The 288358-nt window shown below is 46.7% G+C and overlaps 5 protein-coding genes, 3 long non-coding RNA genes, 1 other non-coding gene and 1 gene segment (V, D, J or C); 5 read left to right on the top strand and 5 right to left on the bottom strand.

Annotated features, from left to right (window-relative positions):
- prrt1 (proline-rich transmembrane protein 1) overlaps nt 1–40904 on the top strand; it is a 54192-nt gene extending 13288 nt beyond the window's left edge. Inside the window, exons 2-4 of the mRNA XM_069919553.1 lie at nt 29849–30147; nt 31782–31961; nt 34988–40904. Coding sequence (XP_069775654.1) covers nt 29849–30147; nt 31782–31961; nt 34988–35164 — 656 coding nt within the window. The 3' untranslated portion in view covers nt 35165–40904. The remainder of the gene's footprint in view (nt 1–29848; nt 30148–31781; nt 31962–34987) is intronic.
- A 39444-nt stretch (nt 40905–80348) lies between these two features.
- Nucleotides 80349–84153, top strand: LOC138754763 (uncharacterized). Of its 3 annotated transcripts, none has more exons than XR_011351922.1 (3): nt 80351–80537; nt 81392–83576; nt 84139–84153. It is a non-coding gene; the product is annotated as an uncharacterized lncRNA (long non-coding RNA). The 3 variants fall into 3 exon arrangements; XR_011351921.1 differs by having other exon boundaries at nt 84136–84150; XR_011351920.1 differs by lacking the exon at nt 84139–84153 and having other exon boundaries at nt 80349–80537; nt 81392–81896.
- Nucleotides 84154–87587: 3434 nt separating this feature from the next.
- Nucleotides 87588–115503, bottom strand: LOC138754762 (cytochrome P450 2K1-like). Of its 2 annotated transcripts, none has more exons than XM_069919551.1 (9): nt 115084–115501; nt 110864–111026; nt 108386–108535; nt 107079–107239; nt 103087–103260; nt 99590–99731; nt 97228–97415; nt 94184–94325; nt 87588–87963 (listed from the first exon to the last, which is right to left on the bottom strand). In XM_069919551.1, exons 1-9 carry the CDS (start codon nt 115282–115284, stop codon nt 87773–87775), a joined length of 1512 nt encoding a protein of 503 aa, XP_069775652.1. In that variant the 5' UTR covers nt 115285–115501; the 3' UTR covers nt 87588–87772. The 2 variants fall into 2 exon arrangements, with proteins under 2 accessions (XP_069775652.1, XP_069775653.1); XM_069919552.1 differs by lacking the exon at nt 87588–87963 and adding an exon at nt 93217–93343 and having other exon boundaries at nt 115084–115503.
- A 7023-nt stretch (nt 115504–122526) lies between these two features.
- Nucleotides 122527–149620, bottom strand: LOC138754761 (uncharacterized). Its single transcript, XR_011351919.1, has 3 exons — nt 144483–149620; nt 124438–124645; nt 122527–122886 (listed from the first exon to the last, which is right to left on the bottom strand). It is a non-coding gene; the product is annotated as an uncharacterized lncRNA (long non-coding RNA).
- LOC138754760 (uncharacterized) lies at nt 142326–152402 on the top strand. Its single transcript, XR_011351918.1, has 4 exons — nt 142326–142340; nt 145263–145555; nt 149009–149104; nt 152083–152402. It is a non-coding gene; the product is annotated as an uncharacterized lncRNA (long non-coding RNA).
- Nucleotides 152403–164107: 11705 nt separating this feature from the next.
- On the bottom strand, nt 164108–209327 carry tmem268 (transmembrane protein 268). Of its 6 annotated transcripts, none has more exons than XM_069919547.1 (11): nt 209275–209327; nt 206886–206993; nt 198521–198792; nt 195662–195739; nt 194276–194385; nt 187136–187243; nt 183711–183872; nt 179914–180024; nt 177049–177138; nt 173014–173208; nt 164109–166502 (listed from the first exon to the last, which is right to left on the bottom strand). In XM_069919547.1, the coding sequence occupies exons 3-11, from the start codon at nt 198618–198620 to the stop codon at nt 166332–166334; spliced, it is 1125 nt and encodes a 374-aa protein (XP_069775648.1). In that variant the 5' UTR covers nt 198621–198792; nt 206886–206993; nt 209275–209327; the 3' UTR covers nt 164109–166331. The 6 variants fall into 6 exon arrangements, with proteins under 6 accessions (XP_069775650.1, XP_069775648.1, XP_069775646.1 ...); XM_069919545.1 differs by lacking the exons at nt 206886–206993; nt 209275–209327 and adding exons at nt 200276–200377; nt 201300–201816; XM_069919544.1 differs by lacking the exons at nt 206886–206993; nt 209275–209327 and adding an exon at nt 203130–203217.
- Nucleotides 208356–208519, top strand: LOC138755901 (U1 spliceosomal RNA). Its single transcript, XR_011352613.1, has one exon. It is a non-coding gene; the product is annotated as a U1 spliceosomal RNA (small nuclear RNA).
- A 2514-nt stretch (nt 209328–211841) lies between the features above and the next one.
- On the bottom strand, nt 211842–215607 carry LOC138752544 (V-type proton ATPase subunit G 2-like). The gene is made up of 3 exons (XM_069915342.1): nt 215359–215607; nt 214091–214191; nt 211842–212906 (listed from the first exon to the last, which is right to left on the bottom strand). Exons 1-3 carry the CDS (start codon nt 215438–215440, stop codon nt 212733–212735), a joined length of 357 nt encoding a protein of 118 aa, XP_069771443.1. The 5' UTR covers nt 215441–215607; the 3' UTR covers nt 211842–212732.
- A 4814-nt stretch (nt 215608–220421) lies between these two features.
- On the bottom strand, nt 220422–241434 carry neu1 (neuraminidase 1). 2 transcript variants are annotated; one of them, XM_069919542.1, is made up of 7 exons: nt 241235–241317; nt 237645–237756; nt 236576–236765; nt 231918–232180; nt 229710–229892; nt 226525–226744; nt 220422–221445 (listed from the first exon to the last, which is right to left on the bottom strand). In XM_069919542.1, the coding sequence occupies exons 2-7, from the start codon at nt 237750–237752 to the stop codon at nt 221240–221242; spliced, it is 1170 nt and encodes a 389-aa protein (XP_069775643.1). In that variant the 5' UTR covers nt 237753–237756; nt 241235–241317; the 3' UTR covers nt 220422–221239. The 2 variants fall into 2 exon arrangements, with proteins under 2 accessions (XP_069775643.1, XP_069775644.1); XM_069919543.1 differs by lacking the exon at nt 237645–237756 and having other exon boundaries at nt 241235–241434.
- Nucleotides 241435–257952: 16518 nt separating this feature from the next.
- On the top strand, nt 257953–284817 carry LOC138754756 (Ig heavy chain C region-like). The segment is given in 6 exon segments: nt 257953–258821; nt 261283–261660; nt 264805–265122; nt 277658–277978; nt 280260–280578; nt 284574–284817. Coding segments are annotated over 6 exon segments (1431 nt in total).
- Nucleotides 284818–288358: the final 3541 nt, after the last annotated feature.

Genomic DNA, 288358 nt, shown 5'->3' with positions numbered 1-288358 from the left:
ACATCAGGGGCATTTAAGAGACTCAGACACATGGATGAAAGATAAGTAGAGGGTTACGGCGTAGGGACGGTTTAGTACTTTTAAGTAATATATGGGTCGGCACAGCATTGAGGGCCGAGGGGCCTGTACTGTGCTGTCGTGTTCTATGACCTGCTGAGTTTCTCCAGCACTTTGGAGTATAAAAATAAATGTATCTTGCCGGTAGATATCAATTATTTCAAAATAGCCAAGTGCAAATTGATATGTAGAGCAAATATACAAAAGGATTACACTGGAATTAATCAGATTAACGCCAGACCTTTCTCATTGGAAGTGACATTTTGTGCTGTTACAAACTGTGTGTGGCACACCTCACACTCCAGCAAGCATCTGTTTATCTGGGAATATATCCAGGGATGGTTCCACAATGTGATGTTTCATCTATGCCTTCCATTAGCTGAAGATGAAACTCCTTGTTTGCTTCTCTCAGCCATGCTTTTCGCAAACTGATTTTCCACGCCAGAAGTTAGAAACCCATAAAATAAATTCCAACTCCTGCGTAATTGTAAACCCTATGTGTGTGAAAACTCAGGCAACTGGAGATAATTTTAATTTGATTGGGCGGCTCGGTTGGCGTAGCGGTTAGGGCGATGCTTTTACAGCGCCAGCGATCAGGGTTCGAATCCTGCGCTGTCTGCAGTACCTTCTCCCTGTGGGTTTTCCCTGGGGGCTCTGGTTTCCTCCCACCATTTGAAACCTATTGGGGTTGTTGATTAATTGGGTGTAAATTGGGCGGCACAGACTCATGGGCCGAAATGACCTGTTACCGTGCTGTTGTGTCTACATTTAAATTTAGAGGAACAGCATGGTTACAGGTCATTCTGGCTCACGAGCGCGTGCTGCCCAAATGCGCCCATGGAACTGATGAACCTACCAACTCTGGATGTTTGGAAGGGTGGGAGGAAACCTGTGCAGGTCACAGGGAGAAGCAGACAGCACCGGATTCGAACCCCGACACAGTAATAACATTGCGCTAAATGCTAAGCTGACCAATCTGCTTAAAAGCCGATTTATGGGTATACTACAGCACAGAAAACAGGCCATTCAGCCCTTCAAGTCTGCCAAAACACCATTCTTCTTGTCCTACTGACCTGCACCCTATTCAATAACCCTCCAGACCCCTTTGGTGTACAACACCTATGGGGATTGGTAGATGCTGGATGTGTGTTTTCCAGTTTCGAATGTTGAAAGGCAGGGGCAGAGGAGGTATAGAAAGGATGTTTCCCATGGTGAGAGAATCTGGCACAAGAGGGCCCAACTTCAGGATTGAAGGGCATCCACAGAACAGAGATGCAGAGGAATATCTTTAGCCGGAGAATGGTGAACGTCTGGAATTTGCTTCCACGGGCGGCTGTGGAGGTCGGGCCGTTGGGTGTATTTAAGGCAGAGGTTGACAGGTGTCTGAATTGTCAGGGTTTCAAAGGTTCTGGGGAGAAGGCCAGGCAGGGGGGAAATGGATCAGCTCAGGATGGAATGGTGGAGCAGATTTCTGCTCTGAAATCTTATGGTCTTGTGTTTGATGCTCCAGGAATCTTTGGAAGTCCCAAGAAATTACTCAGTTGTGGCCGAACTAAAGGTCTGAGTTATGAAAAGATGGAAATATTCTAGAATGATTGGACTTCACCTGGTTGTTATCAAATGAATGGGTGATCTTCTGTTTTCCATTACATTTAACAGTGCTCCTTAATATCTGAGCCATGACAAGGTTAGATTTCATAAATATCAAACACCTTCAACTCCAATTACACTTTTAATGAATTTGATCATTCCATTTTCTATTAAAAAAAATTACTTTGTGATATTTATATTTTTATCGTTTTTAATTGCTAAGAAATGGGCCGCGATCGCTTTGTGAAATCGCCTTCCGTGCACCGTTGGAATTGCCTGGGGTTCGGCGATTCCTGAGCTGTTGTGCTCATGGTGGGTGACCAGTGAGGCCTGAACACAAAACAAGGAGGCTTGTGGTTTTTAATCGGAGTTAGAATCAGAATTTATTGGCATGAACATGTGCCATGGAATTCCTTGCTTTGCTGCAGCAGGCTCAACGATTGCAATCAATTACAATCCATTAAATCCCACGATTATATAAAAAAAATCAGAATTTGTTGTCATGAGCAAGTCACACAATTTGAGGTTTTGGAGCAGCGTCCTAGTGCAAACATTCATTTAAACCTCCTTACAACAATTTTTTAAAAAATGCACGAAAAGTCAGGCCGTGTCTTTGGCTCATTGATCGTTCAGGAATCTGAGGGCGGAGGGGAAGAAGCCATCCTTGTGCTGCTGAGAGCTTGTCTTAAGCTCCTGGACCTTTTTCCCTGATGGTAGCAGAGTGAAGAAGGCATGGCCTGGGTGGTGGGGGTCTTTTCAGGATAGAGGCTGGCTTTTTAAGACACCGCCTCTTGTAGGTGAATTCGATGAAGTGAAGTCTGATCCATGGCGCTGGCTGAATTCACCACTCTCTGTAGCCTCCTGTAGCCAGAAAGTGATTCATCCACTCTGGAGAAATTTGCAAGAGGCTTTGGTGACATACCAAATCTCCTCAAATTGCTGGCGAGCCGTCTTCAGGGTTGCATTGACACGATGGCCCAGATCTTCAGAGATATTGACACCCAGGAATCTGAAGTTCTTCCCCCTCACCACTGCTGACCCCTTGATGAGGGCTGGCTTGTGTTCTCTTCCTGAAGTCCACCATAAGCTCTTTGCTAAAGTTGAGTGCAAGCATGTTCTTCCACCACACAAGCAGCTGATCTGCCTCCCTCCTGTACGCTGACTTTGATTCTACTGACGACCGTGGGGTCAGCGGTAAGTTTGTAGGCGGCAATTGAATTGTGCCCAGCTGCAAACCGTGGGTGTAGAGACTGTGGAGCAGTGGGCTAAGCACACATCCTTGAGGTGTGCCTGTGTTGATTGTCAGTGAGGAGGAGACGATCTGCACTGACTGTGGTCTTCCAGTTGAGAAATGATCATGAGTTTATGATCATGCACATTGTACACCCATGCACCAAAAATTTTACCTGCTGCAACCAAATAGCAATATTTAACGCTTTGGGCCTGAGCCCTTCCGCAAGGTAGGATATATATGGTAAATTGTGCAGAGGAACAAAGTGATTTGGGAAATCAGATACATAATTCACTGAAAGTGGTGTCACAGGTAGACAGGAGCTCTTGGCATCTTGGTCTTCATCTATCAAAGTATTGAGTACTGGAGTTGGAATGCTATGGTTGAGGTTGTGTAAGCCAAGTTTGGAGTACTGTGTGCAGTTCTGGTCGCCAAACTACAGGAAGGATATCAGCAAGATTGAAAGAGTGCAGAGAAGAGTTGTCGGGTCTTCAGGAGTTGCATTACAGAGAAAGGTTAAGCAGGCTGAGGCTTTATTTCTTAGAGCGTAAGAGGGGAGATTTGACAGAGGTTTACAAAATTATGAGGGGCATAGACAGGGTAAATGGGAGTAGGCTCTTTCCACAGATTGGGAGAGATAAATAAAAGAGGACATGGCTTTAGGGTGAAAGAGGAAAAGTTTAGGGGGAATTTCACTCAGATTGTGGGGGGAGTTTGGAATTGGTTGCTATCTGACATTGTAAATGTGGGCTCACTCTTAAGAATAAATTGGATAGGTACGTGAATGGGAGGGGTATAGAATGGGTTCAGGTCAGTGGGACTAGAAGAATGATGTTTTGGCCCAGACTAGAAGGGCTGAATGGCCTGTTTACTAAGCTGTAGTTTTCTATGGTCTGAGTAAAAGGCAGGCAAGCACCTAAATAAAAATGGTGGCAGGAAGGGAAGTCAGACCGTCTGGTTGGAGGGGGCCCAGATGATAGATGAGTTGTTGTTCCTCCAATTTGCAGGCAGTTTCAGTCTGGCAGTGCATGAGGCCGTAGTCAGACATGTTGGCAAGAGAATGGGTCGGGAAATTGAAATAGATGGCCGCTGGGAGATCCACGCTGTTGCGATGGACAGAGCCGAGGTGCTCATCGAAGCAATCTCCCAGTCTGCGCCCAGTCTCTCCCATGGATGCGCTAGACAACCCCTGCAGATTCACAAAGTGAAATGTTGTTTCAATTGGAAGGAGTGTTTGGGGCCCCGAACAGTGGTTGTGGGCTGCTGGAGTCCGGTTCATGGGAACCAAGTGGGGGAACTGGGATTTGGGCGGGTGCTGAGGGCAAGAAAGACTCCCGAAGGGCCTCCGTTTCGGAGGACATGGATGTGAAGGGGTAGGAGGGTTATGGGCAGGGAGTAGGTAGGTTGAATTAGTGGAGTTTCACATAAATCAGTGCGGACTAGAAGGGCCGAGATGGCCTGTTTCCGTACTGTAATTGTTATATGGTTATGTGTTATATGTATGGATCTGGAGCCTGGGCCGATAACGGTCTGTGTTGGCAGCAGAGGCTGTGGGAGCACTGGAGGCGAATCCCTGGACATTCAGTGTCTCTGAAGGGACTCTATTTTACTTCTCTTTCTGCTATTGTTAGGGATGCTTGGCAACGCTCATGGTGACTCTTTGGTTGCCTTACAGCGGACGGAAGTTGAAGTGTATCATGTATTTTACATTTTTTATGTATTATTACATGACAATAAAAGGAATCTTGAATGGAGGGGGAGAGAGAGGAGAGAGTGAGGGAAAGAGGGGAGAGAGAGAGTGGGAGAGGAAAAGATGAGAGGGAAGGGAGAGGGAAAGTGGAGAGAGTGAGGGGAGAGAGAGAAGGGGGAAAGATGAGAAATGGAGAGGGAAAGAGGAATGAGGGGAGGAGAGAGAGGGAGTGATATAGAGAAGGAGATGAGAGAGAATGGGGAGAGGGAAAGAGGAGAGACAGGAAGTGAGGGGAGAGGTAAGCGATGAGAGGGAGAGAGATTTTAAAAAAGGGCGTCAGTTGTAATCTGATTCTGAAAGCTTCCTTTTGTGGCAAAATTGCATTGAGATTCAATAAAACGTTTAAATGGGTAGCACCCAGGGTGGAAATAATTACAGCCTTCAGCTCAAAGATGTAAATTATATTGCCACTGCACGAAGCGGAGCCGGCAGCTCTCAGAGGTCGCTCTCAAGAAGCAGCTGGCAGTTGTCACAGTAAAGTGCAGTTCCCCCGTGACATTGTGCCATTGGAAATGTCCACAGCTGGTACTGAGATGCGGGGAGAAGTGAGGGATGGGGTGGTTTGGTGAACACTACGGCATGAAGAACTGAGAGGAAATGGGCGTTGCGGTTAGCGTGGTGTTTAGCGTGACACTGCTACAGCGCCCGTGACCCGGGTTCGAATCTAGCACTGTCTGTCTCACCCACATCTACGTGGGTCTCCTCCTACCCTTCAAAAGGTAGCAGGGTTTGTAGGTCCATTGGGTGTAATTGGGCGGCATGGGCTCGTGGGCCCGAATGGCCTGTTAATGTCTAAATTTAACCTTTTGGACTCTGGCCATTTTTTAACCTTTTATAATATATTCTCCAGGTTGGGTCCAATGGGTAAACTACACCATAATGAACCTGCTTGTGGTGGGGTATAAAACCAATCCCTGAAAACCATAGTTAAAAGGGGCGAACGGGGCTGGTCTCTGTCTTGAAATTCCCCGCGAGGACCATTCATCGTATGACGGAGAAGCCTTCTTCTCACAACCTGCCTATTTTTCCTCTCTCACAGCTGGAAATGTAACTGCTTCATTTGGAAAAAGAAAGGGAGGGTTACAGAGAGCAGGAAGTGTTTGCACAATTAGCTGGATGATGTTGGAAGCTGCTATTAAAGTTATTGGAGCAGAGCACTTAGAAAATACTCAGGACTCCTGGCTTTGTGGAATGAAAATCGGCTTTGATAATCTTATTTGGAATTTACTCACCAGCACGGTTAGTGTAACGTTATCGCAGCGGCACAGTGACTCTGGCGCTGTCTGTACGTTCTTTCCATGTCTGCGTGAGTTTCCTCCCAATCTCCAAACCGTACATGTATGCACTGTGTAGTTTTTATTTTTGCACTACCAATTAGTGGTAATACTGCCTGACTCACAGGGAAAAGAATATCAGGGGTGTATGTGACGTCATGTACTTACTCAGACAAGAAATCTGGATTGGAGGTTAACTGGGGTATTTTGGCAGCATGGGCTCCTGGGCCGAAAAGGTCTGTTAACGTTAACATTGATAGCACTAGGCAATGTTCCCAGAGCTGGGGCTTTCCTCTTTGGGCAAAGGTGGATGAGATGAGACTTCACAGAGGTCTACAAGGTTCTGAGGCCTAGACAGGGTGGTCCCGGCACGAGAGCAGCAAGCACCGAGGGACATCTGGGAAAAGTGAAGGAAGGAAAGTTTACAAACCGTTCCCTCGTTTCTTTTTTTTAAATTTTTTATTTTTCACACCATAAATCACATTAACCATGATACACACTTTCTCCTTTTCACACATATACAGTGCCATTTTCTCCCCCCACCTCCCTCCTCCCATCCCACCCTCCCTACCTCCCCCCTCCCGTCCATTTAAGGTACAAAATCTAGGATACATTAAACCAGTCAGACAATGTTGTCATTCAATAAAAATACACCAGAAATTCCACTGAGTCCATTCTTTTCATTTCCTTTAACTTCCGTTAACTTAGGTAGTGATTGTCCCCGGTAGGTTTTCGCTATTGTGTTTCATGTAAGGCTCCCATATTTGTTCGAATATTTCAATATTATTTCTTAAACTATATGTTATTTTTTCTAATGGAATACATTTATTCATTTCTATATACCATTGTTGTATTTTCAAATTATCTTCCAATTTCCAGGTTGACATAATACATTTTTTTGCTACGGCTAGAGCTATCTTAACAAATCTTTTTTGTGCATCCTCCAAATCAATTCCAAATTCTTTGTTTTTTTATGTTACTTAGGAGGAAGATCTCTGGATTCTTTGGTATATTGTTTTCTGTTATTTTATTTAATATCTGATTTAGATCTTCCCAAAATTTTTCTACTTTCTCACATGTCCAGATTGCATGAATTGTTGTTCCCATTTCTTTTTTACATCGAAAACATCTATCAGATACTGTTGGGTCCCATTTATTTAACTTTTGAGGTGTAATGTATAGCCTGTGTATCCAGTTATATTGTATCATACGTAACCTCATGTTTATTGTATTTCTCATAATTCCAGAGCATAACTTCTCCCATGTTTCCTTTTTTATCTTTATATTTAAATCTTGTTCCCATTTTTGTTTAGTTTTACCATTTGTTTCCTCATTCTCCTTTTCTTGCAGTTTAATATACATATTTGTTATAAATCTTTTGATTATCATTGTATCTGTAATCACATATTCAAAGTTACTTCCCTCTGGCAAACTCAAACTGCTTCCAAATTTATCCTTCAAGTAGGATCTCAATTGGTAATATGCCAGCGCTGTATCTTGAGTTATATTGTATTTATCTTTCATTTGTTCAAAGGATAATAATCTATTTCCTGAAAAACAATTTTCTATTCTTTTAATCCCTTTTTTCTCCCATTCTCTAAAGGAAAGGTTATCTATTGTAAAAGGGAGTAACTTGTTTTGCGTCAATATTAGTTTTGGTAATTGATAATTTGTTTTATTTCTTTCTACATGAATCTTCTTCCAAATATTGAGTAGATGATGTAATACTGGAGAACTTCTATGTTGTACCAATTTTTCATCCCATTTATATAATATGTGTTCAGGTATCTTTTCCCCTATTTTATCTAATTCTAATCTAGTCCAATCTGGCTTTTCCCTTGTTTGATAAAAATCTGATAGGTATCTTAATTGTGCGGCTCTATAATAATTTTTAAAGTTTGGCAGTTGTAAGCCTCCTTGTTTATACCATTCTGTTAATTTATCTAGTGCTATCCTCGGATTCCCCCCTTTCCATAAAAATTTCCTTATTATTTTCTTTAACTCCTTGAAGAATTTCTCTGTCAGTTGTATTGACAATGCCTGAAATAGGTATAATATCCTTGGGAAAATGTTCATTTTAATAGAGTTTATCCTTCCTATTAGTGTTAGTGGTAAATCTTTCCAATGCTCTAAATCGTCCTGTAATTTTTTCATTAGTGGATAATAATTGAGTTTATATAGTTGACCGAGATTTTTATTTATTTGTACACCTAGGTATCTTATTGCTTGCATTTGCCATCTAAGTGGTGATTCCTTCTTAAATTATTCATAGGCATTGCTTCACTTTTATTTACGTTGATCTTGTAACCCGACACTTCTCCATATTCCTTCAATTTCTTATATAATTCTTTTATTGATAGTTCTGGTTCTGTTATGTATACTATAACATCATCCGCAAATAAACTGATTTTATATTCCTTGTCTTTTATTTTTATCCCTTTTATATTATTTTCTGTTCTTATCAATTCTGCTAGTGGTTCAATAACTAACGCAAACAAAAAAGGTGATAGTGGGCATCCCTGCCGTGTTGACCTGTTTAAGTTAAATTGCTTTGATACATGTCCATTTACTGTCACTTTCGCTAATGGTCCCTTATATAATGCTTTAATCCAATTAATATACTTCTCCGGTAAACTGAATTTTTGCAATACTTTGAACAAATAATTCCATTCTACTCTGTCAAAGGCCTTCTCTGCATCTAAAGCAACTGCTACTGTTGGTGCTTTATTCCCTTCTACTGCATGAATTAAGTTAATAAATTTACAAATATTGTCTGTTGTGCGTCTTTTTTTGATAAATCCAGTTTGGTCTAGATTTACCATTTTCGGTACATACTCTGCTAATCTGTTTGCTAATAGTTTAGCTATTATCTTATAATCTGTGTTAAGTAAAGATATTGGTCTATATGACGCTGGTGTGAGTGGATCTTTCCCTTGCTTTAGTATTACTGTAATTATTGCTGTTTTACATGAATCTGGTAAGCTTTGTGTTTTATCAATCTGGTTGATTACTTCCAGGAGGGGCGGAATTAATAAGTCTTTAAATGTTTTATAGAATTCTATTGGGAATCCATCCTCTCCTGGTGTCTTATTATTTGGTAGTTTTTTTATTATCTCTTGTATTTCTACTATTCCAAATGGCTCTGTTAATTTATTTTGTTCCTCTATTTGTAGTTTTGGTAGTTCAATTTAGTTAGAAATTCATCTATTTTCCCTTCTTTCCCTTCGTTTTCAGTTCGGTATAATTGTTCATAGAATTCTCTAAAGTTTTCCTTAATTTCTTTTGGATTATATGTAATTTGTTTGTCTTTTTTCCTTGATGCCAATTCCATTTTCTTAACTTGTTCTGTCTTAAGCTGCCATGCTAGAATTTTGTGCGTTTTTTCACCTAGTTCATAATATTTCTGTTTTGTCTTCATTATGTTCTTCTCCACCTTATATGTTTGTAGTGTTTCATATTTTATTTTTTTATCTGCCAATTCTCTTCTTTTAGTTGTGTCTTCCTTCATTGCTAATTCTTTTTCTATATTTACTATTTCCCTTTCCAACTGCTCTGTTTCCTGATTATAGTCCTTTTTCATCTTGGTTACATAACTTATTATTTGCCCTCTAATGAATGCTTTCATTGCATCCCATAGTATAAACTTATCTTTCACTGATTTCGTATTTATTTCAAAATACATTTTAATTTGTCTTTCAATAAATTCTCTAAAATCCTGCCTTTTAAGTAACATGGGGTTTAATCTCCATCTATACATTCTTGGAGTTTTGTGTGCCCGATGGAGATGTGGGGGGGCTGGTAGTCATGGTGGGGAGCTGGCTGATGGAGGACCTCAGTTTTCTTCAGGCTGACTTCCAGGCCAAACATTTTGGCAGTTTCCGCAAAGCAGGACGTCAAGCGCTGAAGAGCTGGCTCTGAATGGGCAACTAAAGCGGCATCATCTGCAAAGAGTAGTTCACGGACAAGTTTCTCTTGTGTCTTGGTGTGAGCTTGCAGGCGCCTCAGATTGAAGAGACTGCCATCCGTGCGGTACCGGATGTAAACAGCGTCTTCATTGTTGGGGTCTTTCATGGCTTGGTTCAGCATCATGCTGAAGAAGATTGAAAAGAGGGTTGGTGCGAGAACACAGCCTTGCTTCACGCCATTGTTAATGGAGAAGGGTTCAGAGAGCTCATTGCTGTATCTGACCCGACCTTGTTGGTTTTCGTGCAGTTGGATAATCATGTTGAGGAACTTTGGGGGACATCCGATGCGCTCAACCAGTTTACCTATCTCGGCTGCACCATTTCATCAGATGCAAGGATCGACAATGAGATAGACAACAGACTCGCCAAGGCAAATAGCGCCTTTGGAAGACTACACAAAAGAGTCTGGAAAAACAACCAACTGAAAAACCTCACAAAGATAAGCGTATACAGAGCCGTTGTCATACCCACACTCCTGTTCGGCTCCGAATCATGGGTCCTCTACCGGCACCACCTACGGCTCCTAGAACGCTTCCACCAGCGTTGTCTCCGCTCCATCCTCAACATCCATTGGAGCGCTCACACCCCTAACGTCGAGGTACTCGAGATGGCAGAGGTCGACAGCATCGAGTCCACGCTGCTGAAGATCCAGCTGCGCTGGATGGGTCACGTCTCCAGAATGGAGGACCATCGCCTTCCCAAGATCGTATTATATGGCGAGCTCTCCACTGGCCACCGTGACAGAGGTGCACCAAAGAAAAGGTACAAGGACTGCCTAAAGAAATCTCTTGGTGCCTGCCACATTGACCACCGCCAGTGGGCTGATAACGCCTCAAACCGTGCATCTTGGCGCCTCACAGTTTGGCGGGCAGCAGCCTCCTTTGAAGAAGACCGCAGAGCCCACCTCACTGACAAAAGGCAAAGGAGGAAAAACCCAACACCCAACCCCAACCAACCAATTTTCCCTTGCAACCGCTGCAATCGTGTCTGCCTGTCCCGCATCGGACTGGTCAGCCACAAACGAGCCTGCAGCTGACGTGGACTTTTTACCCCCTCCATAAATCTTCGTCCGCGAAGCCAAGCCAAAGAAGAAAAAAAGAAAAAAAAACATTCTTGGAGGGATGTCCTCTAACTTTACTGTCAATATTAAGGGTGAATGGTCCGATAGTATTTTAGCTTTATATTCTGTTTTTCTTACTCTATCTTGCATACTAGCTGATAACAAAAATAGGTCTATTCTTGAGTATGTTTTATGTCTAGCTGAGTAATATGAATATTCCTTTTCCTTTGGGTGTTGTTTCCTCCATATATCCAAAAGTTGCATTTCTTCCATCGATTTAATTATAAATTTGGTTACTTTGTTCTTTCTGTTAATTTTTTTCCTAGTTTTGTCCATATTTGAATCCAAATTCAGGTTGAAATCCCCTCCTATTAATATGTTCCCTTGCGTATCTGCTATCTTCAAAAAGATATCTTGCATAAACTTTTGATCTTCTTCGTTGGGTGAATATACATTGAGTAGATTCTAAAACTCCGAATATATCTGACATTTTATCATTACATATCTCCCTGCTGGATCTATTATTTCCTCTTCTATTTTAAATGGCACATTTTTACTAATTAATATAGCTACTCCTCTTGCTTTTGAATTATACGATGCTGCTGTTACGTGTCCTACCCAATCTCTCTTTAATTTCTTGTGCTCCAATTCAGTTAAATGTGTTTCTTGCACAAATGCTATATCAATTTTTTCTTTTTTCGGTAAATTTAGCAGTTTCTTCCTTTTAATTTGGTTATGTATTCCATTAATATTTAAAGTCATATAGTTCAATGTAGCCATTTTATACTTTGTTTGTCTTCCCTTTCCGTTTCTCCATCATTACCTTTCCTTCTTATCCATTTCTGTTTTCTTGTTTTGAACCCTTTATAAGACAACATTCCTAAAACATCAAACATTTTCCTTATTCTCCTATTTAAAACTTCTTTAGCCCCAATCTCTCCTTCCCCTCCTGAATTGTCCTTTATCCCTTGTCGGACAACCACATCTCCCCTCTCCATTTGGATTTGCGAATTCACTAGCAAGCGTCAGCTGACTTTGCAGTGACCGTAACTCCCCCCACCCAGCCCCCCCCCAGAAAAGATTTCACTTTTCATATGTAACAAAGGTCACTCTTTTAATTCCATCCTTATTCCCTCTATTCCATTTCCTTCCCTTATTAATTCTTGTCTATACTCTCTATATTTTCCTCTAAATACGGATACATTCATGTATGCACACTATACATATACACACATATACCTCTTTACCCACATACATATAAATCGTGGTCATTTTTACTCTTATTACATGTCTTCATCTCTCTGTTTGCTTTGTAGTTGTTCTGCAAATTTCCTTGCTTCCTCTGGATCCGAGAATAGTTTTTTTTCCATAAGATTGTTTTCGCTGTATTGAACTCCTTCCTCTTTTTCCGGAGTTCAAAACTTGTGTGTCTCTTTCGTTCGCAGTCTTTTGTACTCTCGTTACACGTCTTCATCTCTCAGTCTATTTTGTAATTGTTCTGCAAATTTTCGTGCTTCCTCTGGATCCGAGAATAGTCTGTTTTGCTGTCCTGGAATAAATATTTTCAATACCGCTGGATGCTTTAGTATAAATTTATACCCTTTCTTCCATAAAATCGCCTTTGCTGTATTGAACTCCTTTCTCTTCTTCAGGAGTTCAAAACTTATATCTGGATAAATGAAGATTTTTCGCCCTTTGTACTCCAGTGGCTTGTTGCCCTCTCTTACTTTTTCCATTGTTTTCTCCAGTACCTTTTCTCTTGTAGTATATCTTAGGAATTTTACTAAAATAGATCTTGGCTTTTGTTGTGGTTGTGGTTTAAAGGCCAATGCTCTATGTGCCCTTTCTATTTCCATTTCTTGCTGTAGTTCTGGACATCCTAGGATCCTAGGGATCCAATCTTTTATAAACTCTCTCATATTCTTGCCTTTTTCATCTTCCTTAAGACCCACTATCTTTATGTTATTTCTTCTGTTATAATTTTCCATTATATCTATTTTCTGAGCTAACAGCTCTTGTGTCTCTTTAACTTTTTTATTAGATTCCTCTAATTTCTTTTTTAAGTCCTCTACCTCCATTTCTACTGCTGCTTCTCGTTTTTCCACCTTGTCCATTTTTTTTCCTATTTCTGATATGGTCATATCTATTTTATTCACTTTCTCTTCTGTACTGTTTATTCTTCTTCTTAAATCACTAAATTCTTGTGCTTGCCATTCTTTAAATGAATCCATGTATTCTTTAATAAGAGAAAGTATATCCATTGTCTTGCCTTTCACTTCTTCCATTTCACTGTACTCTTCCTCTTCTTCTTCCTCTGGGTTGGCCATCTGTTGTTTCTTTGTTTTCTTTTTCTTCTCTTCTTTCTTGTTTTCGTTGTCTTCTATGTTCTCCTCTTGCTGCTGCTGTTCTGTAGCTGTCATTGCCGGCTGTGGAGATTGACTCCCCAGCTGGTCGCCCCTCCCGTCGGTGTGTTTTTTTGCATGCGCGGTTGCGCACTTTTACTCGGCTCAGCGAGCCATTTTTGTAGTCCACTTTCTACCGACCTGAGGGAGCGGGTTTCTCTCTCCACCGCGGGCCTCTTCGAACAGGTAAGGCCTTCTCCTTCTTCTTCCGTTGTCTTCTCTTCCTCTCTTCTTACCGTTGGTTTCGATTTTTCTTTTTTCGTCGCCATCTTCTTTCCACCTTTATACTCACTTTACTTTAATTTTTATTTTTGTGCCTTTGTGTTTTCCTTTGTTTTTTCCGACTTTTCTGGAGAGGGCTGGAGTTCACCGTCCGGCCACTACTCCATCACGTGACTCCCTCCGTTCCCTCATTTCTTGATGGACCCAGGCATGGTTAGCGAGCTGGATTTTGCGATGTTATTACAGCGCCAGTGGCCCGGGTTCAAATGTGGCACTGTGATCGAGCCTGCTCCGCCGTTCAATGAGATCACAGCTGATCTAATGATATCTCCACTGACCCGCCTGTCCCCATATCCCTTTATTCCCGTACTATGTAAAAATCTATCCAACCTTGTCGTAAATATATTTACTGAGGTTGCCGCCACTGGGCAGCAAATTCCACAGGTTCACCCCTCTGGGAAAAGCAGTTTCTCCTCATCTCCCTCATAAATCTACTCCCCTGGATCTTGAGGCCACTTGCCCTAGTTCTGGTCTTCCTTACCAATGGAAACAAGAGGGTGCAGAGGAGATTTACTAGGATGATTCCCAGAATGCAAGGGCTAACGTACGAGGAACGTTTGGCAGCTCTTGGGTTGTATTCATTGGAGTCTAGAATGAGAGGAGATCTCATCGAGTATTTTGAAAGGTTTAGGTAGGGTGGATGCAGGCAAGATGTTCCCCTTGGTGGGTGAATCGAGGACAAGGGGGCATAGTCTGAAAATGAGAGGTTATTCAATTAACACAGAGATTAGGAAGAACTTCTTTAGCCAGAGGGTTGTGGATTCATGGAACTTGCTGCCACACACAGCAGTGGAAGCCAGATCACTGGGAGTATTTAAACAAGAAATAGACAAGTATCTCGTTAATGAGGGCATCAAGGGATATGGGGGAAAAGGCCAGAAATTTGAACTAGTGTAGAGTAGCTCAGTGTAGATTTATGGAACAGACTCGATGGGCAGAGTGGCCTGGTTCTGTTTCTTTGTCTTGTGATCTTGTGATTAAGGGTGAAAGGAGAAAAGTTTAAGGGGAACTTCTTCACACAGAGAGTGGAAATAGCTGCCAGCTGAACTGTGGGTTCAATTTTGACATTCAAGAAAAACCTTTCAGGTACAATTAGTGTAGCGGTTAGTGCACCGATATTACAGCGCCAGCGACCTGGGTTCGAATCTGATGCTGTCTGTAAGGAGTTTGTACATTCTCCGTATGTCTGCGTGGGTTTCCTCCGGGTGCTCCGGTTTCCTCCCATCCTTGGAAAAGTACGGGGGTTGTAGGTTATTTGGGCCAGAAGGGTCTGTTACTGTGCTATATGTCTAAATTTAAAATTTAGATACATGGATAGGAGGGGATGTGGTTTGGATGCAGGCTAATGGGACGAGGCAGAATAATATTTTGGCATGGACTAGAAGGGTGTGTTTCTGTGCTGTAATGTTCCATGGTTTTGTGGTTTCAGACCTGCACTGACCATCCCACCCCTCCCACCTCTTTACTCTGATGTCTGTTCCACATTTCCTCAGTTCTTGATAAACAGCGTGAAACATGGACCACGCTTCTTCTCCCACTGACGTTACTTGACCTGCTGAGGTCCAGTCAAGTTTATTGTCATCTTATTGCACAAACACAACCCCGATGAAACATCATTCCCTGGTCCTCAGTGCAAAACACGCAGACGTACAACCACACATTGCACACATAGAGACAGACAATGCATATGCAGGACAAGTATTCATCTCTACAGAACAAAAATTCTTTTGTGGATATGAGAGTCGGAGGGTTGTTCAACGTTCTCACTGCCCGTGGGAAGAAGCTTTTTCTCGGCCTGGTGGTGCTGGCTCTGATCCTCCTGGATCTCTTCCCTGACGGAAGCAGCTGAAAGATGTCACGTGTGGGGTGGAAGGGGTCCTCAGTGATGTTGTGTGCCTTCTTCAGACAGCGATCCCCGGGGGGAGGGGGGGATGGGGTTGGGGAGGAGGGAGACTCCAGTGATCCTCTTTGCCACGCTTATGGTCCTGTGGATCGACCTCTGATCCATTATCTCTGCAGTAACCGTACCCGCACTGTGATGCAGCACCTGATCGAGCTTCTGTGGATGGTGGCCGGAAGCCTTGCCCATTTCAGTCTTCTCAGGAAGTGCAGTCGCTGTTGAGCCTTCCTGACAAGGGAGGAGACGTTCCTCCAGTGTTTGGCTTCAGGTTCCAGCATCTGCTGTCTCCTGTGCTTATCTTCTGCAGATACAGCTCGACTGGGTGACTTCTTCCAACACTGTCTGTTTGTGCAGTTGCTTAATTATAAAGTATATAGACCCTGCTGTAGTCTGTCCAGCAGGATACTATTTGGATCATTGCCTCTGGCATTTTTAATGAAACGCAGCCGCTGTTCTGATGAGAGAGCCAGTTTGCACGCAGAGAGGTCTAATCTCCTGCTAATGGCCTGTTTTAATGGATGCAGATTGAGGACTGATTAGGAGAATGGGTAGAAAAGTGGCAAATGAAATGCAGGTACTCCCTGACTGTGACCTATGCAACTTGCGTCCATCTGCACAAGCAATCAAATATTTAAAAAATATATAAAATAATATGTTTATGTTGTATTTGACAAACTATAACAGGGCATGCAAGAGTCAAAATGTACGTACTTACCTTAGCTGCTTTCAGGTGCAATCGCTCCAAGAATGTGCCTGCAGAAGCGGCTGCAGGTGTGTTCGAATCGACATTCAGGTGGCAGCACTGAAGGCGCTGTTCTGGCGCCTGAAAGGGCCGGCTGTAGGAGAGGCGCCTCAGAGCGAACGTCGGCTCCTGTCGACTGTGGCTGTAGTCCCGCCCGCTGTCGTGACGCCATTTGCAGCGTGTCGAGGCTGAAGCAGAAAGGAACGCAGGATCGTGGCGGGCCCGGAGCAGAGAAGAGAAATGCCTCTAACGTGCCGAAAAATGTGACCATACCGGTAATGCTGAGCCTACACACTTTCCAGTTTATCAAAAATTGCACCAAAGCGTCTCAGGCTGACGGCGTCACCGCGACGTCATCAGCCCGCCCCCTAGCAGCCGCTGCTTTCCGGTGCCTTGGGGAACAGCGCATAAGTGGAGAATTTCCCTCCCTGAGGAGGGTTGGGTGAGTACTCCTCAGGGCCGGCTCCCAACAGCCGCATTTGGGTAGAATAGGCGGCTTTACCTCGCGGTATTCTGGCCACCTGAAGGCGTCTTTTGTTAGTCGGGGTCCCTGGGCTGGGCGTGGCCACCTCGATTCCTGTGCACACACGTGAGATTTTGGCTGGCGCGTGTGCAGTGGGTTCGCCTATTGGAGTTCAATTGGTGCACGTGCGAGAGTTAAGGGTCGCCGGCTAACAAGGTGAGTGTGCAATTCTGACATATGTCCATTCTGAGATATGACCTGACATCCAGAACAGAACATGGATGTATGGCGGGGAGTCCCTGTACTTTGGTAGAAAAATAAACGGACAGATCATTTTCTAATTGGGGAGAAAATTGAAAATACCCAGATGCAAAGGGGCCTGAAGGTAAACTAGCAGGTTGAGTCAATGAAGAAAGTTAAATGCAATGCTGGCATTCATTTCAAGAGGAATCAAATATAGTTGAAGTGGTGAATGCGGGCTCAATTTTAACATTTAAGAAAAATTTGCAAATGTCATGGATAGGAGGGGTATGGAGGGCTATGGGTGCAGGTCTGTGGGACTAGACAGAATAATAGTTTGGCATAGACTAGGCGGGCCTGTTTCTGTTCTGTAATGTTCTAAGATTCAGTAAGAGCAAGGTTGTGATGTTGAGGCTTTATAAGACACTGGTGAGATCTCACAGAGAATTGTGAGCAGTTTTGGGCTCCTTGTTTAAGGAAGGATGTGCTGACGTTGGAGAGGGTTCAGAGGAGGTTAATTTGGGGAATTAAAGGGTTATCATATGAGGAGTGTTTGATGTCTCTTGACCTGTTCTTGTTTGAATTTAGCAGAATGGGGGAGGGGGGGGATCTCATTGAAACATTTTGTATGTTGAAAGGAGTGGACAGCGTAGAGGTTGTTTCCGTGGTTGGAGAGTGTAGGACAAGAGGGCACGACTTCAGGATTGAAGGGTGTCCGCTTAGAACCGAGATGTGGATGAAATTTCTTTAGCCAGTGGGATCGTGAATCTGTGGAATTTGTTGCCACAGGCGGTTGTGGAGGCTGGCTCATTGGTTTAAGGCAGAGATTGATAGGTTCTTGATTAGCCAGGGCATCAAGGTTATGGGGAGAAGGCTGGGATGTGGAACTGAGTGGGGAAAGGGATCAGCTCATGAATAAATGGCGGGACATTAAAGTTGTGCCACTCTCTCCAACAGCACCAAATAGAGCAGTTAAGGGATTAGGTTTAAAATTAACTTTAAAAAGTGCAGAGAAAGTGTGAAGTACTTTGATCTCGTATTTCTCAAGACTCTGAGATGTCCAGAACATATGAATTAATGAAGCAGCTCCAATTTTTGCATTTATCACGAAGAGATACAACTACATAAAAACAAGATCGTTTGACTTTGGACATGTGAGCCCTATGGATGACTTTAAATTGTAGGAGAGAGTGGCGGGCACATAAAGAAGAGGTATTAACCAAATTGAAAATCACATTCGAAGTTTCTTCAGGAATTAGAAGCTGTAGGTCCTGTTCCCAGGCTTTTTAAATTTTAGCTGAGGGAGCCTCTCTTATTCCCATCAACATGTCATCAATGTTAGATATTGAACCATAATAGAAGGGTTGTAAATTAAAAATTACATCAATTAAATCCTTATCAGTTCTCTTAGGAAATGTATGTAATTGAGATTGTAAGAAAGCTCTAATCTGTTGATAATGAAAAAAATAGAGTATTTGGTTGACCGTATTTAACTGAAAGTTATTCAAAGGAACATTTATCGTATTTAGATTTCCAGCAACTGCAGTTTTATTTTTAATTTTTAAAAATAAATGTAGATGTTCAGCATGGTAACAGGCCCTTCCGGCCCACAAGTCCATGCCATGCAAATGCCCTAATAGACCTACAAACCTATGTATATTTTGAAGGGTGGGAGGGGCCACAAGACTCGCACCACCTGGTTCAGGAACAGCTGCTACCCCTCCACCGTCAGACTCAGTCAGAGACTCATTTAAGAACTCTTGTGCACTTTATTGATTTTCTTTTTGTTCTCTCTGTGTTGCACAGTCAGTTTGTTTACATTCATTAACTGTTCACAGTTCTTTGTTTCCACGTTTTACGCTGTGTCCAGTTTAGTTGTTGCACCACCAATTAGTTGTAATTCTGCTGGACCCGTGGGAAAAAGAATCTCAGGGTGGTATGTGATGTCGTGAATGTAGTGGGACAATAAATCTAAAATCTAAAACTGGTCACAATACTGCGTGTGAGGTCACACCAGTGCTTTATAAAGCCTCAACGTCACAGCCCTGCTCTTGTATTCTTTTTCTGCATGAAGCAATATTGTGGAGCAATTTCATCAGGCCACATCGAGAATTAGTGTGTTGGGGATTTTGGTCTTGGAATATTTGAAACGAAAGCCGAAATGCTGGGAATTTACAACAGGCTGGACTGAAAGAGAGACCGTAATTCATGCTTTGGAGTTGTTGGCCTGAGTTCTCTGGATTGATTCCAGGGATGAGGATTTATCCTCTGGGCAGGGAGGGAGTAAGAGTTACTTCATTGATTTGGAATTGAAAAGGAGGAGAGGGAGAGCGACACTGGCCTGAGTGGACAGATGGGGATCCTTCAGGCTGGGGAGTCGGAAAGCAAGAGGCGAGGGTGAAAATAAGAGGAGGGCAACATCAGGTTATTTTGGCCAGAAACCAGTCAGTTCTTAAGGAAATGAATGCATCCAGGGTGGGAGAAGGTGAGTGGTAAAGGAGGTTGAAGATAAGCCAAGATCTCACTCAACATTCCAGCACAGTACAGGCCCTTCAACCCATAAGGTTGTACCAACCTATATAAACCTTCTCAATAAACTAACCTTTCCCAACCCCTCCATTTTTCTTGCATTCATATATCTGTCTCAAAGTCTTTCAAATGTCCCTATTGCACCAACCTGGCACTACCACACCTGACAATACATTCCAGGCACCAACTACTACACATAAATGCACAGAGCATCACCACTGATGACTCCCTTAAACTTTCCTCCCCTCACCTTGTTCAGATATCCTCTGGTGTTTGCTACTCCCACCCCGGGAAAAAGGTACTGGCCGTCCACCTTATCTATGCCTCTCAGAATCCTTTAGACCTCCAGTAAGTCTCTTCTCATCCTTCTACACTCCAAAGAGAAAAGTCCCTGCTCTGCTAACCTTGCCCCATAAGACTTATTCTCCAATCCAGGCAACTTCCTGGTAAACCTCCTCTGCACCTAAACTTCCAGAGCTTCCACACCCGTCCTGAATGCAGTTCTGATCTCTTTCATTGAGGAAGGATGAACTGGCTTTGGAGGCAGTTCAGCGGAGGTTCACCAGGTGGATTCGAGGGATGAGGGGGTTGGCCTATGAAGAGAAATTGAGTCATCTGGGACTGTACTCACTGGAATTTAGAAGAACGAGCGGGGATCTTATAGAAATGCATGAAATTATGCAAGGCTCGTATAAGATAGAGGTAGGTATGATGTCCCCATTGGTGGGGGAGACCAGAACCAGGGAACATTGCTTCAAGATTTAGGATGGAGATGAGGAGGAATTGCTTTTCCTGGGGAGGGGGGGCGGGTGTAATCTGTGGAATTCACTGCCTGTTGAAGCAGCGGAGGTGTCCTCAGTAAATATATTTAAGACCAGGCTGGATAGAATTTTACATAATCGGGGAATTAAGGGATATGGGGAAAAGGCAGGAGGGTGGAGATGAGCATCAGATTGTCCGTGATCTCATTGAATGGCGGAGCAGGCTCGAGGGGCCGGATGGCCGGCTCCTGCTACTCTTCTGAAGGTGAGGTTTGAGGCCAAACGGCTCCTTCCTTCTCGTGACAACACGCTCCGGTGATGTTGGCTGCAGGGTAAATATTGCCTTGCTCCAAAGGGACATTCTGGACTGACGAAAGGAGCAGGTGTGAGCCTGCTTAATGTCTCCTCCAAAAGGCCTCCCATCAATAAAACTACTGCAAAGTAACGAGCATCTCCGTCACCGCTGACTTGGGTGCGTATGGGCGCAATTGCTGATAAATTGGATGCAATCAAAAAGGAATAAAATTCCGAGAGCCTGCTTAATTGTTCAATTAGATCCTCAATTAAGCTGCTTCCATTTTTTTGAGCATTTTCTTTAATTGAATCTATTTCTCATCTTCTTGTCAGTTCAATCGAGACAAATCCCCATCTGTTTTATATTCCAGCTCCTACCCCTTGTGTTGATCAGCAGTCCCACTGTTGAGGCTGGGAGAGGGCCACAAGCTATTTATTTTCTCTCTGATTTGCGTTGATGTGAGTGATGTCGTCACCATTTTTATCACCAATGAGTGACAGTCAACCTTTTTTGTACTTGAAGGAAGCAAATTAGTTCAAGTTTATTGTCATCTGATTGTACATGTGCAGACCCCACATGCTCAGTTCTGCTTGCCTCACAACCGGAAGGGCATGGAAGCCATAGAAAGGGTGCAGATTTACAAGGACGTTGCTGGGATTGGGGGAAGCAGGCCTCAAGGAAACAGACTGAACTCGGCCTTTTTCTCCTTGGATGAGAGGTGACCTGATAGAGGAGGACAAGATGATGGGTGGCGTTGGTTGTGCAGGATAGTCAGAGGCTTTCTCCCCCAGGGCTGAAATGGGGACACGGGTTTAAGTTGCAGAGGAGATGTCGGGGGTAGGATTTTTATGCAGGAAGTGGGTGGAAAGGGATGCCGGCAACGGATACGTTAGGGGTCCTTTAAGACTTTTGGATAGGCACATGGAGCTTAGGAAAATAGAGGACTGTGGGTAATTTCTACGGTAGGGGCATGTTCGGCACAACTTCAGGGGCTGAAGGGCCTGTATTGTGCTAACCCAACGAAATAGTGTTACTCCAGAACATCGTAAAAACACAGAACTACTGGAGGAACTCAGCTGGTCTCGCAGTGCCTGTAGGAGGTATTAGCCCTTCCTCAAGGTGTTTTACTCCAGGCCATAGTGCACACATACAGACACACAATACACCCTTTGCATAAACAACATCGTGATCTAAAATAAATACAGTAGAGCCCCTGTTAATGCAGGATTCAAGCAACCAGCAGTCTCAAGCAACAAGCCAAAAAAAAATCGAGGAAAATAAATAGGTTTAAAAATACAGAAGTTTAAAATTGGCGCACCTCACCATTAGTTCACCAATCCACACAACCTCAAGCAATCAGAAAATTCACTTATCTGGCATCTACCAATCCCATAGGTGCTGGATACCAGGTATTTTACTGTATATGTAAAAATAATTTACGGGGTTGTTCAACAGTCTACCTGCGGGAAGAAGCAGTTTCCTCACCTAGCAGTCCTGCTTTTTACATTCTGACATCTCTTTCTTGATTCTTTGAGGCCTCTTTAAAGCTCCACTCCCTATCAATAGAGGGAACAAAGGCCCCAGTGATCTTCTCAGCAGTTTTGATGGGGCTTGAGGTTTTGCTGCCAACCCAGACAGATTGTGGTCTTTCCATCAAGGAGTCCAGATGCAGAGAGGGGCACTGCATCTCTGTGAGGATAATTTATTCGCCAGCCTACGATCGCATTGAATGCCGAGCTGAAGTCAATGGACAGCAGCCTGGTGTACGAGGCATTGTTCTCCAGGTGGGCCAGGACGCAGTGGAGGTTCAGGGTCACCGCATCGACTGTGGATCGGTTTGGCCAATAGGCAAACTGGAATGGGTCCATTGTCACTGGTAGGTGCACTTTGATGTGGAGGCCAGTGCACTTCATGATCGTGGAGGCCAGTGCCATTTAGTCCAAGCTACCGTCAAGCACTGATCTCAACTCTCTTGGGCATTGGGAGTGACCGTGGTTGCCTTGAAACCGACGGTGATGCGAGACCACAATTAAATGATCTCTAAATTGGACATTTCAATAAATTGCATTTATTTAGCCTCTAGGCAAGGTAAAATATTCCAAGAGACTTTGTGGTAGCATTTCAGGAACGCTTTAAAGCAATTTCAAAAGTTTCCAACTTGGATTCCTCGTGGAACTCCAGAATTATCCTGAGGTTGGAATTAACTGAGATTACAGAGACAGGGAGGGGCAAGAGGACTGAAAAACGAGGTAGAAAGTTCAAGTAAAACACGAAAGTCCGCAGACATGGTGGTTGAAATAAAAACACAACGCTGGAAAAACTCAGCAGGTCAAACAGTGCCCTTTAGCAAAGTAGAAAATCAAGATGTCACTGGACCATTGGACCCTGTAGGTCTCGACGATGGTGAATGGAACTTGGATGGGTTAGGATTTTATCAGCTAAGCTTTGTGAGAGTGGAAGATTTACTAGGATGTTGCCGGGACTTGAGGGAAAGGTTAAACAGGTGAGGACTTTATTCCCTGAAGCATAGATTTGATAGAGGTATGCAAGATTATGAGGTGTTTTAGTTTAGGGGGAACGTCTTCACACAGAGAGTGGTGGGAGTGTAGAAAAAGCTGCCGGTTGAAATAGTGAATGCGGGCTCAATTTTAACATTTCAAGAAAAATTTGGACAGGTACCTGGATGGGAGGGGTGTGGACTGGGTGCGGCTCAGTGGGACAAGGCAGAATGATAGTTCAGGACAGACTAGAATGGGGAAAAGGGCCTGTTTTCTGTGCTAAATGATTGCAAAGTGGAAATAACTAATTTTAACCTTGATCCTCACGAGGAAATGAGTGGGAATAAGGTGAAAATGCAAGTTCGGAGGTAATGATTAAAATAAGAAACATTGGGGTCAAGGCTCCGGAGAATTGCAGACTTTGCAGAGCTTTTCTTAAAATTATATCTCCAATTAAATGGTGCGCGCTTCTGTGAAAATTGCGCAGACACCTGTGTGGAGGGCAATTCTTGAAGCTATAAAGTTGCAAATGCAGGGATTCGGAAATAGAGCAGAAGGTGCCAGGATCGTACTGCCAACCAGGCACGTTCCAGGTTCAAGTTCATCCTGTTCTACAAGCGCAATCTAATGAAGCTGCGTTCTTGGTGTAAAACACCGCAAACACACATCCAAACGATACATATGCACAGCTCTTGTATGCACTTATTTATGAATAGATAGGACATTGCAGGCCCTTTGGCCCACGATCCTGTGCTGACCTATACATTCCTACCCCAAAAAAATACTAGACCTTGCTCTATCTGTATTTTTCTGTCATCCAAGTGCCTGTCTAAAGCCCATTTTTCCACTGGCACCCTGTCCCAGGAATTAACTGGGACAGGGTCCAGAGGAAAAGGAACGTTGTCCAGACAAATGACGTCATTTCACGCCGGGGATTAACCGCTTCCACCCCTACTCACATCCCAGGCATTTGCCAATAAAACCAATGGAAAAGGGGCAGCAGGAAGTCACCCTTTTCCAGTTGAAGTTAGAACCCTCCGATCCCCGGGGATGAGTTGTGCTCAGTGGAAAAGCAACGAGTGTCCCAGTGAAGGGAGGGCCAGTGGAAAAGGCACAGGGGGCTTCCTATCCTGGGGCACGGCACGGCCAATTAACTGGGATGCCCGTGGAAAAGGGGCTTAGAAGTCTGTTAAATACCCCAATGTACCAGCCTCCACCACTGCCCTGGGCAGGTCATTCCAGCACTCACAACTCTCTCTGTTTAAAAAATGTTACCCCTGACGTTTCCCCTAAATTTTCTTCCCTTCCCTGGTCGTTCTGTATCTCTTCCCTGCTGGAAGATGAGGAGTGCAGGGTGGAAGGGGTCCTCAGCGATTTTGTGAGAGGGAAACCGAGTCAGTGTCACTGGCCTGAGATGCTAGGTTCTGCCCTTTCTCTCTCCTCAGATGCTGACTGACCTGCTGGGTATCCCCAGTATTTTCTGGTTTTGAGACCGGCCAGTCTCGACCCATTTTCGCCTTATGGGCACAAGGTCTCTGCTGGAAGTTCAAGGGCCACCTTCCCTGTGAAGCAGTTAAGTTTTGGTTTCTTCCCCACTTCTCACCTACGGACTACATAAATCACTTAAAAATTATTTATCTCAGGTGAGGTGAAAAGAATACAAGGCTTTTGCAGTACTTCAACGTGCTGATTAGAATCCTGTTACGCAGCTGCTCAGGTTGAACCTTGACAAGGACCACTCCATCCTTATGACTGCACTTCCCTGAGAAGACTGAGGCGGGCAAGGCCACTGGCTGCCAACCCGTCAGCCTTCTACAGGAGCTCTATCGAGAGCGTCCTGGCCAGCTGTGTCCCAGTGCGGGGGGAGGTTGCTGCAGTGAAGTGGATCGAAGGTCAATCCACAGGCAGAGAGGGTCACTGGCGTCCCCCTCCCCTCCCATCGATGGGATCTCCTGAGATCGTTGTGCAAAGAGGGCACACAAAATCTGTGAGGGACACCCTCTATCCACCCCACATCTTCAGGCTGCTCCTGTCGGGGGAAGAGGTACAGGAGGATCAGAGCCAGCACCACCAAGCTGAGGAACAGCTTCTTCCCATGGGCAGTGAGAACTCTGAATGACCTGCTGAAACAATCCTCCTATTTATTAATAATATTTAATTGAATATATGTCTGTAGGTGCTGTATATATGTATAGCTTGTTTGTCTTGTGTCTGTTTGTGCATTTTGCTCTGTTCAGCAGAGACTGCTGTTTCATTGGGTTGACTGGTACAGTCGGATGACAAATAAATTTGAACTTGAATCCTTTCCAGACCTCTTAACAAATGCACAGTCTATGAGGAGGTGGATGATCTCATCCCCACTGCAGGTATCTCCACGGCAGCAGCAGGCTACAGGATTATTCTGACGATAACCCAATTAACTGTCATGGCTAATCAACGTATTGTTAGAGAGGCCAAGCGTGGTTCTTTATTCCTGTTCACATCCAAATGTCGGTGCTTGATACAAGGGTGAAAAGATTTCTGGTGCGGGCCGAGGACTTTATCACCGACTCAGGATTACGTGCTGAATTGGCAGTGACTTCTATCCATGAATCCTTTACAGGCCCAGATTAAGGCCAACGAATGCCTTGGGCCCAGCCCAACAATGGCTCCCCCTCGACCCTTTGATTGTCCGACTGACAAGATATTAAGACTCAATAAATGCTGAATGAAATAATAGATAAAAAATTCAGTTTTCTTCCAGACCCCACAATTTTATTAAATATCACCTGTATATATGTATTGTTGGGGGCCCCCTTTTTTGTGGGGCCCTAGTTCGGCTGCACCATGGAAAAACCTCTGTGGTGTCCCCTTCCTTGGGAGCCCTAAGCACCTGCTTATTTTGCTTCATGGTAATCTAGGCCTGATCCTATCTCTCCAAGGTCAGGAACATGCTGTAATCAGATCAGATTAGATACTATTTAATGAGGTAATATCTCACAAAATTGACTTTAGTCAGCAGACAAAGATTTGCCACGAGCATAGCCCTCAGAGGAAGAGAAGCAAAGAAGAGTCCCTTCTGAGTCACTGAGTGTCATGGGCTTTCCCGCCGCCTCTGCAGCCGCAAAAGACTCATGTTCGATCCATTGGCAACCCCGGGCTCCAGATCCAAACCCAACACGACCGGGAGTCAGGACCTGGCCTTGGAGGCAGTTCACGAGATTGGTTCTGGAGATGGGGTGGGGGGGAGGGGTTGGCCTTTGAGGAGAGATCAAATCGTCTGGGACTGTACTTGTTGTGATTTAGTAGGAAATCTTACAGAAATCTATAAAATTATGACAGGAACAGATAAGATAGAGGTAGTTAAGTTGTTTCCATGGGGAGGGGGCTGGTGGGGCGAAACCAGAATTAGGGACGTGGCCTCAAGATTCAGGGAGTAGATTTAGGATGGAGATGAGGAGGAACTGCTTTTCCCAGAGGGTGGTCAATCTGTGGAATTCTATGCCTGTTGAAGCAGTGGAGACGACCTCAGTAAATAGATTCAAGACAAGGTTGGATACATTTTTACATAGTCTGGAAATTAAGGAATATGGGGAACAGGCAGGTGGGTGGAGATGAGCCCATCGTCAGATCAGCTGTGATCTCATTGGATGGCGGAGCAAGCTTGACGGGGCGAACGTTCTTACGATCTTCTCCTTCAGCACCCATGACCTTGAGGGAGTCCTTCTTGCCCTCGGATCCCAGTTCCGATACCCTGGTTCGGTTCTCATTATACAACAGTCAGAAGGTATAACTTCAGTGTGAAGATGAGAAGTTATGAGAGCTTATAATTTAGGGTATAAGAGACTGTTCGGCCCATTGGTTTTATGTCAGCTCTTGTCAGACTAATTCTCTGCTCACTCCACTCATCCTTTGCAACTTATTCTACTTTTAACGACATTTGGGCTCAGCTTGGTAACAGGCCCTTCCAGCCCACGAGCCCGTGCTGCCCAAATACACCAATTGACTTATAAAAGCCACATGTCTCTGGAGAGTGGGACCAAACCAGAGGCCCCGGAAGAAACCCACGCAGACTCAGGGAGAGCGTACAAACGCCTCACAGGCAGCGCGGGATTTGAACCTTGATCGCTGACGCTGCAACAGTGCTGCGCTCACCGCTGTGCTGACCATGATTATTCTTGTGATCTTTACGTATTGGGTAGTTTTGTGGGCGTGCCATGGGCTGGAGAGACACGGTGTCGTCATGCTGTACACGTAACCTTGAACCAAAACCGTCTGGGCCCAATAATTGAGTTAGCGCATCCAATCCAAGCTGGCGCTTCAGTCCAGGATAGAGAGACAGGACAATGTTTCACGATTGATAATGCGATGGAGATCCTTTTATGTGAATAACTGCTGCTGTCCTGACCAGGATTTTACCCTCAGGAAGCTCTGCCAAAAAATAACAATAAATGGAGCAGTCAAATATTGGGTGTTTCTGGAACCTCATGGTGTGAAAACAAAGACCACATTTCACAAAAATAGTTCTCTAGCTGTGAAGCACTTTGGAACAGTCCATGGATGTGAAAAGCACTTTATACAAGCAAGTTTCATTTTAATGACACATTCACCCATCTCTCTCTCTCTCTCTCTCTCTCTGCATCTGTTTATCCATACTGCATTGACTTTGCCTTGTTCATCTACCGCCATTTGTATCTCTAATTATATGAGTGTTGTCAATATATGTCTCAGCAAACGTGTCCATCTACCTCCTAGATGTGTGTGAAGAGTTGGGGGTAACATGGTTAGTACAGTGGTTAGGGCAGTGCTCTTACAGCACCTTTGGTAAGGCATTCCAATGCTTTTTATTTATTGTATCGTTTATTGTATTTTATTGTATTGTTACAGGTGTTACAACAGTGGTTCTCAACCTTTTTCTTTCCACAACATCCCACTTTACGTAATCCCTAGGCCATCGGTACTCTGATTCATAAGGGATTGCGTAAAGTGGTCTGTGGGTGAAAGAAAAAGTTTAATCGTACCTAAATTGACTCGTTATGTGCACGGTTTTCAGAACTCCAAAGAAAATGGACCATTTTTCTCAAGCAAAATACTTCAGTAACAATTGGGTCTAGGGCAGTGGTTCTCAACCTTCCCACTCACGTCCCACAGCGCACTGATGGCCTGGGGATTACTTAAAGTGGGATGTGAGTGGAAAGAAAAAGGCTGAAATCCACTGGACTACAGTGAGTAGAGCTAAGAACGCAGTCCTTGGGTGCTCCAGTATTGATGGAGATTTGGGGAGGAGATTTGAGTCCGGAGCTGTCTTTAAGGAGCTTGCATGTTCTCCCCGTGGGTTTCCTCCGGGTGCTCCGGTTTCCTCCCAACCTCCGGAATGTATGGGGGTTGTAGGTTAATTGGGTGTCTTTTGGTGACATTGGGTTGTGGGCCAGAAGGACCCGTGACTGTGCTGTATGTCTAAATTTAATTATTTAATGGCATACACAAAACCTACTGGAGAAACATCGCAAGTTACGCAGCATCGATAGGAAGAGTAACCGACATTTCGGGCCTGGGCCTTTTGTCAGGTAAGAAAGCAGTGTTGGTTACCCTCCATCTCCTGTGCCCGCTGAGTTTCCCCGGCACATTTGTGTATCGCCCTTGACCCCAGCATCAGCAGCCTTGCTTGCTTAAAAATGCACCCACTGTGTAATCGGATCCGGAATTTCCTCACCTCCAGACCACCACCATCTCCTCCGCAATCTCCATCAGTACCGGAGCACCGCAAGGCTGCGTTCTTCACCCCCTGCCCTACTCACTCAACACCTATGCGTGGCTCGGTACGACGACAACACCAAAAATAAAGAGGTTTGGGTGCCTGGAATGCCTTGCTGGGGATGGTGGTGGGGGCTGAAACATTAAGGGCATTTAAGCTAGTGTCGACTGGATTGGCCCAAAGGCTTATTTATGTACTGCGATTATTCCACGATTGTATCTCAAATACAAGGAAACGTTAGGAGGATGGGATCAGCCCAAGATAAGACCAATTTTTGTTGAATTAGTGGGGGGGGGGAGGGGGTAGAGTGGATTGTGGAGAGTCATATGATCTCTCTGCCTGGAACCTGGTGGGTGTGGATTGTGGAGAATCATGTGTTCTCTCTGCCTGGAACCTGGTGGGAGTGTGAATTCTGGAGGGTCACATGACCTCTCCATTTGGCACATTGGTGCACACCTGACCATTGGATCCTTTAACTCCCTAGAGATTACTTGGACTGGACCCTCCATCTTACTGCACTATAAAGTCCACCACGTGCAGTGGCTCTGCCTCTTTGTTCTTCGGTCCTGAGACGAACCCTGTTCCACTCCAGGTTGTGAAGTGTGGACAATGCTGGAGAAGTCATTGGTAAGGTGTGCACTACACAGGGATCAAGGCTGTTAGATAGCAAGGAATGGCAGGTAGTGTATTGTAATCCTTGGTTGTTACAAGTCTGTACAAAGTTGCTAGTATTGGTAGTGTTAAGACTGATTATACTATGTTGTGTGATTGAGAGCACTAGATCGTGTTATCCCTGTTACAATCCCCTTACATGTGTTTTAATAAAGATCCTTCCTGTGTTCAGCCTGTGTCCAGACTCGTTGCTCTTTGAACCCACCGAACTTTTCCCTTTCCACACAACTGTGGAGTGGAATGATGTATAGAAATCTGATGCTCACATTTATCATCCGATTGTATAAGTACAACCCGGCGAAATGGCGTTGTCCGGTCCTTGGTGCAAAGGCACATGCAGATATAGAGTGTGGAGTGGTTTCTGTACGCCAGTGTTTAACGCCATTCTCCTTTTCTCCTCAAGCCTTGCAGGATGGAGGGCACCAGGTGCCCATGTCTCCTCCGCCCTACCCGGTGCAGGAGCCCTCAGCGAACGGCACATCGCAAGGCTATTCGATGCCAACACACACTCCCGCCATGTCGATGGGCACTGAGGGCTTCATTCAGGAGACACAGTTCAACAGCACCATGCCCCAGGGATATGCCATACCCACAAGTCATCCCGCGGGGCCAATGGGCTTGGCAGGATACGGGCACCAAGGCTATGCTGTGCAGTACCAGCCCTGCGCTGGTGCCTATGTCCCCGTTTATCCAGTGGCAAACGTGAGTATACAACCTCAGCACAGTGAGGCGAGGGAAAGACCTTGCATTGCCACTCCCCATGGGCATGGGTGGGGGGGAGTTGCCACGCACCAATATGCTGGAGAACCCCAGCAAGGGCATGCAGCATTCATGGGATGTGAGTGGGAAGAAAAAGTTGGAAAGCCACTGTTTTTAATTGTCCTTACTTGACTTGTTATGTGCAGGGTTTCAAAGCTCCAAAGGAAATGGACCATTTTTCTCACAAAATATTTCAGTAACAGTGAATTTTCAACCTTCCCTTCCCACCCACATCCCACCTTAAGCAACCCCTTACTAATCACAGAGCACCGACGGCTTAGAGATTTCTTAAAGTGGGATGTGAGTGGAAAGGAAAAGGTTGAGAGCCTCTGCCCTAACTCTTAACAATTTCCCAAGCACTGATGTTAGGCAAACAGGCCTATAATTTTATCTCTACTGTCTCACTCCCTTTTTAAAGAGTGGAGTGACCTTTATAATTTTCCAGTCCTCTGAAAGCATGCCAAAATCTATTGATTCTTGAAAGCTCATTGTTAGTGCCTCCAGCATCTCTGTAGCAACTTCTTTCCATGCCCATCTGGTCCAGGAGACAATAGACAATAGGATCTGGAGTAGGCCCTTCGGTCCATCGAGCCAGCACCGCCATTTTACAGATCATGGCTGATCACTACCATCAGTACCCCTTTCCAGCCTTATCCCCATAACCCTTAACTCCTTTGCCCACTAGACTCTTATCTAACTCTCTTTTGAACATAATCAGCGAATCTGCCTCTACCACCCTCTGTGGCAGAGCATTTCACAGATTCACACTTCTCTGGGTAAAAAAATGTTTTCTCATCTCCGTCCTAAAGGGCCTACCCTGTATTCTTAAACTATGCCCTCTAGTCCTCGTCTCCCCCATCATTGGGAACAAGTAATCCGACTTCACCCTGTCTATCCCCCTGATAATGTTGTATACCTCAATCATGTCCCCCCTCATCCTTCTAAACTCCATCGGATACAAGTCCAGTTTTTCTAGCCTTTCAGCATATGACTTCCTTCAACCATTTAGCTTCCCAAGTACCTTCTCTCTGGTGTCTGCGAGGTGCTGTTGCAGCACAATAAATCTTTGTTGAGACTATACCTAAGGGTATTGTTGTCAACCTCATTACAGGAAGGATGTGGAAGCTATGGAGAGGGTGCAGAGGAGATTTACCAGGATGTTTCCTGAATTAGAACCTATGACTTATAAGGCAAGGCTAAGAGATGTAGGACTTTTTGGAGTGAAGAAGGATGAGAGGTGACTTAATGGAGGCCTTCAAGATTCTGAGAGGCCTAGGTAGGGTGGACAGCCAGCGCGTTTTTTTCCCGGGTTAGGATCAACAAACACCAGAGGACGACTGTACAAAGTGAAGGGGAGATGCCAGGTGTACGTTTATTTTTAACACGGAGAGTTGAGGGTGCCTGGAATGGATAGCCAGGGGCGATGGTGGAGGCTGAAACATTGGGGACGTTTAAGAGACTCTCAGACGGGCTCATGGATGGAAGAAAATTGGAGCTTATGGAGTAGGGAGGGATTAGTTATTGTGGGCCGAAGGCTCTGAACTGTGCTGTAATGTTCTACGATGTCTCTTCCTCAGAACATGAGACCGTATCTTCCTGGAAACAATGGGATAATGGCAGGGGGACAGCAGATGCCCCCATCGATCACAATGATGAATCCGCCGCGCCCTCCCCATGACTACCTTCCCATTGCAGTGTTGACTACAGTGTGCTGCTTCTGGCCAACTGGGATATTCGCCATCTTCAAGGCTGTGCAGGTGAGTGCCCAGCCGGCCACTAAGGAGCAGGAGCCGGCTATCCGGCCCGACGAGCCTGCTCCACCGATCGAGCTGCCCGCGGCAGATCTGGCCGTGGACTCAGCTCTGCTTTGCCCGCCGGTTAACGCCACACTCTTTCCTGGGCTCGGATCGGCCACAACCCGTCAGGAGTTTTTACTTTCTTCCCCTGTGATTGCGGGGGTTTCCTCTGGGTGTTCCGGTTTCTGGAAGATGTAGGTATAATTGGCTAATGGGTCACGGGTGCAGTTGGATGGTGCGAGATTGTTCACGTAAAATTACCATGTATATACAGCACGCAAGGATATAATTTAAATATATATTACACTAATACAGCTATCCCCCGCTTTACGAATACTCGCTTTACGCAAATACGCTTTTACGATGAAACCTGTTCGGTATCTGAGAGAAATTTGAATGGGTTTCCACCTTTATGAAAATAGCCTTCAATAGTAGCGAATGAGTCTTCGCTTGACGCCATTTCGGCTTGCAAAAGATTTCATAGTTTTCTAGTTGCTTCAGAGAACATTTACAATTTTAAACGTTTCTTTAAATTTTTATATGTTCTTTATTTTCCATGATATTTTTGCTGGTTTTTTGAATTCCGGATAGTAGGAGTTGTACTGTCTGCAGAACATTGCAGCACATTACAGGCCCTTCGGCCTGATCTAAACCTAGTCCACATAATCTTCCCCTCCTGGACCTCACAGCCATGAACTCCTATTTTTATTGCATCCAAGTGCCTGTCTAAGGGTCTTTTAAATGCCTCTCTTACACCACCACCCGGGACTGCATTCCAGGAACCCGCCACTCTCTCTAAATTAAATTTAAAATATTCCTTAATTCCCCTATAGTTTAAAACCCTATCAACCAGTCAACCTTGCCTTGTCGCCCCTCTCAACCTGGAACTGCTTCCGGTGGAGATACCCCTCTGCTGTTGGTATCTTTAGATTGTCTTTTAGCATATGATGTTTTTAAATGAAATCTATATAAATATCTTGGGATGATTTACTTGGTTACAAGATACCGTTCATCAATCTCACAGCCTGTGGGAAGAAGCTATTCCCAAGCCTGTACCTCCTTCCTGATGGTAGTGGGTCAAAGATACTGTGTGCTGCATGGAACACAATATCTTGAACCCTATTTAAGCAATGCTCCCGTGAAATGTTGTCCCTAGAGGAAAAGAAGACCCCAATGATCTTCTCAGCTATTTTGATGACGTCTGGTCTGACCCTTTGCAGTTACGTCCCACACAGTGATGCAGCCAGACAGACGCTCTCAGTGGCGCTCCTGTAAAATGAGGTGGCCCGGTTGCCTTGCCCTCCTCAGCCTCCCGAGGAGATGGAGGCCCTGCTGCGCCTTCCTGACCTCTGCAACATCTGCAGGAGCGTTGGTGAATGCAGCTCGGGACCTCTCACAGACCTCCCACCCCCCTCCCTCTCCTCTGCCCACACTTCCTGCACCCTCAGAAAGGGAGCCATTGGACGGAAGGACTCCTCCCACCCCCTCAATGTGGATGGTCATCTTTAGATCCCCCTGGTCCAGGCCCAGAGTAGTGCTCTATTCTTCAGGAAACGTACCGTGAGGATTGGACACTTTAGCTTGGTGGAAGGCCCATCAACCCTTGTAGGGGAGCATGAGCTCTCCCAACATACAATTACATGGGTTTGTATACCCCGCTGCAATCTGACTTAACCAATCAAAAAACAGTCCTCTCCCATGTGACAAGCATTACCCTATCAGCTACACACTGTTCATTTGAAAATTGCCTCATTACTTGAACCGATCTCGTAACTGGGTTCCCTTTATCTCCAGTATTGTCCTGGCATGTCACCTGATCTGAGGAAACCCCAGGCTGATGGAAAATGACTAGCCCAGCAACTCACATTATGGGGCCCCTCACCTCTCTGAATATTTACAACCCTCTGCATTCTTTAAAGCCCCACAAAAGGTGGTGGACACAGCCCAGGACATCACGGGCAAAACTCTCCCCACCATCAAGAACATCTGCAGGGGATGCTGCCATCGGAGAGCAGCAGCGGTCATCAAGAATCCCTGCTACCTCAGCTCACGTTCTGTTCTCGCTAGTGCCATCAGGAAAGAGGTGTTGGTGCCACAAGACTCGCACCCAGCAGGTTCAGGAACAGCTGCTCCACCTCCACCATCAGACTCCTCAACGACAAACTCAATCAGGGCCTCACTTAAGGACTCTGACTTGTGCATTTTCTCTCAGAATTGCAGAGTCATTTTGTTTATATTTCTTTTTGTTTACGTGTACATTTTTTTAAAGTGGTAATTTTGCCTCACCCGCAGGATAAAGGAATCTCAGGGCTGTATGTGATGTCTTTTATGTACTCCGACAATAAATCTGACAGCTGCAATCTGAAATCTTTTACAAAGCACTGAGGCACATGTAGACATTAATTAGCAGTGATCAATCTACACCCATCTTCACACGGAAGATCCCAACTTCTACATCAGTGAGAGGGTTCAAATGAGTGAGAATCGACAGGTTCAAAGACAGCCTCTTCCCTGCAGCCATCAGGCTCTTGAAGGATCCCCATAACAGTGATCTCTTGCTGCCCTTGCTAATTTTTTTAGTTTTGTAAGTAAAACAACTTCTGTCCTTAGAATTCTGTCTCCATGTAGTTCCCCCTGATTTAAATTTAGACATACAGGCCCTTCTGGCCCTCCCATATATATTTGGAGGCTGGGGGAAACTGTTGCACCTGGAGGAAACCCATGCAGAAGCGGAGAGAACATACAAACACTGTACAGACAGTGGCGGATTCGAACCCTGGTCGTTGGCGCTGTAATAGCGTTGCATTGACCGTTATGCTCACCATCCCATTACATACGAACTGAATCTTTCACATTAATACTAACATAATCTGCTCTTGCTCTTCTCTATGTACATGTTAGAGCTGACTTATTGGACTGCTCACAAAACGAATTCTTGCCGTACCAGTGGAAAGTAACCAGTGGCTGTGCAACTCTCTCTGAATTAGGTGCGGACTGCCATTGCTCGTGGCGATATGGTGTCAGCAGAGATTGCCTCTCGCGAAGCCCGGAACTTCTCCTTCATCAGTTTGGCAGTGGGCATCGCCTCCATGGTCCTCTGTGCCATCCTGACTGTGGTGGTTGTCATAGCGGCCCAGCACCACGACGACGACTGGGACCCTTAGCTGAGCGACCCTCCGATCCACACCTTCTCCGCGCCTTCGGGGGTAGCTGCGCTGGAAATCCTTGACAAAGCAGCACCCTTCATCCCACCCCCTTCCCCTCTCCCCCTCCCCCCACCCCCCAGCTCATTCCCCCTTCTACGGCCTACAGATTCTTTTCCGCTCCTGGTCTGTATCTAAACAACCATCCGCGTGACAAGCAGCTCATCGGTATTGCCAAAATAATAGCCTTCTATTTAGCTCAGTAGTGACGGGTCGGGAAACGCTCTCTGTCTAACTGATCAAATGTGTTCAATTTAAATGCAGACAGATGCCATAAGCCCCACATTATTGGCTCAAGGGTGGGGTGTGACAGGGGATGGATGGATGGGGATCGGTGGTGGGAAAGGCAGATCTGTACTGGAGTGCCGCCTTTCGGGAAGTCAGGAACCAGGCAGGAGCGGCATGGGGTTGAGATTTGGACTTGGCGTCCTGGTTTGTAGGGTAGGATGCTTTTAAGGTCTCCCTCCTGCTAAAGAGAATGAGAGTGCTCGTGTTAAGGCGACCTCAGAAGGATCACTGATGAAGGCCCTAGGCCTGAAACATCGGTTACCTATGTTTGCCGTGTGACTTGCTGAGTTTCTCCAGCACGTCTGCGCATTGCTCTCGACGCCAGTGTCTGTTTAGCTCAGAAAGATTAATTCTTGCTCATTGAAGCCCTGATGAAATGTAATCAATTGGTGCAACGCAGGTAATGGGACGTCTAAACAGGAAAATTGTTCCTTACAAAACCATGATTGGAAATTCTACGGTTAAGGGGAATCTCTCACGCATGGGCTCTCTGCCTAGGGTTGTTGGTTAACCCACCATCCCTAGCAGTGGTCTTCCTGACTGACAGCTGAACCATACAGGCTACTCACGTCAACATGGTAAGATGACTATCTCTGAACTTGCATGGTTAGAGTGTGAGACCATCTCAGGAACGCAATCAAACATTTAAGTTACCTGTATGATTTCAAATTTAGACATGCAGCACAGTAACAGGCCATTTTGGCCCACGAGGCTGTGCTGCCCAATTACACCCAATTGACCCACAACCCCGGTATGATTTGAACGATGGGAGAAAACCGGAGCGTCCAGAGGAAACTCACGCAGTCAGGGGGAGAACATGCAAACTCCTTGCAGATGATGTGGGATCTCTGGTTCTTTCTAATGGCAGCTATCCTGCCTGTGAGAGATCACTGGACCTTGTAAAGGGTGCTTTGAACGTATTCTGTGGCGAACGCAAATCTTTGATTTACTAATCTGTTGAATTCAAGGCTTCTCTTGATCCAAATACATCATGAGCCTCCCGAGGACAACTGATTGAGAGGCTGGAGAGTTGGAGGCTGGGTAGGGGAGAGGATGCTGAGTGGAGGGCAAGTGGAACTGAGATGAGGGGAGATTTCTGCACTGAAAGGGCTGGGAACCTTGGGAAATATCTGCTGCTTGGATGTGTGGCTGGTCTGAAACTGAGTACGCCTGAATCCATCGAGAAGGATGAGCAGAGGGAATGACCTTACAGTGAAGGTGACCACAGCAGCGGACCAGCGAGGGGTTCAGGGTCGAAGGACCCACACCGGCAGTGGGCTGCTGGTGTCTTGCAGTTAGAGGACCCACACGGGGCTACGTGCCGCTGGTCAGTGGCTTGTGGAAAACAGATAGCGGGGCCGGTATTCAAGAGGGCACTGAGGACAAGGAGGGCTCCCGAAGGGCACTGATCATGCCGGAGGTTTGGACCTGGAGCTCTTGTTGCTGACGGATCGAACAGGAGTCTGTGTGGCCATGGGGGACACTGGAGGCGAATCCACGGACATTCAGCGTCTCTGAAGGGACTCTCTTTTGCTTCTCTTTCTCCTGTTCTTCAGGGCGCCGGGCAACACTCATAAGGAGGCTTTGCATATGGTGGACAAGCCTGAAAGTATATCATGTATGTTACATTTTTACTGTATTATTATGTGACGGTTCAAGATGTTAACAGATTTTCAGGCACCAGGGGGTCAAAGCTGATGACGACCTGATTGAGGGGTGAGGTCCCAACTTGAAGGACCATAATGCTGACTCCCTCCAAAACTGGTGGTGGGGGCCATTAAATTCATACAAATGAAGGGCATCCGCTTAGGATGGAGAAGCGGAGGAATTTCTTCAGCCAGAGGGCAGCGTATCTGGAATTTGTTGCAGCGGGCAACTGCGGAGGCCGGGTCACAGGGTGTAGTTGATAGGTTCTTGATTAGCCAGGGGCACCAAAAGGTTATGGGGAGAAGGCCGGGCAGTGGGGCTGATGGGGAAATGGATCAGCTGATGATTGAATGGCGGGGCAGATTCAATTGGCTGAATAGCCTATTTCTGCTCTTATGAACTTAAAGAATAGGAGAGAGAGCCAGCCATCCGGACCGTCAAGCCTACTCTGCTGTTCAAGGAGAACATGACCAATCTGATGATCATCTCTACCGACCTGCCTTTCCCCCATAATTCCCTGACTATGGAAAAATCTATCCAAAATTGCTGAAAATCTATTTACTGAGGTCGCCTCCACTGCTTCAATGGGCAGCGAATTCCACAGATTCACCCCCCTCTGGGAAAAGCAGTTCCTCCTCATCTCTGTCCTGAATCTACTCCCCTGAATCTTGAGGCGATGTCCCCGAGTTCTAGTCTTCCCCACCAATAGAAATAACTTGCCTACCTCTATCTTATCTATGGCTTTCATAATTTTCTATGTTTCTATAATGCTAGTGATCAGGGGTCCGAGTCCGGCGCGGTCTGTAAAGAGTGTGTACATTCTCCTCAGGTCTGCATGGATTTTCCCGGGGGCTCTGGTTTCCTCCCACCGTTCAAAACGTACTGGGGGGTGTAGGTTATTTGACGTCGTGGACTCGTGGGCTGAAATATCCTGTTACCATGCTGTATTGCTAAATTAAATTAAATCAAGATCCTCATTCAAAATACCAGATGACTCAATCTCTCCTCATTGGGCAACACCCCCCCCCCCCCCCCACCATCTCTAGAATCAACCTGGTGAACCTCCTCTGCACCGCCTCCAAAGCCAGTCCATTCTTCCTCAAGTCAGGAGACCAGAACTCTGATCTCTTATGGTCTTCCTGAAACAGTTGGATAACTTCATGTCTGAGATGAAATGGCCAGGTTAAAGGGATGGGGCGGGTTGAGGATTTGCCTAGCATGCTTTTCTGATAGACTAGTGACTCTCTTAATGGGATGAATAACTCCCTCCGCCCTGTGCTTTGCATTCCGATGAGAGGGTGGAAGCAGAGAAGTTGACTCCACTGGTTGGTGAGACGAGAACTAGGGGAAACTGCCTTAAGATTTGGAGAGTCGATTTAAGATGAAGAGGAAATGTTGCTCGTGGAGATGTGTGAAATCCCCTGCCCAATGAAAAGGCTGCCCTCATGAAATGAAATTAAGATAGTTGAATAGATCTTTAAATCATTAGTGAACTCTTGGGTATGTAGAACAGATGGGTAAATGGAGCTAAGTCCATGGCCAGATCAGCCAAGATCTCATGGACCAGTGGAGCAGGGTCGACAGAAATCGGCAGACTGAAATAAAAGCAGATGTCACAGGAAATAATCAGCCAGACGTGGAGAAGGAGAGAGGAGGGAACAAGGGAGAAAATGGATGGTCAGCAAAACTGAACAAGAGGAGGGGGTTTACCGTGACTGCGGGAAGAATGGGGGTGGCACGGTTAGCACAACGTGGTTACACCGCCAGTATCCGGGACTGGGGTTCGAATCCCACGCTGCCTGCAAGGAGTTTGTATGTTCTCCCCATGTCTGTGTGGGTTTTCCCCGGTGGGGTGTCCCAGTTCCTCCCCCGCATCCCACCACGGGGGCTCGTGGGCCGAAGGGGCCTGTTACCATGCTAGATGTCTCAATTTTAAAATAAAACGTGCCATCCAAGGCAGTGTAGACGGGGGCCAAGTGGAATTGTCTGCCAGGATTTTGGAGAGTGAGGCTCTGAAGGCGTTGATCCTTAATGCCAGAGTTCGGTCAGTGAGGGCCAGAAGCCAAAGATGGAAGTCAGAGGAGGAATGGGCTGGAGTGTCTTGGAGCATTGGTGGGGGGTTCTCTTTGAAGTCTGACTGGGGACCTTCTGAAAAGCAGTCATTTCTGAAGTGTGCTCGATGAGGCCACATCTCAAGGGTCATGAGGAACTAGGGCACCCTAAATGCTCCAATTAACCTGCAAATTCCATATGTTTTGGAGGGGGGGGGGTGGAGGAAACCGGAGCCTCTGGAGGAAACCCACACAGGTCAAGGGGTGAACGGGATTCAAGCCCAGGCCGCTGGTGCTGCAACAGTATGACGCTAACCAAGCCGCCAAATGTTAGTTGCCTGCCTCTAACTGCCCTCAAGAAGTTGTTGATCTTGGTCGATTAGTGTCCATCAGGGGAAGATGTTCCCACTTGCTCAGAAAGTTCAAAGATTGCGACTCAATGAGGAGGATGGAAGGATCATTGTACTTCTAAGATGGTGTGTGCTACGGTGGGAGGTGATATTCTTTCTAATTCCCACGTTTTCCCATGCAGGGCCTGCGGGAATGAGAGGGGTGTCGGTGGTGATTGAGGAATGAACCAAAGTGCCCCGCAAGGAATAATCCTCTCCGAATCTTGCAGTGAGATGGAAAATCTTGTGTCCTGGGCATCCAACAGCTAAGCATTTGGGTGTCTATTTCGTGGAATATTGTTTTGGCTGCCTTGTTACTGGAAGGATGTGGAAGCTACAGAGAGGATGAGGAGGAGATTCACCAGGATGTTGCCTGGTGTGGAGAGCACGTCTTATGTGACAAGGTTAGCAGAGCTGGGGCTTTTTGGAAGGAAGAAAGGTGAGAGGAGACTTGATAGAAGTCTACCAGATTATGAGAAGCATCGATAGGGTGGATGGCCGGTAGACACCAGATGACGTCTGTACAAAATGAAGGGAGAAAAATTTAGGGGAGACATCAGGGATGTGTTTTACACCATTGGTGCCTGGAATGCATTGCTGGGGATGGTGGTGGAGGCTGGCACAATAGGGTAATTTAAAAGACTCTTGGACAGGCACAGAAAAAAAGAGGTAGGGAAGGTTTAGATTGTTCAATAGGTCGGAACAACAATGTGGGCTGAAGGGCTTGTACTGTGCTGGAATGGTCTATGTTCTACAAGAAAAAGACTGAGAATTGAATAGAAAGTTTCCTCATCTTCAGGCATATTGTCTCTTTAGAACCATAGAATGCTACAGCACAGAAAACAGGCCATTTGGCCCTTGTAGTCTGTGTCATCCATTATTTTGCTGGTCTCACTGACCTGCTCCCATTTCAGACCTCTCCCATCCATGTATCTATCCAATTTACCAAGATCGAGTCCACATTCATCATTGGATGGCAGGTCGTTCCAGACTCCTGCACCCCCCCCCCCCCCTCCACACCACTCTGAGTGAAGAAGCTCCCCCGATATGAAAGATTTCTGATCATCAAATTTTAAATAGGGTTGTTTACTTCGGAACTGGAGGCAGGAACAAAGTCACCCCGCCTTTAACCATATCCCTTTATTGGGCTTCTGATTATGGCATCTGTCTGTATTTGGCATTTTCCAATCGGTTATTAACATTAATATTGTTTATGTTGTCTCTTAAATGATCGAGCTTGCCAGGTTGACATGGTGTCTTGCGGGTGCTCAGATCCGGTATCTGTGAACGTGCGGCCCTTGTCGTTTCTTGAGTGAGCCAGGAATGGTAGCTGGGGTGGGGGGGGGGGGTGGGGTGGGGGGGGGGGGTTGAACTGGCCCCCTGTCCATTGCTCCGGCCAGTTAAGTTTTGTATACCAACAGGACCCCCACCCCTCCCCCGATTTCCTGTGAAACGCCAGTGAGAGTTAACCGACTTGGTTAATTATCGGCCTCTTGTTCTCCAGAGGATAGTCCTTCCATTCTGAGTATCTCTCTCACAGATGAATCTCTGTTCCACTTGCCTGGGGATACCATAGTCACTGGAGATGCAGCCCGTGGATCCAGTTCAACTCCCGATGTGATATCTGGGAACTTAAATTCAAGGAATTAACTAAACCTAAATAACGATGCTCCTCTACTTACAGTAGGGTTATGCTCCGATAAACCCATCGTAAGTGGAAAGATTGTGTAGAAAAATAATGCAGGTATCAGTGTGAGGACTGACACGGGGCTGTGGGGAGAGAGTAGGGCAGTGGAATCAGTATGGGGACCGACAAGGGGCTGTGGGGAGAGAGCGGGGCAGTGGGATCATTGTGGAGACCGACACGGGGCTGTGGGGAGAGAGCAGGGCAGTAGGATCAATGTGGGGACCAACACAGGCTGTGGGGATAGAGTGGGGACTGATACGGGCTGTGGGCAGAGAGCGGAGCAGTGAGGTCAGTGTGGGGGGTGTGGGTAGAGAGTGGGCCAGTGGGATCAGTGTGGGGACCGACACAGAGCTGTGGGGAGGGAGCAGGGCTGTGGGATCAGTGTGGGGACCAACACAGGCTGTGGGGAGAGAGTGGGGACTGATACGGGCTTTGGGCAGAGAGCGGAGCAGTGAGATCAGTGTGGGGACTGATATGGGGCTGTGGGGAGAGAGTGGGCAAGTGGGATCAGTGTGGGGATTGATATGGGGCTGTGGGTAGAGAGTGGGCCAGTGGGATCAGTGTGGGGACTGATACGGGGCTGTGGGAAGAGAGTGGGCCAGTGGGATCAGTGTGGGGACCATCATCGGAAAATCATAAGCGAACCATTGTAAGTAGAGGAGCGTCTATAATGGCCCGTCTTGGTCAAGTTCACTCAACGGATAGGAGAGGAAATCTGCCAATTGAATCCCGTCTGGATTTTATATACTAAAACCACAGAATGCTGGAGAATATAAAGGTGTACACCCAACGTTTTAAGCCTGAGGTGTTCTTCAAGACATGCTCAGATCAAAAAACATTGGTTAAATTTTAAATTTAGACATGCAGCACGGTAACAGCCCCTTACGGCCCACGAGCTTGTGCCGACCGGTTACACCCAATGGACCTACAGCCTCTGTATGTTTTGGAGGGTTTGAGGAAAGTGGAGTGTCATGAGGAAAGCCACGCAGACACGGGGAGAGCCTACAGACTCCTGAAAGTAGGCATCGGAGTCTAACCCCAGTCGCTATTGCTGACCGTGCTGCCCCATATCTTTACCTCCCATGGATGCTTCGAGACTGGTTGAGTTCCTCCAGCGTTTCTGTGTTACTTCGGCAATCACAGGGCCTGAAGACCCTTGTGCTTCACTGGCTTTTATAACCTCAGCAACACTTTTAACTCCGAACTGCCCCTCTGTTCGGGGTGGGTGTTTAAAGGAGGGCATCAATTGCGGGCATTGACCGAGAAATGGGGAAAAAAGGGTATTTTAAGCAGTTTGCTCAAAGGGTGTAGGGGAAGTTCATAAAATGAGGGACCTCGTTGCAAAGTGTCCCACGTCCATTCCATAAAGCAGGGACCTCGCTGCAAAGTATCCCACGTCCATTTCAAAAGCTTGGATGGTGACTTTGAAAGTCAATAAATCTGTCGGGGAGTTTTAGCGCGAGTTGTTAGTGGCTGAGTGTTTATTCTCTCCACTCAGTGACCGCTTTGAAGGTTTCACATTGTGTTGAAAGTGCCAGGCCTCACAAACCTATTGGAAAATGGTTCCCAAACCACGGACGATACCGGCATTACCTACAGAAAAGGTCCTGATGACCCTGGTTATTAATAAAAGCATCAGATTATCATAAGTTCACAGATGCTGTTAAAGTAGTAAAAACATACAGTCATTGCTGGAGAAACTCAGGCGGTCTCACAGTGTCTGTGGGAGGTAAAGCTGTATCACTGACATTTCAGGCCTGAGTCCTTCTTCAAGCCGAAGCAGGCAGGCAGCCATTCTGAACAAAGGTTGGGGAGAGAAAGGGGGAAGAAATGCAGACCAACAGACAAAAGGTGTTAACTGGATAGGATAAGAGGACAGGTGAGAATTGATTTTTGTTCTGTGGAAGGAGGCAGAAGCAAAGGTGGGGGGGGGGGGGCGAGGGAGAGAGCTGGAGGTAAGGAGATGGAGGAACAAAGATGGGGGGAAGGAGGAAGGCAGAGATTGGTAGGTTCTTGATTAGCCAGGACATCAAAGGTTCTGGGGAGAAGGCTTGGCAGTGGGGCTGAGTGGGAGAATGGATCACCTCATGATTAAACGGTGGGGAGACTCGATGGGCTGAATGGCTGAATGGCCCTTTATGAATGAGAGTGATCCTAATTTGAGGGACTCAGGAGACACCAGATTGCAAACAGTAGGGGTTCAAGCAACCTCTCCACATAAAGAACACTACAGCATAGAAACAGGCCCTTCAGTCCATCTAATCCCCTTGATAAAGGAAGAGAGAATGCGAGAGCACTGGGGGATAGGTGACATGGGGAAGAAGAAGGGGGGTGGACAATTGAAATGGGGGCCCACCATTGTGGCGGACAGAGCCGAGGCACTCAATGAAGCAATCTCCCAGTCTCTGATGTAGAGAAGACTGCGGTCAAAATCTTTACGGTTAGACAAAGAAGAGAGGAATAAAATCTAAATGGCAGGGGGAAGATCGGGAAAATCTGGTACCCCAGCGTCAGGCATCTGTTGTAAACAGCCACTGCAAGGGTTTGCTGGTTCAATCTCCCCTTACCTCAGTATTTGAATTTGTGATAGCACTTATCAATGCAACGATCCTCCCTAAATGGTGGTGGTGGTGAAGAGTTGGGGGGGGGGAGGGGGGAGATTTTCCTGTTTATTTTGGATTGTCCGGGGTCAAATTTATACAAAAAACCTGAGTGGGTGACGATCTGGATGGAAATTTGGGTTGACACAGCACAGGCTAAGTGTGGACCCTGCTGGATGTTCAGTTTCCGAGTGATTCATAAAGCATTGGTACATATCCAGAGAGAATCTCTCCCCCCACCCTATCCGATAACCTATGGAGAAAATAAGCCCATTAGACGCAAAAGCATTGTTTCACCATCGTGTGTGTGTGTGTGTGTGTGTGTGTGTGTGTGTGTGTGTAAAAGGATAATTTGAGCTTATAAGAGTGTGTGCAAGAGTTATTTATGAGTTCCTGCGTGCAAGTTGTTCGCATGCTTGTGTATGAGTAAGACAGTATTTGTGTGTGTGTGAGTGTGTCTGTACGTATTTGTATGATTGTGTATGGGTGCGTGTATAAGAATTTCCGTGTGTGCGTGCGTGTCCGTGTTCGTATGCTTGTGTATGAGAATTTTTGTGAGTGCATGCGTGTCTGTGTTCGTATGCTTGTGTATGAGTGCGTGTATAAGAGTTTTTGTGTGTGCATACGTAGGTCTGTGCATATGTGTTTGTATGCTTGTGCATTGGTTCTGGTTTGGGGGTGAGTGTGGTGTAGGGGTTTGTATGTGTGCGTGCGTGCATGTTCCTGTTTATATGTGTTCCTATGCTTGTGTATGAGTGCGTACATGAGGGTTTGTGCGTGCGTATATGCACTGTGTATGAGTGCGTGAGGCATGTTTGCGTCTGCGATGTGCACGCATGTATATAATGCTGGGAATAAAACATAACAAACAGTGAATGGCAAGTGAACTCAAAGTAAAGAGTGTGTTGAATTTCAGTGGATTCTGACTTCAGGAAATGACAAAAACAAAAAATAAAAATTTGCAATTTTTACCAGTTTGCTCGCTGTTGTCTTGGTTGTGTTTTTTTTACATTGATCTGCAAACATAAAGGGTATGGGTCATCTCAGAGCACATTCCCCCATGGCCTCACCACAAATGATAATCCATCAGGGTATAATTGAGGTGTGGAGTCTTGCAGAGCAATGGATCCCCACCGACCATAAAGATTTTATTCTCCTCGCTGTCCCCATCGACTCACCCACACATTGGGGGAAATAGATAGTGGCAACAACTTTGGTGTGAGGGAGGTCCCAGGAGGCCATGAGGTCGTGGGAGGAGTGTGCCGACTCCACAAAGGCAGTGCCGGAGGCAAGGATAGGATCAGGCTCAATGGAGTTCTGAGGTTGCAGCTCCATTTGCTTTGCCATTGGGCTACCTGACCGTCTGCAGGTTCGCCTCCAGCCACACGAACTCCTGTTCAGGAACTGGGCCCCTCGCTGGCCCACCGCCCTCCTGTAGGGTTACCTCCTCTGCTTCTTCCCAATGAGGGGTTGTTCTCCCCATTTCTAGTGCCCTACGCCAGTCTGCTAATCCCCCAGTCTGCAACCCCTAGTTCTAGCACTTCTAGTCTGTACCCATTCCATAACCCTCCAGACTTTCCCCATCCATGGATCTAGACAATTTATTCTTAAAGAGTGAGCCCGCATTTACCATGTTCCCACCACTCTGAGAGAAGAGGTTCTCTCTAATGTTCCCCCCAATTCCATAGATTTAAAGCTTTGTAACATAAATGTTTTTTCCCCCTTCTTTATGTAGTTGGTAGGATAGAAACCAGAATTTGACTGCTTTGCGAGGAAGGGGGTCCATGGACTTGTGGAGCCAGAGGAACGCTGAGAATGGCTGGTTCAAAAACCCACACAAAACTCTTGAAAGACTTGACAATCTGGTTGGGTGGAGGATTTCTTTCCCCCCACCCCACCCCCGAACAACAAGTGCTCTCTCAGAATAAGTGGAAGGCATAACATTGGGATGGGATAGTGGGGGGGTTGGTGGGCGGAGAATGAAGCTGGGAAGTGATGGGGATAGGTTGTAGCTCACCCATGTTCACCTCTGACCTCTTGGCCATTGGTCTGTGCTCCTTCCCCTGCCCCTTCTTTTCCCTCTTTCCTCCAACCTTTTAATTCAGCCACCTGCCAGCTTTCTGCTCGTTCTTTGACCGAGGGTTCAGGGCCGAAGTGTTGGTTATATAAAAGCGCTGCTTCCTCTGGATCCCACGTGACCCTGCTGAGTTCCTCTCACACTTCTGTGTATTGCATTAAAACCGCAGCATCTGCTAACTCAACAAGAACAAGCTCAGAAATCCAGATGGAGCTCAGTGCCCATGGGAGGTAAAGATATAAAACCTTTTAAAATACTTCATTCACAATAAATCATTTACAAACAAGAAAGCACCCATGATGTTAGTCATATCTATACTTTCTCATCAATGTGCATTGTTACCCTCCATACCTCGTTGTCGACCCTGGCACATCTTGTCGTTTCTTCCTCCCTCGGTCTCATCCCCTCAGTGCCCTGGTGACGGGAGGGACACTAGACCGTGGTCCTTCCCCACAGCACCCTCAGTACGTGCTCCTGCAGCCTGGGACGTGCCCGTGGCAATCTTCCCTCACCGACATCTCCGTGCGCTGAAAGACCGACAGGTTTCGGGCCGATTGAGTTGATGGTCACCGAGTTGATGGTCTTCCAGCAGTTCTGACTCTGTGCGCATCCCCAGGAGCTTCCTGTAGATCAGAGAGTCTGTCACGCTGCTGCTGGGGATGTATCCGGACAAGAATGCCTGCATCCTTCTCCACACACTCTTAGTGAATCTGCATTCAGCCAAGAGGTGGGCCTTCACTCCACCACAGCCATCCCGGGGATAACGTGCATGGAAGGTGATGCTCCAGTTGTACAGGAAGGATCTGGCTGGGAGGGCCGGCCAGGCTAAGTCCTGGTGTTTGGTTGTAAGCCCTGGCGATGAGGAATTCTGCCAGATGACCTGGATGGTCTGCTTGGGGGAATCACCTCACCAGTCCTCGTCTCTCAGTTTCTGCAGGACGTTCCATGCCTGATGACCCTGTGGTCGAAGGTGTAGGCCTGGAAAATAAAAGATAAATCTACATAATCAACATTTTTGGCCTGAGGCCTTCTTCAAGGCTTGAGCAAAAAGCAGGCAGGTGTCCGAATTAAAGGAAAGGGCAGGGGGGGAAGGAGACAAGTGGTGTTAATTGGATATGAAGAGGAGGCCAAGAGAGAGGGAAAGGGGGGAGAGAGAGAGAGAGAGAGAGACAGAGCTAGAGGAAAGGAGATGGTGGGGTGGCAGTGGGCCCATCCAGTCGGAGGAGCCCATTCGGAAGATTAGATCCAAATCAAGCTTTAGATCATGGATTCGACAGTACCACGGAGCAGAAGTAAATATATAAAAGTTTTGATGCACCCTCTGGACTGTGGACAGCTGTGAATCCCTATAGAACATTACAGCACAGAAAACAGGCCCTTCGGCCCTTCTAGCCTGTGCCAGACTATTTATGCTGCCTTGTCCCACTGTTCTGCACCCAGTCCATATCCCTCCACATCCCTCCCATCCATGTACCTGTCCAAATTGTTCATTGAGCTAGCATTCACCCACCTCAGCTTGTTCCTCGCTCCCACTGCTCTCTGCGTGAAGAGGTTCCCCCTAATTTTCAAATTAAACAAAAACTTAGACATTCAGCATGGTAACAGGCAAATGCACCAATTAATCTACAACCACCCCCCTTGCCCCCACCACCGGTAAGTTTTGGAGGGTGGGATGAAACTGAAGCGCTTGGAGAAACCTGCACTGATCACAGGGAGAACGTACCAATTCCTTACAGACAGCACTGGATTCAAACCCGTGCTGCTAGCACTGTAACAGCATTGGTCTAACCGCTATGCCACTACCGTTCCCCCAAAATCTTTCCCCTTTCACTCTTAACCCATGACCTCTGTACCTCACCGACCCTCAGTGGAAAAAGCCTGCTTGCATTTACCCTATCCACACCTCTCATAATTTTGTAAATTTCTATCAAATCTCCCCTCATTCTTCTACCCTCCAGGGAATAAATTCCTAACCTGTTTAACCTTTCCTAATAACTCAGCTCCTGAAGTCCCAGCAACATCCCAGTAAATCTTTCAATCTTAGTGATATCTTTCCTGTAGTTCTGTGACCAAAACTGCACACAATACTCCAAATTTGGTCTTATACAACTTTACCATAACATCCCAACTTCAATGATTTATGAAGGCCACTGTGCCAAAAGCTCTCTTTATGACCCTGTCTTCCTGTGACGCCACTTCCAAGGAATTATGTCTCTGTATTCCCAGATCCCTCTGTTCTACTGCACTCCTCAGTGCCCTACCTTTCACCAAAAATCTTTCTGGCTTCAAATTTGGCTTCACCAATGTCTTATACAACTTTACAGTAACATCCCAACTCCTCGACGCAATACTTTGATTTATGAAGGCCTAAAGCTCTTTTTATGACTCTGTCTACCTGTGACGGCATTTTCAAGGAACTATGTCTCTGTATTCCCAGACCCCTCTGTTCTACCACACACTTGAGCGCCCGACCATTCACCAAAAGCCTTTCTTTGGTTTATCCTTCCAAAATGCAACACCTTACACTTATCTGCACTAAATGCCATCTGCCATTTTCCACCCCATTTTCCCAGCTGGTCCAGATCCTTTTTCAAGCTTCGAAACCCTCCCTCTCTGTCCAACTGCACCTCCAGTCCTTGCGACGTCAGTGAGCTTGCTGGTCCTGTTTACCACATGATCATCCAGATCACTGATATCGATGAAAGACAACATTGAGGATCAGGTAACAGGTTTTGCCCGGATCTATCTGTTTCCCAAAGATGCCATGTTACTGGATTGTTAACAGGAACACAAGTGTGAAAGGGTTAATGTTGCTTCTCAACAACAAGCCAGAAATAGCAGAGAGAATTACCTGCATGAGAAGGTTGTCAACAAAAATTGTTGCTTATCATGACACAGATTTTAAAAGACGTTCTGAGCCTTGAATTGTTCTGAATATTTTCTCCCCAAAATAGACTTTATTCACAACAAATTATTTACAGATAAAAAAGAAATCTGGCGCTGTCTGTAAGGAATTTGTACGTTTTCCCTGTGATCTATGTGGGTTTTCCCTGGGTATTCTGGTTCGGTTTTGGGTTTGTGGGCCAGAAGGGCCTGTTCTTGTACGTCTCCACTTAAAAAAAATCAATTAAAAATAAATAATTTATCGTGAATAAATTTTTTTGGGAAAAGAAATACAGTAAAACCACTTGTGTCTGGAATTCAAGCAACCGGGAGCCTTAAGCAACTGGAAAAAAAGTTGAGGGAAATAAATTTTAAAAAATTAAAACAAGTAAGAATAAAATAAGTAAAAATTATGTATGTTTAAAATTGTAACAGTAAATTGTTCTCTGAAGTAACACATAAACCTTTGGTGAAGTTGGGAGCAAATATTCAAGGGCCTTTGTCGGGCTTTGCTTGTGGAAGCTGTTTGAATAAAGTTTTGTGAAACAGCAACGGCGTCGCCCAGGATGAAGAGCCGGTTGATGCCGCTCACCCTTGGGTTGACTCTCTTAACGTGTCTCCTCATCCCTGCTGAGTAAGAGTCACCCCGGTCAGAGGCCTTTATCTAGAAACTTGGGGGAGAGGGATTTAATGATCTATAATGTTATTGTTCGCCTTTCAGGCGGCTCCGTGGAGGGGGAGGAACTTGCAGATGCAGCGATGGTTAAACGTTTTCAAAGAATGTGAATGACAATAAAGTAAAAAGGCTTTCAGGTTTATACCATATACTTCGACGTATAAGATGACCCTTGAAGTCCCCCAAAAACAGGGGTCGTCTTGTTGGCCAGATACAAAAAACGTGACCTTCTACTCAAAATGCTACTCGATTTGTCCCATAACCCGCTCAGACCCTACAAAAAAATTTTAAGGTACCTGTATATTAGAAAGAATTTTGATTTCCCAACTCTGGCCAATGAGTGATTTCTCTTCTCATCGAATGTTGTTCCTTTGGCATTTTTCTTAAAACATCTTCCTTCTTTCTCCACTCTTCAACCATCTTCTCAGTTCTGCCAAATGTCCTCACAGCAGTGCAGTCAGTAGATTCCATGGCCACTTCGATGACTTTGAACTTAAAACTTGCTTCACATGTTCTTCATTTTGCTGGAGACTCCATGAGAACCTTCTGTCCAACAGCCAAGTCAATGCGACACCAGCTCAGTCAACACACGTATTTTTGGCGGGTCCTCTTAGACATCCGATATAACTACACAACAATTACGGCACAGGAACAGACAAGTTCAGCCCTTCTAGTCCATGCCAAACACCTTCTCCCACCTCATCCCATTGACCTGCACCCACCCCATAACCCTCCACACCTCTCTCGTCCATGGACCTATCCAACTTTACCTTAAATATTAAAATCGAGCCCGCACCTACCACTTTGGCTGGAAGCTCACTCCCATCGCCCTCTGACTGAAGAAATTCCCCCCTCCTGTTTCCCCAAGACATTTCCCCCTTCACTCTCAATGGATAAAGCCTGTCCATATTGACTCTATCTGTCCCCCTCGTAATTTTAAATACCTCTATCAAATCCCCACTACGCTCCAAGGAATGAAGTCCTATCTTGATGACATATGATAAAGCCGTGAAATTCAGGTTGAAATTGGGGGACTTGTCTTATCTTTTTTTTTAATTTTTTATTTTTCACACTATAAACCACATTGATCAAGATACATACATATTTCTTTTCAAATATATACAGTGCCATTTTCTCCCCACCCCTTCCCATCCCACCCTCCCTACCTCCCCTGCCATTCATTTAAAGTTCAGAATCTAAGATACATTAAACCCATCAAACAATGTTGTCACTCAATAAAAATAAACAAGAAATTCCACTGAGTCAATTCTTTTCATTTCCTTCTCCTTCTGTCATTTTAGGTGGTAGATGTCCACGGTAGGTTTTCTCTATTGTGTTTCATGTATGGCTCCCATATTTGTTCAAATATTGTAATATTATTTCTTAAATTATATGTTATTTTTTCTAATGGAATACATTTATTCATTTCTATATACCATTGTTGTATTCTCAAGTTATCTTCTAATTTCCAGGCTGACATAATACATTTTTTTGCTACAGCTAGAGCTATCCTAACAAATCTTTTTTGTGCACCATCCAAATCAAGTCCAAATTCTTTGTTTTTTATGTTACTTAGGAGGAAGATCTTTGGGTTTTTTGGTATATTGCTTTTTGTGATTTTATTTAATATCTGGTTTAGATCTTCCCAAAATCTTTTCACTTTCTCACATGTCCAGATTGCATGAATTGTTGTTCCCATTTCCTTTTTACAGCGAAAACATCTATCAGATACTGTTGGGTCCCATTTATTTAACTTTTGAGGTGTAATGTATAGCCTGTGTATCCAGTTATATTGTATCATACGTAACCTCATGTTTATTGTATTTCTCATAATTCCAGAGCATAACTTCTCCCATGTTTCCTTCTTTATCTTTATGTTTAAATCTTGTTCAAATTTTTGTTTAGTTTAACCATTTGTTTCCTCATTCTCCTTTTCTTGCAGTTTAATATACATATTTGTTATAAATTTTTTGATTATCATTGTGTCTGTAATCACATATTCAAAATTACTTCCCTCTGGTAACCTCAGACTGCTTCCTAATTTGTCCTTCAAGTAGGATTTCAGTTGGTAGTATGCCAACACTGTATCGTGAGTTATATTATATTTATCCTTCATTTGTTCAAAGGATAATAATTTATTTCCTGAAAAGCAATTTTCTATTCTTTTGATCCTTTTTTCTCCTATTCTCTAAAGGAAAGGTTATCTATTGTAAAAGGGATTAGCTGATTTTGTGTCAGTATTAGTTTTGGTAATTGGTAATTTGTTTTATTCCTTTCTACATGAATCTTCTTCCAAATATTGAGCAGATGATGTAAAACGTAGAATTCCTACGTTGTACCAATTTTTCATCCCATTTATATAATATGTGTTCAGGTATCTTCTCCTCTATTTTATCTAGTTCTAATCTAGTCCAATCTGGCTTTTCCCTTGTTTGATAAAAATCTGATAGGTATCTTAATTGTGCGGCTCTATAATAATTTTTAAAGTTTGGCAGTTGTAAGCCTCCTTGTTTATACCATTCTGTTAATTTATCTAGTGCTATCCTCAGTTTCCCCCCTTTCCATAAAAATTTCCTTATTATTTTCTTTAACTCCTTGAAGAATTTCTCCGTCAAATGTATTGGCAATGCCTGAAATAGGTATTGTATCCTTGGGAAAATGTACATTTTAATACAGTTTATTCTTCCTATTAGTGTTAGTGGTAAGTCTTTCCAATGCTCTAAGTCGTCCTGTAATTTTTTCATTAGTGGATAATAATTGAGGTTATATAGATGGCCGAGGTTTTTATTTTTTTATATACCTAGGTATCGTATTGCTTGCATTTGCCATCTGAATGGTGATTCTTTCTTAAATTTTGAGAAATCCACATTATTCGTTGGCATTGCTTCACTTTTATTTTTGTTAATCTTGTATCCCGGCACTTCTCCATATTCCTTCAATTTCTTATGTAATTCTTTTATTGATATTCCTGGTTCTGTTAAGTATACTATAACGTCATCTGCAAATAAACTGATTTTATATTCCTTGTCTTTTATTTTTATCCCTTTTATATTATTTTCTGTTCTTATCAATTCTGCTAGTAGTTCTATAGCTAACGCGAACAATAAGGGAGATAGTGGGCATCCCTGCCTTGTTGATCTGCTTAAGTTAAATTGCTTTGATATATATCCATTTACTGTCATTTTCGCCAATGGCCCCTTATATAATGCTTTAATCCAATTAATCTCGTTTGTCACTTTCTCGCACCAGGATGTAGTCCAGGAGGTGCCAGTGTTTGGATCGGGGATGCATCCAGGTAGTCTTAAGGCTGTCCCTCTGCTGAAAAAGGGTGTTTGTAATGACAAGCCGCTGTTCTGCGCAGAGCTCCAACAGGAGGCGCCCATTATCATTGTACTTGCCGACACCATGCTTGCCCAGGATTCCTGGCCAGGTTTCTGAGTCTTTGCCGACGCGAGGGTTGAAGTCGCCAAGGATGACAACCTTGTCAGCTGTAGGGGTGCGTTGGATGAGGTTGCGCAGGTCAATGTAGAACTTGTCCTTTTCTGCTGGTTCCGCCTGGAGGGTTGGAGCATAGACAGTGATGAGGGTGATGCGAGCTTGTTTTGAAGGGGGAGTCGCATGGACATGATTCGGTCCGAGTGGCCTGTCGGAAGGTTTTCGAGTTTGGAGGCAATGAAGTTCTTGACCATGAAGCCTACACCAGATAGGCGTCATTCATCCAAAGGCTTGCCAGACCAGTAGAGTGTGTAGCCCGCGCCGCGTTCTTGGAGGCTGCCTACATCTGCCAGGCGAACTTCACTGAGAGCGGCTATGTTGATGTGAAGTCTGAGGAGTTCATGTGCAATGAGGGCAGACCAACGTTCAGGTCGGTGGCTGTCAGCCTTGTCTAGCATGGTTCTGATGTTCCAGCATGCTAGCTTGAGTTTGTGAGCATCTTTTGAGGGGGAGGACGTGGAGGGGGAGGACGTGGAGGGGGAGGACGTGGACTTGTCCTCGGGCCTGCGCAAAGGAGCTTTTAGGTGGAGTGCAGTGCGCGCAGTACTGGCCCCACCGTTTACACCCATGGTTCGTGTGCCGTGGCCAAGCAAGCTGGGACGTGGCAGCAAGGTCCTTGGGTTATAGGTTTTATATCGGAGTGGCCTTCTCCTATGCAGGTTTCTTACCCGGGCTGGAGGGGTCTGCCTCCCCTCCTAGGTCGGTCCATACTGCCCTCCTGGACTACATCCTGGTGCGAGAAAGTGACAAACGAGATGTGCTCCACACCAGGGTCATGCCCAGCGCGGAATGCCACACTGACCACCGGCTGGTTCGCTGCAAGCTCAACCTTCACTTCAAGCCAAAGCCCAGGAACAGTAAAGCCCCCAGAAAGAGGTTCCATGTTGGAAACCTGCAGTCCGACGAAGCGAGAGGAAACTTCATGGCAAACCTCAAAGCAAAGCTCGACGATGCAATCCGCCTCACGGACCCATCCCCTGAAACCCTCTGGGATCAGTTGAAGACTACCATACTGCAATCCACTGAAGAGGTACTGGGCTTCTCCTCCGGGAAAAACAAGGACTGGTTCGACGAAAACAGCCAGGAAATCCAGGAGCTGCTGGCAAAGAAGCGAGCTGCCCACCAGGCTCACCTTACAAAGCCGTCCTGTCCAGAGAAGAAACAAGCCTTCCGTTGCGCTTGCAGCCATCTTCAGCGCAAACTCCGGGAGATTCAAAATGAGTGGTGGACTAGCCTCGCCAAGCGAACCCAGCTCAGCGCGGACATTGGCGACTTCAGGGGTTTCTACGAGGCTCTAAAGGCTGTGTACGGCCCCTCACCCCAAGTCCAAAGCCCGCTGCGCAGCTCAGACGGCAAAGTCGTCCTCAGCGACAAGATCTCCATCCTCAACCGATGGTCAGAACACTTCCAATCTCTTTTCAGTACCAACCGCTCAGTCCAAGATTCCGCCCTGCTCCAGCTCCCTCAACAGCCCCTAAGGCTAGAGCTGGATGAGGTCCTCACCCAGGATGAGACATATAAGGCAATCGAACAACTGAAAAGTGGCAAAGCAGCAGGTATGGATGGAATCCCCCCAGAGGTCTGGAAGGATGGCGGCAAAACTCTGCATGTCAAACTGCATGAGTTTTTCAAGCTTTGTTGGGACCAAGGAAAACTGCCTCAGGACCTTCGTGATGCCACCATCATCACCCTGTACAAAAACAAAGGCGAGAAATCAGACTGCTCAAACTACAGGGGAATCACGCTGCTCTCCATTGCAGGCAAAATCTTCGCTAGGATTCTCCTAAATAGAATAATACCTAGTGTCGCCGAGAATATTCTCCCATAATCACAGTGCGGCTTTCGCCCAAACAGAGGAACCACTGACATGGTTTTTGCCCTCAGACAGCTCCAAGAAAAGTGCAGAGAACAAAACAAAGGACTCTACATCACCTTTGTTGACCTCACAAAAGCCTTCGACACCGTGAGCAGGAAAGGGCTTTGGCAAATACTAGAGCGCATCGGATGCCCCCCAAAGTTCCTCAACATGATTATCCAACTGCATGAAAACCAACAAGGTCGGGTCAGATACAGCAATGAGCTCTCTGAACCCTTCTCCATTAACAATGGCGTGAAGCAAGGCTGTGTTCTCGCACCAACCCTCTTTTCAATCTTCTTCAGCATGATGCTGAACCAAGCCATGAAAGACCTCAACAATGAAGACGCTGTTTACATCCGGTACCGCACGGATGGGAGTCTCTTCAATCTGAGGCGCCTGCAAGCTCACACCAAGACACAAGAGAAACTTGTCCGTGAACTACTCTTTGCAGACGACGCTGGTTTAGTTGCCCATTCAGAGCCAGCTCTTCAGCGCTTGACGTCCTGTTTTGCGGAAACTGCCAAAATATTTGGCCTGGAAGTCAGCCTGAAGAAAACTGAGGTCCTCCATCAGCCAGCTCCCCACCATGACTACCAGCCCCCCCACATCTCCATCGGGCACACAAAACTCAAAACGGTCAACCAGTTTACCTATCTCGGCTGCACCATTTCATCAGATGCAAGGATCGACAATGAGATAGACAACAGACTCGCCAAGGCAAATAGCGCCTTTGGAAGACTACACAAAAGAGTCTGGAAAAACAACCAACTGAAAAACCTCACAAAGATAAGCGTATACAGAGCCGTTGTCATACCCACACTCCTGTTCGGCTCCGAATCATGGGTCCTCTACCGGCATCACCTACGGCTCCTAGAACGCTTCCACCAGCATTGTCTCCGCTCCATCCACAACATCCACTGGAGCGCTTTCATCCCTAACGTCGAAGTACTCGAGATGGCAGAGGTCGACAGCATCGAGTCCACGCTGCTGAAGATCCAGCTGCGCTGGGTGGGTCACGTCTCCAGAATGGAGGACCATCGCCTTCCCAAGATCGTGTTATATGGCGAGCTCTCCACTGGCCACCGTGACAGAGGTGCACCAAAGAAGAGGTACAAGGACTGCCTAAAGAAATCTCTTGGTGCCTGCCACATTGAACACCGCCAGTGGGCTGATATCGCCTCAAACCGTGCATCTTGGCGCCTCACAGTTTGGCGGGCAGCAACCTCCTTTGAAGAAGACCGCAGAGCCCACCTCACTGACAAAAGGAAAAGGAGGAAAAACCCAACACCCAACCCCAACCAACCAATTTTCCCCTGCAGCCGCTGCAACCGTGTCTGCCTGTCCCGCATCGGACTTGTCAGCCACAAACGAGCCTGCAGCTGACGTGGACTTTTACCCCCTCCATAAATCTTCGTCCGCGAAGCCAAGCCAAAGAATCCAATTAATATATTTCTCTGGTAAACTGAATTTTTGTAGTACTTTGAATAAATAATTCCATTCTACTCTGTCAAAGGCCTTCTCTGCATCTAAAGCAACCGCTACTGTTGGAGTTTTATTTCCTTCTACTGCATGAATTAAGTTAATAAATTTACAAATATTGTCTGTTGTTCATCTTTTTTTAATAAATCCAGTTTGGTCTAGATTTACTATTTTTGGTACATAGTCGGCTAATCTGTTTGCTAATAGTTTAGCTATTATCTTATAATCTGTGTTAAGTAAAGATAATGGTCTATATGACGCTGGTGCAAGTGGATCTTTCCCTGTCTTTGGTATTACTGTAATTATTGCTGTTTTGCATGAATCTGGTAAGCTTTGTGTTTTATCAATCTGGTTGATTACTTCCAGGAGGGGAGGAATTAATAAATCTTTAAATGTTTTATAGAATTCTATTGGGAATCCATCCTCTCCTGGTGTTTTATTATTCGGTAGTTTTTTTATTATCTCTTGTATTTCTACTATTTCAAATGGTTCTGTTAATTTATTTTGTTCTTCTATTTATAATTTTGGTAGTTCAATTTTAGTTAAATATTCATCTATTTTGTCTTCTTTCCCTTCATTTTCAGTTTGGTATAATTGTTCGTATAATGCTCTGAAGTTTTCATTAATCTCCGTTGGATTATATGTGATTTGTTTGTCTTTTTTCCTTGATGCCAATACCATTTTCTTAGCTTGTTCTATCTTAAGCTGCCATGCTAGAATTTTGTGCATTTTTTCTCCTAGTTCATAATATTTCTGTTTTGTCTTCATTATGTTCTTTTCCACCTTATATGTTTGTAGTGTTTCATATTTTATTTTTTTATCTGCCAATTCTCTTCTTTTAGTTGTGTCTTCCTTCATTGCTAATTCTTTTTCTATATTTGCTATTTCCCTTTCCAATTGCTCTGTTTCCTGATTGTAGTCCTTCTTCATCTTGGTTACATAACTTATTATTTGCCCTCTGATAAACGCTTTCATTGGGTCCCATAGTATAAACTTATCTTTCACTGATTCCATATTGATATCAAAGAACGTTTTAATTTGTCTTTCAATTAATTCTCTAAAATCCTGCCTTTTGAGTAACATGGAGTTTAATCTCCATCTATACATTCTTGGGCAACTAAAGCGGCATCGTCTGCAAAGAGTACTTCACGGACAAGTTTCTCTTGTGTCTTGGTGTGACCGTGCAGGCGCCTCAGATTGAAGAGACTGCCATCCGTGCGGTACCGGATGTAAACAGCATCTTCATTGTTGGGGTCTTTCATGGCTTGGTTCAACATCATGCTGAAGAAGATTGAAAAGAGGGTTGGTGCGAGAACACAGCCTTGCTTCACGCCATTGTTATGGAGAAGGGTTCAGAGAGCTCATTGCTGTATCTGACCCGACCTTGTTGGTTTTCGTGCAGTTGGATAATCATGTTGAGGAACTTTGGGGGACATCCGATGCGCTCTAGTATTTGCCAAAGCCCTTTCCTGCTCACGGTGTCGAAGGCTTTGGTGAGGTCAACAAAGGTGATGTAGAGTCCTTTGTTTTGTTCTCTGCACTTTTCTTGGAGCTGTCTGAGGGTAAAGACCATGTCAGTAGTTCCTCTGTTTGCGCGAAAGCCGCACTGTGATTCTGGGAGAATATTCTCGGCGACACTAGGTATTATTCTATTTAGTAGAATCCTAGCGAAGATTTTGCCCATTCAGAGCCAGCTCTTCAGCGCTTGACGTCCTGCTTTGTGGAAACTGCCAAAATGTTTGGCCTGGAAGTCAGCCTGAAGAAAACTGAGGTCCTCCATCAGCCAGCTCCCCACCATGACTACCAGCCCCCCCACATCTCCATCGGGCACACAAAACTCAAAACGGTCAACCAGTTTACCTATCTCGGCTGCACCATTTCATCAGATGCAAGGATCGACAATGAGATAGACAACAGACTCGCCAAGGCAAATAGCGCCTTTGGAAGACTACACAAAAGAGTCTGGAAAAACAACCAACTGAAAAACCTCACAAAGATAAGCGTATACAGAGCCGTTGTCATACCCACACTCCTGTTCGGCTCCGAATCATGGGTCCTCTACCGGCATCACCTACGGCTCCTAGAACGCTTCCACCAGCATTGTCTCCGCTCCATCCACAACATCCACTGGAGCGCTTTCATCCCTAACGTCGAAGTACTCGAGATGGCAGAGGTCGACAGCATCGAGTCCACGCTGCTGAAGATCCAGCTGCGCTGGGTGGGTCACGTCTCCAGAATGGAGGACCATCGCCTTCCCAAGATCGTGTTATATGGCGAGCTCTCCACTGGCCACCGTGACAGAGGTGCACCAAAGAAGAGGTACAAGGACTGCCTAAAGAAATCTCTTGGTGCCTGCCGCATTGAACACCGCCAGTGGGCTGATATCGCCTCAAACCGTGCATCTTGGCGCCTCACAGTTTGGCGGGCAGCAACCTCCTTTGAAGAAGACCGCAGAGCCCACCTCACTGACAAAAGGAAAAGGAGGAAAAACCCAACACCCAACCCCAACCAACCAATTTTCCCCTGCAGCCGCTGCAACCGTGTCTGCCTGTCCCGCATCGGACTTGTCAGCCACAAACGAGCCTGCAGCTGACGTGGACTTTTACCCCCTCCATAAATCTTCGTCCGCGAAGCCAAGCCAAAGAAAAGAAGATTTTAATTTTTATGTTTGTGCCTTTGTGTTTTTTTTGTTTTTTTTAAACTTTTCCGGAGAGGGCTGGAGTTCCCCGACCGGCCACTACTCCATCATGTGACTCCTGGGGGGACCTGTCTTATCTGAAGGTAATCTTATATGCCGAAATATACGGTATATTCATAGAAGTGAAGTTTGTTCAGTGTATTTTTGCCTTTTAAACTATTTATTTTTAATGCAGGTGTATTAGTTGGGGATTGTAAGAGTCAAGTAACCGGAAAATACACTTATCCGGCATCTTGTAATCCCCATCGGTGCCAGATTCCAAGGTTTTACTGTTTTTATTTTTATGGTAAGTGTGTTTTGAAAACCTATGTGGCTGCATCAAGCAAGAATTTCAGTGCATCTACACTTTGAGTGAAGGTTTATGCCGTTCATTATCACGGCTCTGTCTAACTGAAGCAGAGCCTCTGACCTCTGTTTCGATTTCCTCTGGCAGCAAACATTACGTTTCTGTTAGCATCACAATTAGTTACCGCACCTGCAAAGCAGGCTTGAGTGAGTTAGGCACTAGGAGCTCTGCAAGATGATGGATCATGTGGACGGTTAAATGTTTTCAAAGAATGTGACTAAAAATAAAGTAAAATGCTTTAAGGTTGATATATTTATATGCAAGAGAAGTTTGTTCAGTGTAAGTTTAGTGCAGTATTTTTGTAGTTTAAACTGTTTATTCTTAATGCAGGTGTATTAGGTAGTGTAAGAGTGAGTCTCAAGCAATCGGAAAATACACTTATCCGGCATCTACCCAATAGAGGTGGATATTTGGAGTTGGAGTGGGCTGTTAGGTTGGCACAACCCTGTGGGTCAGAGGATAAAGGTAAAGGTTCCATGATTGTAACATACATGATATTCTTTAACTTTTGTCTACTGTAAGGTGAACAGGGTCGCCACATTACTCTGCTCTCTGTCCTGCGCTCGACGTTTCTATGCTCTAAATTGGTAATTTTCCCATTTTGTTCTCCGCTTCCCGATCGGTGAACCGATCTATATGTCTGCTGTGGTTTCCTTATGTCTCGTCTTCACCTCTCGGCCACCTTTGTGCCACCAGCAGGTGGAGGAACCTACCTCTGGTGCCTTCATCCGGTCATGCGTGGAGAGGGTGAAAGGTGGGGGCCTACTTCTCGTCCCCCTGGTTGTTTTGTCGAAGGTCAAGGGTGAGGGAATCGATGTTCATTGTCTCTTAGCCCATTGTGTCATTTCCCCACTCAGCCCCACTGCCCGGCTTTCTCCCCGTAACCTTTGATGCCCTGGGTGATCAAGAGTCTCTTCCTTATACTGGACCCCCTGCAGTTTGCACATGGATCCAAATGCTCCACGGACGATGCTATTGCCACAGCCCTTCATCTAGCCCTCGCCCACCTGGAAAATCTGTTCAAATGCTGCTTATTGACCAATTTGGCACAGAACACAATCATACCCCAGTACCGGATAAGGACGTTGAACCTGTTGGGTCCACACACCTCCCTCTGCAATTGGATTCTCGACTTCCTGTTGGGGATACCTCACAGGCAGTCTGGTTCAGTAACAGCACCCCCAAGACCCATCGCACCGAGCACGGCCCCCCTCCCCCCAGGGGTGCGTGTTCAGTCCGCTGCTGTTCACTCTGTTGACCCACGACTGTGAAATTAAATGCAGCTCGAACCACGATCATAGTGGGCCTGATCAGTTAAAGCGAGGAGGCAGCGTACAGAGATGAAGAGCAAACTCTAACGAGCCTACAATCTGTGTCTGAAATTTTTTTAAAAAGCAGGTGGTCAAGATGATCAAGTTCCTCGGAGTGCACTTGGTGGAGAATCTCAGATGGCCCCTCAACGCCAGCTCAATAGCCAAGAAAGTGCCAGCAGCACCTCTACTTCCTGGGAAGGCTGAGGGAGACCATCTCCCGCCTTCCATCCTCATCTACAGAGGATGTATCGAGAGCATCCTGTGTATCAGCGCCTGGTTTGGAAGCTGTACCACCTCGGACCACAAGACCCAGCAGCGGATGGTGGAAAAGACCACTGGGAAACCTCTTCCAGGCATGAAGGACATCTACTACACTCGATTCAAAAGCAATGAACATTGTGAAAGACTCCACACATCCTGCGTGTAAACTCCTCTCCCTTCTGCCATCTGGCAACAGGTACTGAAGAACTCAGGCCCTTGCGTCCAGAGTGGAAAACAGCTTTTTTCCTCCAAGCCATCAGGCTCCCAGTACAGATGTGAATAGTGAGCCGTGGACTTTCCATGTATACATCTCAATACCTTAATATGTTAACTGCTTCCCCAACTTATATCTATGTAAATATGCTACCTTGTCCTACTGTGTGAGCATGGAATGAACGATAAGTAAAGTTGACTTGATCTTGATCTGAAATACACCCCGTGACCTGGCCTCCACAATCACCTGTGGCAACAAATTCTTCGCCCTCTGGCTGAAGAAATTCCTCCGTGTCTCTGTCCTATGCGGATGCCCCTTCAATCCTGAAGTTGTGCCCTCTCATCCGAGACTCTCCCACTGCCCATGCCTTGCAACATTTGAAATGTTTCAATGAGATGGCCTCTCATTCCCACAGGCAGCGAAAATGCTGAACGACCAAAGGAGCTCCTCACCCTATGAGGCTCTTGTATGTATATATATGTGTGTGTGTGTGTGTGTGTGTGTGTGTGTGTGTGTGTGTGTGTGTGTGTGTGTGTGTGTGTGTGTGTGTGAGAGAGAGAAACACTATTTATTTATTTGTGTGGCTGAAATACTTGCCCTGTGTATGTGTTGTCTGTCTGTATGTGTGCTGTGTCTGGTTGCGTGTCTGCATGTTTTGCACCGAGGGCCGGAGAACGCTGTTTTGCTGGGTTGTACAATCAGAAGACAACAAACTGGACTTGACATGATTCTCCTAAATTCCAACGAGTACAGGCCAAGGCTGTCAAATGCTCCTCATATGATACCTGGAATCACCTTTATGAGCCTCTTCTGAGCCCCCTCAGTGTATGACAACATCAAAGATTCACTTGTGAATCTCCAGGGGTCGTCGACTGTATCCGGTGCTCTCGCTGCGGCCTCCTCTACCTCAGAGAGACTGGGTAATCGCTTTGTTGGACACATCGGCTCTGTCCGCCTCACTAGCGTGGATCTCCCTGCGGCTACCCATCCTACTCCCAGGGTCAGTGCCAGACTATTTTGTGCCCTAGGCCGGGCTGAGTGTGGGTTTGGGGATTCTGACCGGTTAATGAGATTTTCGCAGGCGCCATATCAATTCCTCCCTCCGCCTTACCAGACTAGCGCCCGTGCTTATAGCGTGCCAGTCAGAACCACATCGCTCATGACGTGGTGGGGGGGGGGTGGGGCCAGAGTTCTCTTCAATCCCTCTGAGATCTGCACCCTAGGCTGCTGCCTAATTGGCCTAATGGAAGTGGCGGCCCAGCCCATTACCTGGCCGACGTGCCTGCCCATGGTCTCATGCACTGCCAGAATGAGATCAAATTGGAGGAACAACAACACCACATCTTCCATCTGGGTGCCTTCCAACCAGGTGGCATTAATATCGACTTCTCTGGTTTCTGTTAACATCCCTTCTTCTCCTCCCCCCACTCCTGTTGCCATCCCCAACTCTCTTTCCCTTTTCCCTCTGTCTCCTTTGACATTGACAAAGTTAATTCTCGTCTCTCCTCATCATTTCCAATGAACACCTTTTGTTGGCCTGGTCTCTTCCCCCAGTCAGCCCTGCCTCTTTTCAGAGATTTCCCGGTCTTTGCTTATTCCTTGAAGAAGGGCCCAGGCCTGAAACATTGGCGATATATCTTTATGTCCTTTGGATGCTGCAAGGCCGAGAACCTCTAGCATTTTCATGGTTTTTTTGCTACAAAGCTTCTGCAAACTTTTGTGTTTCACTCATTAGCCACAGTCTCTCGCCCTTGGCCAAAAATTTAATCACCATACTCTGGCCCTCGGAGTATCCCAGCGGGAGAAACAATCCTTCCGAAGTTCCAAGGCAGACTGAAGAGGTTTGACCTACCCCACAAGAGCAGGAGAACCTGGGGCGGTGGAGTGGTGGGGTTGAGAAGCCACAGCTCAGGGAATGCCTTGCATTGGATGTTCAGTGCTGTCATAAATAATTCAGAATTTCCCACCCAGCTCTAACCTCCCAGCGATGTTTGGAAACGAGGTATAAATTGATGCTACTTGTTTAAATTATTTTGAGAAAAAATAAATTAATTCCCAATTGTAACATGGCACAATGTGTGTTTCAGAGGGTTGGCGTTTGATGGGAGATTCTGAATTATTCATAGCCGAATCAGAATCTGGGTGCACAACCCCTCTATTCTGCTTCAGATGCTCTCTCTGAGCCTGTTTGAGGGGTGAGGGGTTTTGCAAGTTTATAGTTTCAGGACCATGGCTTGTTTGAGGAAGATCGAGGCAAGGAAAATCTAGACCTCAGAAAAGCCGACGGGCTCTTGCTCCTTGCTGACGTGAATGTTTTCTGGTGGGATGCCTCATGGCCAGGGCTTACAAACAAGCACCAGGGCTTGGGGCTGGCTGTGAGAGGAGCCCTCCCAATCATCGATTCAACATCGACGACGGTCTCAACTCAAAGATGGAGAACAGGGGAGGCAACAACTCCAATTCGGAGGGTCTGAGATCATGATGGGTGGAGAGAAATCATCGCCCACGCTGAACAGCAAGGCCCTTGGACGATGAATGAGGTAAAAGGAAAACAAGGCTTTTATTTAAATGTGCCAGGGCCCCTGTTGAGAAGTAGCATTCACAGCCTAATAGCCTGAATACGCCTGGGATTGTCTGATCTTAGAAGCTAAGCAGGCACAGGCCTGGTCAGTACTTGGAGGGGAGACCGCCTGGGATCACCAGGTGCTGTAGGTTTCTGGGAGGGGCCGCTGGACAAAGTGCCTTACGGTAGACAAAAGTTAAAGAATTTAATGTATGTTACATTCTAAATGTAGTATTTCAATAATGGAACTTTCAGGGGGCCTGGAACATCACATACCATACACATTGTCCTTGAATTGATTGCGGTGGAGTGGAGACCATCGCCCATCTCTTTGCAGGATGTAGATTTACAAAGAGTGTGTGGAGAAGGGGAGGGGTCGTTGTCACGGTTCATCCCCAGAGGCGGTGTGACGGTGGGGCTCCCTGATTATGGGCTGTTCCCGGGGATGCACTCAGAGTCAGACATCCAGAACCGCTGGAGGACCCATGACTTGGTGAAAGATGCTCTTTGGTTGGCCCGGAACCTGTTGGTCTTTTATGTCGGTGAGGGGAACGCTGCTGATGACACATTCCAGGCTGCAGGCGCACATGCTGAGGGACGCACTGATTCGGCGCTGCCAGCGCGAGGGCGCTGTGGGGAAGGACCACAGTCTAGAGTCCCTCCCATTACTGGGCACTGAATGGCTGAGACCGAGGGGTAGAAGATGGAGGAGGAGGACGGAGGAGGAAGATGAAATTGGAGAAGGAAGATGGAGGAGGAAGTTGGAGAAGGAAGATGGAGGAGGAAGACAGAGGGGGAAGATGGAGGAGGTTAGAGGAGGCAGATGGAGGAAGAACAGAGGCTAGTCATCCTCTACACTGCCTGAAATCTCGACAGGTAAAACTGTGCCCTCACAGCTCCGAGGACCTGTGATCGACTTTGACCTTGAGTTTCACTCCAACCAATTGGGTATTCCTTGGGTGCTGCAGACCCTCCAAGACTTTGACAGGTTTAAATAATGATCAAGTCAAGTCAAGCCACCTTTATTTATTGTTCATATGTACAGTAAAGACGAGATAGTGTTTCTCCAGGACCATGGGACATATTTACATAAGTATAAGTTAGAATGGAAGTTAAGCACATTAAAATATTAATACATGTACAGTAAAAGTCCACGGTACCCTATCCACATAGGTTCTGGGAGTTCAGGAGCCTGATGGCTTGGTGGGATAAAACTGTTGCCCACTCTAGATATGTGGGCCCGAGTGCTACGGTACCTCCTACCAGGTGGCAGAAGGCAGAACAGTTTACGTGAGGCGGGTGTGGAACCTTCAGAATGTTTATTGCCTTTCGCCTGCAATGAGTGCTCTCAACGTCCTTCATAGTAGGAAAAGAGGCCCCAGTGATCTTTTCTGCTGACTTCACCATCTTCTGCAGGGTCTCACGGCATTCTCCACCAGGTGCACTCCGAGGAACCTGATACCCTTGACGACCTCGACGGACGAGCCGTCAATGGTCAGCGGAGCGTGTTTCCCCTTCAACCACCTCCCTCCCCCATGGCCCTCCTGAAGCCGACTACCATCTCTTTTGTTTTATTAACATTCAGATACAGGTTGTTGGCTCTGCCCCGGTCCATTAGCATCTAGGATTGTAATGAAATTAATGGAATTAATCCTGAAATTACAAAGCTATTATCAGCAATTGGATTGTTGTGAAAACCTCGTTTCATTCACTCAAGTCATCAGGGAAGGAAATCTACTCCTCCTGAGGGCTGTACAGACGGACAGCGGTCTGTATGATTGTTAAATTGACCCCTTGAAAGTTCCATTATTGAAATACTACATTCAGCCTGGCCATTGATCTGCAGGTTCATCTGCCCGGTGTGCTTAGTTTTACAACCATAAATTCCAATTTGTAGAACCTGCCTGTAAAAACCATCCACCACCTGCAATCCACGGCTTCATGTAACCCTGATCAGGAGGTTAAACACCTTGCCCCGAGGGTGACCTGTTGGCTATCAGACGGAAGGAGTGCCTCACTCCTCCCTTTGCTGAGCAATCGCGCAGCGCCAACGCCAGCCGGTCCTTTTACCTCAACTAACGTAAACATTTTTGATGTAGTCAGTAGGAGAGAATTCAAGGTGATTTTATTAAAATGGTAAATGTGATGCAAAGTTTCCTTTCAGCGGGCAGAGGTCACCATTGGCAGAAACTGCCCAGCACCCCTTACAGCCAGAGACAGAGAAGCGAGAGAGAGAGAGAGGAGAGAGAGAGAGAGAGAGAGAGAAAGAGAGAGAGAGAGAGAGAGAGATATGATGAGACCAAAACTTGACAGGGAACGAGGCCCATAAACTTTGAGCAGAGTCCTAAGAGGGTCATAGCTGGAAAAAGGTTAAAAGTGGCTGCATTACAGCACAGGGCAGGTTCTTCAGCCCACAGTGTCGACCTATGTACACCACAACAATCTCATTGTTCCCTACCATACACTCACCATCTTCTACTTTTCATACATCCACGTACCCGTCTAAGAGCCATTTGAATGTCCCTACCGTACCAGGCTCCACCACCGCCCCTGGCAATGCATTCCAGACACCCACCATTCTCGCAGATTCCCTCTGGCATTTGCTAATGCCGCCACAGGATAAAAGGTGTTGACTGTCCACCCTGTCCAAGCCCGTCATAATCTTAGGTATCTCCATTAAATCATTGCTCAACCTTCTTCGGTCCAATGCCCTGGTTCTGTTTTTCTCCAATCCAGGCAACATCCTGGAAATCCTCCACTGCAACTTCTCTTTAAACATCGGCACCCTTCCTGCAATGAGGCGATCAGAACTGAACGCAATGCTCCAAGTCTGGCCCTTCAGTTCGAGGGAGAATTGGAATAAATGCAGCAAAACTCTCATCCTGCAAAGAAAAGCGTCTTGGTTTGGAAGATCAACGGCACTTTGGTTTGGAAGTGAAAAGCTGGAGGGCAGAAACTACACTTAAATTAAGCTTTCCAGTTCCAGTCGCCTTATTACTGGAAGGATGTGAAAGCTATGGAGTGGGGGCCGAGGAGATTCACCGGGACGTTGCCTGGATTGGAAAATATGTCTCATGAGGCCAGGTTAGCAAAGCTGGGGTTTTTCTCTTTGGGGCAAAGAAGGATAAGAGGAGACTTGATAAGATTCTGAGAGAGCAGGCCAGCACCTATTATCCCTGGACAGAAATATCAAACACCAGAGGACTCTGCACAAAAGGAGGAAAGTTTTGGGGTAATTGTTTTTACCCAGAGGTGCTTAGAATACTTTGCCAGGGGTGGTGGTGGAGGCTTGAACAATAGGGAAGGGGGTTTAAGAGACACTGCACCAAGCACATGGATGAAAGAAAAAATAGAGAGTTATGAGGTCAGCACAACATGAAGGGCCAAAGGGTCTCAATTGTGCTGCAATGTCCTACAATGTCTCTTCTGCAGCACATGGCGGTGTATTGTTATGAGCCCAGAGGACCCCAAGACCCAGTAGCAATAGATATTCACCAAGACAAATGGTCACTTAAACAAAAGTTGCTTTTAATTATCTTTAAACATGAAAATAGAATCAAACTTTCTTATCTCTATTGTCTTACTTAACCTGATCCCCTTCTGATTCTAAGTCCATGTGTGTGGACTTACATGTGTATGTAATGTGTGTATAAGTTCAGAAAAGTTCTTTGATTCACATTCAAATCTCTCTTCTCATTCCTCCAAGTTCACTGGTTGTAGGCAATTCTTCTACTGTGCACAGAATTTAACATGTATAAAGTTCACCAGGCTTTGGTGTTTGAAAGGTAAATGGTTATCACTCAGGAAGGTTCTTGTCAGTTTTCAGAGAGAGATTTGTTGTTCAATGGACACCCACAACTGATTCCTTTTTAATTGGCCACTTCAGTGTCTTGCTGATGAAACTTGCCCCCTTCAGGGTTCTCCAGATGATCACCTCTTTCTTTCAAGTCACCACAGAGTTCATTTCTGTTTATCTTATTCCAAGTGAAACATTAGACAGCCAGTCCTCTCCTCTTGCATGAACCACAAGGGCTTTGACCAGGCTGTCTTCCATATGGGATTTTCCACAAGCTTGCCAGCTTGTCCTGTTCCAGTCCCAATTGCTGCTGCTGACTATAGCCCTGCAGAACTGATCTCTCTCTCAAGAAAAAGCCTGCTTGACTCTCTATGCTTGCAAAACCACATGACCATCTTAGAACAACAAGCTCTCTTCCACACAGCAGCGGCTCCGACAAGCTCTTTCATCTGTTGCCTTTTGTAAACAACAATCCATTAGTGAAGTCTCTTGAGCACTCTTCAAAGCTCTTGCAAAAGCTCTGAGGTCCTGACATGTCTAGCATGGGGTAGAGCTCCAGTATTTTAAATAAGATCTGTTTTAAAGTGCTTGTATGTGACCTTCTCTAACAAACCTTTCCCAATTTATCTCTCAAAAACATATCTATATACTCTGTCACAGTATCTTCCTCAAAACAATGTTCTATGTTGTATGCTCTTGTACATGGTTTTAGGGATTCTTTGAGCGCTCTGGGAGTGAATGTAAATTTACCAAGCTTCCTAATTTAAGTTAGATATCCACTGGCTGGCTGGCAGGGGTGTTGTTAAAGAGAATAAGATGAAGAAAACAATATAATGAGGAGATGGAGCTCTGTCATTCCTGAGATGAAGAGCTGAAAGAGGGAATACAATGCACAAGCATTCTGGACAAGCAATGGCGTTCACCCCTTTTACATCCCATGGACGCTGCACAACCTGCTAAGTTTCTCCAGCACGTTTCTGTATTGCACACATCTGCCGACGTCGTTGTTGAACTTCAAGGAGGGAAGGCCAGGTTTCCGATCCTACACAGCTGGGAGATTTCAATGGCCCTCATTTTAATTTCCATTGGGAAGGCTTTGGACAAGGTTCTTCTTGACTGGAATAAGTCTCCCTCCCCTTATAATAGGTCTCCTCCCCCCTGTGATGTCTTCCTCCCCCCCCCAACCCCACTGACATGATCGACCGGGATCGCTGTCTGAAGAGGGCGTACAAAATCGTTGAAGACCCCCCCCCCCCCCTTCTGCCCTGCCCACAGCCTCTTTCAGCTGCTTCCATCAGGGAAGAGATGCAAGAGGATCAGAGCCAGCACCACAAGGCTGAGGAACAGCTTCTTCCCACGGGCAGCGAGACTGATGAACGACCAAAGGAACCGCACGCACTCACCCTCGGAGACTATCATATTCACAAAACAATATTTGGATCTATTTTGCATATGTATTGTTTGTCCGTACGTCTGTTACATCTGGTTGTGTGTCTGCGTGTTTTGCATCGAGGAGCAGAGAACGCTGTTTCGTCGGGTTGTAAGGGTACAATTAGATGACAATAAACTTGACTCAAAAAATCAACCCAAATCTAATGGTCGGTTGGACCAGAAGTTTAGATCACAAGGGTTGCAGGGTGAGCTAGCCAGCTGGACACATAATTGGCTGAGACCATAATCGGGTTTGAACCCGGTGCTGTCTGTAAGGAGTTTGTACGTTCCTCCGGCTGCTCCGGTTTCCTCCCATCGTTCAAAACATACAAGGGTTTTTAAGTCAATTTGGAGTATTTGGGTGGCATGGGCTTGTGGGGGCCCTGTTACCGTGCTGTGCGTTGAAATTTAAAATGTAAAGGTTGCTTCATTGCAGCACTGGCCACCTTTTGCTGGTTTCTGGCAGGATCATCAAATCACCACCTACAATGGTAAGTTGCTGGACGACCAAAGAAACTGCTCGCACTAACCATCTGAGATGCTCATTTGTGCAAAGAAATATTTCTTTATTTATCTGTATGGGTGAAATACTTGTCCTGTGCATTGTTTTTCAGCGCGCGTGTTTTGCACCAAGGACCGGAGAACGCTGTTTTGGGCTGCACTTGTACAATCGGATGATAATAGACTTGACTTGACAATGAATTAACCATCAATGTGACGGAGAGTCCTGCCAATCTGCTTTCCCACAGCAGGCCGAGGTATTTCCATGACAATTTAGTGAACTGAGTTGCTATGGAATTAGTCAATGGGCTGTAAAAAAAAATGGAATTGCTGTGTTATGTTACAGTCCAACGTCACCACACTTTTTCTCGAGCGCTGGAGAAAATTCAGCAGGTCATGCAGCATCCACAGGAAGGAGATTGGAGGAACGACACCTAACGGCACTTCCAAACAAAAGGTCCCCCCAGATTTGAGGAACAACTCCTCATAGTCCGTCTGGGATGCCTCCCACCAGACAGCATGGACATTTACTTCACCAGCTTCCATTAAACCCCCCCCCGAACCTCTCTCTTTCTCCCCCGTCCAATAGCTCAGTGGTTAGCGCACTGGCCTTGTAAACCAGGGGTCGCGAGTTCGTACCTCGCTGGGGCCTCATTTCTGTCGGGGGGCACTAGACGAAACGACAATTCTCAGTCTTCCTTACGGTGGACAAAGTTAAAGTATTTTGTTTATGTTAAATTCTAAATGTCGTGACAATAATGGAACCTTCACCTTTATCTCTGTCTTCTTCAGCTCTCCACCCACTTCGCTCTCCGTCCAGAGAGCTACACCTCAGCCTTTAGCTCTTCTACCCTCCCACCTACGATCTCTTGCCTGTGTTCCTCCCTATGCCCTTCCCTCGCGTTTCTCCTCCCCCCCCCAGCCTTTTATTCAGACGTCTGTCATACCTTGACAAAGGGCCTAGGACTGAAATGTTGGTCACCCTTTAGATCAGATTTCAGGTTTATTGCCCAAGTAAATACCTGACATCACACACAGCCCCAAGATTCCTTTTTCCTGTGGGTGTGGCAGAATCACCACTAATTGGTCATGCAAAAACTAAACTGGATACATAATGAAATGTGAACAAATAAAGAACAGTAAGTGAATAGCGATTGTAAAACAAACTAACTGGGCAATATCAAGAGAGCAAAGAAAATCAATAAAGTGCACAAGGAAGAGGCCCTGATTGAGTTTGCCGTTGAGGAGTCTGATGGTGGAGGGGTAGCAGCTGTTCCTGAACCTGGAGGTGTGAGTCTTGTGGCACTGATTCCTCTTTCCTGATGGCAGAGAACAGAGCGTGTGCTGGGTGGGGAGGGTTTTTGATGATGCCTGCTGCTCTCCAACGGCAGCGTTCCCCGTAGAATGTGCTCGATAGTGGGGAGAGTTTTGCCTAGGATGTCCTGGGCTGGGTCCACTACTTTTTGGAGGGCTTTACACTCAGGGGTATTGGTGTTCCCCATACCAGACCGCGATGCAGCCGGTCAGCACACATTCCACCGCAAATCTATAGAAATTAACCAGGCTTTCCGGCGTCGTACCAAAGCTCCGCAAATTCCTGAGGAAATCGAGGTGCTGACGAGCTTTCTTCACGATGCCACTGCTATGTTGGGTCCAGGAAAGATCCTCCCAGATAGTGACTCCCAAGAACCTAAATTTGCTCACCCTCTCCACCTCTGATCCCCCAGTGATCACTGGATCGTTCACCTTCCTGAAGTCAACAATCAGCTCTTTAGTTTTGGTGACATTGAGTGTGAGGTTGTTGATGTTGCACGTTTCAGCCGAGTTTTCAATCTCCACCCTTGTACACTGACTCATCCCCATTCTTTATACAACCCACGGCCCTTTACTTCCCATTAAAATTAGATTCATTCCTATAGAACAATTACAGCCCAGAAACAGGCCCTTCTAGTCTGTGCCAAACCATTTCCTTTCCTCGTCCCACTGACCTGCACCCAGCCCATCGCTGTCCATACCCCTCCCATCCAAATCCTTCTTAAATTTTAAAATTGAGCCCTGCATTCACCACTTCAGCTGGAAGTTCGTTCCACCCCCCACCACCCTCTGTGTGAAGAAGTTCGATTTAAGAAATCTGTAGATTTTTTCTTTAAATCCTGCCACCACAGGGGTCCGTACCCAAGAGGGCAGGGCCAGTGCATGCCAGCGCACCACGAGGGATTGCAGGCTTCGGGGAACCAGAAGCTGGGAGAAGCAGAGGAGATGATACTACAGGGAAGGCGAGCACGGAAGCGGACCCGCGAGGGGCTCATTCTGAAGGGGCTCTCTTTTACTTCTCTTTTTCTTATTGTTAGGGGTGCCGGGCAACGCTCGGCAGATGGAAGTTGAAGTGTATCATGTGTATTACATTTTTATATACAGGTGTTCCCTGACTCACGACCTAAGCGACTTATGTCCATCCGCACATATGACTGAAATTTGAAAAAAATAAAGAAAAAATATAAAACCTGTGCGATTACGGTGAAAATCGGGCTCATCTATGGTGGCCGCCATGTTGGCTGGTGGCCAACCTCTCGCGAGAGCTGCCCTTGGTGGCCGCCACGTTGGCTGGTGGCCAACCTCTTGCGAGAGCTGGCTTATCGCTCAATGTTCTGACGTTCGGTCAGATTTTAGAGGCCAGTAGAGTCTGCAGGGTGCTCAGGGTCTGCAGCCACAGAGAGAACGAGAAGGATTCGGAGATAGAGAATGGAAGGAAATCGATCGTTTTACTCTTCAGTATCATGGGGAGGGCAAGTCCCCGACATATGTCCATTCTGAGATATGACTGGTCATCCAGAACGGACCACGTATGTACGTTGGGGAGCACCTGTATTATTACATGACAATAAAAGGAACCTTGAACTTTGACATTGAACTGAACTGTGACATTGAAGAGGGTTCAATCCCCATGCCACCCCTTCCCATGCAGTCACCCATCAGGATTGGAAAGAACAGAAAGTTATTCACGTATCGATCAGGAGCAAACTCCATCTTGGCTGTTTCCTGTCAGCTAGAACATGCAGCTTCCAGACTCGGCGATTAAACCATGCTGTGATCGTTTCTTACCGCACACCCAAGGCTAAGTAGGTCACACAGGGTTTCGAGGAGATTGTACAGATTTCTATTCAGATTTGGAAATAAGTAACTGTCCTAATGTGAAGTGATCGACCTTGTCACCAATCCTGTAAAATTGCTGGAGGAACTCAGCAGGTTTCGCAGTGTCCATAGAAGGTAAAGATGGCCTCTCCCCAACTTATGGCTATCCGTACATACGATAAAAAAACTGTATAAATTTTTTAAAATAAAGAAAAAAATATAGACAAATATAAGAATTACACTTGGTCGTATGTTCACAAGTATCAATGGTTACGTGCGATTGATAGTGACCGTCAGATTTCCCGGCATTGTGTACGTCACAGCATCTCTCTCAGTTCTCAGGATAAAGGCCTGCTGTACAGGTAGAGCAGACTGTCAGGAGGGCACGGGGCAGTGGGATCAGTGTGGGGACTGAGAGAGGGGTGTTGGGAGAGCGCGAGGGCAGTGGAATCGGCGTGGGGACTGATAGCGGGCTGTTGGGAGAGCATGGGGCATTGGGATCACTGTGGGGACAGAGAGGGGTGTTGGGAGAGTGTGGGGCAGTGGGATCAGCGTGGAGACTGATAGCAGGCTGGGAGGAGTCACGCGATGGAGTAGTGGCCGGACGGTGAACTCCAGCCCTCTCCAGAAAAGTCGGGAAAAACAAGAGAAAACACAAAGGCACAGAAATAAAAGTTACAGAAAAGTGAGTATAAAGGTGGAAAGAAGATGGCGACAAAAAAAGAAAAGTCGAAAGCAACGGTAAGAAGAGAGGAAGAGAAGACAAAGGAGGAAAAAGGTGAAGGCCTTACCTGTCCGAAGAGGCCCGCTGCGGAGAGAGAAACCCGCTCCCTCAGGTCGGTAAATAATGGACTACAAAAATGGCTCGCAGAGCCGAGTAAAAGTGCGCAACCGCGCATGCGAATGAAAAAAAACACACCGACGGGAGGGGGGACCAGCTGGGGAGTCGATCTCCACAGCCGGCAACGACAGCTGCAGAACACCTGCAGCAAGAAGAGACCACAGAAGACAATAGAAACAAGAAAGAAGAGGAGGAAAGGGCAACAAAGAAACAACAGATGGCCAACCCAGAGGAAGAAGAAGAGGAAGAGTATGGTGAAATAGAAGAAGAAAAGAAAGGCAAGGTAAAGGATATACTTGCTCTTATTAAAGGATACATGGAGTCATTTAAAGAATGGCAAACACAGGAATTTAAGGATTTAAGAAAAAGAATAAACAACACAGAAGAGAAAATAAATAAAATGGAGATGACCTTAACAGAAATGGGAAAGAAAATGGACAAGATGGAAGAGCGGGCAGTAGCAGCATAAATGGAGGTAGAAGACTTAAAAAAGAAATTGGAGAAATCTAATAAAAAAACTAAAGAGACACAAGAACTACTAGCTCAAAAAATAGATACAATGGAAAACCATAACAGAAGAAATAACATAAAGATAGTGGGCCTTAAGGAAGATGAAGAAGGCAAGAATATGAGGGAGTTTATAAAAGAGTGGATCCCTAAGACCCTAGGATGTCCAGAACTACAGCAAGAATTGGAAATAGAAAGGGCACATAGAGTATTGGCCTCTAAACCACAACCACAACAAAAACCAAGATCTATTGTAGTAAAATTCCTAAGATATACTACAAGAGAAAAGGTACTGGAGAAGACAATGGAAAAAGTAAGAGAGGGCAACAAACCACTGGAGTATAAAGGGCAAAAAATCTTCATTTATCCAGATATAAGTTTTGAACTCCTAAAGAAGAGAAAAGAGTTCAATACAGCAAAGGCGATTTTATGGAAGAAAGGGTATAAATTTATACTAAAGCATCCAGCGGTATTGAAAATATTTATTTCAGGACAACAAAACAGACTATTCTCGGATCCAGAAGAAGCACAAAAATTTGCAGAACAATTACAAAAATAGACTGAGGGAGGAAGACGGGTAATGAGAGTTAAAATGATCACAATTGATATGTATGTGGGTAAAGACAAAAATAGACTGAGGGATGAAGACGGGTAATGAGAGTAAAAATGATCACGATTGATATGTATGCGGGTAAAGAGGTATAAGAGTGAATAGAGACAAGGAGCATACATGAATGTATCTGTACTTAGAGGAAAATATAGATAGTATAGACAAGAATTAATAAGGGAAGGTAATGGAATAGAGAGAATAAGGAGGGAATTAAAAGAGTGACCTTTGTGACATATGAAAAGTGAAATCTTTTCTGGGGGAGGAGGGGTGGGGGGAAATAGCGGTCACTGCAAAATCAGTTGACGCTTGCGAGTGGATTCGCAAATCCAAATGGAGAGGGGAGATGTGGTTGTCCGACAAGGGATAAAGGACAACTCAGGAGGTGAAGGGGAGATTGGGGATAAATAAGATAGAAATAGGAGAATAAGGAAAATGTTGGATGTTGTAGGAATGTTGTCTTATAAAGAGTTGAAAATAAGAAAACAGAAATGGAAAAGGAGGAAAGGTAATGATGGAAAAACGGAAAGAGAAGATAAACAAAATATAAAAGGGCTACGCTGAACTATATGTCTTTAAATATTAATGGAATACATAACCAAATTAAAAGGAATAAACTACCAAATTTAAATGAATAAATGTATTCCATTAGAAAAAATAACATATTGGTTAAGAAATAATATTGAAATATTCGAACAAGTATAGGAGCCTTACATTAAATACAATAGCGAAAACCTACCGGGGACAAACATTACCTAAGTTGATGGAAGGAGAAGGAAAGAAAAGAATGGACTCAGTAGAATTTCTGGTGTAATTTTGTTGAATGACAACATTGTCTGACTGGCTTAATGCAACCTAGATTGTATACCTAAAATGGATGAGATGGGGGGGTGGGGGGGTGGTTTGGGAGGAAAGGGGGGGTGGGGGGAGAAGTAGTCACTGTATATGTGTGAAAAAGAAATTGTGTATATCATGGCTAATGTGATTTATGGTGTGAAAAATAAAAAAATTTAAAAAAAAGATTTGGAAACTATACCTAAACTTCATAGGTGCGCAGCTATAGGGTGGGCCGTCCTGTCTCACAGCCTAGCCCCATCCCATCCCAATCCAAAATAAAACTATGGATAGGATAATGGCCAAGTCAAGGGTTGCGGGGCGTAACAAATCCACATACACCTGATTTAGGTTTTTAACCTTTGTTGTGAGTGTCTTGAATGTCTGTTGTTATGTGGTCTATTGTGTGTGATAAAGGAGGGGTAGAAAAAGGACTTGGACTCAATGGTGAACCTTGTACAGAAATGATGACCATGTTTTGATGAATATTGATCATAGTATGAGTTTAAGTTTGAATACTGATAAATAAAATATTCAAATAAAAGATTTAAAAAAAAAGAGACTGATAGCAGGCTGTCGGGAGAGCATGGGGCATTGGGATCACTGTGGGGACAGAGAGGGGTGTTGGGAGAGCGTGGGGCAGTGGGATCAGTGTGGGGACTGAGAGAGGGGTGTTGGGAGAGCACGGGGCAGTGAGGACTGAGAGAGGGGTGTTGGGAGTGCGTGGAGCAGTGGGATCAGCGTGGGGACTGAGTGCTGGGTGTCAGGAGAGTGCGGGGCCATGGGATCAGTGTGGGGACTGAGTGTGGGCTGGTCAGATCCTTCCTGTTCAACCAGAACATCACCCACAATGCATGCTGTCCCCGAGACAACTGTGGAGGAGTGGAGACAGTCGCCCACCTCTTTGCTGAATCCAGATTGACTAAGAATCTGCATGGAGAAGGATGGAGGGATCCTTGGCATCCCCAGCGGCAATGTGACAGAGGTCTCTCTGATCTATGGACTGTTCCTAGGGACACACACAGTGCCAGACGTCCAGATCTGCTGGAAGAAGACCATCAACGCCCTTTGGTCGGCCCGGAACCTGTTGGTCTTTCAGCTCACGGAGAAGTCGGTGAGGGGAACGCGGCTGACAGGGGAAGGACCACAGTCTGGAGTCCTCCCGTTACTGGGCACTGAGGGGCTGAGACCGAGGGGAAGATCCTCAAACAACAGAATGGGGGGGGGGGGAGTAACGACGAGGTGCTCCAGGGGTGGGAAAGGGGTAAATAGGAAAACAACGATTGAAAGGTATGGACACAACGCTAAGGCTGTGAAGAGACTGAACAATTTTCTTTTTTTGTAAATAATTAATAGTGAATAAAGTTTATTTTTGGATAATAAAGCCCTCTCGTCAACACGCAGGGAGAGTTGTTAATTTCAACCTTTCCTTGAGGGAAGTGCCCACTAAAGAAAATTTGTTCTGCAGATGAAAAATAATTTGCTGCCGCGTTCGGCAATTATCCAAACTACGTCCAAATTGCCTCCCCTAGAAAGACAGGCTTATAATCACTGCCTCCGGAGTACAGTGATTTAAACCAACACTGGCTCTTAGATCATACATAAAAGATATCGTGCCTCACTCCGACTTTCTGCCGTGGAGACAGACAGCTTCTGGCAAGTTCCACGCTAAATAAAGTGGCAACACCCTGCCCATTAATGAGGAGAGTAGAATGTGGAACATGGAACAATACAGCACAGAGCAGGCCCTTCAACCCTCGATGTTGTGCTGACCCATATATTCCTTCAAAAACCCTCTATTTTCCTTTCATCCATGTGTCTGTCTAAGATGCCCCTAATGTTCCAGCCTCCACCACCATCCCCGACAAGGCATTCCAGGCCCCCACAACTCTGTGTAAAAAACTTACCCCTGATGTCTCCCCTAAACTTTGTACTTAAGTCCTCTGGTGTTTGCTGATCCTGCCCTGGGAAATAGGTGCTGGCCATCCACCCTATCTATGCCTCTCATAATCCTGTCGACCTCTATCAAGTCTCCTCTCATCCTTCTAGACTCCAAAGAGGAAAGTCCCAGCTCTGTTAACCTTGCCTCATAAGACTTGTTTCCCAATCCAGGCAACTTAATACAGATAAATGTGAGGTGCTACATTTTGGAAAGGCAAATTTAAATAGGTCATATACATTGAATGGTAGACAATTGAGGAGTGCAGAGCAACAAAGGGATTTAGGAGTTATGGTAAATAGTACCCTCAAGGCTGATACTCAGGTAGATGGTGTGGTGAAGAAGAAATTTGGAATGTTGGCCTTCATAAATCGGAGTATTGAATTCAAGAGTAGGGAGGTTATGATGAAATTGTACAAGGCATTGGTGAGGCCAAATTTGGAGTACTGTGCACAGTTTTGGTCAGCAAATTATAGGAAAGATATAAACAAAATAGACAGAGTGCAGAGAAGGTTCACGAGAATGTTGACAGGATTTCAGGGTCTGAGTTGCAGGGAAAGGTTGTGCAGACTGGGGCTTTTTTCTCTGGAGCGTAGAAGATTGAGAGGGGACTTGATAGAGGTGTTTAAGATTTTAAAAGGGACAGAGTAAACGTGGATAGGCTTTTTCAATTAAGTGTGGGGGAGATTCAAACTAGAGGGCATGGTTTAAGATTGAAGGGGGAAAATTATAAGGGGAACATGAGGGGAAATTTCTTTACGCAGAGGGTGGTGGGGATGTGGAATGAGCTTCCGGCAGACGTGGTCGAGGCGGGATCATTGGTTACATTTAAGGAAAGACTGGATCGTTACATGGATAGGAGGGGACTAGAGGAGTATGGACCGGGTGCTGGTCAGTGGGACTAGGAGGGTGAGGATTTGCTAATGCATGGACTAGTAGGGCCGAACTGGCCTGTTCTGTGCTGTAAGTGGTTATATGGTTATATGGTTAACATCCTGGTAAATCTCCTCTGCCCCCTCTCCAGAGCTTCCACATCCTTCCTATAATGAGGTGACCAGAACTGAACACAATACTCTAAGTGTGGTCTCACCAGAGATTTGTAGAGTTGCATCATGACCTCCCTACTCCTGAACTCAAGCATCCCAGAGGCCTTCTTAACTATCCTATCAACCTGTGCAGTGACCTTAAGGGACATATGGGTTTGGACCTCAAGGACCCTCTGTTCCTCCACCCTCTTAAGTAACCAACCATTAAACCCTGTACTCAGCCTTCTGGTTTGTCCTTCCAAAATGCATCACCTCACACTTATCCAGATTAAACTCCATCTGCCACTTTTCTGCCCAACTCTACGTCCTCTTGCAACCTTCGACAGTCCTCAGCTCCATCCATAACTCCTCCAACCTTCGTGTCGTCCATCGCGAGCAATTTGAAGCAGGGAGGTCAGCAGACCAATTTGAATTTGTGCTAATTTGCTTTAGCAGTTTCTAGGAAATGTATCGCAATATCATGGCAGTTAGAAATAGATTTAGGCGTTGAACGATGGCACGCAGAACTTTGTAGTTTTATACCATTAGGGAACATGACCTAGAATCTGTGAGATAAATGTTTTTTGAAAAATATGGAGCCCATATTTACAAAATTTTGGTTTGCCCGTAGGATTGACTCTTTGAAGACCTCACTTCCTGGTAAACTTCAATAGATTTTATTGTATAAATGTTTCATTTTCTTGGGATTCTCCAGTTTTTCTTTCTTTAGGTGTGGTGGTGGGGGGGCGGGAGAGGTGTGAGCATGGTCTGGGAGGGTGGGTTGAGGGGGATGGGATGATATTTACCACATGTATAACTTTTTAAAAAATAATTTAGAATGTAATTATTATTGTGGTTTAAAAATTTATAAATAAGGTATTCCAAAAAAATGTTGTAAAAATGTTTTCTCCTGACATGCTCACGTGGGCTCTGTCGTGCTGTTAGCGCCATTTTAAATCCAACGCAGTTCTTGTGTAAAGGTTCTGCACGCAGGGCACTGTTGATGTCAGTGAAAAGGAGGTGCTGAAGTGGCAGCGTTGCCACAGATGCGGACCCACGGGGAGTGGACCCACTGGGAGCAGAGATGCAGGAGGTACAGGAACATCAAAATCAGGATGGCCAGGCTAGGGAATAGCTTATTCCCGCAGGCTGTGAGATTGAGATCCCATAATGGAGTAAACCAAAATATTGATATACAGTAAAACCCATTATCCGGAATTCAAGCAACCGGCAGCCTCCAGCAACCGGAAAATAAATATTGTGGAAAATAAATAGGCTAAAAAATACAGGAATTTACAGTTGGCGCCCCTGAGCAGTCGGTTTGCCAATCTATGTAACACGCAATTTAAAGCAACCAGAAAATGCACTTATATAGCATCTGCCAATGTCAGATAATGGGTTTTTTATTACTGTATATTTAATTTAAATTCTATCTTTCTATGATTAATATGTGTTTGTGTGAGTATGTGTGTGTGTGTGTGTGTGTGTGTGTGTGTGTGTGTGTGTGTGTGTGTGTGTGTGTGTGTGTGTGTGTGTGTGTGTGAGTGAGTGTGTAGGGTCTGGAAGAATGTTTGTTTTCAATGGGCTGTATATGTAGAGTGGGAATATAATATAAACTTGGACTCCTGTACGATAAATGTTGAACAACAGCTCCTAAAGGAATTAGCGATTGATGGGGACAGGTGATGGAATAAACTTGACCAAATGGAGGCCAGATGGTGTTCTCCGCCTCTACTGCAGCGTGACCCGTGGTAACGTGCCAGACCTTTCACGGCCTTATGGAGTGGTCCAGGGTATCAGGGATGGGCCCACTGCAGTGATGGCTCAGGGCCATCTCCCCATGGGCAGGTCTGGCTGCCTCAATTCCCAAAACACGGGGGGCGGGAAAATATTCTGCAAAGTCATTAAAAAATAAACAAGGCCCGTGCCTAAATCACAAAGCCAAGAATGGCAGCTTAGCAACAGCCAGCCTGCCATGCTACCCGGGGCAACAGGGACGATCCAGTGTGAGGTCATCGGCTGGAGAACGGTGGGGGGGGGGTGGTCAGTCTCTTGGAGGTTGGCCAGCAAGTGTCCTCTCCACCACAGCCGATCTTCTGCTGACCTCCAGGGAAGGAACTGGGTGGGGTAGAGCCACAAATTAAGAGGTGAGGGGGGAGTGAGTGAACCAGGATGCCTTCATGCCTTTCCTTTCGGGTAAGCTGCCTCCGTATAATTTAGACGCACAGCTTGGCAAAACATCCTTCCACGTCCCCCCCACCAATCCACCGATCAACCTATAAACCCCCTGTATATTTTGGGAGGGTGGACGGAAACTCACGCCGAAACGGGGAGAATGTTCACGCAGACGGTGCCGGATATGAGCCCGAGTCATTGGCACTGTAATAGCATTTCACTAACCCTGCCACCCAGAGTATATTTCCAGTAGGTGAGGTTGAAATGAGTAGAGACCTGGCACCAAAAATCAACCTTTCACAACTGATAGGTTAAGGTTTATTGTCATACAACTGAGTACAGATGCAAGGGCATTCTGACTTGCTCAGACAAGTTATATCTTTATGAAAATATGTGTTCGCTGTGGTCCGGTGTGAAATGTTGTTTCGTCTGCTTGTATATGTAGAGTCAGATGATAATAGTCTTCAACCTCCCCCTTAATCAAGGGGCCTGAAGCTGATAGTTTGCTGTTTTGAGGAATATGGTTCACGTGACGCCATCGCGTCGCTGCCAAGCCGGGCTCGAATCCGGAGTTGCCTGGAAGGAGTTTGTACATTCTCCCCATGTCTGTGTTTGTGTTTCGGTTTCATTCCACCCTTCAAAGAAATGTACTGGGGGTTGTAGATTAATTGGGTGGCACGGACTCGTGGGTTAGAAGGGCCTGTTCCGTCTAAATTTAGAGGAAATTTTAAAGTATCTCCATGCGTCAGGCCATCTGCATTCATTTGATGTATAGAGGCTGTGTCAACGGTTTCTCCTCCTTGCTGTGAGCGAGCCAGTCAGCTCCCCTCCGCTGTTCTAACTGAGGCTACTTCCATTCTCTGGCCCACTTGCAGGTGGCCGGGTTCATCCTGGAGAGGATTTGGCCGGTGTGGAGCTCCTCTTGCTCATTCCAGCTGTGTCGCAGAGGTTTCATCTGCACCCTGCACCTCCTCTCTCTGACCTGGACCTCTCATCTGCTGTAGGAGGGTCGCTGAATCGCAGGATCCTCCGGATTGTGCCTGCTGAGGGGGCCATCGTCACTGAAGCAAACCTTTAGGATGTACGCCAAGCCACCTAGACGGACTGTTAGCGGAGAAGCCTGTATTTCCGATCATCAAGTGTGAACACTAATAGGGGACAGGCTCATGCAAACTCCACATTCTAATCCTGCTTCTGCAACTAATGCAGAAGGCAATGGTCTCTCTGGGGTTTCTGGGAAGAGGTTAAACTGTGGCTCCTGTCGAATGGATAATGTTGCCACTTGCAATTGGGGTGGGAGCATCCTTGACAGACTCCACGATGGCCATTGTTTCATTACTACTTGAGAGAGAAATAAAAGCTAACAGCCTTAGAACCTCAGTACATTACAGCAGGTCCCTTCAGCCCTTCTAGTTTGTGCTGAACCATTTTTCTATCTAGTCCTAATAACCACCCACTCCCATTCACATGCCTGTCTACTTAAATGTCAAATTGAGATTCACCGCTCGTTCCACAGCCCCACCACTCGCTGTGTGAAGTCCCCCTCTCATGTTCCCCTTAGACTCTTAACCCATGTCCTCTCACCTACCCTCAGTGGGAAAAAGCCTAACTACATTTACTCTGTCTATCCCCCTCTTAATTTTAAATACCTCTAGCAAATCTCCCCTCATTCTACTACGCTCCAGGAAACCTGTTTAACCTTTTCTCTGTAACTCAGTCCCTGAAGTCTGGGCAACATCCTAGTAAATCTCTGCACTCTTTCTATCTTATTGACATCTTTCCTGTCGTTAGGTGACCAAAACTGCACACGATTCTCCAAATTTGGCCTCACCAATGTCTTATGCAACTTTACTGTGACATCCCAACTCCTGGACTCAAAGAGGCCCCGAAGCACCTTTGCTTTTTGTCTGATACCAAAAAGTTCTTGTTGCATTGTTGGCTGCAAGAACGGGTGGGGGGTAGGTAAAGGATTGGAATGAGGCCTAGGTCAGGAAGGAGCTTGCCTGCTGGTACCACGGTAATGATGCAGGGGGCTGCAGAACTCGTTGGAAAGCGGAAGGTAGAAATCGTGTAAATCAGTAAAGAGACAATCCGTGGGAGGAACTTGGCGGCATCCGCGGTCGATTATTCGGGTCAGAGCCCCTTCGTGGAGACTGAGAGAGTCGAGGGGACAGAGCTAGTGTAATGGGGGCCAAAAGGGAGGCGTTGGACAGGGGCCGGGGGGTGGTTAAAAATGGCAGCGCTGCCAGATCAGCTGTAATGGTAGCTTTCGCTGGTGTAGACCTGAGAGAGCGGAGACGTGGCATTTCCCTGCAGGGTCCTTCTGCCCGGTCCTGATGCCAGAGGCTCCATCTATGCTTTAAACAGCCTGTTAAAACCATATAACAATTACAGTCCAGAAAGAGGCCATCTCGGCCCTTTTAGTCCGCACCGATTTAAGTGATCTCCTCAAGCCTCACCTACCTGCTCCCTGTCCATGATCCTCCAATCCCCTCACATCCATGCACTCATCAAACCTCCTCTTAAATGACAAAATTGACCCTGCTGTGACCACCTCTTCCGGAAGGTCATCCCACACAGCCACTCCTCTCTGAATGAAGAAGCTTCCTCTTATGTTACTTCTAAAGCATTTCCCCCTAACCCTTAACTTATGACCCCTCATTCCAATCTCCCCTACCCTCAAGGGGTAGAGCCATTCACATCTACTCAATCTATCCCCCTCATCATTTTAAATACATTTATCAAATCCCCCCCTCAAACTTCTACGCTCCAATGAATAAAGACCCAGTCTACTCAATCGTTCCTTGTATTCTAGAGCAAATTAAAAAAAAATGCTATAACAACAGATATCTGTGCTCAAGATGGCGGCACCTGTGCCTGGCAGTCTAGCACGAGGGGTTGCAGACTCGGGGTGAAGCATGGACTGGCGCAGGGCTCCAGAGAACACCACCCTCCAGTGAGGAGAAACATGGGAGATGACCCCACGTGGAAGGTGATCACGGCGGCAGACCAGTGGAAGGGCTCAGTGGCTGAACGACCCTCGCAGGCTGCCTGAACTAGGTATCGGAACTGAGATTCGAGAGGGCTTGGAGGGCAAGAAGGGGATCCCAAAGGGGCCTTGGCTGCTAGAGGCTTCCTGACCGTGTCGGAGGTTCGGATCTGGACCTCGGGTGGCCGAAGGATCGCACAGGAGTCAGTGTGGCTGCAGAGGCTGCGGGGAGCACTGGGGGGAGGAGGGGCAAATCCACAGGCACTCAGTGTCTCTGAAGAGATTCCCTTTTGGTTCTTTTTGCTCCCCTTTTGTCAAGGATGCCACGCAAGGCGCAAGAGGCAATAAAAGAGAAGGGTTCAGCTGGAGGTAGACGAGTTCGACAGGGTGAGAAGAGACAAAGGCAGTCAGTGCTGGAATCTGCCTGGAGACAGTGACGATGGTGTCATGGAAACTATTGGGAGAGAGAGCGATGATGGACCAGATGGAGGGGGAAGAATCCTGTGACGGGAGAGGCGGATGTGGTGGGGGGGGGGAGGAATAGAGGGGGAAGGGGGAAGAAAGGAGAGTGAGGGTTCATGACTTTAAATCGAAGACATCCACATCACTCACCCCACTGAATTCCTCCAGCAGATTTGAAGAATGTGGAACACCACAGCATAGGACTGATCCTTCTGCCCTTGACATTGTACTGACCTACATATCCCAAACAAAATAAAAATCTAAACCCTTCCTACCCCATAACTCTCTATATTTTTATTCCATCCACGGGCCTGTCTCTTGAATGCCCCTAGCGTTCCAGCCTCCACCACAATCCTTGATAAGGCACTCCAGGCCCCCAAAACTCTCTGTGTCATCAACATCACTGATGTTTCCCCACCCTTTGAGCTCCATATTCTGGCATCTGCAGTCCTCCAAGCAATTGGCTTGATTTAGCCCTCTGTAGTCTGGTCGTCATTCAGGGTACGGATCAAAGAACCTTTCCCCCTGGGTGAAACACCTGCATCTTGAAACCCGAGACCAATCCTTCCTAAACCTATCAAATGCCAAAAAAATGGAACCAAAATTGGAACCAAATAGTACAGCACAGAAAGAGGCCATTCAGTCCTTCTGGTCTGTGCTGAACCATGAGCCTTCCTCGTCTCACTGACCTGCACCCATACCATAGGCCTCCATGTATCCTCCCCGTTGTTCCCCACACTGATCTCACTGCCCCGCTCTCCGCACAGCCCAGTGTCAGTCCCCACACTGATCCCACTGCCCTGCTCTCCCTACAGCCCTGTGTCGGTCACCACTTTAAAAAAAAATAAACATACAAACTTTATTCAACTACATTACTTACACAAAACACACACAGAGCTACAACTAAAAACAAACCTACCAAAAACATATGGCCACAACACCGTGAGAAGCAGTAATGGCGGCCACCTCTCTCTTACCCAGTATCGTGCATCAAATTAAAGTGTGATTTTTGTCATCAATCACACATTTGGTCCCCGGGTGGGGGGGGTGGTGGGGGCACCTGAACCTGGCCACCGTCTGCTCAGACACCATGTGATCCAACACCGCATGAGGCCCGGACATAATCCCGACCACGTTCACCGCTTTGGCTGGCAGCTAGTTCCGTGCTCCGACCACTCTCTGCATGAAGATGTTCCCCCCTAAACATTTCCCCTTTCACCCTTAACCAATGTCCTCTCAGTGGAAAAAGCCTATACCCTTTACTCTATCTGTAATCTCACAATTTTGTAAACCTCGATCAAATCTCCACTCTTTCTTCTATGCTCCAGGGAATAAAGTCCTCACCTGTTTAACCTTTCCCTGTAACTCAAGTGCCAGATCACATTCTTGTAAATCTTATTTGCACCCTTTCTATCTTTCCTGTGACCAAAAGGGCCCACAATTCTCCAAATGTGGCCTCCCCAATACCTTAAACTGTACAACTTTACCATAATATCCAATATCCTGTACTCAATACTTTGATTTATGGAGCCCATGATGCCAAAAGCTCTCTCCATAACCCTGTCCACCCGTGACACCACTTTCAGGGAATTATGCATCTGTATTCCCAGATCCCTCTGTTCTACCGTACTCCTCAGTAGCCGTCCGTTTACCGTGTACGTCCTACCTTGGTTTATCCAAGTTACACTCGACCCCAGCATTTATGGACTTTCGTGTTTGAGTCCTGTGCCCATAGGAAGTAAAGACGTATTACCAACGTTTTGGGCCTGACCTCTTTGGTAATGTGTGAGCAAAAGGCAGGCAGGCACCTGAATAAAAATGTGGGGGGAAGAGAGGAGGGAGGAAGGGGCAGGGGGAGAAGCATATTTTGTGTTCTGGCACTCCCGTCGGAAGTCGAAAAAATTGTAGTGTGGGGACCGATACAAGGCAGTGGGGAGAGAGTGGGGCAGTCGGATCAGTGTGGGGACCGACACAGGCCTGTGGGGAGGGAGCAGGGCTGTGGGATCAGTGTGGGTCCGACACGGGGCTGTGGGGAGGGAGCAGGGCTGTGGGATCAGTGTAGGGACCAACATGGGCTGTGGGGAGAGAGCGGTATAGTGGGATCAGTGTGGGGACAGACACGGGGCTGTGGGGAGGGAGCAGGGCAGTGGGATCAGTGTGGGGACCAACACGGGCTTTGGGGAGAGAGCAGGGTAGTGGGATCAGTGTGGGAACTAACACAGGGCTGTGGGGAGAGAGCGGGACAGTGGGATCAGTGTGGGAACTAACACAGGACAGTGGAGAGAGAGCGGGGGAGTGGGATCAGTGTGGGGACCGACATGCGGCTGTGGGGAGAGAGCGGTGCAGTGTGATCTGTGAGGGTCTGACACAGTGCTGTCGAAGGACACTAAACATCATAGCATAGCCAAAATTAAAAGTACATTATGGATCCGATCCATCGTAACTTTTGAAAGTTATAAATTGGACCATTGTTAGTCAGGGACTATCTGTAGACGTTCACTTTGGACCCAGGTTGGACTCCGATACCAGTGGCCCCCCTATCTTTTACACGCACCTGCACGTGTACACAGACAACAGACGGACTTTCAAACGCACTCCCGGTTTCCCGTACCAATGTGAGTGCGGCTCTCAGCCAGCACTGATCTATTGCAGTACCGTGGCCCAGCTGAAGTGTAGTGCACACCTTACCTATGACTCCGCCAGTGATGTCCGCAGTAGCGACCTGACATGGAGTGATGTCCGGGACTTGGACCAAGGGGCAGAGGGAATTAAATGTAGCGTGCATCGATCTTTATATTGTTCTGACCTGGGCGTCTGGTCAATGATGACACTGAGTCATTTAAAGAAGGCAGCGGCAAGATGTCCACTAATGAGTGGCCGGAGTCCAACCTTGATTGGCAGGTGATGCAACTTCCAAAGAGGTGGCAGACAAGGAGGTCACGTGACCACCCAGAATCCACAATGTTCCAGACAGACAGGAAGGTCATGTGTTTCTCCACAATCCATATATAACACAGGCCAACAGGTAAGAGGACAAAGGTGGATAAGGGTGGGAGGGTAGAAGTCACAGGGAAGTACTAATAAGAACACAACGCTGGAGAAACTCAGCAGGTCAAACAGTGAACTTTATGTAGCAAAGATAAAGATACAGAACCAACTTTTTGTTTGGATTCCTGCCGACATTTTTCCACACCTTGATGAAGGGCTCAAGCCCGAAACGTTGGTTAAGTAACTATCTTCGCTGTTTGACTAGCTGAGTTTCTCCAGTGTTTTCACTTCAACCAGTGTCTGCATGTTTTACTACAGGGAGAAGGGGTGTAGCTTTCTGAATGGAGAAGGAAAGGGGGAGGGGAGCTGTCAGGAAGGACACAGAGGGAGAGACAGGAGAGGGGCCTGGAGTTCAATTCAGGGTTTGTAGGCTAAGTGAGGTATATGGATGGCACGGGCTCATGGGTGGGAAGGGCCTGTTAACATCTAAATTAAAACTGAACGAATGAGGTGATACACAAAATTACATTGAAGAGGGGTCTTCACCCCCACTTTTGTCGAGATGAAATTCTTCTTGCTTGGTAATGATGCTGTTGAAACATCCTGGGGTTTAAAGATGTTGCAATAAAATCTTTTCATTAACATTCTATTTTAATCTCCTCCGTGGTAAATAAATGCCCGAATAGATGTATTAGAATCCACAACCAATGAGAGAAGAGTTTGCTGGTCAGCACCCAAAGCTGGCTGACCTCATGGACAAATATTTAAGACACCGTCCAACCCCACTGGTCTTTGTGCTGCGAATGAGAGGCCCCGGTCAGCAACATGGCTGGTGAGACACGACACACAATTGGTGTGGCTTTGGGCTCAATATTCCACCCACGACGGGCGTGAGGTCAAGTTCGGTTCCTCCGGGCGGCACCAGCAGGTCAAACCTCTGAAGCAGGGTGACGAAGAACAGGAAGAGCTCCACTTTGGCCAGCGTCTCCCCGGGACAGATCCTGCGACCTGTGGTGAACGACAAGCCCAGGGGGTTGGGGTGGGGGGGGGGGGTTGAGTCGTGCAACTGACGGATAGAGCAACAGAGCTCAGTGAAGCAATCTCCCCAGCCTGTGTCTAGGCCAGTGGCTCTCAACCTTTTTCTTTCCACTCACATTCCACCTTAAGTAATCCCTATGCCATCGATGCTCTGTGATTAGTAAGGGATTGCTTAAAGTGGGATGTGAGTGGGAAGGGAAGATTGAGAATTACTGCTCAAGACCCAATTGTGACTGAAATATTTCGCTTGAGAACAATTGTCATTGGCCCATTTCCTTTGGAGCGATGAAACCATGCATATAACGAGTCAATGAGGGATGATTAAAACTGGTTTTCAATCTTTTTCTTTCCACCCACCCACACACCACCTGAAGCAATCCCTTACTAATCACAGAGCACTAATGGCAGAGTTAAATGTACTTAAAGTGGGATATGAGTTGGAAGAAAAAGGTTGAGGACCACTGGGTTAGTCCCTCCGATGTAGAGGAGACCACAGAAGGAGCAACCGGATGGCCCACCCCCACAGATTCCCAACTGAAATGTTGGTTCACTTTGAAGGACGGCTTGGAGCCCCGAATGGTGGTGAGGGAGTAAAGGTGGGCGCAAATGGAGCACTTCTTGCGGTCATAGGGGTAGGTAGCGGGGGGGTGGGGAGGAAGGGATGAGAGAATGCGGGAGTCTTGGCCCTCTCCTCTCCTTATTTTTAAATAATGGAATAGTTCTGCGAAGGGCAACTAGTTTGTGCCATGCGATTACAGTGCCAGCGCCCTGGGTTTAAATTCGACGTCATCTGTAAAGACTCCCAAGACCCTGGCCACAACTTATTCTCACTGCTACCATGCGACAGAAGGTATAGAAAGCTGAAGGCCAGCACATCAAGGTTCAAGAGCAGGTTTTTTTCCAGGAGCTCTACATCGGAGAATCTGGGCACAGGCCGGGAGTTTGGTTCGCTTCACACCTTTGCTCTGTCTGCACCAGGGACAGAGACCTCCCAGTAGCCAACCATATCAGTTCTGTGTAACACTCCCACGCTCATGCATCTGTCCGTGGCCCTTATGTACTGTCCCGCCAAGACCAGCCGCAAAATGATGGAACAACACCTGATTTTTCCATCTAGGCCCTCTCCAAGTAGGTGACTTTTCCAGTTTCTGCTCACCTGCTCGCCTCTTCCCCCTCCCTCCTTCCCTTCCACTCTTCAGTTCTCCTCCCTCCTTTCACTTATCCCTCCTCCCCTTGATTGCTGCTGCCCCCTCCCTCCCTTCTCCACCTATCACCTCCTGCCTTTTCAACCACATTCCCTCCTGTACTCTTTTGTTCAGACGCCTGCCAACATTTTCCCATACCTTGATGAAGGGGTCTACCCAGAAACGTCAGTGATGTTCTTTTACCTTTGCTGTATAAAGGACACTGCTTGACCTGCTGAGTTTCTCCAGCATTGGGTTTTGACTCTTTCCAATGGCTGTAAGACCTTTGAACCTCCCCTGGTTACACTGATCAAGGATTGCTCCCTCACCATAAACAGACTGTGTGAACATTTGGGAAGAATTTATTCTCTTTTAAATTCGTTCAGGTATTTTGTTAACTCGTTATAGAACATTACAGGACAGAAAACAGATCCTTCGGCCCTTCTAAGGTGTGCTGAACTACTGCCTTGTCCCACTGACCTGTACGCAGTCCATATTCCTCCGTTACCCCATCCCCCCATCTATGCTCCTGTCCAAATTTTTCTCAAATCTTAAAATCGAGCCTACGTTCACCACTTTGGCTGGCAGCTCGTTCCACGCTCCCATCTCCCACTGTGTGAAGAAGTTCCCTCTAAATCCAACCTTTTCATTTTTAATTTAGACATACAGCACAATAACAGGCCATTTCAGACGAGTCTGTACCGGGGCTTGTAGGTGAACTGGGCCGCATGGACTCGTGGCCCGAAATGACCTGTTACTGTGCTGTATATCTAAATTAAATGGTTGCCCTCCCCTGCCCTGAACTTTATCCTTTTCAGCCTTAACCCATGCCCTCTAGTTTGTATCTCACCTACCCTCAGTGGAAAAAGCCAACTTACATCTACTCTGTCTGTACCCCTCATAATTTTGTATACCTCTATCAAATCCTCCCTCGTTCTTCTATGCTCCAGGGAATAAAGTCCTCACCTGTTTAACCTTTCCCTGTAACTCAGTCCCTCAAGACCTGCCAACATCCTTGTGAGGCTATTTCAAGGATAAAGATGTTTAGTTGTCCCAGGAGAACAGGGGAAGTACAGAGAGGGAGAAAGGAATTCTTCCAGGATTCTCTGGGGGGGGGGCAGGGTTAGCATAACGCCATTACAGCACCAGTGCCGCTGAATCTGCCTCTGTCTATAAGGAGTTTGTACATTCTCCCTGTGACCTGTGTGGGTTTGCTCTGCACGTTCCAGTTTCCTCCTGCCCTCCAAAATAAAAGGACGGGAATTTGAATCAGCTTGCCTGGAGAAAGCAGAGAGTAGTTATGCACAGGAGGTTTCCTGCCTGGAGGCCGGTGACTAGTGGAGTTCCACAGGGATCTGTTCTGGAACCCCTGTTCTTTGTGATTTTTAAATTTATATAAATGACCTGGATGAAGAGGCAGATGGATGGGTCAGTTAAGTTTGCAGGTGGCACAAAGGTTGGAGGTGTTGTGGATGGAGCCGAAGGTTACAACAGTGTATAGACGGGATGCAGAGTTGAGTGGAGAAGTGGTAGGTGGAGCTCAATCCGGATCAGTGTGAGCTGATGCATTTTGGAAGATCAAACCAGAAGGCAGAGTACAGGGTTAGTGGCTGGACACTTAACAGAGTGGAAGTACAGTGGGGCCTTGGGGTCCAAATCCACAGATCTCGCAAGGCTGTTGCCTAGGTTGAGAGGACAGTTAAGGCCTTTCATTTGCCGGGGGACTGAGTTCAAGAGTTGTGAGGTAATGTCGCAACACTTAGGAGTATTGTGTTCAGTTCTGGTCACCTCATTACGGGAAGGATGTGGAAGCTATGGAGAGGGGGCAGAGGAGATTCACCAGGATGTTGCCTGGATTAGAAAATATGTCTCATGAGGCCAGGTGAGCAGAAATGGGACTTTTCCCTTTGGAGATTAGAAGGATGAGAGGAGACTTGATAGAGGTCTACAAGATTCTGAGAGGTATAGACAGGTGGACAGCCAGTGCCTTTTTCCCAGGGCGGGAGAGGCAAACACCAGAGGGCATCTCTATAAAGGGAGGAAAGTTTAGGGCTGACATCAGGGGTAGGTTTTCTTTTTACACAGAGGGTTGTGGGGGCCTGGAATGCCACAACCAACAGGGATGGTGGTGGAGGCTGAAACATTAGGGGCATTTCAGAGAATCTTATAAAGGCACGTGGTTGAAAGAAAGATAGAAGGTTATAAGGTAGGAAAAGTTTCTTTTTTTTATGGCATACAGTATAACCCTGGTATCCAACACCTATGGGGATTGGTAGATGCCGGATAAATGAATTTTCCAGTTCCTTGAGGTTGCATGTTGCGTGGATTGGCAATCTAACAGTGAGACGTGCCATTTTGAAATTTCCATATTTTCTTAACCTATTTATTTTCCACCATTTTCCCCCCCCATTGCTTGTGGCTGCCGTTTGCTTGAATTCCGGATGACAGGGGTTTTATTCTATATAGGTTGGCACCACATCGTGGGCCGAAGGGCCAGTACTGTGCTGTATCGTTTTATGTGAATCCACAGGATTGCAGGTGAATTTGGGCTCTTGGGCCAGAAGGGCCTGTTGCCGAGAAAGGATTCAGTGCATTGCTGCAGGTTTGTGGCATCTGCCGTTTGTCTCTCTTGTCTACCTCCGGGAAGAGAAAGATATACGGATGTAGTTGAGAGGTAGTCAATGGAGTTATGTGTGGGTGATAAAACACTGTCAGATTACTGACGATCCTTTTGCCGAGCTGAATTCTCCCTGTAATTCGACATCATGCCGATTTCAAAAGGAATTAGAAAAACAATCTGGGAACAAAATGTCAGTCAGTGAAGCAGTAATGAATTCAAAGGCGTACTGTATAAACAGAAGCCTGCGCTCTGCTTTCAGCCCAGGTATTTATAGAACACTAGAAACTGGTCTGGATTCTGGAGAAATCTTCCAAAGTGAGAACAGGCAGTCGGAAAGATTAATGAAAGGTTGAGATACATCTCGGTGAGGGGGGTGGAAGTTGTGTACAAAGCCCATGACAGATTTCATCTGTGTTTACATTCTGATAAGAGTCCTCGGCCTGGAAACATTAGCTCGTGTTTTCCTCATCGCAGATCCACTGTGCGCAGCATTTTCTGAGCCTAGACCAGAGGAGTGGAGTCGGGCCATTCGGCCCATCGATTCTGCCCCACCTTTCTCATTTGCTGTCCTTTTCAACCAACTGAACAGGAATGTGTCCACCTCAGCCTTAAATGCCCCAAATGATTCGGCCCCCACAGTCGCCTGTGGCAACAAATTCCACAGATATTCAGCCCCTCCCTGGGTGAAGAAATTCCTCCTCGTCTCTGCTCTAAAGGGATGTTGTTGTTTTCTGAGGCTTCACCTTCTGGTCCCAGACTCCTCCACCATCGGAATCATCATCTCCACATCCTCTCTATGCAGGCCTTTCAATGCTCAGTAGGTTTCAATAAGATTCCGCCCCCCCACTCCACCACCATTTTTCTAAATTCCAGCGAGTACAATTCAGAGCCTTCAAATGCTCCTCACATGAAACTCTTTTGACCCAAGGGGTCATTCTTATAAACCTCCTCTGGACCCTATCTAATGCTAACACATCCTTCCTGAGATATGAAGCCCAAAGCTCCCCACAATACTCCGTGTGGCCTTATAAAGCCTTCACATCACACCCTGCTTTTATATTCTATCCCTCTCAAAATGAATGCTAATTAACCGAACATAGAACATCCCCGCACTCTACAGGCCCTTCGACCTACAATGTTGTGCTGACCTACATGAACCTACTCCACAATCTAGACCAGTGGTTCTCAACCTTTTTCTTTCCACTCACATCCCACTTGAAGTAATCCCTCTGCCATCGGTGCTCTGTGATCAGTAAGGGATTGCTTCAGGTCCGATGTGGGTGGAAAGAAAAAGTTTGAGAACCACTGTTTTAACCGTCCCTAATGGACTCGTTAGGTGCATGGTTTCAGAACTCCAAAGGAAATGGGCCATATTTTCTCAAGCAAAATATTTCAGTCACAATTGATTCTCAACCTTCCCTTCCCACCTTAAGCAATCCCTTACTAATCACAGAGCATCGAAAGAGTACAAAGACTTACAAGGTTGCGTCTGGAACTTGAGGAACTGAGTTTCATGGAAAGGTTACACAGGTAAGGACTTTATTCCCTGGAGTGTAGAAGATCGAGAGAAGATTTGATAGATGTGTACAAAATTATGATGAGCGTAGACAGAGTAAATGTAATTAGATTTTTTCCACTGAGGGTAGGTGAGACAAAAACCAGAGGACGTGGGTTAAGGGTGAAAGGGGAAAGGTTTAGGGGGAACATCTTCACACAGAGAGTAGTGGGAGTGTGAAACGAGCTGAAGTGGTGAATGAGGGCTCGATTTTAACCATTACAAAAAATTTGGGGACAGGTACATGGATGGGAGGGTTATGGAGGGCTATGGACTGGGTGCAAGTCTGTGGGACTAGGCAGAACAACAGCCCGGCACAAACAAGAAGGGCCGAAGGGCCTGTTAATGTGCTGTAGTGTTCAGTAGTTCTGTGTGTGTAAAAGTGCTGGAGAAAGCCAGCAGTTGCATTCTTTACAGCAAAGATATAGGAAGGATGTGGAAGTGTTGGAAAGGGTGCAGAGGGGATTTACTAGAATGCTGCCAGGTTTAGAGATTGGAACCAATCCACTCGGTGGGGGGATTATTTCCAGAATGAGTGGGTTTCTCAAAACCTCCCTCCCCAGTCGGATTCTGAGGCTTGGCTACAACTGAGAAAGGTGGATGGACTTTTGCCTCACAAGGATGAAGAGGGTAACAGAACCAAGTGGAGCGATGGAGATGTACCTCACATCAACTGGGATTCAATGGCAACAGGAGGAGGTGGAGGGGCAGAGCATCCTCCTCTTGCTCCGAGGAGCTGCAATGGGCACTGGGAACCAATTGAGATTTATTTTATTTTGTGGGGGTGGTGGGGGGGGGGGGGGGGTTGTCAAATTGTGCAGATGCGTTTACCTGTGGAGAAAGGGAGGAAGGCGTCTCTCTTCACAAACTTGCCAGCTGCGTCCAGGAAGTGACCCGGGTTGAACTCTTCGGGCTTGTCCCACTGCGACTTGTCACAGAGGACCGAGGCCAGCAAAGGCACAATGTACGTCCCCTGTGGAACAACGGACATGAGTCATCCCGCAACTTCACGGCTCCAGCTAGGAGCCCGGGCAAGGTACAGGTTAGAGCATGCAAATGGTGCCGTAGATCGTCGATAGGCTCCTCAAGGGGGAAGCCTTCTTTAAAGGCATTTTAAAATTGGATCAAACCAAGAAATTAAAAACAGTGTGGACCTGGGAAGAGCCTGTGCCAGCCAAGTACAACAATTGAGGGTGGGAGGAAACCAGAGTGCCTGGCAGAGACCCATGTGGACATGGGGAGAATGTACAAACCCCTTACAGACAGCGCCGGATTCGAACTTGTGGGAACCAGGTATAAGAACTGGGATTGTGAGGGTGCTGAGGGCAAGAAGGGAATCCCGAAGGGCCTCGGGGGCTGAAGGATTCCTGATCTTATCAGGGCTTTCGATCTAGAATCCAGGCTGCCGACGGATTGAACAGGAGTCTGTGCGGTGGCAGAGGCACCGAGAATGCTGGAGGTGAATCCCCGGACAGACTGCCTTCAAGGGGACTCTCCTTTGCCTTTCTTTCTCCTATCGTTAGGGCCAGTTGAAGTAGAGTCATGACGTCCATCCAGGCAGCGTCCGACCGCATACACGTCCGTTCAGAAATCCTGATGGGAGAACGGGGCGTGGCAGGTGCAACTCTCATTACTGAACTTGCTCAATTTGCTCAGAGATCCTCTCCTTTGCAGCCACTGTTTGTCATTACTGCAAAATGTCACATGCACCGACAGAACTACTGCCACAAGACTGAAGAACTCAGGGCAACCGGCAGTAGCGTTGCAGAAAATGAGCCCTAGTCCATTTCTCCAGGCACCATGTTCCAGAACCAAATTAATGACATTTGAAGCTATGGCCCAGCAGGTGAAATGTGCTGCAACGATAATTCTAATGCAGGAATTCCACAGGACCAAATGTTGCTGTCCCGGAATGGTTTAATTACCCTGGCACCCATGCCACTTCTAATCACCTGTCATTAGTATATGATATAGTCATGGTCAGGTCACTTGTCTGAGTGCTACTGGTACCATGAAACCCAGTACTAATTGCCGCATGGTCAGGTGGTCGGTGACTAAACCAGCTCCCCCACTAGCCTTGCCTGGTGCGGAGGGTGGCTAGACACCCTGCAGGATGTAAAACAAGACCTGTCAAAGGGCGGACGAACCCTCTCGTTGGCCAACGAGCAAACGCGGACTATGAAGCACAGAAAGGGCATCCCTTGCATTGGTCTGGCCGTTCACTGCAACAGAACCTCCACCCCCCACCGCCGTCTTGGACCGCGCCGCTCACTGGATCCGGGGAGGGGATGACGAGAGGGCAGGTCTGGACCTGTGCACACCCCCGACTCACCTAAAATCCATTCCCACACACACTGCTCCTTTCTGAGGAGTGGGGTATCCTCATATCAAACCCCACAAACTGACTGAAAGGAACCATCATCATCCTATGGGATGGATGGCCGGAAGAAGAATATAATACAATGCCCATATCAGACGACGTCCTATTGGACAGAATGTTTTGTGGACGTTAAGTAACGCATGACTAGTGCAACGCTTTCACAGCACCAGTGACCGGAGTTCAAATCTGGCGCTTTCTGTAAGGAGTTTGTACTTGACCTACGAGAGTTTTTCCCGGCGGGGGGTCTCCGGTTTCCTCCCACTCTCCAAAGAAAAATGCACGGGGTTTGTAAGTTAATTGGGGTATTTAAGCAGCATGAGTTTGTCAGCCGGAAGCACCTGTTCCCGTGCTGAATCCTTGATATTTGTTTTATTGAACCAAGCAAACAAGTTAATATTCCTGCCTACTCCAAATGTATTCGCCAAGCTCTGTGGGGTCAATAGTTGCAGTGTCGGAAACCAAGCTACACGGGTTAGTGTGACATCGTTACAGGGCCAGGGACCCGGGTTCCAATCCCGCACTGTCTGTAAGGAGTTCTAACCCCGTGACCTGCATGGGCTTTCTCTGGGTGCTCTGGTTTCCTCCCACCCTTCAAAACGTACGGGGTTGTAGGTCAGTTTGGCTGGAATTCGGTGGCACGGGCTCATGGGCCGGGAAGGGCCTGTTACTGTGTGGCACGTCGCTATGCCTAAATTTACATTCAAATGTATAACCTTGTGGAAGGAGTATTAAAACATTGGCCTTGCCAGCAATACCCATGAATAAACAAGGTGTAAAAGTCTTTCTCCTTCTCCCATCTCTTTGTATATTGCTTGCTGTAAATATATATTTTTAAATTTGAATTTGAATTTAGATATACAGCATGGTAACAGGCCAGAAAGGGGGGGGGGCATCCATGAGCCATGTCCCCATCTAAATTAGTTAATGTGCTCCCCCGCCCATCTGGCCCAACCACTACTGGGTCTGACGCTGCTACCCACCCCCCCTCCCAGTTTCGACACCGCTGAAAGAATCAATGGCCCTCCCTCTGCGGTTACCCTAATGCCTCTCGATTAGATTTGGTCTGATGTCGACTCTCTGCTCCGGCCCACGAATTTACACCCAATTGACCTACAACCCCCAGTATGTTTCTGGAGGGTGGGAGGAAACCGGAGCCCCCAAAGGAAACCCCTGCAGACACGGGGAGAACTTGCAGGCGTTTTCAGATTTGAACCACAGTTTCCGGCGCTGTAACAGCATTGCACTGACTGTTACACTAACCATGCCGCCCTTTGGTTATCTACGTTCTTGTGATGTTGATTGAGGAGTGGGTATTAGCTAAGGTGCCAGTTGATAGCCTGCGATAGGATCTCTCAGGTCCACTTCAGAGAACAGATGGCGTCTCTGCCGAGTACCTCGTCTGGAAGATCAGAAAGTATAGCACTACCAAGCCGGCTTGGGATTTTGAATTTTAGCCACTAGATTGAGAAGGAGGGTATTTATTATCACAGCCTACCTTGGGGATGAAGTAACCTTGGAAGTTGATGTCGATGGTCGTTGACCGAGGGATGCCCAATGGAGCGATGTTGGCAAACCTCTGGACCTCGTGGATGACGGCATCCGTGTAGGGCATGTGCTTGCGGTCCTCCATCCTGGGAGAGCGCTCTGACCCGATCACTCGATCGATCTCCTCCTGAACTTTCTCTGCAAGGTGTAAAGGGAGATACGGAGGAGAAAGTTACGTCAGTCGGTTGGGCGGGTGAATCCGCAATGAGCACTCTGTATCTACTCCAAGCATTCCTGAATATCTACATCAGAGAGACTGAATGCAGACTGGGAGATCGCTTCACTGAGGACCTTCACTCAGTCTGTATCAGTGATAGGGATCTCATACACGCATATGCCCACACAGATCCATACACATCCACACATGCAATTCAGTATGTATGTGTGTATATCTATTTGTGCATGAAATATATATTTGTGTGTGTGTGCATGTGGATGCATGTGCGGTTGTGAGGATATGTATACACATGAACACACACACACACACACACACAAAATAGATAGAAAGATAGATAGATAAATAGATCGATAGATGGCAAGATACTGTACACAGATCAGTGGTTCTTAACCTTTTTCTTTCCACTCCCATCCCAATTTTAGTAATCCCTAGGCCGTCGGTGCTCTGTGATTAGTAAGGGATTGCTTAAGGTGGGATGTGAGGGGGAAGGTTGAGAATCCTTGCTCTAGACCCGATGGTTACTGAAATAGTTTGCTTGAGAAAAATGGTCATTGGCCCATTTCCTTTGGAGTTCGGAAACCGTGCACATATCGAGTCAATGAGGGAGGATTAAAAGAGGGGTTTTCAAACTTTTTCTTTCCACCCACCCACACACCACCTTAAGCAATCCCTTACTAATCACAGAGCACCGACGGCCTAGGGATGACTTAAAGTGGGATGTGAGTGGAAAGAAAAAGGTTCAGAACCACTGATCTGTGTACAGTATTTATCTTGCCATCTATCTATCTATCTATCTATTTTGTGTGAGTGTGTTCATGTGTACACATATCTTCACACCCACACACGAATCCACATGCACACACACGTGAATATATATTTCATGCACAGATATATATACACACATACATACTGAATGGCATGTGTGGATGTGTTTGGATCTGTGTGGGCATGTGTGTGTATGAGATCCCTATCACTGATGCAGACTGAGTGAAGGTCCTCAGTGGAGCGATTTCCCAGTCTGCATCCAGTCTCTCTGATGTAGAGAAGGCCACAATGGGAGCACCGGATGCAGTAGACGACTCTCTCAGATACACAAATGTAATGTTGCTTAACTTGAAAGGCCTGTTTAGAGCCCCGAATGCTGGTGAGAGAGGAGGTGTGGTCGCGTGTGGTCTCAGATGATCTGGACTGGAAGACCTCACCTTGGGAACAGATGCGATGGAGTCAGACACATTGAGAAAAAGGAATAGAATCCTTTCGAATGGAAAAGTATAATTGAGGTAGTTGTGGGAGTTGGTCGGTTTGTAAAATATGTCTGAGGAAAGCTTGTCTCCTGAGAGATCAAGAAGGGAGAGAGGTCGCTGGAGATGGACCATGTGAATTTGGTATGGGAAGCTTCTCCAGCGCTGTATGTTTTTACTTCAATTACAGTGTCTGCAGACTTTGTGTTTTACTCTCCAATGTAGAGGATAGAAGGTGAGGTTAGGTGGAGGCAGGTCTTGGACACTGGGATGTGAGAGAGAGGTTCGGGGCTGCAGAGGCATGGGAGAGACTGGGCGCAGACTGGGACATTGCTTTGTTGAGCACCTCGGCTCCGTCTGCCGCAATAGCATGGATCATCCAGTGGCCACCCATTTCAATTCCCCATTCCATTCTCTTGTGCATGGTCTCGCGCACTGCCAGACTGAGACCACCCGTGAATTGGAGGAGCAACACCTCATCTTCCGACTGGGCCCCCTCCAACCAGACGGCATTAACATCGACTTCTTTGGCTTTTGTTAGAACCCCCTTCTTCCCCCATTCCTTGTCTCCTTTCGCACAGACGTGATAAATTCTCATCTATTCACTGATCCCATCCAATTAACACCTTTTATTGGTCTGAATTCCTCCCCCGTTGATTGAATTCTCTAATATATCCTGCTTTTGCTTTTTCCTTGAAGAAGGGGTCAGGCCTGAAACGTCAGCGATGTACATAGAAAAGACCAGCCAGGTCCCTCCAGCATTTCAGTGCATTTACTACAGAGACCGTCAATGGAAAGGACCTCGTGAGCTCAGTGGTGTTGCACGGTCAGGTAAATGCGGGATGACTATCGGAGTCAGGGACGTGGAGGGAATGCCTGGCATTCCTCCTTACTCTGGATGTCCGGGTATTTCATCATGATGTACAAGGCCCAGCGGATGGTGGTTGCAGCAGTTCCCATCCCAGCGATGAAGAGGTCACTCGTGGTGATCAGGAGATTCTTCTCGTGGAAGTACGTGTTGGGGTTTCCGTACTCCTTGGAAAGAGAATCGCGAGACAATCACAAGCATTATTACGAAGGCTTACGGCATGTTGGCCTCCGCAGACACGACTTTGTCTTTTTCTTGCATTTATTTATATAGAAATGTAGTTTGTTGAAATATATGCACTGTTGATGCCGTCACAATTTGTGACATATTCATCACCATAAATTAACCGTGGGATTGTAGGAGTGCAGTAGGATCTGGCAATACAGATACATAATTCCTGAAAGCGACGTCACAGGGTTGGAAAGCAAGCTTTGGACACATTGGCCTTCAAGTACTGAGTATAGGAGTTGGGATCTTCTGGAGAAGTTGTGTAAAACATCGGTGAGATTCAATTTGAAGTATTGTGTGCAGTTTTGGTCACCCAGCTGCAGGAAGGAGATCAATAAGATTGAGAGTGCAGGGAAGGTTTACTAGGATGTCGACGGGGCTGAGCTACAGGGAAGGTTAAACAGGTTAGGACTTTAATCCTTGCAGTGTAGAAGAATGAGGGGAGATTTGACATAGATATGAAAAATCATGAGGGTTTAGACAGAGTAAATACAACTTGGCTTATTCCACTGAGGTCCCTGAGATGACTGCGGTGGTAATGTGCAAAGTTTGGGAGTGCATGGAGTTTTGGTCATTTAGCTGCAGGAAGGATATCAATGAGAAGGAGTGTTCAGAGGATGTTGGCGCGACTGTTATAGGGAAAGATTAAAAAGGGCAGGACCTTATCCCCTGGAGTGAGGGGAGAATGATAGAAAGAGAACAAAATTATGAGGGGGAATAGACAGAGAAAAAGCAAGCAGGATTTTCCCACTGAGGGTCAGTGAGATACAAACCAGAGGACATGGGTTAAGGGTGAAAGGGGAAAAGTTTATTGTGGAACATTAGGGGGAGCTTCTTCACTCAGAGCGTGGAATGAGCTGCCAGCCGAAGTGGTGAATGTGGGCTTGGATTTTGACATTTAAGAAAAATTTGGATGGGAGGGATATGGAGGGATATGGAATGGGTTCAGGTCAGTGAGAATAATAGTTGGGCACAGACTAGAAGGGCAGAAGGGTCTATTTCTGTGCTGTGATTTTATATGGTTTTTTTTGGGGGATCAAGAGACATGAGGCAATGTTGCAACTCCATGAATGCTTGGTGAGATCCTATTTGGAATTTTTTAAAAATTATTTAAAATTTCCATACATTATTTGTCAAAATACAAAATATAATAATCGTATAGCCATATCAATTCCATGATGGTTTTATAAACCCCCCCCTGAAAAAAATATAAATTATAAACACCACCAACCCCCTTCCCCTAATAACGACCCCAATAAGGATAGAAAAGGAAGGAAGAAAGAAAAAGCAATAAAGAAAGAAAAAAAGCAGACCAGGTTGTCAAGGGGTCACCGCCTTTCACTCGTCCTTTTCCAGATTGATTCCAAGGAGTTAACGAGGTTTCATGAGATTCATACATTTACATCTACAATATGTAAATATGGGCACCAAATTTTCAGAAAAATATCATATTTATTTCTTAAGTTATAGGTAATCTTGTCAAGAGGATTGCAGCTATGAGTTTCCACCTGCCATCTTTCCAAACTTAAATGGGAATCCGATTTCCATGTCACTGCTATACATTTTCTTGCAACTGCTAATGCAATTTTTACAAACTCTTTTTGATATAAATTCAGTTTCAATTTTGGTCTTATCCTGCAAACACAACATTGGATCCAAAAAGTTCCTAACCCTATCCAAAATGTTCTCAATTTTGGACACAACCATTCCATTAGGAATATTGTGTTCATTTCTAATCAGGACGATGTGGATGTTATAGAGAGGGTGCAGAGGAGAATCACAAGGATGTGGTCTGGATTGGAGAGCAGGCCTCATGAGGAAAGGTTGAGTGAAATTGGTCTTTTTGCTTTGGAGTGACAGAGGATGAGGGGTGATCTGATTGAGGTGGGCAAGGCATTCAACAACAACATACGTAGTGAATGGGTATCACTGTGGACATGCTGATAAGCAGCTCCAAACAACCATGCAATGATGGAAAATAGGCCTCAGCAACTGCTGCAGGAAGTGAAGGGCGACCAAAGTTTCAGGCCTTCGTCAGGAAGAAGGGGAGGCAGTTAGAAGGGGAAGGCATAGGGGAGGGGGCACGAGGATGAGCGCATGGTAACAGATAAGAGGTGGATGCTGGTGGGAGGTTAGTCGGAAAAAGAGGTGAGACGTGAAGGGGAGAGAGCAGAGGGATAAAGACAGGTTTCTGGAGGAAGAGAGAGATAGAGAGAGAGAGAGAGAGAGTTAACAGAAATTGGAGCATTGATATTAATGCCGTGCTTGGAGACTGTTGAATTGGAATATAAGGTGTTGTTCCTCCAATTTGCAGGTGGTCTTGATTCTGAAAATGCACCACACTTGGACATAGAACAAGGTGCTTGCTGACCATGACAAACCTATTCGCGAAACTAAACCTTCACATTCTCTATTTTTCTTGCATCCTTGTGCCTTTCTGAGAGTCTTTTGAATGTCCTGATTGTTCCATCCTCCACCACCACCCTGGTGATGCATTCCAGACACCCACCACTCTCAGTGCAAAAAACATACCTCTGACGCCTCACCTAAACTTTCCTCCCCTCACTTTGTACAGATGTCCTCTGGTGTTTGCCTCTCTCGCCCTGGGGAAAAAAGGCACTGGCTGTCCACCCGACCTATGCCTCTCATAGTCTTGTCGATCTCAATCAAGTCACCCCCCCTCACCTGCTGAGTTCCTCCGGCATCTCTGTGTTTTCACTGTAATCACTATGTTTGCGGGCTTTCACCCCTCTCATCCTTCTTGGCTCCAAAGAGAAAAGCCCAACCTCTGTAACTTTGCCTCTTGGGACATGTTGTCCAATCCAGGCAACACCCTGATAAATATCCTCTGTGCCCTCATAAAAGCCCTCCTGTAAAAAGACCAATGATCATACGAGGAGGGTTTGACCGCCTTTGGCCAGCATTAGTTAGGTCTCATTGAAACATTTCGAATATTGAAAGGTGTGGTCAGAGTAAATGAAGAAAGGTGGGAGAGTCTAAGGCAAGAGGGCACAACTTCAGGACTGAAGGCCGTTTGCTTAGAGCTGATTTAATTAGGAATTTCAGCTGCCACATGGTGGTGAATTTGTGAAATATGGTGCCACAGTTGGTTGTGGAACTGGGTATTTTCAATTTTCCCTCCATTTAAAAAATAATAGCCGGCTTGTTTATTTTTTTCAGAAGCGACCAGAACTGAACAAAATACAAAACAGTGTTCATAGTTGTAAACATCGTACAATATACATCTGTACCAAAATTCTAACTTGCCCGTGACATCCGTGGTTGTGTCCTTACCTCTTGCTGCTTCACAAAGTACGTGTTGATGAAGCTCCGAGTGTCATTCTCGTTCATCTCCTGCTGCTTAGATTTGATGATGTTCTTCAAGCACGCCTTCAGTTTTTGGAAATGCATGCAAATCTCTTTGTGGCTCCCTGGCAGAAATCTCAGCCATGGGTACGCGTTGTACACCTGTAAAATATGACTTGCGGACGGATCTGGACCAGCTGGACAGTGGCAAATGGAATTTCACGTGGACCAGTGTGAGGTCTTACATTTTGGAAGGAAATGGAAATGGTAGGGCATTGAGGAGTGCGGTAGAACAGAGGGATCTGGGGAAGTAAAACACGAAAGTCTGCAGACACCGCGGTCGAAGCAAAAACACAATGCTGGAGAAACTCAGCAGGTCAAACAGCGGACGTTATGTAGCAAAGGTAAAGATACATCACCAACGTTTTGGGCTTGAGGCCTTCAACAAGCAGCAAGTGCCTGAACAAGTTGATAGGGGAGAGGTAGGGGAGGGGGAGGAGCACGGACCCAAAGGCAGAAGGTAATTGGTGGATAAGGGAGGGAAGATACAGAGCAAGCAGGGGAAGGTGGGGGATATGGCTATATGAATGGAGAGGGAAGGGGGTGGAGAGCTGGAAACCAAAAGAAAAGGGGAGGGAGGGAGAATGGAGAGTACAGCTGGAGAGAGTCCAGATGGAAAATCAAGTGTTGTTGCTCCAATTTATGGGAAGTCTAGGTGGGAGAGTACACGAGGCCACAGACAGACGTGCGAGCATGGGAGCGGGACCCAGAACTGGCCACTGGGATATCCCTGTCACTGGAGCGGACAGAGCGAAGCGATCTCCCAGTCTGTACCCAGTCTGCCCGATGTAGAGAAGCCACAAAGAGAGCGCTTGATGCTATTTGTAGGTGGGGGGGGGGGGGTGGGCGTGGGCCCTAGATGGCTCCTAGTTACAGTAAATGCTCCCTTCCTATTTTTGACTTCCACCCACACCCTCTCAGTAGAGACTCCCTCTGTTGCGTCCTCCCTTTCTGTAGCCCTAACCAGTAATGCTACTTCCCACCACCCCCTAGGTCCCATCCTACTCCTTGGCCAATCCTGCCCTTCCTGTTGCCAAGACTTTGTAATCGTAGTTCCACGTACTGATTCATGCTCTGTTTGTCCTCCTCATTCCTAACGCTGAAATAGACACATTTCAGCCCCTCTAACTGGCTACATTTATGTTTTGTCCTTCCTCGCAAGCTCAGAGCACGTGGCATCATCCGTTTGACCTTCTGCCCTCTTTTCTGCACTCACATTCTGGTTCCCACACCCCAGCCCCCCCACCAAAATAGTTTAAAACTCCCCCCCCCCAACAAACCTGCCGTCCTGGATATCGCTCCCTTTCCAGTTCAGGTGCAGCCCGGCCCTTTCTGTACAGGGCAGAGCTTCCCTGGAAGAGAGCCTGATGATCCACAAATCTGAACCCCCTGCCCCCTGCCCCCTGCCTCCTGCCCCAGCTCCTCAGCCATACACTCATCTGCTGTGACTTCCTGTTTCTACCCTGTCTGGTGGACGGCACAGGCAGAGATCTTGAGATGACCACCCTGCTTTTTAATGTCTTTCCTAACTCCCTATACTCCCTCTTAAGAATCTCATCCCGGCTCCTATCTATGTCATTGGTCCCCACGTGGACCACGACATCCGGATGCTCACCTTCCCCCTCCAGAATGCCATGAACTCGATCAGAGATGTCCCTAACCCTGGCACCAGGGAGGCAACGTACCATCCAGGAGCCTTGATCTCATTTCACAGAACCTCCTAACCAATGAGTCCCCAATCACATTGCTCTTTTCCTGACCCCCCTCCCTTCTTAGCAGAGGGGACAGCCTCTGCGCCAAAGACGTGACCACCGTGACATGTCCCTGGTAGATCATTTCCCCCCCACCCCTGCACCAAACATCCAAAACAGTAAGCTTATTGCTCAGGGGAATGGTCACAAAGATGTTCTGCACTGTCTGCCTATACCCATCCCCTGTCCTAACAGTCACCCACCTTCCTGCCTACTGACATTTGAGGGTGACTGTCTCCCTGAATCTCCTCTCTATCACTGCCTCTCCCGAATTATCTGGCGTTCATCCAGTTCCAGTTCCCTAACTCGGTCTCCCAGGAGCTGCAGCTGGATGCACTTCTTGCAGGTGTATTCATCAGGGACAATTGTGCTGTCCCAGATTTCCCACCTCCTGCATTCAGAACATTCCACTGCCCGAGCTGATGTCTCCATTAACATTTCCTAACTTACATCCAACGATCTTACCTTGCTGGAAATAAGTATGGACAGAGCAAATGCGAGCAGGCTTTTCCCACTGAGGGGAGGTGAAATACAACCAGAGGACGTGGTTTAAAGGGGAAAGGTTTAGGAGGCACATCAGAGAGAAACTTCTTCACAGAGAGTGGTGGGAGTGTGGGACGAGCTGCCAGCTGAAGTGGTCAATGCATTAGAATTTGGACAGGTCCGTGGATGGGAGGGGGTATGGAGGGATACAGATTGGGTGCTGGTTAGTGGGACGAGGCAGGATAATAGTTCGGCGCAGGCCTGTTTTCTGTGCTGTCATGGTTCTCGTCGATCGTTAAGTGCTAGCAGCAGGTCTTGGATCCTAAGCAAGGATGATACTAGCACATTACACTGGTCAACCAAGAGTTTGCTACCTGAATACTTTTCGGTGTTTTATGGAATTTGAGCTGCTGATCACAAAAATCACCTTAAAAAATTCCTATCATCTACTGTTTTTTAGATATACCTTTTTTTTGTAATTTCCTGTCAAATTTTAAGCCTAAAAAACCATGAAGTGCCACATGTCATTGAAAATTCATTTTCTGCCTTCGGACGTCTTCCCTGCTGATCTCAGTGCAGCCGGTGTCGGGCACGGTGAAAGGTTTCACCAGGACATTGCGGCCATGGAAAAGCAGCATCAGGGCAACTGGAATCCATCCACGCCGGCCGACTATTGTTGGACACTGACATGAGAGGCATCAGGTGCCGAGTGCAAACGAAAATCGGCGGCAAAACATTCTTAGGTCACTTGAAACTAATGCAATGAAACACGCTAAATTCAGTAAAAATGTAAGTTAACGCTTCTCCACCTTCCCTCGAGATACAACAAATCTGAAATTATCTTTGTGGTCAGTTTGAAGTTGTCCATCACAGCCCCCATTTTTTTTCTTTTGAGAAAAATGGTTGTGATCTTTATGTTGTGTGTTTTGATGTGTGCACCATGGTCTGGTGAAATGCTGGCAAAGGAGGAAAACCCAACACCCAACCCCAACAAACCAATTTTCCCTTGCAACCGCTGCAACCATGTCTGCCTGTCCCGCATCGGACTTGTCAGCCACAAACGAGCCTGCAGCTGACGTGGACATTACCCCTCCATAAATCTTCATCCGCGAAGCCAAGCCAAAGAAGAACATAACCATATAACCATATAACCGTTTACAGCATGGAAACAGGCCATGTCAGCCCTTCAAGTCCGTACCGGTTCACTTGAACAACTCCACTAGCTCCTCCGCAAACTCCTGAGGAAGTAGAGGCTTTCTTCCATGTCTCACATCACAGGTAGTGATCAATGTACAATCAGATGGTAACAAATGTACTTGAACTGACCGTTGGACTGTTGGTGAAAGAACCTTCTAGGTTATAGTATGACAAACGCCCATACTAGTGCACAGTTAGATCTTTCTAACAGCAGAACCAAAGGAAGGCGTCCACTGATGCTCTTGTTTTTATCACTTATCTTTTACCTCAGTTACTTTCCCCCATTGATGTAATTAAGCTTCAGACAGATATGGGTTGGCATCTGATCAAAGGTGGCACTCAATGTACAAAGTTTGGCTCAGTGAGAATCACACACTGAATAGGGATGGGCGCCATTTCCCCACCCTTGTGCCCAGGAGTCCCGCCCTTGGGTCAGCGATGGTGTCTCAGTGGCACGCCGCTCCCGCAAAGGCTCGTGGCAGAAGTTACCTGCACCATGGGGCTGCCCAGGAGACGAAAGCTTTCGTGGACCAAGTGTCCTATGTTAAGGAACGTCTTGTCCTCGTAGTCAAACCGGTCTCCAAAGACGATAGAACAGATGATGTTGGCTGTGGCGAAGTTTGTTATTATGTCCGTGTCAAATGGTTGACCTGAAAACACAGAGTTAAGGCCATTATACGTAGGAGCAGAAATAGGTTATTCAGCCCGTCGAATCTGCCCCACTATCAGCTGATCCATTTTCCCAATCATCCCAGCCTTCTCTCCATAACCTTTGATGCCCTGGCTAATCAAGAACCCATCTCTGTCTTAATGCACCCACAACCGGAACTAATTCCGCAGATTCACCACCCTCTGGCTGAAGACATTCCTCCGCATTTCTATTCTAAGCGGATGCCCTTCAATCCTGAAGTTGTGCCCTCTTGTCCTTGACTCTCCCACCATGGAGAACAGCCTTTCTACATCTACTCTGTCTATGCCTTTCAACATGTTTCATTGAGATAGCTTCCCCACCCCGTTCTTCTAAATTCCAACGAGTACAGGCCAAGAGCTGCCAAATGCTCCTTGTGTAATAACCCTTTCCATTCCCTCGTGAGCCTCCTCCGAACCCTCTCCAATTCCTTGAAGAAGGGCTCTGGCCCGAAATATTGGCAATATATCTTTGCTTTTTATAGACGCGGCAAGACTGGCTGAGTCCCTCCGGCATTTCAATGTGTTTTTAACTGCAATCCCAGCGTCTGCAGACTTTCATGTTTCTCTCCCCTCTCCAACGTCAGCACATTCTTTCTTAAACGAGGAGTCCAGAACTGCTCACAATCCTCCAACTGAGGTCTCACCAGTGCCTCCTAAAGCCTCAACACTGCCTCTCTGCTCTTATAGTCTATTCCTCACGAAGTGAACGCCAACACCGCATTTGCCTTTTTCACCACCGACTCCACCTGCAAGTTTACCTTCAGGCCACCCGTTGTTCTTCCATTTTGCAGGTGTCCTTGGCTTGGAGTGCACGTGGCCACAGGCAGACATGTTGGCATGGGAGTGGGGTGTGGAATTAAAATGGTCGGCCATTTCAGGGAGATTAAAATTGGGGAGATCGCTGTGGCTGCATCTTTGCACCTCAGACGATTGCACAAGGATGATTCCGGGAATGAAATGGTTATCATATGAAGAACTCTTGGCCTGTACTCGTTGGGATTTAGCAGAACGGGGGAGGGGGGGTGGGTGGGATCTCGTTGACATTTTGAACGTGGAAAGGCGTGGATGGAGTAGATGTAAAAAGGTTGTTCCTGAGTTCAGCTCACCTTTGTATGACTTAATCTTTTCCACCAGGAACCCAGCCTCTTTGATTATTTTCTCCTCAATGGACTTCTTGCCCATTCCAAACTCTCGCAGTGTTGTCAGCGTGAACCTGCGCATCTGCTTCCAGGCCTCGCCATTGGACCAGACCACACCTGTGTGTCCAATCAGAGAGCTCGTTAATCTGGCAATATCATGCCCGGTGTGACCAGAGAGGTCGAAGGTCGACCGGCCCAGAAGTCCACAGGCGGAATTAATGCGAGAAGGGGGATCAATTTCAGAAGAAGTGGGCAGCTGCAACCGTGGTGCCCGCTTGTCACCAACGGTCCCATTTGGGATTTTTGAAGGGCATTGATTTCTTCATTAAATGGAAGCCTCTTTCACACTGCCAAGCCTCCGACGAAGCAGGTAAGCTTACCGGGCATGCTGCATGCGGGAGCTTTTCCCACCGCATCGCGATTTACCTGGCTAATCGGAGAGTGGAGTCAGAGGTGGGGCGAGTGGCTGGTAAGTAAACAGTGATTTGTTTGAATTTTTGGGGAGGGGGGGAGGAGACAGTCACCCCAAGCAGACAGGAGTCAGCTAATTGGTTTACTGTGAGGGAAGGGTAGGAGTCAGTGCAGGGTATCCCTGTGGCTGTTTCCCTCAGTCATAAGGATACTGTTTTTGGGGGGCTGGGGGTGGGAAGTGACCTACCAGAGACAAGTTGTGGTGGTCAGGTGTCTAGCATGGGGGCTGGCCCCTTGACTCAGGTGAAGGTGGGTGGGGGGGACAAGGAAAGCTTTTGTAATTGGGGACTCGCTGGTTAGGGGAGCAGGTAGGTTTGCTGGGGGCTCCTGGTTGATATGCTGCCTCCCAGATACTAGGGTCAGGGATGTCTCTGATTGAGTACACAGCATTTTGGAGGGGTAGGGTGAGAAGCCAGATGTTGGGACCAATGACATAGACAGAAGTGGGGATGAGGCCCTGAAGAAAGCATGCATGGTGTCAGGGAAGCAGTTAAACAGCAGTTCCTCAAGGGTGGTAATCATGCCAGGATTTCTGCCTGCGCCATGTGGTAGAGAGGGCAGGAACAGGAAGATGTGGTGAACAAATGTGTGGCTAAAGAATTGGGGCAGGGGTTCACATTTGTGGATCATTGGGATCTCTTCTGGGGAGGGTCTGGCCTATACAAAAGGGACAGTCTACACCTGAACTGGGTCTGGCCCGTACAAAAGGGACGGGCTGCACCTGAACTGGAGATGGACCAATCTCCTGGCTGATGGGGAGGATTTAAACTAGTTTGGCGGGGGTGGGGGGTGGGAATCAGAATGAGAATGTGGAGATTAGGGTAGAATAACCAGAACGTTAATGGGGCGGGGGGGTGGGTGTGGTAAACGTAGGTGGTAATTAAAGGAGTGAATGTGAGGGGACATTCTCCAATGTATATATTGCAATGCAAGGAGCGTGGGAAGTAAGATGGATGAGATTGGAGCATGGATTGACAGATGGAAATATGATATTGTAGCCATCAGTGAAACTTGGTTGCAGGAGGGGCATAATGGGCATCTAAATATTCCAGGATCCTTTGTTTTAGGTGTGGTCAACCTGGGAGGGTGGGGGGAATAACAGGAGGAGGAGTTGCTTTGCTTGCTGTGGCAGGATAGATTGGAGGTCTCATCCAGTGAGGCTATTTGGGTGGAACTGAGGAATGGGAAAGGTATGAAAACACTAATGGGGGTGTATTATAGACCCCCTTAATGGACATAGAGGAGCAAATTTGTAAGGAGATAGCATATATGTGTAATAAACATAAGGTGGTGATTATAGATTTTAACTTTCCACACATTGATTGGTATGCCCACATTGTAAAAGGGCATTGTAAATGTGTTCAGGAAAGTTTTCTAAATCAATACACAGAACTGATGAGAGAGGGGGAAATATTGGGTCTCCTATTAACCTAAATTTAAAATTTTCTTTTGAATGTAGACATACAGGACGGTAACAGGCCATTTTGGCCCACGTGCCAGGTGGTGCCCAATTACACCCAATTAACCTACACCTGTAGTGCATTTTGTGAAGGGTGGGAGGAAACTGGAGACCCCGGAGGGAGCCCATGCAGACACAGGAAGAGCATGCAAACTCCTTACAAACAGCGCCAGATATGAACCTGAGCCGCTGGCGCTGTAACAGCCAGGCACTAACCGTGCCTCGCTCATGAGAGGCATAGATAAGGCGAATGTCAGTTTCTTTTTCCTTACTAACCACAGAGCACCTGGGCTACAGGATGCCATAGGTGCTCTGTGGTTAGTAAAGGATTACTTGAGATGGTACGTGAGTGGCAAGAAAAAGGTTGAGAACCATTGGTGGAAATAGAATGATGGGAATATATGGGGACAAAACTAAGGGTGGGAAGAAGCTTTGAACGGATTTCCTGTTGTAAATGATTGATTGTGAATAAAGTATATTTTTTGGGGGGGGAAAAATGTGAGTGAAGATTTTACCTGATCCTTCTTTGAGGATATTCATGATTGGTACATCTGGCCGGCCAAGGAATTCGTCGGCATAGTTAATCAGAGCGTTCTTCACCGTGCTGTAGCCTGCCAGCACCACAATCTTCTCAGGACCCATTTTCACCGAGTACACGCTGCCGTACTTCTCAGACAGCTGAAATGAAGGAGACGAGCTGTGTAAATCGCTCTGCACGCAGTTCGTTGGTCGTGCGGTTCACCCAACACCCCGATCTGGCTTCTGGTCCTTGTGAAACTCTTTCAATCTTGACCCACTAATATCAATCTTTCACCTTCCTGCATTCTCGCACCCACCCCCTCCCCAAATGCCTCACATTATCCAGCAGAAGAAACCGACTCCTCTCTCCTCCTTCCCACGGGCTTGATGCTCCCTTTGCACAAAATCAATCTCCTCCCATTCGTTGATGATTCTCTCTCTCTCTCTCTCTCTGTCCTCCCCCTACCCCCAGCATTCAGCCTTTGGACACTCCAGCACAGAAGCAGGCCCTTTGACCCTTTTAGTCTGTGCCTCATCCCACTGACCTGCCCCAGTCCCTATCCCTCCACACCCCTCCCATTCATGTACATGTCCAAATTTTTCTTGTGTTAAAATTGAGCCCACATTCACCACTTCATCTGGCAGCTTGTTCCACACTCCCACCACTGAAGAAATACCCCCAAACGATTCCCCTTTCACCCTCAGTGGAAAAAGCCTCCTTGCATTAACTCTGTCTATGTCAGTGGTTCTCAACCTTTTTCTTCCCACTCACCTGCCATTTTAAGTAATCCCTTACTAACCATGGAGCACCATGCCAGGGAGGGAGGTGAGGTGACCAGAAGTGAAGAGATTAGAGACAGTGGCTCGATGTGTAGTGGTGGGGTCCTGTGAGAGCCGTAAGATAGGAGGAGGTGTCTTCAAGCTGTCGTCTGGCCTCAGCAAGAAGCTGTTCCGCAGCCTAGTGGTGCTGGCTCTGATACTCCTGTACCTCTTTCCCGGCGGATTATTTAGAGGATACAGTCGTGTGAACTGTCCCTTTGATTGTTCAGCATTCTCACTGCCCGTCAAACTGCTTTCCTCTACATTCAGATCTCTTTTAAGCTTTGTAATTGTGTCCAACTTTACCAATTTAGCACCGTGTACTATATACTACCAAACCGGTGTTTATAGGACACAGCAATCTGACCTCTCCTCTCTCGTATTTGCCTGATGACAGGCAGAAGGTAATTTTGTGTAATATTATATGTTCTGGATGAAGGAATTCACAATGAAGGAATCTTACACTTTGATATTCTACCAGTGCCCTCTAGTTCAGACTCCCCTCCCATGGGGAAAAAGGTCTGTGATCATTTGCTTTATCTCTGGCCTTGATGGGCTCCAGGGAGAAAGGTCTCAGCCTTTGCAGCCTCTACTCTTCATTCAAGCCCTCTGGTCCCGGCACATCCTTGTAATTCTCTTCTGCACCCATTTCTAGGCTGTGTATTGGGTGTCGTGGGGTTTAACAGCTGCCCCATTAATGGTGGTGTTTCTCTGAATGTCTGCTGACCCATGTACTCTCAGCCACAGGAAACACAGAACCATGTTGGAGAAACTCACCAGGTCCCACAGTGTCCATAAGGGGAAAAGATATATCACCAACGTTTTGGGCTTGACCCCTGCTTCGAGGTATGAGCAAATAAAGGCTGGGCGGGGGGAGGAGGAAAGAAGAGGCGGGGGGGGAGGCAGGGAGAGCACAGGGCTGACAGCCAAGGGGCCAGAGGTAGATGTGGCTAGAAGGGCTGGCGAGAAGAGCTGAGGTTTGATCAGGGTTGGGTGGGGGGGGGGGTTAGCTCTGTGAATCCAGAGCTGGAGGAAAGGAGAGATGGAGAAAGAGACACCGGGTGGGGAGCTGAAGGGAAAGAGAAAAGAGGGACAGAGAACAAGAGAGATGGGGAGTGTGGGGGGGGAGGGGATTTGCCAAATGGAAACTGGAGGTCAGTGTTAATGCCATCCTGAGGGAGGGCATTCAGATGAAAGGTGAGGTGTTGTTCCTCCAATTTGCAGGTGGTCACTGTTGGGCAGTGTACGAGACTATGGGCAGGCATGTCAGCAAGTGAATGGGTCAGGCTATTGAAATGTGTGACCACTGGGAAATCCACGCTACCGCAGCAGAGCTGAGGTGATCCATGAAACGATCTCACAGTCTGGGCCCAATTTCTCGGATGTAGACGACCCCTGCAGATTCGTAAGTGAAGTGTTTCACTCCAGTAGAAAAAAGCATGGGCTCCAGAATTATTCCCATCTTATTTCCTACCCAGCTAAACTGGAAAGACCATTGGAACTAATTTAATTTGGAGACCTTCTGGCCCATGGCCCACGCTGCCCAAATACACCTGTGTGACCAATTTACCTACAAGTCGGGGGAATGAGTTCAAGGGTCGAGAGGTCATCCTGGAAACTCTATAAATCTCTGGTGAGGCCAGAGTATTGGGTTCAGTTCTGGACACATCATTGGTGGAAGGTTGTAGAAGCGATGGAGAGGGTGCAGAGGAGATTCACCAGGATGTTGTCTGGATTGAAAAATAGGTTTGATGAAGCAAGGTTAGCAGAGCTGGGACTTTCCTCTTTGGGGCGTAGAAGGATGAGAGGTGACCAAGAGGTCGACAAGATTCTGAGAGAACAAACTGCAAGAGGAAGAGAACGAGGAAACAAGCTGTAAACCCAAACAAAAGTGGGAACACGATCTAAACATAAAGATAAAGAATGAAACATGGGAAAAGCTATGCTCCGGAACTATGAGAAATACAATAAACACAAGGTTACGTATGATACAATATAATTGGTTACACAGGCTATACACCATGCCCCAAAAGTTAAATAAATGGGACCCAACAGTATCAGATAGATGTTTTTGCTGTAAAGAGGAAACGGGAACAACAGTACATGCAATTTGGGCATGTGAGAAAGTGGAAAAATTTTGGGAAGAACTAAATCAGGTATTAAATAAAATCACAAAAAGCAACATACCAAAAAATCCAGAGATCATTCTTCTAAGTAACATAAGTAAGGAATTAGGCCTCAAATTGGATAAAGCGCATAAAAGATTTATTATGATAGCCTTAGCTGTAGCAAAAAAATGTATTATGTCAACCTGGAAATCAGAAGATAGCCTAAGAATACAGCAGTAGTACATAGAAATGAATAAATGTATTCCACTGGAAAAAATAACATATAATTAAAAAAAATAACGTCTCAGTATTCGAACATATTTGGGAACCGTACATGGAAAACAACAGAGAGGGCCTACCGCGGGCCTCCACCCCCTAAAATGACAGTATGAGAAGAAGACGAAATGAACTGATCCAGTGTGTAAAAGTAGATGAAACAATTTTCTTGTTTATTTTCATTGTGTGAGGACATTGTTTAATGGGTTTAATGTATTGTATATGTTGAACGTTTAGTGGGTAGGGAGGGGGGGTAGGAAGGAGGGAGGGAAGGGAGGGGGGAAAAGGGGAGAAAATGTCACTGTATATTCAAGAGGGAAAGGTTTATGTGTATTTTGGTCAATATGGTTCATAGAGTGAAAAATAAAACATTTTTTAAAAAATTCTGAGAGGCATAGATATGGTGGATGGCCAGCGCCTGTTTCCCCAGGGTGGGAGAAGCAAACACCAGAGGACACCTGTACAGAGTGAAGGGAGGGAAGTTTAGGGGAGATGTCGGGAGGTGGGGGGTGGGCAGGTTTTTTTTACACAGAGTTGTGGGTGCCTGGAATGCCTTCCCAGGGTGGTGGTGGAGGCTGGAACATTAGGGACAAGCACGTGGATGAAAGAAAAATAGAGGGTTATGAGGCGGGAAGGGCTTTGCTTTTTTGTTGGTAGGGATATATTAGGTCAACACAACATCGAGGGCTGAAGGGCCTGTTCTATATTGTAAAATCTATCTTCTATATTCCAACACCTCCCCCCACCCCTATCTTTGGAAACTGGAGCACCCGGAGGAAAACCACACAGGTCACAGGGAGTACATATAGATTCCTTGTAGGCAGAGCCGGATTCGAACTCGGGTCACCGGTTATGGCATCGCGCCAACCATGGCACTGACCATGCCGCCCAAAATTCCAAGCACAACACAGCCCCTTGCAGAGGCCTGGTCCCCTGTCTGCAACCCAAGCCATTTCCCCCCCCCACAACCCTCAGCGTCCCCACGGCATCGGAGCTCGTCGATTCCCTCTTACCTCCACCAGCGACTTGTAGAGCCTTTGCAGATCCAACTGGTGCAAGTTGCCAATTATTGGCAGGGGTGTCGGCCCAGGGGGGTAGTTCAGTGCTGAGCTGTTCCCCAATCCAGCCAAGAGGCGCAACAGGAAAATCACAATCAGGGAGTAGAGCAGCAGCGTCGTAAGGAGACTCGATGAGAGCAAGTCGAAGAAGGCCATCGTGGCAGGAGCCTGAAACCAAATTACTCTGTTAATTCCACGTCCCTTTCAATGTCTCCCAAAATCAAGCCAGGGTTTGATACTTCTGCATTGACTGCTTCCTCAGATCTGCTCCAAAACAGTTACATTCCCCAGCGTAAACGCAGCAACATGTCGACAGCCCAGATCCCAATCTCTCTGCCTTGTTGGTGACCAGGTTCATTGGACTTCTGACCAGTAGACTGGATTGCAGCCTCACCTTAGGGGAAAGAGCAAATTGGGTTCCGGAGGACAGCAATGGGAAAATTCTTTTTAGCCCCACTTGTGTGATTATGCCTGGTGTTGCTGACCCGTTCCCAAATCCTGCTGCGCAAACTGGACACGCTTCAGCCCCAGCTTTCAGCAACCTCTCGCTCGTCTCCATGAAACCGGTCATCCACACGGTTACAATGGGAGGGATTTGAGGACCTCCCCGGCTGTTCTCACCACGATCAGAAATCAGAATTTATCGTCATGAACATGTACCACGAAATTTGTTGTTTTAAGGCAACATTGCAGATGCAAAATTACAATGATCTACATTAAAAAAAAATAAATTAGTGTTAAGGAAGAGAAAAAGGTGTCTGTGGTTCATTGTCCATTCAGGAATCTGATGGTGGAGGGGAAGGAGCTGTCCTTGAGCCACTGGGTGCTCATCTTCAGGCTCCTGGACCTTCCTCCCGATGGTTGCTGAGTGAAGAGGGTGGTGGTGGGGGTCCTTGAGGCTGCTTTCCTGAGACACCGTTTTTTGTAGAATGTCCTTAATGGAGTGAAGACTGGTGCTGGCCGAGTTCACAATCCTCTGAAGTCTTTTCCTGTCCTGTGCATTGGCATTTCCACATCAGAGTGATGCGACCAGTCAGAATGCTCTCCACGGGGCACCTGTCGATACCTGCAAGAGTCTTCGGTGACAGACCAAATCTCCTCAAACACCTCACAAAGTATAGCTACCGGCAAGCCTTCTTCGTGACTGCTTCGGCATGGAGGGTCCAGGACAAAACCTCTGAGATTTTGATACCCAGGAACCCTTTGCTGACCCCCTCGATGAGGACTGGTTTGTGTCCTGGTGATTTCCCCTTCCTGAAGCCCGCAATCAGTTCCTTAGTTTTGCTAACGTTGAGTGCAAGGTTGTGGTTGGGCAGCACGGGCTCGTGGGCTGTCAGGACCGTGGGTTCGTACATTCTCCCCTTTGACCTGCGTGGGTTTCCTCCAGGTGTCCCAGTTTAGTACAGGGCTCAGTTGGCCAATTGGTGTGTTTGGGAGGCCAAGGCTTGTGGGCCGGAAGGGCCTGTCACTAAGTTAAATTAAAATAATTCCAAGGGTCTTTCCCATGCAGCTGGGCGGGAAATAAGATGGGAGTAATTCTGGAGCCTGTGTTCTTTTCAAACATGGGCTTCTACTGGAGTGAAACACTTCACTAGTGAATCTGCAGATGTCATCTACTGCATTCGGTGCTCCCGTTGCGCTCTCCTCTACCACGGAGAAACTGGGAGACCGCTTCACTGAGCACCTTCACTCAGTGAATTGAATCTACTGAGCCCTTCGCTCAGTGAATTGAATCTAAGAGCAAGGATGTGATGTTGAGGCCCTGCTGAGACCTCGCTCGGAGTCTTGTGAGTGGTTTGGGGCTCCTCATTTAAAAACGGATGTGCTGACGTTAGAGAGGGTACAAAGGCAGTTCACTGGGATGATTCTGGGATTAGAGGTGTACAAAATGATGAGGGGTATAAATAGAGCAAATGCAAGCAGACTTTTTCCACTGAGGGTAGGTGAGATGCAAACCAGAGGACATGGGTTCAGGGTGAAAGGGGGGAAACATTCAGGGGAATTTCTTCACACAGAGAGCAGAGGGAGGGAGTGTGGAACGAGCTGCTCAATTTTAACATTTAAGAAAACTTTGGATGGAAGGGGTCTGGAGGGTTAGGAACTGGGCAGTTGGACTAGCTGGCACAGACAAGAAAGGATGAAGGGCCTGTAGTATTCAATGGTTCTATGGAGTACAGACAGTCGCCCATCTCTCTGCTGAATGTGGATTCGCTAAGAGTGTGTGGAGAAGGATGCAAGGGTTTCTTGTACGGTTCATCCCCAGCAGCAAGGTGACAAAGGACTCTCTGATCGACAGGCTGTTCCCAGGGACGCACTCAGAATCAGACACCCAGAACTGGTGGAAGACTATCTCAGTGTAGGTCGCCCTCTGGAAACCTGTTGGTCTTTCAGCGCACAGAGATGCCGGTGAGGGGAACGCTGCCGACTGGCACATTCCAGGCTGCAGGAGTACCTGCTGAGGGAGGCCCTGAGGCTTGGTGCAGCCAACATAAGGGCGCCGTGGTGGGGAAGAACCACGGTCTAGAGTCCCTCCTGTTAACTGGGCTGAGACCTCAAACAGAGGGGGGGGGGTGTAACGATGGGAACGGGGTAAATAGAAGTGAATGTAATGATGTATAGTGATGGAAATGTATGGAGGGAAGAGCCTTTGAACGGTTTTATTTTTGTAAACAACTTATTGTGAATAAAGTCTATTTTTGGTTAAAAAAAATTGGCAGCTCTGAAGGTCGCGTTGGACGGTGGATTCCCTGGTTACAGAGCTCGAGCTGGATTGCACAAGGTACTGAGGTGGGTTCAGTCCAAACACTAAGATGTGCCTTCAAGGTCATGAGCATTGGTGTCACTGACTCTCCAAACAAAGTACAATCACTGGCCAGAGAGCCCGGCTATGCAAGGTTATAACATCTGTAATGTCAGCCCAATTTTGACCTGTCTCTGGCATTTTGCAGTGACAGAACCATTTGAAATTAGATCTAGGAGCAGAAATAGACTATTCTGCCCATCGAGTCTGCCCCGCCATTGAATCCTGAGTGGATCCATTCTCCCACTCATTCCCAGCGCCCAGCATTCTCCCTGTAACACACAACACAGTACAGGCCCTTTGGCCCTCGATGTTGTGCCAATCCATAGATTCCTTCCTTAAAAAAAGTACAAAACCCTCCCTACCCCGTAACCCTCTATTTTTCTTTCATTCGCATGCCTGTCTCTCTTAAATGCCCCCCAATGTTTCAGCCTCCACCCCCATCACCAGCAAGGCATTCCAGGCCCACACAACTCTCTGTGTAAAAGACTTACCCCTAAACTTCCCTCCCTTAACTTTGTACAGGTGTCCTCTGGTGTTTGCTACTCCTGCCCTGGGAAACAGGTGCTGGCCATCCACCCTATCAATGCCTCTCTTAATCCTGTTGACTTCTATCATCTCCTCTCATCCTTCTACGCTCCAAAGAGAAAAGTCCCAGCTCTGACACCCTGGTTAATCAAGAACCTATCAAACTCTGCCTTAAATACACCCAATGACCCAGCCTCCACAACCACCCATGACAACAAATTCCGCAGATATACCATCGTTTTGGAGGAAACTGGAGCACCCTGGACCAAAACCCTGTGAACACAGGGAGAAACATACAAACTCTTTGCAGACGGCGTCAGAGTGGAAGCTAAAATTTTTGAGCCTTGAATACAGGGGGTGGAGATTAACATAGAAGGCACGGTTGGTGGAGTGGTTACCGCAAACAGCACCAGTGAGCAGGACCAGGCCGGGGGTTCGAATCCCGCACCATCTGTCATGAGCTTGTACGTTCTCCCCATGTCTGAGTGGGGTTTTCTCTGGGAGCCCTGGTTACCTCCCACTGTTCAAAACGTATGGGGGTTTGTAGGCTAATTGGACGTAAATTCATGGACTTGTGGGCCAAAATGGCCCGTTACTGTGCTGTATGTGTAAATTTAGTTAAAAAATTTTAATTTAACATTTACAGTACGGGCCTTTCACCACCCTTGGGAAGGCATTCCAGGCCCTCTGTGTAAAAATGTACCTCTGACATCACACCTAAAATTTCCTCCCCTCTCCTTGTTTAGGTGTCCTCAGGTGTTCGCTACTGTTGCCCACGTAAAAGATGCTGGATTTCCTCCCTATCTACGCCCCTCATATAAGTCAGCTCTCGTCCTTCGTTGTTCCAAAGAGAAAAGCCCGAGCTCTGTCAAACTTGCTCTAATCCAGGCAACATCCTGCTACATCTCCTCCCCTGTAATGAGGCGATTAGAACTGAACGCAATACTCCAAGGGCAATACAGCGCCAGCGACCTGGGTTCGAATCCACCAATGTCCATCAAGAGTTTGTACGCTCTCCCCGTGTCTGCGTGGGTTTCCTCCAGCTCTCACCCTTTGTAGATCATTTGGGTGTAATTGGTCTAAATTCAAATTTAAGTGTGGGCGAACCAGAGTTTTATAGAGCTGTGACATCTTGAACTCAGACCCTCAACTCCAGCACACCATATCAACTTGTGACGCAACTTTGAGGGAACCCAAGATATATTTGTTCTTTCACATGTACTCGGCCTTCAAGTTCCAAAATACTGATCTGGATTGCCACATCTCCACCCTGCCCTGAATCCTATCTATATCCCATTAATTACACTGGACAACAATTGTTTTCAAAAGGTTTGCATCCTGAAAAAAAATGGAAATTATGATAGACAACTTCAAGATGAACACGAAGATAATTTCAGATTTCCTGTATCACATAGAAAGTTTGAGAAACATTTATTGAATTGACCATGTTTGATCACATCCTGATGCTCTCAGGTTGACTGCACATGTTGTACAACCAAAGTGAGGAGCCCAGGGTTTGTCTGGGTCACTAATTTTACAGCCCAAGAAGAGCTCATAGGCTCTCTCAATAAGTGTAGTCATGATGCGTCTTTAAGCCTTAAGCATAAACTCGCCACAAATGTTACAGAATATATCGCATTTTCGGGTGTTGAATTTTCCTGAAGACAATAAATGCTATTGTTAAGTAGACTCACTGTGCTATTGCCTATGTATCAACATGTGGTCAATCTATATCAGAGGTTTTCAACCTTTTTCTTTCCACTAACATCCCATTTTAAGTAATCCAAATGCCGTCGGTGCTCTGTGATTAGTCAGGGATTGCTTAAGGTAGGATGTGAGAACCGTTGAGAATCACTGCTTTAGACCCACTTATATTGAAATATTTTGCTTGGGAAAAATTGTCATTGGCCCATTTCCTTTGGAGTTCCGAAACAGTGCACATAATGAGTCAATTAGGTATGATTAAAACAGTGGTTTTCCAAACTTTTTCTTTCCATCCATATACCACCTTAAGCAATCCCTGACTAATCACAGAGCACTGATGGCAGAGGGATTACTTAAAGTGGGATGTGAGTGGAAAGAAAAAGGTTGAGAACCACTGATCTATAATCAACATAATGCACAGCAACTGTATATGTGAGCTGCTTTTATAGCCTGTCTGCATCTCTCCTGACTAAGCTTGTGTCCTGGGTAAACTTGTACCTCTCACTTTGTTCGTTTTAGATTGGTCACAGTGTTTGAGCTACTGAAAGAAAATAGACACACACACCAAGAGCAGTTCAGTTTATACAAATCTTTATTACAAATTCAAAAGCTGATTTCAAACTACAATATGCAAGCCCTTCCCAATTATACTTATCAACGCCTGGACTGGTCCCAACTGCCGAGGCGAGGCAATGACTGCACACTTGTAGTAGGTTGTCGGGCCGCCGGTAGCAGCTTCTCCACCTCCCCCGACCAGGTCATTGGCTGGACTCTAGAAGTTCTTCTTGCTGAGAGATGTTGCCACCCCTCGGAGAGTCTCCCACTTCAGCAGCGGGACCATGGCTTATATTACCCAAAAATTGCTTACCCAAGCACCTATTCCCAGCACAGTAAGAAAGTAAGCTAGCAAGCTAGAATACCAAGGCTTCTATCAATAACATAATTTTCAGCTTATCACTCTGAGTACAATAGTTTATTTTGCGTCAAGGTTAGGTCTCTGACAGTCTGTGACCAAAACAAGCAGGAAGATTAAATGTTCTTGTACACAGATGTCCTTTTAAGTCAGATAACTGCATCTCTGGCCCCCTCGGTGGAATTTAGCTTATGTCTGCTGATTCTAAAACATAAGCAGGTTCTCAGCCTTGCATAAGCAAAGGCTGCAAAAGTAAAAAAAACATGGTTTAAATCTTTCATTACAGCTTGCCCAGGCCTAAGACAAAATTTGCACAGCATATGCACTAAGTGCAGGCCCAGGAACACTTGGACTGACCAAAGCAGCTTGCTTTTATGGGCAATAATACTAAATAGGTATTATCTAAAGAACGGTACGTGAGAGGAAACATTTAAGGCGATTTTTATGATCAGCAGCCCAAAGTCCATAAAATACACCCAAAAGTGTTTAGGAAGCAAAATCTTTGTTGTCTGTTGGGTACTTCTGATTAAGCCTTTCAAGTGGACAGAGCTTTGCTTGAGCACGTACTGTTTGGCCTCTGAGGGAACTCAGTCATTTAATCTTTAAACTCAATCCACAAATACTCAGCAGGGTTCAATTGAGTTGAGTTTACCATGGTAACATTTCCCGTTGACTCACGCACCTCTCCCACCTTCCCCACTCCCAGGTTAATGCAGGAGACCCACAGAGTGACTGGATCAGCCTCAGTTTTTAGCCTCTGTTCCATAGTAAAACACGAAAGTCTGCAGGCTCTGTGGTCGAAGTAAAATTGCGATGCTGGAGAAACCCACCCTTTTTACAGCAAAGAGAAAGGTACATAACCAATGTTTCAGGCTCAACCACTTCAATTCTGTGCCCCATCCCCATTTCCATCCATGGCCTCATGAACTGTCCCATTGAGGCCACCCGTAAATTGGGGTGCAACACTTGATTTTCCGTCTGGGGACTCTCCAACCGGGCGGCATTGACATTGTCTTGTTCGGTTTCTCCCGTCCCACTCCCTGTTCTACCTCTCTTCCCCATCCCACCTTCCCTCTCCACTCACACAGCCCTCCCCCTGTTCGCTGCTGTGCCCTCCCTCCCTTATCCACCTATTACCTCCTGCCTATGGGAGTTGCTCCTCCCCCCACCCTTCCTTCCCCCACCACTACGATCGGACCTTGACGAAAGGCTCAAGCCTGAAACGTTGGTGATGTCATTTTATTTTTGCTGTGTACAATCCGGTGTTGACCTGCTGAATTTCTCCAGCATTGTGTTCTTACTTCAACCATGGACTTTCCTGTTTTACTTCCAATTCCTTCCTTTCATGCCGGTGTCCAACAATAGTCGGCCAGCATCGATGGGTGGTCTTGGTGAGATGGTACACGAGCCTTTCCCTTTCCCCTTGTCTCCTTTCCCTTAGCTCTCCACCCCCCTCCCTCTCCATTCACAGAGCCATCTGTTGTGAGTGTGGAAACAGGTTTGGTAGGTCTTAAAGGCAAGGACTCTGAACACAGTTTTGATGTAGGGAAGGATTTTATTTACAGAAGGCAACTGATGCAGTTCACACACACACAATGAGACAGAAGGCAACTGATGAAGAGCACACACATACAATGATCAGGGAAAAATCACTACGAACCACCACCTGTCGACTCAGTGCAGGCACAGGCCTATGGTACAAGGGACACTAATTAAATGCTCCCAACCCTTTTAACCAGGGCACATCTTACCAACAGTTTTTCCAGCACCGTTCTACATCTGTAGTCCTGGAGGGAAGCAGGGTGGTCCCAAGCTGGCAAAGAGAAAGAACAAAGAGCACATGGCACCTTTCTAGTGCTGGAGGGACAAGCCCACATCATTTACTGGGGGCCAATAGCTCAGTGGCAGGAGGGTTAATCTAATTACAACAGCCAATGGCCCAAGGCCAAGTCCAGGCAGACTGGAGAGTGGAGTCCAGGTCATTTACATGTGGCCAACAGCAAGGTATGCACTAATGGGTGGGGTGGCATCAAACCTGATTGGCAGCTGGTGTGTCCTCCGACTATGTAGGGGCAGTGCTGTCACATGGCAGCCACAACCCTTCCAAATATACCATTCCCCCTTCCCCCTCTTGCTGTGGTGCCCTCTCCCCCTATTACCCGCGACCTGTGGGCCCATGCTCCTCCCACACGCCCCACCATTTTATTCGGGCACCTGCTTACATTGTGCTCACACCTCAAGCCCGAGACATTGGCTATTTTTGCTACGTAAAGTCCACTGTTTGACCTGCAGAGTTTCTCCAGCGTTGTTCAATGCTGCCTTGAACTGACACCCAAATCCTGTGGGTGTCAATTCCGCATTTTGGATTCATCCAGTTCGAATAAAGGTGTGAAAGCCCAATGTAGAAAGAAGGCTCAGGTACTCAAATCAACCATGCAATGTCTGAAAGCTTTGTTCACTGTGTGCGATTCTTTCTGCCAGGTGTTAGTCAGGCAGGGTTCCGATATTACCAGGTGCAACATTTAGCAACTACTTGATGTCCCAGCTTTTTGATAGTTAGCAGGTTCGGCGATGAAAACATGAATGGATGGAAAGCTGCCATCTCGATCATCCACCCGTTCAGTTTCTCATCACCATCCTTCCCCTTCCTCCTCAACTACCGGGCTTAGTGCCAAGCCTCACTGTTCAAGTAAAACCTCAATGCTGGAGAAACTCAGCGGGTCAAACAGCGAACTTTACGCAGCAAAGATAAAAAGATACAAAAGCAACGTTTCGGGCTTGAGCCCTTCGTCAAGGTATGAGAAAAATGTAGGTAGGCTCCCCAACAAGGGGGAGGGGGTGGAAAGGGGGGGGATGGGTCTATGAATGGAGAGGGAAGGGGGTCGAGAGCTGAAGAAAAGGAGAGAGGGGGACGGGGAAGAGAGGGAGAGGTCCAGCAGAAACTGGTGATGTCGACGTTAATGCAGTCCTGTTGAAGAGTCCCCGGACGGAATATTAGGTTTTTGGGTGGTCTTGGTTCAGTTGTGCCTGTGGCCACATGTCAGCGTGGGAGTGGGGCGCAGATTTGAAGAGGTCGGCCACTGGGAGGTTCCTGTCGCTGATGCAGACGGAGCAAAGGTGCTCTCCCAGGTCTGCACCCAGTCTCTCTGACGTAGGGAAGGCCACATCGGGAGAACCGGATGCAGATGACTTCCAGCCCTCTGTCTTCAGCTCTCCACCTCCTTCCCTCTCCATTCACAAAGCCATTCCCCCCTCCCCGTTTGCTGGTGGGCCCTCCCTCCATGATCCACCTATTACCTCCTGCCTGTGGGCCCGTGCCCCTCTTCCCCCGCCAACCCCACCATTTTGTTCGGTGCCTGCCTACCTTTTGTCCGTACCTCAATGAAGGGCTCAAGCCCAAAATGTTGGTTCTGTATCTTTATCTGCAAGTGTTTGACTTGCAGAGTTTCTCCAGCCTTGGGAGTTTGGTTCAATCACGGTGTTTACAGACTTGCATGTCTTACTGTTCAAGATTCAAGGCTCGATTTATTGTTACGTCCACAGAATACTCAAAAATCTTTCCTTCCTTGGCCCTGTAAAGGCATACAAAGATGCAATATGAATCTGACGCCACCATCAAAACAATTAGGGCGACCAGACGTCCGGTTTTAGGCCGGACAGTCTGGCTGCCCTCTGTCCAGTGCCACTTCGATCTGGACGTTGATGTACCCTCCATTTGGGGGAAAGTTGTGACTCATGGCCTAACTGAGTTTTTTGAGGAGGTAACAAAAGAAATTGATGAAGGTCGGGCAGTACTGTATATGGATTTTTGTAAGGCATTGGGAAATGATATTGAGACTATTCAAGGCATTGGTGAAGCCAAATTTGGAATACTGTGTGCAGTTCTGGTCCCAAATTATAGGATGGTAGAGAGGGTGCAGAGAAGATTTACTAAAATGTTGTCTGGACTGCAGTATCTAGAATATAAAGAAAGATTGTGCAGACTGGGTCTTTATTCATTGGAGTGCAGAAGGTTGAGGGGGGGATTTGATAGAGCTATTTAAAATTATGAGGGGGATAAACAGAGTAGATGTGAATAGGCTCTTCCCCTTAAGGGTAGGGGAGATTCAAACAAGAGGTCACGAGTTAGGGGGAAAAAGTTTAGAAGTAACATGAGAGGGAACTTCTTCACTCAGAGAGTGGTGGCTGAGTGGAATGACCTTCTGGAAGAGATGGTCACAGTAAAGTCAATTTTGTCATTTAAGGAAAGGTTGGATAGGTATATGGATTGGAGGGTTATGGGCAAAGTGCAGGTAGGTGAGACTAGAGGAGATCACTTAGATCGGACTAGAGGGGCCGAGATGGCCTGTTTCCATACTGTAATAGTTATATGGTTATATGGTTTGAAAAGGTCCCCCATGAGAGACTCATTCAGGAAAATCTTGAGGCACAGGATCCATGGAACCTTGGCTGTGTGGATTCAGAGTTGTGCCTACAGAAAGCAGAGAATTGTAGTAGAAGGAATGCATTCTGCCTGGAGGTCAGTGACTAGTGGAATTCCACAGGGATCTGGTCTGGGACCCTCTGCTCTTTGTGATTTTCATAAATGACCGAAAGGAATAGGACAGTAAGTTTGCAGATCACACGAAGGTTAGAGATGTTGTGGATAGAATACAAGGTTGTTAAGGGTTACCACAGGATATAGACAGGACACAGAGTTGGGCAGAAAAGTGGCAGAAAGAGTTCAATCCAGATAAGGGTGAGGTGATGCATTTTGGAAGGTCGAAATTGAAGGTGGAGAACATGGTTAATGACAGGATTCTTAACAGTGTGGAGGAACAGAGGGACCTAGGGGTGGGCGACAGTTGCAAATAACAGAGGACATCTATATAAGGTGAGGGGGAGGAAAGTTTAGGGGAGACATCAGGCATAAGTTTTGTTTTACACAGAGAGACGTGGGTGCCTGGAATGCATTGCCTTGTGGGTGCCTGGAATGGTGGAGGTTGGTTCAATAGGGACATTTAATAGACTCTTAGACAGGCACATGGATGCATTAAAAACAGAGGGTTCTGGGTGTGAGGTGGGGAAGGTTTTTTTTTTTTATTTTCCGTTTGCATCAATACAAGTACAGTATTTATCACGGCGAAGGGCCAGAACCTCCAAGCAGTTGACAACTTCACTTACTTGGGCAGCATACTCTCTCGCACAGTGAACATAGATGCTGAGGTCAACAACAGGATTGGCAAAGCCAGAGCAGCCTTTGGGAGATTCCGTGAGAACGTCTGGGGGCGGAGAGGACTCAGCCTTACTACCAAGCTGAAGGTCTACTGTGCAGTGGTCCATACCACCCTCCTTTACGCCAGCGAGACTTGGACTATCTATAGCAGATGTGCCAAACAGCTCAACTCGTTTCACCTGAGCTGTTTCCACAGACTCCTCCACATCAGGTGGCAGGTCAAAGGCCCGACACGAAATCCTGGAACCAGCTGGGCTCTGCAGCATCTACACTCTGGACATGTGGTCAGAACGCCAGACAGCCGATTGCCTAAGCAGCTGCTTTATGGAGAACCGTGTCAAGGCAAGCGCTCAGTTGGGGGGGTGGGGGGGGTGGTGGGCAGAAGGAACATGATAAAGACAGCCTTAAAGTGTCCTTCAAAGGCCTGGGTATCGACATCAACACGTGGGAGATGCTTGCCCTCGACCGTCCAGCTTGGCGCAGCAAGATCACCACAGGAGCCCGTGCAGTTGAAGTCAGGCACAACGAAAGCGTGCAGTGCGCAAGGCTCAAGCAGCATCCACTGCCAGGACAGCACCCACTTACTTGTGTCTCACATGTGGGTGAGCCTTCAGGTCCCGGATTGGCCTTACCAGTCACCTCCGGACCCACAGCCACCAATCTCCCATTTGACTTTGAAGCCATATTCATCTTCAACTACAAAGGACCAACAACAACATACAAAATAATAAAAACCGAAAAAAAGTAGGAAGAAGAAAAGAAAGTCTGCCTGATCATCATATATCCATCGTTAATTCATTACATTTCAAATGTACATAATGATCTTGAACTTTGAATTAACTCAGGTGAGTTGGAGCGGGAGTGGGGGACGCTGTAGATGAAGTCATTGTGATAGTACAGATTCTATCACCAATATATCTATGTACAGATGGTCGTGTAGGATGACTGTGATTGGCTGAGAGCGTAGCCACACCTATTGGCAGGTCTTAAAGGGTTGCTCCTAGCCAGACTAGGTCATTCTGGACTGGTCGACCTACTTGTGATATGCTCCAGTCTTTTAGTTAATAAAAGTTAACTAAAAAATTTTGAAGGGATAGAGCTTATGCTACGGCTGGAATGCCTCAACATTGACCCACAGTCAGCTACAGCCTCGAATGACTTTAAGCACTGGGTGAGATGCTTCGAAATATACTTACAGCTCTGATTCTGCCGTGATAGAGGACAACCATCGACTACTAATATTGATGACTATGATGTCCCCAAGAGTCAACCAGAGTGTCCAGGATGCGACCACTTACGCTGCAGCCATGAAGGTGCTGAAAGGGTTCTACGAGCGACTAGTGAAGAGGGTCTCTGCTTGGTAACAAACTTGTTACAAGGAGGCAACACTGGTGAGTCCTGTAAAGCTTATATTCAGGCACTAAGGGCAATGGGCATGGACTGTGCCTGCACAGACAGAACTGCTGCGGAGACCGCAGACGATCTCATTTGGGATGCCTATGTGGCCGAGGTTTGATCGAATGATGTGAGGCAGCGCCTGCTAGAGCACGGGGAGAAAACCTAGAGGACTTGATCTGGATCGCAGAGACGATGGAGGCTGTGGTCTTAAGTATAAGGTAAGTGTTGGGGGTTGCCGCCGCCGCCGCCAACTGGGGACCCGCCACTGCCGCCGACCGAGGACCCGCCACCGCTGACCACCCCACCGCTGTCCGCCCCACCGCCGACGGCAAGCAGTGACCCCCAACACTTACCTTTGGCTGCAGGCAGCAACACCAACTCCCCGACACTGTTTTTTCAGGCCCAACGTTTTGCGTGACGTCATCACTCAGGACTCCACTGTCTACATTACAAGTCTCTGCATCAATAACCCTCGACCAGGACTTCCCCCAACCCCTCACAAAAGCAATGGAAGTGATTAAAGTGCATGGACATTATACCAATTGCTTATTTGACTCGGGGTCAACTGACAGTTTTATCCGCCCAGACCTGGCCCACCGTTGTGGACTGGCTATTCTCCCCACTGCACAGAGAATTTCATTGGCGACCAGATTGCTCTCGACTGAGGTAAAGGGGTCCTGCGTGGCAACCCTGAAAGTCCAGGGCATCACGTTCACAGACTTCAAACTATTAGTCCTTCCCCAATTGTGCGCCCCTCCTCTGCTGGGACTGGATTTTCAGTGCCAGTTTCAAACCATTTCCCTGCACTTTGGGGGGCCTCACGCTCTGCTCTCTGTTGTAACCACTCCACCCCGGGAACTTCCTGCCAGCAGCAGCCCGAGCCACCCGTCCCCGTGCCCCGGGGCCTCACCTGTAGTATCTCCACCCTCTGAGTTGCTCCGGCAGCACTTTTCGCAAATCTCACCCCGGCTGGAAGCCTGTGGCCACCAAAAGCCGGCAATATAGTTATGAACACAGGAAATTTATCATGAGCGAGGTGCGCAGACTGCTGGATGAGGGCATTATCGAACCTAGCTCGAGTCCATGGAGGGCCCAGGTAGTGGTTGTTAAAAACGAGGAGAAGCCGCGGATGGTGGTTGACTACAGCCAGACAATCAACCACTTCACGCTTCTGGATGCGTAGCCCCTTTCACGGATCACGGATGTGGTGAATCAGATCGCCCAATACTGTGTATTTTCCACCATTGACTTACGTTCGGCCTATCATCAGCTCCCAATCCGCCAAGAAGACCGACCTTTCACAGCCTTCGAAGCAAATGGGCAGCTGTATCAATTCCTCAGGGTACCCTTTGGGGTCACAAATGGCGTCGCGGTCTTACAGCGGGAAATGGACCAGATGGTGGACCAGAATGGGCTGACTGCTACTTTCCTGTATCTGGACAATGTCACCATCTGCCGCCATGACACGGAGGATCATGATGTCAACCTTGAGAAATTTTTTCAGACTGCGTTTCGGCTGAACTTGACCTACAATTTCAACAAGTGTGTCTTCCGGACCACTCGGCTCGCAATTCTGGGTTGTGTGGTGGAGAACGGGACGGTCATGCCGTACCCTGACCGCATGCGTCCCTTCGTGGACTTGTCCCCCCCCCCCCAACACCCAGAAGACACTCAGACGCTGCCTGTTTTTTATCTTACTATGCCCAATGGGTTCCACACTATGCAAACAAGGCATGGCTACTCATCAAGACCACTTCCTTCCCCCTGTCAACTGAAGCCAGAGCAGCCTTCGACCGCATCAAATCGGACATTGCTGCTGCAACACTGCACGACATCGATGAGTCCATCCCGTTCCAAGTCGAGAGCGATGCGACCGACTTTGCACTGGCAGCCACTTTGAACCAGGCCGGCCGGCCGGTAGCCTTCTTCTTCAGAACCCTCCAGGGCCCTGAGAGCCAACACTCCTCTGTCGAGAAGGAGGCCCAGGCCATAGTTGAAGCAGTATGTCATTGCAGACACTACCTCACTGGCAGGCGCTTTACGCTGCTGAATGACCAAACCGCGGTCTCCTTCATGTTTAGCAATACCCAACGAGGTAAAATTAAGAATGACAAAATCGCCAGGTGGAGAATCGAGCTCTCCACCTTTAATTATGACATACTGTATTGGCCAGGTAAACTCAACAACCCGCCAGATGCGCTCTCCAGGGGGACTTGTGCCAACATACAACTGGACAGGCTGCAGACACTCCACGAGGACCTCTGTCATCCAGGGGTCACTAGGTTCACGCGCTTTGTCAAAACTCGCAACCTGCCCTACACGGTCGAGGAGATTCGCTCCATGACCCGAGCCTGCCCAGTGTGCGGTGAGTGCAAGCCCCACTTCTTCCATCCGGAGAACCCCCACATCATCAAAGCCACCCGCCCCTTTGAGCGTCTCAGCGTAGACTTCAAGGGGCCCCTAACGTCGACCAACCGTAATACCTACATCCTTATGGCCATCGATGAGTACTCCCACTTCCCGTTCGCTGTGCCCTGCTCGGACATGACTGCCTCCTCAGTTATAGAGGCCCTGCACAGCATCTTCGCCATCTTCGGGTACCCCAGTTATATCCACAGTGACAGGGGGTCCTCGTTTATGAGTGCAGAGCTGTGGCAGTACCTTCTGGAGTGTGGTATTGCTTCAAGCAGGATCACCAGCTATAACCCACGTGGTAATGAGCAAGTCGAAAGAGAGAATGCCACTGTCTGGAAAGCGGTTACGCTTGCCCTCCGGTCCAAAGGTCTCCCCACCTCTCGCTGGCATGATGTGCTACACTCCATCCGCTCCCTCCTTTTCACCGCGACCAATGCCACCCCCCCATGAAAGGATGTTCTCTTTCCCGAGGAAATCCAAGTCGGGTACGACCATACCGGCGTGGCTCATGGTTCCCAGTCCAGTCCTTTTACGATGCCACATCCGGTATTCTAAGAACGACCCCTTGGTTGACCGAGTGTCTCTGCTCCATGCAAACCCACATTATGCTTACGTTGAGTACCCGGACGGACGGGAGGACACTGTCTCGGTAAGGGACCTAGCCCAAGCCGGATCAGGCGCAGCAGTGCCTTTAACCCAACCTCCCCCTATTCCTTCTCCCCAGGTCATGTGCTCGAACAGAGGGACCAGCACCACCCCACCAGCTCAGGCCAGACTGTCGACAACGCCGTTGGGGAATTGAGCGAAGCAGTGGCCGCACCCTACGGGCCTGCCAGCCACATGACTCCAGCGACCCCAATCCTGGCACCACGGCGGTCACGCTGGATGATCAGGCCCCCTGACCGGTACAGCCCCTAACTTCCATCCACCCTGGGGTCAGTTCTCAAAGAAGGGGTGAATGTGATAGTTCAGATTCTATCACCAATGTGTATATGTACAGATGGTAGTATAGGATGACTGTGATTGGCTGAGAGCGTAGCCACACCTACTGGCAGGTCTTAAAGGGTTGCTCCTAGCCAGACCAGGTCATTCTGGACTGGTTGACCTCGTTGTGATATGCTCCAGTCTTTTAGGTAATAAAAGCCTTGGTTTGGATCAACAAGTCTTTGGTTCTTTCGACGTGCACTACAGTCATAGCAACAAAATCCATACACATTTTCCAAATCTTATCAAATTTTTCTGTAAGTTACACACTGTGTTTTCTCTAACGGTGTACAATTTTGTAATTCCGTTTGCCATTTATTTCCCCCTCCCCCAACATTATTGTCTAATTTCCACCTTACGGCTATCCATTTCTTTGACATCACTACACTTAGAAACTTCTTCTGAGAAGTTATCTAACTTCAAATGAAAAATATCTCCTAATAAAACTATTTTGGGATCTTTCAAAACTTGCCCCTTCTTAACTCGTCTGAATGAAATACTCACATCTTCCCCAAATTTTCCAACTTTTTCATATTGCCAAGCTACATGGAGAAAAGTTCCAACTTCTTCATTACTTCTAAAACATTGATCAGAACAATTTGAATTGATTCTATGTGATCTATATGGAGTATAAGATAATTGATGTAAAAGATTGAATCGTACCATTTGGCATCTAACATTAATTGTAAGGGGTAGGGAACGTTTAGATTGTGGAATAGTTTTATAATCGGTTTATAATATTGTGAGCTGAAGGGCCTGTGTTGGGCCAAAACACAATATAGGAACTCAGCCAGACTGGCAGTAAAGATCTATTACTGACATTTCTGGCCTGAGTCATTCTTCTAAGTGTAAGGAAAGAACAGGAATGTATCAGAATAAAGGTTGAAGAATGGGAGGGGGAGGGAGTGCAGGCCGACAAAGGGTGTTAATTGGGTATGATGAGGAAATGTGGGAATTGATTTTGGCTTCTGTGAAAGCAGAAAGGGAAAAGGAAGAATGGGAGAGAGAGAGAGAGAAACTAGAGAAAAATAGGCAGGGCAGTGAAGACGGGGGAGGGACTGTTTAACAGAAATCAGATTAATCGCTGTCAATGCCCTCCAGTTGGAGGGGGCCCAGACAGAAGATGAACCTTTGTTCCTCCAATTTATGGGTGGTCTCAGTCTGGCAGCGCATGAGACAGACATGTCATTGAGGGAATGTGGCGGGAAATTGTACTGGGAGATTCATACTATGGCGGCAGATAGAGCCGAGGTGGTCAGCGAGGTGATCTCCCAGTCTGCGCCTATTCTCTCCGACATAGAGACCACCTTTTTATCATAATCGCAGGGTCTGCAGATTTCTGTGTTTAACTCCGTGTTCTATGTGCCTTTCTGAGTGTCTTCTGAATGTCCCCAATGGGTTGATTGGCAAATACACACCCATTAGCTGGACCCCAAGGGAGCAGATCAATTTTTTCATATAACACTTTTCGACTCAGTTCTTGTTGGATGGTCTGTTCTGAGAAATCCTTGCACGAGGATCAGGATTTGATTAATGTAACAGCACCACTTATTGAAGAATAACTGTGTTACAGATTACAACATTGGAGAAGGTGTAGAGGAGATTTACCAGGATGGACTACAGAACCATAGAACACCGCAGTACAGAAACAGGCCCTTCACCCCATCTAGTTTGTGCTGAACTATTATTTCCCTCGTTGCAATGAACTGCATCCAGATCATACCTGGTTTTATCTTAAATGTCAAAACTGAGCTCTCAAAAACCTCCACAGGTGGACCGTGGAGAGTGTTCTGGCTGGTTGCATAAATGCCTGGTACGGAGGCGCCAACCCTCAGGACAAGAAAAAACTCCAGAGGGTTATTAACTCGGCCTGTGACATCATGGGCACCAGACTCCACTCCATCGAGGACATCGACATGAGGCGGTGTCTTAAAAAAACAGCCTCTATCCTCAAAGACCCCCCACCAACAGGCCAGGCCCTCTTCACTCTGCTACCAGCGGGGAAAAGGTCCAGAAGACAAGCACTCAGCGGCTCAAGGACAGCTTCTTCCCCTCTGCCATAAGATTCCTGATGATCAATGGACCAAAGACACTGCCTTACTTTTCGTGCACTATTTAAAAAAGTTATTATTGTAAGGGGGTTTATAGGAACGCTAGCATTATGCTGCCACAATACACCGAATTTTGGGACTTGTTCATGACAATAAATTCTGATTCTGAAGTTTCCTGTGAAGCAGTCAAGTTTAGTTAGTTTCTTTTGTACGTCCCTCCTACCGACTGCATGAAAAACATACAATATATTAGTTAGGTGTGGTGAAAATAAAATTAGGCTTTTACTTAAATGTGCTTGGCCTGGGAGGAGTCACGTGATGGAGTAGTGGCCGGTCGGGGAACTCCAGCCCACTCCAGAAAAGTTAAAAAAAGATAGAGAAAAAGCAAAGGCACAAACTTAAAAACCAAAACAAAGTGAAAGTAAAAGTGTGAAGAAAATGGCAGCGAAGAAAGAAAAACCAAAAACAACGGGAAGAAAAGAAGAAGGAAAGACGTCGGAAGAAGAAGGCCTTACCTGTCCAAAGAGGCCCGCCGTGGAGAGAGAGGCCCGCTCCCACAGGTCAGTGGAAGTCCCGGGCTCGGGACTACAAAAATGGCTCGCAGAGCCGAGTAAAAGTGCGCAACCGCGCATGAAAAAAAACACACTGACGGGAGAGGGGAACAGCTGCGGAGTCGATCTCCACAGCTGAGAGAGACAACTGCAGCACAGCAGCAGATGCAGAACACAGACAATAACGACAACAAGAAAGAAGAGGGTAAAAAGAAAACAAGGAAACAACAGATGGTCAACCCAGAGGAAGAAGAAGAAGAAGAAGAAGAAGAACAGAAAAAAGTGGAAGAAGAAGAGAAAAGCAAGACAATGGATGTATCTTTTTTTAAAGAATATATGGAATCAGTGAAAGAATGGCAATTACAAGAATTTGATGAGATAAAAAGAAGAATTAAGAATGCAGAAGAAAAAATGAATAAAATGGAAGTGGCCATATCAGAATTGGCAAAAAGAGTGGAAAATATGGAAAAACGAGAAACATTTGTAGATATGGAAGTAGAAGACTTAAAAGAGAAATTAGAAGAATCTAATAAAAAAGATAAAGAGGCACAGGAGCTGTTAGCTCAGAAGATAGATATAATAGAAAACTATAATAGAAGAAATAATATAAAGATAGTGGGCCTTAAGGAAGATGAAGAAGGCAAGAATATGAGAGAATTTATAAAAGATTGGATCCCCAGGGTCCTGGGAAGACCAGAATTACAGGAAGATATGGAAATAGAGAGGGCACATAGAACTTTAGCCCAGAAACCACAACCGCAGCAAAAACCAAGATCCATTTTAGTAAAATTCTTAAGATATACAACAAGAGAAAATATATTGGAGAAAGCAATGAAGAAAGTAAGAGAGGACAAAAAGCCACTGGAATATAAAGGTCAAAAAAATTTTTTCTATCCAGACATATTTGAACTCCTGAAGAAGAGGAAGGAGTTCAATACAGCGAAAACGATCTTATGGAAAAAAGGATATAAGTTTATGTTAAGGTACCCAGCGGTACTTAAAATAATTATTCCAGGGCAACAAAACAGACTATTCTCGGATCCAGAGGAAGCAAGGAAATTTGCAGAACAACTACAAAACAAGCAGAGAGATGAAGACATGTAATAAGAGTAAAAATGACCACGATCTATATGTATGTGTGTAAAGGGGTATATGTGTGTATATATATAGTGTGCATACATGAATGTATCTGTATTTAGAGGAAAATATATAGAGTATAGACAAGAATTAATAAGGGAGGGAAATGGAATAGAGGGAATAAGGAAGGAATTAAAAGAGTGACCTTTGTTACATATGAAAAGTGAAATCTTTTCTGGGGGGGGGCTGGGTGGGGGGAGTTACGGTCACTGCAAAGTCAGCTGACGCTTGCTAGTGAATTCGCAAATCCAAATGGAGAGGGGAGATGTGGTTGTCCGACAAGGGATAAAGGACAATTCAGGAGGGGAAGGAGAGAATGGGGTTAAAGAAGTTTTAAATAGGAGAATAAGGAAAATGTTTGATGTTTTAGAAATCTTGTCTTATAAAGTGTTCAAAACAAGAAAGCAGAAATGGATAAGAAGGAAAGGTTATGATGGAGAAACGGAAAGGGAAGATAAACAAAGTATAAAATGGCTACGCTGAACTATATGACTTTATATATTAACGGAATACATAACCATATTAAAAGGAAGAAACTGCTAAATTTACTGAAAAAATAAAAAATTGATATAGCATTTGTGCAAGAAACACATTTAACTGAATTGGAGCACAAGAAATTAAAGAGAGTTGGGTAGGACATGTATATAATTCAAAAGCTAGAGGAGTAGCTATATTAATCAGTAAAAATGTACCAATTAAAATAGAAGAGGAAATAATAGATCCAGCAAGGAGATATGTAATGATAAAATGTCAGATATATTCGGAGTTTTGGAATCTACTCAATGTATATTCACCTAATGAAGAAGATCAAAAGTTTATGCAAGATATTTTTTTGAAGATAGCAGATACGCAAGGGAACATATTAATAGGAGGGGATTTCAACCTGAATTTGGATTCAAATATGGACAAAACTGGGAAAAAAATTAACAGAAAGAACAAAGTAACCAAATTTATAATTAAATCGATGGAAGAAATGCAACTTTTGGATATATGGAGGAAACAACACCCAAATGAAAAGGAATATTCATATTACTCGGCTAGACATAAAACATACTCAAGAATAGACCTATTTTTGTTATCAGCTCGTATGCAAGATAGAGTAAGAAAAACAGAATAATAAAGCTAGAATATTATCGGACCATTCACCCTTAATATTGACAATAAAGTTAGAGGACATCCCTCCAAGAATGTATAGATGGAGATTAAACTCCATGTTACTCAAAAGGCAGGATTTCAGAGAATTCATTGAAAGACAAATTAAAATGTATTTTGAAATAAATACGGAATCAGTGAAAGATAAGTTTATACTATGGGATGCAATGAAAGCGTTCATTAGAGGGCAAATAATAAGTTATGTAACCAAGATGAAGAAGGACTATAATCAGGAAACAGAGCAGTTGGAAAGGGAAATAGTAAATATAGAAAAAGAATTAGCAATGAAGGAAGATACAACTAAAAGAAGAGAATTGGCAGATAAAAAAGTAAAATATGAAACACTACAAACATATAAGGTGGAGAAGAATATAATGAAGAACAAACAGAAATATTATGAACTAGGGGAAAAAACGCACAAAATTCTAGCATGGCAGCTTAAGACAGAACAAGCTAAGAAAATGGTATTGGCATCAAGGAAAAAAGACAAACAAATCACATATAATCCAAAGGAGATCAAGGAAAACTTTAGAGCATTCTATGAACAATTATACCAAACTGAAAATGAAGGGAAAGAAGGGAAAATAGATGAATTTCTAACTAAAATTGAACTACCAAAACTACAAATAGAGGAACAAAATAAATTAACAGAACCATTTGAAATAGTAGAAATACAAGAGATAATAAAAAAAATTACCAAATAATAAAACACCAGGAGAGGATGGATTCCCAATAGAATTCTATAAAACATTTAAAGATTTATTAATTCCTCCTCTCCTGGAAGTAATCAACCAGATTGATAAAACACAAAGCTTACCAGATTCATGTAAAACAGCAATAATTACAGTAATACTGAAGCAAGGGAAAGATCCACTCGCACCAGCATCATATAGACCAATATCATTACTTAACACAGATTATAAAATAATAGCTAAACTATTAGCAAACAGATTAGCAGAGTATGTACCGAAAATAATAAATCTAGACCAAACTGGATTTATTAAAAAAAGACGCACAACAGACAATATTTGTAAATTTATTAACTTAATTCATGCAGTAGAAAGGAGTAAAGCGCCAACAGTAGCATTTGCTTTAGACGCAGAGAAGGCCTTTGACAGAGTAGAATGGAATTATTTATTCAAAGTATTGCAAAAATTCAGTTTACCAGAGAAGTATATTAATTGGATTAAAGCATTATATAAGGGACCATTGGCGAAAGTGACAGTAAATGGATATATATCAAAGCAATTTAACTTAAGCAGGTCAACACGGCAGGGATGCCCACTATCACCCTTATTGTTCGCGTTAGCTATAGAACCACTAGCAGAATTGATAAGAACAGAAAATAATATAAAAGGAATAAAAATAAAAGACAAGGAATATAAAATCAGTTTATTTGCGGATGATGTTATAGTATACTTTAACAGATACAGAACTATCAATAAAAGAATTATATAAGAAATTGAAGGAATATGGAGAAGTGTCGGGTTACAAGATTAACGTAAATAAAAGTGAAGCAATGCCTATGAATAATGTGGATTTCTCAAAATTTAAGAAGGAATCACCATTCAGATGGCAAATGCAAGCAATAAGATACCTAGGTATACAAATAAATAAAAATCTCGGCCAACTATATAAACTCAATTATTATCCACTAATGAAAAAATTACAGGATGATTTAGAGCACTGGAAAGATTTACCACTAACACTAATATGAAGGATAAACTGTATTAAAATGAACATTTTTCCAAGGATATTATACCTATTTCAGGCATTGCCAATACACTTGACAGAGAAATTCTTCAGAGTTAAAAAAAATAATAAGGAAATTTTTATGGAAAGGGGGGAAACCGAGGATAGCACTAGATAAATTAACAGAATGGTATAAACAAGGAGGCTTACAACTGCCAAACTTTAAAAATTATTATAGAGCCGCACAATTAAGATACCTATCAGATTTTTATCAAACAAGGGAAAAGCCAGATTGCACTTGATTAGAATTAGATAAAATAGGGGAAAAGATACCTAAACACATATTATATAAATGGGATGAAAAATTGGTACAACATAGAAGTTCTCCAGTATTACATCATCTAGTCAATATTTGGAAGAAGATTCATGTAGAAAGAAATAAAGCAAATTATCAATTACCAAAACTAATATTGACGCAAAATAAGTTACTCCCTTTTACAATAGATAACCTTTCCTTTAGAGAATGGGAGAAAAAAGGGATCAAAAGAATAGAAAATTGCTTTTCAGGAAATAGATTATTATCCTTTGAACAAATGAAAGATAAATACAATGTAACTCAAGATACAGTGCTGGTATATTACCAATTGAGATCCTACTTGAAGGACAAATTAGGAAGCAGTCTGAGTTTACCAGAGGGAAGTAACTTTGAATATGTGGTTACAGATACAATGATAATCAAAAGATTTATAACAAATATGTATATTAAATTGCAAGAAAAGGAGAATGAGGAAACAAATGGTAAAACTAAACAAAAATGGGAACAAGATTTAAATATAAAGATAAAAAAGGAAACATGGGAGAAGTTATGCTCTGGAACGATGAGAAATACAATAAATACGAGGTTACGTATGATACAATATAACTGGATACACAGGCTATACATTACACCTCAAAAGTTAAATAAATGGGACCCAACAGTATCTGATAGATGTTTTCGATGTAAAAAAGAAATGGGAACAACAATTCATGCAATCTGGACATGTGAGAAAGTAGAAAAATTTTGGGATGATGTAAACCAAATATTAAATAAAATGACAGAAAACAATATACCAAAGAATCCAGAGATCTTCCTCCTAAGTAACATAAAAAACAAAGAATTTGGAATTGATTTGGATGGTGCACAAAAAAGATTTGTTAAGATAGCTCTAGCCGTAGCAAAAAATGTATTATGTCAACCTGGAAATTGGAAGATAATTTGAAAATACAACAATGGTATATAGAAATGAATAAATGTATTCCATTAGAAAAAATAACATATAGTTTAAGAAATAATATTGAAATATTTGAACAAATATGGGAGCCTTACATGAAACACAATAGAGAAAACCTACTGGGGACATTCACTACCTAAATTAACGAAAGGAGAAGGAAATGAAAAGAATTGACTCAGTGGAATTTCTTGTTTATTTTTATTGAATGACAACATTGTTTGACTGGTTTAATGTATCCTTGAGTTTGTACTTTAAATGGACGGTGGGGGGGAGGTAGGGAGGATGGGATGGGAGGAGGGAGGGGGGGGAGAAAATGGCACTGTATATATTTGAAAAGGAAAAAGTATGTATCATGGTTAATGTTGTTTATGGTGTGAAAAATAAAAAATTTTAAAAAAAATGTGCTTGGCCTCCAGAGGGGACGTTAGAGCTGGGCTAACACAATATTGTGGGCCGAAGGGCCTGCTCTTGGTTGTACTGTCCTAGGATCTAAATGTTGTACTGTCCCAGTACCCCACCAAAGAAAATAAAATCCTACAGAAGTTATAGAGGAAATGCTGGGGTTGAGTGCAACACACAAACGTGCTGGAGAAACTCGTCAGGTCACGCGGAAGAGGAAATAAAGGGTGACCAAGTTTAGGGGCTGATGGAGGGCTCAGGCCCGAAACCTTTGTTACCATTTACTTCCTACGATGCAGCGTGACCTGCTGAGTTTCTCCAGGCGTTTGTGTGTGGCACAAATTCCTATGCAAAACGCAGTACGGAATATCCTGCGGAATTCGGCGACTGGCAGAGACGGATAGGATTGCCTGGCCCTCTCCTGCTTCTGGACTCGCCAAAGGCCTCCCTGCCCAACTCTAGGGCTGCCATGTGCCCGCCCAAACCCCCTCTCCCTCTCAACCAACATTCCCCCCACTTCCGTGGCAGCCCTTGAGGGTTGGCAGGGTAACCCACCACGCTGTTGGGAAGGGAGTTCCAGGTACACAGCCCAGTGATGGTTAACGAAAGGGATACATTTCAAAGTCAGGATCGAGCGCAACTTGGAGGGCATCGTCTTGGTTGTGATGTCCTGATGCTTCTTGTCCTTCAGGCTGGTAAAGGTGCTGGGGTCAAGTCAAGGGGGAACAACTGTGGAAGATGAAGGTCGACCACTCTCCATTTCACATCAATTTTTCTGACGTGGAGGGAGGAGAGAGCACAAAGTTCCTTGCCGTGCATATAACGGATGCTCTATCCTGGACCCATAACACCTCCTCATTAGTCAGGAAGGTGCAGCAGCGCCTACACTTCCTCAGGATGCTGAAGAGGTGGCAAGGCGACTGAGGGATGGTAGCTGGAAAGCATCAGACTGGAAGTCATTACAAAGTCAGAGTCCTTAAATGGGTCTCCGATTGAGTCAGTCGTTGAGGAGTCTGCTGGTGGAGGGATAGCAGCTGTTCCTGAACCTGGTGGGTGCGAGTCTTGTGGCCCCGATACCTCTTTCCTGATGGCTGCAGCGAGAAGAGCTGGGTGGTGTGGATCCTTGATGATTGCTGCTGCTCTCCAATGGCAGCGTTCCCGGTAGATATTCTCGATGGAGGGGTGGGAAAGGTTTTGCCTGTAATGTCCTGGGTTGTGTCCACTACCTTTTGTGAGGTTTTATGCTCAGGGGTATTGGTCCCCCCATACCAAGACATGATGCAGCCGGTCAGCACACTTTCCACCGCTCACCTGGAAGTTCTAGGTCTACATTCAAATGGTTTAAATGTTTTCCCCCCCAAACTGGTACATTAAAAAAAAATAGGTTAATATTTGGTGAAAAGTAATTCAATTTAGGCTAGTCCTTTGTCTGAATCTAGAAAGTCAGGTGACACATTAGTGAAGCTGTTGTTAGTGCAATGCTGTACATCGCCAGAGACCGGGGATCGAATCTGGCGTTGTCTGTATGTTCTTCCCGTGTCTGTGAGTGATTCCTCCGGGGGGGGGGGGGGCCCTCCGGTTTCCTACCACCCTTCAAAACATACTGGGGTTGTAGGTCAATTGGGTGTAATTGGGCAGCACGGGCTCGGGGCCCGAAAGGGCCTGCTACCGTCTTCTTCTTCTTCTGCCTCTTCATCACAGAGGATGATGGTGGTTCCTTTCAGTCAGTTTGTGGGGTTTGATACGAGGAGACCCCACTCCACAGAAAGGAGCAGCGTGTGTGGGAATGGATTTAGGTTGCAAAGGTCCAGACCTGCCGTCTCGACTCCCCCTCCTGGATCCAGCAGCCTGGGGAGGCCCAAGACGGCTGGGGTGGGGTGGGGGGGTGAGAGTTCTGCAGTGGCGAATGGCCAGACCAAGCTTGGATGCCCTTTCCGTGCTTCGCGGCACGTTTTTGCTCGATGGCCGTTGACCCCCACGGGAGGGTTCGTCTGCCCTTTGGCAGGTCTTGTTTTCCACCCTGCAAGGTGCCTAGCCCACCCTTCGCACCAGGCAGGCCAGGTTTTTTGGGGGGTGGGGGGGGAGAGCCGGTTTAGTCACCGACCACCCGACATAAGATACATGGTACAGGTAGCACTCAGGCGCGTGACCTGACAGTAACTTAACAGCCTGTTACTGTGCTGTATGTCTAAGCACTAGGATTGGTGTCACCCAGGGCGGTAGCCCACGGGGTCACCCTACCCTCCCCTCCCCACCATGTTGGACCGAGTGTACTGAGCGCAGTATGTATGTCCGGGGTGGGGGCTCTGACCAGAGCACGTTAGAAGTAAATGTAAATGAGTGGAAAGTGTTAGCCTTGAGGGTGTATTGATACATGTCAGCTGGCCTTAGGAGAAATGTTTTGTTCTAACTAACTACAGGTGTCAGAAATAAAACTTCTCACACATGAGTCTCTTTAAAACTGATGACATGACAAGCTTTATTTACAAGTCTGCAGAGTTGGACTCAACTGGCTTCTCACCAGTTAAGCCCCGATACATACAGTGCATTGATTTTTATACCCTTATTGTTTGCCCTTCCCCTTCTTATTAATACTGTTTTAATTGGTTAGTATTGCAAAAGCATTCTTAGTATAACTGCATTTTTAATTATCACGTTCGTTACGTACGCTGCGAACTCTACATACACTAAATTCTGTTTCTCACCCTTCTTATCAATCTTTTGTCTCCTGCATGTCTCTCACTATGACCATGAAAAGATATGTTTTTAAAAAAACATATCCAGCTGAACCTTTTGTCCTTGGCTGCTAGTAAGCTCCCTGTCCATTCTGGCTTCCCTTTTTATGATTAATCATCACATTTTAACTTAAGCCATTTTAACCTAAATTCTCTATATATACCAGACTCTCTCGTCAATCTGCCGTTCATCCTCTTCCTTTAAAGCACAGAGGTGGACTCGCACTTCTCCGTCCACAGGGAGAGCACCCAAACCTAGGAGAGCCTGTAAGTCCCTTCCTAGGAGGTTAAATCCAGCCGACGGTAACAACAAGAGGTCTTGTACCCCTTCTCTTTCTTCCAGTTTCACTGTTACTTGGGGAATTATTGATACCATCCTGGGAGCCCCTTCTATCCCAGAAATTGTCAAATTACTTTTTACAGGCTCAGTTCCGATTGGCACAGTTATTACACTACTTTGTTCCGCTCCTGTGTCCACCATAAACACCACCTCTTCTCCCTTGGGACCAATTTTTAGTTTTACCAGGGGTTCCCTCTTATACTTGGTCCCTAACATTTGGAACCCCTGACCCCCCTAATCTTCTTCCATAAGTTCGAGGGCACGCAATTACCTCTTGTATCGGGGGCATTCCCTCTTAAAGTGTCCTTCCTCATTGTAGTAATAGCACTTAACGAACCTCCGGGGTCTTCCCTCTCTTGGATATCTTGGATTGTTTAGAGGAAGGTTTTGTTTTCTTTCCCCTCTGGATTCGGCATTCATCTGTTGGATAGTCTGTACCATAACCTTTGTCGCCCTCTTTTGATCTTCTTCTTCTCTCTGCACATATACTTTTTGCGCCTTTTTTAACAGGTCGCTTAAGGGTTTTTCGCTCCAGTCCTCCTCCTTTTCTAGTTTCTTTCTAATGTCCTGCCATGATTTGGAAACAAATTCAATTCGAATAAGCTGTTCACCCATTGGTGTACTAGGGTCCACGCCAGCATACTGTTGGACATTCTTTCTCACCCTCTCCAAAAAATCAGTAGGGGACTCGTCTTTCCCCTGGTGGTTCCCAAATGCCTTGGTAAAATTGTGACCCTTTGGCCCAGCCTCCTGTATCCCTTTAATTGTCCACTCTCTATATTGTCTCATACTTTCCAATCCCTCGGGTGTTCGTTTGTCCCACCTGGGTTCTTTTAAGGGATATTTTTGTTCATGGGGTCTGGGGTCCCCAGGTTGTTCATATTCCCACATGAGGAGGGCAGCCCGTCGAATCATCTGCCTCTCCTGGGGTGAGAATAATGTTCCCATTATTGTCTGCATCTCTTCCCACGTATATGTGTTTGGTCCCAGGAATTGGTCGAGCTGTTCAGCCAGTCCTATAGGATCTTCCAATAACTTTTTCATTTCTTTCTTAAATCCCCACACCTCTGTACTAGTTAGGGGAACATTCACATATCCCGTTCCCCCTCCCGGTCCTCCCATAGGAACTTCCCTCAGGGGATTTAGGCTTGTTGAAAACTTTGATGGTCCTGGACCAGTCTGGGATCTTGTCCAGGGTCGGTTTACCGGTGGAAGTTTAGGGTCCGACTCCCTTAATTCATCCTTTTTTTCCCGGCCCCTTTCGGGGCAATCAGATTCATCACCTTTCCCCTCCGGTAATGAGCTTTCCTCGGGCGCAGTAGGCACCGGGGGAATATAAGGAGGGGGAAGGTTGTCCAGAGGTTCCCACTTCTTTTCTCCCGCTACCCTCAATTTAAAACATTTTGTTAAGGATCCTGGCCAGGGAACCCAACAAAATGCATATGCTGACTCTTCTTGATTCACCTTTGGTCTCGAATTTACATATATGTTTAATGCTTGTCTAACCCAATCCTCATCAGATCCAAATTTCGGCCACCAGACCGAGGAACCTTTAATAGATTGTTTCGACCAAAGGAGACAATATTGGATCATCTTTTTCTTGTTTTTGTCTCGATATCTTTTACTATCCCAATTTTCAAACATTCTCCCCAAAGGGCTGTCAAGGGGAACTCCCAGGAATTGTCCTGAATTTTCAGACGAGCCCTTAGATTTTGATCCTCCCATTTTCCCACCTAGATCTGTTTATCGTTGCTGAGGACCCTCTCGTTCTGGACCCTACTCCCTTCTTCTCAGACGCCTCGTCGGAGGTACTGTCCCTCCTTCGGTTACCGCTGAGGTTTCCCTGGGGTCGACCCCTCTCTTCTCGGCACTTCGTCGGAGGTGTTGTCCCTCCTTCGGTTACCGCCGAGGTTTCCCTGGGGTCTATCCTAGAGTCCCACGACAGGGTCCTCACGCCACGACAAAAGCTCTATACCTGATCTATTACGTTAGGTTTTTTTATCCAAACAGGTGTATCCCGTTACACCTGTTACCCAATCCCCACAGCACAATCGTAAGTCGTCACTTACCGGTGTCTTCCCGGGGATTGAACCGTCACCCTTCTCCTCTCCGTCTTGTCGTGTCACCTTGTCCGGATACCACTCGCTCAAGCCGCCCGAAGCGACGAGCAAGGGACTAGGAGCCGCTGAACTCAGCGGGGTGCACCGCCTCCGATGTCCCTCTTCTCGCCTCCCCTCACGGCCGGAGTGTAGATCCCGGACGAGCCCCCATTTGTCAGAAATAAAACTTCTCACACATGAGTCTCTTTAAAACTGATGACACGACAAGCTTTATTTACAAGTCTGCAGAGTTGGACTCAACTGGCTTCTCACCAGTTAAGCCCCGATACATACAGTGCATTGATTTTTATACCCTTATTGTTTGCCCTTCCCCTTCTTATTAATACTGTTTTAATTGGTTAGTATTGCAAAAGCATTCTAAGTATAACTGCATTTTTAATTATCACGTTCGTTACGTACGCTGCGAACTCTACATACACTAAATTCTGTTTCTCACCCTTCTTATCAATCTTTTGTCTCCTGCATGTCTCTCACTATGACCATGAAAAGATATGTTTTTAAAAAAACATATCCAGCTGAACCTTTTGTCCTTGGCTGCAAGTAAGCTCCCTGTCCATTCTGGCTTCCCTTTTTATGATTAATCATCACATTTTAACTTAAGCCATTTTAACCTAAATTCTCTATATAACACAGGGATATTTTTATAAAAAATAATACATTTCTGCTAAAACACTGCACAAACATTTTAAAAGAGAGGGGACATGACATCAAATATAAATCTGCATGCAGACCGATTGGCTCCATCTATGCACAAGAGGTGCATTGCAACCGAGGCGCTGATGGAATGAACCGCACCCACAACTCGATCCAGGAAGAGGGGGGAAAGGTCGTCGGTGCGCCTGCGCATCCCCTTGTAGTCCCTCTCAAGCCTCAGCGGCCGACGCCGATCCACGGTCAGGACTTCAACTCCCGGCAGGCCACGGGGCGGCTCAACGCGGAAGCATCCCACGGCTTGTGCTTTCTCTGGACGAAGGAGAGAGCCTGAAAGCGAGAATAAAAGATGGTCTGACTAATCATTAATGGTGAGTAATGTCGTGTTTGTTTCAAGGCAGTAGGTTTTGGAATAAAGGCTTTTGTGACATTGCACCCGGAATCTGCGATATTAAAGTATAAATGCATCGCAGTTTAACAGTGGATGTTATGTAGCAAAAATAAAGATACATCACCAACGTTTCGGGTATGAGCCCTTCAAATATGCCCGAAACGTTGGTGATGTATCCTTGTCTTTTATATAAGGACAGAATCTGCAGGCTTCTTCGTTTTAAGTCCAAGCACAACGCTGGAGAAACTCTTATATAGCAAATAAATCTGAACGTTGAGCCCCTTCAAGGTATTTCCCCAAACCTTGGTTACAGCTCTGCTTTGCTTTGTTTTTTTTTAAAAGAAACTTCAGCCACTGTGTCTGTTTAAAGCAGTTGGTTCATCCTCTTTTAAATGTTCTTCTCCCCCCCCCCCCCCACCCCCATTTGGCATTTTTTTTAAAAACAAAAAGTTTATATTTGGTCAAAAGTAATTCAGTGTTATTTGGCAGGTCCTTCATCTGAAAGAGACCTGGTAGATTGAGTATAATTTGTGTGAAACACAAAAGTCTGCAGATGCTGTGATTCTACAAATTTTATCATCCCAAAACCCTGGAGCAGCTGATATTCACCAAGACAAGTAGTTACTTCAACAAAAGTTGTTTTTAATGATCTTTCTAATCTTTATCTACAGTAAAAAAAAAAATCTATATTACAGTTAAAAACAGACAGAAATGCTGGGGGAACTTGGCTTGTCTCACAGGAGGTAAAGATAGATTACCCACGTTTCGAGCCTGAGCCCTTCAGGGTATGAGCAAAAAGCATCTGAATGAAAGGCTGGGGAGAGAAAGGTGGAAGTGTACAAAGTGTAGGAGCCAGGACTGATAACGCAAAAGGGATGTGATGAGGTGAGAATTGATTTTTGGGTCTGTGAAAGGAGGGGAGAGAGTGAGTGACAGAACGAGAGGAAAGGAGTCAGAGGAATGAAGGTAGGTGGGGCCGGGGGGGGAATGGAAACCGGAAAAGTTGATGTAAATACAATCCAGGTGGAGGGTTCCTAGATGGAAGATGAGATGTTGTTCCTCCAATTTATAGATGGTCTCAGCCTGGCAGTGCATGAGGCCATGGACAGCCAAGGAATGGGACTGGGAATTCAAATGGGTGGCCACTGGGAGATCCACGCTATTGCAGCGGACGTGCTCAATAAAGCGATCTCCCTGTCTGCGCCCAGTCTCTCCGATGTAGAAGAGACCACAACGGGAGCACTGGATGCAGTAGATGACTCCCTCAGATTCACAAGCATTGCTTCACTTAGGTCTGTTTGGATCCCCAAATGGTGGGATGGGTGCAATTGGAGCATCTCCTGCAGTCACAGGGATAAGTGCCCCAAGGATTGGGATTAAACCGTTCAAAGTTAGTGAACAGGGATTGAAAATCCTTCCTGAGGATGGGTTCTGCCTTCCATGCATGCTGTCAGACCCTCGTGAATTCACCAGCATTTTGTGCTACTAACAGGAATGAGATCACTAGTTTACATGATGTGGTTGTAGGATGCCCTTGAACACTCGCTACAGGGAAAAGTTTTTAATTCCCATTTGTCGGATCTGCCAGTTGGGCCAACTTTCCTTAATTTTGCAGGTCCAATTTGTTGGTTTGTATTTGAGGGAAACAAAATTGCCTGTTGTGCAATGGTTATGTAAACATTCCAGGCTGACTGACGATGACATTCCTTCCCTGTTGACACCTCGCTTCTGCGCTGGATGTTGTTTCTTTTGGACGTTTCAAGAGGCAGGATTTAGTTACGTTCAGTTCTACAAAAAGGGGCAGGCAAAGTGGATTGATCATAAATTGTCAGGTGGTGAACAAGGATTGAGAATCCTTCCTGAGGAAGGGTTATCGCTCAAAATGTGATCTACCTGTTGCCTTTCATGGACGTTGCCCGATGTGCTGAGCTCCTCCAGCATTTTGGGGTGGCTACAATCTACACATCCAGATTTTCAGATTTATTGTCAGAGTGCATACATGACATCACATACAACCCTGGGATTCTTTTTCCTGTGGACCAGGCAGAATCACCATTTATTGGTAGTTCAAAAAAAAAACTGTACTCAATGTACACATATAAACAAACTGACTGTGTAATACAGAGTTTTAAAAAATCAGTCAAAATGAGTCCCTGATTGAGTTTGTCGTTGAGGAGCCTGACGGTGGAGGGGGAGCAGCTGTTCCTGAACCTGGTGGTGTGAGTCTTGTGGCCCCGACACCTCTTTCCTGACAGCAGCAGCGAGGATAAGGCATGTGCTGGGTGGCGAGGGTCCTTGTTGATCGCTGCTGCTCTCCGACGGGCAGCGTTCCCTGTACATGTTCTCGAAGGTGGGGACTTTGCCTGTGATGTCCTGGGCTGTGTCCACAACCTTTCTCAGGGCTTTCCGCTCAGGGGCATTGGTACCCCCACACCAGATGGTGATGCAGCCGGTAAGCACCCTTTCCACACCTCTGTATATATTTGTCAGGGCCTCTGCAAATGCCTGAGGAAGTTGTTCTTACCTTGCACATTATTTATTAATTTTTTCTATATTTGCACTGTCAGTTTGTTAATATACATCTCTTTTGTAACAATAAATCTGAAATTGTACTTGAGATCCTCACTGCTGCCACCACTCCTGTCCCCAACTACTTTGCCAAATCATTTTGAGTCATAAACCAGTTCTGCAAAGCGTCCATTTTCCTTGCCTGGATGAAACGACTCCACATTAAATCAGTTGTTTGGCAGCCACCCTCTCCTTTGGTAGTTGCCATTTCAGAGGGCGGCATGGTTAGCGTGATGCCATTACGGCGCAAGCGACCCGGGTTCGAATCCGGCCTGTGAGGAGTTTATACATTCTCCCCATGTCTGTGTGGGTTTCCTCCAGTACCCCTGGGTTGTAGGTTAATTAGGTGGCTCGGGCTCGTGGGCCAGAAGATCCTGTTGCAGTGCGCAAGTCTACATTTAAAAAATTTAATTTAAAAACCAAGTAGAAGCAGTTCATCCTCGATTATCAAGAGCTGGCTTTGTGGGTATTTGTGAACTGGTTCTAAAGTGAATTATTTGGCCAAAGTTTTCTGACCTCTGTTCCAACAGTTCCTCGTGCAGGGTGAAACATTTAAAGATTCTTTCGATGGTTTACGTACAAGGGCACAGTTAGAGTAGTGGTTAATGCGACGCTATTACAGTGCCAGCAATGCGGTTTCGAATCTGGCGCTATCAGTAAGGAGTTTGTACATTCTCCCCATGACTGCATGGGTTTCTTCCGGGTGCTCCAGTTTCCGCCCAGCCCTCAAAACCTATGGGGGTTGTAGGTCAGGGGTGTACTTGGGTAGCGCGAGCCGGAAAGGCCCATTCCCATGCCATTAATCGAAACGAAAAATTAAAATAGGCCGTCACTTACACAATATTCTGGATTTTATTTTTCCAAGCCTGCCGCTACGTGGCAGGGAAGATCGGCAGAGCTGTAGGGTTCCAGGAGACGCCATCCTCTGGCAAGCCTAAGGCCGAGAGCAGCCAGGTCAAAGGTCAGTATCTCCTGCACTTCACCAAACGTGTGCCATCGATAAATTTTATGGTTAACATTGGACAACAATTTTTTTCAAAAGGTTTGCTTCCTGAAACAAAATTGGGGACTATGATAGACGACTTCAAGCTGAACACAAAGATCATTTCAGATTTGTTGTATCACATCGGAAGTTGGAGAAACTTTAACTTTTGTTGAATTTAGCATGTTCAATCGCATAACGATCCTGACACATTGCGTTAGTTCAACTGACCTAAAAATGTTTTGCTGCCGATTTTTGTTTGTACTCAGCATCTGATGCCTCTCGTGTCAGTGTCCAACAATAGTTGGCCAGCGTGGATGGACTCCATTTACCCTGATACCACTTTTCCTCAGTCGCAATGTTCTGGTGAAACTTTTCACCGTGTTTCATAACCATGACCAGCAGGAAAGGACTCCAAGTGCGAACACAGAAAATGAGTTTTCAGTGACACGTTGAACTTCATGGTTTTGTCTACTTGAGGTAGACTTAAAATATGACAGGAAATAAGTTCTATCTAAAAACAAAGGTAGATGATAGAAATTTTAAGGTGATTTTCATGATCAGCCAAAAATCTATTTGGAAAAAACACCCACAAGTGTTCACGAAGCAAAATCTCCGTTGTCTGGTGTAATCAGTGTTAGTTAATGCCAACACTCAGATAGTTTCTCCACTCGAGCCTTCAGGTTGTGCCTTGTGATGTTGGAATTGGGCCAAGGCTCGATGATCTTCTGGGTTCATTTGCATTCATTGTGTCTGTCAACTCCTCAATGGTTTATTGATGTTTGTGGGATCTTGCTCTGGCTGTGAGGAGTTTGTACGCTCTCCTGTGTCTGTGTGGGTTTCTTCTAGATGCTCTGGTTTCCTTCAAAACGTACGGGGCTGTATGTTAATTTGGGTGTAGTCGGGCACATGGGGTTTTAATGGCTGGAATTGGCTTCTACTGCGCTGTAAATAATTTTTAACAAAATATTACCATGAAATTCAAAATTTCCTAAATAACAGCATTCACTGCCTTAAAAGCACTGGCTGTAAGGAGCTGTCACACCAAATGAAGCACTTGATTTGTCAAATGCAATGAACATGCCGTTCTCCATCGTTCACTGCCTTAAAGGCATTGGTCTAATCTTTATGTAGTTGGTAGGAGGGGATGCGGAAGAAACCAAGTAAACTTGACCATAAACGTTGAGCAGGGTCCAAAGAGGGGACACAGCCAAAAAAAAGGTTTGAGAATGAAATTTCAGATTTGGATTTATTGTCAGAGGGCATGCATGAACCGTGAGATTCCTGAAGCCAGGGCAAAACTACCTCTTACTGGCCGTGCAAAAAAATACACCTAACTCACCATACACATGTAAGCAAATAACGAAATGTCAACAGACCGCAACACCGAGAGAGAAGTAAAGATCAATAAAGTGCAAAAGTAAGAGGGTTACAGAATGGGAGTAGCGGTAGGATGTTCTCAGCACAGTCTAGAAGGGCTGAGTGGCCTGTTTTCTGATGTCCTATGATTCTAACACCCGGAGTGTTTTGAAGGGTGGGAAGAAACCGGAGCACCCAGAGGAAATCCCCCCTCCTCCGCAGACACGTGGAGAACGTGCGCACTCCTTGAGGAACGGTGCCAGATTTGAACCCCGGTCGCTGGCGCAGTAACAATGTCGCGCTAACTGAGCTGCCTTCACACCCTTCACTCTGTTGATGAATTCTGGCTGCTGCATTTACTGATTTATTTTTTAAACTGTCATTTATTGCAGCCACTCTCAAACTCTCTCTGGCCCACACTGCACGAATACAGTGCTCAGTTTATGGGTCCCCTTCCCTGTGAAGCAGTCAAGTTTAGTTGGTCACTTCTCTCCTACCAGCAAAATATTTTTTAAAATTGATTTTTGGGTCCTTGAATGTGTTGAGAATGGCTGATTTATAGGACAGCAATTGGCTGTGGAACAGTCTGGGGATTTGAAAAGTCCTTCCAAGGAAAAGGTTGGCAGTGTTCTGCCTGCAACTTAGAACGAGTGAACAATACAGCACAAAAAAAGGCCTTCTCGTCTGGACTGAACTACTATTCTACCTAATTCTGACCTGCACCCAGTCCCTACCCTTCCCATCCATGTACCTGTCTAAATTCTTAAAATTTAAAATTTAAGTTCACCACTTCAGCTGCCAGCTCGTTCCACACTCTTTCCCCACCCCCCCACTCTCTGTGTGAAGAAGCTCCCCCTGAACCTTTCCTCTTTTAACCCTTGGCCCATGTCCTCTGGTTTATATCTCACCTATCCTCAATGGAAAAAGCCTACCTACATTTATCTACACCCCTCATGATCTTGTATACATCTATCAAATCTCCCCTCATTCTTCTACGCTCCAGGGTATAAAGTCCTAATCTGTTTAACCTGTCCCTGAAACTCAGTTCCTGAAGTCCCAGCAAATGTCCTAATAAATCTTTTCTGCCCTCTCTCAATCTTCCTGATATCTGACCAAATCTGCACACATTTGCCCTCACCAATGTCTTGTACAGCCTACCATAACATCCCAACTCAATACTTTGATTTATGAAGGCCAATGTGCCAAAAGCTCTTTTTAAAACTATCTATCTGTAAGGCCATTTTCAGCGAATGGTGTATCTGTATTCCCAGACCCCTCTGTTCTACTGCACTCCTCAGTGCCCTAGCGTTTGTCCTTCTAAAATTGTTTGTGTTAAATTCCGTCTGTCATGTTTCCAGCTGGTCCAGATCCCTCTTCAAGCTTTGAAATCCTTCCTCACCTTCCACAGCACCTCCAATCTTTGTGCCATCTGCAAACTTGCATATCCGATTTATCACATGATCAAGATGTCAAACAATAATGGTCCCAGCACCGATCCCAGAGGCCCACCACTCCCTCCAGGCTGAGAGGCAATCATCCACTTCCGTTCTCCCATATCGCCTACACATTAAATTTGTAACTTTATTTTCCTCATCCAGACGAAAAGCACAATCTGGTGTCGGCTTCGCAGGATGATGGCTTGTTCCCGAAAGCTCTGCCGAAGTCTGGCAGCGAGGTCCAGGAATGCGGATCCTGATGATAAAGGCTGCACCAGTCTGGCTCACGGCAAGGTAGATTGGCGCATTACAGCAGGATCACCCTGACAATACAGAATATATACAGCAGCAAATAATGAAGAGGTGCCCAGCAACTCCCTCACCAGGGAGATGAGCACTTCTGAAAAGACCTGCTGCTGTTTCAACATCTGTTTAAAAAAAACTGATCCTGTCTGAAATATGCTAATAAATTTTTAAAAGAACTTGCACTTTTGTTCAGTGTTTTTCCTTTGATTTTTTTTTTCAAAAAGAGTGTTAACAAAAACTTTTTATTGAGCCAAGAAGTTATCTATAGCTGCTTTCAGGTGGCCAGAATATCCGGCTGTAAAGCCACCTATTCTACCCCAATCCAGCTGTCGGATGGCCACCTGAAAGTGGAGAACCCGGCCAGGAGGAGCAATTACCTAACTCTGGCTTGGAGAATCCCCTGTTGCACCTGAAAGGAGCAGTGGGACTTACGGCCACAGTCCACAGGAGTCAGAGTTCGCTCGGACGCGGCTGTCCTTCAGCCAACACGTTCAGGTGACAGAAAGGCGTCTTCTCCGCAGTCACCTGAACGTCCCAGCTGCACTCCCCCCCCCCCCCCCCCACCCCAGCCGTCTGCTGGCACATTATCTGCGTCCGAGCACCTGAAAGCGGCTAAAGGTGGTACATCGTTGGCAACCTGAGCTCCAGATCCAAACCTCTGGTACGATCAAGAAACCTTCAGCCTGCACATGATCTGGCAATGTGAAAAGGTAGATAAGTTCTGGAAGGATTTTATTTGGGGCGGGTTTTGAAGACGCAAATTTTGAAGGATCCCAGAGTATTTTTATTGGGAGATATTTCCCAATTGAAGTTAGATATTTATCAAAATGTAGCAAAATAGCAAAGAAATCTATAGCTGTAACATGGAAATCTGGTGATATTGTGGGGTCGACTAGATGGCAAAAGGAATTATTAAATTGTACGCCTTTAGAGAGAATAACGTATAATTTACAAAATCAACCAGAAAAATTTGATAAGATTTGGAAACCTTCATGGATTTTATTGCTACGATTCTACCTGCAGCATCCATCACGCCCCCATCCAACCTGCCCTAATCAGTAATGGTTTAAGATTGTTATGTAAACTGCAATTAATTAGTAAAAAGATATAGGTTTATTAGAAAGGCTTTTTTTCTTCTTTTCCTACTTTTTGGGGGGGGAGGAGAAAATATATAAAAATTATTATTTTTGTGTCGTAATTTGTATGTTATGGATAAAAACTGCATATGCTTTGAAGGAAATGGAAAATAACATTTTCAAAAAAAAATAAACCTTCAGGACCTGAACCCCATTTGGTGGGTCGAGGACATTTTGGCCCTTGCAGTTTGGTCCTGGACAATTTGCCCCACCCCACTCACTGTCTGCTGGCCAACTCTGTCCCACTGCACTGCCTGAAACCACACCCCCCTTCCCCAATCCCACCAGGGGAAACCGCTCCCCCGGCAAACAGTGATATATTGAAATTATTTGAAAAAAGTCGGAGAACAATCAAATACAAGGGCTTTTGGTAAATTATGTTATATTTATTGTAAGTTTAATTACATATAATGGAATATTTGGTGACCTTACCAAAGCCTTTGACACCGTGAACAGGAAAGGGCTTTGGCAAATACTAGAGCGCCTCGGATACCCCCCCAAGTTTCTCAACATGGTTATCCATCTGCACGAAAACCAACAAGGTTGGGTCAGATACAGCTCTCCGAACCCTTCTCCATTGACAACGGCGTGAAGCAAGGCTGCGTCCTTGCACTAACCCTCTTTACTCTTCTTCAGCATGATGCTGAAACAAGCCATGAAAGACCTCAACAATGAAGACGCTGTTTACATCCGGTACCGCATGGATGGCAGTCTCTTCAATCTGAGGCGCCTGCAAGCTCACACCAAGACACAAGAGCAACTTGTCTGTGAACTACTCTTTGCAGACGATGCCGCTTTAGTTGCCCATACAGAGCCAGCTCTCCAGCGCATGACGTCCTGTTTTGCGGAAACTGCCAAAATGTTTGGCCTGGAAGTCAGCCTGAAGAAAACTGAGGTCCTCCATCAGACAGCTCCCCACCATGACTACCAGCCCCCCCCACATCTCCATCTGGCACACAGAACTCAAAACGGTCAACCAGTTTACCTACCTCGGCTGCACCATTTCATCTGATGCAAGGATCGACAAAGAGATAGACAACAGACACGCCAAGGCAAATAGCGCCTTTGGAAGACTACACAAAAGAGTCTGGAAAAACAACCACCTGAAGAAACACACAAAGATCAGCGTGTACAGAGCCGTTGTCATACCCACGCTCCTGTTCGGCTCCGAATCATGGGTCCTCTACCGGCATCACCTACGGCTCCTAGAACGCTTTCATCAGCGCTGTCTCCGCTCCATCCTCAACATTCATTGGAATGACTTCATCACCAACATCGAAGTACTCGAGCTGGCAGAGTCCGCAAGCATCGAATCCATGCTGCTGAAGACCCAACTGCCCTGGGTGGATCACGTCTCCAGAATGGAGGACCATCGCCTTCCCAAGATCGTGTTATATGGCGAGCTCTCCTTTGGTCACCGAGACAGAGGTACACCAAAGAAGAGGTACAAGGACTGCTTAAAGAAATCTCTTGGTGCCTGCCACATTGACCATCGCCAGTGGGCTGATATCGCCTCCAATCGTGCATCTTGGCGCCTCACAGTTCGGCGGGCAGCAACCTCCTTTGAAGAAGACTGCAGAGCCCACCTCACTGACAAAAGACAAAGGAGGAAAAACCAAACACCCAATCCCAACCAACCAGTTTTCCCTTCCAACCGCTGCAACCGTGCCTGCCTGTCCCGCATCGGACTTGTCAGTCATCAACGAGCCTGCAGCAGATGTGGACAGATCTCTCCATAAATCTTCATCCGCAAAGCCAAAGGAAGAATGGAATATATAATGAATGTAAAATTATTTATCACTATTAGAACTTTATTTGTATAACCGGTGATTATTTTTACAAGTATAACAATAAATCCCAAAATGTTTGATGGGGGAGCAGTTTCCTGGGAGTGGGAGGTTCTGAAACGTCAAGGGTTCAGCCAGGTTGCCAAGCTGAGAGGAGCCAGGCCAGCACCAAACTGCAGGTGCCAAAATGTCCGATTCCACCTTCAGGTGACCTCCTTGCCCTCGGTGCGCTCTGGAATCCCGATTCCCGTGGTCCGCTCTCCAGTAGTGTGCAGCTGACGTGGGTCCTTTGACCGCAAGTCGCCAGCAGCCTGCTGTCCGTGTGGCTGCTTCAGCCACAGCACAGATGGGTAGATTTTAAATTGTACCTGACGAAGGAGGGAGTTGGATCGGAATAGCATTCCAGAGCTGGGCAGCTGAGGATGGTCCCAGAAGATCCTGGTCCAAATGCAAATAAATTCAGGTAGAAGCACAGGCTGCTGGAGACTTGTGGTCGAAGGGCCCACGCAGGCTGCAGGAGATGGGCTGGATCATGGGAACCGGGTTTTGAGAGGGTAAGAAGGACCTCAGGTGCTGATCGCATCAGAGGTTTGGATCTGGAGCTTGGGTAGCCGATGTTTTGAAATGGAGAGCTGCAGAGGCTGCGAGAGCGTTGGAGGCAAGTCCACAGACTCTCTTCCTCCCATTGTTAGAGGTGCCGGGCCATGCTCGTGGCAACTCTTTCATTGCCTTTACGGCACTGTCTATATGGAGTTTGTATGTTCTTCACATGGGTTTTCTCCAAGAGCTCTGGTTTCAGAATCAGAATTTAGTGTCATCAACAAGTCAGGAAATTCTGTGTTTTGTAGTAGCAATCATAGTGCAAACATTCATATAAATCACTGGACAAAAATAAATAAAAATAATGCAGGAAAAGTCAAAGTGAGGCAGCGTTTTTGGTTCACTGGTCATTCAGGAATCTGACGGCGGCTGTCCTTGTGCCGCTGAGTGCTCGTCTTCAGGCTTCCTGGACCTTTTCCCTGATGGTAGCAGAGTGAAGAGGGCACATGGTGGGTGGTAGTCTTTGAAAATAGAGGCTGCTTTCTTAAGACGCCTCACTCCCTCCTACCCTTCGAAAATGTATGGGGGCTGTAGATTAATTCGGTGTATTTGGGTGGCACGGACTTGTGGGTCGGAAGGGCCTGTTATCGCGCTGTATATCTAATTCTTTGAATTATTACATAGCAATAAAAGGAACCTTGAACCTTCCAATCATTATTGAGTTTCTCCTTTCAAAAGTAAATATTTAATAATGAAACTAATTACAAAGGTTGAATCCATATGGAGCCGTGAGTGGTGTGGTCTCAGCACTAACTGGGTGTGATGAAGGGTTAAGGCAGTGGTTCTCAACCTTTCTCTTTCAGCTCACATCCCACTTTAAGTAATCCCTAGGCCATCGGTGCTCTGTGATTAGCTTTAAGGTGGGATGTGCGTGGGAAGGGAAGGTTGAGAATCACTGCTCTAGACCCAATTGTTACTCAAATACTTTGCTTGAGAAAAATGGTCATTGGCCCAGTTCCTTTGGAGTTCTGAAACCATGCACATAACGACCCAATTAGGGATGATTAAAACTGCTTTTCAAATCTTTTCTATGCACCCACATTCCCTTACTAATCACAGAGCACCGATGGCATTAGGGAATTCTTAAAGTGTTATGTGAGTGGAAAGTAAAAGGTTGAGAACCACTGGGTTAAGGCGACAGCAGTTAGCTGTTATGACCTGGGTTTGAATTGGGCGTTGTCTGTGTGGAATTTGTACGTTCTCCCCGTGAACTGTGTGGGTTTACTCCCACCATTCCAAAAAAAATACCAGGGGTTGTAGGTCAATTGGGTAGCATGGGCTCGTGGGCCGAAAGGGCCTGTTACTGCGCTGTATGTCTAATAAAATTTAAATGTAGAGAATTGCTCTCCCAGTGATGCTGTTAGGCTCGAGTTCCTCCGGCAGATTGTGCCTCATCCTACATTCCAGCATCTTGTGGGTCACTTGCCGCGGGCAAGGAGAATCCGGTCAGATGAGTTTAACTGCATCCTGCCCCAAAACCACAATCTCGTGACACTGACAGCTCAGTATTTTTCCCTGTGTGTCATAACATAGCACACCCTGTCACATGGTACTGCTTGGCAAAACGAGAAATTTCACAGCAGAGCCGCTGACATGATCTTGCACCTCTAATCATTAAAAAAAGCTCTATTTCCCAATAATAACTAGGGGAGTTTCCAAGGCTGACTTTGCCGTAAGTACATTGACCCTCCTTAAATCTTGCCATTCGTGATTGTTTTCTGCACCCTATTAAATTATATCTTAACATATTAAAACTAAATACTTTATATTTTATATATTTTAAAAATCTTTTAACTTCGAAAAGGAAATGGTTTTGCTATCAAAAGATTTTCACACAGTAAGTGAACACAGCCAATATATTTCAGGTGTATCTGTGCAGACTCCAGAGGAAAGGGTTTCAATCATAGGTAGCTGAGCTCAAATCATAGACGCGTTGAATTTAAATCAGGTAGGTGGTCGATCCCAATCATTTTACAGGCAGAAAACGTTCCCACCCCTCTATCAGTAATCTCTGGCACGTCAGGTGGTACATCCCAGAATACAACAGGAATTAAAAAGAAAACTCATCTCGAGGTGACAAGAGAATGAGAGGCACTGATCGGTGTGGAGGGCCAGAGGCATTTTCCTAGAAGATGGGGGGGGTGGGTTGAAATGGCCAACACGAGGGGACACTGTTTTAAGGTGCTTAGGAATACCTGTAAGACGCAAAGAGGGGTGGGGGAAAGGAACGTGCTGCTGGCTACGGAGGTGGAGGCAGCTACAATGGGATCGTTTAGATAGGCTCACAGAACTGAAAAATAATGGAGGGTTATGCAGCCGGGATATTCTAGATCACACATGTCAAACTCTGAAATTTGGCCCGCGATATAATTATATTTGGCCCGCAAGATCATTTCAAAAATGTATTAGAGGTGGCCCGCCCTGCAGCGAGAGCCGATGCTGTTTTTTGGTAATGTCACCCCCACCATCCTCCCGCTTCATTGCACATCCTTCCCCATTGTAACACGAGAAATTGTAACACGAGAAGTCTGTCGATGTCATCAGCCGGCAAGCCAGTTGGAAGGCTTCCCGCACAACCAGTCACTTCTCCCACCTGTCGAGTGGTGCGGCGGATTGGCAAGCGCCTGTGATTTCCTGTCGGCGCGATGGACATGGCAGGCTGCACACGGCAGCGTGAGCCCCGCGCGACTGGCACCGGACGGCCCTTCCACAGCGCGAGCGCACTTCTCCCGGTCGCCACGGCCTTCGGTGCTTGCACCCGCGCGGACCCCAGGGACGGCTGGTTCGGCCCTGCACGTGAAGAGAGAAATGGTGGCTGTCCGCAAAGGCTGATCGGCAGCGTGCTGGGTCTGAGTGGGTGGGTAAGCAGGGGTGGGCAGAGGGTGTAGGTGAGGAGTAATGGGCAGGGGAAGTTATGGTGGTGTGAGGGGCAGTTAGAGGGAGGGATGAGTAGAAGGAGGAGTGGATAGGGAAGAGGTAAAAGGGGAGGGGCAGGGCGAGTAGGGGAGGGGTGATTAGAGGGTGAGAGACGGGTAGAGGGAGGAACAGGTTGAGGGGAGAGGCAGTAGAGGGGCGTGTATAGAATGGGGTGGGTAGAGGCAGAGCGAGTGGAGTGAGGGGTGAGTAGAGGTTGGGTAAAGGACTGGTCAGGTAGAGGGATGGTGGGTCGAGGGTGAATAGAGGCCGAGAGGCTAAGGAGTGAGCAGGAAATGCTGAGTCCTGATGCAGGCCAAAATGGACACAGCCTGTGAATGCTGATTACATCTCCACAGGGACCAAATATGTTTCCCTCAGGTCAAGCAAAGGGTGAACTTGAGCTACCTACTCCTGACCTGTAACATTATCCTCCTAAAGTTATATCCTAAAGTTTAACATTACATATGTTGAAAGAAGAGAAAACATGCAGATGTTGTTGAAAATTTTCAATAAATATTTAGTTCGGCCCTCGACTTAGTCCAAGTTTTTAATTTTGGCCCTCCATGAATTTGAGTTTGACACCCCTGTTCTAGATGTATGAGCAGAAGTAGGCCATTCTGCTTGTTGAGTCATTTCCCCCTTTGGCCCATGGCCTTCTCCCCGTAACCTTTGAGGCCCTGGTTAATCAAGAAACTTTTGCCGCCCTCTGGCTGAAGAAATTTGGAATTGTTCTAAGTGGCCCCCTTCAATCCTGAAGTTGCGCCCTTTTGAGCTCTCTCTCCTTTCCACATCTACTCTGTCCACGCTGTCCCCCTCATTCTCCTAAATTCCAACGAGTACAGACCAAGAGCTGTCAAAAGCTCCTCGTATGATAACCCTTTCATTGCCGGAATCACCCTAGTGAACCTCATCTGAACCCTCTCCAACGTCAGCACAACTTTTCTTAAACAAAGAGCCCAAAACTGCTCACAAAACTCCACGTGAGGTCTCACCAGGGCCTGATGAATCCTCAACATCACATCCCTGCTCTTACATCTGATTCCTCTTGAAATGAATGCCAGCCTTCACCACTGACTCAATCTGCAAGTTGGCCTTCAGGGTGTCCTGCACGAGGACTCCCAGGTCCCTTTGCATCTGGGGATTTTCAATTTTCTCCCCTTTTTGAAAATAGTCAGCCTGTTTATTTTTTCTATCAAGGTGCATGACCGTTCACTTTCCAACTTTAGATTTCATTTGCCATTTCTCTGCCCATTTACCTAACCTGCCCAGGTCCTGTTTCCTCCGCCTCCCTTCGTATCATCCGCAAACTTGACCAAAAGGCCGTTCATTATGTAATCCAGGTCATTAATGTACAACATAATGTACAACACCGACCCCTGTGGAACACCTCGAGCCAGAATATGATCCTTGTATTAAAAGAAATCCAAGGATGTGTGCATGCCAATTAGCCCATGCTCTCCCCTTGCTAGTACGCTTTGTGTTGTACCATGGGCTCTTGTTAAGTCATCTCACATCTGGCACCTTGTCAAGGCCTTCTGAAGATCCATATGCACAACATCCACTGCATCTCCCTTATCCCGCCTGCTGGTCACTTCCTCAAATTCCAATGGGTTTGTCAAGCAAGATTTTCCCTTAAGGAAACCATGCTGGCTTTGGCCTATCCTGTCACGTACCTCCAAGAACTCCATATCCTCATTCTCGACCACCAACTCCAACATCTTCCAGACCACTGACGTCAAGTGAACTGGATCTAGAATTTCCTTTCTGCTGCCTCCCTCCCTTCTTGAATAGTGGGGTGGGGTAACATTTGCTATTTTCCAGTCCTCTGGGACCATGTCAGAGTCTGAAAAGTCAATACCAATATTTCTTTCAGAACCTGAGGGTGCAATCCATCTGATGTGGGAGACTTAGACCTTTCAGATTTCTGAGCACCTTCTCCCATGGAACAGTAACTGCACTCACTTCCCATCCCTGATAGCCTTCAACATCTGGCATTCTGCTAACGTCTTCCACAGTGAAGACGGATGAATTTAGTTCCTCTGCCGTCTCCAATTATTTCTCCAGCGACATTTTCTAAAGGTCCTCTATCTACTCTTACCTCTCTTTGTATATTTGAAGCTTTTTGCATCCTCTCTGATATTATTTGCTTGCCTAATTTCATTCTTCTTTTCCCTCTTTATGAGTGGTTTAGTTACCTCCTGTAAACCTCCTGGTCCTCTATCTTCCCACTAAGTTTTGGATCCTTAAATTTAAATATACAGCATGGTAACAGGCCATTTCGACCCACAAGTCCGTGCCGCTCAGTTTACACCCCCGGTACGTTTTGAACGGAGGGAGGAAACTGGAACCGCCCCCCGGGGAAATCCCTCGCAGACACGGGGAGAACGTGGCATTCGAACCCCAGGTCCGGTCCTGATTGCTGGGTGCTAAATGTGTGGCCTCCTTGTGTGCACTTTTTTTGGCTTTTACGCTGGCTTTGACTTCCCTTGTCAGCCTCGGTTGTTACATTTTTCCATTTGAATATTTGCACCTTCCTAATTTTTTTGCAGAAACTCCCAATTAGTGCCCTCCCCCCCCCCACCATCTACTTTGGGCAGTTCCTCTCTCTCCTGCCACTGTAATTCCCTGGACCCCACCAAAAGGTTTAAGGTTGCTGCAACCGTGCCTGTGCCATGGGATGAAATGACTGCCGCCCAGTTGCCCTCAGTCCCATCATCGCAAAGTGTTTCGAGAGGTTGGTTCTCTCTTAGTTGAAATCTCATTTGCCTGCCACTACGGATCAACGTCAATTCGCCTATCGTACTAACAGGTCGACAGAGGATGCCATTTCAACAGTGCTGCACTCTGACTCATGTCGATAGCCCTAACTCGTATGTTAGAATGCTATTCATCAATTACAGTTCGGCGTTCAACACTGTTCTCCATCAAAGTTGATTACCAAATTTCGTTTGTATGCTATCAGCCCATCCCTTTGTAACTGGATTTCCTCACTAACAATCTGTTAGGTTGGGTAATATTTTGTTCCTTCAGTCTCACCTTGAATACTTGAATGCCCCAGAGTTGCATGCTGAGCCCTCTTTTGTATTCCATCTTTACCTCCAACTGTGTCCCTATGTATAGTACAAACTTAAATATAAAGTTTGCAGATGACAGCACGGCGGTCGGCCTGATTGCAGAGGATGGTGAAATGGTCTATAGGGATGAGAATCAGCACCTAGCCTCATGGGGTGCCAAGGAGAAGATTGTGGATTTTAGATGTGGCGGGAAGCCACACGCATGTCCCGATTTACATCAATGGAGCATTAACAGAGCTTTAAATTCCTGGGGGGGGGGTGGTGGTGGTCCATATCTCTGCTGATCCCACTTGGTCCTTGAATTCATCAATGTTGATCTAAAAGGCACAGCAACGTCTTTATTTTTTGAGATGCCTGAGGAGGATAGACCTCTGCCCAAGAATACTGTTGGATTTCTACAGATGCACAATTGAGAGCCTGCTGGCATCCAGTAGTTCAGTGTGGTACAGGGAATTGTACAAGATCATAAGGCACTCCAGCGGGGAGTGAAAAACTGCCCGACGGATTGTTGGAATTCAATCGGGGACAATGTTTGGACAGGGTGAGGAATATTATCAAAGACACAACACACCCTAACCATGATCGGGCAGACGCTGTAGGAGCCTTCGCTCATGCACCACTCGGCATAACAAGTTATTTTTAAAAGAAGCCGTGTCAATTCACAGTGCTGAGCGGGGCTGCACTTGTGTTTTATAATCAGCAATTTTAACAATTCATTTTAGAATAGCATGGTTTCAATTGTATATAGTTTACTGAATTCTTTTATCGTAACGTATGTCACATTCCGGTCAATGCTGATGGTGTTTCATTGGCTGGTCGACCAGCACAATAACAATAAAGTGTACCGTCATCATCCCAGCTTAGTTTCTCCTTGTTAAATCTCAAATTGAACTCAATCACATAAGTTTAAAGAATATGCTTAACAAAGGGTTAATGAATTAAGTGATAATACAGCCTTGTAACATAGGTGAGAATGCTTTCTAACATAACCTACATCATAAAGAACTCAGTAAGACTAAATAAGAAGTAAGGGCATCTTGTTTCTGCCAGCTTCCCTGCAGACACCACAAGGGAACATACTGTTGTAAAAACAAGAATCGCCAGCTGCATGAACGTTGTAGGGTCTCACTCAGACCCTTGTTCAAAGGTGCATAAAATTGGGATGAACAGTCTGTATGCTTTGAGTGGGGCTCAGTGCGAGTTATTGAACTCTTTCTTTGTACCTTTCACTCCCGCTAGCGTTAAAAAGGCTGAATAAAGGAAACTGTTGTACGCTTAATTGGTTCTGCTGTTTGTTTTATTACAGCGTGGGCTGACTATCACATTGGTGTCGTCGGCAGGATTTGTGGAGCATTTTTCCTTTAATGGAGATCATACATTTTTGTTCACATCTTTCTTTTGAATGCAAATTTACTGTTGAAAATAATATTCAAATTATTCTGAATTTGGTGACACGTTAATCTCTTGAGTGTCAGAAATATTCAACCAGTTGCTGAATGTGAAATGAATTCCCTGAGCATTTTCTTTGGGGCAGGGCTTACATTCCAGGACTTTAAAACAAAGAGAACATGGAAAACCTACAGCACAATAAAGGCACTTCAACCCACAGAGTTGTGCTGAACATGTCCCCACCTTAGAAATTACTAGGCTTTTTCATAGCCCTCTATTTTTCTAAGCTCCATGTACCTATCCTAAAGGACCTTAACGCATTTGACTCCACTACCGTTGCCAGCTGCCCATTCCATGCAACCATTTCTCTCTGCGTAAAAAACCTACCCCTGACATCCCCTCTGCACCTACTCCCCAGCACCTTTAAAACCGTGTCCTCTTGTGGAAACCATTTCAGCCCTGGGGAAAAGCCTCTGACCATGTACACCAGTGATTCCCAAAGTGGATGCTGCTGCACACCCACCCCCTCCCCCCACACTATGGGCAGTGGAAAGATCCAAGAGGGTGGTGACGGAAAAGGGGGCGGGTCAGGGAAATGGAGGCAGTCTGAACCTTCAGTCTTGTTATTATTCATTTTGTTGCAAAAGTTGAAAGAAGAAGCCAGTGCAGTAATTTTCTGGCTGAAGTGAGCAAAATAAATGGCGACAAGGCATTGGCGAGAATTGGTCTTGGTGCCCACCATGTTGTGCTGGTATCACTACTTCCCCCCACTCAGTGCCACTACCACTAACCCCCCTACCCACTCAGCTCCGCCACCCCCCCCAGCACCACCACTACCCCTTCCTTTCCTTTCTGTGTTCACTGAATCGCATGTCTGACCCCCTAACTATAGAGCCCCCTATCACTACCACCTTCCTCTTTCTTTCCCAACCCTTCTTAGCTACAGGGCACTGTTGCTTCCTCAGGTAGGCTGTTCCCCCCTCCCCCCCACCCCCCTCAACGGAAACTGGAGTACTTACTGTCAAGGGGCACTCTCTAGTCCATGACTCTTCCCTCTCTCCTCCTGACTGTTACCCACTTGTCTGTCTCTCAAGGCCCTGGTGTGATTCCCTCTATCACCTCCTCGCTCTCCCTGACCAGGCAAAGGTAATCGAGCTGAAACTTGAGTTGCTAACACAGTCCCTAAGGAGGTGCAGCTCAACACATCAGGTGCAGGTGTAGTCATCCAGGAGGGTGGGAGACTTCAGGACTTCCCACAACTGACACCCAACACAGAACCCCAGCCTCACACACATACTTCCTGTTCCCATATTAATACCTGTAAACCTACTCTCCTCGATACTCCCGAAGCCTATTTAGCTCTACCATTCCGAACGCTCTACTGGCCTGCAGTAGGCCTCAGGGTTGCCTTCACCTCCAACCTGTTGTAGGCCTCGGGGGTCGCCTTCACCTCTGACCCGCGATAGGCCATGGGATTGCCGCACCACGACCTGCAGTAGACCTCGGGGTCACCAAACCATCTACCCAAGGATGACCACGGCATTGAGAAGGATGCAATGTCCACTGATGTCTCGCGCTTGCTCAGTTCCCAACTTTACTCATGTCAATGATGTCGTTATGCCTAAGCATCCAATTGTACCAAACCCTACCACCATTTTAAGCCACATTCCAGCCACTGCTATCACCTTTATGCTGATTGACCTACAACATGCTTTATTTGCTATCCCGTTGCAACCAGACAGTCAATAATGTTGCCCCTCCTTTGGGGAAGATGATCACTGTCAGGTACCTTTTACAACCAATAATCCATTTCGCCAATGACCCAAGCAGGGGCTGGAGGTCCTCGCCGCCTTCCTCTTCGTCACACAGACCCATGGTTACGATGAAGATGTCTCTCTCTTCCATTTTTGATTGATATAGGGGAAACATTATCCAGCCTGGATCAGGAATTCATGGAAGAACATGGGTTCCCCGTCGTACCATTCAACCATCTGGTCTGGTGCTCCCGCCTCTGTTCCGACCTGTGAATTGACTGCGGAGCCACTGAGGTCACTGGCCCTTCCTTCAGCGCCGAAGAGATGGGAGCCCTCGCTGCTGCAAATGTCTGCTTACAGATATTAGGAGATGGCTTCTGAGGGCGATCTGTCTAGCAAAGACTCGAGGAGGTGGAGGAAACCTGTCTTTCAAAGGCCGTGCCCTGAAGCCTAACACAACTGCTGCCGAGATTATTGAGAAATTAGATCACCCTGCAAGCTTTCTGTCTGGAAGCCGTAAAGGCCATTGCCTAAAGTCTTGCTGATAAAAAGGAACTGCAGAAACGCCATTGGCTCTATATGTTCACAGGACAGCTGCTTACCTGCCTATCCTTTTGATATACCCAATCCAGTACAACCAATCCCCTCATGGGCACATCGACAAGCTGCTCTCAAAAACTACCTAATGGGCTTTCTACAAAATCTCTCAAAATCCATTCTCAACCTGGTTTTCCCTATCTACTTACATGTCAACCTAGTTATTCCGATAGCTATCAATCCTGTCTTAAATGCACACAACAACTTGGCCTCCACTGCCGCCCATGGTGGCAAACTCCAGAGATTCACCAATCTCTGGCAAAAGATATTGGTTACTAGGTTGGCACAACACTGTGGGCCAAAGGGCTGGACTGGGCAATACATTTCAAAGCCCTCCCCTCTGATTTGTTTGACAATAGGTGCTTTCTAGTTGTATGATGCAAAGTTTATTTTAATCAATCCAGCTCATTATTGGATTGGTCACAGAGCAACGAGCCAGTGAGTTTCCCATGGTGCACCAGTAAATGTCCAATGGGGCACCCATGAGTGTTCCATGGTGCACCAGTGAGTGTCCCATGGGGCACCTGGTGGCTGCAGTTCCTGGAGAGGGATGGAAGGAGAAGATGAGGTTCCAAATGCTCTGGCTGCTTAATGTAAACAGTTTTGGATAAATGGGGCAACGATAAGGTAGCAAAGTCACTGACCTGTGGTGTATTGGCAACTGATTAGTGGGTCATCATCACAGATGCCCTCATAAGTTCACAAGAGAACAGCATTCAGCCTCTGCACATAGTTCAAACATTCAGCCTACCTCATCGCAGTTTCAAAGCCACAGTTCAAAGACCAGTTTCGTTGTCAGCATAATTTTCTGGAGGTGATAAACGTCCAAAAGATCATTGCTTGATGCGATTCCTAGGATTTGCAGCTTGACAGGTTCAGGACAGAGGTCTCGATGTACTGACAAAGACAAGGACTGTGTGGTTGTTCTGTGTGAATGGAAGCCTTGGTCCAAGGGAGCTGGTTGGTTACAAATAGCTTCACGTAAAGACCACTGTACGTCAGAAGCAGTTGATATGCCATTTCCTGCAAATAACGAAAACACATTACATTTTTAAGACCCTAAGGCAATAGCAGCAGAAACAGGCCATCAGAATCAGCATTTACTGCTGTGAACCATTGGGGGCCACGGTTGGCAGAGTGGTCAGTGCAATGCATTAACGGCGCCAGCTATCTGGATCGGAACTGGGTTCAAATCTGTAAGGAGTTTGTACGTTCTTTCCGTGTCTGTGTGGGTTTTCTCCGGGAACTCCGGATACCTCCCACCCTTCAAAAAAAAAACGTAGTGTAGATTAATGGGGTGTAATTTGGGCGGCATGGACTCGTAGGGCCAAATGGCCTGTTACTGTGATGCATGTCTAAATTAAAAAAATTAATTTAAATTTAAGCCACAAAATTTTCTGTTTTGCAGGCAGCACCACAGTAAACATTCATATAAACCACTGTACAACAATAATTTTAAAACTAGTGCACAAAAAGTAAGGCCATGTCTATGGTTCATTGATTATTCAGGAATCTGATGGCGGAGGGGAAGAAGCTGTCCTTGTGCCGCTAAGTACTCATCTTTAGGCTCCTGGACCTTTTCAACCTGATGGTAGCAGAGTGAAGAGGGCACGGCCTGGGGGGTGGGGGTCTTTGAGGATAGAGGCTGCTTTTTTAAGACATGTCCTCTTGTAGGTGACCTCGATGGGGTGAATTCTGGTGCCTGTGATGTCGCAGGCCGAGTTAACAACCCTCTGGAGTTTTTTCTTGGCCTGAGAGTTGGTGCTCACCATCTGCCCCGCCATTCAATCATGAGCCGATCCATTTTTCCACTCAGCCCCACTGCCTGGCCTTCTCCCCATAACCTTCGATGTCCTGGCCATCAATCTCCACCTTAAATATACCCAATGACCGCCTGTGGCAACAAATCCGCACACTCACCACCCTCTGGCTGAAGGAATCCTCTGCATTTCTATACTAAATGGACACCCTTCAATCCTGAAGTTGTGTCCTCTTGCCCTGGACTCTCCCACTGTGGGAAACGATCTTTCTACATCTACTCTGCCCATGGCCTTTAAGAGAAAACCAAATGAGATATGACAAAATGTTGACTGCCTAATGAGTGCTGCTCTCCGGTGATTGCAAAGTTTTCCTAGTCACTTTGAAACAAAATGGAGGGTGAAATTGCCCACAGCTAGGTCCCATAAACAACAGTGTAGTCCGGCCACTGATTTTAATCATCAAATTAAAAACTCTGTGGGAGACAAAGAATGGTGGTCAATATGGGCCAGAAACCTTCATCAGACATCTCTCTCTCCCATGGATGGTCCTCCAGCAGACTGCGCTTGGTCCAGATCTCAGCACCTGTGGTCTCTCATATATAACAATTTCAGTACAGAAACAGGCCATCTCGGCCCCTCTAGTTCATACCAATTTAAGTGAACTCCACTAGTCCCACCTACCCACTCCCTGACCAACCCCCTCACATCCATGCGCTCATCCAACCTTCCCTTAAATGACAAAATTGATCCTGCTGCAACCATTCTCTGAGTGAAGAAGCTTCCTCTTATCTTACTTCTAAAGTTTTGCCCCCTAACCCTTAACTTATGACCCCTCGTTCCAATCTCCCCTACCCTCAAGGGGAAAAGCCTATTCACATCTACTCTTCCTATCCCCCTCATAATTTTAAATGCCTCTATCAAATCCCCTCTCAAACTTCAACGCTCCAATGAATAAAGACCCAGATTCTTTGTAATCTCGATTCTGAAATCCAGGCAACATTTTTGTAAACCTTCTCTGTACCCTCTCTACCTTATTGATGTCCTTCTTGTAATTTGGGGACCAGAACTGCACACAATATTCCAAATTTGGCCTCACCAATGCCTTGAACAGACCCAACATCACCTCCTAGCTCCTATATTCTATGCTTTGATTTATAAAAGCCAGCATACCAGGAGCCTTCTTCACCACCCTGTCGACATGAGAATCCACTTTCAAAGAACGATGAACCTGTTGTGGTGATACAACCACCAGCCGACTGCAGGGGGGGCGATCTTTGCACCTGCAGGAAGACCACCTAAAGGGCTGACTCCACCTGGCTGGCTTGCAATCAGCCGACCTAAATAGACCCTTTAAGGGGGCTGACTCCACCTGGCCGGCTGTCAATCAGCCAACCCAAATATAGACCTGAGCCGTCCCGTCCAGACCCAGTCACAAAGGGAGCACCAAGGCATGAACTGATGTTCAGACTTTCACTGGAATAAAGCCTGTTGTACAGTCTTTTGAGTTCTGTACTTGTTTGCTGCTACCTCAGTGCACCGTGAGAGCCAAATACTGGGGGGCCCAAAAGTACTGGAGAAAGTTGGCAGGTCCCCATGGGAGGTAAAGATACACAAACAATGTATCGGACCTGAGCCCTTCCTCAAGCGAAAAGCCAGCAGGTGCCTGGGAGTGGTGGAGTGCAAGCAGAGGCTCAGACCGGAAACTTTGGTGACACATCTTTGCGTCCCGCGGACACCACGAGACTTCCCGAGTTCCTCCAGCTTTTCTGCGATTTTACTGCAACCACAGCATTTAAAGGCTTTTGCGTTCTGCTGAGCAGAGACTTCCTGGCATTCCCCCCACCCCACATCTGGTATTTAAAATGGACATGACAGAATTTAAGCAACTTGTCCTGATGGTGGCGCTGCAGCACACTCACAACGCAAATATTTTTAAATTCTAAACTAAAACGTGGTCAATGACATTGAAAACTGTGCCGCCCAATTAACCTACAACCCCAACCCCCGTATGATCTGGAGGGTGGGAGGAAACTGAAGCATCTGGTTTCTCTTAGCCCCCACCCCCCCATCTATCCCTATGTTTCCTCTCGCTCTGTCTCCTTCACCCCAGAGCCCAAATCCTCCCACCTCCCCCATCAATTCTCACCTTTCCTCTTCTCCATAATCCCATCAACACTGCACATCCCCCCTTTTAATTCAGGCACCTGTCCACATTTTACTCATCTCTTAAAGGCCTCAGGCCCGAAATGTCGATTATCTCCTATGGACGCTGCGAGACCCGCTGAGTTTCTCCAGCGTTTCTGTGTTGTTTACTACAATCACAGTGTCTGCAGTCTTTCATGTTTCACCCAGAAGAAACGCATGCAGGACGTGGGAAGACAGGGCCGGGCTCGAACCAGAGTCGCTGGAGCTGTAACAGTGGCATGTCACCTGCTATGCTATCCATGCCACCTACCGTAATGCACTAGGGATGGCTTGCATGGGATCTGTACTCATGTTGCTGGTGGGAGGAGTTGAACTCACAACCTCCGACATGCTGGAGGTGAGGTGCAGAGGTAATCTGATGTTTTGTTTCCAACAAGAATGTCTGCCAACCAATGTTCCCTCTAATTTTTAGGGGTTAGTGTGCACAAGAATCTTACGTTGTGCAGCTGAATGCTTGTGCAAATGTAAACTTGAAATTGTTTCAAGATCATTTTGGCACAGCCCATCTCTCGCGGCTAATAAAACAGTATTGGTAATACAAGTATGATCGTATTCTACAAAGTAATGTCTTTTATAAGATTTATTAATTTTTAATTGCTATATTATTTTGGGTAACTAACCTTATGTGCGCACAGCCATTACCTTTGTGCACACGCCCACACACTAGCAGAGGGGGCTGAGCACCATCCACAAGTGCGCTGGAGAAACTCAGGCTCCATTGGAGGCAGAGGGGGACCAATGTCTTGGGCCTGGGCCCTCTGCCAAGGTATGAGCACGAGGCTGGCAGGCGCCAGAATAAAATAGTTGGGAGGGAGGACGGGAGGAAAGGGCAGGGGGAGGAGCACAGGCCAACAGGTCAGCGGCGGATATAGGCGGGAGGGTATAAGAGGGGGAAAAAAGCTGAGGTGATTGGGGGGGGGAGGAAGGTGACTCTCTGAAGGGAGAGGGGAGCTGGAGGAAAGGAGATCGAGGGATGGGGAAGAGAGGGAGACGGGGGAGGGGGGGAGAGGTTTAAAGGAAACTGAGGGTTTGTGAAGGTGAAAATGTGCATCATCCAACTATTCTCCATGTTCTGTTCAGTTCTTCAATATCTCTGGTGCTTTCTTTTTCAGTAAATCTCCTGACAATCGGATGCGTGCCAGCTCTTCATCATCGACAGAAAATGTTTGGCAGAAGGAGGAATTTGGTTGTGTGAGACTGGCTGATTTCCAGTCTGCAGTGTACACTGACACAAATTAATACAGTGACAAACTTTGTAAAGGCATGGCACAGTCTTAGAGGTTAAACAAAGGCCCGAAACATGGTCACCTTTCACTTCTTATGGATGCTGCAAAACCGTAAGACCATAAGACATAGGAGTAGGCTGTTCAGCCCATCGAGTCTGCCCCGTCATTCAATCATGAGCTAATCCATTTTCCCCACTCAGCCCTATTGCCTGGCCCTCTCCCCAGAAGCTTTGATGCCCTGGCTAATCAAGAACCTATCAATCTCTGCCTTAAATATACCTGGCCTCCACAGCTGCCAGTGGCAACACATTCTGTAGATTTACCACCCTCTGGCTGAAGAAATTCCTTTGCATTCATGTTCTCAGCAGATGCCCTTCAATCCTGAAGTTGTGACCTTCTTGTCCTAGACTCTCCCACCATGGGAAACAAACTTTCCACATCTACTCTGCCTATACCCTTCAACCCCACCCCTGATGACTCCCCTAAACCTTCCTCCTTTCACTGTGTACAGACGTCCTCTGGTGTTTGCTACACCCACCCTGGGAAAAAAAGCACTGGCTATCTACCTTATCTCCGCCTCTCAGAATCTTGTCGACCTCTATTAAGTCACCTCTCATCCTTCTTCACTCCAGAGAGAAAAGTCCTAGCTTGACTTATTTTTCCTGGGATTTGAAATTCAAACTTAAGCCCACAAAAGCATTGGTGTTCAGCACAGCAGTCACCCAATCAGCTATAAAGGTTTCCAACACAAAATGTTGACTGCAGTGCGCATATGTGCTGGTGAAACTCAGCGGGTCATGCAGCATTACGTTCCATTTTGGCACTCTCCCACCTGGCAGCATTAACATAATCTTCTCCAATTTCTCTTAACCCCTCCTCCTTCGAGTCTCTCTCTTAAATTTAGACATACAGCATGGTAACAGGCCCTTTTGGCCCACGCCCCTCTCCCCCATCCCCAATTGCACCCAACTGATCTACAGACTGCGCACGTTTCGGAGGGTGGGAATGTTGTGCGTGGAGGATACATTGTGTGTACTGTGTGTGGTCACGTGTCCTCCCTGTCCAAAACTTATTTGGAAGTCACATCACCTGTCAATCAAGGTTGGACTCCGGCCATCCATTAGTGCACACCTTGCCATTGGCTAATTTAAATCACCCAAGGCCGGCTAGAAGCATATTGGTATACAACACCGATGCACAACCTCGTGGTTCAACCCCCTGACAGCGCTCCACGCCAGGTCGCTACTGTGGACGTTGCTGGAAGTGCCGCAGGTAAGGTATGCACAACCCTGAAGTGGAGCCGTAATATTGTGAGAGATCAATACTTGCAGAGAGCCGCACCATCGTTGGTCAGGGAACTGGGGGCAAGAGTCGCGTTTGCACTCAAGTGGGTGAGCGTGTTGAGTATAGGCTCACTATTCTCGGAGTCCAACCTCAGTCCGAGGTGAATCTTTATATCGTTGCTTAAGTGATCGAATACGTTTAACGTTCTCCCGCTTGTTAATTAATTAAAATTACATGTGACTGTAACACTTGTGTCCAGACTCATCTCTCTGTGACAAACCTGATACCCCTTCTGACACAACAGGGAAGAACCTGAGCTACTGGAGGAAACCCACGCAGACATGGGGAGAACGTACAAGCTCCTGCTGGATTTGAACCCGGGTCACTGTAATAGCGTTGCGCTAACCGTGCCACCGAGCCCTCTGCCTTTCCTCAACCTCTCCACCCCTTTCCCTGCCTTTTCCTACCAGCGAGCTACCCTTCGTTGCCCTCTTCCCCATCACTTCTTAGTTTCTTTCCCTGTCTACCCTCCCAGCTGTACCAACCTCTTACCTCTTGGCCTTTACTCCTCCCACTTCCTCTCTCCTCCTCCGCCCACCATTTTAACCAGGTGTCTGCCTGTTATTTTCTCTTTTGGCTCATGCCTGAAACATTGGTCACCCTTTACTTCCTCTGAATGCTGCATGGTCTGCTGAATTTCTCCAGCACCTTCGTATCTGGCATCTGAAGACTTCATGTTTAACACAAAAATGTTGACTGGATCCCACCTGACCTCAGCAACTTAGTGTTTTCTTGAGGTAGGCAGCACGGTTAGCATAAAGTTAGTACAATGCCATCACAACATCAATGACCCGGGTTCATAAGGAGTGTGTACGTTTTCCCCATGTCTGAGTGGGTTTCCTCCAGGTGTTCCAGCTTTCTCCCACTGTTCAAAATGTACTGGGTGTATTTGGGTGGCGTGGGCCAGAAAGGCCTGCTTCCGTGCTGTATGTCTAAAAACATTTTTTTCCGTAAATTCCAGCATCTGGCATCTTTATGGTTGATAGGTAAGTACATTACCTCCGGTGTACCGTCAGGCACCAAGGACATCAGTGTTTTAACATCATGGTGTTGGTTGCCATCATCCAGAGCGCCATTGCCATTTCCTGGTAACAGTGGGGCTTCTTCGGACATTGCGGCCTCGCCATTTGGAGGACTGACTTGACTTGTTTCTACGACGACACAGAGATGGCCCAACCTCTGACGCAGAAAGGACTGTTGATTGGAAATGCAAATTGGTTAATGAGCACACAATAAACAAGTGAAACGGGGGCACGTATTGGACTGTGTACCCGTAGCTCAGGTCTATGCCCCCCCCAACCACCTTCAGAATGATCCAGAATTCATTCAGGTCCTGTTCCCCAACTCGGCTTGTCAGGAGCTGCAGCTGGATGCACCTCTTGCAAGTGTCGTTGTTGGGAACAATTTCCCACGTCCTGCATTTGGAGCATTCCCAGCCCCCAGCTGCCATCACCACTGTCTGCCCTGGGTTAATATGTGACCTGTAAGAAGCAAATCTCAGCCTTTGTTCACTGAAGCCCGTCGATCCAAAGCTTCTAGTTCTCCACTCACACACTGACCGCTCTGCTCGAGTTTCCCCTTCGTTTCATTTGTTACTGCCCCTTCTCTGTAGCACGAACTCCGATCATCTCAGCAGCCACCAACCAGGCATCATTAACATCGACTTTCCAAATTCTGTTAACCACGCCCCCCCCCCCCCCCCACCCCACCCCGAGCCTCTCTCTCTCGTCCAATGAAACCACAGTGGACCTGTGAGTTGATCTCCATTGCCTTGCGTACCTTAACGCTCAACACAAATCCATTCACCCTTGGACACATCCGTGACTTTGTAAGTGAGAGCTTCAGTTGCCTGTCACATAAGGAGTACTCTTTTCTGATCAATTCTCAGCTTCTCTCTCCTGCCGCTACCCATGCGTACCTGTGGCCTCTTGGCCTGTTTTCTCCTCCTCCCTCTGCCCCCATGTTTTCATTCAGATGACTGTCTGCTTTTTTTGCTCACAGGTTGAAGGGCTTGGGCTCGAAATGTCTGACGAGACCACACTTAAGAGTATTGTGTCCAGTTCTGGTCACCTCATTACAGGAAGGATGTGGAAGGTATGGAGAAGGTGCAGAGGAGATTCACCAGGGCGTGGCCTGGATTGGGAAAACAAGTCTTACGAGGCGAGGTTAGTAGAGCTGGGATTTTTCTCTTTGGAGTTTAGAAGGATGAGAGATGGAGGTCTATGAGAGATAGAGGTCTACAAGATTACAAGAGGCATAGAGGTGAGGTATAAAGGTATAAAGAGGTATAGAGGTATAAAGAGGTGAGCCAACACCTTTATACCAGGCCAAGAGTAGCAAACACCAGAGGACATCTGTACAAAGAGAAGGGAGGAAAGTTTAGGGGAGACATCAGGGGTGTTTTTAAAAAAAATCACAGAGAGTTGTGGGTTCTGTTAGGTAAAAACATCATGAGCTGGGAATGTAGAGGGAGTCACCCAGTGCTGGGCCGTAACAAGATGCAGTTGTGGCCTTGTACTCTCAAGATAAGAGTGGGGATGACAAATTGATGTGCAGGAGGCTAGCAGAGAGGGACAGCAACAGTTTATTCATTGGACAATGTCATGGTATGATAATTAACTAAGTACGTATCCTAAGGTATATAAAAAACACCACTTGCTGATAACGGCAGAATGTGCCTTCTCCAACTAACACTGTTAGTTGCAAGTGTTACAATCCGGCAATAAAGAACAAAGAACCTTGATTTCGACTCAGTCTGGTGTTTGACTCACTCATTCTTGAACAAAGCAGACCAAACAGTTCCTGGAATGATTTTCCAGGGGTGGTAGTGGAGGCTAGAACCATAGAGACATTTAAGAGACGGGCACATGGCTGGAAGGAAAATAGCTGGTTATGGGGTAGGAAGGGTTTAGTACTTCTTTAAAAATATGGGTTGGAACAACATCGAGGGCTGAAGGGCATGTATTGTCTTCTATGTTCTATAATCTATGTTTTGACTCATTTGGACTTGGCGGGATCTGCTGGAGTTTCTCCTGCTCTTTTGTAAACTGAACACTCCTTAATATTAGAGGATGGGCTGAGTGAACCTGGTCTTTTCTCTTCGGAGGAGGAGGGGTGACTGACAAGGTGATCAGAGGGATTGACGGCGTGGATGGCCAGAGGCTTTCTCCCCAGGATTTAAAATGGCTAACACAAGGGGGCCTATTTTTAAGGTGCTTGGGTTTAAGTACTGGGGCGGTGGCAGTGTAAGAGGTACGTTCTTCACACAGAGAGTGCTGGGCACGTGGAATGTGCTGCCAGCAACGGGACAATAGGGTCTTCTCAGAGACTATTAGATAGGTTCATGGAATTGAGAAAAATGGAGGGGTACCCATCAGGGAAATTCTAGGAGAGCAGGTTATTATGGGCCAAAGGGCATTTACCATGCTGTAGATTTCTATGTTCTATTCGTACCTAAAACCTTGTACCGCGAGCGGCAAGAATAGCACAGCGGTTTAGCGCAATGCGAGGGGGGGGTGGGAAGTTGGTGGAAAGGGGACAGAGGGATGGGGAAAGTGAGTTTAAGGGAAATCGGAGAAGTCGATGTTAATGGAGTGAAACGAGAAATTCCGCAGATGCTGTGATTGTCAAAAATAGACAAACGTGCTTGAGGACCTCAACAGGTCCAGAGGCAGTATCGATCTAGAGCCAACGTTTCGGGCCTGAGGCCTTCATCAAGGTGCAAGCAAAAAGCAGGCAGGGGCCGGAATAAAAAGTCAAGCCAAGTCAAATTTATTTTCATCTGATTGTACAAATATAACCTGAAAAAACAGCGTTTTCTGGTCCTTGGTGCCAAACTAGCACACACACAATCAGATGTAGCACACGTAAACAAACAATACACATGCAGGACAAATATTCATATTTATAAATAAATCTGAGAGTCTCAGATGGTGAGTGCGAGCAGTTCCTTTGGTCGTTCAGCGTCCTCAGCCTGGTGGTGCTCCCAACTGGAGCAGCTGAAAGATGCTGGGAGGTGGGGAGAGAAGTTAGGGTGGGGGGATGAGCACAGCCCAAAGGGGCCTAAGTGGGCAGAGATAGGGAGAGAAGAGCTGAGAATTGTTCAGGGGAGGAGGAGAAGGTAGCTCTCTGAAAGCAGAGCAGAATGAGCCTAAGTTAATGCCATCTGGTCAGAGAGCACTGCGCGAAAGGCAGCAGATCATGCAGCGTCTACAGGGAGTAAAAGGGTAACCAATGCTTTGGGTCTGAGCCATAAGCCAAATTATGAGCACAAAGCCTGCAGGCCGCAGACTTTCCTGTTTAACTGCACGCTGATCTACTTGCTGGCTTCAGAAAGTGAGGCACTCTGCTTGGCTGAGCTTGTAGGCAAGGCAATTGAACACCCACAAGACAATTTGAGACGAACATAATAAAGTTTCACAAGACTCTGATGAGACCTCATGGAGTATCGTGAGCAGTTCTGGGCTCCTCATTTAAGATGTTGGATAGGGGTTCAGGGGAGTCTCACTAGGATGATTCCGGGAAGGAAAGGGCTATCATATGAGGAGCGTTCGACAACTCTTGGCCTGTAGTCATTGGAATTTAGGAGGTGGCGGGGGGGGGGGGGGCAGGCAGGAGCTCATTGAAACATTTTGAATGTTGAAAGGCATACACAGAGTAGGTGCAAAAAGGTTGTTTCCCATGGTGGGAGAGGGCACAACTTCAGGAGACTTTTGAGGAATTTCTCCAGCCAGAGGGCAGTGAATCTGTTACCACAGGCGGTCGTGGAGGCCGGGTTATTGGGTGTATGTAAGGCAGAGATTGATAGTGAGGGCATCAAATGTTATGAGGCCAGGCTGAGTAGGGAAATGGATCAGCTCATGATTAAATGGCGGGGCAGACTTGATGGGCTGAATAGCCCATTTCTGCTCCCATGTCTTCATGCAAACGTATATATAAATCATTCGGCAGCACAAAGAAATTGCAGGTAGCAGGGCAAGTTAGATGGTTCTTTGCACTCTTGAACTTTAACCGGCCAACGAACATAACAGTTACCTGGAGCTCAGTCTCTGAGTGACGCCTAGCTTCCAGCAGAGAAGCAAGTCTCCTTTCACATTCCCAAAGGTTGAAGTAAATGAAACAGAGCTGGGTGTCGGTCAAGGAATAAAATCGACTGGCTGCTTCGCATTGCCTGTGTGTGCAATTTGAGAATTCAACACCCAATAACCTGGGGCAGAGAACGACTGCTGGAATGAAGGGATTAGCATCTGAGGAACGTTTGACACTCTTGCACTGGGCTCAGGAGAATGAGGGGTGACCTTTCTAACGTTGGAAAGCCTGGTCGGAGTAGACGTGCCAAAGTTGTTTTCCATGGACAAGAGGGCACAACTTCAGGATTGGAGAGCATTCGCTGAAAACAGAGATGAAGGGGAAATTCTTGAGCCAGAAAGCAGTGAACCACTGGAACTTGCTACCACAGGCAGTTGTGGAGGCCAGGTCATTGGATGTATTTAAGGTAGAGATTGATAGGAGTCTGAATAGCTAGGGTATCAAAGGTTATGGGATGGCCAGGAAGTGGGACTGAGTGAGGAAATGTTCCCCTGACTATCAAGGCCCCGATGGCAATTGCTCTGCCCAACTTCACCCTTCCCTTCCGAGGCTCAGGTGCTATTGGTCTGGCTGCTGCTGTCCGGCCCAGATAAGAAACCCCTCCCCCCTCAGCAGTTTCCAAAGGGGTACACTTGTTGCTAAGGGGAATCCTGCACTGCCTACCTGTTCCTTTTCCCTCTCCTGTCACCCAGCTACCTTCCTCCCGCCTCCTGGGTGTGACGTTGACCCTGTAACTCCTGTCTATCACCCCTTCAGCTTCCCAAATGATCCAACTCCAATTCCTTAACACGGTCTGTAAGGAGCTGCAGTAAACGCGCTGAAATGCGGAAGAGACTCGGCAGGTCTTTTCAGCGTCTATATACATCGCCGACATTTCAGGCCTGAGCCCTTCTTCAAGGAAAAATTAGAAAAGGCAAAAGCAGAATATATCAGAAAGTCTCAGAATTCAAACAACAGGGGAGGAATCCAGACCAACAAAAGGTGTTCGCTGGATGTGATCAAGGACCAGGAGAGAATTTATCATGTCTGTGCGAAAGGAGACAGGGAATGGAGAGACAACGGGGGAGGGCAAGAAGGGGGGTTTGAATGAAAGCCAGACAAGTCTATGTTAATGCCGTCCGGTTGGAGGGGGCCCAGTCAGAAGATGAGGTGTTGCTCCTCCAATTTACGGGTGGTCTCAGTGCGCGAGACCATGGACAGACATGTCAGTAAGGGAACGGGATGGGGAATTGAAATGGGTGGCCACTGGGAGATCCACGCCATTGCGGCAGACAGAACAAGTGATCTTCCAGTCTGCGTCCAGTCACTCCGATATAGAGGAGACCACAACAGGAGAAGCGGATGAAGTAGACGACCCCTGCAGATTCACAAGTGAATTGTTGCTTCACTTGGAAGGTCGGTTTTGGGACCCCGATTGGTAGCGAGGGAGGACATGTGAGTGCCAGTGCAGCATCTCCTGCCGTCTCAGGGGTAGGTGCCAAGGGGTGATTGGTGGGGAGGGACAAGTGGTCCCTGCAGAAGACGGAGAGGGAAGGAGAAGGGAATATGTGTCTAGTGGTGGGATCACGTACTAGGTGGAGGAAATGGTGGAGGAGGATGTGTTGGGCATGGAGGCTGGTGGGGTGATGGGTGAGGAAAAGGGGAATCCTGTCCTTGTTTGTGGGGGCAGATGTGCAGGTAATGCACTGCTCACAGATGAAGTCATCAGGGATACTGCTGGCTTCCCTGGCTATCCACCTTCTGCAGAAGGAGCACGTCCCTGTCCTGCCTGCCATTCACTATCTATTAAATTGGAAAAAGTGAGAAAAATCGGTCCTTTTCCTTCCTCTACTCCTGCACCTTGACCTCAGCCTCTGCTCACTGAAGCCTTGGGAACCAAAGCCTCAGATTTCTACTACTAGACTGGACCACATACACAATGGCTACTCTACACAGGCCAATCTGCTTGAGCTTCTCTTGTTATGACTGGCTACAGTTCAATCTCCTCTGCACCCTCTGGTGTGAGGTGTCCATAAAATAACGAGACTCGTTCTTTAATTAAGCCAACCATTCTCAACCTTTTTGTTCAACTCTGGTCCCCTTAGGACTCTCCTCAAAGTTTCTGGGCCTCCTTTCCCGTGAATTAGTCAAGTTTTGGTTTCTTCCGTACTTCTCTTTTACCAACTACACAAAAAAAAGTCATGATTTCAGTCCGTGGCCCCCCCCCCCCCCACCCCACCGTGAATGGATGACCTCCTTCGTCTTCCATCCACCTGCGACAGCACGGTTGGCGTAGTGGTTACAGCGCCAGCGATCGGGACTGGGTTTCGAATCCTGGAAGGAGTTTGTACATTCTTCCCAGAGTCTGCGTAGGGTTCCCCCCAGGAGCTTCTGTTTCCTCCCACCATTCAAAATGTTCTGGGGGTTCTGGGCGGTGCGGGCTTGTGTGCCGAAAGGGTCCGTTACCATTATGGGGATAAGGTTGGAAAGGGGTACTGATGGTAGTGATCAGTCATGATCTGTAAAATGGCGGTGCTGGCTCAATGGGCCGAAGGGCCTTCTCCAGCTCCTATTGTCTATTGTCTATTGTATGTCTAAATTTAAACTTAAAAACTTTAAATCTTGCCAAAAAAATGCCCATTTCAGCTGAACCCCAGCAAACAAGCCAACAGAAATCTTGTCTTCAGCCCCTTCCCCATCCACTGGTCCAAGGGGAACTTTGCAAGCAACCAAAGATTCTCATCCCTGGCAGTGCATTCAGCGTGGGTTTCTCTCCATGGTGGGGTTAAATTGCACGTCCTCAGAGTTTGTTTCACCATTTGGGAAGGATACATGTAGTACGCTTGCACAATATTTGGTCGTATCCAAAGTTCCTATTAAGATGTTGTGCTTGGTAAGGTTCTCGTTGGCCCAGATGAGTCGCACGTCAGTGTTCAAGTTAATCTTTAAAACAGATTGCAGTTAGATTTCAGACTCAACAAAGCAGCTTATATTTGAGGTCGACAAATAAGAAGCTTTTAAATGAAAATACAATTCTGGAGAAACTCAGCAGGTCCAACAGCGTAATTTATAAAGGTAAACAGTTCAAAACGTTGGGTTGGACAAGCAAAAAAAAAAACTCAAGAGGATTGTTAACTCGGCCTGCGACATCACAGGCACTAGGCTTCCCTCCATCGACAAGAGGTGGTGTCATAAGAAAGCAACCTCTGTCCTCGAGGACCCGCCCAGCCCACTGGCACAAGGACAGCTTCTTTCCCGCCACCATCAGATTCCTGAATGAACGACAAACAATGCCTTATTTTGACTTTATCTTGCACTATTTTAAAATCTATTTTGTAAGCTGGTTTATATAAATATTTGCCCTGTGATGCTATCGCCAATGAATTTATGGCATGATCACAAGAAATTCTGATTCTGATACACTACAGCATTGGACCTGCTGAGGTACATTTTTACTTAAAGCACAGACTTTCGTGTTTCACTTCAAGAAGCTTCCAAAATTTATTTTGCGCCACTGGAAACTAGAAGTTCAAATCAATAAACATAGCAATCTACAAATTACACACATGCTCTACCAGTCAACCTCAAATCAGGCAAAGAGTTGTGATCAATAGACTTTAATCACCTTAAAGTGTCAGCACAGCTTGCAATGTTGCTGGCCCAGTTCCAAGGCAGGTGCTGAGGGAGGGGTTTGGGTGTGACAGCCTTTATGGGGATACCTGGGAGGGAGGAGTCACAGGTTTGGGGGCGGGCCAGCCCAAACACCACATACATACATCTGTACACATAGTGTTAGCACCACAACACCCAACTCTAAAACACAGTGTGCACTCCCTACCTGTTTACCACATGTCTGATTTAAGGATTTGTACCAACACACAATGCTGGAGAAACTCAGTAGATCAAACAGTGCACTTGTAGCAAATATAAAGATTCATAACCAATGCTTTGGGCTTGACCCTTCATCAAAGTTTGAGCAAAATGTAGACAGGGGCCTGAATAAAATGGTGGGGTTAAGGGCAGGGCAAGGAGCAACTCCCATAGGTGATAGGTATAAGGGAGAGAGTGCACACCAGCAAACAGGGGTGGGGTGGGGGGAATGGCTCTGTGAATGGAGAGGGAAGGGAGTGGAGAGCTGGAAAAAAGAGATATGGAGAAGAGAGGGAGTGGCCTAGCAGAAACCGATGCTAATGCCATCTGGTTGGAAAAGGAGGCGTTGCTCCCCCCGATCTACGGGCGGCCTCGGTTTAACAGTACAAGGAAGCAGGAGTGGGGCACAGAATTGATATGGGTGCCCATTGGGAGATCCTGGTCATGGATGCGGACGGAACGAAGGTGCTCAGGATTTGAACAACATTCGTTCCCTCCGACGGCCTCGCGCTGCAGGGGGCTGAGTCAAAGCATTAAGAGTTCCAATCTACTGGAAGACTTATGGATTTAACAGTGTGCTGTATTCAAGTCAAAGTTCAGATTTATTGTCAGAGTACATCACATACAACCCTGCGGGCCAGGCAGGTGTTCATGCTACAGGTGCGAAAGAAACTGACGACTGTTCTACAATCATTGGGAGAGATACATCTTAGAAGCACGTGCTTCAACTCACCAAGACTGCAATAACTATTTATTTTTACACTAACCCTGTCCTACCCTTTCCTATTGGCAAGACCACAGTCCGTCTGGGTCGGTAGTAGAACCTTGAGCACCGTCATGCTGAGCGCCAGTCCACCTCGGGTCTGTGTGCTCAGCCCGCTCCTGTTCACGCTACTGACCCACAACTGTGTCACCAGATCCCGCACCAACAGTGTCATCAGGTTTGCAGGTGACACGACAGGAGTTGGCTTCCAGCTAACAACCGTGAGTCGCCCTGCAGAGAAGAGGTAGAAACGGTGCGAGATTAACAACCCAAGTCTCAATATGAGCAAAATGAGGAAGATGATTGTGGACTTCAGGAGGATCAGAAACGATCGCCCCCCCCCCCCCCCACCCCGACCCCCCCACCAACACAACACATCAGCAACGCTGTAGTGGAGACCACCAAGTTCCTTGGAGTTCACTGAACTTGCGACCTATCGTGGACACTCAACATTTCCTCCTTTCGAGGAAGGCGCAACAGCACTTCCTGAGAAGACTGAAGTCGGCAGGGCTGCTGGCTGCCATTACGTCAACTTTCTAGAGGGTCTGTCATGGGCGTCCTGGCCGGCTACATCACAGAGTAGCAGAGAAATCCCTTAAGAAAGCAGCAGCCTCTATCCTCAAGGACCCCCATCACCCAGTCCATGCCCTCTTCCTTGTGCTACCATCGGGGAAAGGGTCCAGGAGCCTGAAGGCGAGCACTCAGCGGCACAAGGACAGCTTCTTCCCCGCCGCCATCAGATTCCTGAATGATCAATGAACCATGGGCACGACCTCACTTTGTCTTTTTCTTGCAATATTTTTATTTATTTTGTACGCTGTTTGATATAAATGTTTGCTCTGGGAAGCTGGGGCAAAACTACAAATTTTGTGACGTGTTCATGACAATATATTCCGAAAGAAATACTGAGGACCCTTTCCATCCAGAACACAGGATCTTTGACCTACTACCATCAGGAAGGAGCATCAAAATCAGGACGGCCGGGCTGGGGAAATAGCTGCTTCCTGCAGGCTGTGAGATTGATGAACAATATCCCGTAACCGAGTAAATTATTCCAATGTGGCGGCCCGCCACCCCGGAGATTGAGCGGTAGTAAACAGCGGCATAACACACTGTAACATGTTCCTTAACACAGCGAACCTAGTGGTTGAAAGCTGGAGCAATACAAGACCAGCCCAGCTAACAGATCAATAACAGGCTGGGGAAGAAGGGTATTCACATGCAAGAAAATTCCCGCCCGCTATTGTCATTCGTGCGGCTGACGTCAGCCAATCAAACAAATGGCAGGAACTCCAACTGCAGAAAAAGACCCTTTCCTGCCTCAATAAATCTCTGAGCTTAACCTCCCACATTGCAAGTGTGTGTGTTTCTTTGCTGCAGTCGGCTCCACCAAAACATTTACTGTATATACTTACATAGTAGTCTATCCCATGTAACAATCGACTCCTCCCTCATCTTTATTGGCCCCAAAACCTCACACTTTCTGTATGTCGTGTGTAAAAGTCAACCCCCCCCCACCCACCTTCGGCTACGACTGCCCGCCCACCCAAACTCCCGACCACTGTGGATCCTCACCCTGGCTGCCCGCCCATCCGAGCTCCCGACGCCCCAGTCGCAGACTCTCCTGGGCCCCGGCCGCCCATCCTAGCTCCCGGCTTCTTCCACGATGCAGGCACTAAATATGACCCGTGTAAAAGTCGACCCCCCCCCCCCAAAAGTTGACCCGAAAATTGGACCAAAAAATTTGACGATTACATGAGCATATGTTATGTATATTTATTTTAAATTATATCTTTATGTATCCATGTGATTATTTTGCGCTGTGCATGTCTGCAAAGCGTGCATGCACGAGAATGAGAATGCGAGTGAGCGATTCAGTCCGAACATGCGTGCGTACTTGAGTGTGTTTGTGTGAATCCATGTATACCATGGTCCGGAGAAGTGCTGCTTCATCGTGTCAAACCGTATTATGTAGTTAGATACATCTCTTCCCTACCTTCCTATTGTGGCCACGCAATACGAGAAGCAGACCTGTGGTCAGTAGGACAGTGGCGGCACTGACTAGGAAGCAAAAGGCCCAGAAGAAGTTCTTCAGATAGTGGCTCAGGTAGAGGTGGAGGGTGGAGAACAGGCAGCACCAGGAAGACAGGTAGAACACCTAATGGGCAACAGAGGACATTTGTAAAGATGCGTTTCCTGCATGTTCCAGCAGAGAAAGGCATCAAAGGAGCAGAAATAGGCCATTCAGCCCATCGGGTCTGCCACACCATTCAATCACGAGCTGATCCATTCTACCACTCAGCCCCTCTGCTCAGCCTTCTCCCCGTAACCTTTGATGCCCCTGGCTAATCAAGGACCAATCGATCTCCCCCAAAAATACACCCCGTGACCTGGCCTCCACAGATTTGCCACCCTCTGGCTGAAGAAATTCTTCCACATCTCTGTTCTAAGCAGACGCCCCTTCAATCCAGAAGTTGTGCTCTCTTGTCCCGGACTCTCCCACTGTGGAGAACAACCTTCCCACATCTTCTCTGTTCAGTCCCTCGTCCCTCTCTCATCCCTGATTTTCTTTATCCCGCCATTAAGAGCGCTGCTGTAAACCCCAGCATTCTCTTCTCCATCCTTTTGGCAATCAGCTCCAGTGTATCGCCTTGTCATTGCTTTTTTTTTACTAAATATAAACTTTATTCTTGATAAATTATTTACAAAAAGAAAACCATATGAAATCTTCCCCACCCTTAGTGTCACATCCATACAGTTCCAGCACTCTATGGTGCTACATTTGTTCTCTCCACACCCCATTGCCACCCCTGGGTCACCTTGTCATTTCTCCTCCCCCTGTTGTTTGAGGGATCTCCCCTCAATGCCCGGTAACCGGAGGGACTCTAGACTGGTCCTTCCGCCCCCCCACCGGGCCCTCGCACTGGCATCTGCACGTGCTTCTGCACCCTGGAATGTGCCCATTGGCAGCCTTCTCCTCACCGACATCGCCATGTGCTGGAAGTCCAACAGGTTTTCAGGCTGACCCAGCAGTTCTGGATGTCGGTCTCTTTGCGAGTCCTCTGTCACCCTGCCACTGGAGCTAAACCTTATATCCTTCTCCACACATGACCTGACAGAGGGCTCAGGCCTGAAACATTGGTTACTCTTGCAACAGATGCTACATGCTGAGTTTCTCCGGCATGTAGGCAGTACAAGAGATTTGATACTGATTGATTGGCTGAATCAAGATGTTTTGTTATGATTATATCCTCACTGGGGACAAGGGTCTCACATCTGGTTTAAGAGTTAAATGCTTAGGGGCTGGGGGAGGTGCACAGGCCAACAGGAAAGAAGGCAGAGGTGGATATATGTGGGAGGCCAACAGTGAAAAAAAACTGGGGTTGTAGAAGTAAGTAATGGATGGAGAAGGAACTGGGTGAGGGGAGAGAGAGAGAGAGAGAGAGAGAGAGAGAGAGAGAGAGAGAGAGAGAGAGAGAGTGAGTGTTTAACAGACATTGAAAAGTCAATGTTAATGCCATCTGGTTGTAGGGTGACCAGATAGAATATTAGACATTGTTCCTGCAAATTGCAGGTGGCCTCAGTCTGGCAGTGCGTGAGACCACGGACAGACATGTCGGCAAGGGAATGGGTGGTGGATAGAGCAGAGGAGCCCAGCGGGGCATTCTCCCAGGCCGTGCCCAATCTCTGACACAGAGGAGGCCACAGCAGGAGCACCGGATGCGGCAGATGGCTTCCGCAGATTCACCAGTCAGGCATGGCTTCGCTTGGAAGGAGCGCTGGGGGCCCCGGGCAGTGGTGAGGGAGGAGGTGTGTGGGCGGGAGTGCAGCACCTCATTGACCTGGCACAGGGGTAGGAACCGAGGTTGGGGAGAGGGGTGAAGATAAATGTGGTGGACTGGTCAATGAGACATTCCTCTCCACTGTGAGACTTGCAACTGGACATGATGTATGATTATTTTTAGTGCACAAGGATTGCTGAATGAATCATCCTGAACTCTGCACTGTGACAGAATATAGATATGTTTTTGGGAGATAAATTGTGGTAGAGTTTTAGTGTAGGTCACATACATACACTAAAACAGATTTTATTTAAAATACTGGAGCTATGCTCATGCTAGACAATCTGGCGCCAAGAGCCTTTGCAGAAGCTTCGAAGAGTGCCCAAGAGACTTCACTAATAGATTGTTGTTTACAAAAAGGCAACAGATGAAAGAACTTGTTGAAGCCGCATTCTGCCTGGAGTGGAACTGGCTGTTCTAGGAGGGTCATGTGGTTTTGCAAGCAACATAGGCTTTCTCTCTGTGAGAGAGAGAGAGATGCAGAGATCAGTTCTACAGTTTTACAGTCAGCAGCAGCAGCTGGGACTGGAACAGGAAAACCTCATTTGGAAGACAGGTTGTGAGTTCTTAGTTCAGCCTGGTCAAACCCCTTGTGGTTCATGCAAGAGGGAGAGGACTGGCTGCCTAATGTTTCACTTGGAATAAGGGAAACAAAAAGAAACTCTGTGATGACCTGAAAGAAAGAGGTTATCATCTGGAGAACCCTGGAGGGGCAAGTTTCTTTGGCAAAACACGGAAGTGACTGATCAGAAGGAATCAGTTGTGGGTGCCCTGGAACAACAAATCTCTCTTTGAAAACCGACAAGAACCTTCCTGAGCAGTAGCCATTGACCTTTCAAGCACCAAAGCCTGGTGAACTTCATAAATGTTAAATTTTATGCATAGTATAAGAATTGCCTGCAACCAGTAAACTTGGAGGAGTGAGAAGTGAGATTGGACTGTGAATTAAAGAACTTTTCTAAACTTACACAGACGTGCACTTAGAATTAGAAGGGGGTTAAGTTAGGTTAGTTAAGTCAATAGTGATAAGTTAAAGTGTGATTCTGTTTGCATGTTTAAAGATAATTAAAAGCAACTTTGTTTAAGTAACCATTTGTCTTGGTGAATTTCTATTGCTGCTAGGTTTATGGGTCCTCTTAACAGCTATCTTACCAGTATCTTAGTGACCTCCTATTTGCTGGAATAGAGGCTTGACTAATTATTCAGGATTACAGGAGGCTATACCTGGGGGGAGTTTGGGAGGTCCCCTCATATACCCTTCCCACTATACACCTTGTACGGAGAAGAGAGTCCAACACATTTGCCTTGTGATTCAGAACAATGGTGCCCACAGTCTGGGAATGGAGCCACTCCTGTCTTCTCAGCTGCCTGAAAAAGCATCGGTCCGGAAATTAACACAAATCAACCTAGCTTGGCTAACCTTGCCTCATAAGACACCTTCTCCAATCCAGGCAACATCCTAGTAAATATCTCCTCTGCACACTCTCCAAAGCTTCCTGTAATGAGTCGGCCAGATCATCAATGTAGAAATCTGGGAAGAATTTTTCACTCTCTTGATAACCATAACCGGATCACTTACTGGGGCAAACAGCATCATGAAGCCACCGGAACTGAAATACATGTATCTCCTCACTTCAGGGCTCATCAACGACGCTCGTATTGGCAACTTGTATTCATCTGGTGGAATCTGTGCAGCATGAGAAAAAATGCAAAGTCAATCCAGCTTTGAAGTTGATGCGAACAATCAGCGTACAGGATGGAGATTGAAAACTTGGCTGAATGGTGCACCAAAAACAACAACAGTGTCACCAAAACCAGGGAGGTGAGTGGTGACTTTAGGAAGGGGAAAACAGAGGTGCTCGATCCAGTGATCACTGGGGGAAATCAGAGGTGGAGAGGTTGAGCAAATTTAGGTTCTTGGGAGTCAACACACTATTGGCACTGTGAAGAAAGCACGCCAGCACCTCCACTTCGTCAGGAGTTTGCAGAGGTTTGGTATGACATTGGATGTGAATAGGCTCCTTCCCCTGAGGGTAGGGGAGATTGGAACAAGGGGTCATAAGTTAAGGGTTAGGGGGCAAAATTTTAGGAGTAATATAAGAGGATGCGCTTCACTCAGAGTGGTGGTCGAGTGGAATGATCTTCCGGAAGAGGTAGTTGCAGCAGGGTCAATTCTGTCATTTAAGAGGAGGTGAGATGAGTACATGGATGTGAGGGGGTTGGGCAAGGGAGTGGGTAGGTGGAACTAGAGTTTCACGTAAATTGGGGTGGACTAGAAGAGCCGAGATGACCTGTTTCCGTACTGTAAATTGTTATATGGTAAAAACCCTGGCAAATTTCTACAGAGGTGTGATGGAAAGTATGCTGAACGGTCTCTCATGTGGGGGCTCTAATACCCCTGAGCAGTAAGCCCTGCAAAAAGGTCGTAGAACATCGCAGGCAAAATACTCGCCTCCATTCAGAGCATCTGCAGGGAACGCTGCCGTCAGAGAGCAGCAGCAATCGTTGAGGATCCATCCCACCCAGCACATGATCTGTTCTTGCTGCTGCCATCAGGAAAAGGTGTAGGGGCCACAAGGCTCGCACCACCAGGTTCAGGAACCCCTCCACTATCAGACTCCTCAACGACAAACTCAATCAGAGACTGATTTAAGGTCTCTTACTTGTGCACTTTATTGTTTCTTTATCTGTTTACATGTTTAGCTGTGTGCAGTTTATTTTTGCAGTATCAATAAGTGGTCAATCTGCCTGGCCCACAGGAAAAAGGATCGAAGGGTTGTACTTGATATCATGTATGTACACTGACAGCAAGTCTAAAATGAGGAAATGTCCTTGCAGACGGTGCGGGACTCAAACCCCGGTTCCGATCGCTGGCGCTGTAAAGGTTGAATCCGCCGCAATCGGGACCGGAGTCCGAGACCCACGCTGTCTGTAAGGAGTTTGTACTAACGTCTTGATCGCTGGCGCTGTAAAGGCGTGGCGCTAACTACTAAGCTAACCGTGCCGCCCCATGGTATTATTTCCTGTTTTAAGCTTTGTTCTGATACTTTAACATACGGGGGTTCCCTTTTGGGTCCAGTTGTTTTCCGGAATTTTCTGTGGTCCGGCAATAGCCATGGGCCCAATGTTGTCTGATTAAAGAGGTACAACCTCCACTATAATTTTCCTTTCACGATGTTAATTTTTAAACATAATGTTATGCATTACATGCTCTTTTTTCATAGAGGAAAAAGTTCTACATTTTACAAAAGTTCTACGTTTACATTTTTGTCAGGTGTTGGCTTTATCTTTCTTTAAAACTGTTGGTTTTGATGAGTGAAGTGTGCTGAATTTGCCTGTGAATAAACTATCAAAATTTACAGGTTCATCTCTTCTCTATTTCTCCTTAAATTCGAGTTTTTAAATGACCGCCCGAGAATCCAGAAAATACGGACTGATCCAATCCCCGAGCGGTCTGGATTTTAGGTCGTCTACAATGTTATATTTCTAATGTGACAATAAACGTAGCCCTTGAACCTCAGGAAACGTGGAGTGTTTACCTCTGATTCAAAGCTCCAGATATATCACAATACTATAACCTTCAGTGGGATTCAAGGAGGAAATGGAATTCAATAGCTATCACGTGGCACAAGCAAATCTCAAAACATGTTGTCATGCAGCACTCCAGAGATCTCTTGTGGAATAAAGTAGGTGATTAGCATGGTTATATTTGGAATTGGCTCGAAACCACTTTCTTTGGAAACAGCAAAGAATGAAACTAAACTGGGCCCCTGCTGAAACTTCTTGCACGTCTCATTCCTCTGAACTCACTGCAGGCCTCACGGCACAGTCAAGGTTACACATCACCAATGATTTCTGGCCATGCACAAAGTCAGCTGGAAGGAAGTCAGTTTCTCTCTCCACTCGGTTAAACCAGAAAAAGCTGCTGGCGTGGGGATCGGGTTCAACACAGGAGGGTCAGGAATGGCCACCCTCCTCCACATAGTGGAGGGGCACCAAGTTCCTTGGAATGCACTGAACTACACAAAAAAGATTTGTTAAGATAGTCCTAGCCGTAGCAAAAAAATGTATTATGTCAACCTGGAAATTGGAAGATAATTTGAAAATGCAACAATGGTATATAGAAATGAATAAATGTATTCCATTAGAAAAAATAACATATAGTTTAAGAAATAATATTGAAACATTCGAACAAGTATGGGAGCCTTACATTAAATACAATAGCGAAAACTTACCGGGGACAAACATTACCTAAGTTGATGGAAGGAGAAGGAAAGAAAAGAATGGACTCTGTAGAATTTCTGGTGTATTTTTGTTGAATGACAACATTGTCTGACTGAATTAATGCAACCTAGATTGTATACCTAAAATGGATGAGAGGGGGGGGTGGGGGTGGCTTGGGAGGAGGGGGGGGGGGGGGGGGGGGAGAAAAAGTCACTGTAAATGTGTGAAAAAGAAAAAGTGTATATCATGGCTAATGTGATTTATGGTGTGAAAAAAAAATTAAAAAAAAAGGAATGCACTGAACTAGCGACCTATTTTGGACACACATTTCGCCACAAAGATTTTGGTTCCTGAACACTTGGGTGTATTTTATGGATTTTGGGCTGCTGATCACCTTAAAAAAAATTTTTTTTTTTTTTTTTAGATATCTATTTTTGTGATTTCCTGCCTTATTTTGTCTACTTCAAGCACAAAATGATGCATGTCGTTGAAAATTTATTTTCTGCATTTGCACTAGGACTTCTTCCCTGCTGATCTTGGAGCAGTCAGTGATGAACACGGTGAAAGATTTCACCAGGGCATTGCGCCCACGGAAAAGCGGCATCAGGTCAACTGGAGTCCATCCACGCTTGCCAACTATCATTGAACACTGATACAAGAGGCATTAGATGCTCAGTGCCAACGAAAATCGACGACAAAACATTTTTAGGTCAGCCTCCTTATACGATTAAACTTGCTAAATTCAATAAAAGTTCATTTAATGTTTCTCAACTTCCTACGTGATATGGAAAATCTGAAATTATCCTGAAGTTGTCTATCATAAACCCCAATTTTTTGTTTCAGGAAGCAAGTCTTTTGAACAAAATTGTTGCCCAGGGATATTGGCCCATACTTTCACTTAGACAGAATCAGTAAACCGACAGTCTGGCAGTAAACACATTACTGGTTTGGTAACCAGAGGTCTCAATTATCTAGAGACACAAGTGCTAAAGCTGTCGTGGTTGCTGGGAACTTCAAATATTATTGAGCAAATAGTCTGGAATGGAAATATTAATCTGCATTGAGACCAATGCAGTATCACACACACACACTAAAAATCTGCCTTTAGGGAAGCTTTATACGGTTGGGACTTTCATTCAAATATTTGATTTTTAATTGTCTTCAGCTGAAGCTCAATTAGTGCTGAACTGTGAAGACACGAACAATGATGTCTGCAGGCGCAGACTGAACAAAAAAATCCACCTATTATTGCATTAATGCACATCTAATTTGTCTTTTTACAGTCAGATATTCAAAAGTTCTCAGTTATCAAGCATTTGTCAGGAAGGCGCAACTGTGACTGCCAGATCCACCTCCGACTGTGTCATCAAACTCGAAGATAACACAACAGTAGTTAGCGTTATCAGCAACAACAATGAGTCGCACTTCAGAGAAGAGGCGGAAAATCTCGTGATTTTTGGTGCAAGAGTAACAACCTGAGTCTCAGTGTGGACAAGATGAAGGAGACTTCACGCAGACCAGGAACGACCACCCTCCCCCACACAACACCAACGACTGGGAAGGCGCGAAGGCGACTGCACTCTCTGAGAAGGCTGAAGAGGCCAAGGCCACTGGCCTCCACGATGTCAACCCTTGGACAGGAGCCCTGTCGAGAGCATCCTGGCCAGCTGCAACACAGTGGGGGCACGGTTGCTGTGGAGTATCGGATCGGCAGTCAATCCACAGGAGTGGCAGAGAGGATCACTGGAGTCTCCCTCCCTGGCCCCCCCCTCCCCCCCCCCCCCACTGACGTGATTTACTGGTATCAGGGGACTCACAAAATTGTCAAGGATCCCTCCACCCAGCATCTTTCAGCTGCTCCCATCGAGGACAGCAAGAACGCGGAACGACGGATGAACTGCGAAAACAACTCTGAGACTCCACTATTAATAATATTTATTTTAACTAGATGTATATGTACTTGTCTGCATTTGCTTGCACTGCAGACTGGAGAGCACTGTCGTCAGCTTGTGTTTATATCATCAAATGACAAACGTACTTGAACTTTGGGATGTTCTGGGCATTATTTATAATCTGTACAATCAAAACGTGTTTTTTTTTAAAGACATACAGCACAGTAATAGGGCCCTTTCGGACCACGAGCCCAGATGGCCCAATTGACCTACAATCCCTGGTACATTTTGAATGGTGGGAGGAAACCCACGCTGGTCTCTGAAAGAGCGTACAGACATGAAAGGGCCTCAAGGGAAAGCCCCTCGAATATATAAATGAGGAGTAATAAAAAGATGCTAAACTACAAAGTAATTAAATACTGCTAAATGGAGAATTATTGTAAAATTTACATCAATGGAAATGTATGGATATTACATTAGGGAAGTAGAACATTACAGTACAGGCCCTTCAGCCCTCGGTGTTGTGCCAACCCACCCAAATAAAAAACAAAACCCTCCCTATCTCATAACCCTCTATTTTTCTTTCATCTGCGTACTTATTGTTCCAGCCTCTGCCACCACCCCTGGCAAAATCCATTCCAGGCACCCACTACTCTTGGTGCAAATAAACATGCCTCCCCTAAACTTCCCTCCCTTCACTTTGACCTCCAGTGTTTGATACTCACGCCCAGGTGTTACAAACTCACATTTTATTTAGTAACCACGCTTTATGGATTTACAACAGGTTGAAAACCTTTCGTAACAAAACCTTTTCACAGCAAAACCATCCACGCAGTTTGTGGTCAGACAGTAGGAACCGTAAAGTTAATGGTTTGGAAGAACAAAAGAACAATGGTTGTTATTTCAGGAAGAAAGACCAGATGGAACGTTTACAGGTCATATGATTATAACTCGTTTTGGGAAATTGAAACAGAAAAAGATTTCAGTTTTGATCAAGTCATGTGATTGAGACACTTGAAGAAGCAAGATTGATTAATGAGCAGCCAGACATGCTGCACACAGACAGAAATGAAGTAACTTTGTGTGAAATGGACACTTCTGTTGTTTCTCCTTGTCAGGGGAAAACAGTGACCTAATGTGACCACTTCTGATTGACCTGGTTCTGGGTAAAGGAAGTAAGATCATACTTGCATTTGGATTGTGACCATTCTAATGGCCATTTTGTCTGGCCCTTGGAAGCATCATGGAAGTCACAAGTTTTGTTTTGCCCTACGCAAGGAACAGGGGAGATGTGACAATCATTTGTATGAAAGAACATTTCTCTGGAAACAACTCAACAAGGATTCGTGAGGTTTGAGTAATTTGATAATTCTGTGTCTCACCTACTCTATAATTACTTCTGAACATCAGTTTAAAGGTTCTAAGTTTCAATATGGGATTTCTAAGACTAAACTTTGGGAATTTACTTTCCAGAATTGTGCCTAAGCTGTAATTGTTTGAGTAACACACACACACACACACACACACACACACACACACACACACACACACATTTGCACATAGTTGGTGTTAAGTTTAGATTTAAGTTATTAGATTATTAATAATTATCAATAAATATATTGTTTTAAAAATAACAATGTGTGTCTTGGTAAATTTCTATTGTTGCTGGTCTATGAGGTTACACTGGGAGGGAAAAAAGTGTTGGCTGTTCATCTAAGCCTCTAATAATCTTGTAGACATCTATTAAGTCACCCCTCATCCTTCTTCACTAACCTTGCCATAAGATATCTTCCAATCCAGGCAACATCCTGTTAACTCTCTTCTGCACCCTTCCATGGCTTCCAATCCTTCCTATCATGAGGTGACCAGAACTGAACACAATATTCTACGTGTGATCTCACTGGAGATTTACAGATCTGCATAGTGTCTCCGCGCCCCACCCCCCCCCCCCGATTAATAAAGCCCCACATACTACGAGCCCTCTCAACTGTCCTATCAACCTGCCCGGCGACCTTGAGAGATGTACGGATTTGGACCCCAAGGTCCCTCTGTTCTTTCACACTGTTAAGTATCTGACTATTAATCCTGGACTCTGCCTTCAGATTTGACCTTCCAAAATGTATCTCCTCCAACTAATCCGGATTGAACTCCATCTGCCACTTTTCCGCCCAACTCTGCATCTTGTGAAAAAACTTTGAACTGTTTTCCTTTTTTTGTAAATAATTTATCGTGAATAAATGAGCAGCATGGTTGGAGTAGCAGTTAGTGCAATGCCTTTACAGTGCATGCGATCAGGATCGAGGTTCGAATCTAGAGCTATAAAGAGTTTGTACGTTCTCCCTATGTCTGTGTGGGTTTTCACCAAGAACTACGGTTTCCTCCCACCATTTGAAACGTACCTGGGGGTTGAAGGTTAATTGGGTGTAAATTGGGCGTCAAGGACTCGTGGGTCGAAATGGCCTGTTACCGTGCTGTACGTTTCTAACTTTTTCTTTAATTTTAAAAAACGTTAAATAGGTTTTTCTGGGGAAGAACTGAAATGTAGGCAAACAATTTGGAGAACGAAAGGAGAGAAACTATCTCATTGTGCAGCTCTCCATTACCTGGATGCCAAATCTGGCAAGTCCTTCCTCACATGACTCCAGATTGAATCCGGGAGACCACCAGGAACCACAGGATGTGAGGACCAGTAGCGTGCAGCCATTGTACAATTCTGCAACACAAATTATGAAAGCAATTGATCTTTGCAAGAGGAAGATATTGCAGAACCAAGTAGCCATTTGACTGTTAGGTCCCAGACCAACGGCAATGGAAATTCACCAAGACAGTGTTAATTTTAAAACTATATATTTATTAATAACTGCTACAGTGTAATAAATATAACATCTTACTTAATTCTACCCCAACTATGCGCGAATATACATATATGTGTATGTGTGAAATACCCAAACTATTACAATTCTGAAAAGTCACTCCCAAAGTTCAGTCTTTGAAATCCTGTGTTGATGCTCAGAAATAATTATGAAGGTGAGACTGAGCGATCAGACTGCTGAAAACTCACAAATCCTTGTTGAGTTGCTTCCATAGAAATGTCCTTTCATACAAATGGTTGTCACAACTATCCTTTACCTTGCATAGTGGGAAACGTGAGACTTCCCCCAAAACCCAGGCACTTGTCAGTCGAAATGACTGTCAGAGTGGTCATGATCCAATACAAGAATTTCCTGTTCCCCTTACCCAGTTATGGGTTAATCAAAATGACCGTTACAATGGTCACGGTGGTTCAATAACTCCCCTGACAGGAAGAATCATCCGAATTGTCCATTTCACAGAGTCATTCCACCTCTGTGCTTTCAGACAGTTGGCTGATCAATACTGTTTCTTTAACTGTTCCACTTATGTGACTCAATCACATGACTCTCTGCAAGTGTCCCATCCGTTTTCCTGGATAAACAACTATTGTTCTTTTTTTCTTAGTTGAGAGCATCAACCTGGTTTATAGTTTGGACCTGATGGTGCCAAGTAGTCTGTAAATGTTGTGAAAACTGTGTACGGCTGCAGCCTACACCAACTCCCAAAGTGGTGCTCAGTAAATAAAACAGGAGCTGGTAATAACTGTTACTTTGCTTCAAGCCTGATGAACTTTATACATGTTAAATTCTGTGCACATATAAGAATTGCCTGCAACCAGTGAACTTAGAGGAATAAGAAGTGAGATTGGATTGTGAACCAAAGAACTTTTCTGAACTTATACACACATTACATACACATGCACTTAGAATTAGAAGTTAGGTTAAGTAAGTCAATAGAGTTGAGTTAAAGTGTGATTCTATTTTCATGTTTAAAGATAATTAAAAGCAACTTTAGTTTAAGTAACCATTTGCCTTGGTGAATACGTATTGCTGTTGGGTTTTGGGGTCCTCTGGGCTCATTTTGTTTTTTAATTGCTGGAATCTGCTTCGACCATGTTGACAGAATGAAAATCTTACCTGGTGTCTCAGATGCAGAATTCAGCTCTGGGTCATTGTTGCTGTTGCTACAGCTGAGGTGGCCAAGTTTATCTGAATCTGAAAGATAAAGATTAGGAATAGGGAGGGACATGTAACACATCGCGATGACACAGCAGAGGGCAAGGATGCCCATCTAGTCAAGACAAGTTCCTTGTCATCTGATTGCACGAGTACAACCCGATGATACAGTGCAAAACACACATATAAACAACACATGCAGGACAAGTCCTCATGCATACAAACAAATAAATAGGTTTTTGTAAATATGATTGTCTTAGATGGTGAATGCGAGCCAGTTGACTTGGTCGTTCATCATTCTCACTGCCTGTAGGAACATAGGAAGTAGGAACAGGAGTAGGCCAAAAATGGCCCATTGAGCCTGCTCCGCCATTCAATACGATCATGGCTGATCTAATTTATGACCTAACTCCACCTACCTGCCTTCTCCCCGTATCCCCTAATTCCTCTATCATGTAAAAATTTATCTAACCGAATTTTAAATATGTTTAATGAGGCAGCCTCAACCATTCCCTGGTTAGAGAATTCCAAACATTCACTACTCTCTGGGAAAAACTATTTTTCCTCATCTCTGTCCTAAATCTACTCCCCCGAATCTTGAGACTGTGTCCTCTCGTTTTAGTTTCCCTAGCCAGCTCAAAAAACCTCCTACATCTATCCTATCCATACCCTTCATAATCCTATATGTTTCTATAAGATCTCCTCTCATTCTTCTGAACTCGAGCGAATACAATCCTTGATGATTTAATCTTTCATCATAAGTCAACCCCTTCATCCCAGGGATCAACCTAGTAAACCTCCTCTGGACCGTCTCCAAAGCCAGTATATCCTTCCTCAAATATGGAGACCAGAACTGGACACAGTACTCCAGGTGCGGACTCACCAGTACCTTATACAGTTGCAACATTACCTCCCTACTCCTGAATTCAATTCCTCTAGCAATGAAGGCCAACATTCCACTTGCCTTCTTAATAACCTGCTGCACCTGCAACCTAACTTTTGGCGATTCATGCACAAGCACTCCCAAGTCCCTCTGCGCAACAGCATGCTGTAGTTTTACACCCTTTAAATAATATTCAGCTCTTTTAGTTTTCTTGCCAAAGTGGATAACCTCACACTTACTAACATTGTACTCCATCTGCCAGACCTTTGCCCACTCATCCAGCTTAACTATATCCCTCTGCAGACTCTCCACATCCTCATTACAATTTGCTCTTCCACTCAATTTGGTGTCATCCGCAAACTTGGCTTCACCACATTTTGTCCCCTCCTCCAAGTCATCAATGTAAATGATGAACACCGACCCCTGTGGCACCCCACTTACCACTCTCTGCCAACCTGAAAAACTCCCATTTATCCCGACTCTCTGCCTCCTGTCAGACAACCAATTTTCAATCCAGGCCAATATACTTCCCTGGACTCCACTTTGCTGTAACTTACTGATAAGTCTCTTGTGCGGCCTTATCAAACGCTTTCTAGAAATCCAAATATACAACATCAACCTGTTCCCCTCTATCCACCGCACCCATTATATCCTCAAAGAATCCTAACAAGTTTGTCAAACAAGATCTTCCCTTTCTAAAACCATGCTGCGTCTGCCTGATTGAACCCTTACGTTCCAAAAGTTTCACTATTTCATCTTTAATGACGGCTTCAAGCATTTTTCCAACCACAGACATCAAGCTAATTGGCCGATAATTTCCAGTCTTCTGTCTACATCCCTTCTTAAAAAGTGGCGTGACATTTGCTGTCTTCAGTCTGCAAAGCGTCCTGCCCGGCTGCATCACTGTGTGGGATAGTAGCTGCAAAGCATCGAACTGGACGTCAACATAGATGATCATCAAAATAGCCGAGAGATCACTGGGGTCTCCCTTTCCTCTACTGAGGACATTTACCGGGAGCGTAGCTTAAATAAGGCTCAAGGAATTATAGAGGACCCTTTCCATCAAGCGCACAGTATCTTCGACCCACTACCATTAGGAATGAGGTATTGGAGCATCAAAATCAGGACTGCCAGGGATAATGGTCGCATACTTAACAGTGTGGATGAACAGAAGGTCCTTGGGATCCAAAATCCATACATCTCTCGAGGTAGCCGTGCAGATTGATAGGATAGTTAATGCGGATGTTGGGCTTCATTAATAGCAGGATTGTTCAAGAATCGCGAGGTCATGTTGCAACTCTACAAATCCCTGGCAAGATTTGGAACGTTCTGGTCACCTCATTATTGGACGGGTGTGGAGGATGTAGGAGAGGAAATAGAGGAGATATGCCAGGATATTGCCTGGATTGTAAAATGTCTTATGAAGCAAGGATAGCAGAGCTTGGAATGAAGAAGGAAGAGCAGTGACAGAGGTCTACAAGATTCTGAGAGGCATAGATAAGGTGGACAGCCAGCTCCTGTTTCCCAGGGTGGGAGAAGCAAACCCTCTTCAAAGTGAGGGGAGGAAAGTTTAGGGGAGACATCAGGGGTCTTTTATAAGAGAGGAGAGAGGAGAGAGGAGAGAGGAGAGAGGAGAGAGGAGAGAGGAGAGAGGAGAGAGAAAGAGAAAGAGAAAGAGAAAGAGAAAGAGAAAGAGAAAGAGAAAGAGAAAGAGAAAGAGAGTGGTGGGTACCTGGAATGCATTGCCAGGGGTGGTGGTGGAGGCTGGAACAATAGGGGCATTTAAGAGACCCTTAGACAGGCACATGGATGAGAGTTACATGGTAGGAAGGGTTTAGTCATTTTTGATAGGAAGATATGGGCCAGCACAACATCATGGGCTGAAGGGCCTGTACTGTGCTGCAATACTTGATGTTAGTAGTTTTTTGTTTCCTTACCATTTATCCAGTGAATGACGTCCACTTCTTCCACTGCTTCAAACAACATCAGGGAGCTCTGCGTGGGCAAGATGTTCTCTCTGTCATTGCTGTGAGCCATTACACAACTCCCTGCTCACATGACACAATGAAACGCTGCTCTGTTTCAGTTTTGACCATGATACAAATGATGGGGCTCCTTTATCCCAAACACTGTTCAGCTCCAGATGTGGTCAACACCACTTGACCTTTCTTTTCAAGCGTGTTAGTTCTAGGACCGGATCAGTGGTGATCTACAGTAAAAGAAATCGAACATTAGATTACAATATCACACACTCAGGTGTGCCATTGAGCCATTGCAGTTTACAGCGCGTGGAAGATCATTTTGAGTTTTGCAGTTAGGTGTTGGTAACGGTATGGGGGCACCGATACCCACTGAGCAGAAAGCCCTGCAAAAGGTAGTAGACACAGCCCAGGACATCACAGGAAAAACCCTCCCCACCTTCAAGAACGTCCACCGGGAACTCTGCCGTCGGAGAGCAGCAGCAATCATCAAAGATCCGCACCACCCAGCATACGCTCTGTTGTCGCTGCTGCTGCCATCAGGAAGGAGGTCGAGGTGCCACAAGGGGTTCAGAAACAACGGCTACCCCTCCACCATCAGACTCTTGAACAAGATTCATTCAGAGACCAAAGACTTATTACTGTCGATACATTACTGTCTATTTACACCTATATTTGCATAGTCACCTTGTTTATAGAACTTGAAGAGAATGGATTTAGTTACTGGTATAGAAATTACTAAGCCTGCCCCACAGGAAAAAGAATCTCGGGGTTATACGTGATGTCCTGTATGTACTCTGACAATAAATCTGAACAAGACCCAAAGAGTTGTAGCCAAAGATGGGTGAATGCCCACACCAAAACTCCACTACCTCCAACCACTGTGGAGATTAAAACTCATGGGGGGGGGGGAGGTGGGGAAGAGGGCAGAAAGAGTATAGGAAGCACATTATAATTTGTTTCTGATGAAAATGTAGAGATGAAACAAGGTTGTCACCACAGATTTCGTAATCTGGGTAGAGATAGTCCTTTTACCCACAATGGAGAAATCTCAGCTCCTCAGTTGGATCCTATTCCCTTCAAACCCTCCACTGTAAGTAAAATAGAGGGCTATGGGTGAGAGGAAGGGAAAAAATTGACATTGTTGTGGACTAGGTTTGCACTGGTCAGTGCAACATTATGGGCTGAAGGGCCTGTATGGTGCTGAAATGTTCTTAAATTTAGACGTAACAAGCCCTTGCCACCCTAATGCTCCCAAATGACCTACTGAATGGTGGGAGGAAACCGGAGCAGCCAGAGGAAACCATTTAGTCACAAGGAGAACGTACAAACTCCTTAAAGACAGCGCTGGATTCGAACCCAAGTCGCTGGCATTGTAAGAGTGTCACATCAACCCCTATGCTAACCGTGCTTTGTCCAAATACTAGGTGGAGATCGCTTCATTGAGCACCTCAGCTCTGTCCACTTCAATAGCGTGGTTCTCCCATTTGAATTCCCCTTGCCAACATGTCTGTCCATGTCCTCATACCTCTGCCAGACTGAGACCATTGGTGGAATGACACCCCATCTTCCGTCTGGGCGCCCTCCAACTGGATGGCATTAACATTGACCTCCTGTTTCTGTTAACCCCACCTTCTTTCCCCCCCCCCGTCTCCTTATCCCCCAGTCCGCGTGCGCACTCTCTCTCTCCTTTAACAGAGCCAAAATCCTCACCTCGCCTCTTATCATATCCAATTAACACCTTTTGTTGGTCTGGACTCCTCTCCTAGCGAATTCAGTCTTCATTTTGACGCCTTCCTGTTCTTTGATTTTACCCTGAAGAAGGGCAGCGAGACCGGCTGAGTTCCTCCAGCATTTACTTTGTGATTCTACAACAATCCCAGCACCTTCAGACTTCCGCGTTCCACCCTCATGCATATACACAGTTTTTAAAAAAAATTAGAACGTGTACATCAGGCTGGGGAACCAGCTCAGTTGTTTCTATCTCAAGTATGGAAAAACCAGAGAGAATATGAGGAACCAAAATGCAGTGTGAAATACAATTCACACGTAAAATATTGCTGTGGATGGGGGGATTTTGAAGCCACAGATTTCTTTGTAAACAGCACTTACTTCTGGTACAATTGGGGTAATGATAAAAAAAGGCAAATATATCAACTCAGCAAACTGACTTCCTCTCAGAAGGCACAGCATGAAGTCTCCACGAGCAAACAGCTCGACAATCATCAGGCTGGGCTTGTGGGCCTAAAGGGCTTGTTACGTCTAAATTTAAGAACATTTCACTGCCATACAGGCCCTTCAGCCCATAATGTTGCACTGACCAGTGCAAACCTAGTCCACCACAATGTCATTTTTTTTCCCTTCCTCTCACCCATAGCCCTCTATTTTACTTACAGTGGAGGGTTTAAAGGAAAGAGTGTCTAACTGAAGAGTTGAGATTTCTCCATTGTGGGTAAAAGGACTATCTCTACCCAGATTACGAAATCTGTGGTGACAACCTTGTTTCATCTCTACATTTTCATCAGAAACAAATTATAATGTGCTTCCTATACTCTTTCTGCCCTCTTCCCCACCTCCCCCCCCCCCCATGAGTTTTAATCTCCACAGTGGTTGGAGGTAGTGGAGTTTTGGTGTGGGCATTCACCCATCTTTGGCTACAACTCTTTGGGTCTTGTTCAGATTTATTGTCAGAGCATATACAGGACATCACGTACAAGATATTTTTTTTAAACAATACCTCACGTGAGCATCACGGTGTGAAGCAGCAACTATGTCTGGAGATTTAACCAGGGTCGCTAAGCGCCAGGCATATTCCGCATGGCATCCATCTACAGAAACGCAAGAAATAGGAGCAGGAGGCAGCCATCCAGCCCAAACTGCCGTTCAACGCGGTCATCGGCTCACCTCTTCCGACCTGCCTTTTCCCCATATCCTTTAATTCCCCTATACCAGTGGTTTTCAAACTTTTTCTTTCTGCTCACATCCCACCTTAAGTAATCCCAATGCCATCGGTGCTCTGTGATTGGTAAGGGATTAGTTAAGGTGGGATGTGGGGAGGAAGGGAAGGTTGAGAATCACTGGTGTAAGAGATTTACCCAATCGTAACTGAAATATTTTGCTTGAGAAAAATTGTCATTGGCCCATTTCCTTTGGAAATCATGCACATAATGGGTTAATCAGGAACGATTAAACTGAGGTTTTCGACCCTTTTCTTTCCACCCACATCCCACCCTTAAGTAATCCCTTACTAACCACAGAGCACCTATGGCATAGGGAATACTTAAGCTGGTATGTGAGTGGAAAGAAAATGGTTGAAATCCATTCCCCTACTGTGCAAAAATCTAACCAATCTCGTCTTAAATCTATTTACTGAGGTCGCTTCCACTGCTTCAACGGGCAGTGAAATACACAGATTCACCCCCTCTGGGAAAAGCAGTTCTTCCTCATCTCTGTCCTAAATCTATCACCCTGGATCTGGAGGTTATGGAGAAGTAAAAGCTTTTGTGATAAATGTGGCAACTCCTTGCCTGCCTCACAGCAGGCCAAAGTTAAATTCTATCATGTGTGCTCAATTTTTAATGCAAAATAAAAGGAATCTTGAAATGAGAAACATTTAAAAACAGGTGGAAGCCTGAGTGAAAAAGGTATGGTGGGGTGGGGGGGTTGTGGTGAGGGAATCATTTAATAATTTACAGGGAGTGACTCTCTGCGCAACTCTGTCTGTAACGATTTTGTACGTTCTCCCCGTGTCTGTGTGGATTTTCCCCACGGACTCCGGTTTCCTCCCACCATTTGAAATGTACGGGGGGGTGGGGGAGTTCTAGGTCTACTGAGTGTAAGGGCTCATGGGCCCAAAGGACCTGTTTCCATGTTGTATGTCTAAATTTAAAAAAAACAATTAAATTCACCCCATCATCCACTATATGCATCCCTTACCCCCTTTCTCCCTCCCTCCTAGCCCCCTTCCCCCTCCTCCGCTCCCTCTCGCCCCTCATTCACACCTCCCCTCCATCCTCCCCCACCCTTCCTCCACTTCTCCACCTCCTCCTCCACCCTCCCTCGCCGCCTCCTCCTCACCCTTACCTCGCCACCTCCTCCTCCACCCTCCCTCGCTTCCACCTCCTCCCCACCCCTCCCTCGCCGCCTCCTCCCCACCCCTCCCTCGCCGCCTCCTCCCCACCCCTCCCTCGCCGCCTCCTCCCCACCCCTCCCTCGCCGCCTCCTCCCCACCCCTCCCTCGCCGCCTCCTCCCCACCCCTCCCTCGCCGCCTCCTCCCCACCCCTCCCTCGCCGCCTCCTCCCCACCCCTCCCTCGCCGCCTCCTCCCCACCCCTCCCTCGCCGCCTCCTCCCCACCCCTCCCTCGCCGCCTCCTCCCCCAGCCCTCCCTCGCCGCCTCCTCCCCCACCCCTCTCTCGCCGCCTCCTCCCCCACCCCTCCCTCGCCGCCTCCTCCCCCACCCCTCCCTCGCCTCCTCCCCCACCCCTCCGTCGCTTCTTCCTCCTCCCCCACCCCTTCCTCCATTCCTTCTCATCCCATCTCTCCTCGCCCCTTCCTGCACCACTCACCTCCGATCATCATCCCTTCCCTCTCTCCGGTTCCCACCAACTTGGCCCAGCGGAGCAGTGCAACCAAACTTCCAAGCCGAGTCCCTCCCGCCCCCACCACGCCATTGGCCTCGCCGCCAAGCATTGGCTTTCCCATTGGTCCGGCCTCACGTCCATCCACTGCTCGCAAGTTTGGTTGGACGCTCCGGCGCCGCATCGGTAAGCGAGGAGTGAGGCGGTACCGCGGTCAAGCCTTGTGCGACTATTGGCTAGGAACCACGAGAGGGCGGGAGGAGGCAGGACGATTGGCAACAAAGCTCAGGAGGTGATTGGGTGACAATGGTGTCAGTTAAGTACCTGGGGCTGGTATTGGCGTGAGTTGGGATGATTGACATTAATCTGAATGTCCAGATAAAAATCTCTCAAGGGTTCGAAACGATTCAACCTTATCCTAGCGGCCTTGCAGAATAAGATGCAAAGTGAACACCTTTGTTTCTGATTTTTCTCCATCCAGAATAAAAACCCAATTGTAACATTAAAGGAACCTAACACCATTTAAAAAAAAAAATTGCATGGTGTTCTCTAGCCCAGGCCATCATAATGTAACAATCTGGGGAGATTTGGACAAGAGTCCAACATGAAAAGCAGAGAGTGGGTGCAATGCACCAAGAAGGAGGTACAGGAGCATCAAAATCAGGACTGCCAGGCTGGGGAACAGTTTCTTCCTGCAGACTGTGAGATTGATAAGACATAGGAACTTAAATAGGCTATCCCGCCCGTGATGTCGCAGGCTGAGTTAACAACCCCCTGGAGTTTTTCTTCTCCCGAGCATTGCAACCAGCCCGAATTCTCTCCACGGTACACCTGTAGAAGTTTCCGAGAGTCTTTGGAGGGGGTTAAACCAAGGGTAGAGGGGATTAAAAAAGTAAAGAGCAAAAGAGGTGAAGCGAACCGGATTTGAAAAGTACAATGGGCACATTGCCACTTTATCTGGACACTTGTATTCGAAACAAGGTTGGTGAACTTGTAGCACAAATAAGTGCAAAGGGGTATGATTCAGTGCCCATAACAGAAATGTGGTTGCAGGGTGGAGAGGATTGGGAATTAAATATCCAAGGATCTCAGGTAATAAGGAAGGACAGGCAGGTATGTAGGCGAGGTGGCAATCTTAGTTAAGAATGAGATCAGGGCAGTAGTGAGAGATGATGTGAGATCGAAGGAGCAAAATGTTGAGTGATTTGGGTAGAGATACTTTAGGAACAGTAATGTGTGTTGGGAAGAGTTCAGGTTCGATGGGCTCACAGAGGGACGAGTCTGGACACAAGTGTAACAATCGCATGCAATTTTAATTAACAAACAGGAGAACGTTAAATGGTATTCGATCACTATTTCACTTACGCAATGATGTAGACATTCACCTCGAACTGAGGTTGGACATGTGGTTGTCCGACAAGGGATAAAGGACAACTCAGGAGGGGAAGGGGAGATTGGGGATAAAGAAGATAGAAATAGGAGAATAAGGAAAATGTTGGATGTTGTAGGAATGTTATCTTATAAAGAGTTGAAAATAAGAAAACAGAAATGGAAAAGGAGGAAAGGTAATGATGGAAAAACGGAAAGAGAAGATAAACAAAATATAAAAGGGCTACGCTGAACTATATGACTTTAAATATTAATGGAATACATAACCAAATTAAAAGGAAGAAACTACTAAATTTAAATGAATAAATGTATTCCATTAGAAAAAATAACATATAGGTTAAGAAATAATATTGAAATATTCGAACAAGTATAGGAGCCTTACATTAAATACAATAGCGAAAACCTACCGGGGACAAACATTACCTAAGTTGATGGAAGGAGAAGGAAAGAAAAGAATGGACTCAGTAGAATTTCTGGTGTATTTTTGTTGAATGACAACATTGTCTGACTGGCTTAATGCAACCTAGATTGTATACCTAAAATGGATGAGGGGGGGGGGGTGGCTTGGGAGGAGGCGGGGGGAGAAAAAGTCACTGTATATGTGTGAAAAAGAAATAGTGTATATCATGGCTAATGTGATTTATGGTGTGAAAAATAAATTTAAAAAATAAATAAATAAATAAATAATAAAAAAATTAAAAAAAGGTTTGGACCTGGAACTCAGGCTGCCTATGGTTTTAACAGGAGTCCATGCAACAGCAAATGCTCCGTGAGTGCTGGAGGCGAATCCAAGGACACTCGGTCCCTCTGAAGGGACTGTCCTTTGCTTCTCTTTCTCTTATTGTTAGGGGGTGCCAGGCAATGGTCATGGCAACTCTTTGTTTGCCTTGGAGCAGACAAAAGTTGAAGTACATCATATGTATTACATTTTTATGCATTATTACATGACAATAAAAGGAACATTGAACCTCAAAAAAAAACAAAAAAAAAACTGAGGTTGGACTCAGAGAATAGTGAACCTATACTTGACACGCTCACCCACTTGAGTACACACAAACAGGGACTCTTGCACACACTTGGTTCCCCGACCAACAGCGGGGTGGGGGGCGGGGGGTATGGATCTCTGTAAGAATTGATCAATTCCAATTCTATAATTTAGCTTCAGTGTATCGCACACCTTTCCTGCGACAATTCCAGCAAGGTCCACAGCAGTGACCTGGTGTGGGGCTTGGACCACGAGGCAGAGAGTGTGCTGTGCATTGGTGTTCTATACAGAGCTGATCTGTACTTCTAGCCAATAATTACTCTAGGTGATTTAAATTAGCCAATGGCAAGGAATGCACGAATGGGAGGCCGGAGACCAACCTTGATTGACAGGTGATGTGACTTCTGAATAAGTTTCAGACAGGAAGGAAGGACATGTGACCACCCACAATACACAAACTCCAGACAGGCAGGGAGGCCACGTATCTTCCGCACACAAAATAAAGGGAATTGTCCACAGGCCGCCCAATAATAACATTACAGTGGCTCAGGCATGTAAGGATGGAACAGCAGTTATTGTGGGGAACTTTAACATGCACAGAGACTGGGTGAATCAGCTTGGTTAAAGGCAACCTTGAGGAGGATTTCCTAGAAGGCACACGTGAAGGCTTTTTTGAACAGCACGTCACTGAACCTACAAGGGAACAAGCAACAAAAAAAAACCACAAAGCGAGCTCTAAAGAGAGAGAAGGCAGAGGAACGATTAGCACAAAATATAAAAATGGACAGAAGAAGTCTTTATTATTAAATAAAGTGCAAAAGGGTGGCTAAAGTGAAGGTTGGCCCCTTGGAAGATGAGAAGGGAGAACTGAAATTGGAAAATAATGAAATAATAATGAGGGAATTGAAATTGAATAATGAGGAAATGACTATAGAGCATGCCAAAGCCAGATGTTGTGGATTTGATGGGAGGCAAATGTAATAGCTATGACTAATGAGGTCGAACTCAGAAAAGCAGAGGGTTTAAAAATTAATAAGTCTCCTGGTTCTGATGGAATGAATCCCAGGGTACGGAAAGAAATAGCAGCAGTTCTAGTCGAGGCTTTGATAATAATTTCCCAAAATTCTCTGGACTCTGGCCAAATCCCAGTGGATTGGAAGACAACGAATGTCACACCACTATACGAAAAAGGATATCGGCGAAAGTTGACCACCTGCAGTTGGGAAAATGCTTGAAGGTGTCATTAATAGTGAGGTATGTGGAGCAAAAAGGCAGAGCAGCATTGATTCAGTAAAGGCAGGTCCTGTTTGACAAACTCACTGGATATAATGAGCACATTAAATAGAGGAGAGCGGGTGGGCATTGTTCACCTGGATTCCAGAAGGTGCTTGATGAGGTGCCGCATAATAGACTTATACAGAAGATAGGATGCATGGAATTTGGGGTGATGGTTTAGCATGGATAGAGGATTGGTTAACCTATAAAAAAGCAGAGTTCAGATTTATTGTCGGAGTTCATACATGACATCACATACAACCCTGAGATTCCTTTTTCCCGCAGGGATGGCAGAATTACCTCTAATTGGTAACGCAAAAAGTAAACTGTACGCAGCGTAAATGTAAACAATCAAAGAAGTGTGAACAGGTAACGAATGTAAACAAACTGCAATACAGGGAGAGCAAAGAAAATCATTCAACGAGATTTTCCACCCCTTCTCCGCAGAGTGACTCATCGTTGATGAGGCCAATGACTGTTGTGTTGTCTGCAAACTTGATCACCCCACCGGAGCGGGATCTGGCGATGCCGCCGTACATCAGTAGCGTGAACAGGGGCGGTCTGAGCACACAGCCCTGAGGTGTGCCCGCGCTCAGCGTGACGCTGCCCGACGTTCTGCTACCGATCCAGGCTCTCTGTTAGGAAGTCCAGGTCCAATGACTGAGAGAGGTGTTGAGTCCCAGCAAGGACAGCTCCTCCACCAGCTTCTGGGGAATGATCATATTCAATGCCGGGCTGGAGTCAGTGAACAGCAGCCTGGCGTTTGAGGCGTTGTTCTCCAGGTGGGCCAAGACAGAGTGAATGGACAAGGCTACAGCATCGTCTGTGGAACGGTTTCTTCTCCAGTTGGATTCAAATGGATCCAGCATCTCTGGGAAGGATGTTGGATATATTCCATCACCGGATGCCCAAAGCACTTCATAATGGTGGAGGTCAGGGCCACAGGCCTGTAAGGTCACCTCTTGAGTACTGGATAAGGGGGGCTTCCTTGAACCCTGCGGGATTGCAGCAGTGAGCTGATGGTCCTGCGCCGTCCTTCAGGTCCGTTGTCTGGGTCCCGTCGCCCCGTCCTTCATTCGCAAGGTTGACTGCTGGGCCGTGTCTGCTACCTTTTGCAGGGCTTTACGCTCAGGGGTATTGGTACCCGATGGAAGCCCCAAATTCCCCATTCTCGATAGCTGAGTCCTGGACCACCAGGGGTGGGGTGGGGGGGCTGTAGAGGCACAGGGCGGACTGCAGCGATGCACTGGGTTCGCAGGCTCCGCCGGCAACACTGGTGAATGATACACATGTGCTGGGGAGCAGGGTGTCACTCAGCGGTGAGTGTCCAATTGCAGGCCGCGCCCAAGAAATCGTTCTTCCTTTTAAGGCATATATGCAGATTAGAAGTGCGGAAGGAGAAGATCTAACAAAAATCACGAATAATGAAATAAATTAAAGACAACACGTGAAAGTGGAACTTTCGCTGGTCGGATAGTGCCATATAATGTTTTACAATGATGACTCACAATGATGTTAAGGAGTGTGGATGGAGGTTGGGGGCGTGAGGCTGAGCCGAGTGAAGCATACTTACCTGGCAGGGGAGAATCGGTGGTCATGATGGCCGATCTCCCAGGACGAGGCTAACCCATTGCACTTCGGGTGTGCTGACGCCTGCGATGTCCCCAAATGCGGGATACTCGACTGCAAAATTTGTGGTAGTGGGGGACTGCGTTCGCGCTCTCCCCTGATTCTCAGTGGAAAGATAGATCTGTTCTTTGTTGCTCATAGTATTGTGGAAGCATGTAGATTCTCTGTGTTCTCAGCTTTCAACTTCCTAACACTTTTACATTAAAGTTTAATAAATATTTGGCCGTCCCCGAGGGGCGAATAGTAACTGCTTCTCCCCTCCCTCCCCCTCCTCCTTCCTCCTCCTCTGACCTCTCCGCCTCCCCTTCCCACTCCCCTCTCCTGCTCCTTCCTTCCCCCCTCTGCCTATACACTGCTGCCTTTGCCTTCGCAATAAACAGCTATGGCTTTTCCAGCTGTTTCACCCACAGCCGGATTTCCCTTCCTATGTGCCTGGCGTCTAACAGCAGCCTCAGGGTTTGCCCACGCCACTATTAGGTCCGAAATTTGCTGATAGATAGTGTTGTATGGGGTCGCCGTGGCTTGAAACCACAGTGGCCCGGACAAACGACATCTGTGTAAATGTCCACTTGCTCACCTTCCGTCATTTCGCATTATTTCGGCTATAATTTAGTTGTTCTCAAGCTTGCCCGGTCCCGCTGCATCATTTCCATCGCGGTCCCTGCAGCAAGAGCCACCCCCCGCCCGCCTTCCTCCTCCGCTCCAGCAAGGCATTCCGGGCACCCGCAACTCTCAGCGTTTTTTTTTAAAGAATAAACATGTCCCTGATGTCTCCCCTGAAAAATCCCTCCCTTCACTTTGTACACGTGTCCTCTGGCGTTTGCTGATCCCGACCTGGGGAAAAAAGGTGCTGACCTTATCTGCAGCTCTCAGAATCTTGCCTGCCTCTGTTATGGCGCCTCGCATCCTTCTTGACTCCGAAGAGAAACGAACCCAGCTCTGCTAACCTGGCCTTGTAAGACTTACTTTCCAATCCGGGCAACGTCCCAGTCGTGCACCCTTTCCGTACCGTCCACATTCGTTCTTTAATGAGGTGACCAGACTGAACACAGTCTCACCTGACACAGGGCGTGGACCAGTTTTTATCATTGTGACAGAGTAGATAGAGGTGTTTGGGAGATAAATTGGGAAAGGTTTGTTAGAGGAGGTCACTCACAAATACTAAAACACAGAATTTTTGCAGGAGCTTTTGCAAGAGACTTGCGATGGACTGCTGTTTGCAAAAGGCAACAAATGTAACAATAGGCAGTAGCAAATTTGTCTGGAAAACAGAATTTACTGTCTGGAAGGCCATGTGATCTTTGCAGGCAGAGAGCAGAGAAAAAAAACAGGCTTTGCTCTCAGAGTTGGAGAGAGAGAGAGGCACAGAGGGACAAGCTGGCAAGCTTTGGGAGCTGGCCTGGTCAAAGGAGAGGACTGTGTGTCTGGTGTTTCCCTTGGAATAGGGAGAAACAGAAAGGAACTCTATGGTGACCTGAAAGAAACAGGTTATCATCTGGAGAACCCTGAAGGGGGAAAAGTTTCATCGGCAAGACTGATTTCAAGGCTGATTAAAGAAGGAATCAGTTGTGGATGTCCTGGAACAAGAAAAACTCTCTCTGAAAACCAACAAGAACCTTTCTGAGTGGTAGCCATTTGCCTGTTAAGCACCAAAGCCTGGCGAACTTTATTAATGTTAACTTCTGTGCACAGTACAAGAATTGCCTGCAACCAGTGAGATTGGACTGTGAACCAAAGAACTTTGCTGAACTTACACACACACACGTGCGCTTAGAATTAGAGGGGGGTGGGGGGGTTAAGTTAGGTTAAGTGAGTCAATAGAGATAAGTTAAAGTATGATTCTGTTTTCATGTTCAAAGATAATTAAAAGCACCTTTTAAGTCATGGTGCTTATCTATTACTGCTGGGTTTTGGGGTCCTCTGGACTCATAACAGTATGTTGTGACGTGTAGGCGGACATTTAGTTTCTAAGGCTGATGGGATAATGTTTACCACATAGGAGGAGACTGTTCTGTAAAAACGCACTAAAATGCTGGAGAAGCTCAGCAGGTCTTTTCAGTGACTATAGGGGACAAAGATAATATTGCTGACGTTTTGGGCCTGAGCCCTTCAAGGGATAAGCAGAATGAGCCAGAAGGGACACGACCCTGATCAATTAATCCCAATGTTTGAATGTTCCAGAAATCTAGGGGTCTTAAGGTGCAACTGTACGACTTGTAAGCCACACGGCAGACTCTCTCGGGGTGAGACTCACTGCTCACGGCAGTGACTCTTGCTTCAATGGAGTTCTCACACTTTGCAAAGTGATTAAAAAGTGTGTTTTTGAAGCCACACTCGTGCTGGAGTTCATATCCTCAGCTCCGCTTCAACACCCCCTCTCCTCCAGTTCTCCGCCCCTTCCCTCTCCAGTCACAGAGCCACCCCCCCTCCCCATTTGCTGGTGGGGCCTCCCTCTGTTATTCACCTCCTGCCTGTGGGCCTGTGCTCCTCCTCCCCATCATTTTGTTCAGGTGCCTGCCTCCATTTTACTCAGACCTTGATGAAGGGCTCAAGCCCAAAGGGTTGGTGATGCATCTTTGTTGTATGGAGGATGCTGTTTGATCTGCTGTGATTTTTATTTTAAACTCCTTTGCTTTGCCCATTTCTCTTTCACTCTCCCATGCTGACTCCAGCCACCATCCCAGAGGCCCTCCTCCTGAGCCTTTGGAGTTGCTTGCAGCAGTGAGCCACTCTTCAGTACGTCAGGCCTCCAAGTCACCTGAGAGGTCTTATATTGGTTTTGTACCTCGTAATCCCCCCCCCACCCTCGCCGATTGACCCAGTTTCCAAGACCTCATGCGCCGCCAGACTGAGCTCTCCCCTGCAAAACTGGAGGAGGAGCACCCTCGTTTTCTGCCTGGGTGCCCTCCAACCGCTGACTTCTGCTAGTCTTCCATTCTCACCCTCACCCCCGTCCCGTTGTCTCCTCCAGACTCTCTTGGGATGAGACTCACTGCTCATGGCAGTGCCTCCTGCTGTAACGGAGTTCTCATGCTTTGCAAAGTGATTAAAAATTTGTAGCTTTGCAGCCATCATTGTGTTTGAGTTCAAGTATCCTCAGCTCTGCTTCAACACTCTCCTCTGCTTTCTTTCCTCCAGCTCTCCACCCCATTCCCTCTCCATTCACAGGGCCACCACCCCCCGTTTACTGCCGCGCACTCCCTCCCTCCCTCATTCACATATTACCTCCTGCAGGTGGGCCCATGCTCCTCCCCGCCACCCCTCCATTTTGTTCGGACACCTGCCTCCATTTTGCTCAGACTTTGATGGAGGGCTTAAGCCTGAAACGTCGGTTATGTATCTTTACCATTGCTACATAAAGTGCATAGTTTGACCAGCATTGGTTTTTACTTAAAGATGAAAAATGATTGTCAGAATGAAAGTGAAGACAAACATTTGGCATTCCTTTTATTTGAACGCCTTCAGATGGGTTAATTTGTAAAAGCTAATGGTAACGGGCTCAGATTGTTTTTAGGACAAAGCGACAAATGGCCTGTTGGTCCCTTTTGGAATTGAACACAAAAATCGGTGGAATGTTTCAACCTAATTAGTCCAAGTGTTTAATGCTCTGGCTGATAGCTTGCAACACACCTAAAAAAATTAAGCTGTTCTCTTAAGCCTCTGGGAAGGTGGTTATTTGGAGAAGACAGGCACCCAATCCGGTGAAAGGATAACTGGGCGAGAAAGGGGCAGGAAAGAGGATGTCGTCATGAGGTGGGGCGCAGAGGGAGCGGCATAGGTTGGAGACAGCCATAAATGGCGGGCTGGCACCTCTCTCCCCCCACCCCCCACCACCGTGGCCTTTCTTCCCACCATTCAAAACGTGGGGAGGGGGGGGGAGGCTGTCAGTCAATTGGGCGGGGTGGGCTGGAAGGGCCTGTTGCCGGGCTGCATGCATGAGAGGGGTGGGGGGTGAAGTGGAATAGAAAGGCGATCTGCAATGAGAAGAGGGTAATTTACCAAACACTTTAAATGGTGCGCAAACTGAAGAGGAAGTTCCCGATCATTTAGCAACGTTGGCCAGGCCCCTTGCCCATGATTTCGGAAATGCTGGAATGAGCAACAGTGAAATAAATTATATTTACATCAATATTAGGTTTCCACAAACTTAATCTGATGTAATCTGGATTGTTACTGCACAACGAGCGAACAATTTACAGCGTGTGGCGCACAAGGCCAAGCAAGACAGGCGATACTTGAGACGGCCATGATTTTGTTGAGGGCCTTTCCCCCCCTCCCACTCCTGGTGATGGAGCTTCGCCCGGGAAACCGGCCTACATGCCGATGCGGTAATTGTGGTGGATTTCGGGCTTGATGTCACAAACTGGCATCAGCAGTTGGCGAAGGACCTTCTCCTTGTTGCGGTGGTGATTGGCCTGCATCGCCTGGATCTTCTGTCGTGTCAGCTGCTCCACCTCCGCCGCCAGGTTACCCTGGGACCCCATGACCTGGGCCAGACAGGGGAAAAGAGACGATCTGAATGAGTGCGTCGCGGGAGGGAGTGGAAATTTTTACTGCTGGGTTTCTTGGTACATAAGTGGCAAAACCCATCCCCATCAGCGAGAATGTCTACGGGGGAACGCCACCGTCGGAGGGCAGCCGCCGACAGCAAAGTCCCTCGCCCACCCAGCCCGTGGTCTGTTCTCGCTGCTGCCATCAGGAAAGAAGTGTAGGGGCCTCGAGACTTGCACCCACCACGTTCAGGAACACCCCCACCATCAGACCACTCAATGACAAACTCAAACTCATTGAAGAACTCTGACTTTATTGCTAAATATTTATTTTTCTCCCCCTGTATTTGTGCAATCTCTCTTTCTCTGACTTTAAGGGGGTCTCAGGTTAATTTCTGCTGATGGGGAAAACCACCTCCCAGGTAGCATGAAGATGACGGGTGCCCCTCAGGGCTATTTAGTCACCGCCACACGCCCCACCTTCAAGGGGATGGTCCTGACCCTCATGGGACTGGCAACCGGGATGGCGGTCCGGGAAGCCGTCGCCCCCCCCTCCCCCCTGGAGGGATTGGAGAGCTCCCGCTTGGGTTTTCAGGGCAGAGAGGGAAAGTTTGGCGCCGTTCACCCTGCCGGTGACTTACGGAGACATGTGTGCTCTCATTGCCGGGGGCGGGAAGCCCCGTGAGGATGGGTCTTCCCATGCACCTCCCACTCCGACCTGGACCACCTCCTCTGTGGAGCACCCCCCCTCACTGGAGTTGGCCCCCTGACCAATCTTTCTTTTGAGCTCTCCCAACCATCCCCCCCCAGGAGAAAATGACCCTTTGAACTGTTCCCCTTCTCGACGTGAGGGTCTACAAGACGACCCACCAAACCTGATGCTCTTCCCAACGTGACAGTGCTCCAGTCCCCCTCCCACCATTCTAAAAATGTACCGGGGGGGGGGTTGTAGGTCAATGGATGGCATTGGCTTGTTACCGTGGCCCATGTCTAAATTTAAAAAAAAATTAAACAAACAGGATTAAAGCAAATCCTGGGGGACTCTGCTGCCGATTGGCTAGCCTTTGATCCCACGATTAAGGCGAGCCCAGATTGACATTGGTGATGGCCCCTCGTGGTTAAATCCACCGCGAGTAAATGGTGACTGGCCGCCCCTGTTGGACGGCAGATACGCTCCTTACCGCTTCCTGCTTGTGGCGGAAGTCTTTCTCCCTCTCCAGCCGGTACTGTTCAATCTCCCCCTGGGCTTCTTCTTTCGCCTGCCTCAGTCTGCGGGCCTTCCCTACACAACGAGAATCAAGGCTGCCCTCAATCACAGTCGGGTTCATTGTCAATGTTCACCACGAGGCGACTGCAGGGGACACCCTGTGTACCTGGTGGAAGAGCACAGGGGGACAAGGCCTCACCTGGCCGGCTGTCAATCAGATGACCTGAATGGACCAAGCCCCACCTGGCTGTCAATCAGCCGACCTGAATGGACCCAGCCCCACCTGGCTGTCAATCAGCCGACCTGAATGGACCCATCCCCCCCCCCGCTGGGCACAGGGGGACAAGGCCTCACCTGGCCGGCTGTCAATCAGATGACCTGAATGGACCAAGCCCCACCCTGGTGTCAATCAGCCGACCCGACTGGACCCAACTCCACCCACCCAGCTGTCAATCAGCCGACCTGACTGGACCCAGCCGCACCCGGCCGGCTGTCAATCATCCGGCGGGATCTAAGCCAGATCCGGCCCTTCGAGGTCAGTCACTGGGAGCCACAGCGAACAGCAGCAGGGACTTTAAGTGCAATGAAGCCTGTGGCTCAGTCTTTAGGTTTGTGTCTGTTTTCCACCGTCATGAGCCTCGCAATTTGTGGGGCAGAAATGACGATGTTGTCAAGGTTCAACGATTAGTGCAACAAGAGAAAAACAACGTGAGGTCGGACGTGGGGGGGGGGGGGGGGGGGGGGGGGGGGGGAGGGGTGGGGGAGAAGTTCTTCGCGGTCAGGTTCCGTGAGAGATCACATCGGACGGCTCCCGCTCCTATTCCCCGGGCCCAGGAGAGCGAGCAGGTGGGAGATTTGCGGCCAAGCAGATGACTGACCCTCCCCGCAGTCCCGATAATGGACGGGGTAATTTCCGGATAATTGGAGCAGCGCGGACTCGAGGGCCGGAATGGTCTGTTCCCCGAAATTGGAGGTTGGCCACCCAGCCCCCCCCCCCCCCCCCCCCCCCCCGCTCCAGATCTCCAGATGCAGCCGGTCATCCAGCCCTTTGGTGCATTGCCACAAATGCACTACCCGCGGCCCTCAATTCAGTTTTAGGGTGGGCTCTGCTCATTCAACCCTGCTGCGGACACAAGGGCAGAGCTTTGCAGAGTTCTCCCAGCCTTGAATGCAAAAGGAGGCGGGTGTCAGCTTGCAATCCCTCTCCCCAGGACAAGCCAGCAGTAATCGGGGAGAGCTTACGTTTCCTGGCCTCGGCGACCTTCTCCGCGGCGCGTTTCTCAGCGTGGAGGAGCTGCTGTATTCCCTGTGACTGACTTGCCATCTTCTTTTCCTCCTTGGGGCCCCTGCCTCTCTTCCGAATCAGGTACCAGATGATGCGGGGGGAGAGAGAGAGAGAGAGGAGGAGGGTTCCGCCGGGTCCTATTGCTCATGCACCTCCACTCCCACCGTTCACCAATGACATCACCAGCATAAAGCATGAGACTCCCGCTCTGGGTCGACTGCAATACCCGGTGAGGTCGCTGGGAGACGGGGTTCGATCACCTGCCCGAGGGCGGGAGGTAAATAAAGTGAGGATTGATTCCAGGAATCACACAATGTGACCGCAGGGCAAACATTTCGATAAAACCACCTGACAAAATAATGGGCCAGATTTAAAAAAAATAGTACAAGATACAGAGCAAATCGCAGTGTCCGAGGTCCATTGTTCATCCAGGAATCAAACGCGCAGACCACCCCAGCTCAGCATTGCAGTTGTGGACGCGAAAGGTTTGCAAGGTCTTGCTTTTCCACAGGATCCCCAAGGAACGGAAGCAGGCCACTTGGCCCATCGAGTCTGCTCCCTGAGCAAAACTGCTCCAAGTTCCAGCCTCGTCCCCGTGTCCCTCGATACCCTGACTAATTAGATACCTGCCAGCTTCCCCTTTGAACTCATTTACATGCAATCCATTCGTTATTCGACATGTTTCTATGAGATCCCCTCTCATTCTTCCACGATCTAATCAACAGAGTCCAAGAGCCGCTAAACGTTCCTCATACGTTAACCTTCTCATTCTTGGAATAGTTCCCTCTCCAACCTTGCTATATCCTTTCTAAGATATGGGGCCTAAACTGCACCCAGTAAATCAGGTCTCACCAGGGCCCCATAGAGTCTCATCATCCCGTCTTTATTCTGATACATCCCCTCTGAAACGAATGGCAACATAGCATTCGCCTTCTTTATCGCCGACCCAACCTGGCGGCCAATTTTCAGGGTGTCCTGCACAAGGAATCCTTCTCCCTCCCCCACCAAGGCCCTCTGAGGTTTGAATTTTCTCCCCGTCCAAATAATTTGACCGTTTATTACCTCGACCAAAATGCCCAACCGTATGTTTCTCAATGTTGTATCTCATCCGCCATTTCTCCCAAGCCGTCTAAGTCTCTGCGAGCTTTCGGTTTCTTTTACGCTTCGTCTTCGACAACCCGTCTTGGTACCATCTGCAAACTTTGCCACAAAACCGGTTCATCCACTATCTAATTCATCAATATGCATTGTAAAAAGTGGCCCCGACACCGACCCTTGAGGTGTAATAAAACAAAACGTAATATTACACAAAATTTCCTTCCGTCCGCTGGAAGGCGAACAAAGAGTCGCCATGAGCGTTGCCCAGCGCCCCTGACAGTGGGAGAGTCCTTTCAGAGGCATTCCCCTCCAGTGCCCCTGCAGCCACATGGACTCCCGCTTGGCCCAGCCGCGCACGATCAGGAAGTCTTCGGCTCCCAACCCCTTCTTGCCCCCAGTGCCCTCCCAACACCCGGTTTGGTCTCCGGCCCCTCGCTGGTTCACTGCTCTTCATCCTCTCAGGAGGCAGGAGTCTTGAAGGTCAGACTGAGGAAGGATGATGATGGTGGGGTGGCCATTGAATATTGATCATCATGATTGGTTTAGCATGGCAGCCTTCTACCTTATTACTGGAAGGATGTGGATGCCCAGCAGAAATTTCCTTTACAGTGAGAGAGTCCTTCCGGGTGACCATGGATTTTCCTCCAGAGTCTCCGCCGCCACACAGACTCCTGTTCAATCCATCAACCACCCGAGCTGCAGGCCCGAACCTCCAACAAAGTCACACCCCAAGGCCCCTTGGGACCCCCTTCTTGCCCCCAGCGTCCTCTTGAATCCCAGTTCCGATACCTGGTTTCCATGAGCCGACCTCCAGCTGCCCTGCGTGGGTCCTCCAGCCAGAGACCCCCCCTCCCCCTGAAACGTGAGCTCAGAACTTTGAAACGGCACTGTGTTGGGAGGTTTAAAGTTCAGATTTATTGTCAGAGTGCACGCATTTACCAGGATGTTGCCTGGATTGGAAAAATTAAGGCTTATGCGACAAGGTTAGCAGAGCTGGGACTTTTCTCTTTGGAGCGAAGAAGGAGGAGAAGTGACTTAATGGAGGGTGACAAGATTCTGAGAGGCAGACAGACAGAGCCTTTTCCCTAGGACGGGAGTAGCAAACAACAGAGGACATCGGTACAAAGTGAAGGCAGGAACATTTAGGGGAGACATCGGGGTAAGTTTATTTTAAAACACGGAGTAGTGGATGCCTGGAATACAGGGGTGGTGGTTAGGGTGGCCAGACATCTGGTTTTAGCCTGGACGGTCTGGCTTTTGAGCCCTCCGTCCGAAGCCACCTCAAGCCTGACGTCAATGCGACCTCCATTTCGGGGTGTGATTGGCCCTACCCTCCCAAATGGAGGACCAGCCAAATTGGCAGAAAAGGCACTTGCCCGTTAAACACGGTGTGCGCGCCCCATGCCGAAAGTTTCCGCCGCTGACCACCCTCCATTTTGGCATGTTTGAAATGGCCACCCTAGTGGTGGCGGAGGCTGGAACAGGGCATTGATGGGGCTCTTGGATGAATGAAAAAAAACAGGGTTAGGAGGTAGAAAGGGCTTAGTTTTTATTTGGTAGGAATATATTAGCCAGCACAACATTGAGGATTGAAGGGCCTGTGCTGAAGGGTTCAATGACTTGACATATCAGTCAGAGATTCTTTTTCCTGTCCCAGGCAGAATTTCTACTTATCAGTTACTGCACTAAAGAAGAAAGATACGTGTACAAAAGAAATGTAAAGAAAGAGGAAATGTAAACAAACTGACTGTGCAAGATTAAAAAAATCCAGGTTAAAGGCGGAGCCATGGGTACCCGTGTGGGCCCCGGATGTGCCTGGCTCTTTTTTGGCCACGTGGAGCAATCCCTGCCTCAACCCCAACTCTTCCCCCGCTACATCAATGTCCACTTTGGCGCTGCCTCATGTACCCCCATTAACATCATCCACTTTGCTGCCAACTTCCGCCCAGACCTCAGAGTCACTTGGTCCATCTTGAGCAACCCTCTTCTCGATTTCTCCGTCTCCACCTCAGAAAACGGACACTCGACAGACATCTTCTATAAGCCAGGGGTGTCAAACTCAAATTCACTGAGGGCCAAAATTAAAAACTTGGATTAAGTCGAGGGCTGAACTAAATATTTATTGAAAATTTTCAACAACATCTGCATGTTTTCTCTTCTTTCAACATATGTAATGTTAAACTTTTTCTTATTAAAATAAATGTTTAATAATAGTTTTGGATAAACTCTTTCATTGTCATTGTCGTTGGCCCATTTCCTTTAGCGTCTGAAACCGTGCACATGACGAGTCAATGAGGGATGATTAAAGCAGTGGTCTTCAAACTTTTTCTTCCCACCCACAGACCACCTTAAGCAATCCCTTACTAATCACAGAGCACCAATGGCACAGGGACGCGAGTGGAAAGAAAAAGGTTGAGAACTGTTGTATTGTGGTAACTCCACATCTGATTAGGTTAATTGTTAGGCAAGTGGTCAGAGAAGGACCACCCCCCACCCCAAGAAAGGCTTAAATCACAGGAACAAAATAAGCTTCCGTCTCACTGCTCCCAATCTTACATACAGTCCTGATGTGGAATGTGGGGTCACAGCTCCACGTTCACCCGAGTTCAGGTGCTGTCTGTGTGGAGTTTGTACGCTCTCCCCTTGTCTTGGACCAACAGGTCAGTCGCCTGACGAAGGCACCCGAACCCCCCCGTTGAAACGCCGGCGTCCGGGGCGGTGGAGGAATTGGCTGAGAAGAGCGCGTTGGTTGGAGAGGGATTAAACTGCGATCTCACGGCGCCAGGCTCGTCTCCAACAAAAGGAGCGGGAGGCAGGGTCCACCGCGCAAGGAGCAAGGGGGAAGGCATCGCCAACGAGACGTTCGGTCCGGTGTGGCCGCTGAAGCGCAGACCCAGCGAGGATGGTCCCCAACTACAGCCGCGTCTGTGTGTCCGGGAACCGGGCGGGCTGAGTGTGGCGCTCCGATCCCCGGGATTCGGGACTCTGAGATCCCTCCACACCTCCGGCGTCTTCATTTTCACCTTCAGTGTGCATGCTATACTGGCGCGGTGGCCAGCGGGCCAACTCTAATATCGCCCGTCCCCTGGAAGGATTTTGTTCCCTTCTCTCAATTCTTCTGTCCCCGTCGCATCTGCGCCCAGGACTAGGACGTCCACGCTAGGTCATCGGAGATGTCCTCCTTCCTCAAACCACATGGCTTTCCCTTGACCACCATTAGCTCGGCCCTCAACCGCATGCCTTCCATTACCTGCAGATCTACCCCAAGTGCCTCACCCACCAGCCTCCACATCCAGCACATCCTCCTCTGCCATTTCTGCCGACTACTACATGATCCCACCAGACATGTTTTCCCCCTCTGCCTCCTGCAGGGACTGCTCCCTCTGTGATTCCCCTCCTCCCTCCCCACCAATTGTCCCCTCGGGGACCTCTCCGTGACTTCAGGATGCTCCACTTGCACCCGCACCTCCTCCCTCACCGCCATTCGGGATGGGGGGGCCCAAACACTCCTTCCAAGTGAAGCCACATTATCGCGTGTGAATCTGTATCTACTGGAACACCCCCCCCCCCACCATGGGAAAACCCACGGGGAGAAGGTAGAGACTGCATCGGATTTGAAACCCTGGTCGCTGGCGCCTATTTCCTTTGAGATATTTTTGCTGGTGGCTTGCATTCTGGATAATGGAATGGCATGGTAATGAAAGGAGCCTGGGAGGGTGGTATTGCTTCAGAAGGAGGAGGTCGTAGCCGAGACTTGTCATCTGACATCCAAACAGGCTCATCTTTAGATCTGGTGCGAGATGGTTCCTTGACTGGCCGGTTCAGCTCGCCAGCCTAACAGAGCCCCAAAACATTGCCCGAGGGTCATTTCTCACCGGCAAGGCAATGAATCCAATTTGTACACCAGCCACGAGCCAGTCGCTGAGATTTTAATAATAAAGATTTTATTCTGAATATTCTGTCTTTACTCGAGGAGTCCGTAGACTCTAACAAGCATTTTAAAGCAACGGCTTCCAATGTCTCCATTTCCTGCCCACAATCCTTGCAAGGGACTTTTCCCAAAGCTCTTCTCTACTGGGATCGAAGTATTCAGTAAATATCTCCTGACTGGAACAGAGGACCAAGCAGGCAAATTGAGGTGGTTCACGGAGCTCTCTCTCCCTCAAAGCATTCAGACTTACTGAATAGAATTTGCACAAAGGCTTTCCCAGTTAATTGGATTCCCTACTCCGTTGTCAAAGAGGGAACATGAATATTGTTGACCAAGGAAGACATTTCACAGAACAGGGCCTCAAAGAGGGTATGATGACAAAATGCCAGTGACCTCTTGTTGAGCTTCTTTTGAAGAGGCGTAAACACGGAGGTGTTCAGTGAGATTCGTAAAAGGAATTTTAAATTTAGAGCACGGTAACAGGCCCTTCCAGCCCACAAGCCAGTGCCGTCCAAATTCCCCTGGATCCCCTGTACATTTTTGAAGGGTGGGAGGACCTGGGGAAAACATACGAACTCCTTGCAGAGAGCGCCGGATTCGAACACCTGGTCGCTGGCGCTGCAACAACGCTCCCGTTAACCGCGCCGCCCTGATTACATCATTGATTCCGCCCCCCAAAAATTAATCAAACTGCGCAAAATCAAGAGGAAAGTTCTTCCCCATGTCCAGAGCCGGAAATCCTTTAGCTCCGTTCAGATTGCACATTCTTTGCCCACAGGACACTGGGTGAGGAGTTTGAGGCACCTCTCTCAAGCAATACGAATCTTCACGAATGAAATGGATTCGGTGATGTCCAAGTGTCCCTTTTCAAAAACCAAGTAGATGAACTGCTCGTTGTTTCCACTGTAGACCGTGGTCATCGAGGAATAACCACTCGGACCGTTCCAGATCAGCATTTGCTCTTTATCCCATGACTTTCCATCGTCGTAGCTCCATCTGAGGGTCAGACGGACACCTGGTCATTAAATAAAAATAAAACAATCTATTATTTGACAAGTTAAGGAACGTTGCATGACTTAAATTGAACAGTAGGGCACTGAGGAGGGCGGAAAAACAAAGGGATCTGGGATTACAGATACATCATTCCTTGAAAGTGGCGTCACAGGTGGACAGGATTGTAAAGAGCTTTTGGCACATTGGCCTTCATAAATCAAAGTATTGGTTCTAGGAGTTGGGTAAAGTTGTACAAGACATTGGTGAGGCCAAATTTGGAGGATCGTGTGTAGTTTTGGTCACTGAACTACAGGAAAGATATCAATAAGATAGAAAAAGTGCAGAGACTTACTAGGATGTTGCCCAGACTTCAGGATCTGAGATACAGGGAAAGGTTAAATAGGTTAGGACTTTATACGCTAGAGCGTAGAAAAATGAAGGGAGATTTGATCAAGGTATTTAGAATTATGAGGGGTATAGACAGAGCAAATGTAGGTCGGCTTTTTACACTGAGGGTAGGGTCGGTGAGATACAAACCAGAGGACGTGGGTTAAGGGTGTAAGGGGAAACCTCTTCACACAGAGAGTGATGGGAACATGGAACGAGCTGCCAACTAAGTGGTAAATTGCAGGCTCAATTCTCACATTTAAGAAGAATTTGGACAGATACATGGATGGGAGGGATATGGTTAGTGGGACCAAGCAGAAAAATGCTACAAGAGGGTTGTGAGCTCGGCCAGCGCCATCACGGGCACCAGTCTTCACTCCACCAAGGACATCTACAAGGAAGCAGCCTCTGACCTCAAGGACCCCCCCCCCCCCCCCCCACCCCCAGGCCACAGCCCTCTTTACACTGCTCCAATCGGGAAGAAGGTGGAGAAATCTGAAGATGAACAAAAATAGCCTCATCACCACACCCCCCCCCCCCCACCATCAGATTTCTGAATGGACTACGGACACGACCTCAGCTTCACTGGTTTATTTATAACGTAATTTAATGCTGTTGTCCCCCCCATTATCCTGCCGCATTATCCTGTTCATGATGATAAATTCTGATTCAGTGGTACACTGCCACATCTAGGACCATAAGTGGCAAATGTCATCCCATTATTCATGGAGGGAGGGAACGGAAACGGCAGACCGTCTAGCCCGATGTCAGTGGTTCGGGAGATGCTGGAGGCAATTGTCAAGGATGAGCTTACAAAGTATTTGGCAAGGCAAAGACATCATGGTTTCCTTAAGGCAGAGGTTTTCAACCTTTTGCTTTCCACTCCCATCCCACTTTAAGTAATCCCTAGGCCATCGGTGCTCTGTGATTAGTAAGGGGATTACTTAAGGTGGGATGGGAGTGGGGAGGGAAGGTTGAGAATTGCTGCTCTAAGCCCAATGGTTCCCAAAATATTTTGCTTGGAAAAATTGTCATTGGCCCATTTCCTTTGGAGTCATGAAATGGTGCACATAATGAGCCAATTAGGGACAATTAAAAGGGGTTTTCAAACATTTTCTTTCCACTCACATCCCACCTCAAGCAATCCCTTCCTAATCACAGAGCCTAGGGATTACTTAGTGGGGTGTGAGTGGAAAAAGGTTGAGAATCACTGCATTAAGTGACGAACCTATTGGAATTCTTTGACACATTGACAAGCAGGCCAGATAAAGGAGAAAAACACACTGATGCAGGGCTCAAGCCCGAAATGTCAGTCATATATCTTTGCTGTATAAAGGACACTCTTTGTGAGGTTTTTCAGTTGGTTGTTTTTCCAGACTCTTTTGTGTAGTCTTCCAAAGGCGCTATTTGCCTTGGCGAGTCTGTTTTCATACCCACACTCCTGTTCGGCTCCGAATCATGGGTCCTTTACCGGCATCACCTACGGCTCCTAGAACGCTTCCACCAGCGTTGTCTCCGCTCCATCCTCAACATTCATTGGAGCTACTTCATCTCCAACATCAAAATACTCGAGATGGCAGAGGCCGACAGCATCAAATCCACGGTGCTGAAGATCCAACTGCGCTGGGTAGGTCACGTCTCCAGAATGGAGGACCATCGCCTTCCCAAGATCGTGTTATATGGTGAGCTCTCCACTGGCCACCGAGACAGAGGTGCACCAAAGAAGAGGTACAAGGACTGCCTAAAGAAAGCTCTTGGTGCCTGCCACATTGACCACCGCCAGTGGGCTGATATCGCCTCAAATCGTGCATCTTGGTGCCTCACAGTTCGGCGGGCAGCAACCTCCTTCGAAGAAGACCGTAGAGCCCACCTCACTGACAAAAGACAAAGGAGGAAAAACCCAACACCCAACCCCCAACCAACCAATTTTCCCTTGCAACCGCTGCAACCATGTCTGCCTGTCCCGCATTGGACTTGTCAGCCACAAATGAGCCTGCAGCTGACGTGGACATTACCCCTCCATAAATCTTTGTCCACGAAGCCAAGCCAAAGAAAGAAGAATAAAGGACACTGTTTGAACTGCTAAATTTCTCCAGCGTTGTGCTTTAATTCAACCGCGGACTTTTGGGTTTTACTTTTGGATAAGGGAGATGCAGTGGATGCCATGTATTTGGATTTTCAGAAGGCTTTTGACAAGGTGCTGCAAGCGAGGCTACTTTAACAAGATAGGGGCCCGCGGCATAACAGGAAACATACTAGCGTGGGTAGAGCATTGGCTGATTGGCAGGATGCAGAGAATCGGAATACAGGTGTCATATTCTGATTGCTGATGGTGTTCCACAGGGTGTTGGGGCCACTACTTTTTAATGTTGTAAAGGAGTGATTTAGATTGTGGCCCAAAAAAAAAGCAGCCCCTATCCTCAAAGACCCCCAAGCCCCCAGGCCATGCCCTCCACTCTGCTACCGTCGGAGAAAAAGGTCCAGGAGCCTGAAGACGAGCCCTCAGCGGCACAAGGACAGCTTCTTTGCTGTGGCCATCAGATTCCTGAATGATCAAGGAACCAAAGACCCTGCCTGACTTTTCGTGCAGTATTTTTTAAAATATACATTAATTGGTTATAATATGAATATTTGCGCTGACGCTGCTGCAAAATATCGAATTTAATTACCATAAATTCTGAGCTTGCAGTTGATCCAAAGGTTGGTGGAGGAACAGGTAGCATTGAGTAAACAGAGAGGCTGCAGAAGGACTTAGGCAGATGAGGAGAATGGGTAGTGAAGGAGAAACTAAATATTATAGAAAAATGTTTGGTTGTGCACTTTGGAAGAAAAAAATAAACCAACAGACTTTTTTAATGGGGAGAAAATTGAAAATACCCAGATGCAAAGGGACCTGGGAATCCTCGGGCAGGACGGCCTGAAGGTAAACATAAAAGATAGGAGCAGGAGTAGGTCATTCAGAAACACAGAAGATAGGAGCAGGAGTAGGTCATTCGACCCTTCGAGCCTGCTCCGTCATTCAACGAGATCATGGCTGATCTTAAAGTTCAGTACCTTGTCCCCGCCTTCTCTCCGTAACCTTTAATACCCTTACACTGAAGAAATAGATCTAATTCCCTCTTAAATATATTTAATGAACCTGCCGCTACTGCCCTCTGTGGCAATGAATTCCACAGATTCACCACCCTCTGGGTAAAGAAATTTATCCACATTGTAGTGCATTTGCCATGTATCTGCCCAGTCCCTCAATTTATCCAAATCACACTGGAGCTTCCTGACCCCCCTCTTCCATGCACACAACCCCTCCTAGCTTAGTGTCATCTGCAAATTTGGAAATATTACATCCAATCCCCTCATCCAGATCATTAATGTAAATTGTGAACAGCTGGGGTCCCAGTACAGATCCCTGTGGCACCCCACTGGTCACTGCCTGCCACTCAAAAAACGAGCCATTTATCCTTACTCTCTGTCTTCTATCTGCCAGCCAGTTCTCAATCCACATCAATACTTTGCCCCCAATCCCATGAGCCTTTATTTTGGAAGCCAATCGTTTATGCGGGACCTTATCGAAGGCCTTTTGGAAGTCCAGGTACACCACATCCACTGGCTCTCCCCCATCTATTTTACCTGTCACCATCTCAAAGAATTCCAATAGATTTGTCAAGCACGATTTACCTTTTGTAAATCCATGTTGACTCCATCCGATCCCTTCTCTGCTAGTCATATGCTGCGCTATTACATCCTTAATAATGGATTCCATCATTTTGCCCACTACTGATGTAAGGCTCACCGGCCTATAATTCCCCGCTTTTTCTCTACCCCCCTTTTTAAATAGTGGGGTAACATTAGCTACCCTCCAATCCATGGGTACTGATCCTGAGACTATCGATCAGTCTAAAGTTGCAGGTTGAGTCGGGGTTGAAGAAGGCAAATGCAAAACTGGCATTCATTTCAAGAGGAATAGAATACAAGATCAGGGATGTGATGTTGAGGCTTTATAAGGCAATGGGGCAACCTCACTCGGAATATTTGGAGCTCCTCGTTTAAGAAAGGATGTGCTGACATTGGAGAGGGTTCGAAGAAGGTTCATTAGAATGATTTGGCAAATTAAAAAGTTATCATACAAGGAGTGTTTTGACAGTTCTTGGCCTGTATTTGTTGGAATTTAGGAGGGGTGAAGCATTTTGAACGTTGAAAGGTATGGACAGAATAGAGGTAGAAAAGTTGTTTCCCCTGGTGGGAGAGTCCAGGACAAGAGAGCACAACTTCAGGATTGAAGGGCGTCCTCAGAACAGAGATGAGGAGGAATTTCTTCAGCCAGAGGGCGGTGAATCTGTGGAATGTGTTGCCACAGGCTGTCGTGGAGGCTGGGTCGTTGGGTGTATTTAAGGCAGAGATTGATAGGTTCTTGATTAGCCAAGAGCATTGAAGGTTACAGGGAGAAGGCTGGGCAGTGGGGAAATGAACCAGCCTTCTATTAAATGGCAGGACAGACTCAATGGGCTGAATGGCCTATTTGTGCTCCTATGTCTTTTGGTTTAAGCATATCTCTAATCCTATTTGAATGACAGAGTTAAAACTACTCAAACTCAATCCATTTCACAACCATCATCTGATTTTGGACTCTCCCTCCAGATTATGACCCTAATAACCTCTGTCCCAGCAGGATGGTATCTGTGACACCACAGCTCAGTTGCAGGATGAAGGGACTCACGTTTAAATAGGTCCGCCGGATTGCTGAAGTAAACAATGTTGTTTCTGACCAAAGCTCCTGCTGCAACGGCAGGGTCTATCAGAGTCTCGTCGAAGGTCACGTTGTCTACGGGGAGGGTCTCACACCCATCGTAGCTCTTGACGATTATTCGGCAGTGACAGTGGTAGAAATTCTGATTCCTCGCGTTGATCACCACAGAGCCGTCCGACAGTTCATAGGGCTTAAATGCAAGAACATGCATGCGACATTTGACACAAGCGATAACCGCCATCGAAAGATCACTCGCGAGCAGGGTGCGGGGGCGAGCAGGGCTCCTGAAAGGACTCGGGCGCTGAAGGCTTCCTGATCGCGTCAGAGGTTATGGTCCTGGAGGTCGGGTGGGTGACGGTTTGAATCAGAGTCTGTGTGGCTATGGGAGCACTGAAGGCGAATCCATGGACACTCTGATTCTGAAGGGGCTCTCCCTTATGGTTAGGAGCCCCAGGCAATGATAATGGTGATTCTTTGCCTTTATGGCAGTCCATTACATTTTTTTTGCATTATTACGTGAGAATAAAAGGAATCTCAAGTCCACACGGCCTGCGGACGGCCGGCTCATGGGAACCAGGTATCGGAACTGGGATTCGAGAGGGCGCGGAGGGCGAGAAGAGGCTCCCGAAGGGGCCTCGGGCGCAGAGGGCTTCTGGATCATGTCGGAGGTGTGGACCTGGAGCTCGGATGGCTGACGGCCTGAACTGGAGTTCGTGAGGCTGCGGGAGCGCTGGAGGCGAATCCACGGACACTCTTTCTGTAAGGGGTGCCAGGGCGACACTAACGGCGACTCTGCCTGCCTTGACGGCAGGCAGAAGACATTTTTGTATAATATTACATGTTCTGTGTTATTACAAGACAATAAAGGAGCCTGGAATCTTGCCCAACAAGTCTGGCATTGAGAGAGAAAGCGCCCATTAGCTTACAGCAATTGAAAAACAGCAATTACTGATAATTAAAAATTCTGCCTGGCCCACGGGAAAAAGAATCTCAAGGTTGTATGTGATGTCACGTTTGCTCTCTGACAATGAGCACGTGCAAGAAATCTGGCACTTCCCAAAGTGACTGAAAGAGAATTTTGGTCAGGATCAGTCACACTGTTCCTTCAACGACTCCCCGATCCTGGCGCACATAGTGGCTGCACGGTCAGCTCGATGTTATTACAGTGTCTGTTGTATGTCTAATTAAAAATTTCAATTTAGAACAAATTTAAGAATCAGTCAGGGACTGGTTTATTCTGCTTAGTCCTTGAAGAAGGGCTAAGGGCCGAAACGTCAGCAATCTATCTTTGTCTCCTGTGGATGCTGAAAAGACCGGCTGAGATCCTCCAGCATTTGTGTGTTTTTACTACAATCGCAGCGTCTGCAGATGTTCATGCTTCGCGAGGAATCCTGTTGCAAGGAACTCGCCTCCTCTAACTCCCTGAAGCCCATCTCCAAGGCTTAAACCGGGAGCGCTGTGGAACTCTCAGACCTTGCCATGATGAATGCAGCTTCAACAACACCCAGGAAGCTCGACAGCGGGTTGTACACAGCCACTCGCTTCACCGGCCTCCTGTCCACTGTTCCCTCAGCTGTACGTACACCCACACACATGAAATTAATGTGCGCACAAAGGGTTACTAACGTGGCCTTGCGAGATAGGCTGTACCAAAATGATCTTGAAACAATTGCAAGTTTACATTTCCACAAGCCTTCAAATGCGCACTTTTGTCACAGGAAAAAAAAATTGCACAACACAAGATTTTTTTGCGCACATTGATAGCCTGAATATGTAGGAGGTTGTCTGATCTCGGAAGCTAAGCAGACTCAGGCCTGGTCAGTACTTGGAGGGGAGACCACCTGGTATCACCAGGTGCTGTAGGTTTCTGGGAGGGGTGCACTGGACAACGTGGCGACTCTCTCTCTCTGCCAAAGGTTGAAGAATTTCATGCATGATACATTCTAAACTAGTGGTTCTCAACCTTTTTCTTTCCACTCACATCCCTCTGCCATCAATGCTCTTTGATTAGTAAGGGATTGCTTAAGGTGGTTCGTGAGTGGGATGGGAAGGTTGAGAATCACTGCTCTAGACCCAATTGTTACTGAAATATTTTGCTTTAGAAAATTTGTCATTGGCCCATTTCCTTTGGAGTTATGAAACCATGCACATAATGAGTCAATGAGGGATGATTAAAACTGTTTTTTTTTTATATAATGTTTCCTTCCACTCACCTATCATCTTAAGCAATCCCTTACTGATCACAGAGCATCGATGGCATAGTGAATACTTAAAGTGGGATGTGAGTGGAAAGAAAAAGGTTGAGAACCACTGGCCGAAACCATCTCTGCCTTGACTTCTCTGAATCCACCAGCATTTAACCCCCCAACCCCCCTCCACACACCTGCACTCATTTTAAAGCCAGATTTGCCAACATGCACCTTCTCTCTTCCCAGTGCTTGTGCGTGAATCACAAGAGGTTGGTTTGTGGGTGCAGTATCTGTCAAGGTACAAAGGTCGTCATTGCTAGAGGGATTTAATTTAGGACCAGGGAGGTTATGCTGAATCTGTACAAGGTCCTGGTGAGGCCGCATCTGGAGAACTGTGTGCAGTTCTGGTCTCCTTACTTGAGGAGGGATGGACTGGCTTTGGAGATGGTGTGGAGGAGGTTCACCAGTTGGATGAAGGGGTTGGCCTAAGAGGAGAGATGGAGTCGTCTGGGACTGTATTCACTGGAATTTAGAAGAACGAGAGGGGATCTTATAGAAACATACAAGCTTATGAAAGATAGAGATAGGTAAGTGGTTTCCATTGGTGGGGGAGACCAGAACTTGGGGGACATAGCCTCAGGATTCAGGGGAGTAGATTTAGGACGGAGATGAGGAGGAACTGCTTTCCCCAGAGAGTGGTGAATTTGTCGAATTCGCTGCCCATTGAGGCAGTGGAGACGACCTCAGTAAATATATTTAAGACAAGGTTGGATAGATTTCTACATAGCTGGGGAATTTAGAGATGTGGGGAAAAGGCAGGTTGGTGGAAATGAGCCTAGCATCAGACCAGCCAGGGTCTCATTGAATGGGGGAGCACACTCGACGGGCTGAATGGCCAACTCCTGTTCCTATTTCTGATGTTCCCACACACCTGCACAGAACGGGACAAAGGAGACCGCCCGCTACCTGGTTCTCGTCCGGGTTGAAATCGCTGAACCTCTTCGGCTGGTTGTATGGGATCCCCTTCAGACTCCCTCCATTCCGCCAGGTCTTGCCGTGGTCGTCACTCAAAATGCAGAATATCCCATCCTCCTCGATGGTTCCGTGGCCACAGGCAATCAAGCGCCCCTTGTGTGGGCTGCGCTTCTTCTGTGGGAAGCAACCAGAAATGACATGAGGGATTGGAGGGGCATCAAAGGGGGTTTTCAAAGCTTGCAGAAGGATCTGGACCAACTGGGAAAAAAAAATGGTCTGAAAAATGGCAGGTGGAATTTAGTGCAGGAAAGTTTGAGGTGTTGCATTTTGGGAGGACAGACCAAATAAGGACATATACGGTGAATGGTGGGACACTGAGGAGTGTGGAAGGACAGAGGGATCACTTCCTGGATGGCAGGAGGGAGAACAGATTGCGGGAGGGGTCCTTCATGATGTTTGTGGCTTTCCACAAACAGCGGCCGTCATGGCAGGGAGAGAGACCCCAATGATCACCTCAGCAGTCCTTACTCTCCGCTGCAGGGACTTGCGTTCTGGGACAGCGCGGTTCCCAGACCGGGCGGAGATGCTCTCAATGCATCCCCTGTAGAGTGATGTGAGAGTAGAAGGCATATTTTTAGTGAAGATAGAAGCAGACATCCAGCCGGCGGAGTGCCCTGCCCGCGGCAGCCCTTTGAATAAAATGATGGCGCCCAGGATGAAGAGCCGGCTGATGCCGCTGGGGCGACTCTCCCATCCCTGCCGAGGAAGAGTCTTTATTAAATACATCAGCGAGGCTTGATCTGCCAATGTAGGGGAGGTGAGGGTTAATTATGATGGCAGCAACCAGGGTTCAAATTTAAATTTTGTAAATTATGGGCACGACCAGATTAAAGTAAAACTTTACATAATTAAGGACCTCAATACTGATTTTTTTCTAATTTCTTTACATTTTGTACTTTTGTCTTTTGAACTGTTTACTCTTAATGTAGGTGTATTAGTAAAGCAACAGAAGAGTGAGTCTCAATCAACCGGAAAAATTGCATATATGGCATCCGCAATCCCCACAGGTGCCAGATACCGGGGATTTTTACTGTATTTAATTCTATTCACTGATTGGCAGGCCCTTGATTAGCCAGGGCATCAAAGGTTCCTTTTGAGACAATGTGCAGGCATCCAGAACTGTTGTGCAACACACATGCATGCTGGCGAAACTCAGTGGGTCACCCAGCGTCCACACAGGAGGTAAAGGGCGATCAAAGGTTTGGGCCAGGGATCAAAGGAAAACAATTCCATACGCCATTTGATTCATGGAAGGTTTGGTGCGCGATTAGCGAGGTTTACTTGATGCAGAGTCAGGCCAGCATAATATCAAATGTACCGTGGGCTTTTCAGTTATGTGTACAACTAGTTCAGTGTATTTAAGGCCATAAGAAATTGGAGCAGGAATGGGCCATTCAGCCCCGCCATTTAATCGTCAACTGGTCCATTTTCCCCACTCAGCCCCATTGCCTGGCCTTCTCCCTATAACCTTTGATGCCCCTGGCCAATCAATCTCTGCCTTAAATACACCCAGTGACCTGGCCTCCACAACTGCCCGTGGCAACAAATTCCACCGATTCACCACCCTCTAGCTGAAGAAATTCCTCCGCATCTCCGTTCTAAGCGGACACTCGAAGTTGTGCTCTCTTAACCAGGACTCTCCCACCACAGGAAACTTCCTTTCCACATCGGCTCTGGTTGCACCTTCTAACATTCCAAATGTTTCAACGAGACTCCCCCTCCCCTCCTGCCTCTCCTAAATACCAATGAAGACAGTCCAAGAGCTCCTCACACCATGAGTCAGTGGTGTGAACAGGACCGGGTCGAGAACACCGCCCTGAGGTGCGCCAGTGCTTAGTGTGACGCTGCTCAACACTTAAGGGAGAGATTGGCAGGCCCTTGATTAGCCAGGGCATCAAAGGTTTTGGGGAGAGTGAAGGGCAGTGGGGCTGAGTTGGAGAATGGCAGGGCAAACGAGGAGCTGAATGGCCTATTTCTGCTTCTATTTCTTATGGTGTCCTATTCCTCTTGAAGTAAATAACAGCACTGCATTGAAGAACTCTGCATCCCTCTCAATCCCTTTGAGCAAATAATTAATGTAGGATGTATGTGGATTGAGAATGGTTGGAAGGGCTTGCTTCCATGCTCCATCTATCTCACCTGGATTCCAGAACCAGGGCCCGGTGCAAACATCTTGGTCCCAATCATTTCCGACAGGTTCCTGGGCTGGCTCCACGTCCTACCATCGTCCTGGCTCTCGATAAGGAGTGTGCTGGAAACGTTGCAATGGTAGTGGTGGGCGCACACGATGTATATGATAAAAACGAGACCCTCCTCTTCATCGACCAGTGTTACCCCAAGGTTCAGGCCGTCTAGTTTCGAGTTGTCGTTGTCAAGGAAGGTCGTGGGACTCCAGGTGTCACCTGAGGAGACAGGGAAAGGAACCAACGCGTTTTAGAAGTGCAGCACTTGTTATTTTCAGAGCACTCTGAATGTCCCCGATCGTGGATTTCAACCCACGTGCAGGGAAACTCCGATGATATAGCACCCAGTGAACTACAATGATGACATTTCCCCCCACCAAGGCTCAAAAATACCCCCCCCCCCGGGTCTTGTATGCGAAGATGAAATTCGGGTGGGGGGGTTTGGATCAGTTGGGGATTGGTGATGGGCCGTCAGGGTACTCTCCCAGTGACCCGCTGCTGTCTTGGTCCCTCCACCAACACCCCAGGAGAGAGTGGGGCAGCGGGACCAGTGCGCAGACCAACAGGAGAGGGCGGGGCAGCGGGACCAGGGCTTGGACCGACAGGAGAGGGCGGGGCAGCGGGACCAGGGCGCGGACCGACAGGAGAAGGCGGGGCAGTGGGACCAGGGCGCGGGTCGACAGGAGAGGGCGGGACTGCGGGACCAGGGCGCGGACCGACAGGAGAAGGCGGGGCAGTGGGACCGGGGTGTGGCAGTGGGACCAGGGCGCGGGCCGACAGGAGAGGGCGGGACTGCGGGACCAGGGCGCGGGCCAACAGGAGAGGGCGGGTCTGCGGGACCAGGGCACAGACCGACAGGAGAGAGCGGGGCAGCAGGACCAGTGTACAGACCAACAGCGGCAGTTTGTTTTCATAAAACGTTTCCTGCTTTAGTGAAGCTGATTGTTTTCTCTTGTAAATTACAGCAGTATTATTATTAAAAAAGATTTTTCCTCTTGTCCTTGTTGCATGTTTGATCAAAATTTTTTTTCTACTGGACTCTAGCTACATATTTCAATAACAATAAATGGTTACCTGTAAATACACAAAAAATGTCTTAATATTCCCCTCTCAAATTGGGGAGAGGTCTTATATGCCATTAAAGACGGTACATTTACAAAATGTCAGTGCTGCCTCCACTGCCGTGGACCCAGTCCTTTTATTCCCCTTCAAAGTATCGTAGGATCCCCCCTGATCTGCGGTAAACAACACCCCCACCCGCCCACCTCCTTGGCTACCACACTCCATGTGGAGATATGCCCAAGGACTTAATTTCAATACATAAAAAGGTTGGACCACTGTTGCTAAGCTGAAAGGACAATTACTGGACTGTACATCACTGCAAAATATTGTTGGACGGGAAACTTCGCTCTCATTTGGGGAGTGGAGAATGTCAAGAACTTCAAATTGCTGGGTGTCAACATCTCCGAGGATCTGCCCAGGTCGATGAAATCACGAAGTAGGCCCGCCAGCGGCTGCACCTCATTAGGAGATGCAGTGCGGCTCAAAAGCTTCTACTGAACATTCCGGCTGGTTGCATCACTGTCTGGTATGGAGGTCCCAACGTTCACGACAAGAAAAATCTCCAGAAGATTAACTCGGCCAGCGACATGACGGGCACCAGACTTCACTCCACCGGGGACATCGGAACATATAATGAGCCTCAGACTCACCTTTTCCCCTTCGCACAAATTATTAATTTTTTTTTAAATCTTGGATTTACGGAATTGTAATGCCGAGCAATTTTGCATTTGTGATGTGCTACCCTGCCGCCACAAAACAACAAATTTCGTGACGTGTTCATAATTCTCATTCTGATGCTTGTGTTATATTGGCATTAGTTGAAATTAAATTGAGAAACGCATCAGAATTTATGGTCATGAGGGAGTCACAAATTTGTTGCTTTGCAGCGTCATGGGGCAAATGTTTATATCAACAACAATAACTAAAGAATAACCCACCTGAACTTAGTGAAACTGAATGAACAGTCTGGATACACCCAAATTTATAACAAAAACATACTCTGCTCTCCAGAGCTCAAGTGCAAAACCAGGGTTGCAGAGGACAAGGGAAAGATGGGAGTTGGACTCGGGAGTGGTGATTTCAGAAAGAAAATGGTCAGATCGGTGTGCGACGTCAATTATAAATGGAAGAAATGGATGGGTTCAGCGTCATTTTTAAAAAATTTTTATGCACACCAATTACATCTCTCCCTGCAAAGGTTGCACAGATCAAAAGCCGAAATTTCAGAGATGTGTTTTTCAGACGTGGGACGGAGACAGGAACTTTTCTACGTGCCACGTGGAAGTGAGGCCATTTTGACCTGGGAGCTGCATCTATTAGGCGGTTTCATGGAAATAAGTGACCAATTGACCAAATATCATATCATATATCATATCTCATTTATAAAGATAGCCCTGGCGGCAGCGAAGAAAAATGTATCATGGTCACTTGGATGTCCAGACTCCCCTCTACTTATAACGCGAAGAACTGTGGAAAAGAACAGCTGTATACCCATGGGGTGGGGAGGGGGGGAAGAAAATCACATCTAACTTAAAGAATAAATATGACACTTTCGTAAAGGTCTGGTAGCCAGACCTGGACCACATAGGGGCCCAGATACTGGAATAAAAAGGGTATAAAAGTAGCTCATATATATCAAAATGTAGTTTCCCCAACTGAACTCTATATACTTAAAATATATAACCAGATAACCGTTTACAGGGTGGAAATAGGCCATGTCGGCCTTTCGAGTCTGCACCGGTTCACTTGAACAACTCCACTAGTTCCCCCCTCCTGCTCTCCACCCATAACCCTCCAACCTCCTCACATCCATAAAGACATCCAACCTTCTCTTAAATGACAGAAGGGACTCTACCGCAACTATCTCTTTTGGAAGATCATTCCATTCTGCCACCTCTCTCTGAGAGGAAAAACATCCTCTAATATTTCTCCTGAAGTTTTGCCCCCTTACCCTTAATTTATGCCCTCCTGTTCCAACCTCCCCTGCACTCAGGGGAAAGAGTCTATTTACGTCTAGTCTATCTATTCCCTTCATAATTTTAAATACCTCTCAGCTGTCTACTTTCCAATGAATAAAGTCCCAGTCTCCTTAATCTTTCCCTGTACTCTAGATGTTGTAAGACAGGCAACATCTTTGTAAATCTTCTCTGCACCCTCTCCACCTTATCTACATCCTTCCTATAATTTGGAGACCAGAACTGAACACAATACTCCAAACCTGGCCTCACCAATGCCTTAAACAGCTGCAGCATCACTTCCCTGCTACTATACTCTATATTATGAATTATGAAGGCCAGCATACCATATGTCTTCTTAACCACCCTGTCTACATGGGAATCCACCTTCAATGAACTCTGTACCATAACTCCCAGAGTACCTCAATGCCCTCCCATTAATTGCCTATGTCCTATTTTGGTTATTTTTTCCGAAATGCAGCACCTCGCACTTGTCTACATTAAATTCCATCTGCCATCTTTCAGCCCACTCTTCCAAAGAAACCAAATCCTTCTGTAATCCAAGAAAATCTACCTCACTATCCACCACTCCCCCTATGTTAGTATAGTCTGCAGATTTGCTTACCCAGTTAACCACACCCTTCTCCAAATCATTAATATAAATGATAAACAACAAGGGACCCAGCACCAATCCCTGAGGCACCCCGCTTGTCACAGGCTTCCAACCTGACATACAGTTGTCCACCAGGACTCTCTGCTATCTATCTCCCAGTCACCTCTGAACCCATCTCACTATCTCTCTATTAATCCCTAGTGACTGAACCATGCGGAACCTTTTCAAAAGCCTTACTAAAATCCAAATAGATCTCATCAACCGCCCTACCCTCATCCACGTTTTTGGTCATCTCCTCAAAAAACTCAACAAGGTTTGTCAAACATGACTTTCCCTTTACAAACCCATGCTGGGTGCCCCTAATCAATCCCTGCCTATCCAGATGTGTGTATATACTATCTCGAAGAATACCCTCCATAACTTTCCCCACCAACGAAGTCAAACTTACTGGCCATTAATTACTTGGCCAGGGATTGGGCGGCACGGACGTGCGGGCCGAAATGGTCTGTTTCTGTGCTGAATGTCCAAGTTAAAAAAAAAAGTTGAGGCTGCCTGGAACACCTTGCCAGGGATGGTGGTGGAAGATGAATCATTAGGGACATTTAAGAGACTCTTAGACAAGCACATGGATGAAAGAAAAATAGAGGGTTACAGGGTAGGGAGGGTTTAGTACTTTTTTTTTTAAAAAAAAAGGAACACATGGGTCAGCACATGTTGAGGGCTGAAGGGCCTGTACTGTGCTGTAGTGTTAAATGTTATCCCTCCACTCTACTCCCCTAGCCACCTCTCCTCCCTCTGCTTGCCACTCCTCTGTTCTCCACCTGGCTTTGGGGCCGTGCTCCTCCCCTACCTTACCCCCCAACGCCATTTCTTTCGGATGCCTGCCGACATTTTAGCTTGTACCTTGATGAAGGGCTCAAGCCCAAAATATTAGTTATGTATCTTTGCTATGTAAAGTGTACGGTTTGATCCGCTGAGTTTTACCTTCATCGGTGGATGTACGAATGGCAATGAACTTGGCGCCAATGTCACGCGGTGAATATTTTCTCGCCTCTGCGACTGCAAGGAGGTTCTTGGAAGGGGTGAACGAGATGAGGGGGACCCTGAAGGTGTCGACATTGCCGACCATGCCTCTGATCCACAGCAACTGTTCGTCTTCAATGAGGGGCCTGACCTGAAAGAAAACAGGGGAGCCTCAATCACCCACAATGCCAGCCATCCCCGCACTCCCCTTCGCCGGGCACTACCCGCCAGCTAGGTGTGGGGAGCGGCTCACTGCACCGCTGTCCCCCTTCCCCACCCACACTCCGAATGTGCGGAGAGCGCAGGTTCCCTCCGTCGCCCCTGGGAGGTTCTCACAAGGCGGGCGGGAATTGGCGGGCTGCGTGGTAGCGGCTAATGGCCCCTGGTGCAGCGTGGCGGGGAGAATCGGTTAAAGGAGAGCATGGTTGATCACCAGGCAAGATTCAGTGATGGGCTGAATGACCTTTTTCACTGACATTTGGAACATGGACTATACAGAATTATGCTGCGTTGGAATATACAGTAAAATTCAAGTAACCCGCCCTTCCGTAATTCTGGATAGCAGGAAGTAACAGGCCCTTCTGGCCTACAGCCTAAGCTGCCCAATTAACCTATTGACCCTGTACATATTAAAGGGTGTGAGAAACCCAAGCAGACACAGGGAGAAGGTACAAGCTTCCTGCAGACAGCGCCAGATTTGAATCTGGGTCACTGGTGCTGTCGTAGCCTTGTGTTAACTACAACACTAACCAGGTCACCCTTGATGAAAGGCGCAAATCACTCTCTGGTACTTGAAGTCACTGACATTAAGAGACATTGGAAAGTACTCAGAGCTAAGTCAATGTATGCATGAAGCATACTGAATGTCAGACTAAAACTTCTCAATGACCACGCATGGAAATACAGCAGGGGTCCTTAATGATTTCGCGCGCCCTCTTCAGGCAATGCTCCCGGTAGATCACGTGATCCTCTCTGCCGCTCTTATGGTCCTGTGGATTGACCTCCGATCCATTTCCCTGAAGCAACTTACCCGCACGGTGATGCAGCCGGCCAGGCGCTCTCGATAGAGCGCCTGTAGAAGGTTGACACAATGGCAGCCGGTAGCTCTGCCCACTTCAGTCTTCTCAGGCCATTGCATCTTCCTGTCAAGTGAAGAGATGTTGAGTGTCCACGATGGGTCACAAGTTAAGTGAATTCCGAGGAGCTTGGTGCTCTCCACTACAGAGTTGTGTAGTGGGGTGGGGGGGTGGTCGTTCCTGAAGTCCATGATTATCTCCTCTAACTTGTCCAGGATGAGTCCCAGGTTGCTACTCTCGCTCTGTATCACGATTTTCCATCCAACAATGAAAGCCTGTTAACCAATTCACCTTTATTTATCGTTCATACCATGCTCGTAAAGACGAGATAGCTTTTCTCCAGGACCATGGAGCATATTTACATAAATACAAGTTAGAATAGTTAAAATATTAAGATGTGTACAGTAAAAGTCCATCGTCCACTATCCACAAATCTTCTGGGAGTTCAGGAGCCTGATGGCTTGGTGGAAAATATTGTTGCCCACTCTGGACGTGTGGCCAGAGTACCTTGGTACCTCCTACCAGATGGCAGAAGGGAGAACAATTTATGTGAGGGGGGGCGTGGGGACCTTCACAATGTTTCTTGCCTTTCACCTGCATTGAGTGTTGTCGTCGTCCTTCATGATAGGAAGAGAGTCCCTGATAATCTTTTCTGCTGACCTCACCATCCTCGGCAGGGTCTCGTAGTCCGAGGGGGTACAGCTTCCAAACCGGGCGGCGATGAAGTTGCATGGGATGCTCTCTATACCTCCTCTGTAGAATGGGGGGAGGGGCGGGAGGGAGGACTTTCCTCAGCCTTTGCGGGAAGTAGAGGCACTGCTGGCTTTTTCTTGGCCCTGGAGCTGGTGTTAAGGGGCCGGGTGAGATTCTCCGCCAGGTGCACTCCGATGGATGAGCTGTCAATGGTCAGCGAGCGTGGCCCCCAACCCCCCGGGCCCTCCTGAGGCCAACAACCATGTCTTTTGTTTTAGTAACATTCCGATACAGGTTGTTGGCTCTGCCACAGTCCGTTAGCGACCGCACCTCCTCTCTGTACGCCGATTCCTCGTTCTCGAGGTCGTGTCGTCAGCAGACTTGCCTCATCAGACACATTCTCCAACCCAGGCAACATCTTCTCTGCACTCTCTCCAAACATTTACATCCTTCCTGCAAATGAGGGGAATGGAACTGAACCAGGCTCCATTTGAAACAACTGTGTTGACACATCCAATAATATCTCCCATGTTGTTAAAAGTTGTTTGCTGTTAACAATGCCACAAGGTTCAGCTGAGGTTATCATCTGTGAGAGCAGGTACCAGGGTCATTAGGGACAATCTACAGTTATGGTTTTCCATATTGCACAACATTGTGTACTGGGGTTAATTGTTAAGGGTGTAGGCAGTGGAAGTCATTATTCTACAACACTACACAATTTCACTTGCAAATGTCCTTTCTCGATGATTGAATTAAAATGAAAATGGCGGCGTTGCCAGAGCTGCTGAAATGGTGCGGACCCATAGAGAGCGGAGGTGAAGTGCCCTCCCCCTCGCGGGGTTCTACCACCCGTGGCCCCTTACAGGCTTTAAACGGCCAGTTCAAGGAGTCGACAGTGGTTTATTTTAAAATCGTGTGTCCGTGGGGGCGTCGGTGTGCGGCAGTGGCCTTGAGGGGTCGCAGACCCCAGGGAAGCAGAGGACTGGCGCAGGGCACCAGAAGGAGGGGAGACCACCTCCCTGTTTGAGGGGAAGAAGCAGAGAAAGCCCTGAGGGACAGTGACCACGGCGGCGGGCCAGCTCTGAGGCTGAAGAGCACACAGGCGGGATGGGCTGCTGGCGACTCGAGGCGAGGAACCCAAGTGGGCTGCTGGAGACTGGCTGAAGGGGGGACCAGGATTCGGAGCCGGGACGTGGGGGAGGAGGTGCCAAGGGTTTTCTGAGACGCGTCGGAGGTTCAGATCTGGAGCTCGGGTTTCTGACGGATTGGACTGGCTGTGGAAGCACTGGAGACAAATTCACGGATACTTGTCGACTCTGAGTGGAGTCTCTGTTGCTTCTCTTTCTCTGACTGTAATGGGCACCAGGCAGTTGATGGCAAATCTGTCCACCTTACAGCAGACTAAAGTCAATTTCTTGTAATTTTACACCTGTTTTATTACTTGACTATAATTATCTTGAATTCTTGAACGGAATAACCTGATCTGTTATTACCTATCAATGCTACTTACATTTACTGGACATACAATGTGAAGCTTGGGACGAGAGACAACAACACTGAGCTTTGAGAAAGATCGAACACATAAAGCACAGTTGGTGTAATGGGTTAGGCCTTTACAGTGGCAGTGATCGGGTCCAGGGGTTCGAATCCCGCACTGTCTGTAAGGAGTTTGTACGTTCTTCATGGGTTTTTCCCGGGTGTTACGGTTTCCTCCCACCGTTTGAAACATACCGGGGGGTGGGTTATTGGGGTGTAAATTGGGCGGCACGGACATGTGGGCTGAAATGGCCTGTTACTGTGCTGTAAAAAAAAACTGGTTATCGCAGAAGTCTGAAGCACCCAAAACTGCTGGAGAACTCCACAGCCCACGGGCAGAGTCAATGTGATGAAGGTATAAAAATTAAATGAGAGAAATAAAAGGGGGAAAAGAAGTTGGGGACGGGCCCCACAGGTGAAAGGACAGAAGGTGAGAGGGGTGGGGAGTCTGATTGAGGGGGAGCAGTGTGAGAGATCTCAGAAAGAGGAAGAACTTTCCTTCTAACCAGGCACATCGAGCAGAACAAACAGAAACCCGCCACCGAGAGCATCGACGGGGAACGACACAGCAGCAGCGATCATCAAGGATCCTGCACCACCCGGCACACGTCCTGTTCTCGCTGCTGCCATCAGGAAAGAGGAATCAGTGCCACAAGACTCGCACCCACCAGGTTCAGGAACAGCTGCTACCCCTCCACCATCAGACTCCTCAACGACAAACTCACTCAGGGTGTCATTTAAGGTGTCTTTACGAAACAAGTCTACAGATGCGCTGATTGTAGGAAAACACTCACCCTCCCTCCACCCCTCACCACTCACTTCACCCCGCCCTTTCCCTCCACCCCCTGTCCCCTCTCTCCCCCCCACCCCCTTCGCCCTCTCCGCCCCCCCTACCCCCTTCGCCCCCCCTACCCCCTTCGCCCCCCCTACCCCCTTCGCCCCCCCTACCCCCTTCGCCCCCCCTACCCCCTTCGCCCCCCCTACCCCCTTCGCCCCCCCTACCCCCTTCGCCCCCCCTACCCCCTTCGCCCCCCCTACCCCCCGCCCCCCCTACCCCCTTCGCCCCCCCTACCCCCTTCGCCCCCCCTACCCCCTTCGCCCCCCCTACCCCCTTCGCCCCCCCTACCCCCTTCGCCCCCCCTACCCCCTTCGCCCCCCCTACCCCCTTCGCCCCCCCTACCCCCTTCGCCCCCCCTACCCCCTTCGCCCCCCCTACCCCCTTCGCCCCCCCTACCCCCTTCGCCCCCCCTACCCCCTTCGCCCCCCCTACCCCCTTCGCCCTCTCCGCCCCCCCCCTCTCACTCCTCCTCTTCACCTCCATCCCGGTCCCGACCGGAACAGGAAGCGCCGCTCCGAGCGGCAGCAGCGAGCAGACTGTGGCCAGGACCCGCAGTCCGACGGCCGCCCCACCCGGTGCCATGGTCACGGCTCCGGTCCCGCTCCTGGACCCGGTCCCGCTCCGGTCTTGGCCCCGCTTCTGGACCTGGACCTGGACCCGGACCGGCTCGCCGACCCGACCCGGCAGCCCCGCTCCAGCCACCTTGTGACGTCCTGCCCGCCGCGGGCAGCCCCGGGTCCTCGCGCCGGCTCAGATATGGGCAGAACCGGGTCCTAGCGCCGGCAATGCCCAACACACTCCAGGCAGGGACGGAATCGCTTCAACCAGGGAACCCAATCTATACAATGCAATTGCATTTGTAAAGCAAATACGGAGCCGCTGCGCTGGTGTGGTCCCGAAGTCAGCGGGGAGCGGAGACACAGCACTGCTCTGCTGGGTCCAGCCGCTGGTAGTACTACTGCCGGCTCCACGGGGTCCAACCACTCGCAGATACTATTGCCGGCTCCGCAGGGTCCAACCGCTGGCTAATACTACTGCCGGTTCCACAGTAGTATCCAATTAAACATCATTTGTTGGCCTGGTCTCCCTGCCAACCTTGTCTTTATTTTGACAACCTTTCTTCCAAATGGGGTTTTCCACAAGTTTGCCAGCTTGTCCTGTTCCAGTCCCAGCTGCTGCTGCTGAACTGTAACTCTGCAGAACTGATCTCTGTCTCTGTCTGTCTGTCTGTCTGTCTGTCTCTCTCTCACTCTCTCAGGTAGAAAGCCTGTGTTACTCTCTGTGCTTGCAAAACCACATGATCCTGCTAGAACAGCAAGTTCCACTCCAGACAGAATGCGGCTCTGACACGTCCCTGCCTGGCCTTTTTGTAAACAACAATCCATTAGTGAAGTCTCTTGGGCACTCTCTGAAGCTTCTGCAAAGGCTCTAGACTGTCTAGCATGAGCAGAGCTCTAGTATTTTAAATAAGATCTGTTTTAAAGTACTTATATGTGACCTACACTAAAAACCTATCCCAATTTATCTCCCAAAAACATATCTATATACAATACAAAAGCAACATAATCTGTCACAGGTGTATTTTAAGGTAGAGATTGACATCAGTCAGGGCATCAAGGATTACGGGGAGAAAGCCGGGGAGTGGGGCTGAGTGGGAGGATGGTTCAGCCCATGATTAGAATGGCGGGGACCGACGGAGTGCCCGCAGATTCGCCTCTGGTGCTCCAGTAGCCTCTGCACAGACTCCTGTTAAATCTGGTTGGCGACCTGAGCTCCCGGTCCAAGCCTCTGACATAATCAGGAAGCCTTCGGCGCCTGAGGCCCTTTGGGAGCCCTCAGCGCCCTCCTGGATCCCAGTTCCGATAACCGGGCATCATGAAAGACTGGGGCGGGTCCCTTGACCACAGGACATCAGCAACCCGCAGCCTGTGATGGCCCCTTGACCTTTCCATGGAACTCTCATGCACAGAATCCCTGCACCTGAGATGATCATCCATCTCTTTCCAGCAGGGGTCAGTGAAGATCTGGAGAGAGCTATCTAATGGTGTTGTTACAGATCTAGAGGACCCCAAAACCCAGCAGCAATAGAAATTCACCAAGACAAATGGTCACTTAAACAAAAGTTGCTTTTAATTTTATTTAAACATAAAAACACGATCAAAATTTAACTTGTTACTATTAACTTAGCTTAACCTCCTAATTCTAAGCACACATGTATGGTTCTTTGACTCACAGTCCAATCTCACTTCTCACTCCTCCATGTTCACGGGCAATTCTTATACTGTGCACAGAATTTAACATTTATAAAGTTCACCAGGCTTTTGTGCTTGAAAGGTAAATGGTTACCACTCAGGAAGGTTCTTGTCAGCTTTCAGAGAGAGATTTGTTGCTCGTTGGACACCTACAACTGATTCCTTCCGATCAGCCACTTCAGTTTCTTGCTGAAGAAACTTGCTCCATCAAGGTTTTCCAGATGATCACCTCTTTCTTTCAAGTCACCACAGAGTTCCTTTTTAGTTTCCCTTATTTCAAGTGAAACATTATACAGCCAGCCATCTTCTCTTGTATGAATCACAAGGGCTATGAACAGGCTGAACTCAGAATTCCCAACCTGTCTTCAAAATGGGGTTTTCCACAAGCTTGCCAACTTGTCTTGTTCCAGTCCCAGCTGCTGCTGCTGAACTGTAGAACTGAATTCTCTCTCTTTCTCTCTCTCACACACACACACTCACTCTCAGAGAAAATCACATTACCCTCTTAGAACAGCCAACTGCACTCAGACAGACTGTGGCTCTGGACCTAATATTCTGAGTTCGTTCATCTGTTGCCTTCCAAAACAATAATCCGTTACTCCACAGCAAGTCCAATTAACACCTACTTGTGAAGTCCTTCAGCAAAGCAATTTCCATTGACCTTACAAAGGTATTGGGAGCCTGGACTGTCTGGCTTGAGCAGAGCTCTGGCATTTTAAATGAGATCTGTGTTGAAGTGCTTGTATTTGTCTGTGACCTAACTAAAAACCCTACAATTTATCTCCCAAAAACATTTCTATACATAATATAAAATATAACATAATCTGTCACAGTGTTTATTTTTAACTTAAGAGACACAGCACGGTAACAGGCCCATCTATCCCACAAGGCCTTGCCTCCTCAATACACCAATTAACCTACAATTCTCGCACCCTTTAGGGTGGCAGGAAACCAGAGCACCTGGTGGAAACCCACATGGACATAAGGAGAGCGTGCAAACTCCTACAGGGAGCGCAGGATTCAATGCCTGTGTCGCTGGCACCGTGGAGTGTTACACCCAGGTTCCACGCCATGCAGACCATGCCAACTGAGACAAAGATCAAACCCGCCGCAAATCATCAACTCGGTGATGCTTTTGTGGCACCTGGGCCCTCCCCCGCGAGGATCTAGGTTCGACGATGGGCACGTGCCGAGTGAGAGGGTGCTACTGACAGATGTGTACCCACTGCAAGGGGTCTGTGCCGAAGGACGTGATCAAGGTCATCTGACTGCTCACACTGAGAGGCTGCAAAGCAGGCAAAAATCCCTCAGATTTTGTAATTATTAAATTACATTAACGAATTTTGATATTCAAGACTTCAAGGGGAGGCTCCGATAATTCAGTGGTTAGAACACTGATCTTGTAAACCGGGGGTCGCGAGTTTGTTCTTCACTGGGGCCCCATTTCTGTGAGGGGCGCTGGACAAAATGATGACTCCCTGTGGTCTTATGGTAGACAAAGAATTTCATGTATATTACATTTCTAAATGTCACATTACATGACAGTAATGGAACCTTTATCTTTAATATTGTGCAGGAATATATTGCATTACATACTACCATTTTCATTTTAACTTTTTTTTAAAATGTAAATTTAAATGTAGACATACAGCACAGTGACAGGCCCTTTCACTCCACGATCCCACGCCACCCAATTGACCTACAACTCCCCCACCCCCGCTACGTTTTGAAGAGAGGAAGGAGACCCATGCAGACATGCACAAACACCATGCAGACAGTGCCGGATTCTGACCCCGGTCGCCTGTTGCTTCAGAAGGGGTGGCAGTTCGCGCCACGCTGTTTCAGAGCCAGCGACTCGGGTTCGAAATCCGCCACTGTGAGGAGTTCTCCCCATGCCTGCGTGGGCTTCCTCTGGGTGGGGGGGGGGGAGGAGCTCCGGTGTCCTCCCAGCCTTCAAAAACGTGCGGGTGGGGGGGTTTAATTGGCCAGTGCAGGCTCGTCGGCTGAACCGTGCTGTACGTCTGAATTAGATTAAATGAAATGTATCAGCCAAGGCAGGCAAGCAGATGACTGCAGCCTCCAGACTGCAGACTGCGGCTGACCAGGCTTTTAAGACAAATAAATCGGTGGGCTCTGAAGATAAACAGGGGTTTTGGAAAAAACTTCACTGGCCAGCATCATCTGAGGATAGAGACGGTCCAGGACTCATCACAGCCTCCCCATCAGGACTTGGGGTGAATGTTTGGACACGACCAGCAGATGGCGGCCCTGGCTGCTCGATGAATTCGTGGTTAACCGAGAAGATCTGGGGTCAAGTGGTCATTGAATCAATCCGATGGTCACCTTCCCTTGTCGAAGCCTACCTACCTGGAGGGGGGGGGGGGGGCGAGGCACGGTTAGCTCCGTGTAATCGCACCTATCGCCAGCAACCCGGATTAGAATTCACCCGATGCCCACGAGAAGTCTGTACGTTCTCCCTGCGACCTGGGTGAGCTTCCTCCGGGGTCTCCAGTTTCCTCCCACACTCTAATTGGCTTATTTGGGGTGGTGCATGGGCCGGAAGGGCCTGGGTGTCTAAATTAAAAAAACAATTTACATTTAAAATGTCAAATCCAAACCCTCTGAGGAACTTCATTCGCTTAGAGTGCCATAAGCATGTTGGAGGACTCAAAGGCTTCAGCAGTTTCACTACAGCTGCGCCAGACAGACCGTTCAACTCATCAAAGCAAGCCTATCACTACACCTTTCTCCCCATTTTCAAACAAATATCTCACAACTCCGCACTAATTAAAGTGAATCACAAAAATCTGCAGGTGACTTAATTGTAGTAAACACAGAAATTCTGGAGGAAATCAGCAGATCTCACTGCGACCCAATGATGTCCAGATATGTAGCCAGCATTTCAGGCCTGAAACCTCGCCTGTACATCTTGAGCTTCTGTGGATGCTGTGAGACCGGCCAAATTTCCTCCACCATTTCTGTGTGTTTTTAACTACAATCACAGCGTCCGAAGACTTCCGAGTTTCACTCCACCCACAGAAGTCTGGGAGAAGAGCGGGCAATGTGTCCACACGGGTGAAGCTAACTGAAGAAAGTGAGGTAACTAAAGAGTTAATGAGATTTGTTTTTAGTTGGGGCTGAGAATTTGATTTGTTTGAATTTTAACCGTGACCAGTAAAGAAATGTAGTTATCTTTCTGGCGTGGTTTGCCGTGTACGGAATTTCCCGGAGTTTCCACAAGCAGGCAGATTTCATGTAGAAAGGTTGTTCCCCACGGTAGGAGAGTCCAGGACAAGAGGGAGCAACTTCAGGATTGAAGGGTGCCCGCTTCGACTGGAGATGCAGAGGAATTTCTTTGGCGAATCTGCGGTGGTGGAGGCTGGGTCATTGGGTGTATTTAAGGCAGAGATTGATAGGTTCTTGATCAGCCAGGGGCATCAAAAGTTCTGGGGAGAATGGGGCTGAGTGGATCAGCTCATGATTGAATAAGCAGAAATAGGCCATTCAGCCCATCGACTCTTCCCCTCCATTCAATCACGAGCAGATTCACTCTGCCCCACTGCCTGGCCTTCTCCCCATAACCTTTGATGCCCTGGCTAATCAAGGACCTGCCAATCTCTCCCTGTAAGTCACCTGCAGTGTGTAGGTGGGGGATATAATCAGTCGCGCAGCATCCACAGGAGGTAAAGTCGTCTAACCAACGTTTCAGGCCTGGGCCCTTCAACAGGCCTTTGACAAGGTGCTGCATGTGAAGCTACTTATTAAGAGCCCGTGGTATAACAGGAAACACAAGCGTGGGTAGACCATTGGCTGATTGGCAGGAAGCAGAGAGTCGGAATGCAGGGGTCCTATTCTGGTTGGCTGCCGTGGTCTGTGGTGTCCCACAGGGGTTGGTGTTGGGGCTGCTACTTTTTATGTTGTATAGGAATGATTTGGATCACGGCATGGAGAGGGAACATAAAAATGTTTATTTCAGCAATGTATTCCCTGTTCCCAACGGGAGAGCCCGAAACTGGGGCTTCATAGGTCAAGGTTGAGATGGGAATTGGGCCTAGGCGTTACGACAGATGAAGGGTGCCTGTGTCGTGATCGTACAATAATGAACTCACGGTGCAGTCTAACTTACTTCACCAGCTATACCTCACACCACAGAAACTGAACCAGGAACTTCGCATCAATGTTTCAGGTGGGAACCTTTGGCCATGCGCCAAGGGCAGGCCCTTTTGGGTACAGCTAGGCCAAGCTCTGGAAAAAAATCATAGGTAAGGAGTTTCCACAGGACCCAGCGTGGTTCCTGTTGAGGAAACATCGTGGACATAAGGCTTTTGATGAAGCTGTCCGAATTTCAGATCCTATTTGTGATTATTTTTTTGGGAACATTTTATTTATTAATCATGATGCCATACAATAAAAAAATAAAATAAAGAAAAACATACATGATGCTTTTGTAAATAATATCCCTTGAAACCCCCCCACCCCCTTCCCTAATCCACCCACCCCTTCCTACTCCACTCTAAACCACCCCAAAAAGAAAAAAGAAAAGAAGGAAGAGAAGATCACGTAACGTAAAACTCTTCAGTTGTTTGCCAGGGTTCGGGGCAATACCATCAATGCGTGGGAAGAAGATTAGTAATTCAGCCCCATATATTCCAAATACGGGTAAATTATATGTTATCTTTCCCAATGGAATAGAAGATCTCATTTCCAAATGCCATCGCTGAATACTCAAATTAGTCTCGTTCTCCCAAGTAATTGCCAAAAACATTTTCTCGCCACAGCCAAGGCAGATCTCAAAGAATGTAGTTTCTTAATTTTAACTGTATAATTGATAATTTGTCCCCGTAAATAAGCTTTTAAAGCTTCCGATGAAACAAATTTACTATCAACCGAACCTATATTTGCTTTGAAAAATAAAATGAATTTGATCCCTTATAAATTTACAAAATTCAGGATTTTTCAACAAAAAAGAATTAAACGTTCTCAATTCTCTCCACGCAATTAATAACAAAGAATGATCAGACAAAAAATATTCAGCCTTCAAAACTCGGTAATTGTGCTGATTCTACAAATAAATCTATTCTCGAACAAGAATCATGATGGAATGGAATGAATAAAAGAAAAAATCTTTCTCCTAAGATTTAATCTTCTCCATATATTTAACAAATTCAGGTCGTTCATTAACCATTTAGCCATTTTGGTTCTAGTTACCGATTTTGGAGATTTAGCTAATAATGGAACTAAGCAACAGTTAAAATCACCCCCCTGCCATAATTTTATCATAAATTTAAATTAAGGAAAGAATCCAACATAACTTGCTCATAAATATTCATTAAAGTCCAACACCTGGGAAAAAAAAATTTCAATTAACAATCCAAAGCCTACCAACTGATTCAAAAACCGATTCCAATTTAAAAGCTAACTTTCTATTAATCAAAATAGCAATTTGGGTTGAACGGTCTGGCGGTGGTTAGGAAGTGACTGACCGGGAAGTCGTACTCTCAACTGGGCATCGGAATAAGGAAAGGCAGAGCCGTGTACCCCCCCACCCCCCGAGAAAAGTTGCGTACAATCTCAGAAATAATCTCAGGTATAATCTCAGCCTTACCTGCAGTGCGGTCCCCTGTCCTTCATTGCCTCCCCCTCCCATCTTATCCTGGGGGGAGGGGGGAGGGGCCCATTCCAAACAAGCCAAGTCGAGATGAATGTAAGAGGATGGGCGTTGAGCTCCAACGGACCCTGGGGTCAATGCATTTTTCTTTTCTTTTTTAATTTGTTATTTGTCCTCGGTCAAGTGGGTCTTGATTTTAAAAAAATGTTGAATAAGCGTTTTTGACTCTTTATAAATTTAAATGGTTAATGTGTTCGGGGGGTGGGGGGTAGAGGACTAAAACCAGACTCAGTGGAATGTGATTGTTTTACTATGAATTATGGCCTGACCTCCTATCCATTGTAGATATGTAGGTGAGACACTGCCTCATTGCATCAAGGACCCCCCCCCCCCCCCCATCACTTTGGTGGCAGAACCTCTTCTCACTGCAGAACTTTATCAGGCAGAAGGTACAGATACCTGAGAACTAGCACCTCCAGCTTCAAGAACGGCTATCAGGCTCTTGAACCCCACCACCCTCCCCCACCGCCCCAGGTGCACCAATCATAGGCTGATTCAACAGTACAAAAGGAATTTAAAACAAGAAGGGGTTGAGCGGAACACACCGACCCATTTAATCATGAGCTGATCCTTTCTCCCCACTCAGCCCCACTGCCCGGCCTTCTCCCTGTAACCTTTGACACCCTAGCCAATCAAGAATCTCTGGCTTAAATACGGCCAACGACCGTATTTTCCTCCACAACCGCCCGGGGCAACACATTCTATGGATTCCCCACCCTCAGGCTGAAGAAATTCCTCCACGCCTCCATTCCGGGCAGACGCCCATTCAATCATGAAAGTCGTGCCTCCTGCTGTGGACTCTCCCACTGCGGCAAACAAGACTCCAAGTGAGGTCTCACCAAGTGCCTATATGTCCACGTCCCTGCTCCGACATTCTATTCCTCTTGAAATGAACACCATTAAAGAGAAATAGTTGTATCAAAAGCAAGAAGAAACTTTGCAAATCTCCAATTGAAAGTGCCTGTCACAAAAGAACTATCCAGGAATTATTGCTATTGAAAGTCCCTCAAGACTAATGGATAACTGCATCTACTAAGTTAAAGGAGTTCTGGTGCTGATGGTTGAAGGACGGGAAAGTTTATTTGAAAAAAAACTCAAACAAGAGCAGCTTGTCCTTGCACGTTATATGCTCAACAAGCGTTTGCGTACATTGTCGGCTCAACCTATTGTATCGAAGATGCAACAGCTCCAATCCAAGGGCGCACAGAGCAGATTTTGTATTTTACATTGAACGCCAGGCCTCACGCACAACCAATGTTCCGGCATGGAGCTTTTACTTCCATCGCGTTGTCTGAACAAAGTGGGCTGGGGTGGGATTTGAACGAGTGTCAAGGCCTTCTGTGACAGATTATGTTGTGTTTGCATTGTATATAGATATGTGTGATAGTACAGATTCTATCACCAATGTGTATATATATAGATTGTAGAGTAGGATGATTGTGATTAGCTGAGAGCGTAGCCACGCCTACTGGCAGGTCTCAAAGGGTTACTCCTAGCCAGACCAGGCCATTCTGGACTGGTCAAACTACATGTGATATGCTTCATCCTTCTAGATAATACAAGCCTTGATTTGGATCAACAAGTCTTTGTTTCTTTCGACGCGCTCTACAATATGTTCTTGGGAGATAGATTGGGGCAGGGTTTTTAATGTGGGTCACATACAAACACTTTAAAACAGATCTTATTTAAACTAATGGAGCTCTGCTCATGCTAGACATGTTGGGGCCTCAGAGCCTTTGCAAGGGCTTTGGAGAGTGCCCCAGAGACATCACTAATGTATTGTTGTTTACAAAAAGGGAACAGATGAAAGAACTCGTCAGAGCCACAGATTGTCTGGAGTGGAAGTTGATGTTCTAGGTTTTGCAAGCAGAGAGTCAAACAGGCTTTCTCTCTGAGAGAGAGACAGAGATCAGTTCTACAGTGTTACAGTCAGCAGCAGCAGCTGGGACTGGAATAGGACAAGGTGGCAAGCTTGTGGAAAACCCCATTTGGAAGACGGGTTGTGAGTTCTTAGTTCAGCCTGGTCAAAGCCCTTGTGGTTCATGCAAGAGGAGAGGACTAGCTGCCTAATGTTTCACTTGAAATAAGGGAAACCAAAAGGAACTCTGTGGTGACCTGAAAGAAAGAGGTGATCATCTGGAGAACCCTGAGGAGGCAAGTTTCTTCGGCAAGACACTGAAGTGGTTGATTTAAAAGGAATCAGTTGTGGGTGTCCAGCAAACAACAAATCTCTCTGAAAATCAACAAGAACCTTCCTGAGCGGTAACCATTTATCTTTCAAGCACCAAAGCCTGGTGAACTTTATACGTGTTAAATTCTGTGCACAGTATAAGAATTACCTGCAATGAGTGAACTTGGAGGAATGAGAAGTGAGACTGGACTGCGAACCAAAGAACTTTTCTGAACTTACACACACATTACACACACGTGCTCTTAGAATTAGAAGGGGGTTAAGTTAGGTTAGTTAAATCAAGAGTGATAAGTTAAAGTTTGATTCTATTTTAATCTTTAAAGATAAGTAAAAGCAACCATTTGTCTTGGTGAATATCTGTTGTTGCTGGATTTTGAAGTCCTCTGGGCTCATAATACTTCTGTTTCTTGATCAGATAGGGGGAGGAGCCTTGCTTTACTTTGATACATGCAGCTACCGGTTGGACACATGGTAAAGTTTACAGATGATATAGAAGTTTTTATAAAAATTTATAGCACAGGGGGTAGAAATGGATTCTAGCCAATTTAAACCTGTGCTGCCCTCAATTAACCTACAAACCCCGTATAATTTGGAGGATAGAAGGAAATCAGGGGGAATGATAGATGCCTGGATAGAATTTCTGGGGATGGTGGTAGAGTCTGAAACATTAGGGGCATTTAAGAAACGGGCACATGGATGAAAGAAAGTTACAGGGTAGGGAGGCATTAATTTCTAAGCATCAAAGGTTAAGGGGAGAAGGCCGGGCAGAGGGGCTGGGTGGGAAATGGATCAGCTCATGATTGAATGGTGGGGCAGACCTGAGGAGCTGAATGCCCTATTTCTGCTCCTGGGACACGGGCTACCAGTGCAGGAATCTGAGGTCATTGAGGGAGAATGGAAGGGCAGATGGAACCAGATAATGGAGTGAGGAGAAGTGGAATGGATCCAAGAAGGGTGGAGGCTGAACATGGGTGATGGAGGGTGGGGGATAAGGGTGGGTGCTGAACATGGGTGATGGAGGGTGGGGGGGATGCAGAGAAAACAGATAAAACTGGATGGATTGGAAGGAGAGAAAGGGAGAGGGAGAGGGATAGACAGAGAGAGAAACAGAGAGGCGGAGGAGGCAGAGAGAGAGAGACGGAGACAGAGAGAGGGAGAGTGTAAGAGAGACAGAGATTCAGAAACAGAGAGAGGAGGACAGAGAGAAAGAAAAAAGAGAGGCGGAGAGAGAGAGAGAGGGAGAGTGAAAGAGGGACAGAGGGAGAGATGGAGATAGAGAAAGAGACAGGGGGAACAGAGAGAGAGAGAGAGGCCCGGATGCAGTAAATGACCCCTTGCAGATTCACAAGTGAAGTGTTGCTTCACTCAGAGGGACGGTTTGAGGCCCGAATGGTGGTGAGGGAGGAGGTGTGGGCGCAAGTGGAGCTCTCCTGCTGTTACAGGGTTAGGTCCTGAGGGGACGATTGGTGGGGAGGGAGGAGGTATTGCTTCGGCTTCCTGTGTCGTGAAATTCTAGGACACTATATAGCTTCTTCCATCTCTCCCCACTTCTCCCTCTCCCCCACCTACCTTCCTCCCCCCCTTCCCATCAGTATTCAACCATAACCTGTGAGCTCCCACTCCTCTCCCTCTCTCACCTTTCTATTCTGGGTTCTGCCTTCGTTCTCCTAAGTTCTGGTGAGGGTATTAGCCAGAATCGTTGACTGTCCGTTGCTCCCTTGAACACTTTCTGACCCGCTGAGTTAATCTCCTCCATGATGACCTACATCTGGGGACCCTCCAAAAGGCAAGGCCATAAGAGAGTTAAAAAGAAAAGGCGTTTGAGCGTTTTACTTCCTCAAGAGTTTGTAAAGGTTTGGTCTGACATTTCTACGGATGTGTGTTGACCGGCTGCATCACAGCCCGGGATGGGGACACCAATGCCCTTTGAGTGTAAACCCTGCGAAAGATAATGTCACAGCCCAGGATGTCACTAAAACCATCACTACCATTGAGAATATCTATGGGGAACGCATAGGGCAGCAGCGATCATCGAGGATCCACCCCACCTAGCACAGGCTCTGTTCTCGCTGCTGCCATCAGGAAAGAGGTGTCGGGGCAACAAGACTCGCACCACCAGGTTCAGGAACAGCTGCTCCCCCTCCACCTTTAGACTCCTCGACGACAAACTCAATCAGGGACTCATTTAAGGATTCTGACTTGTGCACTTTATTGATTGTTTTCTCTCTTCCTTGCGCAGTCAGTTTGTTTACATTTATTTATTTGTTTACATGTCTATGCTGTGTACAGTTTATTTTTTTGCACTGGCAATTAGGAGTAATTCTGCCTCGCCCACAGGAAGAAGAGTCTCAGGGTTGTATGTGATGCCATTGTTGAATACTGACAATAAATCTGAAGTCTGGGTGGCCACAGAGAGCTGTGAACTGCTGAGAATTTGCCCCCTCTGTATTACATTGTCCACACATCCTTAACTGTTCAATGTTTAGAGTTCCCTTTACAGACCAGATGTGGGTCAAGGGGTAACTCAGAGGGCAGGATGTAGGCGAACCATGCCACATACCCAAACCCTGTTTTCGAATACAGAACACCACAGCACAGTACAGGGTACAGGCCCCTTGATTTTGTGTCGACCTATATATTTTTACCAATAAAAAAGCCGGGACCCTTCCTACCCTGTAACCCCCTCTCTTTTTCTTTCATCCAAGAGTATTTTAAATGCCCCAAATGTTTCAGTCTCCACTACCCTCCCTGGCAAGTCATTCCAGGCACCCACAATGCTCTGCATGAACGAAACTTACCCCAGGCGCCTCCCCCAAGCTTTCCTCCCTTTGCTATGTGCGGACGCCCTCTGGTGTTTGCTGTTCCCGTCCTGGGAAAAAAAAGGCACTGGATGGGGGTTGGGGTTGGGGCCGGAGATGGAAGACAGTGAAGGATGGACCTGGAGTGTTTGGTCATTGGAGAGCACGAGAATTCTTAAGGCTAGGATTTAGTGGACAGAAACCATTCTGCTTGGAGGTCAATGGCTAGCAGAGTTCCATAGGGACCTGTTCTGGGACCCCTGCTCTTTGTGATTTTTATAATTGACCTGGATGAAGAGGCGAAAGGTGGGGCAATGTTTGCAGAAAATACAGAGGTTGGAGGAGCTGTGGATGGTGCTGGAGGTTGCTGTGGGTTCCGAGAGGATGTAGACAGGATGCAGAGTTGGGAGGAAAAGTGGCAGGTGGAGCACAATCTAGATAAGCGTGAGGTGATGCATTTTGGAAGGTCAAACCTGAAAGGTGAGGACAAGGTTAATGGACGGATACTTAACAGCGTGGTGGACAGAGGGACCTTGGGTTCCAAATCCAGAGGTTGCCGCTCAGGTTAGTTAAGAAGGCCAATGGGATGTTAGGCTTTATTAATTGGGGGATTGAGTTGTGAGGCAATGTTGCAGCTCTATAAATCTCTGGTGAGATCACACTTAGTGTTCAGGATCTCGTCACCTTATTTAGGAAAGATGTGGAAGCTACGGAGAGGGGGCAGAGGAGATTTACCAGGATGTTGCCTGGATTGGAAAATAAGTCTTATGAGGCCAGGTTAGCAGAGCTGGGGCTTTTCTCTTCAATGCATAGACGGGTGAGATGAGATTTAATGGAGGTTTACAAGATTCTGAGAGACATAGGGCGTCATGGTGGGCATAATGTTGAGTGCGACATCTCTCCAGCGCCAGCAATTGGGACCGGAGTTTGAATCCCACGCTGTCTGTAAGTTCTTCCCGTGTTTGCATGGGGTTTCCCCAGGGAGGGGGGTTCCGGTTCCCTCCCACTGTTCGAAAAGTACTTGGGATGTATGTAAATTGGGTGTAAGTTGGGCGGCACAGACCCATAGGCTGAAATGGCCCGCTACCCTGCTGTACGTCTAAATTTAAATTAAATTACAATTAATAAATTAAAAATAGATAAGGCAGACGGCCAGCGCCTTTCTCCCCAGGATGGGAGTAGCAAGCACCAGAGGATGTCTGTTCCAAGTGAAGGGAGGCAAATTTAATGGGAGGCGTCAGGGGTAAGTTCTTTATGCGGAGCTTTGCGGGGGCCTGAAATGACTCGCCAGGGATGGTGGTGGAGGCTGAAACATTTGGGGCATTTAAGAGACTTAGACTGGCACGTGGATGCAAGAAAAATAGAGGGTTATGGGGTAGGGAGGGTTTTACCTGTCACTGCGCTGTAAGTCTAAATTAAATTAAATTTAAATTATTAAAAAATTAGATAGGTCAGCACAAGGTCAAGGGCCAAAAGGCCTGTACTGTGTTCTATGTTAATACTCCATTAAACCCCCCCATCCCCGTATGTGTTGAAGGGTGGGAGGAAACTGGAGACCCCTGGTGAAAACCCATGCAGACATGAGGAGAACAAGCAAACTCCTTACAGACACCTCTGGATTCGAACCTAGGCCACGGCGCTAACTCTGCTGGCCAATATAATGGATCTAAAAATCTCGCCAAAGAAATGGATAGTGAATGGTGTTGGAAACTGCGTGAGTATTTTCACCTGAGATTGTTACATATGCAGCCTACCGGCCCAGGCGGCCTTTGGACCTGGATTTACTTTGCAGGAGCCTCTCTGCTCATCGATCGTGTGTTTGCCATCTGCGTTAATCCATGACCCGGAGCGAGTGAAAGCCAGATGGAAGTTCGGGTGGCCTTGAGCCCCCGTTTCACTGTGATTCTCAACGTGCAAGGCCAGCATTTATTCCCCATCCTTTACTGCCTCTACTAAGATCGGGGCTGGGGGGGGGGTGGGGCGCGGGAGGTTATCCATCATTTCACATATCAAAGAAGCCTGCAGATTGTAGGCAAATCGCAGAGATCCTGGAGAAACTCAGCTGGCCTTGCAGCATTCATCAGACCGGTGTTTCGGGCCTGAGGCCTTCTTCGAGGTAAAACACGGGTGTCCGAATTAAATAACTGGGGAAAGAAAAAATCCAGACCAAAAAAAAAACCGAAAGGTGCTAATTGGGTGTGGTAAAAGGAATGATCACGGTGAAAGGTTTCACCAGGACATTGCGACCACGGAAAAGCAGTATCAGGGCAACTGGAATCCATCCACGCCGGCCGAGTATTGTTGGACATTGACAGGAGAGGCATCAGATGCTGAGTACAAATGAAAACCAGCAGCAAAACATTTTTAGATCGACTGAACTAACGCAATGTGTCAACATCATTATGTGATTAAACCTGCTAAATTCAACAAAAGTTTCTCCAACTCCCTATGTGATATAGAAAATCTGAAATGATCTTTGTGTTCAGCTTGAAGTTGTCCATCATAATCCCCAGTTTTTGTTTTACAGGAAACAAATCTTTTGAAAGGATTCGTTGTCCAATGTACTTGCGTAATAGTCAATCCCTTATAAGAGTTGACCCGCCCCACCTAAAATTTGGCCAAGACCCCCTGTCCATCCAAGCTCCTGTTGCTCCGACCATGGTTCCTCACCTTGGCCACCCACAACCCGAGCACCCTACGCCCGGACTGTGAACATTTACCTTGGCTGCCCGCCCCTCCGAGCTCCCAACGCCCTGACCCGTGCACCATCACCTTGGCCGCCCGTCCACCCGAACTCCTGACACCTGGACCATGAACCTTCACCTTGGCTGCTTGCCCTATCCGGTCTCTCGACTCCCTGGCTGCCCACCCATCCGAGCTCCCAACGCCCACCCATCCGAGCTCCCGATGCCCTGACTACGGAACCTCACCCCGACTGTCCGCCCCTCTGAGTCCACCCCCACCCGAAGCCATGAATGATGCTGTGGTCAAAAGTAGTATGGTTGTAAAAGTTGGACCCCCCCTCCAAATTTGACCCGAAAAATTGTTCCCCAAAACTCGACTATTACATGAAGAGTTTGCTCTCCCAGTATTCAGTACAGGACATGGTAGCCCCTTTCCTGCAGGTTCCATGATTCCAATGAACAAGGCTTCAATTTTAAAGGCAGAGGGTGGCCTTACAGATCCAATGAGCCCACTTCGACCCTGACCTTGGATGTTGTCCTTCTGGTGCTCCCTTTTCTCCCTGTGGACTGGGCCCGTTTGCCCCCAGAGGGCCGCACTGTTTTTTTTTCTCCCCACCTTTCGGGGTGTGCTGCACTGTAAACCACCCCAGGTTAGAGGTGGGGCAGGAACGAGTGTGCAAGTGTAACTGGATAGGTTTGCATAGAGCAGAGGAGGTTGACTCAGAGGATTCCGGGAATGCAAGGGTTATCACGCGAGGATTGTTTGATGGCTCCTGGCCTGTACTTATTGGAATTTGGTTGGGGGGGGGGGAAATCTCATTGAAACATTTCGAATGGATGAAGTAGATGTAGAAAGGTTGTTTCCCCTGACTCCAGAACAAGAGAGCACAGTTTCTGAATTGAAGGGTGTCCACTTAGAACAGAGATGCAGAGGAATTTCTTCAGCCAGAGGGCAGTGAATCTGTGGAATGTGTGACCATAGGCAGTTGTGGAAGCTGGGTCATTGGGTATATATTTGAGGCAGAGATTGACAGGTTCATGATTGGCCAGGGCATCAAAGGTTATGGGGAGAAGGCCGGGCAGTGGGGCTGAGTGGGGAAATGGATCAATTCATGATTGAATGGAGGGGCAGACTCGAAGGGCTGAATGGACTATTTCTGCTCCTGCGATCTTCTGTTTAGGTAAATAAAGGCGGGAGTGGAATGGATGGAAATGCTCTGAGAGTGGGCAGAAATCCGATGGGCTGAACAGCCTCATTCTGAGTAAATATTTTTTTACAGAGGGCGCGGGCAGTGAGCGTCGGGGTCAGTGTTACATCGACAGCTCTTTCACAATGACCAAGTGAACCTAAGGCCATCTCCACTGGAGTTGAATCAGGAATGCAGAGCTCTGTAAAGCAAGGAACTCTGAGCTTGCTCCGCACGTGCCACCCACACCTCACTGCTGGGCCTTTCACTTTAGAAAACGTTGTTAATCTTTAATTGGACATTCAAACTTCAGCCGGGGGTTGTATTGATCCATTTGTGTAAGTACATTGCTTGACCCCAACCCCCCAAAAAAAAGATATACACACACACACACACACACACACACACACACACACACACACACACACACACACACACACACACACACACACGCAAGCATACACACACATGCAAACATAGACACACACATACACTCACATTGCACAAACATACACACACGCGCACACATAAATACCCAAAAAAAAGATACACACACACACACATAAACACATACACACACATGCATGCACACACATACATGCACGCACACACACCACACACACACACACACACACACACACACACACACACACACACACACACACACACACGCACGCGCGCACACACACGCTTTTTTTTGCATTTTCTTGCAGTTACATTCACGGACGTCAATTCCTGCACACATTCAGTGGTGAGGTAATGTTGGGGGTGAGAAACGTGCAAACCCCACCGACAGCGGCCAAGGTCAGGATCAATCCCGGAACCCTAGAGAGGTGAGCCGGCAGCCGCGGGTGGGTCCTGGCACCCCTGAACCTCCATGCCTCAGCATCGCGCCCGAAGTACCTCTGACCACCTGCTCCAAGACCCTGGCCCCTGGGTTCAGCTGTGACTGCACCATCGTGGCAAGATCAACATGGGACAACGTCTTTGGTGAGGGAGTGAATGGGCCGGCTTCAGGAGATACGCAGCATTGGGGGTTCTGCCAAACTTTATAAGTGAGCTATTAGTTGGTACGTTGGACTTTTGCCAGTGCGGACAGTATCCACTGTGAGAAAGTCGGGATTCAATCATCAGATGTCCTCTTGGATCTTGAGCCTTGTCTCTGCGAGCAGAATCGGACCGTATTGGGAGCCCCATCTGTGCTCAGTCCCCCGACCTGCTCCACCCAGTGGCGACGGGTTCAGAAGATGTGGTGGTTCTTGTCACTGTTGGCCCTTCGCCCAGGTACGTCTCCCCTGGCCTCAGATCTGCCCCTCCCGCCCCCAAATCTGCCAGCCAAGTGGATAATCCCCGGACCGGTGGGAACCCTTCCAAAGTCTTCCTCCCTGGGGAAGTGAGTTTGGACGAGGGCTGGTGGGCGGCCCATGAGCCCCAGAGGATGTTATCCCAATCCAAACACCCAGGATCGCTACCTAGGGTGGTCCACCCAGCCTCTAATAGCCCGCAGAAGGAGGTCATTCGTCCTTCCTGCCTGTCCTGGGCAACTCGAGACCAATACTCTGGTGTTACGCGAGAGAGAAAATGCAATTGATAGCAAAAACAACCTAATGGACCAGTGATTCTCAACCTTCCCTTCCCACTCACACACCACCTTAAAGAATCCCTGACTAATCACAGAGCAGCGATGGCCTAGGGATTACTTAAAGTGGGATGTGAGTGGGAAGAAAAAGGTTTGAAAACCACTGCTCCAGAGAGACGAACCCAGCATTGGGAGAGGGTTTAAAAATTCAATGTTGGAGAAACTCAGCAGGTCAAACAGTGAACTTTATACAGCAAAGATAAAGATTCAGAACTGATGTTTTCCTTTTATGAGCCAAAAAAAAGGCATTTTGACTCCACTTCAATGAAGGGCTCAGGCCCGAAACGTCGGTGATATACCTTTGCTACATAAAGGACACCGTTTGGCCTGGCGAGTTTCTCCAGCGTCCTGTTTCTACTTCAACCACTGTGTCTGCAGACTTTCATTTTTGACTCCATTGGAGGAGGGTGGTTTTTGTTCCATTGCTCGGTTCCCCTTAATGCGGCAGATTTTGAAGATTACTTCCATCCAACCCACCTCCAAGAGGTTAAAATAAACCCCCCTCCCCACTCATTACTCTACCCTCTGGATTCTGTCACAATAGCGTGGATCTTCCCAGTGGCCACCCACTTCAAATCTCCGTCCCATTTCCCCTTCCCGATATGGTCCCAGGCGCCGGCCAGACCAAGTCCACCCACAAGCTGGAGCTCCTCATCCTCCATCCGGGCCCTCCTTCTCCGACTGGACGGCATTAACACCGACTTCTCTGTTTTCTGGTAAATCCCCTCGCCTTCTTAGAACCACAGAACATCACAGCACAGAAACAGGTCCCATCAGCCCTTCTAGTCTGTGGCAAAGCATTTTATTTTGGCCTCGTCCCACTGACCTGCACCCAGCCCATTGCCCTCCACACCCCACCCATCACTGTCCAAATTCTTCTTAAATGTTACAATGGAGACCGCATTCACCACCTCAGCTCGTTCCACACTCCCATCGCTCTCTGAGTGAAGAGGTTCCCCACCATGTTCCCCGTAAACTTCTCCCCTTTCACCCGTGACCCATGTCCTCTGGTTTGTATCTCACCGACCCTCAGCGGGAAAAGCCTACCTGCATTTACTCTGTCAATCCCCCTCATAATTTTAAATACCTCTATCAAATCTTCCCTCATTCTTCTGTGCTCCAGGGAATAAAGTCCTAACCTGTTTAACCTTTCCATCTAATTCAGTTCCTGAAGTCCAGGCGACATTCTAATAAATCTTTTCTGCACTCTTTCTAACTTATGAATATCTTTTCTGTAGTTTGGTGACCAAAACTGCACACAATGCTCCAAATTTAGCCTCACCAATGTCTGATATAACTTTTACATAATTTCCCAACTCCTATATTCAATACTTTGAATTATGAAGGCCAATGTGCCAAAAACTCTCTTTACAACCCTGTCCACTTTCAGGGAATTATGTATCTGTATTCCCAGATCCCTCTGTTCTACAACATTCCTCAGTGCCCCACCATTCACCGTGTACGGCCTTTCTTGGTTTGCCCTTTCAAAATGCAACACCTCACACTTGCCTGCATTAAACTCCATCTCCCATTTTTCAGCCCATTTTCCCAGCTGGTCCAGGTCTCCCTGCAAGCTCTGAAAACCTTCCTCACCATCTACAGCAAATCTGCAGATCCAATTTACCACATTATCATCCAGGTTGTTAGAGACTACAAATCACAATTGTCCCAGCACCGAGCCCTGAGGCCCGCCGCTAGTTGCAGGCCTCCGGTCTGAGAAGCAGTCGTCCACCACTGCTCTCTGGCTTCTCCTGTCCAGCCATTGTCGAATCCAGTTCATTACTTCACCATGAATATCGACCGTTGGAACCTGCCTGACTAACCTCCCATGTGGGACCTTGTCAAAGGCCTCTCTAAAGTCCACACGGGTAAAATCCACATCCTTCGTCCCCCGCCACCTTTTCTCCCAGATTGCACTCTCTCTCCATCCTTCTCATAGAGACACAACCAATTCTCATGTTTCCTCTCATCGGATCCAGTATTTAATTTCCATATCTTCTTGTTCTTTCTCGCTCAGGCCTGAAACGTCTTCTCTGGGTGCTGCGAGACCAGCTGATTTCCTCTAGTGTTTACTGTGTGTGTGTTTTTTTCTGCATTTCACCGCAGGCCTGATTTTGGCTGATGATACTCTCTACATCTCCCCAATATCCATGAGGCGCCGTGAAAATGAAACGGTGACACTAGACTGCTTCACCTCCAGGAACCTGGACGACCATTTCCTGGTCTGGGGTTCCGCCAAGCCCACCGACAAGATGATCTCGTGGATCCTGTACTGGACTCCGGGATCAACATTGGCGCTCCACGCTGTGCCGGGGACGGAGAGGTTCACTGGTTCCAAGAATTGGGCCAGCAAGAGGTTCTCCCTCACCATCATGGGCTTGCAACGGGACGATTCTGCTAGGTATTACTGCGGCAGCTCCAACAGTTACTTCCCCTACAGCACTGACTGGAGCGGGTGCGGAGTGACAGTCACCGTGGACCCTGGTAGGTACCCTCACATTTACCGGACTGCGGCATACCAAGAGTTCCGGGCGTGAAGAATCAGCGCTGTGTGTGGGAGCGCAAGCATATGGGCGTATGGGGGACAGAGGGGTAGATTTGCCTGAAATTTTTACACAGGGCCTGGTCTGCACCCAAGACGCCTCACATCTCAGCTCTAGGCCCGGACACAGGCCGCTGCCTCTTCCTCGAACCGGCTGCCAGCGCAGACACCGGGCGCAAGAGGGCTGTCCCAGACTGCTCCGACCCCGCTCACCTCCATCCCCAGGCCCCGGGCTGCTTCACCATCCAGGGGAAGGCCTGTTGCTGTGGGAACGATGTTGGGTGATGCCACGCCAATACACGGCAAGCCCACTGCGAGTCATTCCACCCATCAGCAGCAGTCCTGTGCCCGGGCGGCGTGGCGTGTGCGCACCGACGTCATGGAAGGCCCTGAACACTGATGCTGAGTGCCGTTACCCCAGCAATGAGCGGGTTCCTGGAGGAGGCCGCGGACCTTGGGTTGGAGGTGAGATGTGGGGCGCCCCGGGGGTGAAGGACCCCAGGGGTGGGACAAGGTGGAGCTGGGCCGCTGTCATTATTAATTTGATTCTCTTTTCGCTTTTCTCTGTCTGATTTTTTTTTCTCATTGCTTTGCCTGAATTTTCCCCACTATTTTGTCCGAATTTGGGAGGGAAGTTGCCCCCACCCCCAGCCCAGTGAGTACAAGTCCTGTTGGGACAGGAGAGAGGGATTTCTGACCAAACACACAGATGCTGGAAAAACTCAGCTGGTCTCACAGCTTCCATTGTAGGAACAGATATATTACCGACATTTCAGACCTGACCCCTTCCTCTAGGTATGAGGCATCTGAAAGAAAGTCTAGGGAAAGAACAAGATTCCGAGAGCAGTTTTGGGCTCTTCATTTAAGAAAGGATGTGCTGACGTTGGAAAGGGTTCAGAGCAGGTTCACAAGGATGATTCCGGGAATGAAAGTGTTATCATATGAGGAGCGTTTGATAGCTCTTGGCCTGTACTCATTGGAATTTAGGAGAATGGGGTGGGGGGGTGGGGAGGGGAGGAATCTCATTGAAACATTTCAAATGTTGAAAGGCGAGGACAGAGCAGATGTGGAAAATTTTTTCCCCATGGTGGGAGAGTCCAGGACAAGAGGGCACACAACTTCAGGATGGAAGGCTTAGATAAGTTTCTTCAGTCTGAGGGTGTGAATCTGTGGAATTTGTCACCACAGGTGGTTGTGAAGTGGTCAGGTCATTGAGTCTATTTAAGGCAGGGGTTCTTGATCAGCCCTGGGCATCAGAGGTTCTGGGGAGGCCAGACAGTGAGGCTGAGTCAGGAAATGGATCAGCTCATGATTAAATCACAGGGGCAGACTCAATGGCCTCCTTCTCCTATGGTCTAACAACTGCAGAACCCACCATTTTTTATCAGTTCCATTCACCTACGTATTAGTCTCATGGAGGCAGTGGAGACGACCTCAGTTAATGTATTTAAATACAGTTAATGTATTTAAGACAAGGTTGGATAGACAAGGTTGGATAGATATGAGAAGGGAATTAATGAACATGGGGAACAGGCAGGTCAGGGGAGATGAGCCCATTGTCAGATCAGCCATTATCTTGATGAAAGGCAGAGCAGGGCTCGTCGGGCCGGATGGCTGACTCCTGGTCTTGTTTCTTATTCTCCCTGAATGTCAGTACCTCTGCAATAGGAGTGGTGATCCTAGCCCATGGGCTTGTGTGCTCTCTCACCAAGACCACCCGTAAATTGGAGGAACAATACTTGATTTTCCATCCAGGCGCTCTCCACATCGACCTCTCTGGTTTCTGCTGCTAGCCCACTCCCCATTCTCCCTCCCTTCTCTTTTCCCTGTTCTTCTTTTCTCTTGCCCTGCACCCCCTTCCCTCTTCATTCACAGGGCCATTCCCCCTCCCATCTGCGTGTTTGCTGGTGTACCCTCCCTCCCTTATCCACCTATTATCTCCTGCCTTTGGGACTGTGCTTCCCCCCCACCCCGCCAGCTCATCCTCTCCCACCATCGTATTCTGCCTACATTTTGTTCATACCTCGATGAAGGTTTGAAGCCCGAAATGTTGGCGATGCATCTTTGCTACCTAAAGTTTGACCAGCTGAGTTTCTCCAGTGTTGTGTTTTAACGAACAGACAGTTGGCCATGTAGCGCCTCAGGAGAGAGCCACTGAGGTTCCAGGTCAAGGCATTGACTGGGCCTCCCTCCCATGCATTTATAACCCTCACACTCACACACATTTTCTCTGTATCTATTGCAATGGAATATTGTCATCCTTGAAGGTTGACCCCATTTCTCTTCCACAACATGGCCTGGGGAGTTCTGTTTCACTTCATGTGGGGAGACAGTGGTATCACTAGAATTGGTCTCACTCTGTCCGGTAACAACCCCATGGACCTCCTCCCATACCAGGCCAAACAGAATCCTTAGTAACATTTGTTTTGTACCATTGTTACTTGTAAATGGTAATTCCCATATGAAACATTTCTCAGATTTTATGAATACAATCAACAAGACTGTTTTCTACATTATTAGTAATTGAGCGGAAGCCCTTTTATGATTTTTCTCCTTATCTTTTAATTATTGCTTCATTCTCAGAAACACTATTGATCTCGGTCCACAAATACTAATGACTCCAAGATCGTAGCTAAAACACCAGAAGGTTTAACCAAAGCGGTGACTCTAAAAACACTGGCAGCAACAAAAACAACAGCGCTTGCTTATGCAGACAAAACCACAGGATTCGAAACATTGGCTCATTATGACAGCTCTGACTGGAGGTTCAAAATGTAAATGAACATTGAGTTTTCGCCTTATGGGTCTATTGATCCATGTCAGTTGGGCTGACAAAAAATAATTTTGTTGTTATAACTAACGACAGGGATATCTTTATAAAAAAGAATCAATTTCTGCTGAAACACTGCACAAAAATTTAGGTGTCATCCTCTCTGATGGTGTCACCTGGTGAGGTCCGCACCCCCCCCCCCCAGGTGATGCCAATGTTGCCTGGCGTTTCCGGAGATTTCTGTTTCATTTCACGTGGGGAGAGGATCTGCCGGGTGATTTCCACTGGCTCGGTTAACATGGCTCTCTCATTGCAGCCCCTCCGCAGTCACCTCCCGTGGTTCACCTTCACCAGCCGCGGCCTGAGGACCTTCTCCAGCAGGAGGATATCACTTTGCTGTGCGTGGCAGAGGACTTTTACCCTGAAGGCATCTCCATCTCCTGGTCAGTGGATGGGCAGGACGTGGATGAAGGGGTCTCGCAGACTATGTCCTTGCTGGAGCCCAACGCGACCTTCACCGAGATGAGCAAGCTGACCATTGCCACGGCCCAGTGGACCCAGGGCTCCGTCTATAGCTGCCACGTGTCTCACAGTACTCTCCCTTCACCTGTCTCCAAACATGTCAGCAACACTGGTAAGCTCCCCTTTTGTCTGTCTCAGTGCCGGGTGGGGTGCAGACCAGGTGTGGCTGGAAGATGAGACCTCCTGGCACTGCCTGTAGTTCAGGACACTCTGAATCAGAATTTATTGTCACGAACAAGTCACGAAATTCGGGGTTTTGCGTCAGCATCACAGTGCAAACGTTCATATTATAACCATCTTACAACATTACTATAGAAAAAAGAGTGCATGAAAAGTCAGGCAGTGTCTTTGGTTCATTGATCATTCAGGAATCAGATGGCAGAGGGGAAGAAGCCATCCTTGTGCCACTGAGGGCTTGTCTTTAGGCTTCTGGTGGTAGCAGAGTGAAGAGGGCATGGTCTGGGTGGTGGTGTGGGTCTTTGAGGATAAAGGGTGCTTTATGAAGACCTTCTGGAGTTTATTCTTGCCCTGAGAGTTGGCGCCTCCGTATCAGGCAGTGATGCAACTGGCCAGAATGCCAGGTTTACGAGAATCTTTGGTGCTTCTAAAGCAACTGCTACTGTTGGCGCTTTATTCCCTTCTACTGCATGAATTAAGTTAATAAATTTACAAATATTGTCTGTTGTGCGTCTTTTTTTGATAAATCCAGTTTGGTCTAGATTTACCATTTTCGGTACATACTCTGCTAATCTGTTTGCTAATAGTTTAGCTATTATCTTATAATCTGTGCTAAGTAAAGATATTGGTCTATATGACGCTGGTGTGAGTGGATCTTTCCCTTGCTTTAGTATTACTGTAATTATTGCTGTTTTACATGAATCTGGTAAGCTTTGTGTTTTATCAATCTGGTTGATTACTTCCAGGAGGGGCGGAATTAATAAGTCTTTAAATGCTTTATAGAATTCTATTGGGAATCCATCCTCTCCTGGTGTCTTATTATTTGGTAATTTTTTTATTATCTCTTGTATTTCTACTATTCCAAATGGCTCTGTTAATTTATTTTGTTCCTCTATTTGTAGTTTTGGTAGTTCAATTTTAGTTAGAAATCCATCTATTTTCCCTTCTTTCCCTTCGTTTTCAGTTCGGTATAATTGTTCATAGAATTCTCTAAAGTTTTCCTTGATCTCCTTTGAATTATATGTAATTTGTTTGTCTTTTTTCCTTGATGCCAATACCATTTTCTTAGCTTGTTCTGTCTTAAGCTGCCATGCTAGAATTTTGTGCGTTTTTTCCCCTAGTTCATAATATTTCTGTTTTGTCTTCATTATGTTCTTCTCCACCTTATACGTTTGTAGTGTTTCATATTTTATTTTTTTATCCGCCAATTCTCTTCATTTAGTTGTATCTTCCTTCATTGCTAATTCTTTTTCTATATTTACTATTTCCCTTTCCAACTGCTCTGTTTCCTGATTATAGTCCTTTTTCATCTTGGTTACATAACTTATTATTTGCCCTCTAATGAATGCTTTCATTGCATCCCATAGTATAAACTTATCTTTCACTGATTTCGTATTTATTTCAAAATACATTTTAATTTGTCTTTCAATAAATTCTCTAAAATCCTGCCTTTTAAGTAACATGGGGTTTAATCTCCATCTATACATTCTTGGAGGGATGTCCTCTAACTTTATTGTCAATATTAAGGGTGAATGGTCTGATAGTATTCTAGCTTTATATTCTGTTTTTCTTACTCTATCTTGCATACGGGCTGATAACAAAAATAGGTCTATTCTTGAGTATGTTTTATGTCTAGCCGAGTAATATGAATATTCCTTTTCCTTTGGGTGTTGTTTCCTCCATATATCCAAAAGTTGCATTTCTTCCATCGATTTAATTATAAATTTGGTTACTTTGTTCTTTCTGTTAATTTTTTTCCCAGTTTTGTCCATATTTGAATCCAAATTCAGGTTGAAATCCCCTCCTATTAATATGTTCCCTTGCGTATCTGCTATCTTCAAAAAGATATCTTGCATAAACTTTTGATCTTCTTCGTTAGGTGAATATACATTGAGTAGATTCCAAAACTCCGAATATATCTGACATTTTATCATTACATATCTCCCTGCTGGATCTATTATTTCCTCTTCTATTTTAAATGGCACATTTTTACTAATTAATATAGCTACTCCTCTTGCTTTTGAATTATACGATACTGCTGTTACGTGTCCTACCCAATCTCTCTTTAATTTCTTGTGCTCCAATTCAGTTAAATGTGTTTCTTGCACAAATGCTATATCAATTTTTTCTTTTTTCAGTAAATTTATCAGTTTCTTCCTTTTAATTTGGTTATGTATTCCATTAATATTTAAAGTCATATAGTTCAACGTAGCCATTTTATACTTTGTTTATCTTCCCTTTCCGTTTCTCCATCATTACCTTTCCTTCTTATCCATTTCTGTTTTCTTGTTTTGAACCCTTTATAAGACAACATTCCTAAAACATCCAACATTTTCCTTATTCTCCTATTTAAAACTTCTTTAGCCCCAATCTCCCCTTCCCCTCCTGAGTTGTCCTTTATCCCTTGTCGGACAACCACATCTCCCCTCTCCATTTGGATTTGCGAATTCACTCGCAAGCGTCAGCTGATTTTGCAGTGACCGTAACTCCTCCCCCAGAAAAGATTTCACTTTTCATATGTAACAAAGGTCACTCTTTTAATTCCCTCCTTATTCCCTCCATTCCATTTCCTTCCCTTATTAATTCTTGTCTATACTCTCTATATTTTCCTCTAAATACGGATACATTCATGTATGCACACTATACATATACACACATATACCTCTTTACCCACATACATATAAATCGTGGTCATTTTTACTTTTATTACATGTCTTCATCTCTCTGCTTGTTTTGTAGTTGTTCTGCAAATTTCCTTGCTTCCTCTGGATCCGAGAATAGTTTTTTTCCATAAGATCGTTTTCGCTGTAATGAACTCCTTCCTCTTCTTCCGGAGTTCAAAACTTATGTGTCTTTTTAGTTCGCAGTCTTTTGTACTCTCGTTACACGTCTTCATCTCTCAGTCTATTTTGTAATTGTTCTGCAAATTTTCGTGCTTCCTCTGGATCCGAGAATAGTCTGTTTTGCTGTCCTGGAACAAATATTTTCAATACCGCTGGATGCTTTAGTATAAATTTATACCCTTTCTTCCATAAAATCGCCTTTGCTGCATTGAACTCCTTTCTCTTCTTCAGGAGTTCAAAACTTATATCTGGATAAATGAAGATTTTTCGCCCTTTGTACTCCAGTGGCTTGTGTCCTCTCTTACTTTTTCCATTGTTTTCTCCAGTACCTTTTCTCTTGTAGTATATCTTAGGAATTTTACTAAAATAGATCTTGGCTTTTGTTGTGGTTGTGGTTTAAAGGCCAATACTCTATGTGCCCTTTCTATTTCCATTTCTTGTTGTAGTTCTGGACATCCTAGGATCCAATCTTTTATAAACTCTCTCATATTCTTGCCTTCTTCATCTTCCTTAAGGCCCACTATCTTTATGTTATTTCTTCTGTTATAATTTTCCATTATATCTATTTTCTGAGCTAACAGTTCTTGTGTCTCTTTAACTTTTTTATTAGATTCCTCTAATTTCTTTTTTAAGTCCTCTACCTCCATTTCTACTGCTGCTTCTCGTTCTTGCACCTTGTCCATTCTTTTTCCCATTTCTGATATGGTCATATCTATTTTATTCATTTTCTCTTCTGTATTGTTTATTCTTCTTCTTAAATCATTAAATTCTTGCGCTTGCCATTCTTTAAATGACTCCATGTATTCTTTAATAAGAGAAAGTATATCCTTTATCTTGCCTTTCCCTTCTTCTTCTATTTCACTGTACTCTTCCTCTTCCTCTTCTTCTTCCTCTGGGTTGGCCATCTGTTGTTTCTTTGTTGTCCTTTTCTTCTCTTCTTTCTTGTTTTCGTTGTCTTCTATGTTCTCCTCTTGCTGCAGGTGTTCTGCAGCTGTCATTGCCGGCTGTGGAGATCGACTCCCCAGCTGGTCACCCCTCCCGTCGGTGTGTTTTTTTGCATGTGCGGTTGCGCACTTTTACTCGGCTCAGCGAGCCATTTTTGTAGTCCACTTTCTACCGACCTGAGGGAGCGGGTTTCTCTCTCCACCGCGGGCCTCTTCGAACAGGTAAGGCCTTCTCCTTCTTCTTCCGTTGTCTTCTCTTCCTCTCTTCTTACCGTTGGTTTCGATTTTTCTTTTTTCGTCGCCATCTTCTTTCCACCTTTATACTCACTTTACTTCAATTTTTATTTTTGTGCCTTTGTATTTTCCTTTATTTTTTCCGACTTTTCTGGAGAGGGCTGGAGTTCACCGTCCGGCCACTACTCCATCACGTGACTCCTCTACGAGAATCTTTGGTGACGTACTGGATCTCCTCAGACGCCTCACCAAGTCTAGCCGCTGGCAAACCTTCTTTGTGATTGCATCAATGTGGAGGCTCCAGGACAGATCCTCGGAGATGTTCACCCCCAATAATTTGAAGTTCTTGACCCTCTCCGCTATCGAGCCCTCGATGAGGACTGGGGTTGGGTTCCCCGACTTGTTCAAAGAACAAAGAAAAGTGAGATATCCAAACTGTAAGATTCCTTTTAAGGTTGTCACGTTTTGGGGAGATGCGGTCAGTGTAGTGCTGCTACTGCGCCAGCAACCCAGGTTCACATCCTGCGCTGCCTGTGAGGAGTTTGCTCGTCCTCCCCGGGTCTGCCTGGGCTCCTCCAGCTGCCCCTCCCACCCTTCAAGACATACCAGGATTGTAGGTTAATTAGGTGCAATTGGGCGGTACAAGTTTGTCGGCCTGAAGGGCCTGTTACCCTGCTGTAGGTCTAAAAAAATTGTACCTGTCCATACAACGAAGAAATGAGTGGTTTAGGATGATTGAATTACTTATAGGCGCAAGTACTTGAGAATCACTACCAATTTCGATCATGTTTCTTCCTCTAAAGTGTTCACAGTTTCAGAGTAAAATCAAAAAGTCACGAAGAAATGTGTACAGACGTTCCCACTTTTTTTGTTAGTATATGTGATTTTTAGAAAAATACCAGGAGTGAAAGGGTTAATGTATGAGGAACGATTGGCGGCTCTTGGACTGCACTCATTGGAGTACAGAAGGATGGTGGGGGGCGGGGGAATACCTCATGGAGGCATCTCGGACGCTGAAAGGCCCAAACAGAGTAGACGCGGCAAGGATGTTTCCATGGTCGAGAGGGACATCCAGGACAAGAGAGCACCACTTCAGGATAAAAGGGTGTTGATTTAAAACAGAGATGTGGAAAAACTTCTTTGGTCGGGGTGGGGGGTGGTGAGGGACGTGAGTGTGTGGAACCTTTTTGCCATAGGCGTTGTGGAAGCGAGGACCTTGGGTGTATTTAAGGCAGAAGTTGATAGGTATTTGATTAGTCAGGGGTTTACAGGGAGAGGCCAGGGAGTGGTACCTCTATCTATTGATTTAGGAAACCTTCCTGAATACATTTGACAAACTCCAGCCTTTTCCAGCATGTGGAAAGTTAAAATCTCCTACTGTCACAACCTTTATTTTCTGCAGTCGTTTGCTCTCTCTCTCTCTCTCTCTCTCTCTCTCTCTCTCTCTCTCTCTCTCTCTCCCTCTCTCTCTCTCTTCAGCATTGCTCCTCCAATTCTTAGTGACTTTTGGGTGGTCTATGAGTGTGGTCATACCTTTTCCTATTCCTCAGCTTCCCCCATATAGCCTCAGGAGACGAATCCTCTGGGCCTGACCTGCCTGCACACTGCTGTGCTACTTTCCCGGGTGAGCAACGCCACTCCTCCCCCTTTCATCTCCCCCATTCTATTGCGAATAAAGAAATGTGAGCCCAGAACATTGAACTGTAAGCCCTGCTCCTCCTGCAACCAAGTTTCACTAATGGCCACAATGTCATCATTCCACTTGCCAATTCCCGCTCTAGTCCCGCCTGCCTTTCCTACAAAACTCGTTTTATTAAAATAGATGCATTTTAGAAAATTTCCACCATGTACAACCCGTTGACTTCTAACAGTGCATGCAATGTTTACATCATCTGTTCTCTCCTCCACTCCTCTCTCTACTCTGGCCCTCTGGTTCCCACCCTCCCAAGAACAGCACTTGCAAACCTTCCGCAAGGATATTAGTCCCCCTACAGTTCAGATGCCAGCTGTCCCATCGGAACAGGTCCCATCTTTCCTGGGAGAGAGCCCAATGATCTAGAAACCTGAAGCCCTCCCTCTGAACGATGTCTTTGGCTGCATTATGGGCAGATGGCGGGCATAGCAGTCAGCGCGACGCTGTTACAGTGCTGGTGACCAGGACAGGGGTTCGAATCTGCCTGGAAGGAGTTCTGTATGTTCTGCCCGAGTCTGCGTGGGTTTTCCACCCGGGGGTCTCCCACTGCTTGAAACGTGCCGGAGGTATAGGTCAATCGGGCGTAATCGGGCGATCTGGCCTTGTGGGCCGAAAAGGGCTGTTACCGTGCTGCATGTGACTATCTTTCGGCAGATAAGATGACCTTCAGACAAGATGAGACGCCAATTTCAGTCTGAATTTCATGGTTTTAGCTCATATCAGTGGTTTAAGATGGCCCCCAAACATAATAGTACAATACGTGTGTGAAACTGAGCCAGTAGGTGGGCGAAGCACCGTTTCAAAGCGATTCGCGGTTCAGTCTGTCGCCAGCTTCTGTCTTAACCAGTTTAAAACATTTTATTAAGTTGTTACTTTTTGTTACACAAATGGATGTCTGCAAGAACAAGCCATGCATGAAGAATGGAATAATTGGATAATGAATGCTGAAAAATCCTTTTTCTTTTTAAAATATTTTTTATTGTTGTTTTACAATATAAACACTCGAACAAGGCGCTACAGTTTTCAAAAAAGAAAATAATTGAAACACCATACAATATTAACATCATAACAAAATTCCGAGCACAATAAAAACAATAAGATTTAAAAACAATAGAAAAAAAATAAAGAAAAAAAATCCCCAAAATCTTTATAAATCTAAACCTCGAACACTAATTAAAGATACATGGGAATCAGGTGACAGGAACTTGAAACCAGATAGCACCAAAGAATCTAGACACCCTCATCTGTTAGGTTATGATCATGGTCCATAAATGGGCCCATGTCTTCTAATTCCCCGGCGTTAGGGCAATGGCGCTCTCAAATTATGTCATGTTTCAGTTTAGTAAAGCAATGAGAAGCTGCACTTTTGGTACCTCCGTTAAGTTTGAAGAGACTCGCCATCCCATTCTAAACTATTTTCGTAGGAGTTCATCTGTATTTTCACTTTATCTTCCAGACTGTCCTGGATTCATGTTATTTTTTTAATTGGTAAGGACCAGATAAATAGTTTGTACTATCTGTTGGGATAAATCTTGGTTTAGGCCACTTGGCCTTGTTTTTAATTCATTTGGGTAGGTTACATGGGATTTTAACAAGATTTTTTTTCTCTCCTTTTTGGATATTCCGAATTGAGGAGAAAGGGTTAGCATTGTTCAATAGGTTGTTATGTTACACATTGTATTAAAGTATTGCAACATATTGATGTTTCTGTTTTTACTATCAATTCGAGATTCTATTCCCCTCATGTATTATAATATGTTTAATAAAAAGATTGAAAAGAAAGTTAATATTTGACGCTTTAAGGTGATAAAAATTTTTTTTCTAAATTTAAGAAGACATAATATAATTTAACCGTGGTGTTTGTGTAGGTGGGGTATCATTTAACTGTTGTGTATGTGTACGTGGGGTATCATTTAACCGTGGTGTATGTGTAGGTGGGGTATCATTTAACCATGGTGTTTGTGTACGTGGGATATCATTTAACCACGGTGTTTGTGTAGGTGGGGTATTATTTAACCATGGTGTTTGTGTAGGTGGGGTATCATTTAACCATGGTGTTTGTATAGGTGGGGTATCATTTAACCTTGGTGTTTGTGTAGGTGGGGCATCATTTAACCGTGGTGTTTGTGTAGGTGGGGCATTATTTAACCGTGGTGTTTGTGTAGGTGGAGCATCATTTAACCATGGTGTTTGTGTACGTGGGGTATCATTTAACTGTTGTGTATGTGTAGGTGGAGTATCATTTAACCATGGTGTTTGTGTAGGTGGGGTATCATTTAACCATGGTGTTTGTGTAGGTGGGGTATCATTTAACCATGGTGTTTTTGTACGTGGGGTATCATTTAACCATGGTGTATGTGTACGTGGGGTATCATTTAACCATGGTGTTTGTGTACGTGGGGTATCATTTAACTGTTGTGTATGTGTAGGTGGGGTATCATTTAACCATGGTGTTTGTGTACATGGGATATCATTTAACCACGGTGTTTGTGTAGGTGGGGAATCATTTAACCATGGTGTTTGTGTAGGTGGGGTATCATTTAACCATGGTGTTTGTGTAGGTGGGGTATTATTTAACCATGGTGTTTGTGTAGGTGGGGTATCATTTAACCATGGTGTTTGTATAGGTGGGGTATCATTTAACCGTGGTGTTTGTGTAGGTGGGGCATCATTTAACCGTGGTGTTTGTGTAGGTGGGGCATTATTTAACCGTGGTGTTTGTGTAGGTGGAGCATCATTTAACCATGGTGTTTGTGTACGTGGGGTATCATTTAAGTGTTGTGTATGTGTAGGTGGAGTATCATTTAACCATGGTGTTTGTGTAGGTGGGGTATCATTTAACCATGGTGTTTGTGTACGTGGGGTATCATTTAACCATGGTGTATGTGTACGTGGGGTATCATTTAACCATGGTGTTTGTGTACGTGGGGTATCATTTAACTGTTGTGTATGTGTAGGTGGGGTATCATTTAACCATGGTGTTTGTGTACGTGGGATATCATTTAACCACTGTGTTTGTGTAGGTGGGGTATCATTTAACCATGGTGTTTGTGTAGGTGGGGTATTATTTAACCATGGTGTTTGTGTAGGTGGGGTATCATTTAACCATGGTGTTTGTGTAGGTGGGGTATCATTTAACCATGGTGTTTGTGTATGTGGGGTATCATTTAACCATGGTGTTTGTGTAGGTGGGGTATCATTTAACCATTGTGTATGTGGAAACTGCCAAAATGTTTGGCCTGGAAGTAGGCCTGAAGAAAATTGAGGTCCTCCATCAGCCAGCTCCCCACCATGACTACCAGCACCCCCACATCTCCATCGGGCACACTAAACTCAAAACGGTCAACCAGTTTACCTATCTCGGCTGCATCATTTCATCAGATGCAAGGATCGACAACGAGATAGACAAAAGACTCGCCAAGGCAAATGGTGCCTTTGGAAGACTACATAAAAGAGTGGAAAAACAACCAACTGAAAAACCTCACAAAGATTAGTGTATACAGAGCCGTTGTCATACCCACACTCCTGTTCGGCTCTGAAACATGGGTCCTCTACCGGCATCACCTACGGCTCCTAGAACGCTTCCACCAGCGTTGTCTCCGCTCCATCCTCAACATTCATTGGAGCGACTTCATCACCAACATTGAAATACTCAAGATGGCAGAGGCCAACAGCATCGAATCCACGCTGCTGAAGATCCAACTGCGCTGGGTGGGTCACGTCTCTAGAATGGAGGACCATCGCCTTCCCAAGATCGTGTTGTATGGCGAGCTCTCCACTGGCCACCAAGACAGATGTGCACCAAAGAAGCGGTACAAGGACTGCCTAAAGAAATCTCTTGGTGCCTGCCACATTGACAACCGCCAGTGGGCTGATATCACCTCAAACCGTACATCTTGGCGCCTCACAGTTCGGCAGGCAGCAATCTCCTTTGAAGAAGACCGCAGAGCCCACCTCACTGACAAAAGACACAGGAGGAAAATCCCAACACCCAACCCCAACCAACCAATTTTCCCTTGCAACCGCTGCAACCGTGTCTGCCTGTCCCGCATCGGACTTGTCAGCCACAAACGAGCCTGCAGCTGACGTGGACATTACCCCTCCATTAATCTTCGTCCGCGAAGCCAAGCCAAAGAAAGAATGTGTAGGTGGAGAATCATTTAACCATTGTGTATGTGTAGGTGGGGTATCATTTAATCATGGTGTTTGTGTAGGTGGGGTATCATTTAACCGTTGTGTATGTGTAGATGGAGAATCATTTAAACATGGTGTTTGTGTAGGTGGGGTATCATTTAACCAACCGCTGCAATCGTGTCTGCCTGTACCGCATCGGACTTGTCAGCCACAAACGAGCCTGCAGCTGACGTGGACTTTTTACCCCCTCCATAAATCTTCGTCCGCGAAGCCAAGCCAAAGAAGATGTGTAGGTGGAGAATCATTTAAACATGGTGTTTGTGTCGGTGGGGTATCATTTAACCATTGTGTATGTGTAGGTGAGGTCCTCCATCAGCCAGCTCCCCACCATGACTACCAGCCCCCCCACATCTCCATCGGGCACACAAAACTCAAAACGGTCAACCAGTTTACCTATCTCGGCTGCACCATTTCATCAGATGCAAGGATCGACAATGAGATAGACAACAGACTCGCCAAGGCAAATAGCGCCTTTGGAAGACTACACAAAAGAGTCTGGAAAAACAACCAACTGAAAAACCTCACAAAGATTAGTGTATACAGAGCCGTTGTCATACCCACACTCCTGCTCGGCTCCGAATCATGGGTCCTCTACCGGCACCACCTACGGCTCCTAGAACGCTTCCACCAGCGTTGTCTCCGCTCCATCCTCAACATCCATTGGAGCGCTTACACCCCTAACGTCGAAGTACTCGAGATGGCAGAGGTCGACAGCATCGAGTCCACGCTGCTGAAGATCCAGCTGCGCTGGATCGGTCACGTCTCCAGAATGGAGGACCATCGCCTTCCCAAGATCGTTTAATATGGCGAGCTCTCCACTGGCCACCGTGACAGAGGTGCACCAAAGAAAAGGTACAAGGACTGCCTAAAGAAATCTCTTGGTGCCTGCCACATTGACCACCGCCAGTGGGCTGATAACGCCTCAAACCGTGCATCTTGGCGCCTCACAGTTTGGCGGGCAGCAACCTCCTTTGAAGAAGACCGCAGAGCCCACCTCACTGACAAAAGGCAAAGGAGGAAAAACCCAACACCCAACCCCAACCAACAAATTTTCCCTTGCAACCGCTGCAATCGTGTCTGCCTGTCCCGCATCGGACTTGTCAGCCACAAACGAGCCTGCAGCTGACGTGGACTTTTTACCCCCTCCATAAATCTTCGTCCGCGAAGCCAAGCCAAAGATGTGTAGGTGGAGAATCATTTAAACATGGTGTTTGTGTAGGTGGGATGCCGTTTAACCATTTTACACATGGAGGTGGGGTATTTTCTATCCATTTCATCAATATTTTATGTTTGTCCATCAGTGAAGTAAAAGATAAAATTTGGTTTTGAGTTGGAGTTAGTGAAACATCATCTTCTTGAAATGTTCTGAAAAGTGGAATTAAAGGGCACCGATTTAATTTGATATTGTTTCAATAATTTGATAAAGTTTCAATGTTGCCTTTCCAAAATTTTTCTAGACCAGGGCAGGTCCAGAGCATGTGAACCAAAGAAGTGTCAAGAATAGCTGCTTTCGTGCACGAACCTGTTGGTTGCCATTTAAAGTAGTCCATAGAGTTCATGTCTGAACTGGGAAGAAAAGGCGGGGGAGGGTGGAGGGAAAGACAAGGCGAGCAGGTTTCGTGGAAAGCAGTAAAGTCAATGTTAATGCCATCTGGCTGGAAGATGCCCGGACGGAAATAAGGTGGTCAGTGTGGGATTGGACATATGGACAGACATGGGAGCATGGGAGTGTGATCCAGAACCGAAATGGTCGGCTACTGGGAGGTCGTTATGGTTGGGGACGGAGATGAGGTGCCCGGCGAAGCGAACTCCCAATATGACCGGTCTCTCCGATGTCGACAAGGCCAGAACGGAAGATCTCGTTTTCTTTCAGATATAACTTGTCTAGGTGACAAATGTAAAATTTGTGACATCTCATTGATCCATGTTCCGGGCTTGCCTTCATCTAGAGAAACCCTTTACGGAAGTTGGGGCTGGGTCTGCTGCATCCCTTGATGTGCTGTATGAATTTGTGATCAATGTATAGTGAATTATCCTCCTCTTTATAACCTCACATGACCTGCTCTCCAGCATGTTGGTGTGTTGCGCCGTTTCATGTTCCTCTCTCGGGTACCTCAACCCCTTTGCCACAGGAAAAGCTCTACATCGGAGAGACAGGTTGCAGGTTGGAAGATCGCTTCGCTGGGCACCCTGTCTCCGTCTGCAACCACAGCGACCTCCCAGTAGCCAACCATTTCAGTTCTGAGTCACAAGCCTGAACCGTCTGTGATGCATCTTTGCCATTGCTACATAAGGGACACTGTTTGACCTGCTGAGTTTTTCCAGCTTTTTGTGTTTTTACTTCAACCACGGTGTGTACAGATTTTTGGGATTTACTTCCAACGCTGTCTCTCCTTGTAACTGAAACCACCTGATTCAGGTTAAAACCCATGAATTTCATTCACTTTCCCACCCTTAAAACCTGTAGTTCTATGGAGTGAGAGGGCTCATGAATTGGATCAGGGAAAATATCCCTGGGATATGTTGTCGGGTCCTCTAATTGTATAATTGTGGTTGTAGCAGGTCAGTATTCCAGGACGCCGAAGGTGTACGCTTTGCCCCCGAGCTTCGAGGAACTGGATATGACGGGAAAGGCCACCGTTGCCTGTCTGGCAGCCGGCTATTACCCCGGTGAAATCTCCTTCCGCTGGCTGGCTGACAGGATTCCAGTGCTGGACAACATCAAAAGCTCTGCACCGGTTTTGTACGGCAACGGCACCTACTGTTCCCGAAGCGAGCTGGTGGCATCCAAGGAAGAGTGGAACCAAGGCACCGTTTACTCGTGCGAGGTTCAACACGTCTCGGTGCCACATGGGGTGGTCCAGAGCATTTATAAGACAAATGGTAGGAGAACTCAGTGCTTTGCCTGTTCCTGCCCACCCCCCAGCTTTCCCCTTGCTCATGACACATCGATCCCAAATCTAGCAGAATCGGAATCTATTGTCACGAACAAATCGCAAAATTCATTGTTTTGTGGCAGCATCACAGCACAAACGTTCACATCAACTACCTTACAATAAATTAATAGAAATAGTGCCTGATAGGTTAAGGGATTATGGTTCAGGAATCTGATGACAGCGGTGAAGAAGCTGTCCTTGAGCTCATCTTCAGGCTCCTGGACCCTTTTCCCCTGATGGCTGCAGTGTGAAGAGGGCCTGGGTGGTGGTGGGTCCTTGAGGATAGAGGCTGTTTCTTGTAGATGGAGTGAAGGCGGGTGCCCGTGATGTTGCAGGCCGAGTTAACAAGAATCTTTTCTTTAGTTCCTTAGTATGTCATCTAAATATTCTGTTTGTACCCGTACGTAAACACTCGGGATTTGTTCAACGTTTAACCAATATCTTCGAAACAGTGAGATAGCTTGATGTTGAACTCAAGGCTTGAGATGATCGATGGAGTGTTGAAGATGACACATGCAATGTTATCGTTCATTTCTAGAGGAAGGGCAGGTATGTGATGTTGAGACTCTACAGGGCACTGGTGAGACCCCACTTGGAGTTCAGTTTTGGCTGGTTTATTTGAGAAAAGACATGCTGGCGTTGGAGAAGGTTCAGAGAAGATTTAGATTCCAGGTTTATTGTCAGAGATCACATACAATCCTGACATTCTTTTTCCTCTGGGCGTGGCAGAACTCTCACTTATTGGTAGTGCAAAAAAATGTACACATGTAAAACAAATAAAGAAATGTTAACAAACTGACTGTGCAATACAGAGAGAGAGAAAAAAAATCAATAAAGTGCCAAAATAAAATGATCCCCTGATTGAGTTTGTCATTGAAGAGGGGTTCCTGAACCTGGTGGTACGAGTCTTGTGGCACTGATACCCCTTTCCTGCTGGCAGCAGCGAGAACAGGGCATGCGCTGGGTGGGGTGAAAGGATTAGTATATGAGGAATGTTTGTCGGCTCTTGGACTGTTCCCATTGAAGGAACCCTGTAGAGGTATTTTGAATGCTGAAAGTCCTAGACAGAGTAATTCCCCGTTGTCGGGGAGTCTAGCACAAGAGGGCACTACTTCGGGATAGAAGGGCGACAATTTAAAACAGAGATGCAGAAGAATTACCTTTGGTCAGAGAAACGTGAGTCTGTGGAACTTGTTGCCATGGGCGGCTGTGGAAGCAGGGTCCTTGAGGCAGGGATTGAGAGGGATTTGATCAGCCAGGTTACGGGGAGACAGCAGGGCTGAGCGGGGAAAATGGATCAGGTCATGATTAAATGATGGGGCAGACTTGATGGGCTGAATGGTTTAATTCTGCTCCTATTGTTGAGGGGGGGCTTGCTGTGTACCAGTTCTTGCCGCTGGTTGTAAATTGGTTTGGGGTGTCCTGAAAGGCGCTATAGAAATGAAACTGAAAAAAACAATGCAGATGATGTAAATCTGAAATGGAAACAGGAAAGTACTAAGCATCACATTTGACAAAGCGGTCAGTGCAACACTGCTACGACGCCAGTGATCGGGACCGGACCTGGAGTTCAAATCCTGCACTGTCTGTAAGGAGTTTGTACATTTTACCTGTGTCCCCACGAGTTTTCCCCAGGGGGGCTCTGGTTTCCTCCCACCCTTCAAAATGTACTGGTGGGGGGGGGGGGTTCAATTGGGCTCATGGGGTTGCCTAACTTTAATGTCTCTCTAATCTTTCTCCATACTCTAGATGTTGTAAGCCACGCAACATCCTTGTAAATCTTCTCTGCACCCTCTCCACCTTATCTATATCCTTCCTATAATTTGGAGACCAGAACTGAACACAATACTCTAAACTTGGCCTCACCAATGCCTTAAACAGTCGCAGCATCACTTCCTAGAGAGTGCGAGATTCAAACCCCGGTCCTGATCGCTGTAAAGGCATGGTGCTAACCGCTACTCTGACTGTGCCGAATGTGGGGCCAATTTTAACATTGAAGGAAAATTTGGACTACTCCAAGGATGGGAGGGCGATGGAATGTGCACAGACCCACTGTGGGTCAGTGGGATTGGGCAGAATTATAGTTTGGCTCAGACTAGATGGGCTGAGGGTCTTTCCTTTGCGGTATGGTTTCGGGACATCCCATTGTCGGCCAGGCGATCGGCCAAGGTGATCAGCCATCCCACCGAGCCTCCAACCCCCAATGTTTTGTTTTCCGCTTCGGGCAGAACTGAACTTCCGTCAGCCAACGATCACCCCTATCAGACTCCAGACGGACGACGAGGTCCGGGATCAGAAGGTGACGTTGGCCTGCTACGTCTCAGGCTTCTACCCGGCTGACATCTACGTGACCTGGAGGACGGAGAGGGATTTGACGGAGCTGGACTGGGTCAGCAATTTCCCGGTGGTCCCAGATGCGAGCGGGACCTACAGCACGGCCAGTCAAATGACCATCCTTCTGGCGGACGTGAATTCCTCGCTCACGTACGTGTGCGTGGTGGGACACGAGTCCCTCTCCTATCCCATAGAGAAGTGGTTCCAGATCAGGTAAGCAACTGCCTCCTTTCGTTTAGGTTCGCAAGGAAGATTCTTGGAATGAAAGAGTTACATGAGGAGCGTTTGACAGACCTTGGTCTGTATTGGTTGGAATTTAGGAGAATGAGGGAGAGATTTCAAATGTTGAAAGGTGTGGACCAGACTAAACATAGAAAGATTGTTTCCCCTGATGGGAGAGCACAGGTCAAGAGAGCACAACTTCAGGACTGAAGGGAACCCGCTTAGAACAGAGAAGCGGAGGAATTTCTTCAGCCAGAGTGGTGAATCTGTGGGATTTGTTGCTACAGGCAGTTGTGGAGGCTGGGCCATTGGGTGTATCTGACAGAAATTGATAGATTCTTGATTAGCCAGGACACCAAAAGTTCTGGGGAGAAGGCCCAAGCAGTGGGAGGATTGAACGGCTCCTGATTAAGTGGCAGGGCAGATTTGATGGGCTGAATGACCCATTCCAGCTCCAATGGCCTTTTGAAATTGTGCCCAGCTGTTGTCCAGCAGGCAGCAGAAGAGAGCCGGCCTTCCATCAGACCGGTTATGTGAGAGTGGGCCCGGCCGCCATTTAGACCCTGTCCCAAGACCCCAGAGACCCGGGTTCGACCCAGCCCTCAGGTCAGAGTTTGTATGTCTCCCCCATGGCCTCGGTCCTTATTGGAAACTGCAAATTGTTTCTAGTCCAGTCCTATAGGGATTGGTAGATGCCGGATAAATGTATTTTCCGGTTGCTTGAGAATTTTACAATGGCTAACTAATCTGTATTAAGAGTTTAAAAGACATAAATACTACACTGTATTTACAGTGAACAAACTTCACTTGCGTGAATATATAAACCTTTATTTTCAGTCACGTTCTTGAAAACGTTTAACCGTTGCTGCATCTGCAGGTTTCTCCCCCTCCAAAGATGAACAATAACATTATCGATAATTAACCCCCCACCCCCACCAAGTTTACAGATGAAGCTTCTGACCGGGGGTGACTCTTATTCAGCAGGATAAGGAGACACTTTAAGAACGTCACCCCAACGGTGAGCTGCATCGACCGGCGCTTCATCCTGGGCGACGCCGATGCTGATTCACAGGACTTTATCCAAACAGCTGCTACGAGCAAAGCCCGACCAAGGCATTTGAATATTTGCTCCAAACTTCACCAAAGGTTTATGAGTTACTTCAAAGAAGATTATTTTAACAATTTTAAACATAGTGTTCTTTTTTACCTATTAATTTATTTTAATTTTTTTCAATTAATTTTCTTCGATTTTTTTTTCTGCTGGTTGCTTGAGGCTGCTGGTTGCCTGAGTTCAGGATGCCAGGGGTTTTACTGTGTTTAGGTAGTGTGTATTTGAGAAGACATGCATGAACTTGACGAAAATGAAAGGCCGGTTTCTCGGCAACCAGCAAGTTGGTGGGCCTGGTTTCCATGGGTAACGCACGGTACATGTTACAGGAGGCTCTGCGGCACCCGGTGTTCCTAGGCGGCCCAATCTCAGAGGCGAAGCAGGCCTGGGACTGGTCAGTACTTGGAGGGGAGGCCGCCCAGTGACCCCAGGTTCTGTGAGGGGGTGCTGGACGAAGTGGCGACTCTCTACCCGCCTTGCGGTGAACATAAGTTTAAAGAATTTCCTGTAAATTCTAAATGTAGTATTTTACGAGACAATAATGGAACCTTCACCTTTAGCTTCAGTCAAACATTCCACCGAGAACTGTTTGTGGTTGGAGGTGGGAGAAACACGACTGGCTGCAGACGCTGTGATTGTAGTTAAAAACAATAAAAGGCTGGAGCCGGTCTATTCAGCATCCATAGGAGGCAAAGATATAGTCTTGATGTTTCGGGCCTGAGAATGCCTGAAAATGGCTCACATTCTCCAAGGAAAAATCAAAAGGCAGAAACAGGAAAGATCAGAACGTCTCAGAATTCAAACAATGGGGAAAGAATCCTGACCAACAGCAGGTGTTAAATTGGATGTGATCAGGAGCGAGGTGGAATTTATAAGATCTGTGCAGAAGGAGGCAGGGAAGGGAGAGACGACGGGGGAAGAAGGGGATTTTAACCAAAGCCGGAGAAGTCGCCGTTAATGCCGTCTTGTTGGAGAGTACCCAGTCGGAAGGTGAGGTGCTCTTCCTCCAATTTATGGGTGGTCTTAGCCTGGCAGTGTGTGAGACCATGGGCAGGCAAGGAAGTGGGATGGACTCCTGTCTCTGAGCCCTGTATCACGACATCCTTGGGAGGTAAAGACGTGTTACCGACCCTTTCCGTGCCTGAGCCCTTCTCAAAGGGGTGAGCAAAGAGCAGGCAAACATCAAAGATGCTGGTGTGAAGGCATGAACAGAAGGAGGAGGAATCCAGACCAACAGGCACAAGGCGCCATGACGGTGCTGTGCTAACCGCCATGAAAGAGGGGTAACCATGAAAGAGGGGTAAAAACTTAATTGCGGTCATTTGGAAGCAATAAGTCGGGTAGTGTTGAGATCAAGACCCACTCCAGAAACTTCAACATGCTCCCGACAGTTGAATCCTGAGGTCAAAAAAAGTCAAACACTCTTAGATTGAGATGTCTGGGATGGGAGGTTAAACAGAGGCTTTGAAAGATCTTATTATGCTCTTAAAAAAAAGAGCATACCTAAATTCATTTGTGGGCACCTGACTGTCCCCAGACTGGGATCTGTGTTTCCCATCTGACAACTGATAGGCCTCCGAAATGGTTCACCCGTTTTGAAATCCCCTGAAATTATGAAAGGCACTAAAGATGGTCTGTCCACATCGATGATCCGCATGATAACGAGGTTAATTGGATCAGTAAGTTTTCAGAGATTGTGTGCATCAAGGAAGGTTTTCAGAGCTTGCAGGGGGAGATCTAGACCAGCTGGGAAAAATTGACCAAGAAATGGCAGGTAAAGTTTAATGCAGACAAGTGTGAGGTGTTGCATTTTGGAAGGACAAACCAAGAAAGGACGTACACAGTGAATGAGTTACAGGGAAAGCTCAAACTGGTTAGGACTTTATAGAAGAAGGTTGGCGTAGTGGTTAATGCAACACCATTACAATCCCAGTGAATGGGACCGGAGTTCGAATCCCGCGCTGTCTGTAAGAGTGTGTACATTCTCTCTCCGTGCCTGTGGGTTTTCTCCGGGGGATCCAGTTCCCTCCCACCGTTTGAAACGTACCTGGGGTGTAGGCTAATTGGGTGGCACGTGGGCCGAAATGGTCTGTTTCTGTGCTGTAAGTCTAAATGAGAATAGATTTAATAGAGGGGGATAGTCAGAATAAATGTAGGTTGGCTTTTTCCACCGAGGGTCGGTGAGATACCATATAACCATATACCATATAACCGTTTACAGCATGGAAACAGGCCATGTCGGCCCTTCAAGTCCGTACCGGTTCACTTGAACAACTCCACTAGCTTCTCCGCAAACTCCTGAGGAAGTAGCAAACCAAAGAATATGGGTTAAGGGGGAAAGAGGAAAAGTTTAGGGGGAACATTGTGGGAAACTTCTTCACACAGAGAGCGGTGGGAGTGTGGAATGGGCTTTCAGCTTCAAGCTCGATTTTAACACTTAAGAATCATTTAGTCAGGTCCATGGATGGGTATGGTCAGTGAAACAAGGTGGAATAATAGATCGGCACAAATTAGAAGGGCCAAAGGGCCTGTTTTCAGTGCTGTCATGTTCTGCGGATCCATGGTTCTTAAGGCTTCGTTCCTGACCTTCGAGAGGTAAGAGTTGGGTACAGATGGGAGGGGAGGAGAGAGAGAAACGATGGGGTGGGTGGGGTGGGGGGAGAGGGATAAGATCTACCCCTTCCTCCATCCTCTCCTTCCCCCCCCAAACTTTTCATTCAGGTGTCTCCTCGTTGTTGGAAAAGAGCCCAGGCCCCGAAAACGCTGCTCCCCCTTTTACTTCCGTGGCCGCTGTGCGACCTGCTGGGTTTCTCCTGAACAGTGGTGTCCGATCCTCGGGCAGCGCCTTCTTTAAACTGTTATTTCTCTTTCACCTAAGGATTCCTCGGACAGAGACGCCAATCACCCAGAAATCTCAGCGATCTCAGCCGACTTAATTGGATTGGCACTTATCTCGGGAAGAGTTTGCTGGCCGCAGCCATTTAAACATTTGCTCCGTTGCGATCAAACTCTCTTCAATCCCGTTAATGAAAGGCAGGCCCGTTTGCTTAATGAACTGTTGGCCTCCGAGATCCCCCCTCGAGGTGTCACAATCTTCAAATAAATCATTAATAATTCTGTGACTTGAGCATCTCTTCATAAATTACTCTTGTGGGTCAGAAAGCCGTCTCTCACAACTGACAAATTAGTGCACCGTGGTCTCTAGTATAAAGCTTTGGAGAGAATTTACGCAAGGAATTGTCCTGGAATTAAGAGCAGCGTGGTTATTAAAACGCCCAATTACACCCTTCAACCCCCCCAACACGTCATGTTATGGAGGGTGGGAGGAAACCAGATGCCCGGAGGAAACTCAAGCAGGTCATGGGGAGATTGTACAAATTCCTCACAGACAGGGCTGGGTTCGAACCCTTTACGCTGACACCCCAGGTAAAGTTTAAAAAATGCTGGGATTTGCTTTAATCCTGCTAACTGGAGGGTTCACATCTAATTTATTTTTAAAAATCTAGATGATAACGGGCCATTTCCACACAGCTCAATTTACACCCCATTAACTTACACCCCCCCCCTCCATCGGTACGTTTTGAATGGTGGGAGGAAACTGGAGGGCCCCCTGGAGGAAACCCACGCAGACACAGGGAGAACGTACAAACTCCTTACAGACAGCATGGGATTCGGACCCCGGTCCCAGTCGTTGGTGCTGTAATGGCATTGCGCTCACCCGCTACGCCCGCCAATTCAGGGCGCCTAGTTGCTTTCTGCTCATACCTTGAAATGGGGGCTCAGTTCAAAGTGTCAGTTTAAACTTTTTTAAAATTAAAAAAGAATGTAGACGCACAGCCTGGTGACAGGCCATTCTGGACCATGAGTCTGACCCAATTTACACCTACACCCCTGGTACGTTTCGAACGGTGGGAGGGAAACCGTAGCCACCCCCTCACGGAGGAAACCTGCAGGGACACGGGAAGAATGGGTAGACTCCTTCCAGACAGCGCGATATTCAAACCCCGGTCCCGGCCACTGATCCGTAACCGCTTAACCGCTGCGTCAATTGTGCCGGCGAGTGCAACAATTGACCCGGGTTTGAATTCGCTGTTGGATTTAAGGAGCTTGTATGTTCTCACTGTGGCCATGTGGGCGCCCTCCGGGGGCTCCGGTTTCCCCCCACCTTTCCATCTTGGAATCAGCTTCTACCATCCCGTAAATAAAATTTAAAAATACCCAGTAAGCAACGAAAGGCCAAACAATTTCGTTTTTTATGATATTTGCCACCTCCCACCAGCCTTATGTCAACCATCAGAAAGTTTAACACTTACCACTTACCCAGATGAGGAGGTGAGAAATCATTCAGCGGCAATTTTCAACTCAGCTCCTGAAATAAATCTGGGATTTATAACTGAAGGAGTCGATGACAGGATCTCATGATGAGAAATCTCCCGCTCCCATGTCCTCAGTGTAGCCAAATGATCAAGGACGTGTAAAATGACCTGATAATTCCAAACGGCCAATCCATTCCAGCCTCGGCAGGGAAGGACCTGATTTTGAACATGGGGGGTGGGGGGTGTCTTGGGTAAACTTATACCTCTCATTTTGTTCATTTTAGATTGGTCACAGTGTTTGAGTTACCGAAAGAAAATAGACACACACACCGAGAGCAGTTCAGTTTATACAAATGTTTATTACTAATTCAAAAGCTGATTTCACACTACAATATCCAAGCCCTTCCCAACTATACTTATCAATGCTTGGACTGGTCCCAACTGCCGAAGCGAGGCAACGACTGCACACTTGTAGTAGGTTGTCAGGGCGCTGGTAGCAGCTTCTCCACCTCCCCCGACCGGGACGTTGCTTGGACTCTGGCTGTTCTTCCTTCTTGACAAGGGGTGTTCCCACCCCTCGGAGAATCTAAACTTCAGCAGCAGGACCACAGGCTTATATACCCCAAAAACAATTAATCATGCGCCTACTCCTTCTAATATTTGTCAGTCAAAATCAAAACTGAACATTACATTCTACAATTTAGAAGATTAATTATTATGGAACCAGGATGTTATAATTTCCTGGTTTATCTCGTAGATACAAAGACTTATTAAAACTTCTCGAGCAAGACAGGTTGTGACCAATTCGTCAATTTCAGAGTGTTGCATTTGACAACTGCTTTCCCTGGGCCTCACAGTGGAATTCCATTTCAAAGTGTATCTTCAGATAAGTCCCCATGGCTGAGTTTAATTACATCTGCTAGTTCTGAAAGTAAGGTGACCTGCGTGTGGACCCAGTGTCGTCAGTTCCACATAAGCAAAAAGCATCTGGGTACATGGTTTTAATCCTCCATTACAGGGGGGGGGGAATTCTCAAGTAAAACATCGAAGTTTGCAGACACTGTGTTTGAAGTAAAAACACAAACACTGGAGAAACTCAGACAATGTAGTTTCAACCACAAAGGTATAAACGCCTCACCAACGTCTCGGCCTTGAGCCCTTCTTCAAGGTACGAGCAAAATGTTGGGGGGCAGGGAGGCGGGAGCAGGAGGTCATGGGTGGATAAGGGAGGGAGGGCACAGCAGTGAACAGGGGGAGGAGGGGGTGGCTCTGTGAGTGGAGAGGGAAGGGGGTGGAGAGGAGGAGGAAAGGAGGCAGAGGGAGGGGGAAGGAGAATGGGGTGTGGGCCGGCAGGAGCCGGAGATGTTGATGTTAAGGCCATCTGGTGGGAGGTGGCCTGGATGGAAAATTAGCAGCTGTTCCTCCAATTTACAATAAGAGGAGCAAAGAGAACTGGTCCTGTAAACTGGAGGAACAACACACACACACTCACACATTCTCTCACATACACACACACACACACACACACACACACACACACACACACACACACACACACACACACACACACACACACACACATGTCCACGGACATTCACTGTCTCTGAAGGGACTTTCTCTTGCACTGTCAGGGCCTCTGGGCAACATTCATAGCGACTTTTTGACAGGCAAAAGGCAATTTCATGTAATTTTACTTGTTATGCGCTATTACATGACAGCAAAGTAATCTGGAATCTTTTAAAAATATTTTATTTATACATTTTAAATCATATAACATTAATTATACATTACATACATACAATGCATACAAAAAATGTTATGAGCCCAGAGAACCCCAAAACCCTGCAGCAATAGATATTCACCAAAACAAATGATTACGTAAACAAAAGTTGTTTTTAATTATTTTTAAAAGCAGAATCAAACTTTAACTTATCTCTACTGGTTTAACTAACCTAAATTAACCCCCTTCTAATTCTAAGTGCACATGTATGTAATGTGTGTGTAAGATCAGAAAAGTTCTTTGGTTCACAGTCCAATCTCACTTCTCATTCCTCCAAGTTCACTGGTTGCAGGCAATTCTTATACTGTGCACAGAATTTAACATGTATAAAGTTCACCAGGCTTTGGTGCTTGGAAGGTAAATGGTTACTACTCCGGAAGGTTCTTGTCGGTTTTCAGAGAGAGATTTGTTGTTCGATGGACATCCACAACTGATTCCTTCCGATCAGCCACTTCAGTGTCTTGCTGATGAAACTTTCCCCCTTCAGGGTTCTCCAGATGATAACCTCTTTCTTTCAGGTCACCACAGAGTTCGTTTCTGTTTCTCATATTCCAAGTGAAACATTAG

The sequence above is a fragment of the Narcine bancroftii genome, chromosome 2 (assembly GCF_036971445.1).
Source record: "Narcine bancroftii isolate sNarBan1 chromosome 2, sNarBan1.hap1, whole genome shotgun sequence".
Taxonomy (NCBI): Eukaryota; Metazoa; Chordata; class Chondrichthyes; order Torpediniformes; family Narcinidae; genus Narcine; species Narcine bancroftii.
The sequence above is the reverse complement of the archived record's forward strand: the minus strand, read 5'-3'. Positions and strand labels throughout refer to the sequence as shown.

Excerpts from the sequence above, each read along its gene's own strand:
- neu1 (XM_069919542.1), bottom strand. The coding sequence starts at position 237,752 with ATGCAATGGCCTGAGAAGACTGAAGTGGGCAGAGCTACCGGCTGCCAT. Across the intron at positions 229,893-231,917 it reads GCCCTGGTTCTGGAATCCAG|AAGAAGCGCAGCCCACACAA; the intron begins GTGAGATAGATG and ends TGCTTCCCACAG. Across the intron at positions 226,745-229,709 it reads TCAACCCGGACGAGAACCAG|CCCTATGAACTGTCGGACGG; the intron begins GTAGCGGGCGGT and ends CTTGCATTTAAG.
- LOC138754762 (XM_069919551.1), bottom strand. The coding sequence starts at position 115,284 with ATGGCCTTCTTCGACTTGCTCTCATCGAGTCTCCTTACGACGCTGCTG. Across the intron at positions 103,261-107,078 it reads TGGGCAGCCCCATGGTGCAG|GTGTACAACGCGTACCCATG; the intron begins GTAACTTCTGCC and ends CATATTTTACAG. Across the intron at positions 87,964-94,183 it reads CTTCCTCCCTTTCTCCACAG|GTCGCAGGATCTGTCCCGGG; the intron begins GTAAACGCATCT and ends CGTTCACCACAG.
- LOC138752544 (XM_069915342.1), bottom strand. The coding sequence starts at position 215,440 with ATGGCAAGTCAGTCACAGGGAATACAGCAGCTCCTCCACGCTGAGAAA. Across the intron at positions 214,192-215,358 it reads GGTCGCCGAGGCCAGGAAAC|GGAAGGCCCGCAGACTGAGG; the intron begins GTAAGCTCTCCC and ends CTCGTTGTGTAG. Across the intron at positions 212,907-214,090 it reads TCCGCCACAAGCAGGAAGCG|GTCATGGGGTCCCAGGGTAA; the intron begins GTAAGGAGCGTA and ends TGTCTGGCCCAG.
- tmem268 (XM_069919547.1), bottom strand. The coding sequence starts at position 198,620 with ATGGCTCACAGCAATGACAGAGAGAACATCTTGCCCACGCAGAGCTCC. Across the intron at positions 187,244-194,275 it reads TTGCCAGATTTGGCATCCAG|ATTCCACCAGATGAATACAA; the intron begins GTAATGGAGAGC and ends CATGCTGCACAG. Across the intron at positions 180,025-183,710 it reads TGCGTGGCCACAATAGGAAG|ATTAACTTGAACACTGACGT; the intron begins GTAGGGAAGAGA and ends TCTGTTTTAAAG.